This window comes from Anser cygnoides, chromosome 2 (genome assembly GCF_040182565.1).
Source record: "Anser cygnoides isolate HZ-2024a breed goose chromosome 2, Taihu_goose_T2T_genome, whole genome shotgun sequence".
Lineage (NCBI taxonomy): Eukaryota > Metazoa > Chordata > Aves > Anseriformes > Anatidae > Anser > Anser cygnoides.
This window is the reverse complement of record NC_089874.1, coordinates 154059609-154320000: the sequence shown is the minus strand read 5'-3', so window position 1 is coordinate 154320000 and position 260392 is coordinate 154059609. Positions and strand designations below refer to the sequence as shown.

Genomic DNA, 260392 nt, shown 5'->3' with positions numbered 1-260392 from the left:
CCTCTGTGAGAAGAGTCTAGAAGCTGCCCCACATTAGATAAGGGTCAGCCCCAACTGCTCCAAAATGGACCCGCTGCTGGGCAGAGCTGAGACAATAAGCGATGTTGTTTGCACCTCTGTGAGAGCAGATTTAAGAAAGGGGTAAAGAAACAAACTGCTGCACAACAGCAGCTGGGAGAGAGGAGTGAGAAATGGGAGAGAAGCAGCCCTGCAGCCCCCCAGGTGAGTGCAGCAGGAGGGCAGGAGGTGCTCCAGGCAGGCAGCAGCAGTTCCCCTGCGGCCTGTGGAGAGGCCCCTGGTGGAGCAGGCTGTCCCCCTGCAGCCCACGGGTCCCACACGGAGCAGATCTCCACGCTGCAGCCCGTGGAGGAGCCCCCGGTGGAGCAGGTGGATGTGGCCTGGAGGAGGCTGCGGCCCATGGAGAGCCCCCGCAGGAGCAGGCCCCGGGCCGGAGCCGCAGCCCGTGGAGAGGAGCCCACGCAGGAGCAGGGGGCCTGGGGGGAGCTGCCGCCCGTGGGGGACCCGTGCTGGAGCAGGCAATAAATTTCTCTAATCTCCCTATGCTGAGTCTGTTCTGCCTGTGATGATAATTGTTGAGCAATCTCCCTGTCCTTATATCAACCCTTGAGCCCCTTCTGTTCTATTTTCTCCCCTTTTACCTTTGTGGAGGGGGGGTGACAGAGCAGTTGTGGTGGAGCTCAGCTGCCCAGCTGAGTAGAACCACCACAGATGGTCAGCTCAGTTGAATGCACTATTTTCCTAACAAACCACCCAATAATGTTTTCAAAGTGCCGTTCCCCTACAAATATTGGATACTCTCTTTTTTTATATGTCTCCTGTGAGGACATTGGTAAACTTTCCTTCCTGAGCTTGTACCTTGATTAGGGTGTATGAAATGAACTTTCTGGATGGACAATAAAGAAAGCAGATGTTTCCATTCGTACTCCTCACAACATGTGTCAACCAGCAAGTATTTACTACCACCTGGTACATCAATGATGAAAACATCATATGGTATTGAACAAAGGGTTGATATCTGGACAAGCCCTCACTCAAGAAGAGATACATTAACAACTCCATTTCAAGGTCTTCCAGTGAACCAGTTTTTCATCCCTCTTTTTTGTGTACTGTTGATTCCTTTTAATACGAGATTTTAATCAGAGTTTCAGGTGATATGAAGTGGCTGGAACTGGCTGGATGGTCACTAAGAGTTGCAGTCAGCAACCGTATCCTGGGCTGCGTCAAAAACAGCATGTCCAGCAGGGCGAGGCAGGTGATTCTCCCCCTCTGCTCTGCTCTTGTGAGACCCCACCGGGAGCACTGCGTTCAGATCTGGGGCCCCCAGTATAGGGAAGACATGGGCCTATGAGAACTATTCTAGAGGATGGCCGCAAGGATGATCAAGGGGCTGGAGCACCTCTCCTGTGAAGAGAGGCTGAGGAAGTTGGGGTTGTTCAGCCTGGAGAAGAGAAGGCTCTGGGGAGACCTTATAGCAGCTTTCCAGTACCTAAAGGGTGCCTACAGAAAATCTTGGGAGGGACTCTTTGTCAGGAAGTGTAGCGATAGTAAAAGGAGTAATACAAAGAATAAAGGTTTTAAACTAAAAAATAAAAAATAAATAATAAAAATTTAAAATAGGTATTCAGTAGAGATTCTTTACTATGAGGGTGGCGAATGGTGAAGCACTGGAAGAGGATGCCCAGAGAAGTTGTGGATGCCCCATTCCTGGAAGTGTTCAAGGCCAGGCTGGATGGGGCCTGGAGCAACCTGATTTAGCCTGTGGTGTCCCTGCCCATGGCAGGAGGTTGGAACTAGGTGATCTTTAAGGTCCCTTCCAACCCAAGCCATTCTAAGATTATATGATTCTATGAAGTGCCTTGGAGAAATCCAAAGGTACCACTTCATCCAAACCTATAATCTTATAAAAAAGAGATAAAGGACCTATCTAACAGGATGCAGACTCCATTAAAAATATTTTGCCTTGTGTCAATCACCTTCTTAAGCTCTAACTGTTGATTGACAGAGTCCTTAATTCACTGCCCAATGGTCTTGTCTATAAGGGACGACAGAGTGACTGGCCTTCTATGGTTTATTCCTTTAATCTCTAACTACTAGATAACTAGAGGTTAACTAGAGGATATGCTGATGATTTGGTATTGCCTTATTTGCCAGAATGAGTTCCCAACTAACCACAGAGCTTTAGTGTAATTCTCACCTGAGCCCTTTTAAACTCTTCAGTGTAAATTATTTTCTTGATTTATTTGAAAAATTCTGGTATGGAATGATGCTTCATTCCATTTTGTTGTGGAGAGTAAAAATTATTTTCCATCTACAGCATCACTTTGACTGATTGGTTGTGTTTTTTTTTTTTGTTGTTTGTTTGTTTGTTTGCTTGCTTGCTTTTTTTTTTTCCTTCAAATAGAGAATGGAAATATCTACTGAACAGTTTCACTTCACTGTTTATGATTTAACCATCTGTACTCAGTAAATGACTTATACCTGAGATTCTTTTTTCTTTCCCTAAAAAGGTTTGTTCTTGGTGTCTGTAATCCTGTTAATTGTTGCTATTCTACTTATTTCTCTATAAATGACTTATATTTTAAATCTTGTCACTTATAGTTATTAGCATTCATTTCTTACTTGTTATTTAAGTTTGGTAAATTTTTATGCTTCACTGTTGCTTTTCCCTACAGGATACTTTTTTTCTCCCAAACCAACCTTCTTGTGTTTGTAGGTTCATGATTTTATGGGCCTTCAGGAGTATTCAGATAAGCACAGCATTCATTAAGATCTGCTCCTTACATACCTACATTGCAAACACATGTTTAAAGAAAAGTCAGCTGAATATTTCAGTGAAAGCTGGGCAGTCTTAGTAACTGCTAAGCATCTTATACTTTAGTATTTCAAAACTATAAGCATTCAAGTATTCCCTCTGACCTTGAATCACATATGACCCATAATGGTAAAATAAGATGTGATGAAAAATGCCTTCTCTTTTTTCTTTCTTTTCCAGAGTTACAGAACTGAATGGACCCTTCTATATTGCTCACCTATCTACCCTAACATTTTCTTCCTCTACTCCTGAGAGACCTTTCTCTTCCCTTTTGCAGTGTCTCCCAGGATCTGTGCAACAAGGCTTCTGATATTGTCACTGGTTCTAGTACAGATCACTGCTGGAGGACTGTCTCTCACTTCCTTAGGGTCTCATCTGTAGATAATAAAACTTCTACTCTTTCTCCTGGAAAGTAGCTGGACTAGCATACTTTTTTTTGCAGGAGACCTACTCAGTTTTCCTAAGACTTTTCTCTGTATTTGGCCAGTTATAGCTACATTTTGGGCTGCCCGGTTTAAGTTCAGACAGAAGTTATTTATTTTCTTTCCTATTTTTCTTGTACCTGTCTTCCTGTTTATTCTCCTGTATTATTCACTGCTGTCTAACCACATAGAGACATCATTTCCCCTTCTCTCATTCTCTGAGCCGTTTCTTTGCCTTCTTCTCCCTGTCCTTCTGATATGTTTTCCATTTGTCTGACAGGATGTGCAGTGGTATTGCTTGGACCTGGAGGTCAAGGATGTCAGCTGTGCTCCTAAAACATACCAAGATGATCAGTTATTCCTCAAAACCATAATTCTTCAATACGTTACAGGCGAAGGCTCTTCCTCTTCAAGCTGGAATATCCAAGGCATATCTTGATCTTTAATTTCTCTACCAATCCTTGATGGTGAATCCTTGAATTAAAGTCTTACCTAGAAAGCAAGGCTATCAATCTTTCTCCCATTTTACATTTCTGTGTAAAATCCATTAACTAAAGAGGACTTTCTTTCCATAGCCCCTTACAAGCTTCAGTGGGGAGAGACTGAACAAATGTGCTAGTCCCTCTCAAAAAGAACTAGAGCAAAGGACTGATATTTCAGACTTAGGGAAAAATGTGTCTCATTGGGGAAAGTTAGCTATTCAGATGCTGAGTTTGTTTCACTGTAATAATCATGACTTCCAGAAATATAGACAAGCAAATTACCCACCTTTTCCCTCAGTTCAGCTGAGATGTGTTTTGTAAATGCTACCAAGAAGAAGATACCTTAATGTTAGAGTGTGCCCTAGCATCTATATAAACAAAATGCACTAGGGGAAAAGCACTCCAATTTCCGTTAAAGATTCAATCCTACCATCCTTGTAAACACAAAGCTTCATACATTTTCAGCATATAGACAGAGGATCAAAAGAGGGAGTGCACAGTAAAACTTCCTACCAAGAAATGTAATGTCAAAAGCTGTCTACTGAGTTTCCCATTCTTTTGTGTACATTGCAGATCATTAAAATGTCACAGAGAGATGCTTCTTAAATCTGGAATTCTGAAATGAGAAAAAGAAGATGAAGAATCTAGGTCGGGTAATTTCAGAGCCTGCAAATGTGAACAACTCTTCATAGTCTGGGGTGATAAACAAATTCAACTGCATCAACTTCCACAAGTAAAATCTTTTCTTTTCTTCCAAATTCTTATTCCAAATAAAATGGTCTGATCAACCATTACTCATTCTGGATAGGTTTTCTCCTGATTGATTGGGGTCTTCTCCACATAGTTTTCAAAATGGTGCCATTTACACATTGATTTTCAATACCTAGTTTATAAATCATTGGAGAGGATGAAATGAGCAGTAATGAGCCTATTTGTGCACATCACTGAGTTACATGATCTTTCTGAGTTTGGAGTGAACATACCAAACCAGACTACTGCATTCTTAGGTCTTTCTAAATGCCTGCAACACCAAGTTTCTATGCTTTTCACCCATTAGGATGAGGACATACAGGGTGGAAGAATGAGTTTTACTGTACATCAGAACCTTGATCCCTGAGTTACTGTCCATAATAAGGGAGGGAAAGGGATAAAATGTCCTCCTGTCTGGATTACCTGGGGAGGGTAGGCAATTGCAGTTCCCCAAGAGCCATTTTCTAGAATGCCAGGTCAGGTGTCCACCCATAAGCCACTAAGCAGTTTAGGTGGCAGTGTGATTATTTCAGTGTGCATGTGGAAGGAGAGTTGGATCCAAAACTCCTCTCTGTGCACCTTGTGTTTCAATGGCTTTCATCAACCAGGGTGAGCCACTGGTAGATCAGTGCACTACGTTGGAAAGGCACCAGCGTAGGAAAGGGGCCACAGAGCAAGAACAAGCCTGGGCCTGTTTGTTCAGTTGTCTGTAGACATTTTGAGCATGGAGCCACTCCAAGAATGGACCCTAAATCAGCAGGTTATTGCTTGGCAGGCTCTGCCATGTGCAATTTACTCTTCCTTGGAATTCCTCTGCGTCTCTTTTGCCCTGCCTTGAAAAGCATATACAGTTAATTTATTACCACACCTGCTGTCCCCAAGGTGTGTTTCAGAATGACCTCTCTTTGACTCTGTGTTATTACCATTCCCCCCCATCACCATTTGAATCACATCGCCTTCCTGCTTTTTTCCCGTCTGAATTTCAAGGAGCTAGGGAAGCAGAGCTTAATTACAGTTTCACTGGCTTTATTATGTTATGGCACTGAACCCCAAGGCTTGGCTATGAGGGGAGCTTTATAATAAGCTATAATGGTCCATCTTTTCTTATGTACTGTGAATTTTAAGCCTCCCTCACTGATTATTTATTATTTCAATTTGGTATATAAATTATTTAATTCTTCAAAGCTCTAGCATGTATGGAAAAAAAAATCTGAGAAGCAATAAGGATCTAGACTTGCTTCCACTGAAGACATAAACCCAGCCCTTGGCTATTTCACATAAAAGTAGCACTAACCCGTAGAACTGTTTAAATGGAAATTACTTCATTACTTTTAATGGACTTACAATGGATTTACAAAGTTGTCTAAGGAGTTGGCTTTCAAGGCCCATGTGGACACACAAGTAACATCCTGGTGCAACTCCTCAAAGCAATTCCTGCCACTGCAGGATCTTGTACCATTGCTGGAACCTCACCTTGTCCAGTCATCCCTGATTCAGACAGGCTAGAGCCTGGGGTCTGTGAGAAGTCACTGGTATGATATTTATGGTCTGAGTGTAGAGACTACATGCCATGATGGTCTATCTTGGCTTTAAGCCTGGAGTAGGTATGAAAGGTTATTCCTCAGGATTGGCAGACAGTACTCTTCCAGGAAGCAGTCACTGGTTGGAAAGGGTCCAAGTGCTGCCAAAGAACAGGAGTGAGAGCCAGAAGGGATATTTATGCAGCTCCTGGAAGGCATCTGAATCTAAGGGAACAGATTCCAGCCTTCCAGGCAAAGGATCACCAAAAAATGTCTGCAAAGCTCTTTGCAGAAGTTCACTTCACTTCTGAAGGGAAGTGTCTTTGAGGACAAAGAAGATGCTACCCATGCCATGTCTTCTGTCTTCTGTTGCTATGGTAACCCTGAAGGGTTTTTTTTGGTTGGGTTTGGTTTGTTTTTTTTTGATTGGTTGGTTGGTTGGTTGGTTGGTGTTGGTGTTGTTATTTGGTTGGTTGATTGTTTTTTTATGTTTGTTAGTTTGTTGTTTTTTGATTTGTTTTGTTTTGTTTTAGGACAGAGCTCTATAAGTTTCATTATTTACATTAGATTTGTTTCCTTACACTCATCATGTTTATTTCCCACTCTCCCCATTCCCACAGACTGCCAGTACACATCGTTAAATAATTAACACTTCTTTGTATTATGCACCTGGGAGAGCATTGCAAACATCCTCCTTAAGATGCAATTTGAAAGTACAGAAATTGCTCTCTGATTTGAAGTTGAGCAGGGGGAATGTTCAACCTTGAGATAATATTTTTCAGTGCATTTACATTTCTTTGTCACTTACAGCAAATTTTAAAAACTTAATTTGCATTTCAATGTTTGTCATTCCATACTTGCTTTCTGTATTTCGCTCCACATAAAATATAAAAATAGACTGTGAAACTTACTGGAAGCTAACAAATCTGGCTCTTCTTTTCTAGCAAAATGATGCAGTGTTTGGCTTATAAACCCAGCAAGGGAATAATTCCAATCAAAATTGTTTTCATTGGAATGCTTAAATACAGAAACATTTCTATTGGTTAGAATCTCCATTTTACAGAACCTAAATTCAGCTCCAACTCAGCTTGTTGGTATACTTTCTGAAAAATCCTTCTGTGCTTATTTTCTTCCCAGCCTACAGACCCTGCAGTTGACTAACCTTTAAACAGAAGGAAATCTTTTAAGGAAAGGCTTCCTTGGAGACAGCAGAACCGTATTACTTTTAAACACAGTGATAAGCTTTAGCATTTCTACAAAGCATTTCTACAAAAAATTTCTACAACGAAAGAAATTCAAGAAAGAAAAATATCCCAAATTATATGAAAAAAAAAAAAAGCCAAAAAAAAAGTAATTTGGGAAATGTTTTTGGTGCAAACCTGAAACAAGACAACCCTATTTTCTCCTATTTAATTAGAAGTAAAATACAGTTTTTTAGGGTTCTTCATCTCCTCAGGGCTGGACATAACCTACCTTTTAAAGTTCTTCAAATCTTAAAAAAAAAAAAAAAAAAAGGAGAAAATCCAAATTTGGATCTGTGAACTGATTTTTTTCCATTATACTTTATTTTTGTAAAACAAGAAGTTTATCTTCATTATTTTCATGTCCAAAACCAATAGAGAATGCTTCCAAATGCAGCCATGTGGATTTAGTGTACTTCCACTGAAAACATGTGTAAATCTACAGCTACCTTTCTTCGCCTGGAGGAAAATTCATTACTTTTTTTAGCACTTGAAATCAACTACAACAACAAAAAGTTGATTTCTGACAATTAACAGTTGCTTGTGATGGAAGAAGGTAACCAGGAGCTCATCTCAAATGAATATCTTTATCATCTTTAACTATTTTTGTGGTGCTCACTCTGCTCCAAAATGGCTTTCAGACCACCACAGAAATAATGCTTATTCCTTGTGACATTGAATATTTCTCTGCAACACATTGTTTTGAAGGCTTGGTTCTTGTTTTTTTAAGTTCTCCCGGAAGATCTTCCTATTACATCTGGAAGCTCGTCCAGGAGATCTTCCTTGTGTTGGAGAACTGGGCCACAGCTGAGCACTGGAGCTCTGGAGTCACTGTTGTTATTAATTAATATATACCCTTGGAGGATTTGAAGCTATACCACCAGTTCTGCCAGCTAGAATGAAAACAGAGTCTAGCTGTTGTTCAGCAGGGAAGATATCTCTTTTTCTGCTTACCTTTACTCAATCAGTAATTAATCACAGAGCCTTCCAGAGGAAGAGAAGGTCGCAAGGTGGGACAGTTTGCCCTGTCACCCTGTTTTCCATGAGTAGAGGATCCTGACTCATCACTTCTTGGTATCTTCTAACATAGATCAAACCCCAGTCTGAGATTTTTATCTCAAAACTTCTGCACACCAAAGTAATCATTGCTATGCATGTATATACCCCAGCACTATGGCAGGGCAGGTTGTCCTCTGGACCTAAACCCAGACAGCTCTGATGGGATGCAGAGGGATCTGGTTTCTCATGATTTAGTCACCAATCATACATGAATGAGATCACTTCCATAGCTCTGGTCAACTGACAGCAATATGGGAAGTCTCATCTACTCTCCCTGCTCCTAAACAAGGGAAGAAGGTGCTGTGTGTCTGGGGAATTGGGGTTGGCTGGCATTTACTGGGATGCTGAGCATCTTTGGATCCTGCTTGCTTGGCAGTCATGTCTTTAATCAAGTGCCAGTTCAGTGCTCTGTAAGGCAGCCCAGAGCAAAGCTCCAAAGTTGAGCTCTGCTGTGAAAACACTGATTGAGAAACAGAAGCAAAGGAGGAGGTCTCCATAGGCTTGAAGGAGGTAGCTGTAGAGATGAAGAGGTCATCCAGCGGTAAGACCGTTGGCTTCCAGGGGGGGAATTTGAGCTAAGCTCTTGACCTCCCACAGACTTCCAGTGCAGAACTGAAAGCAAATTATATGGTCTGCTTATGTTTTAGGTCCTTATGTACAGCACCGGCATAATTCTATTTCCCTGCTTCACAGAAATGTCATGAGGATGAAGGGAGGGAGAAACTCTCAGACTGCAGCAGTGACAGCCACAGGAGCATGTAGGATATGAAGCCCTGGATGGGAAACAAGTTTGGATTTTCTGTGAAACTCAAGAGAGACGGAGTGAGTCGACAGTCTGCCGGGACAAGACTAACCACAGGACGGGAGCTGAGACTCAGAGTGATAATTTTTTCATATTCCCACAGCAACTCCAGAAAATTATAATATTAATAATAACCATCCACTGCCCTGTTTCACCCAAATAACCAATGCAAAGCTCAGCCAAATGTCAGTTCTCCTCCACTGTAATAAAAGAGTTTGTGCAATGCTGACAGTCAGAAACAAACCGTTTAGGGCAATGAGGAAGATTATAACAAGAAATGTCAGGGAGACAGAAATAGCTGGTCCCCTCACAATTTCACCCTCAAGAAACACTTTTTTACGAAATGAGGCTGGGGATGGGACGAGGTAAAGGAAGGTCATGAATTGTACCATGTAAAGTCCTTGTTAGAGAGTTCTATATAAAACCTGCAAATAGAATTTTTGCCCAGCATCAACCAAAAAGCAACACTGTTCTGTGAAGAATGTCACCAGGAATGACGCTGTTACTGAGGAGAGATGAAAAGTTTAGTTTTGTTTGTTTGTCCTAAAATGAACAGTATGCACATTTTCCATCATGTTCGCACATCTGAGACCTTGTCAAGTGTTAGTGCTTTTAACCTCATGAAATCCTTCAGTAGCCATAGGTGCAGTTGAAGGACACGGTTTCTAGGACAGCTCACTGCCAAGAACAACAAACATCCTCAGCTGAAAGGCAGCCATGGCATGGCTGCTTTCTTTGTTTATGCCAAGATGCAGCACAGCCAGCCAAGGATGGCATAGATGGAATGAGAATATGATGGCTGCAAGGAGCCATGGGCAACACTTTGTCCAGCTTAAGACACCAGCCTCAAAGCACACAAAGGAAGAGCAGAAGAGGAGTTTGGAACATATTCTTCAAACCTATTCAGTGGCCACTCAACCAACCTAATTTAGGCCTTAGGTAGGCCTAAACTTAGACCTGAGATTCTTCACCACATACATCCCTAATGCACATTCTACACAAGACTGCTAGGTAGTTTAGATCAGTCTCCACTGATGCAACTTAGACTGTGAGCTGTCACATATGTTAGTATTTGGCCTTCCCGCCTCATGAGAATCTCACTCAATGAGAGTTTAAGAAGGGTTGTTGAGAACTAGGAGCACAGAGGGAAGAAAGAAACCACAATACAGAAGGCCACAAATTATATTTGCCCTGCAGCTGTATTTCATCAGCTGTTCTGCAGGAATGTGCACTATCTCAAGAGGGAGCAACCGGGCTGGTCACACTAAGGGTGTAAAAGGACATGAGAGAATCGTGGTTAATCAGCCAGGCCCCACACCCCACATCTCAGGGGCTTCATAGCACTGCGTGCAATGCTAGTGAGGGTTTTCTCAAGGGATTAGCAGCTTTTCCATTTTAAATAATTTACACAAAAGCATCTTTCTTCCCTAAGTCTGGTTATTTTTAGGCAGAGAAAAATACACACACTTATCTATATAAATAATCAGGACCATATGGCCTAAGCATTCCAAACAGATCAGTTAAACCAGCTTTCCAAGAGAACGACTTTATGTGTGTGTGTGTGTCTCTAAGTATGCTTAGCACAGATGAACTGTGTACTAGTCTGGCTTCCTCAGAGACCTGAGTACAGGACTGATCCACTACTGACTTACAACAGGTTCTACAGGTGTCTCAGGCTCTACAAAGAAGGAGACAGTTTATTTTCCACAGAATATTCATGCATGGCTGTGTTTTGTGCCCAACCCAACACTGCATGTAAGTGCCAAAGTGAGTACAGAAACGAAGACCAATGCAGTCCTTGGAGCCACTAAAAACTGGAGAGAGTCCAGGCCACTGAGATAATCAGAATGCTGGAGAACCTAACGTATGAAGAAAGGCTGAAGGAACTGGGTTTGTTCAGCCTCAAGAAGAGAAGGCTTGGGGAAATCTAATTACCATATTCCAATATCTAAAGGTAGCTATAAAGATCAAAGTACTTCACAAGGATACACAATGACAGGACAAGAAGCAATGGGCACAAGAGGTTTTGAGAGAAATCCCACATGGATATAAAAAAATTAGAACAAATAAACATTGAAATAGATTTCCCAAGAAACAGTGGGATCTTCCTCACTGGAAATATTCAAGGCTTGGCTTGGCAAGGCCCTAAATAACCTAGTCTAGGGCCCTGCTTTCTAGAAAAGCCCGGGCCAGATGATCTCCAGCAGGTTCTTCCAGCCTAGACTTCTTTGTGATTCTGTGATTCAGAGCTCTTCATGTAGGCCAACATTCCAAGTTCAGTAAATACATAAATAAATAACTAAATAAATCCCCCTAAATGTGTAAGTTAAGCTCAGATGGTGATGAAAGGCTTGTAGCCTGTATCCAAATGCTCTGAGTTCTGCAAGCCCAAAGGCTTTGATAGTCAGAGGGAACTGAAAATGAGTGCACAAAGGAATAATCTTGAGACAGGTGCACAAAAAATGACTCGGGCAAGTTTTTCAACAGGTTTTGCAGCAGAGCTGGCCCTGAGGCCCCAGCTGTCAGGGGGGTCCCAGTGCTGAAGGCATTGTACCCTGCAACAGATTGACCATTTTGGTATCAAATGCAAAAGGATAAGCAAGATCAGTCCCCATGTTTCTAGAAAAGACAGTGTTCCCTTTGCTGCAAATACACAGCAACTTCCACAATTCATCTTTGGCTTCCACTCCCATTCTGCCACATGGCAGGTCTGCACAGAGCTCTGGGAGATAAATCTCCACACAGCCAGCAGGAATCATGCAGCAACCTGCACATGGGAGCTGAGGAGACAAACACATCCCCCAGGAGATCATGTTTATTTTTAGGGCTGAAGAGCCCACTAAAAATCTGTTGAAGAAAATAAAGACAGAGTCCCGTGGTGACAGCTAATGCTATAAGTAAGAAGACAGATGCATGTGTGTGTGGAGCAGATTAGCTGAGAGAGCCCTGCCAAAATCAGTTGGCGTATAATTTTCAGGTCATAAAACTGTTTTTAATAGTAGGGCAGGAGCAAGCTAATATTGCTTCTGTGTTTACTTGTTTGTTTTAATTCCTAATCCTAGGAAGAAGTCACTTTGAGCATTTTGCACTGTATATATGCAGTCAGCGAGCCCGAAAATTAAGAGCCTTGACTGGGGAGTGAACGAAGCTCTTTGTGCTGCCCAGCCTCCAGCTCCTCTTGGCCAGCTGAGATTTTCCCTCATGTGGGGAACTCTTTGACAGATGGTATAATGGGGCTCAGAGGGGCACTAATCCCCCAGGGTTTTGGAGGGTCGTGCAAAGAGTATGAAAGGCCACGCTGAAGCATACTCCAGCTACTCTCAGCCAACAGCCACTTTGGCACCATTCCCAGCTGGTGTAGGTTATTGCAGTCTCTGGAGTATTTCTAGCTCCTGAAGGGGGTAGGAGTATAAGAGGGGAAGAGAGAGAGAGTGAGTAGGCTGCAGCATCTGTAAGTCCCTCGGTAGAAAGTATGGTTGCAGCCTTCGCTTTATACACACATGCATGCACACACTCACACAGTCATGCTTGGCGCACACAGCCAGGAGCGACTGAGCCCTGGGCAAGAGACACTGCCAGCAGACAGAGCCATGCCAAGCTAGAAAAGCTGATTCCAAGTGGATGTCGGGTCCCCACACTCAACAGAATATTATTGATCTGTGCTTGCACTGGGCTCTGTCTGTAAAGCCCATCAAAATGGGGTGATGAGCAGAGTGGGGTGCCCTTAGAATAGTCCTTAAGTGGGCGACTGAGAGTAGGAGGATTTCAGAGATTTGATCATTGCTGCTAGCGAGGGGCAGCAGTATATTTTTAGCCACCAAAAGCTAACGGATGACCAGATATCAGTATTGCTAGCGCAGCTGTACTGTGACAAAGCGGTGAAACAAGGCTACGTGGCTCATCACTATGTTTTCCCTCACCTCACGGTAAATTAAACACAGAACAATTCTCCTTTTCCCTAGCTCTCCTCTGGTCTTTTCATTTCCATCAACATGATTGCAAACTCCAGTCCTTTTGACCTGTACTGGAAGAGAGAGAAAATCAAACACGCACATCTCTTAAATTCATGATGTTAAAGTTATTTACCTCTGTTATCTCTAGCCGAACAGAGTACTGCAGGGGCTTTCTCTTGCAGAAATATTTGTCACTGTTCTGGCTTCAGCCTCTTGCTTTTTTGTTGGTACTTTAAAAGGAACAGTTTTCCTTCTAAACAGACACTTGGTTTTAAATCAGTGTTTAGCCCCATTACTCATCTAAGTACTCATTATTTCTCAGTTCACTGATATTTATTCATCCACATTTGATGAAACTGAGTTCTTCTTCATATGCTCTTCACAGCTTCCACGCTTTGACTGTGGTCCCTGGTGTACCCAGCTGCTTTTCTGCCTATAAAATTTCTCTGTATGCATTTTATTTTTTGCTTCATGCATAGTTAGAAGCAAGATGAATCCTCCCTTTGAGTGATTGCTTTAATATTCATCCCTTTTTGTGCCTTTTCGTGTGCATTACTTGTTTTTGTACACGTGGGATTTGTGTCAGGAGGTGCTAATTTCTTCCTCTGACGTGGGTGTTGTAAGTGACAGGTGTTAATGAGGTTTGATCTGTGACTTTTACTTTATTCAACTTAAGGGTTTTTCTTCTCACTTTAGCTGTCTCTTTAACACCTTTGATAGATGGCATACAACTGCATATCAAGGCATTTTGAGAGGTCTCATTGATATTTATATGTTTAGCATGTACTCCACTAGCTCTCACTGTGAACTAACCCTTTAACTGAAGAGCTTTTCATTTTGTGCTCATACTTTCAAGTTTCTGCCCTGACTTCCAAAGAAATGCATCCAGCCCTTCCCAAAGGACCTTGAAAAGAGTAAGAAAAATGAGAGTCACAAAGAAAGCAGTGTGACAAAGAAATATCCACATATGTTTAACCCTTGCTCTTCCTCTAGAAGAAAAATATGTATATATGTATATATATATTTTTTAAAAAGATTCCATTTTTGCTGAGACAGTTTTTTTCAATAGTGATAAGAATATCCTTCTGAATAAAAACTTCCCTCAGGTTGAGACTTAGTCCTGACAGCAATGACTCAACTGCTATAAATTCCTAACTGGAAATAAGCCAACCTTTAACCTGGTTTGGACTCTGCAGAAAATCATGGGCAAAAAGCAGTTTTGCACTTGCCTGTGGGCAGACTTTTCCTGCCTTTGATGTGTTATCCACATGCTGTTGCAGGGAGCTTTTGTGATATATTGGCTGCAAGGATGGTGCATTTTTCTGTACCAGTTCTTGCAGTGAAAAGTGATGTTTCCTTTGAAATGGGTCACCATGGTCTTGTTCTGGAGTTAGCGTTAATACTGTTAACTTAGATCTTATTCCCTTCTCCATAAGCTGCTTCCTCTGCTAGTTTACTTGTTATATTAAGTTCTATCTTGCCTAGGGTTGCAATGTAGGTGGCTGTGGCTGAGCTGTTCAGCCTCTCTCCATAGTCAGTGGGCAGAAATGAGAATTTCCGTGAAGCAGTTCATTGCATTTGGGAATAGGTGACTTAACTGGAAAATAAACCTGTCAAGGCCCAGACACTAACCCAGTTGTTGTCCTCTCTGTCGTATAAGAAAGGTACCACATTCCAATTTAGGTACATGAACCCCAATCTTGCCACCTCTTCACTGATCATTTATGATGCCTTTTACTCCCCCCTGACTTTTCCTCCATTCAGAAGGGCACAAGGATCTTTTTGTCTTACTTCTAACTACTGACCCACATTTAAACATACTGGAAAAGCTTTGTAAAAAATCTTTTAAAATCTCCATTCTGCCAACACCCCTAAATCCTGATGGCTTCTTTGATAAAGCTCCTAAAGAGTAGTTGAGTTGCTCTGTGTTTATCCTAATGAAGCAGAAAAGGCCTATATTACCTAAAAGATCTAGATTTCTACATTTTGGGATGCCACTGAAGACTTTCAAGAGAACAGGAAACCTGACCACCATGAAGGTCCACCAGCATGAGGGCTTTCTCATCAGCCATACCATGAATCTGCAGCCTGCAGCACCTGAGATGGACTGAACGCTTGCTGTTTGCCAGTACCAATATAAAACTCCTCATATTATTCTCCTCACCAAGCAACAGGTCATTAAGGTAATAACAGTAATTTAAAACTGTAATTATCCCACCAGCAGTCAGAGAGAGAACAAACTATGGGAGAATCATTCATTTATTTCTTGCTCAGTGGGACATCCTAGCACTACAGAATATGCCACCCCAAATAGCAGAGTCCCATTTCCAGTGAATAGGAACCCACATCATAAGAAGTCACATTAACAGCCGTGGCAGAGAGGTCAATGAATTTACATTGATCCAAGGTACCAGCTGGAAATGGCAGGGGGTCTTTCCACAGCACCATGTCCTGCTGCGCCATTGTTTATCTTCCATATGCTGTGTGGAATAAATAGAAAACGTTAGCCTCCAACTGCCCTGCAGTCAATAAATGTCACGCAGGATTTTTAAAGAAAAAAAATAGCCATTTACATTTAATTTGTAGCTGCTGAAATGGGAGAGAGGAGAAAGGAAATTCACTTGTATCTATGTATCTCATGATTTCTGGACATGTTTGTCAGACCTGCCCTGAGTTAGCCACATGTTTTGCTGTCAATGAGAAAGTTTCTCTCCTCAATTTTTGGTTGGGTTGAGTACACATTTTGATTGACTGTTGGAAAATCCTCACTGTAGCTGTGCACTGAAGGGAGAAAAAATCTTCAGTCGAAGGGAATAAAACTCCTGAGAAGTACATTCTCTGCCACCCTGTGCTAAATGTGGCCATCCACAGCTGCATCAAGCAGATACAAAACATACAACAGCAGTAAGCAGACACATGGACTCAAAAGGGTATCAGGGAGCCTGGCCTTTGTAGTGGAGAGTCTGTGGATTATGGAAGAACATGCACTTTCTGCATGTATGTATTTTAAGTAGCTCTGTGTGCATAAACAGAGAGAAAACAAGCTTTTCAGACTAGCTATGCCTCACCGCTTTGAAGCTATGCTGTCTGAGTCATGAAGGAACTTATTAAGAGCTCCAAGGCACAAATGTTAACATGACCATGGAGATGTTGTTTTCTCTTTCCAACACTCGGAAGAGAATTCACTTGTAACGGTCATAGGGAAGGTGATCAATAGAATCTGTGTGTCTGGCATGCCTTTCATCTCATCCCAAAGCAGGCATCTCAGGTAGCTGAGATGAATCACGCACAGTCATTAGTTATGTAAAAGCACTAGAGATATAAAATTAGGAGCAATGAATCTGACCATCGAGGTTTACTTCTGAGTAAGAAATTTTCATGATCTCTAAGGAAAACAGGAAAATATCCTCAGAGATTTGCTATTTCTGTCATATAAAAAGCAAACATAATTTGTCTTCTCTCTTACTGATAGACTAGAAAACAGTAACTTTAGGGACTGGAACTCCTGAGGTCAGTAAAAGGGATTCCTACAGACACTGGTAGGTTTTGAATCAAGTCTGCAAGCAGAGGCTGAAAAAAGATCTTCACATCAATACTTATTTAAGGTAGGAGCAATGTCACAGTCAGTGTCAGTGTTCAGTCCCAAAGACTTGACAATTGCCTCCAGCCAGGATGCCTCGCATAAAAGTTGGGGGTTGTGGTTGATAGCAAGCTGAATATGAGCCAGCAGTGTGCCCTGACAGCCAGGAGGGCCAACTGTATCCTGGGGTGCATCAAGCACAGCATCGCTAGTCGGTCAAGGGAAGTGATTGTCCCGCTCTACTCTGCGCTGGTGCGGCCTCACCACGAGTACTGTGTGCAGTTCTGGGCACCACAGTACAAAAAGGATGTGAAACTGTTGGAGAGTGTCCAGAGGAGGGCTACGAAGATGGTGAAGGGCCTAGAGGGGAAGATATATGAGGAGTGGCTGAGGTCACTGGGCCTGTTCAGCCTGGAAAAGAGGAGGCTGAGGGGAGACCTCATTGCAGTCTACAGCTTCCTCACAAAGGGGAGTGTAGGGGCAGGCGCTGATCTGCTCTCTTTAGTGACCAGGGATAGGACCCCCGGGAATGGTGTCAAGCTGAGGTGGGGGAGGTTTAGGCTGGACATCAGGAAGAGGTTCTTCCCTGAGAGGGTGGTCGCACACTGGAACAGGCTCCCCAGTGAAGTAGTCACTGCATCAAGCCTGTCTGAATTTAAGAAGCGATTGGACTGTGCACTTAGTCACATGGTCTGAATTTTTGGGTAGACCTGTGCGGTGCCAGGAGTTGGACTTGATGATCCTTATGGGTCCCTTCCAACTCGGGATATTCTATGATTCTATGAAAAGTGCTTTGCCCCTTTTTAAACTTGCATTTGTTCCTAGCCCGTTACTGGACTTTCACAGCTGTGATGGGCCAAACCCACTTCTATAGAAACGTTGGACTTTTTTCTAAAACTGGTTCAAATTTCTTACTATGGTTCATCACAAGCTGGTTTAAATTTCCTAGTACAGTTCATCACAAGGATGGGTGAAGGTGTAAGGGATTATGTGGGAGAGAGAGCAGAAAAGGACAGATATACCTTGGGAAGGCTTGGCTGCCATGCTTTATCTTGGGCAATAAAAAAATCAAAGGTTTTGCTCATGCAGTGGGCAAATACATACATCTCTCATGTATAACGGTCTGATCATCCCTGAGCTTTCACCCTGCTGACAGTGTTCTTTGGCACTACAAAAGAGAGATTCCCAGTGAAAATTCCCCTCTGATACAGCAGCCTTTTTTCCAAGTATCATGTAACAAAAAATGCCGTGGGGTTCCACAGTAATGTGAACCACTTTATTCAATATTTATCAACCTAAGCAGGTGCCAAACAGTAGAGTTATTTGGGTATTTTCCAGAAATGCAGTTTATCATTGGAAAATGCCAGTTTGTTGAAATGGATATTTGCTTGGGAATATGCCAATTTTGATGAAATTTTCATAAGAAAGGTTGCCATGGTGGGGTTGGATTTCTGGTCAAAATGCCAAAGAGAAAGAGAGACACTTATCTCTCTTCTAGAAAAGCCATTTTTGCTATGGTTAGGGTATCTGCTGAAGTCAGGACATCCAGCTCTAAATCTATATCCAGACCACAGCCTTGGACCTGGCAGCTCAGTTATCTTGTTGAGTAGTTTAGCAGCCCATTTTCTGCCCTGAGATGACTGTGTTTCAGTGTCCCCTGTAAAAGCTGTTCCACGTTCTCTGAATAATTACTGGTGTAGGAATTTGAACCTTAGTACAAACAACAAGGCTTGAGACTCAGCTAAGCTCTTTCTTCTTTTCTGGCCAAATATTATTTATTCATTAGAAATTTAGTAACTAGAAGGAATAGCTGTTCTTCACTTAGCATCAGTGTGTGCCCCCAAATCTCATTAATTGTGTCTAAGCAACACTAACTGTGTGTGTACTATACAGGTGACTGGGCACTGGCACAGGCTGCCCAGAGAGGTTGTGGAATCTCCTCCCTGGAGATCTTCAAATGCCATCTGGATTTGGTCCTGGGCACCCTGTTCTGGGTGTCCCTGCTTGAGCAGGATGGGACCAGATGGACCCCAGGGGGCTCTGCCAGCCTCAGCCATTCTGGGATTCCGTGTCCATGTTCATAGCTGTGTGTGGTTTGCCTTCCACCCACACTGCAACCTTGCAGATAGCCTACAGCTTGCATGTTGAGAAAACAGTGCTGAGCAGCAACATGTGAGCCAAAAGCCTGCCTACTTACTCCCACATGCTCTGGCAGGCACATCCCAGCAATACTGAAATCAAACACTTAAATCAAACAAATCAAACACTTTGATCAATTGAATTGGATCAAGTGCAGAGAAGGGTCTGGTCTGAATGGAAGACTGAGGGGCATCTAAATTAAGGCAGAAAATGAAGATGTTGACCTCAACAAGAGTTAAGGACATTGAGCACAGTGGAAAATGCTCATTAGGGGTGTTTGGATCCACATCCTTAAATGAATTAGTTGAAGTTCAGAGAAGTCTTATTTATTTGAATTCAGTGAGGGGTGCTGGATATCAGCTTCTGGTTTTGGCATATGTCTGATGTCTCCAGCTGAGTGAACTTCTGACTATTTTTCTGGTAAATTTCCGCAGTTTTATGTCCTTAATGTCATCTGAGCAGACAAAAACAGCAGTTTTATTTTGTTTTGTTTTGTGTTTTTTTTTAACCAAGAAACGTTTCATTATAACCACAGCTAGTCAAGTAACCTCACTGTGGATAATAATTGGTGAGAATGTTTTTATGTTTTCTCCCTGGAGTAAATATTATTTGCAAGTATATGATCCGTCAGGGTTCTCCAAGGAACAATAGAAAACAGCAGCATAAGCAGGATTTTTTCTACCGTGATCCAAACAGTCTCATGCTTATGTAGGAAATGGTACATAGGAAGAGAACTTACAATATCTGAAACATTAGTTTTTTTCTATATCCCACTGCCCAATGTGCTGAGTGGAGGCAGAAAAACTGGGTGTTTATCTATCTATCTATCTATATGCATATATGCACACTCACTTACGGGAAGGAGGAGGATCGTTCTGTTGATGAGTCAGAGTAGGTTGAGTTGAGAAGGGAAGGGGAAGTGTGAAGACTGCAATAACTGTTTCCCCTATCTAATTTCCAGTTACACCATTTAACATTCCCCCAGTCATGAGACCGTGTGAGAAAGAAGCCATGCAGTGACTGCCCAAAAGGCATCCATTTCCAGAGAGCTGAGATGGAGGCAGAGCATTCGGGTTTCCTTAGTCAGAATGGAAGCTGTGGGAGAAAAGTGCACTTATAAGGGTAAAGGAAGGGACAGAAAATAATAGAAGGGAAAGTCTTTGTGGGGGAAAAAAAATCTATGCTTTCTTTGCTAATGGCTGCTGAAGACACCTACCAGAGCCCTGCATGAAAAAGCTGTGCAGAACTGGGTGTTCACAGAATCACAGACTGGCTGAGGCTGGCAGGGCCCTCTGGGGTCTATCTGGTCCCACCCTGCTCAAGCAGGGACACACAGAGCAGGGTGCCCAAGACCACGTCCAAGAAACTTTTGAAAATCTCCAAGGATACAAACTCCACAACCTTGCTGGGCAGCCTGCACCAATGCTCAGTCGCCCACACAGTAAAGTGCTTCCTGAAATTCAATGTACAGACAGAATTAAATGCACAGACAGGAAAAAAAAAAGTGCTGGGGCAAATGGTCAAGCAAATGGAAACAGGAAAGAAGGTTGTCACTACTCCCTGGGAAGGAAGTGACGTGAAGTGACACAGCCACGGAGGGTGTGGAGTTGTTTCCATTCACTTTGGTGTCTGTGGGGGCTCCGCTACTTTACCTCTCAGCTCCAGGTCTGGCTATCACCAAGGTGCAGGCACCAAGCTGGGTGCCCTGAGAGAACAGAGGGCTCATCCATCTGGACTTCCCCTGTTGAAAGGTCTCCCTCTGCATTTTTGAACAATAACCAGTGATTGCTCCTTCAGGAATACCACAACCAAACTAAGACACTGCATACCAACACTGTCATTTCTCACTTCCAAAGTGCCACCACTACATTGATCTTTACATAAAGGGTGAGTTACAGGTTGTATGCCTGGTGCAAATGACACTGAACTGGCACTTGGTAGTTCTGAAATCTCAAATGTACACACCCCCTTACATAACTCTGCGAGTATGCATTTTCTTTTAATATAATAAAGAGATCATCAGGAGAATAACAGATTATCAATTTTCTCCACTGGTAAATTTAATAGAGGACAGACAAATGGAGCTTTAAAGCTGCAAAGACTAACATTGTCAAAACAAAGAGATGATAAAGATTTATTAAGTAAAAAGCTCAGATTAAGGCATTAGTTTGGGGCAATCCATGGAATGTAAGATGAACATCTATCCTCAACATGCCATTGGTTTCTACAGTCAAACTGAATTAAAAACTGAATGTAGTTCCACCACTGTGATGAATTGCTTCCAAAGTATGATCATCTTAAATGTTTATGTTTTCAGTCATTATGGTATATTTCAATGCTTTATTACATTTACACAGACTTGCATGCATGTAATAAACAAGAGAGAAAAATTAAAATTCCAATCCTAGAAAAACCTGGACATTTGTTATTTCCTTTGATCACTTGGGAGTGAGCATGACCAGAGCCTCAAAGGACGAGGTCAGTGCTTCAGGCTTTTCATGGCTTATAGGCTGTGTCCTATCAACCACATCTACATGATCTTAGGTCTTAGTTGGACAAAGCATGCAATGAAATCCAATCCTGACTAAAAAAACATCTAAACACATGCCTAAGTTCTGTTTTTAACAGCAAAGAGTTAAATGTGTCCTCAAGTCCTTCACTGGCCAAGGAGCTGAGGTAAGTACGTAGCTCCGGGACACAGTTAGCTGCCACATAATGCTTGTTCCATGCATCCCTCTGCCACTTGGTTGGTCCTAAAATATAAGTGAGAGTGTTTCCATCTCTCTCCTTGCAGACTGCAGCCACACCTGGAGCCCAGCATCTCACCTGGGAACACGACCATCCACCACGGCTCACTGGAAGGGGTACGGTCACAGGTTATCGTCACAGGAGCCACCACCTGCATGCACTGCTTTCCTTCAGTAAACTGAGTGTCTCTCTTTCTGTCTCTCTCTGAAAAGTCACCACACAAAGGATAAAAGTGGTTATTTAGATGAAGTTACTGAGATGTAGCCAAGTGTTTGGAATAAAAGCATTACAACACCTAAATTGTGATTAACCACTTTACGCTTTAGAGTAAAGCTGGAAGTTCATTGCAGCTGTTTCAGAGGTCATCATAACGTGGACTTTCACTTGGGTCTAAATCAATTACTTCCATCAAATCATAAATATGTATATATGAGAGACCATCAGTAAAGTTTCATTTATTCATGAGCCTCTGTCTCTACTAATTGCAACATTTCCAAGTATAACAGAAAATACAACAGTCTTCCTTCCCTGACTTCCTTCTTGATTATAGCATGATATGATGAAATAATTAATTGCTGCAAAGATTGTGCAATTAAATGTCTGGCTATTATTTCACAAGTCTGAGAATAAATCAGAGATTCATTTTGTTGTATTCAAACTTGGCCATAAAATTTACACAGGTGGCATCAGCACCAGATCTTATGTACAGTTGTCTCAATTTCTATTTTAGTAAGCTTTGAGGAAATTAGAGCTTCAAAGCAGTTTATCTAGCAGACTGTACAAATTTGACCAGAGATCTCAGCAGTAATTACAAAATCCACAAGTCCTGAGCTATGAAAAAGTTTACGAATACTAGTGGGTTTTCAAGACATTCTCAGAGGTCCAAATATTTGCTGCAGATTGCATCAAAATGAATCAGCCAGCCTCCTGAGCCAGGAATGAAATAATTATGGTTTTTTTTTTTTTTTTCCAGTTTAGGCTAAACTGAGACTCAGAATTTTAATTCCTTCCTCTTTTTCTTCCTTCCCCCCAAACCAAAAAGAGAATATAAACCTCTCGTTTTTCATAGTCCTGGCTCGAAAATGCCTACTCTGATTTAGTTAAAACTTCCTGGAGAACAAACATGTTTCTCACAGGAGGCCGTGCAGCAGAGAGCAGAGCAGAAATGGAGGGGTTTCAGGAAACCTTTCTGAATCAAGCTTCTAGTGCAGAGTGAGCTTTAGCCAGAGGAGACCAAGGAGTTCTGCTTTTTCTTTTTTCTTTTTTTCCCTTTATTATAGGAAGAAGGTGTCATTTCATTGAAACTGAAACTTAACAAGGAAACTGATTGATTTTTTTTTTTTTGAAAGGTTTTGAGGCCTTTACGTGGCATATCTGGGCAAAACTGGCAGAAAAGCAACTACAGTGATGTTCTGAGGCCCTGTAGCTGGGGCAAAAGCCTGGACTGCTGCTGATAACAAGTAGGTTCAGCCCTTCCAAACTTGTGAGAAAAAAAAATGAATCCTGGTCCCTCCCCACAATTTGCCTGCCTTCCTTTTGGGGCAGTAAACTTTCCAAACCAAAAAGATTATCTACCCATGTACATGCAGCAAAACAGGGGCTGGATTTGGACTGGGGCTTCTGACTACTGTCACTTCATAAACAATCACACCCCTCTCCATTTATTTTTAACTATTGTCAACCTGCTGGCTGCATGCTGAGCTAAGTTGTGCCTTGTGCTGGCCCGAGACACTCAGAGGAGTAAAGCAGTGTGCTGTTGAGAGCTGCACTGGCCGCTGATGGAGTAGGGACTGGCAATGACCCTCAGGCAGACAGGGCTGCAGGTGCTATTGCAGCTTGAGGACTCCCTGCAAGGAAAGACTGAGGGTGCTACTCTGTTTCGAGAATACAGATGAGGACTGGGATTAGCTTTAATTATTCTCCTCTTCTTAAAACAGCCTGAGCATGCAATATTTAAGCTGGGTGCTGGCAATGCTAGGACCCTCATGGTAATTCCTAGGTCTTTAAAATCCTGAAACTCATTACAACCTATCCCTGGTTTTCTTCCTCTAGACACAGACCGCAGACTCTAGAATCTTATACAGTGTTTCTTCAGTGACCTCCATACACTCAGTCCATGTCAGGCCCCAAAGCTTTCACTGAGGATACTTTAGCAGAAAACTGCTGACTTCAGCCTCATGCAGCAGGACGAGCATGGTAAGAACAGATCTGAGGACAGGCACTGTTATTCTCGGATTCACAGTTCACTTCTGCTGCAGTTTTTAATATCTGCTGTACCTCTGTTCTCCAGTACCCAGTCTTCAGTAACTTTAGGCAGTTCAGTGTCAGCTCAAAGCCACACGATAACTTCAGATCCCGGATCCAAATTTAAGCTAGTTTCCATAACCTGACCACTGCAAGCTTAGAGGTTTTGGCTCAATATAGGTTTGTAGAATGTGACTGAGCAAAACCTAGCCAAGGCAGATTTGGGTTTGCTTTCCCTCTTAAAAAGAAGCTGTAATCCATTCAAAGAATTACCAAGGTATTTTGGAACCAAAATAGCTCATTTCTCAAGTTCACACCAAGGTAATGTGTTATTAACCTCCATTGTTCAGTTTTAATCTCTGTCCATGTGAACAAAGTTGGATTTTGGATTTTTGCAATCCTGCAATCAGGATTTTTGCAATCCTGACAAAACTCAGAAATGAATGGATCTGTGTGAAGGAGAGGACAGCAAAGGGCACTGCTGTGCTATATTATTCTGAGGCCAAAAAAGTGAAGGACAGAAACTATTTTCCGGACCATTTAGTATCATGGGTTCCTCTATCACGGGCTTACTCAAGTGAGCAGAGTTCACATCTCTGAGCAATGTCTTCAGCCTTTGGTGCCAGGGTGCTCCCAGCTGGGGAGGCAGGGAGGCAGCCCACAGGGAGGGGAGGCTGCTGGCCTCTGGGCTCTTTTGCATAGGATCAGAAAAGATCCTATGCAAAAGAGCCTCAAGTCTTAATCCCCTGCTTCATTCAAATCACCAGAGAGCATGACAAACTCACAGTGACTGTGACTGAAGAAGTTCTCCAGAAGCCACCAGTTGGCACTTCCCAGTGGTAGCTATAATCCAGGTTTACTGGCCAATTCCTTCTTAAGCTGATTTTGTGCCATGTAAAATGGGTCTGCCTGCTCTGCTGTGCTGATAGGCAGAAGTAAACAGAAGCTAGCCAGAACGCCTGGGAGCAGAGCTAATGAGAAATGCCAATTAGCATTGCACAACATAATGCGCTTAGTGCAGAACTGGCAGTGTTTTGTGGCCTGTAGGTCAGTCAAAGGATATTAAGGACCTTCCCACCTAGGAAACATGGATGATAACTTATTTTCTGATTTTTTTTTTGTTAGTTGTTTATTTGTCCTAAAATAAATAAATAGATAAATAAATAAATCAGAGGAAGTATTGCAATCATGAAATACCTTCACCAGCTCCCCAGCCCTCCTTGCAGCAGGAAGGAAAGGCTAGTGAGGGAGATGCTAATGGGAAAACATCTGGCACAACACCTGGCAGGGCTACAAGATGGGGATGTGGGTGGCTGCGTCTTCCTGAAGGGGGCCTCAGATCTCAAAAGATTGGGAAACGTTGCTCCGAAGGACTGTGGAAGAAGTGAAGTGCTGCGAGGGTTGACAGTAACAGTGTGATATTGTCTGTGTAGAGCCACCAAATACCTGTTCACATCCCTTCTCCCTGGTCTCTGTTCTCTTGGCAAGGAGATCCAGAGATCCAGCTGTTGATTTCTCCAAAGTCAGCAGATTTTGCACTCCTTTCTCTGTTTTCTCTGAAGTGCAGTTTCTGCCTTTGTCTTTCTCCTTAATTAATTCTACATCCTCCAACTGCCCCTTTTGCCATTCCTGGTCTTTAATGTGCTCAGATTTATATGGTTCTCGATGATAATCCTTAAAACTAAAGTGTATAGCTATCTATTTAATCCGTTTTTCTGCCTCCCTTGCTTTTCATCTCTGTAATATGATTCTCTCCTTCCTTTTTTTTTTTTTTTTTTTTTTTTTTTTTTTCTGCAGGCAGCCAATGCCAAAACAAAGCTAGTCTTATTACTCTGGTCATACATTTTTAATGAATTTTTGTTTCACGCTCACTATTCCATTTTTGTGAATAGATTTCTATCTCTCTTTCATGTATTATTATTTACAAAGCTTTCTCACACGTCTCCCTGCTGAGACGCTTTGACATTATGTCTCAGAGAAGTAGAAGGATGCACATTAGCAAGCCAGAGACAAGCTGGTTCCAGCACACAAATTGGCTGGTTTCACTGGGCTTGATGGGAGCCCAATTGCTCGGTACTGCATCTTGAGTCAGGCTCAGCGTGATGTTAAACAGAGCTCCACAGCCTCTTGCTGAAGGTTGCTCGGATGTAGGTGGCTCAGAATTGGTCAGAGTGAGTGGTGTCTCTGCATCCATTGCACAGCTACATCCCCATAGCATTAATCTCAGAACTAAACTCTTCTAGGAAATGGTTGTCCAAGCAACATTGCATGAACTACAGTTCTGTTTGCTTTTCTGCCTCTGTGAAGTGGCAAGAATATTTTTTGCATGTTGCCTCTATACCTTCTGTTCTGGCCTAGTTAAGTTCATTTAGTATTTTGCTTTGGTTGGGCCACTGGTTCTTCATTTTTCTCTTTCCCAAGAGGCTTACAAATGCATTTTTCTTCAAAGTCCTTGAAAGGAGTCATTTCCCCATCACAGTTCTGTATCTTTTCATTTTCACACTTTACTGCAATCAAGATGGTGCAAAGTCTTTGGATTCTTTCTATTCTTGTATTTCAGATAACACAAGCAGTAGTCAAAGTCTCTTCAGGTGAACAGAAGGCTCCACTTCTCCCTGCTAAAGAAGAATCTGCTAAAAAAAAAAATCATATTTTTTTTTTCCTCCCACTTTTTTTGCTCAAATATTCCACTGCACAGAAATCAAATAAATTGTTCAGAAAACTTCAGATATCTTACCTTCAACAAGACCTTTCTTGGGCAGCTAGGGAAAAAATTGGTTTGTCAGCTTATTTTTTGACTCCACCATGGTACTGTCTAATCTAATTCAAAACTCCGAATCTAATTTTGAGGGCCCTCTATGGACTGCAGTTAGCCTATATCACATATCAATTGTTTGTGTTGAAAGCTGTTCTGTCTTTAAAGTCTATTCAGATGAAAGGACTTACCCAAAAATTCGTATCGAAGAAGCTGGGAAAACAGTCCATGGCTTCATGTTTCATTTCTATTGGACTCCATGTTTCAAAATATCATCATTGTGAGCAACAAATCTGCTTTTTCTCAGAAATAATTTGAATTAATAGGCTGAGAAGCTACATAAAAAGAGAAAAAGTCCAAGGGTGTTCTGCAATAGTATGCAAGAAAAAACAAGATTCTTCAAATATACAAAATCAGATTTTTCTATATACATTATTTCACACCCAATACTTAACCCGTTATTTCTTAATTTCATGTTTAAGCTGTCTAGACTGTCTTAAAAATCAAATATTAATAAATAAAAGTTATGAGGGCACCTTTTCCTGTTTCTTGGAAGCAGGGCAAAAAAAAATGTTATAGGAAGAAAATATTCTCACAGCATTTTTATATTTTAAAGAGAAAATTAAAGTCTTTGGAAAACTCTGCAAGTACATAGTAAATGCGGCTGCCCTGTTGGCTTCCTTTTCCAAATTCCACAGTGATATGGTGGATTTTGTACACAATAGTGGCTGACATTTCAATAGCTTGCAAGAAGTTTTGCTGTTAGCATCCCAGCCTCAAACACCCAGCAGTATTTCCATTTCCCTCAAAAAAAAAATGTTTAGAAGGAAAAGAATTCAGAATTGAGTTGTCTGGAATTATTTTTGGACTGAACTTGAATCACCTTTGGCATTAAACATGTCTTTCATTTTGGCACTTGAACTTTGCTCAAGGAGATGGGGAAGAGCACAGGCACAGTGCCATGTTTTAGAACAAAATACCCATTTCACATCACATTCCCACTGCCTGTATCTAATTGCATGTGAATATCTGACAGGAAATGGAACAGGATACTCAGTATTTAATGCTTTTAGGAAACAGATAATCAGTAAATTGCTCTTTTCTATAGTTAAAGGAATGATTGTTTTACTGGACTGACCAAAATCAAATTGTACCAGGGATGCCAAAGCAGAGAGACAATCTGTACCATACCAGCTGTAAATGAGATAGTTCTCTCTGGCGTTTTTTTTTTGTTGTTGTTGTTCTTGTTTTTTGTTTTTTTGTGTTTTTTTTTTTTCAGTTTTATATGCGTTTCTTTCCCTAGTCTGATGGTCTCTCCTAGTACCTGCATGTTTGGTAAGGAGAAAAAGTTTAACTTTCAACAGTGTTAAGATAATTAGCTGTCATATGCAGTTTCTGCCATGTCCCCAGCCAGGATAACATCATCTATAATAAAGTATCAGGGCTGGCCCTACATTACAGAAATTATCTGTATTCCTAATGATCATTTTCCAGCTTTTGCGATAGGAAGAGGCTTTGCACTTTTTAGGTGTCTTGAGATGTTGATCTTTTTTTTTTTTTTTTTTTCCCCATAATTCCCTAATAAAGAAATGAGGGGAAGGAATCCTTCTGGAAAAACAATAATGGTAACAACAAGTTTTCCAAGGAGAGGCAATATTCGTAGCCTCCACCTAGTGGTAACTGTTAATGATCTTCCTGTGAAACTTTCCCAAAGCAAGTTTCTTCTAGACTGTGCCAAGTTCTTGGTGAATTTATATTCACTGAGAGACACATTTAAAAGCCCAGTACTCAAGGGCACTCTCCTCTCCTTGGAGACTTCAGAATTACTTTTTGCATTACTTTAGCTAACTTGTCTAATATGTCCTTCCTCCTCAGTGACAGGGGGAATGCAGATGTATCAGATGAGGTATGCTCCCTAGCCCCCATAATCCCACACTTTTTAAACAGATCACAGACTCTGGAGGAAGAAGGATAAAGTCAAATTTCAAAACACAGCAGGTTATTTGGATAATGCTTACTCATTTCCAATGTGAACTTCTAAATTCTAGTATGGCTGGTGATTCCATATTTGAAAACAAGCCTTCTACTTCTCAGGGTACATTCAGCCACTGTTCAGCACAATGGGATCTGAAATATTGTAGTGGGGTTCCCATGGGTCAACCTACTCAAAATTTCCTCCCTTGCTTCACTAGAGATCGTATTTCCACCTAGTTCAATAAATGGTAGAAAAAATTGACCTGATTTTTTTGCTATTGTTTTTGCAAAGCATCATACAAAAGAAGTGCATCAACTGGATGGCAATTTTTCTTGTCTTCTTTACAGAACATGCTCTGTAAGTGACATTAATGTCATTAGAGTGCATGTGGTTTGTGTAGCTACTGTGGTCTCAGCCTAGGAAATGTAGGACTGTTTTCTTAGAGAGTTGTCAGTCTTTGTCATTTTGCCCAGTGTGGTTTTGTTAGTATTCATCACATTAAAATATAAAACACCTACTAAAGAGAAAAAATCTAATTGAATGATACAGCTAGGTAGGAAAATTAAGAGATGAGCCCAGGGGACATCTTGAGTAGCTTTCACTGTTCTAAATGATTTCCCTTATAATGAGAAAAAGAAACATTGAGGAAGAGTATGAATATCTAACAAATATATTACATATGACTTTAAATTGTGCATGTGGGCAGAAAGATTATATTTTACTTTACACATTCCTGCATGAGAGAAATAAAATATTTATTTTAGAAAGCAATCAGAGATGCAATTTAAATTAAACTATTTGAAGATGACTGATGTGCCAGATGACAGTGAATTTAATAATACTGTACAGTCTTTGACATCTCTAACAGTGGGATAGTGAAGCACTCCATTAAACTTTACAATGCCCCTGCCAGGTATTGCTATTAGAAGCTGCTAAAAGGAAGGTGACTTGCCCAAGGTAGTACTACATGGGCAATAAACCTCAGAAATCTAGATATTCCCTGATCTAACTATGAAACCTGAGCTATGTCAGCCCACTTACCTGGTCCCTCACCCTGGGACTCGGTGGTGTTGTCAGACCTCCATATCATGGTGTATATGGTGGATGACTCCTGCAGACACAAGTTGTTTCTGCCTCTGTCTCAGCTGACTTAGTTGGTGTGTCTGTTTGCTAAACATCGTGTCAGAAGGACCAAGGTTAGCTTTTGTGGATTTTTCTTGGATTATTACAAGTTCAGCAGTTTGTCTCTTGTTAGATTCCCAAGCTGTGACTGTATGGGAAATAAATGACAGCATTGCTGTACAGACTGAGAATGTTGGCTTTTTCTAGTGGGAGCAGCAAACACAAGCAGCTCTGAAAAATTATACAGATGTCCATTTGTTTCTTAAAGATACATTCATCTTTCAGAAAAGTGTTTCTGAAGTCACATTTGGACTTGGCTTTCTTTAACATCCCATATTGCTAATTGATTTTTCTGACCTTTCCATCCCGTATGAAAACAGCACGGTTGGGACCTCTGAGGGAAAGTACTGTTTGCTACCACAAGAACCACATGGCCAGCAGCCAGCAGCACAATTACACCACGTGCCTGGAATGATAATTGAGATAATGCTCCTTTCTTTACTTTTAACCTTCATATTAGCACTGATGCAGACTTTGCTTGACAGAGAGAAAGATAAGATGGGGCACTTAAGTATATTATGAAAGCACTTTAGAGAAGGATCCCAGAAGGTAACACAGAGAGACTCTACTCACGTTGACCTGATGATGGGTAGCCTGTGGAGAAGAAAATATAAATTATGATTATGATTATCATTATCATTATTACCGCTGCTACTGCTATCATTGCTGTTATTACTACCATTACTTGCTGCATTGAATGAGGATCTGGGAGGTGTTAAGGTGGTAGTGTCTACTAAACAGAGAGTAGAAAGGAGAAGAACATCTTGCCCCATCCCTGAAAGTGTAGGCCTCATCCCTGGAAGTGTTGAAAGCCAGGTTCGATGAGGTTTTGTACAACCTGGGCTAGTGGGAGGTGTCCCTGCCCATGGCAGGGGGTTTGGAACTGGGTGATCTTTAAGGTCCCTTCCAGCTCAAACCACTCTATGATTCTGTGATTCTATCATCTCGTCTCATGAGGAATCTCTACCATTTTCTCTCCTCCCATCCCCTTTGTACAGCTTTCCCAGACTCTCCAGATCAGTTTCATTTTTTTCCCTTCTCCCATCCCTGTTTTTTTTCTGTAGCCTGACCTCCGCTCCTCATCACTGAGGCCACAGAATGCCTGGGAAGCCTTCAGATAGTTCCAGACATTGGATTTGCAACAAGGAATGAAGACCCAAGCCAAAAACTGAAATCAAAACTGGGCCACCAGCAAAGAATTTGGCAGCATCTTTCTTTGGGGATTAGACCCTTTGGAGATCTACGGTGCTCAAATCTGGATAGCACATAATGAGAGACAGTCCTTTTCCTCAAAAACACTATGTCTGAGCTTCAGAGGGGAGGCCAAAGAATGGGAAATACATGCTGGGCAATAATAATATAGGACACAAAATAAGATTCATCAAGAGAGACAAAACTTTGCTTTAAAATCAGAACTGAGGCAGAGGGGGTAAACAGTGGTAAGACTACAATGCATTTCATATAGATCTAGACTGAAATAATAATTCCAGATTTTAGTACTCCTAATTTTCTGTTGGATTTCTTTTTCCTTCTTTCTTTCTTTCTTTCTTTCTTTCTTTCTTTCTTTCTTTCTTTCTTTCTTTCTTTCTTTCTTTCTCTTTCTTTCTTTCTTTCTTTCTTTTTCTTTCTTTCTTTCTCTTCCTTCCTTCCTTCCTTCCTTCCTTCCTTCCTTCCTTCCTTCTTCTTATTTTTTCTCTTCTCTTCTCTTCTCTTCTCTTCTCTTCTCTTCTCTTCTCTTCTCTTCTCTTCTCTTCTCTTCTCTTCTCTTCTCTTCTCTTCTCTTCTCTTCTCTTCTCTTCTCTTCTCTTCTCTTCTCTTCTCTTCTCTTCTCTTCTCTTCTTCTTCTCTTCTCTTCTCTCTCTTCTCTTCTCTTCTCTTCTCTTCTCTTCTTCCCTTCCCTTCCCTTCCCTTCCCTTCCCCCTTCCCTTCCCCCTTCCCTTCCCTTCCCTTCCCTTCCCTTCCCTTCCCTTCCCCCTTCCCTTCCCTTCCCTTCCCTTCCCTTCCCTTCCCTTCCCTTCCCTTCCCTTCCCTTCCCTTCCCCCTTCCCTTCCCTTCCCTTCCCTTCCCTTCCCTTCCCTTCCCTTCCCTTCCCTTCCCTTCCCTTCCCTTCCTTCCCTCTCCTCTCCTCTCCTCTCCTCTCCTCTCCTCTCCTCTCCTCTCCTCTCCTCTCCTCTCCTCTCCTCTCCTCTCCTCTCCTCTCCTCTCCTCTCCTCTCCTCTCCTCTCCTCTCCTCTCCTCTCCTCTCCTCTCCTCTCCTCTCCTCTCCTCTCCTCTCCTCTCCTCTCCTCTCCTCTCCTCTCCTCTCCTCTCCTCTCCTCTCCTCTCCTCTCCTCTCCTCTCCTCTCCTCTCCTCTCCTCTCCTCTCCTCTCCTCTCCTCTCCTCTCCTCTCCTCTCCTCTCCTCTCCTCTCCTCTCCTCTCCTCTCCTCTCCTCTCCTCTCCTCTCCTCTCCTCTCCTCTCCCTCCCCCTCCCCTCCCCTCCCCTCCCCTCCCCTCCCCTCCCCTCCCCTCCCCTCCCCTCTCCCCTTCCCTCTCCCCTTCCCTCTCCCCTTCCCTTCCCTTCCCTTCCCTTCCCTTCCCTTCCCTTCCCTTCCCTTCCCTTCCCTTCCCTTCCCTTCCCTTCCCTTCCCTTCCCTTCCCTTCCCTTCCCTTCCCTTCCCTTCCCTTCCCTTCCCTTCCCTTCCCTTCCCTTCCCTTCCCTTCCCTTCCCTTCCCTTCCCTTCCCGTCCCTTCTCTTTTTTCTTTTTGTGTGTATATGTGTACAGAAGCCCAAAATCTGTTACTTTTCTGTTCCTTTTTTAATTGCTACTTTTCTTCAGTCCAGATTTTTTTGGCATCTTGGTAATGAGATATTTTTTTTTCCAGGTAAATCCCCAAGGTTTTTGTCTATCTTTAGGTTTAACATATGTCTAAAAACTACCTCTATGTTAGCTTAACACTTCTATTCTCCCTAATGGGTCCCTTTACCAATATTTTGCACTTTTTATACACCTCTCATGGGTACTAGGCTAGTAATTTTTAAGCCCAGATTTACCATAAGAAGTCAACCCATATTTAATAATAAAATAATGTAATAACAATAAACATAACACCACCTAAAAAAAAAAAAAAAAGCCTTTGAGGCAGCATGAGTCATAACAATCCATTACTTGTTGTCCTTTGCTTTTTTCCTCTTCTGTCTTCCACAATTAAATCCTAATGGTCTCAGAGAAGAGATTCTCTGGGGCTTTTATACAGCGTATTTTTTCTGAAATAAATCTACAATCACTTGTGCAGTAGTGTTCAAAACATATAAATAAGCTGCTCCTTTAAATATATATATCTATCTATATATAAATATATAATATAACACATATAATATATAAATAAATATAAATATATATAAATATATAATATATATTATATATAAATAAATATAAATATAAATAAATATATATAAATATAATATTATATATATATAAATATAATAATATATATATAAATATATATATATAAAAGTAGGATTTTAATGCGCACTGAGCAGTTTTAAAGTGCTCTTTGCCAATTAGTGTTTGAGAGAGGCCATGGAAGAGCTGTTTATAAAGCTGTACTGCACAGTAGGGGTGGACGCAGCCAAAAACTTCCTGGGGACTGTGCATCATTGCTGCCTCTCCCGTCAGACTGAGTGCTGCTGACAGGAAGATGAAATCCCATTAAACTACTGCTTTCTCTTCTTCCTAGCCTCCCTCCCCCAGGAAATTTGTCCTGCGGCGGGGTAGGGATCAAGGCAGTGCAGATCACATCTGGGGCCAACTCTGTTTTTGCATCACTGCTTGGAGCAGATATGACTAAGACGCGATTCCCCAGCTGCATCCTGACTCCTCTCCCTGCTTCATCTCTGCTCGACTTCAGAAGCTGTAAATTTCCACCCACTAATGACACATGAGCTGAGTGAGGATGGCTGATTTGGCCACTCCTACTGGAAAAAAAAAGGGGGGGTAGGGAGGCGGGAGGAATATTAAAAACACATCCAATAAATGTCATGCCAATGTCAATTAATTAGGGAGAGGGAATAGTTCTGAGATGGCTATGTAGGGCAGCACTGCTTTAGTGACAATTTTTTAAATAATCAAAACCAAAGTGTTGGGATTGCTGGATGGGATCTGAAGAAAAAATCAGGGTTTCAAATACATAGAAAAAGAGGAAATTTAACATTCTTGTAGACCCAGTCTGGCGTAAGCTCAGTATAAGCACAAGAGTTCAGATTCAGACCGACACTCTATACTTTGCTCATCGTCACTGCTCTCACAGCCACAACCTACCATCTCTTCTGCAATCCTGCCAACCTCGATGTTTTTTATTATATCTCACATTATTTCAATTTTTTTCTTAAAGACACAGCTCCTAGAAATATACTCTGCATAAGAATCTCGGTATTCTCTTGCAGAAAATTAAGTTTCCAGGCCTTGCTGTTGCAGGACAAGGCTTGGAAAACATGAATCTTAGTCAAACCTAAAAGCCTGAGAAACCAGAAGGAAACTCAGAAGGATAGAACCATCTTCTTTTTTTCTTTTTTTCTTTTTTTCTTTTTTTCTTTTTTTTTCTTTTTAACACCTCCTTGCCTTTAAGCTTGTCACAGAGTGTTTCTGGTACCTGACTCATGTTTTCTGAGTGCCTGAGGCTGGCAGTCCCGCTTCCCGAGATGGGAGGTTTGCCAGCAAGGAGCCTCACAGTTCTGAGCGAGAGGCAAAATGAACACAACAGCAACCCTGAGCTATGCAAAACTTCAGTACACAGGGACGGCTCCTTACATGCTTGGAAACCAAATGCTAGGCTAAGTCTGCTGACAGCTTCCCTCCAGGCTGCACTCCCCTTCGGTGTCCGATTGCATGAGCCAGGCAGGAAGGCTCTGTCAATATTTAGCAAATGCACCTGAGTCAGGAGCATGTAACCATTAAAGAGGGAGGCAGAGGCCTCTCCAGAATGTAAACCCAACCACTTTGCAGAGGTGCTTCCATCATCTGCAGACAAAGCTTTCTGATCACCATGAACCGAATCCAGACATATTAATATAGTGCCCCAGCTTAGATTGGATGAGTCCAGGCTGAATCCTCATGTCTCCTGGGGATGCTTCTTGGAAAAATGGGGACTGCAGAGATTTTTACTGCAGCCATGGAGTGATTCTGCAAATAAGAGTTGGCATTAAGGAGCAGTTACCTGAGCCTATGTCACAGGAGAATGTTGATAATCCACTACTCAACGTATGACTCTTATTTTTCAAAGTGGGTCATAAGAATTAGAAAATCCCCCACATTCATCCCTTCTGCCCACAGGACATCTTTCTGGTATACCAAAAAAAAAAAAAAAAATAGGAAGAACAGCTTCCTTCAGCTTCCTTCAGATACATATTTACGTACTAACAAACATATCGGGAAATTTGCCTACATGGCTTCATACAGATGTGCCTTTAAAAAAGCCCTTTTTATTGGATGTTTCAAGCCACAAATTGTGTAATTGTGTTGAGCAGAAGAGAAGGAGTATCCCTCACAGCAAGAAGCAGGGACTTGGTCGCAGAGGTCACTAGGATAGCGAGAACGTGTCTTCTGCAGCTCTCCTCAAAAAAAATCTCCTTTTGCACACACTCCTCTCAGACTTGCTGAGTCAGATGAATTCAGCAACAGCTCCTTCTGCACAGGCCAGGCTCTGGGCAGCAGATGCAGGGGCTGACCAAACTATTCCCTCTGGTTCCACCCCAAATATTTGTGGTTCCAAATACTGGAAATGAGAACCAACCATTTCTCCATGTCCAAGCATTAAGGAGGAGAAGGTAGCTGGAAGGTAGGAGTTAAAAGGAGAGGAAAAGAGGTTGCAGAAGGCACAGGGGTGTTTGGGAGGAGGAGGGTTGTGTGATCAGAAGCAGAGGATCTGGCAATACATAGATGCAAGCAAACAAATGCCAAGAGGTTGAACAGAAGGAAGAAAACTTTCTGAAGCCTGAAATTTGGAAATACCAGAATTAAAGTTACCAGGGCAACCATAATTGGCCCCATGTTATATAAGCTTTAAGATATGGTCTTTAATTAGATGACCACATGCTATTTATTTCCTCGGACCTAAAGATCATTTTCAGTGCAGGGCCTGGGTGCGGCGCTGGGCACAAAGGCTGCTGTCCCCAGCAATCCTGGTGCCAATGGCCGGGACGATAGGGCAGGGTTTCGTGAGCAGATGCTCCCATGGCTGAGGAATGTGAAGCTCCAGATCCAGCAAGACAGGACTTTTTGCTTACTCTTTGACAGCTCGTGGGGAAATCACTGATTTTTTTATTTTTTTGTGGCTGGTTGCTAATTGATGCCCTCTGTTGGGGATATGGCTTAATACTCCAGGGTCCAGAGGCGAACATATGGTCTTGAAGTCAGTGGGATCCCCTGAGGTGTGAGGCTGACCCACCTCAAGTCCCCTCCTCCACGTAAGAGCAGGCCTTGGACAATTATGGCCTTGTAGTAAACCCTCATAAAAGCTCCAGGGAAAAGTAGCATTACAAGTCACCCTAGGGCCGGGTGGCATGCCTTCAGAGTGGGGTCACAGGATGAAATATCTGCCGGGGCCTTGGCAGCAGACCAGCACAGGACCATAATCTACACCCATAGAGGTGTTAGGGAAGAGGTTTTGCAGTCACCTTTACCATGGGCATTACCTCTCCGTTTGTGATCATCACCTGCAGCTGCCACGTTCCTTTAGCATTGCTGGGTTGGCTACAACATTAGCATAAGAGATGCAGCAGCGGTGGGCCCAGGGATGTGTCACGGTGCTCACCTTGCTGCTGCTGGCTGGCTGGAAAGTACCAACAGACACCAAGGAACCTGATGGAGGCCATCACCCCGAGCCCCTGCAGCTCCTCTCCTAGTACTTCGTTTCCCTTTTGTTTAGATGGGTAATTTACAAATTGGAACTCATCCTCACTGCCTTTTCACAGCATGAGATGTGATTTCAGTCTGGGTTTTCAAGCCCTCCTATAATCCAAGGAACAGCATTTGAAGTGCTGCCAGTTGTTTACGATGCCTCCACCATTACAATGGTCCCAACATTGTCATTTCCATTTCTCTGTTCAGCTCCGACACTACAGAAGCACACACAGGCATTTGTGACGGCAGTTTTCACTGACCCAAAGAGGACTGTGTTATTTTGGATCTTCCTTTCAAACACAAAGAAAAATGAAGGAGAAATGGGAAGAAAGAAAGCGTCTCACGCAGCAAAATCATTTTTGAGCCGAAATGACTCAGCCATTTTCCACTTAAACACAAACATATACACAAAAATATCCCCGTCACATTATGCAGAAATCACCCTTATTTCAGCTGGAAAAATAAAAAGCCACTGAAGCATTATGAAAGCAGCCATGGCCGGCCAGCTTCTGTGCTGAAGCCACAGCACTGCCCTCCTCCTCCACCCCGTACTTTTGTGGATTAAATCTGACCAAAAGAAAAGGGTTTGAAAATCAGGAGAGGGGGGGGGGATCATTCCTGGACTGAAACCAGAATTCTGCTGCCAGCTTTCAGCCAGAAGCAATTTCTTACAGCTGAGTTATAAAACTGGGAAGAAAAAGAGAGGCTGGGAGAGGGAGAGGGGAGGGAGACAGAGGGGCTTGCAATGGCCCCACACACACACAGGCATGACCTTTGCTTCATCAGTGCTAGTGGGTGATGCTGGGGTTCTCTAGGGGCAGAAAGGTCTTGAATTAAACCAAAAGGATGAGAGGCCTTCCGACAGCAACAAGAAAATATCTTGAGATCTTTTTAATTATTATTATTATTATTATTATTATTTCATTTTCAGGACATTCTTGGTCATTTATCTGGCATGTGTAAAATAGCTGTTAGTTGAACCACTGAGTCATATAATTGGATCTTGTCGTTTTACTGGTGACATTGTCTTAGAAATGTGTTTTTGGCCGGTGTTTTACCTTTTGTAATTATTGAAGACCCTCCCCCCATAATTGTGCACACCCAAGGAGAGTACGTATCAATTATAGCTCATCTGTGTAAGAATTGCTTCTTAAAAATCCTGTTCTATGCTTACTGAGGATCTCTATTAAATGCTAAATAGCTGGACATGTCCAATTTCAGACCAGTGGTTCAAACAACAGCCATTATGCGCACACACATATTTTTGTGACAATTTAAACATGACACTGTGCTTGTAGTTCAGGACTACTCTGATGCCCCAAGTGTATGTATAAATGCTGAAGAGGAAAAACGTGCCATAGAGAGAGGAGAGTTGTGAAGTGACTTGACTACTGTCACGTGTAGGCTTTTGGCAGAAGGAGGATCTGTGTCTTGTCTCAGAGTCTAGAGTTGTACACCCTTTATCAGTGCTCTGACTTCAGGACTGTGTTTCTCACCCATGTTAATTAAAGGATGCACTGTTCATTTGGAAACAAAATAAAAAGTGTACAAAGAAGAAAAAATCACAGACAGTTTGCTGCAGTGTTGTCACAATGGTTTTCATTTCCAGCCAAATAAAAAAAAAAAAAAAATTAAATGTTAAACATTAATTTGTTACTTTTATTTTGCCCCTGTTTTTTTGCTGGCATGTTTGTGAATTTTGGTGTAGGAGGATTTTAGATGGGTGGGAATAGGGCTAACAACACTTGTGCAAATGCCTTCTGACGTTCTGTACCAGTCAGCTTTTTGCAAGGGTTTTGCTCTGGTGTAAACTGCTTCTCATGTGGCTGACCCATGCTGCCCATACTGATATGCCCTCGCTGTGACCTGCAGAAAACACTGCAGTGCAGGAAAATAGCATTTTGTCTTCCATCTATTTGCATCTTTGGTCTTGTGGCTCATACCACCAAACATGACAGCACCTGTGATTTAGGTAGTTGTTTACTCGAGACCGGCTACCATAGGTCATTGAGCAGACATTGACAGCATCACTGTATGTTTTCTCTGGGCTTGAACTACAGACAAGGAGAGAAAGGCCATTTAGCAGCAAACAAAGCCCCCTGCTCTGCAGTTCAGGCCTGGGAAGAGATTTGTCTGCAGGACATTTCCAGCTGCCTGAGGACTCATGGGTCTTGTCTGGACACCTCTGTAGCTGAGAGCTGGAGACAGCAAGAGGCAGGATTTGATTCAGTTGAGAGTGGAGATTCCTACAGTCGTTGCTGATCTTTAAATGTTTATTTATTGTATTGTGTTAGTATGGGGCAGGGCTTCATACTTTGCATATTATAAACAGCTGCATCTGGGCTTGAGGCACCATGAGCACCAATATTGAAGATAAATGTTCTTTAGGGCCGATGAACAATTCATTCCTTTTCTGCTTTCACAATGCTGTGAAAGGCTTAATGTGTCCTTCAGTCAGTTTGCAGAACTGGTTGCAAAACAGAGCTGGATTTTAAGGAAGCAGTGACTATGGCATCTCCTCCAGAGACAGATCAGTTCAGCTGATGCTCAGGACCTGTGCTATTCATCTGCTGGTGGCTGTTCATATGCATGGCCAAGTGGGAGTCACTTATTTAGGGCCTGAATAAGAAATGTGAAGGAGACACTCATCTTGCTGTAACTGGGATTCCAAGTCATAAAAATATATCTCCCTCCTCCAGACTCAGCATTTTTTTGTAGAAGACCCTTCAGTGCACTCTGCTGCACAGGAGCCTTTTGTGTAAATAATTTCTTTTATATTCTCTAAAAATAGTTCCCAGTTTTGTATCAAGTACCCCCTGCTCTTTGTCAGAATTAGGAATGGGGCCAAACCATATCCACTTACCAAAGCCACCTTCAGTGCTGGAAAGTCTGAAAAAAAAAATAAAATCCAAAGTTATCCTTCGGTTTCATTTTACAGCAAAGTTTTGCCAAACCACATTTACATGCTACCCAATTCGAAAAAGAAAGATTAAAAATTCTTTAAGATGTTTCAGAGCTGAAGTCCATTTTTATATATCATTTCAGCCAGATGTTCAAAAACCAGATAAGCATCTAGCTCCCACTAACATGAATTGAGGGCAGTTGGGTTCTGGATGTCTTAGATATTTGAATGCTCTGGACTTCAAAGGTGTTGGATCTTACATCTTATTCAAATTCAAAGAATTGGACTTGCAAATGACTTCTCCTTCTGACTGAAACTATTTAACTAGCTTTATCCTGTTGTCAGCAAGAATTGGTCTTTGAGCTAAAATTATGTCCCTTGCACCTTCCCCATTAGAAAACTGAAAATAAATCCCCTCTGATTTTGATATCCTGTAGTGAAGATGTTCAGCCTTTTATGTGGTTTCATTTTCTGTAATATACATCTGGTGTAAACTGGCCTCAGTTCTGGATAGAGCTTCAAGGTTTGGCCTCTTAGTGCGTCCTAAGAACTTGTACTACCACTATTTGCCACTCAAATTCCCTGTATTTGCTTCTCTTTTGATGTGTGGTGCCACTTTCACATGTGAAATGTCCTCTGCAGGATGTTGGTTTGACTTTGCATCTCCATCAGCTCTTCAGAAAGTCAGCAATTACATCCTAAACCAAAACCAAAATGTAGTTCAAAGTACAATGCAATGCAAAACGCTAACGGAAATGCTTCTGTCTGCTCCTAGATTCTTCAGTCAAAAATCATTTTTAGATATCTGGCCACTTCCCAGCCTTTTCTAAATGGAAAACTCAGTCAGCTCTAACTCCACTCCTTTTAGATGTTTGTCGCAGAGTTGAAATTGACTGGAAAGATGCAGGACAGGAGGCTGTCTGCCAGGAGGCAGGGTTTTCATCCCACTCCTACGCATAAAGCTATAAATCATATTCTGCCATCAGATCATTATTTTTCTTCTGTTTCTTATAAACACAGCAGCAGCATCAAATGAAATATGAGCTTTCCAAGGCTGTTGGATTTCCTTGTACGTACTGTAGAAGGCAACATTTGCAGACATATGGCATGCAGGCTACACTTTGAGAAGCATTTTGAAAACTGAACTTGGACATTTTTCAGTCCAATAATGTGTAGGTGGTCTGGGTTACTAACCCTAAATCACTTCAGTGGTAACTATTTTTCCTGGTCCTACACATCAGTCTACATGACATTAGGTTTGAGGGATGTGTGGGTCTTTCTTTATTATTGCTGTTCACTCGGTCACAGCACCCAGCAGAATGCAGGTGAAGGACACCCCATGCACCATGCTCTGGTCGAAAGGCCTTGGGTTGGCTTCGATCAGGTTGGATCTGATCCGAGTTCCCCCACTAACCTGTCTTTCTTCCTGCCTGTTTCCTCTCCCTTTGCTGCTGAGGCATCACTAGGATAACAACAGAGAATTTGTCAGGAATTCAGTTGCTGTGGGAGAAGCTGACCATGGAAGAACCTGAAATACTTTATTAGTCTTGTCTTTTCGGTTTTCATTTACCTTGCTATGTATACATATGGATATATGTGGATATATATATTTAAAAATTTATGTATATAAAAACATACACATTAATAAATACAGACCATATATTTTTTAATTAACTATTTTCACATGGTTTACTTTTAAGTTACCCTCTTCTGTTTGGGAATTGGGGTTCACAAGCCTTTTTGGAAAGGGTGCAGTTCAGGGAAGGCCATAGAAAAGAGGAAAGGAAGAACAGCAATGACATTTTGGCAGAGGGAGCTGTATGGGCACAAGCCTAGAGACTACAAAGGGCGATGAAGAGAGCAGATCGTTGTGGCAGGCAAGCAAGTGTGAAAAGCTCTGCGAAAGACAATGAGGCAGGAGCTGGCCCCATGGGACCTTGAGTGCGATGGTGTCAACATCATCCTGACAGCAGTGACATCCAAAATCCTCCTATGAACCCTGCTAGGCTTTGCCTCTCACACGCTCTGCCACTGGATGCCCCAAGCCTGAAGTGAGCAGCACAAGGGCTGGACCCAGACACAGAGGCCCCAGCTTGCAGGAGTGGGCACAGAGCACCCCAAACCCCACCTGGATCAGCAGGCCACATGTGCCCAGGACTATTTCTCAGCAGACTTTGGGGAGCAACCCGTGTCTTCCCTGCAGAGTAAGGTGACCATGTTCCAGCTGCCCATGGGGAATGACTCCTGTCTCATACTGTCTCCCCAGACAAGCCCAGAGGTTTACCAGAGATCCAGTTTGAACGAAGCCATCAGGATGCCAGGGGCTGACCTGACAGTTTAACAGCACAAATGATCCAGTCCCAGTTCCCAGATACATTCCCTAACACCATCTAATTTACTGCTGTGAATACAGCAGCCCTTCACCTTGCTCTAGACACGAGACGCTCAGACACACAGCTGTGAGGAGTTCACCTGCAGCCTGCGCCCGTGTCTATAATTTTCTGCCTTAGCATATGGCAGATGTGGTCCATCAACTGTGAGATTGGTCTGAGGCCATCTTTTGTGCTGAGCATGCAGCCAGTTTAATCACACTGTGCATCCTTTAACATGATTGCACTCATATTTATTGCTGCACTGACACAGGCAGTTTAGCTACATTGCTGATGGATGCCTTAGAAAACCTCATACATTAGCTTGGTTAGAAAACCTGATTTCCTGTCTCTAAGTGAACGGAGAGGTCCTTCAGAGGCTGAATCAAATGCCTTATAATCCAGCTCTTGCATACCATTAAGGAAATTGTCTTGAGACCAGACCCTGCAGATTGATAGCCTCAGTTTCATTTGCCAGTAGCGCAGGTGCAGATGCTATTAACAAAATGCATCAGAGCGTTTTCACAAAAGCTACCAATTTGCTCCAAGGCTAGCCTGCAGCAAGGAGTTCCTTGAGTTAATTATTCACTGTATCAGTGAAGACACAATCTCAAAATTAGAATTAATAAAACACTAGAAGGTTAACCCCGAAGGGAATACCTTGGAGAAAGATCCTACATTGACAAGGAGATTGAGTAGATGACCTAGCAAGAAAAAGTTATTTCCTTTTCTATTTTTTGTATTAAGACTTTACCATATGTGCTCAAGTCCCAAGCACTTTACACACTTCAGAGAACTTGTCCAAACTTAAGTGCCTCTTGAATCATTTTTTTTTCTTTGGATATAATAATCCTCACTGCTGTCTCTTTGGCCTTATTACTGCTGACAAGCCCGATATGCACATTCACACTATTCAGTTCAATTAACACTTACTGTTTGTGTTCAAGTGTTCACAGTGAAAAACCTTTATTGAACACTTCGGATAAAGCATGAAATCTTAGTAGTTATTTGCATCTCTTCGTTCTCAGCCCACCTCAGCTTTTATTAGTGCCTGCAGAATTAAAAGTGTTTAACACTAACAAAGTAAGGAACACAGGCAGAACTGAATGATCAGATAGGTCTTCTCCAACACCGAACTCTGAGATGTTAAAGGGTGTTTAAAATTCATCCAGAGCTGCAACCTTATTTTCTTGTGCTCACTCAATACTTGATCTTGAATGGGAAACATTCATTATTTGTCCACATCTGTCATTCATAAATCTGTTTATTATGAAAGGGATTAGGTACTTCTCCCATACAAATCCCATTATTCTTTTGGACTTACAGTCTCAGCAACCTTCTGCTTTGAAAATGCCACTCTGTCCTTTAGTACCATCGAGCAGTTGATACCATTTACATAAAGACAGGACAAATTCCAGGTTCCAATGACCCCCAAAACATCTGCACTCAGCCTCCCTGACGCACAACTTTCCAGCCACTTGCACTGAGTAAAGCAGTAGTAAGAAGAAACACAGCACTGGAGAAAGAGCTGAAGGTCCTTCCTAACTCTTACACATGTGGTAGGGGAAAGTCAGACCTTGAGAGCAGGGGTGCAGAGGAACAACAGCTCTGGCATGTTGGCACAACTGGTGTCACCCTCAACACATACAGGGACAAGTGGCAGGAGAACAAGGTCCAAGGACTGCACAGGAATTAAATACTGGTAGGAGTGATGTCTCTAGCAGGACTGAAGAGATGACGACAGAGAAACAGAACCGAGGGATCAAAACTGCAGCAGATGTAGCAGTTGTCCTTAGAAACTGAGCTGACAGACAGTTCTTACAGACAGTGAAGGCACTTGGACAACCCATGCCAGCTTTTTTCACCTGATAGCAGATTTATAGTATATGCATTTTCAAATTGAGATCTTTTCTTTGATGGATAAGCATCGGAGCAAATACCTTTTTGAGGTATAAATTGTCTGTACAAATGTCCCCAACCAGCAGCATAAACCTGAGATTTTTATTTTATTGTCACATTACTCCCTGAGTGAACAGGATGGCAGCACGTTGAGTAACAGGGCGAGTAGACATGGCTTTCTACTTCTTTACACTCTTAATTGCTTAGTAGGAGCACAGGGAAATGTGACTATCCCAACAAGAGGCTTATTCTACTTTTGTCCCTCACCCAAGGAGACTGCAGAAAACTATTAGTACGTAGTCTGGGTTCAGCTACATCTAGACACACCCAAAAGCAGGTATGGTTGTGCAACTCCCTGCATTTCCGAGCGTGCTGGTGGCTGTGTGACTGCACTGGGCATTGTGTTCTGCTTCCTGAGCAGCCAGCTCCACGCAGCCAACACAGCTTTTCCCCAGCAAGGAAGCAGATGGCTCCTGGGACCAAGTCATCCCTGGCAGAAGTCATTGGGTTTCACTCAGGTAGGACTGCAGCTACACTCATCCCAGGGGTCCGGACCTTGACTGCTCATCTGCATTGCCATATGCTCTGCTATAATTGTAAGCTGTAAATTAAAAGGCACAAAAAAAGTGCAGCTTAAAGAATCCTTCTCTGTGTGGTGTTTCATTTAAGGGTTAGGTGAATCAGCCTCCCTAAAGAAGGCAATCTCTTACCATATGCCCATCCAGCCCCACAGCTCCCCCGCAGAGCTGCTGCAGGGCAGGAGGGAGGTGAGTACTGTAAGCTATGTGCCAGCTCTGTCTCTCTGCTGTTAGTGCCTGGCTGTAACAAAGAATATTTAGAGAAACAGATCTATCTTTAAATGAAGCCCCACTGGGTAAATACCTGAAACTCAATGAGGACTATCTGGAGCTCTCAAAGGAGTCTTGGACCTTGTTAACACCACTGGCAAAATTCCCACTGTGATCACTGAGCCCAGAGGATCACCATCAGACTCGTCTCTTTCAATGCACGAATTCAGAGCTGTGAATGTTTTAAATAGAATAACCTCGTCTCTTCTTAATGTTTCCATCTCTGAGGCAGCACTGAGTTACCTGAAGTTCTCCTTTTATGCAGAGGAGAAGCAATTAGCACAATGAGTACCACACAGTCAGGCATCAAGCTGTGACAACCACGGTAATGGGGCACCAGAAGACAAATAGGCAAGCACTGTATGTGCTCCTTGAGACAGGGACATAGCAAAAAACCGACCTGACTACCAATGCATAACAGCAGAAAGTACAGAGAAAAGGTTAAAAATAGCAGTCAGCAGTTAAATTGTAGCACCTTTGGGGGAAGAAAATCTTAACCTGTGTATCTGACATGAAAGCAGCTCTAGACTAGTGATACTGAAAGTTTCACAGGCAGAAGCTGTATCCTTTATCAAAACAGTTAGGATAATGAGTAAAAACGGAACATATTAGCAGGTACACAGCCTCCCTTCAGGTCTGTGAACTTCTATAGTTGTTTTTTATGAATGCTACAGACTTGCCTCAGACTTTTCATATTCCTGCTGGTTCCTACCCAGCCCTTTTCTAGCTGACAGAAGGTGTGTTCTGACTTAGACCTATGCCAAGCTTCAAATCACTCTCTGAAATCAACCTCTGCAATTTCACCACTTTTATAGCTATACAAAGTGAGGTCTCAATGGGAAACTAGTCAGATATTCTCTCCATGAGTCAAAAGGAAGGGCAGAATGCTGCTTCCCTCTCCCTTAAGTGGTGGTCTGCACAGCTAGCAGAAATAAAACACTATTTATGTCACTGGCAGTGGTATGTTTTATTCCAAATCCTTTCAGAAAATAAATAAATAAATAAATAAATAAATAGAAATCTCTAGAGTAATGAAGGGCCAATAACTACAATAATTTATTTGGAGGAGAGAGATGCTTTAAAATTGCAAGAAAGTACTGGGCATCTTGCTCTTATGGGAACCATTCATCTTGCATCTGCTCTGTCAGCCTTCTCTTGAGCTCCAGATATACAGAAGCACACTTGTGTGCATGGAGGATACATATCCACTTGAGTCCAATAGGCCAAGAATTAAGAGAAATGTTTTTTTTTTCTTCCCTTTTATTTTGTTTTTCAGATTTTAATACAGGCCTACTTACCCTATGGGTCTGTTTTAAAAACTCAGGCTGATAAAGGGACAGAATCTCTTTCTGCAACTAGCACAATAATTCCTATCATCTCAAAATTTATCCTAGGCACATCTTAAAGTTTTCAGACAGAGAAGAAATGTCTTTATATTAAAGGACATAGGTTTGTTACAGCTAAGAAATAAACTTTTGGTTTTTTCATCAGATTTTACTTAGTTGGCTGGAAGAGACTCATTAAATTATTTCAGATAACAGTCTATCAAAAAAACACAGAAGGTATTAAATCAATAAATGGACAACCCTGCTTCTTTTCTGATTTGCTTAAATTTTGGACCATTTTAACTTCAGTTAACCATATTTTAATTAATATAAATAAACAGTATTCTATTGCAACCAATAACTTCAGAGTAATTTCACCAATTGAGGTTTTGGTCAATTATCTCAGTAGAACTATTGGTATTTACCTCAAAGCAAATAAAACAACATTCAAGTTCCGTATTTTGTACAATTTCCTGAATTTAAACATACATATATAGAGATATGAAGAAAACTATTGAAGAGGTGGGAATGGATGAATACAGAATATCCACAGGATTTCCTAAGTAGGAAGATAAATAAGTTTTATTATGCACAATAATTAGCACTAAAAACACCCTCAGCTCTTCCATGGTGCTGCTCACACAGCAGCTTGGTTATAGCTATCTTTCTGGGTTCACTTGTTCCTATACCCCAGACAGTTTAGATCTTAGTTTGCTGCATAAAGATGAAAAAATTAATTTAGCTTAAATGTGTCAACAGAGAGCATTTCCATCAGTGAAGTGCAGTTGCCTCCTCTTAGCCTCTACAAGATTTCCAGTAGAGACATGCCCATTTACCCACCTTCCCACTCGCTCTGTAAAGCTCTGTAGGATAGAGATAATTTTCTCGTACCTCTGTATGTCTTTGATTCTGAAAGGGAGAGGCATGGATTAAGGAAACACCCCAGCTGAGCAGCTGTTATTTGTGGATCTATCCCTCGGGCTAATCATGTAGCTGAAGACCTAATAAAGCAATGAAACTGGAGCCTCAGTGCTGGCAGGGCAATTTTTGGCATGAATTGGAACTCATCCTAAGCAGAAAAGAAAAAAAAAAAAAAGTAGAATGCTAAAAAACTAAGGGGGTTACAATATAAGCTGTTAGACATTTTTCATAATAAACCAGATTCTGGACCTCTTACCCTGACTTTGATCAGACAATAGAGGCAGGACACCTCCTGACAGCCTGAAATTTCAGGTGCTCCGGTGTATGGCCAGGAGAGAGATCTTTCTGCTAAGGGGTTTGAAGTAAATCCAACAACTCATTGTTAAACAGCAGCAATACCCTGAAAAGCAAGAGTTCAGAAAGAGTCCTTATATGAAAAGTCTGCTCCCCGTGTTCACAAACCTGACAACTTTCATGTGGAATTTCTGTATGTACTGGTAAAAAGGGGAAAAAAAGACTTTTCCTTCATAGATGGATTATATTTGATCTTATATCATCAAGAGACAATCAGAAGGCAATTCCAAAATTGCTCATATCATATTTTCAACCATTGCTTTTTGATCTTTACATTAGACAGCAGCAAATTTATCTTACCTTCCCCTCATATTTCTCTAATAATCCTAAGTCAGGGGGCATGCAAATTACTGACTTCTCAATTTTGGGAATGAAATCTGGTGTAGCTCAATGAACTAATAAGAAGAATTAACAGATTTTCCTGGTTAAATGAAAAAGAAAAGAGAAAAGAAAAAAAGCACAACAATGAATTTCTATTTTGTCTTCATTTAAAGAAAAAAAAAGAATGAATTCAATTAATATTTTAAAAAATGCCACTGCCAGGTGCTACTACCTCTTTACTCAGTGGATTCAGAGTCCAGACTGGAGGTAGAAGCCAGGGGTTCAATTCCTATTTTTTACACTGAGATCTGAACCTAGAGAAAGAAGTTACAGCTATTGCACAGGGGAATATTCTGCTGAGAAATACTTTCTTTCATTTTGTTGTTTTTTGTGTTTTTGTTTTTTTCCCTGTTAATGTTGTTCCACTGTATATAAAATATTGAAATATTCATTAAGCCAGAGAGAATGGCTCTATATCATGACGTTTAGGCTCTGCAGTGGAGAGGAAAGGCATTGCTCTCATGAATATTTCAATATTGTAAACAAAGTAGAACACATTCTATTGGAGGTATTGAAAAAACAACCTTCCTTCTGTCTCCCTCCTGCACCAGAAGATACCTAAGGGTCTGGTGATTAGCGGCCCTTCCTGGGAAATTAGGGCAAGCTCAGATCTCCTCAGGCAGGTGAGGAAACTAAAGCCTTATTTCCTGCATTTTAAATGAGACATTTGCCCAATGAACTACTGAAAGAAAGGGGAGAGGTGGCTTTTAAATCAAGTAATCTGTCATCATGTATCTCTCTCTTTGCCCTTCAAAAATGACAAATGAATTCTAACTATTGAAACAGTCCTAAGTCCACTGAAATGTCATGTTTGGGCAGAATATTTAACCAAAACTCACTCAAACCTGAGCATATTTGATGTTCTTTGTATGTCCTTTAGAGTCTTTGGGTTCAACTCAAGCATTCCACTGATCCTGTTTCTGCTTCATTCTACACCTCCTACAAGTTGCACAATGTCTTACCCTTTATCCTCCTGTGCACTGCAGGTCAGGTTAGTGAACAGTGACGGAAGGAATACACGGTCCAGAGAAGGCCTCTGATAAGTGATCATTCCAGTTTGGAGGTGGAAACTTCTCATTTGTTGGAGAAGTAGATGGGTGGGTTCAAGGGAAGAAAAGTGGTGCACTATTTTAAATAAGTTCTCAAATACATCTTACTTTAAGTAAATAGAGGTCTATTAGAATTGGCACTCATGGAACATATATATATACATACCACATTTCTATTCTACAGGATTATAGACTTAAAGATGAAAGTTACTACTAAAAGTGCCAGGGGCTGGAATTGGTCCATGATGTATTAAAGCTACAGTGTTAGTAGCTGAAGAGGAAAAATTCTTGTGAAGTGCCTCAGAAAAATTCCTAGCCACTATTGCATTTCTGTTAAAAAAAAAAAAAAAAAAATCAACATGGTCTGGTGACCAAGGCTTCTTGCATTATGCATGAGGCTACATTAAAGCCACAGCATGGTATTTCTTCACAAGGAACACGGTGTGCCTTTCCTACGTATTAGGAAGTAGCCTAATAGTGTTAGATTTTAGGCCAACCATTTAATTTGGTTGTGAACCTTGTTTTTATGCCTGTACAATATAACCTGGAGACATAAATAAAGTCAGGTAAGAAGCGGAACAGCTGAGGATGTAGCAGAGCCTTTAGATGTTCAAAGCTTTAGCATCCCTGGAACCCGAGTGATAAGCATACATAGATCAGGACAACATTTCTTCTCCTGTCTTCAGAGCTGAGAATCGCTCTTTAACTGGCCAAGATAAATAATGCTTTGAAAATCTCTGTGTGAAATTACACTATTTATATGATTGGTTTTGTCAGACAAATTATTTTGTCTGAATTTGTTGTGTAGCAAAGATTCTGGAAGTAATACAAGAAAAATAACTCTGCAAGGCATGATACAAATGCAGTGAACTCTTGCTCCATATAGCTCCAAGAAATGCTTTTCAGATATATCCATCTAGTTTTCAGAGAGTTTACTAAGAGTCCTAGATGATAGAAATTTCAGACACATCTATCTGCTGCAATTTATTCACCAAAGAACAATCCCTGGGCTCATAAATACTGGGGGAACCATTGATGTTCTGGGAGAGAGACTGTCACATAGAGGCAGTGAGATTGCACATTTGTCTGAGCTCCTTACAGGCACACACAGCTTCTGGCTATGTCTGCATTTGCAAGTGAAATGGTGCAACAGGAGCAGCAGATTATCCCATTGCAGATTGCAATTGGAGCAAAACTGTTTGTGCTGAGGACCTAATAGCCACACTGTGTGTTTGTTGTGGTTTTATTTCAGAACAGCTCTGACATGGTCATCAGGACAGGATGCCTGTTAGTTGTTGGAGCACATTAGGTGCTGGCCTGGAGCATATCTTTTGGTTCACTTTCCTCTTAAGAAATCTGGCTCTTGAACTCAGAGATCTCCATGATGCAAATCCAAGTATGGAGAGTGGGGACAATAAAGAGAGTTAAAAACGTGCACCTGCTAAAGCTAAAAAGCTAAAGTGGATGCATCCAGCTTTTGGAACCAGCTTGCTTATTGTTTACTTCCAACCTGTCATTTCTATACTGTTAAGTTTCAACCCAAAAAACTGTGTCCTTCATAGGAATATCCAATCTCCTGTCTCTCCAAGGTGAATAAAACCAAAGACTGTCCCAAAGCCACCAAAACCATGGCCCTGGGGTTCCTTACAGCCCCAGGCACAGCTGCCTATGCTAGCTGTGAGCCCTCCTGGATGACTTTGTGATGGCAGCTGAAGCGTTACAGGCTCACAGCTGGGCTGGATACCCATCTTGTGTCTGCTCAAGCTCTGTCCCTGGGCAGGACCAGGTGGATGCATTCATGCAAAGATCTCTGCTGAAATGGCAGTAATGCTGGAGACAACACATCACAATGAAGAAGCAGTTCAGATACTCTTATGATTATCCAGCTGCGTGGAGTTGGTGGCTCAACCATCCCAGCTGGCCAGAGAATGATTTTTCTTGTCAGTGAATATCTAAATGCACCTTAGGCCAAATACGCCTATGTTGAAAGAGAAGCTATTAAAATTTAAGGTAAGTGTATTACAATGACCTGAGAGATGTCTGATGGCAAATTGGTGGTGGTAGTAGTAGTAATATTGTGATCATTACTTATTTAGTGGTTGTGCTGAAGGATGCAGTTCATGCACTGGCAAACAGCTCCTTCCCTGTAATGCCTGAGGAGAGGGAGTTGAAGCATTCAGGGGACAAGACAATACCCAGGGATCCTCATTGTGGGTGGTTATCCAAACCTTTGAACAAAATTATATGGCTTTGATAAATCAAAACTTCTCACCTGCTTCAAAACCAGTCTGTTTAGACACCTGTAAACCTCCAAAAAAACCAACCACCACAACAAAAACAACTATGGTGTTAAAGTTTTCCATGCGAAAGCATAAAAATACGTGCATCTTTCCTCTTGCAAATCTGTTCTAGCCGTAAGAAACATCCTCTTTCCTTACTCAGTAACATCCTGAAGGGGTGTTACTTGAATCAGATCCCATAATTTTCTGATTCACACATATAAACCCAGCTTTTGTTACTAAGTCAAAAAGATACAAAGAAAGAACTTACAGTTATAAAAGTAAATTGTCCTAAAATACTCATGAGCCTTTTGGAGCTGGGGCCCACATCTTGGCAGGCACAATGGGGTTGCAGAACACCACAGTGGTTCCTCAACACAAACAAAAAGAATCAAAATCATTTTCAGTGTCCGCACATCTCACACCGTAGGGATCAGACCCAACTGGCCTCCTGATGACAATGTCATATAAATATTAAATATTAATACTACTTTTATTGTTAATTTGGCAAAATGTGATACTGTGTAAATGGAAGTTTGTCTCTTTTGGCTGTGCTACAACAAGGAAAACACATGTTCTCAACATTTCTAGCTGGATGGCTTTCTGTTACAAATGTTTGCTTTTCTTAAATTAACATACATGAGTGGGCTGGGAAGGGTTGTTGCCTTTACCTGAAGTCTTTCAGCCCCCTTTCTGTGAGTCACATTTACACCTACTGGAGATCTGGGTGAGAGATTTTATTCATCAAATAATAACTGGAAAGAGCTATCTAAAACCATATTTTCTTTCACTTTTATGTGTTTTAATGCAGTTCTTGACATAAATGTAGGTCAGACACTAATTCTAGTGGCTGCAACAATTATGTGTTCCATTTGAGGCTATTGAAAATCAAATAAAACACTTAAGTGTTCAAGCATTATACGTACATATTTATTCTTATGTTTTCTATTTGTTGTGATAAGGAAGTTTTTATTTTCATGCAATCTAGAGACACTGTATTAACAGTGAGAGAAAAAAATGCTCATGAATATGGCTATCAGGATGTTTGCCAGCTATCTCCTTTAACATAGCAAAAATATTTCTACTTTACCTCTTCATAAATGTACTCAAATCTTGGGCAATGAAGTACAAGCTGGAAGAAGAAAAAGTCTGGAGGAGGCATTCCAAGCCATCTCCAAGTACATATGGTAGAATATGAGTTGCGCTCTCTTAAATAGTTGTGCTGCTAATAGCTGTTTGAAAGTATGGGAGCTTAAATGTTATCAGATGTGACACACCACAAAAAGGTGAGGTCTTTTTGGCCAGAGAATGTGGACAAAATGAGAAATAAACAGGAAAATACAGTTCCAAGTGTGACCTCTAGAAAGAAAATACTAAGGTACAATGTAAAAGCACAGGCATAAAAAGAGTGAAAGCTGGTAATGATTCTGTGTTCAGAGCTGACTGTTGAATACTGATGAGAAAATCATGGAAAACTCCTTTATTATCTCAGTAGGGAGACGGGAAGAAACAACACACCACAGAAACAAATAACAGTGTTTGTGGAGGTATGTGGCAGATTAATCAGCTGAGACAATGCTCTGGCACTTTGCAAACATGATGAGATAGATGCAGCTGCCCAAACTGAGATGCCCAGGAACAGCAACTGGAGACCAAGCAGTGGATCCAAGGGCGTTTCAAACAGCCCTAGCCACCTTTCTAATAGGAAGATATCCAAATGTAGGTGTCTACATGTGTGCTAGATGTCTAAAGTTCTGTATGTGGAGGCTGACGTGTCCAGTGTCCCGTGTCATTTCAGGTTCTGTGGAGTATTTGGCCTCGTCTCCGTCTGCTACTCTGTCATATTGGGCAATCCGCTGCAGATGTTTCAGATATCCTAGGGGATCTCAGGCAGCACTAGACTGGTTTTAGGCAATGACATTCCCTCATCTGTCATTACAGGCAATGGGGACTGCAGTGGAGATTGCAATTCAGCCATTCAGCCTCAAAGTAGGTGTGCAAAGCTGGCCACCTGAGTCCTTTTTTCAGCTCCACTGTCTCTGTGGACTGGACTTTCATTGACTGTGGAAGCTTAGACACCTCATGCACATGTAGACACACAGAGTGCACATGTAAATGTTTTATTTTGGGGATGAACTCAGCCTGAGCAAACAAAAGCTTGGAGAAATAAATATAAATTTGGTGCAATTCTTGGAAAATTGTGAGGGCTGCTGATTTCTGTGAGGGAGAGGATCAGACAGTAGCAGGTATGAAGCCAGAAAGGGACAGGTTAAAGGTCTTTAAGACACACAACAGAGACCGGAGTCAACTCAGTTGTTTTAAGTGGCCTCGCATTGACTGCAAGAGAAGGCTGCCAGCCACAAACCAGTACGCCCACCGCGAGCCTGCAGGATCAACAACTGATTCATTTCCATGCAAACAGTGGAGGCAGCTGCAGTGCTCATCACAGCAACAATGAACACTATCCGGCTGCAGAAATGTGCCCGTGTGTTGGTGACATACCAAAAACTGCTCTAAAGCCACCAGATGAAGACAAATCCTCAATGTGAAATTCTCGCAAGGCGCATTGCCTGGGTTTATGGAAGCAAGCGTAAGACCCAGCAGGAGGCAGGACAATGTAAGCCCTGATGTGGTACAGCAGAGCCAGAAAATGTCCTCAGGGTGAGACAGCAGTCACTGTAGGTCAAGCACTCCGATGCACAAGGACACGAGACAAGGAAGTGAAGCTATAAATAGGACATATGCAGCCAATGAGGGATGAGAAATGCAGCAGGGAGTCACTGAGGAAGGAAGCTACAAGGCTGCTAAGAAAATGGCTCATTACGTCTTTTGAAACCTGCTCAGACTGGCTCGCTAGTCCGATAGCACTGAAAACCTTGCAGATGCTTGGGGATCTGCATCAGCCCACAAACACTGAGCAGCATCACAAAAGAAATGTCACTGCTGATTACCAGTGAGTGAAGCCAGAGCACTTGATTTGTTCAAGGCAAAACTGTCTGCTGAATATTGCATCAGGATGAGTCTGCAGGGGAAGCGCTGTGGATAATGAATTTCTTTGGGCTCGAGCTTAGCCTCAGCCACCCCAGGGAGGGTCTGGTGAACACCAACTCAGTCACTAGAGGAAACCCAACCAGCAACGTTTATATGTCTTTAAGAGTGCAACCAAGTGTTTTCTGGATTAGAACATCTCTGAGCACACAGTAACATAATCTGAGGGGGCAACAGCACGAACTGTTGGCATTTTGCAATTACGTGGCTGGCCAAATCATGAGAAGCAACCCCCCTTCTGCCTGAGAACATACAGCAAGAGCAAAGCATGCAAAAAGCGTCCTGGCTGTAAAATCTCAACCAGGTTCTTGGAAAAGATCAAAACAATCTTCTAAGATGGGAATTACATCATAAGGGAGAGCTTTCCCAGTTTCTAGTAGGTGGATAATTTGGAAGGCGTTCAGGCCAAACTCTGATGGGGAAACAGAAAACACATTTTGCAAGATATGACATAACCAGGTCCCGTACTCAGACAACCGAGCACATGACACAGTAGCAGAGTTCAAGTGACTCAGCACTCCAGGAGAATTTTAATACAAAACCTCTTCCCCTGGGTAGGCAGAAAGCAATAGGAAAACCAGATCAGCACTAAATGGCATGAGTTAAACATCCATCTGGACAAAAGAACAATCGCGCAGGCAAATCTGGCAGGCTTATATGTAACAACAACAGGCTCAGGACAGCAGATGAAATGAAACCAGTAGCAACAGCGGCATAATGACAGAGAGCCGAGCCCACGTACAGCTGGGGCCATGGCCAGGAAAGTGTTGCAAGATGCTCAGCGATCAGCTGAGCCAGAGGAAACGAAAGATATGAGAAGAGCAGGTCCCAAGGAGGACCACACTGAGCTGCTTGGGGGCAGCCACACATGGGAGGGCAAATCCTGCCCTCACAGCAAGCACGTGCTGGCAGCTTCGGCTTTCTTCAAAGACCCACGTGGGAGGAGGACGATGCAACTTTGTAGGTTACAACAAAATGACTGTAAATGGAATGATCATATACCTGAAACCTCAGTTTATCAAATTAGTGAAACAACTGTTAGTTGTTAATCAGTCATTAGTGGAACAACTGTTATGAAGTTGAAAGACGGAAGTACAGATTGCAAAAGCACACGTTTTGGAGGAGGCACTCAAGGCGCTGTGGGTACACGTGACTGGGGTATTGAGACAAAAAGGGGAAGACAAAACCATCTCAGGACCTCTGAGTAGGCCAAAAGGAAACATAGACTTGAAGCTCAGCTGCCTTTTTTTTTTTTTTATTTCCTTTCCATATTCCCTCCCAGCTCTTGCAGCACATGCTGCCTCACCGTGTGCACCCACAGATTCTGTGGGTCAGCACTCAGTGTATTGAGCTGGAAACACTGCCAGCCATCTCACTTCTGCTGCTAAAAGCCTCGCTAATATATTCACTCTTGTAGCTCTTCTGCTTCAAACTGTGCAGAGGCACATCAGCACAGTTCCCCCTAATCCTCTTTTGCTCAAACATCCCCTATCGCTCAGGCGCATTTACCTGTTTATTATGCTGCCACTACCTTAAGGTCAGTCATGATTATGCCGTTTAAAACTTCCAAGTGTTTCTTTCCTATTGACTAACCACATCATACAACGGACTAATTAACCCACCAGGTTCTCATTAAGCAGTATTTCTTCACTCTCTTCCAGGACCACCAGCTGTGCTTCAGATTTCCTCAGAGTTTAGGAAAATAACAAGATTCATTATCAGAAATGAATATTTTTTTTTCGCCTTGGCATGCCAGGAGGCCCACGGTCTGGTTTAAAATAACAACCCCCAGACCTGGGGGTTCAGGGCAGGACTGAGACAGCCTCCAGCAGGAGATCAGGATGATGTTCCTGCAGCACAGAGGGGAGTGAGGGAAGGATCCCAAGACAAGGAGACCTGGATTCCTCCCCACGTGCCCAGGATGGAGGAGGAAGCGTGTTTTACTCTTTCACAGACGGAGATGTGATAGGTATCACTGATTAAGACAGACATCTCACTTCGGAGGCCACAGCAGGCCTCCAACGAACCGTGTCTCCTGCTCTTATGCAATTCTCCTACCATTCCCGAGCTGATGCTCACCAGCTACCTTGTTTTCCAGAGGAAGAAGTGCAACACAGATACCTAAGCCCACAAACAGAAAAAGGTGCTGAGCCCACGCCAACCTCAGTTTTCTCACCCATGAGTTGTGTAACAGCTTCAGACACAGCTTCAGACACTGCATAAGGGTTGGGCAACCGTCCTAGCTGTCCTGCATCCTAGTGAAGGAGCGGCCCTCACCTCCATCCAAGCTCTGCTCAGCCCATGAATGCGCACCCAAACTTCAGGCCTTGCAGTACAGATCATCAGCACACCGATGTCCTCTGATCAGCAGGTCAAAATATGTCATTTTCACCTTACTTAGGTTGGCGGTGAACAAGTTAGACACCAGTGTGCAAACAGCTGTCCCAGGTATGAGCTGGCTTTAAAACCAGAAAAAAAAAATAATTCTGATTTATTCTAAACATAATGGACCCTATTTTTTGTGTCTCCTTAACTTCAAGGTCAAAGTGGACAGTATTTTTGCTATTTATTTTAGCCAGTTTAAGAGAGAAATTTTCTCTCCGTTTCTCAAACATTGGCTCCATGCTGTGATTTGGGTCATGTTAAGGTTATAAAGGGATGTTTATTCACCATTTAAAATACCACTGATGCGTTTCTGTAATGAAATTATATGTTAATTTGTATTAAGTGTATTAAAATGTCTATTGTAAATAAAAAATTGTAAGTAAAACAAATAAACTGATTTAGGCAATTTCATGAGAATCAGCAGCCTTTAAAATATGTTCCCGCCTTGAACTGGAAAAAACAAACAAACAAAAAAACTGTCACTAAGACATTAAAATATGGGAAAAAATGGATTTAGATCTTATGTGTTATGTGATCCCAGTCACTTTGAAATTTTTCTTTTACAAATTAATATTGCTATTGTTTATGAAAATACATTATTTTAAAATAAACATTGTTTTGACTAAAATTGTTCACTCAGCATATCAGAATTTTTCAGTCTTTTTTTTTCAATATCACAGTTCTAAATACATGATTTATTTTTTTTTACTAAAATGGTTTTCTTTTTCAGTTGATATATAAGAAAAGAAAAGGTATACTGGAAGATATCAAACTCACATTTATCTTCAATAACAGATTTTCCTTGTATAGGAAACTTTAATTTTTAAAGTTTCTAATTTTTTCTTTAAAATATGCAAAAGGGAAATACAGGGGATAAAACATTCATAAGAAAGAAAATCCATATACAGCTAAAAGGCAGTATATTACCTGAAGTACATTAGAGTGTATTGATTTTATGAAGTTATCTTTCAACTGCTAATTATATATTCAATACAGGATTATCAATCTTAATAAAGTGATGGAGTCAATGTAGTCGAAGGAAGAAGCCCTTTCAAATACATGAACTGCAAGACTACACTGCAGGTTTCCAGCATCACACCCAGGCGGGTCTGCCATAAAAGCAAGTCTTCAGGCTGTGGAAGACCTTTGTGTGAAGCCAGGAGCAGCTCGATGGGTCTTCTCCCTGCTTGATTTTCCTGGGTGGGATTTTTCCCCCTCCAGCCCTCTCTGCAGAGATGCCTGTGGGACTGTCTGAAGAAGGGGCAAGCTGCAGAGCGATACAACAGCTCGCCAGGAAGCTAGGGGCTTCAAGTGATGTGCACAGAGGGAAGCACCTTCCTGAACATTGAACCAACGAATAAAGAAGCCTTTTAAACAGAGATTTCACATTGTCTGGGAATATTTTCTCCTGTTCCAAAATCCCTAAATAATCAAGGCTCAGTCTTGTGCAAACTGGTATCGATGAGACAAACACACACGTCCTAAGAGTAAGTCCTTGCTCAAATACTGTTTTTAATTTGGTTTCACTCAAAATCACAGCAACGTGAACTGTTTCATGCTAAACAGGCAAAATGAGAGGGTTTGATCCTGAAAACAAACAAACAAACAAAAAGTGTGAGCCATGGGAAAAAAAAAAAATAAATAAAAAAATAAAATAAAAAACAGGCAGGATCAAGAAGTTCTTGTTGAGAAACTTCTGGCTCAAGTGACCACAGAGCAGGATCTCTACTCACATCAAGTGCACAGCCAACCCAAGTAAAAATAGATTACGTAAAAATATGTTCTTGAAAGTGTAAAGACTGGGTCTGTGAAGCATACTCCACTTGAATCCCATGCTCACTCAAGGAAGCTTAAAGCTTATTTTTAAATTACTGTGGTTCACTTGCGCACCCCTACGAGCCACATTCAACCCAACTGGTGAACTCTGCCCCGCTCTGATTTACAGCATATTCTGCTTTACAGAACCGACTTCGTCAACATATGGGAACAAGGATGGAGGAGGAGCCGGGAACATCTGCTTTTCTTGTCTTGGGCTTGCACTGTTGCTGCGTACAGCTTTTTGCTCTGGAAGACTGTCAAGCCTGTAATAGTCACCAACCACTTGGATACAACAGAGCGCTCTGATGCTGGGGCTGTTTGTCTTCCTGCTGCGACTAACGTGGGATTTTTCTGGTTTTGACAGGGTGCCGACGTGCCCGACAGTTTGCTTGTAGGCCTGGCTGTAGGGCAGGTGGTCAGGGTCCCCACACCATACCTCCAGCAGTCATCCTGTGCTCACGCTAAGGGTCGCCGCTGTTACCGATGAAACAGCTCTTTCTTATTAAAGATTTCCAAAGAGCTGATTCAGAAAACAATTTGGTTTGACACCAGCTATTCTATCACTGTCACTTTCTATACGCGTTTCTGTGGAAGAGATCATTATTTTCAAGAAAAACCGGCACTTTTCACTTCAGATGTGGTGGAGTGGGAGGGGATGCGGCCAGATGTGGTGTTTGGCTTCGAAGCGTGATAGGGCTCGGGTCCAGCAGACAGAGCGGAGGTACGGCTCTGCCTTGCAGTGCAGAGACTGCCTGGCTTCTGTCAAAAATATAGATGTCGCCTACAAACTGTTGCCTCAGGGAAAAGAAAAAAAAATGCACAAATCTTACGAAAACAGCTCTGAGGATCTTGCACGAGCATGGGTTTGGTTTGTGCTGCCCTATCAGCAGGTGATGCTGAGAGTGATGCAGCCAGCGTGCTGCCTCTCCTGCTCCGTGGAGGTGGCAAAGGCCAGGCTGCCCTCAAACCTCCTCTGCCCTGGGCTAAAAAGGCTAGAAATGCTCTTTCTAGCCCTTGTGGGTTCTCAAAAATATGAAGGCTCTCAAAAAAATGTTGGGAGGGTGGGGGGAACTTGGCCCTTCAGCTGATGAAACTCGTGCCCCAGCGTACGCAAGAGGAGAAATTGCCACTTGTCTGAAATGCCTGATCACAAGGGTAAGTGATCAGCAATCACACAGGAGCGATCCCCAAATGTCTGTCTCAGGCAGAGGGCTTTCCTCAGCCCCCTGGTGCACATCGCAGCTCTCCTACAAGCATTCTTGTCTCCGCTGCACTGCTGATGGCACGGAGAGCCGTGGATGGGGGAGCGAGGGGGGCCGCCCTGCTCTGCTTTCCTGCCGTGGTGATCAATTATGAAATCAGTGTCTCCCAAGGCACAACAGTAAGCACTCCATGATGTGTTAAATCACTGTAATGATGGCCAGGAGAGATGGTTTCAAAGCTGCCAAGAGCACGGCTGACTTAAGGGTAAGAAAATGGAGCGGCTCCTATTGTTCCCACAGGGACGGATCCTGCCACTCATACGTCTGCTCCTTTGGAATCACCGCAGCCACTCATGGAGGATGGCTGCGCTCGGAGCATTAAAGAGTCAGCAGCCAACTTGGCTGTGCTGGTGGGTGGTGAAGCACGTCAGGGCTGAGAAATCACCTTGAGTGAGGGGGGAAATGCAGCCTACGGCCAGAGGCTCGCTTTCAGACTGCAGGACCAGGATGCTCGGAGAGACACCCAGAGAGGAGCAGTAGTCTGTGAACTGGAACAGATGCCGGTTGTCCCAGGCAAACAAATCCCTTTCCTCCGACTTGGCGACCCTGCTCCCCAAAGTGATGATCCATGGCCTCTGAGCGCCATGGGGAAGCTCGTGTTCAGCTGTGAAACAGGAGAACCGTGAACTGGAAAATGGCCCTGACATTGCTATCAGGCTGTGCCCACTTCCCAAAGCAGCCTCCGCTCCCAGCCATGTAAGCACGGGCTTGTCTGCAGCTCAGAACTATCAAAAGTCACCACTAATGAATTTCTTCAAAACTGCTGCTATTTTCTGTCTCCATCCCTTTTCTCTCCCTTTATTTGCAATCTTTCTGGGTCACACACTGCCAAAGGATGTTATTTTGGTTGTCTTGCATGTTTGGTTTTTTTCTCAGTGCAGCGGATAAAAGGTTGCCCCAGACAGTGCGTTGTCCACGGCTTTGTCATTTTTCTGGCAGGTTATTCCCCACATTGCGAGGTCATCCTGTGCTCTTCAAACCGCTGAGCTGAAGGAGTACTTGGTCACCGCTTTCCCAGTGAGCAGCGAGTAGGATCGCAGCTGCAGAAAACGAGCCTCTCTCGGGCTCTCGCAACCCTCTCCCAACCCCAGACGGAAATGGGTTTCCTAGTGCAAAGTACAGCTCAGGACACTACCCCAGGTGGTGTCATTTTTGCGGCGTTCACATTTTTCACACACCGGCAGGGAAGCAAACAACGAGGCAGATCACTGCACAAGCCCTCGCTGGGTGTCACGGCTCTGTCTTCCTGCCTCCCCGCATTAAATTCAAGCTTCAAAACCTTGCCCTTCCTCCTGGCATGTCCCCTTCTTGCTCCCGTGTGTGGGATCGTACACTTCGTTCGTGCTGGTGATGTGCCAACAGTTTCTCAACTTCCTGCTTGTCAGCTTTTGGGGTCCTTCAGACCTGGAGGAGGGCTGGGGTGTGCCATGGAGCTTGATGGATGTGGTGGAGAATTAGGGAGAAAAAGATTAGGGAGAAAAGGAGCCACAGCCTCCATCATCGGCCTGCCCTGCCCTGTTCCTACATCCTCCCTGCCTGTAGCCATACATTCAGGCTGGTTTTATCCATCGGTTCCCCTGTTAACACCCGTCTCTGCTGCGTTTTCCTGAGGAACCAGCTGGGCTTTACCACTGACAGCTCTGTTTAATGACTATGACTGGATTTTCTGAGGACACATCTTTTCTTTTATGTCTCTATGTGCATCCTCTGAACCCACGGGGCAATTTCAATGAAATCTGGAGGAGGACATAACATCCTGAAGTGTTTTCCGCATTAGGGGTAAGGCACTCAACTAAGGAGAAGGCTGCAGAGCAAGCTCAACCCTTGCTGAATACGCGAGGGAGATCCCATCAATGTTTGAACCAGCATCAGGAAGTAAACATCAATAAGCCTCAAAGCAGAAGAGGAATTTAGGTTGCATCATTTCTGATCCTGAGGTAACAACTTGCTTTCAAAAAGTCAAAGTCAGACCCACCAGGGCTCACCTATGAGATGTGTGATTGTGTCTGTGATGGCAAGACCAACTTCATTTTTCCCCCCCATCCTCCAGCACTCCTTGTTGTGGGACGTGTTTTGGGGCATGCTTTGCCAGCAAACTCTGTAGGGCCAGGATTTAAACCCACAGCCCATCCAAATGGCACCAGACTCATTGCAGAACAGAAACCAGCCATGGGATAGACCCTTGAACCCAGACTTCCACAATACAACATTTGGCTCTGGATTTCTCCAGGCTTATCTAAAGGATATTTCACTTTGTTTTCCCCAGGGGGATGACATTTGGCTTCCTGTTCTTCTGTGAAAGGGAAATCTGCTCTTCAGAAATGTTTCTAGGGAGGATGACAAATGAATATTTCTGTTCAGTCAACATTTTAGTTTTAGTCCCATCCAACATTGTTGAAATATCCAAGATGTTCCAGATTTTAGCCCTTTAAGCTTCGTAATTTCCCTTGACGTTTTGTATCCCGTTTCCTGCAGCCACTGAGGCAAGTGGAAGGCAGTGTGGAGGAGGATTACAGATGGTCACTCCAGAGCCCAGCACTTTTTGTTGTCTCATCTGCAGTTATTTCATCACCCCAGGCCTCACACTTCCTTTTCAAATGTTCTACCTATTGCCCAGTGGCAAAGTGGTAAAAGAGAGAAACTAAGTAAGCAACAAGGGTTTTTCTCTCCCTGCTTTCAGTGCCCTACAGGAGGCACTGACCCTTCTGTCCAGAAAGTGCTTGCCCTCAACAGGATGTTTCCAAGCAACTATATTACGCACCAGATTGCTGAGAGTCGATGGAAAGAATGATATCCCTCTGCAGGGAGAGCTACAGCTTTTACTCACCAGGTGGGGAATCGCTGGGGTGAACCAGTCAGATACACTGAGAGCAAGACCTCACTTGCATTCAGCAGTGTTTTTCCCCGAGATGAAAATAATTCTCTAGGAGGCTATTGGCACCCAGGCTGAGATTTTCTCTGGATCTGGGCATCCAAATTATATATCCATGAAATTATAGTATGCTGTTTTTGAAAAGTCAGTTCCTATCCAGCCTGCTTGTCTTCACATCCTGGACGCTACGCCCGAGCAGTGTTGTGAACATTAACTCTTCTCAAAATATTCTCAAATATTTTGGCAAGCAGCAGGGCAGAGAAAAAATGCAAAACACTGACTCAGTCTGTGCTACCCCGAGTGAGTGGCAGAGGAAACTCAGTAGCCTCAAGGATTTGTCAGCTAAGGAACAAAACAACATGAAAATGTGTCCTGAGGAACATCTGCCAGTCTCAAAAGTGTGTGCACATCTCCACCATAGTGGTTTTCTGACACCTTCAATAAGATCTCACTGTGTTCCCATGGGTACTGCAACTTTGATTTTCTGTGCTATCCTTCCTTTAGAACATATAGAGACCAGGCTGTTGTCTCTGCAGCCAGCAAGAAGAGATCACAGATCTTGCAGCCAGCAAGAAGAGATACCTTCTGGAGGTACAGTGTAGATGTCCAAGTTCCTTGCACATCCCTCTAAGGAAATAATTTGATCTGGGCAGTTTGCTGAGTTTGTACGCTGGTAGGGGTTCACCCCTGGCCTTTGTAACTCAGTGGTCATCCTTGGTGATGCTCCTTTGCCTTTGCTTGGAAGCAAGAAGCCCTAAAGCCTGACTCAGACTGACAACAGCAGGGTCTCTTTGTCTGGACCCCAACATTATGTTAAATGCTAGCATGGTATCATCTGTTGAAATACCTTGGTATTTCAGACGTTCCAGGGAAACAAGGGAGACAGCTGGGTTTCTGCTCACCTTCCCCTAAAGAGCTTTCTTGTGAAAAGGGAAAGGAAATGCTGAGTTGAGGAAGAAAGTTGTTTTTTTTTTTTTTAAAAAAAAAAAAGAAAAAAAGCTTTTCATATGGTTTATAGAAGAGTACAAAATATCTAATAAAAACCATGAATCTGTTCATTCTTTGATTCAACACCATGAGTATTGGGTAGAAATTGGACCAGTGACTGGCACACACAACATAAGCTTTGTTTTATGGTATAAATATCTGAAGATATTCTTGAAGAAGGAATGAGCTGGAGTTTTTGTGACAGCACTAGTCAAAGGACAGCCCGTAGAAATGCAGAAACCCACGCAACCAAGACAGACATGGAACGAAACCAAACGAGGAAAAGGCAAAATGTTGTGATAAATGCACCAACTGTATTTAAGAAAAATTAGAAGCAATATTTTGCTTGTCTTTTTAAGTGACTTAATGATAGAGAAACATAGCAGAGACAGCCTTGCAATTGAAAACCTTCCGTCTCTCCACAGGAGGGATTATCACAGGCTTTGATGCTCCTAGCACAGCTTCTACTAAACAACACTGCTCCTGAACTAATGACTTTGCAAAGACATTTTCCAAACCATGTAGAGACACTATCATAAGAGGTAACAAGCTGCAATGGATTAGTCTTTACTTGGACCAGAGGTTTTATTGAGCTTGCAGAGAAAACGAGAACTTCTGAATTTTTGATTTTCCTTGTGAATTACAAGGAAAAAGCTACAAATGACACGTGTTTGACAATAAATAAATCTGGCTTTAGAACACCTAGTACCAAATAAAGGCCACTGCAGCTTTATAATACAAAACACTTATTTGATAAAAATTCACTCTGCGCTCAAATTTCTTCAAGAAACTGTGGGCAGGTTAATTTCATCGTGACGAACTTTAGGCTGGAACAAGTAATCATCTCCTTCCACTGCTTAACTTGATGACAGACCTCTGTCATGCCAAAGCCAAGTTTTAGCCCAACATGAAAACACAAAGCCAGACTGAACTTCGTGGTGGGTGCTCACCTAATTCAATGGAAATGTCTTTCTCATGTTTGTTTCTCTATGCTTGATCTCAATCAAAATTAGTGTTGCTGAGTCATGCATTAATGCATGGTCTTAACAGCAGTTGGATTGTGGTCTCTGTGCTTTCCTACCTCTATCTGCCGGTTTGAAAGAGTTTATGTTTTTTTATTTTTTTTTCCCCACGGAATGCTTTAGAAAGATAAAGTGAACCAATGCCAAAACAGCAAGCAATCATTGTCATCAAAATATTAGCTTAGCTTGACTAGGGCCTATATTGCAGTGATGTGCAATGCTGCTATGCAGATTTCCCCCGGACTGTTCACATATGAAAGCTGGGGTCTTTTCAGATGCCACCGGGCCACCTCACTGTCTCTGCACTGAGTGAAAGTCACTTCTGCAGCATCCTTGTTAATGTGCCCAAGCCACCGGGTGATGAGAGAAACACAGCCAGCAGCTGCATGGACAGAGAGGGTGCAGAAGATCTCTCTTTGATAAAACAAGCTTTTTAATAATTTTTGCCTGCAATTTTCCTCCCTTTTGCTCCCCTGTGGTAGCTTAACCAATTTTGGGAAACAAGATAATCTGAGACTCAACAGGCAATTGCCCACTTCTCTGCTGAGGTCCAAGGATTTTATTTGCAACCAACCTTTCTGCCAACTATATATCACCAAAACCACCAGTTATGTGTGAGAAAACAGGAGTTCTTTGCTGTCTTTAAAATATATTCCTCTGTATTCAGTGTCTTAATGTCAGAGGTTGTTCATTTCTTCTTCTTTTGCCTGTCAGGATGCAGGGTTACTTCTTAGATAATGCAGATAATCGCATTTTACAGCTATCTGCCAGCAGAAAATTTCACAGGTTAAAAAAAAAAAAAAAAGATAACCATCAGTTTAAAAGTCACAATACCTATTTAATAGAGTTAGTAACCGTTCTTTAATGGCTTCTTGCTCTCTGAGCAGCCCATTCTAGGAAGATATATATGTGTGTTTTTGGTAGCAAATGAATCCGAAATGTGCTATTGGACTCAGTGAGTTCTTCATGACATTTGAATAGGCTTTGTGAAAAGTGCATGTGTGCACAGTCCCTGCAAGAGAAACCTGTGTATCTACATGCAAATAAAGAAAACAGCTACCTTCCACATGACTCTTGGTTACTTCTTTTCCCCCATCTCACAGCATTTACTTTTTCTTTATTCTTCAAACATGGCTGGTAACAGCAACGCTTTTCAGTTCTTAAGTAGAACTGTGCTGGCAAATTGCAAAGTATTTGGCAAAGGAAAAAGTCTGTGGTTATCTCCATGTTACCAATGAAGAAACTACTATAGGATGGTAACATTGGAGGGTTATATCTTACTTGCAGGGTATTTCATTGCTCAGGTATTCTATTTGTAGTAACTTATAAATTATAAGAGAAAACTTCCCTTTCACTCAAATATTTTCAGGTATTCAGAAAAATAGCTATATAGGGCTACATAGGCCAAAATAAAAAGTCAATGAAATGAAAATGTCAATGAAAAGTCAAAATAATAAAAATATTTCATAGATCAAAAATCCTAAAATTATTTGAGTTCATCAAAAGCCTTATTTTAAGTATATGGAAACTTTTTTTTTCTTTTTAATCCTGATTTTTTTTTCTACCTACTAGTGCTGCTTTACTAATGACTTAGATCATATATGTAACATTTCCATGAACCACAATAGCTAGCATCTCAGAAGTAGCTGTTTTGTGTAATGCTGTTTATTTAGTTTTATGCTACTCAAAGTAGAAACAACAAAGCAAAACATCAGCTCAGGAATTCATGATCAGCAGAATGTGTTGCTCCCATTATTAGTTAAACAGTTAGCCTTTTTCTGTTTCCCAACACCATGAATTTCCCTCAAACAATTCAACACACCTGGACCCAGTTAGGAAGAAAAATATAAAACACCTCCTAAGTATTGCAATTAGGTTTGTTCTGGCAACTTCTGCATCTGTATTCGAGTGGCAATTGGCTTCTGGCACAAAAAATCATGCCAAAAGTAATGTTTTCTTTTGCATACAACATATGGAGCTTTTTCACTGAATTCCACCATGCAGCATGCTTCTGGTAAGGCTGCTGTCAGACCTGGGAGTGAGACAGCCCCACACTGCTAATTTCTGCTGGGACTTCCAAGGTGTTATCAGTGCTGCTAAATGGAGAGAGCAGCTGAACCGTGATCACAAGTCAGCCAAATGGCTTTAAATGTCATCAAAATTACCTGCCAGCCAGAGGCTTCTATAAGTGGGATTTCTGATATAAATGTGATGGCCACGAGCAACCTCAAACTCAGCAGGTGGAAACAAGAAGGGAATTTATTGAAACGTGAAAGAAGGAGAATTTTCAATTTGCAAAGACTTCCAGCCTGATGCTGTACCCAAAAGGGCAAATACTGTAGGTAGCACTACCTCTGGCTACCACATACGGTTTTATGGTGATGAAGCCAAGGCCTCAAACACAAAAGATTTTCTACACAAAGTTTGAAAATCACATGATGATAATGTTTGCAAAATTTTACATGTTTTCTGTTTGCTTTTAAATTTAAAGCACTTCTGGAGATGATTTTCAGGCTTCATTCAATAATGCTGTCATATTATCAGGTTCAGAGTGAAGCATTTCCTTAGTGAAACTCTTTAGAAAATGAAACTAAATTGTCATGAGCCAACCTCAGAACATATTTTTTTTCCTCTTTTTCCAAAAGCTGAGGGTGGTAAATGGTCCTTGGAGGGGGAGTAGTGTCCAGCCCCTTCTGCCCACTCGCCCACCTTCCAGATGGTGACTTTGGGCCTGGGCTGCCTTGGTGAGGTGCCATGTAACAACAGGGACTGATTAAAGCAGACCAAATACATTAAGAGGAGTTTTGTTGTCCTTCCTCCAGGCCCACAAACACTCTATTTTCTGGCTAGTTTAATAGAAAAGCCCTTTCGGGAGCGAGCCTGACACTGACTGATGTAGGCCTAGAACAACAGCCTGGAAGTCCAGGGGAAGGAGGCTGTACCTGCTGTGGACTGGCTGGAAATAGCCACAGCCAAAGGTGGGAGAAAGTCCTGAAGAATAAATTAGGGCTCTGGAAATGGTGAAATGTTCAGTGTGGAGAAGAAACTGGGTAATTTAAACTATAAATTAAAACAGTCATTTCATGTTCAGAATCTGGGCCAGACATTCCCAAGGAGATGTTATGAGTCAAGGCAGGGCTGCAAGGCAGCTTGCGGGGGTTGAGGGCCTTCAGGGAGTTCAGGACCAAAACTAGCACGTGTTGGCTAGATGTGGATCTAGAAGCATGGCAGAAGCACCAGCAGAAAAGCCTGGTCAGCTCAGCCCAAGAGTGAGAAGTTTGTTTTCCACAAAAGCATTTTCTACAGCCTCCTGCTCTCCTGAAGGAGAAAGAGAGCTGGGGCAGGAGCTGACATGGGCTGAGGAAATGCTAAGCCAAAACACGGCCTCCATGTGTGTGTGAAAGGCCTCACATCGCTGAGCAGATGGCTTAAGATAAGGAGTAAGAAGAGTAATGGGGACTTTGACATCTTTTACAAGTAATTTCCTCAGCTTCCTACCAACCCTACAGAGGTGGTTTGTGTAGGAGTGTAGGCTCTTTGTGTAGGCTCTTTTGCAGGTGGAGTTTTTCTTTGCGTGCAAAGCATTAAGTGCTGCAGAAATAGGAAGCTGTCTTTTCTTCTGAGGAAACCAGTCCCTTTCAGACCCCTCATTTGGCCCCAGTTCATGCTTCTGTGGGCACATGAGGCATCTCAAATAGCTTCCAGGGACAGAAGATCTGTGCGAAGGGCACCCAGGTTGTGCCGTATACCCCAGCATCACTTCCGGGAACAACAGAAGTACCTCAGTCAACATTTTTTAAAAAAATGCCAATTTACATGGACCCTCAGCAAAAGCAGATGTATTTTAAAAGCAGAGTCTTACAGTGGAAATGTTTGGAAACCTGAGACACAGCGTGGTTGGAGGCAGCTGTGCTGCAGGGGCAGGAGAAGGCTGTACAACTGCTCTGTCTGTATGGACTCCTGTAAGAGCTTCATGATCCAGGGAGGGCATTCAGTGTCCTGAGTCTTGCATAAATCTGTTCATTAAAGTGAAATTTTGCTTGCCATCCAGAGCAAATACACCAAAACATTAATAAATTCATCCTCAGAAAGAGATCGGTTAAAGGTGAGTTTTGGTCTTCCATTTTTTTTATTTTTTTTTTTCACTCCTGAACTTTAACTCCTGAGTTGGAAAAGTAAACCAGCAATGTTCACTTTAAAAAAAAAATTGGCACAGATGGAGGACAGTTTGGGAGACTTAAAGCAGATCTTGGCCTCAGCTCTGTTCCAGACCCCTTAATATCATCATTGACTGAGTTAGTTTTAATGGGCTTTTAAAAAAAATAAATACATGAAAAGGGATGTTTCAATCAATGCACTATCTTTAATTCAATATTCATCCCCATTGATTTTCACTTCCAAGTTTCACTTCTGCATGAAACACGGCATTGTGTTAAGGAAGTTGTGGGGGAACTTGTAGGTTTTGGCAGCTGGAGTGAGGGGAAACTGTGGTTTTTAGATTAGAGGAAGGTGTGGGAATCCACTCTTCAGCTGGCGGTCGGAGCAGCCGGGCTCCTATGTGTTGTTTGTTTGTGCTTTCGTTGCCAGCCCTTCGGAGTTGTCACCCGGCGGAGGTGAGCGGGATGCGAAGGCAGCCACTTGCTCTGGCCCCATTGGTCCCTGTGGGGCTGCACCAGGATGGGGCCACCCACACTGAGCCCCGTCCTGAAGCACTGAGGAACCACGAGAGATAATACAACTCATCTGGAGCAAAATACTTTGGGGGAGGTAGTTTCAAGCCTATCTCCATGGCCAGGAGGATGAAGTCTTTCCCTTTGGTGACATGCAGGCTCACTGGGCAGGGCAGGACCCTGCATGGGTCCCACTTCCCGCACCCCAAACCCCAAATGAGCTACAACCACATTGGGATCTGCTTCATTTTCAGGTTGCTTTGATTTTCCAGTCTTAACAGAGAGCCTCTGCCTTCGGGCCAGGCGATGGCACCAGGCCATCCCGACATCCCTGAGCTGCTCCCCAGTGCTCCCCTGCCCCCCTAGTGAAGGCGAACGATTTCCAGGCACCATCCCAATCCAGTGCCCACATCAGCTGCCTGGGGAAAAGAAATCCCCTTTCCCAGCTGGGGCATCTCCATTTACAAGGCTGCCAAGCTCCTGAGGACAGCAGCTCTCGGGCAAACATATTTCCAGATATTTTCTGCGGCTGCACTATATACTCTGTGATTCAGTCTCATGAGATATGCAGAGCTTTCCATGGCAACCACAGAGATAGTTTTCTTCTTAAAGAAACAGTAAGCAACAGCAAATGAAAAGTTTAAAATGAAATTATCAACCCATTTAAGGACATCAGGAAGCTTATCAAAACAAACCCTGCTCGCAGGAATGCAGCTCTCTCCCTGCAGGGAGCAGGGGAGTGGTGTGTGACAGACGTTTTCATGGTTCTGGACACATGTAAGAAAAAGGGAAATTGAAAGAAGGAGGAGCCAAGCAAACATACATCCTGCTTGTACCTCACCTGTCTCTGCACCTCCTCACCTTGCCGAGCTGAGCCCCTCCCAGTTTCCGCACCAGCTCCTGGGGTCTGCTTTTGAGTTACATTTACACTCATTCCCACCAAAAATATGTGGTTTGCTTGTGCTTTGCTACAATTGCCCAAATGCCAATCCACGTGCCATTTTCACCATGAACACAAGTCATTCTCTTTTCTACTTCTTTCACCAACCACTAATGATCTCCATTTCTCTCTGTCTCCTTTAGAGCTCATTTTTGTCTGAAGCTCAACAACGTTATCTCAACCACATCAATAGCTGTCATTGCAATGCCTGGATCATTTATAATGGTCTGTGTAGCACTTTGTGCATTGTTACTCTGCTCTTTTAATGGAAGATGCTTTCTGTAGGTTTCTTCCTAATTTGGGGTTTGCTGATAAAGGGAGGGAGTAATAACTCCTGAATTATTCTGCTGGCTGAATTACTCTGTGACTGTTATATGTGCTAGATATCATTAGAGCTGTAATGGAAAATGTAAGTATTGACAAATTACAAGCAAATTCAGAAAATGACAACAACACAAAGGGACCGAAAAGGACTAATTTAGTATTATTGAAAGCTCTAAATATTCTCCCCAAGAAAGGGTATAGGAAGGTTTTGTGGACTTTGCTAAGTCCACAAAGGTGTCAGGGGGACAAACAGAAGGAAAAAATAAGTTCAGGGTGGAGCTTGAAAAGCAAGTAAAATTCAGAGGATAATATTAAGAAACAAAACCTTAAGAGAAACCTTCAAGCAATCTCTAGTGGCTTGAGGAGCTGCCGTGAAGGCAGGTGGCAGAAATCTCCCTATTGACACATTTCCTTATTACCAGTTTTGCAGTGTGGTTATGAGCTGCCGCCTGCCACCATCCAGAAGAGAACCAGAGCAGCCAGCTATAAAGCCTTCTAGGACGGCACAACTTCAACCCCTCTTGTCTGAAACACTTCTACCTGTAAATAATGGCACACATTGACTCAAGGATGTGAATTCATGCTTCAGTGCTACTGGAGCAGAGATCCTCTTCTTTCTCTTTCCTATGAGACTGTGCTGTGCTTGCAACTCAGTGCTTACCCCCAGGGAAGTTCAGGGATGAAGCTCCCTGAAGCGATTGATTTCCCTGAAGAGATTTGTCCTCACCACAGGGAGATGAGGCTTCATCTGGAAGCTTCTGAGAGTGCTCTGCCCAAGGAGCCAGCTCTCCATACCTGCCAACATGTAATAAAGAACTTGAGTACCTAAACCAAGGGCTGCCACAGCTACTCCCCTCCTTTAGGTAGCTCTAAATGCACAATAGTCACCCACATCCATGGATGCTGAGAACTACAACCTAAAGCACTCTGGACTGCACACCTGGGAATTAAAGCTCAAGCTTTCAAGGATGCACCCTTACCAGAGTAAGAGGCCAGCATTTCCATATGAGAGCAAATAATTACCCTCCCTGCATGTTCTGGGGCAAAACGTTAGTGTGGTCATTTGGAGAGGTAATCAGATAATTTATTTTATTTTATTTTATTTTATTTACCAGTCAGGGGATGCAGTTACAGGATGAAGTGACATGACACGCTAAGTGCTACAGAGCACTTTGGAAAGCAGGTTACACATTTACTCCATGTCTCATGGAAACCAGGGGCAGGACCAGCAGCTGAGCCCTGGCATCCCCCAAATACAAGCTGTAACCACAAAACTATCCTTCCTTCCTCCCACAGTTGCTCTTGTGCAGCTTCACTGGAGAAGGGAAAAAAGCTGTAAGTGCTCACTAACTGGAAAATGAACTTAGTAGCAAAAGCAAGTCTGTTTCCAAACTTTTAGACTATAAAGGGTCAAGGCAAGGAAGAGGGTAAGCCTATAAAAACAGATAATCTACAGTGTTCTGCTAACTGGGATATCCTATAATCTTTATAAGACAAATGTTTTCCAGCTAGAATATGTATTCATTCTTACAAAATACCTGGAGTGAGAACCACAATAAATTGTTGCAGCTCTTTGAAGTCTGCCAAGCTCCTGCGAGCTGGGCAGGCTGAGGACCAGCTCTGGAAAACTTTCTCTTCATTTGAGTATTAAAAGGGCTAATAAAACAATGAGGACATGGCAACTTCTGGAGGTTTTTCTTTAGTTGCCAAGGGACAATTTGGATGTAAGCATGGTTTTTAATAGCACTCTTCACTCTAGTCCGTTAGGCGTACTTAGAGAACCAGTCGCAAAGAGCATCTCCTGCTGCTTTGCAGATTAATTACCCAACGTTTGCATGAAGTGCTGTGTCAGTGCTAGGTGTTATTGCTTCCAGTAGCACTGCTCCGCAAAGAGTGCAAGCAATGACTTTGAGAGGAACATCAGCACTTCTGCAATGTCTCCGTGTTTCTCAAAATTCTGACAATAATGTCCTGCCTTCTGCTCCAGCAAGTGCCATTTCTCCACAGAGCTGGTGATGGGGGTGCTTGGTATGGGCAGCAAACACCACGTGCTGGGATGTATGGCTTTTGTGCACACTGACACACTGAATAGGCCTCAAGGGAAGAAGCCAGATACACCAAATCCTGCCTCTCTACTGTGGTTGCCAAGGTTAGCAGCCCAAAGTGTTTTTGGCCTTTCATCTTCCATTTCCTGTGTAATTGGACCCTATATAATGATCCCCAAGGAATTCACACAGCCAAGGAGTCCAGAAACACCTAAATGTGAAGGAGAAGGCTGTTCTATATCCTGTGATGAATGTATGGATTCTGCCATGACTGTGGCTCCCTGCAGTGTCCCTAGTGCCTGGTCACAGAAAGCAAAGTTTCAGGGTCAAAAATACCTGCTCCTTACACTCCCCAGCAGTGGCTAATGAGAACCACAACAGAGAGTAATTTACATTTTTCCCAGTCCTTGGGACAACGTGATGTTTCTCTGCAGAAGTGCATGTATATGTTTGTACAGTGGAAAGATTTAAAATGCCTTTTCTGTCCTTGCCTGTTTTACTCAAAAGCCAGCCATCATCACATCCTACACTCAAGAGACATGATCTGCGGTCTACTTGCATGTTCCCCTTTCTCCAGCTACCTTGAACTCCTGTTTGCACTGATATCCTGGTAAGACCCCAGCAAGGTGCAGCGCCACTTCGCCCTCCTCAGGGCATTACTTAAAAGAATACCTTTGGCAGTTTTCCCTCCTGCATATGCTATGAACCAGGCTGTGCACATTCATCATCGTTTCCAGGACACAAAGGAAGATATGGAGCAGATCAGAATCAGTCTGTGTTTTATAACCACCTTCATAGCAGAAGTCTGGGAGAAAAGAGGAAATAGTTCTGAGACCTGAGGTTCCTCTTTATTTCTATAAAGATTTCCTATAAAAGGGGTGTGCATTTTCCAAGGGAATGAGTTATTCACTCAACACTTGCACTAGGAAAGTCCTGTGGGGAAGAAAGATGGGAAGGGAACACTTAGAGAATATATATCCATCCACAGGAAGCTTGTATTAATGCAAGGTCACAGCCTGTTGCTGAAATACACATGGAAAAAAAAAAAAATCTACTTTTATACTGCTCGCTGAAGGATTATATTCCTAAAAGGAGCATTGCAGAGAAGATGGAGCCAGACTTCTCTGAGGTGTACAATGAAAGGACAAGAGACAACTTGATCTAACTTTGAAGCTGGCCCAGCTTTGAGAGACCTCCAGAGGTCTCCGCCAATGTTACTCTATTGTTCTATGATATATAAAAATAAAATGTAGAATGTCTATTAAGAGGTAACATGCTTTTTAAAGATGTCTGATATTCTTTATTACTCAGCTTTTATTTAAAATCACCAATAACTCCCTGAAGTTCTCCCTTGAATTATTTCCATTTAGCTCAAAAATTCCCTGGTTTTAATCAGAAGTCAAAATGAATCAGCTGTCTCTGCATAAGAGCATCAGCTCATTAGAAATACCCTGCCGTGTCAGATCTGCCATCCATCTCCTCCACCAGTAACAGTAGGAGATGCTATTCAGGGAGAACACACAAGCCAGATACTGCCTGTGGTTTATTTCCCTTACACTTCCCCAGCCTCTACTCTCACTGGAACATGGATGTTTAAGGATATGTCCCCATCTGTTCCCTCTGGTTGCCGTTCATGGCCTGTTTCACAGTCTCCCCTAACATCAATACCAGAAGTTCACTTCACCCTGTGTAAAGCAATTCTTTCTTTTATGTGTTTTTAAAAGATCTTCCACCGGTTTCAGTGAGTGCCCAGTAGTTCCAGTACTGTGGGATGTGGTCAGTACCAGTTCTGCAGTCACACTGCCTACCACCTCCCTGAATCTGAAAATCCCAATCAGATTTCCCTTCAGGCTTCTCTTCAGACAGAAAAGTCCTGGCCTCTCTGGTGCTATTTTGGCTGCCTTCCTCAGAACTTCCCCTAACTCTTTAATGGCCTTGAGATGCAGAAACCAGGATCACACACAAGATTCAGGGGCTGGGAGCACCAACAGTGCAGCAGCAAAAAGACTCCTTGCCATGTTTGCAATATCCTTCCTGATGATGCCCTTTTATTTTTATAATGACATTTTATTGACTTTCTTGGTTTCTATTTAACATTAAGTCAGTGACTTCAGACAGCTGTCATTGATGGCTCCAAGACATCTGTCCTGAGTTGTTTCTGTTTGTTACAAAAATCCATAAAGATACTTAAGAAAAAGAAAGCTCTGTGAGTAGGCGGTGTAATATCTGGACTACCTGGAACGACCTAACTCATTTTTAAATAATGAACTAGTAAGATAAACAATTAAAAATAAAAAGCTTAGGACTACAATGAAAATAAAGCTTAGCTGCACACTTTCAACTCTGTGCAATATCAGTGAGATGGCTTTGTCTTTACCTACATTATCATGTTATACCTCTCAAGCAATGCTTTCGTTCCATTACTACAGCTCAGTTTGTTTCCTTGCAGAGTTGTATTTTGTTCGCTACACATTTTCCATAGAAATTTTCTCACACCTTGTTCTTGTACAGTGGTTAGAAGAAATTATACTCTCACTGTATAGATGCTTAAAATATCAACACTAAGGTGTACCTTGTTAAAGTGACGTGTGTGTTTTACCTGGACAGCAGGGATATTCCTGTACACTGGTCTGGAACATGGGTTATTTCTCATATTTGACCAACATACATTTTCCCCTTCCATGCTCAGCATGTAAATATGATAGACCTATTTCTCCTACAGAGTTTCTTTCCATTGACTAAATGTTTGTCAAGAGGTATACTTAAAGAAGATGTAACATACCTTTGAGATGTGCAAATCCACTCTAAGACTTTTCAAAAGAAGTGTGGTCTTCTGGGTGAGAAATTGATGAGCAATAGTTATAGACTCCAAAAACAATATTAGAAATGCATTGTGCCTTGAATAAGAGCAAGTGTAGGAAAAGCTAGGCTATTAATCCGATAATAGACTACTACGACAATAGAGTGCAAATGAGTAGGAAAAGTTTACAGGGCATTATCTGCAGCTAAACTAAAGTAATATATCTACCTTTTGTGGTTATGTGATCATTCAATCACACCAGCCTACTGCTTGTGCCGGCAATATTCACTCCTTCCATGTTTGGCAGCTGCTGAGTTCTGAGCAGTTCGGATTATGCAGTCTGAATTTTTTAGTGACTTTTATTTTGCCATGTCCTACAATTATGAAACACTTGCTCTAAAAAGCTCTTAGTAGCTTTTATCATTGCTGCCTCTTCCATTGCCATAAAACAGAAACGTACACAACCTAAGGCTAAATTCTGCTCTGCGTTGGACAATAGATAAGTTACTATGGAGAAAGTTGTGTATGCAACTCATTTCAAAACCTGCCTCCGGGTCCTGAACACAAATTTAAAATGTTCTCATACTGACATCAGCTTGCAGAATAGAAATAAAAGTGGGTGAAGGGCAGAATCATCCATCCTGGGATTCAAGCATCTCTCAAGGCAGTCCTGGTACAGCAAACCTGAAGTCTGTCAAGCCATGATGAAGAGACATGGGAAACAACATGAATATAGAAACCTTCAGCATCAACAAGAACAGCCAACTCTTGTATAACCCGATTTTCTTCCTCCCCTGAGAAAGGCCAGCTCACTTCTGCCCTGTCAGCGTGCCAGTGTGGTAGAAACATTTCCCTGGTGCTGCTACATGGGAGCATTAAAAGCAAGACCCAGGGCGTGAGGGCCACTGGGGGTCTCTAAACCCATGCTCCCACTCCCAGTAAACTTATTCTAGTTGCCCTGGTGGGTAATGACCCTACGATATGACAGCAATGGAAAGCATACACCCAGGTTCCACAGGGGACAAGAACAGAGGAGTTTTATGTGATTATGCCTCTGATAACAAGGAGCTTGGACAACATAGAAGAATTTAAATCCTAGATGAGGGATCACTTGGCTTTGGCACAGTTTGAGCTCCTAGCCTGGGGACTCACCTGTCCAGCACCCATGCCAAATACTGAACTTGGCCTTTGCCCAGGTGAAGAAATGTCCCTCCAAAACTCCATCCTTTTTAAAAATCATGCCTTTGATATATAGGACACTCACCTTTTTCATCCACTAAACAGCTTCATGGGCGTACGCAGAATGCAAAGGCTGATCCTAGAAATCACACCCTGCAGGAAAAGTCACGGGGAGCTGGAGGAGTTAGGACCCGGAGGCTTCACCACAGGCTGCAGCAAGGCCGCCTGAAAGCAATTAGCTCCTGCCTGTGCAGGGATGTTGTCTTCTCTGCCTTTGAAATCACTGTGGCCAGGCCTGCCTGGGCTACCCTTATGGCAACTAGCTTTAAAAAATAAAAATAAAAATGTTAATAACTAGATTAGCATATTGACATCACAAACTCAGCTATATGTGAATTAAGTACGTCCGTATTCAAGCTGTGAAGTTATTTAGTCAGGGCCACTGCATCAGCAAGGAGAGGGAATATTTATTTTTTTAGTGATGTCATGAGCAAGACCTGGAGTGGCGCTGCTGCTGCTGTAAGAGTCAGTGATTAAAACAAGATGATGTTTATCCAGAGCCAGCACTAGAACAAGTTGTTTAAAAGGGAAGTTTGTTTACAGCACAGTAGTACCTGGACTCCCCTGAACGTAGGCCCTTTTCCAGGAGCCATCTGCTCTGCAACGGGCAGAGCTGTTTTAAAGCAGCTCAACATGGGGGCAGCACTCCTCAGTGAGGACAAACAGCCTGCTTGACCCTAACATCCTTCCTTTCCTCTTCATTTAGCAAAATCCTAATACCAAACAGGAAAGAAAATGAGTCTGGTTAGTTTTCAGAGGTTATTTGTTATTAGAGTATTCCTTTTTTTCACTCTCAACAAATTCCAGATGTCAGAGACTGTCAATGAAAGAAGATGTCAAACAGTAGCAGGAATGGTCACATGGAAGGAGTCACACATCCACCCCTCGCTTTGGGACAAAAGTTCATCATAAAGATGCAAACTGAGCTCCAGGGTGACTTAGGAGTCTTCTATAGCTCAAGCACAAAATAAATAAATAAATAAATAAATAAATAAATAAATAAATAAAATCCTTAGAAAAGCTATAGTACTTGAAGACAAGGCACTGTCAATGAAGCTATTACACCTGGTGGAGACCTGGTCCTACATCAGTGATGTTTCCCAGCTCATCTCTTGGTTTGAGGAAAGCTCTGAGCAGTTCGGCTTCACATGCTTTTCTAAACATATGTACTTGCCTTACTTGCACTGCACTCTGTGCATCTCTAAGTTTTTGGTGTTCATAACTTTGATGAAGAACAGGACAACAAACCTCTTCAGGACCACTCCTCCATCGTACACATTCAGCTTTCCCTCTGTATTTCAGAGCCATCGCCTTTCAGCAGTGTGACAGGACAACAGCCATCATAAGGGGTATGTCAGCCTTGTTTCTCTTTGCTGGGAGAAACATGCCTTGATCCAAGGGCTGACTACTGCCATAGCAGGGTCAACAGTACAGCAAATAGCCTTTACTCCACTTCTGTTAGGTTCATTCTGTTCTCGTGAGGAAAACCCTTTGTGTCTTCTCTTAAACACCAGTCTGTGCCTTGCCATTCAGAGGCATGCAAAAATAAGTGATGTTATCGCACAAGCCCATATCATACCCAGCTGTGGACACTGTTCTAGTTCATTTGGAAAAACATACACCACATCTGGCGAGACTGGTATTCCTTTTATTAAAAACAATGAGCTATATTTTGGTCTGACTCCTGTTTTGCTGAAGATGTGCAGCTGTTAAATATAATGCATGTGAGTATTAAATAGCGCTTTCTCCATCCTAATGTGAGTGCACACATGTGTGGAACTGACAATTCTTCCTGCCTTTTTTAAAGACAAAAGGGAAGTATTTTAGCTTAGGACAACATGAGAAGAACTTGGACAACTGTTGAATTCATGAGCGAGAGGGAAGTTCTCTCAGCTGTGCTCTGAAGTGTGGCCAGATAGCCTTGGGCAGACTTGTCACACAAACATGGAGAAAAACAATCCATTGCTCTTTGCCTCTGCCATAATTTTTATCTGGCAAAATCACTTTCACCAAATAAAATAACTGCTGACACTGTTCCATATAAGCAGACTGCAGAAAGGTAGCCCTCAGAGACCATGTCTGACACCAGGTGGTGCATGAGATAAGGAAAATGATGGCTGAAGACATCCTGCATCTGCCTTAGAAAACTTATAGATACATTGCAGCTCTTCCTGGCAGCAGAGAATTCCAAAATAAACCAGTCTGAACATGAGGAAAAGTTCTCCAAGGTTGAGCAATACTCTGTGCATCCATTGCAGTTATAAGCAACATCAGCGAGCATCCTCGCCAGGCCACTGCAGTACATAGTACATCGTGCTGTAAGAGAAGCGGAGGCTTGGGTTACCTCTTCCCCAAGACTGCTTTGCTGTTCAAATCCTCTTAGTCTGACGGTTTTTTTGGGCTTAAACCTTGGCAGGCAGCTGGGCACATGCTCGCTCATTTTCCCCAGGTAGGATAGGGGAGAGAATCAGAAAGGTAAAAGCTCAAGAACCCATGGGTTGAGATAAGCACAGTTCACCAGGTAAAGCAAAAGCCACACACACAAGCACAGCAAAGCAAGGAATTCCTTCGCCCATCCCACCGGCAGGCAGGTGCCAGCCACCCCCAGGACAGCAGGGCTCACCACGTAGCGGTGCCTTGGGAAGACAAACGCCACCGCTCCCAGCACCCCCCTGCCTCCTTCTTTCCCCCAGCTGCCATTGCTGAGCATCCCCGTGGTGTGGGATGTCCCTTTGGTCACTTGGGGCCAGCTGTCCTGGCTGTGTCCCCTCCAGCTCCTGGGGCACCCCCAGCCCCTCGCTGGCAGGGCAGCACGAGGAGCTGGGAAGTCCTTGACTCTGGGTGAGTGGTGCCCTACAAAAACTGAAACCACTATTTTCATCAAAAATCCCAAACATAGCATCTACACAAGCCTCTAGGAAGAAGATGAACTCTATCCCAAAACCATGAAATAGCTATACCATCAAAGTCATCTTTATGTTGGTATAATAAAACCAATTCCTTGAGGGAAAGAGCCTTACTTTTTGAAGGTTTTGTATTTGAATTTTGATTTTTCATGTAAGAGTTCCCACAACAGGGGCCAGGAGAACAGAGAAATTAAGGCCAAACATTTGTGCCCAGCTCTGACATAATGTAAGCAGGCACAAGGGCACAACGGGGAGGGATACAGTGGGATATTCTTCATCTGGGGTAAGACCCCAGGGAAAATGTTGGAGCTGCACCACTCTCAGGCCAACATGGTTAAAAAAGAAAAAAAAAAAACAAAAACAAAAACAAAAAAACAGATGAATGCTGTGCTTTCTGAAGTCCTGCAGAAACATGAATGGGAATGCCTACGCCCCTTGCAAGTAGAGATGCAGATTACCTCTTTTACTCCCCTCTTTATGGGTCACTATTTAATGCCATTGTTAGCATTCATGAAGACACATAATCCACAAAGTGATTATATGAAGGTGTTTTATTAGGCGCCGGAAGTTAGGGGCATGCCTGCCCAAATCTAACTTCGTCCGATTTGTTCACTCAGTTCTCTTTTATCTCCTAAAATATTACATATGCATTAGGTTTCACAACACATCTATGCATATTCATTTCCTAGCTCCGCCTAGCCCCGCTTCATATGCTAATTATCTTATCAGTCCTTCTGTGCTTGCGTATTACTCTCTGGTGGTCATCAAGGTGGTCGTCGGGATGAAGTAAGATGTCTTCATCAGAGTTGAACCTTTTAACCTTTTCTTCTTATGCATGCTCCCTGAGCCCTCGGTCTCAGTCCAAACTGCAAAATTGGTTTGATCCAGTTCCCGGGGTCCGAGAAGCCCCAGTTATCTAGATGTCTTGCAAATTTGTGCTTTCTTTTAGTCCTCCTCCTTACTCCGCATCATGAATCGGTGCATTCTCTCATGCTATCCTTGCACATATATCTTGTATCTTCCAAGCGCAGCCCCGGAACAGTACATCGCAAATGTAACACATATTAAGCAATATTGTATATTTCATCTTCTATTACCAACACCATTGCTTGAAATAAAGTCCAGGACAACATCTTGGGGAAAATATCCCATAACATCAGGACCTGCTGTCCTCACTGGTCTGCAGTTCCCTGCCTTGGGATATTATCAGGAAATACCAAATTGTAGATCTGGAGTGCAGATTCTTAAGCGTGGCATTTTTAAAGAAACTAAGATCCTAGCCCGGTCAGTTGAAAGAGAAAACATTCCACATATGAACCCCTTAGCTGGACTGCATCCTATATTCAGAAGGGACATTTTCTCCTCCTCTAATCTCATTGCAATCAAACCTTAAATTACATCTAACATAAATGTCAATTCTGTTAATTCTTTCTTTTTGCATAGTCCAACATAGCAGAAACCTCCTAATAATTTTATTATTATCATGGGCTTATTCTTCACCATCTAATTTCTTCTCATAGCTTTCACACATCCAGAAATCCCAGTCTTCTCTAGATCTCTGCAACGTTACCATGAGCCTGCAGTAAAAATACTGCACTGAACAGAAGTGGAAAGCAAAATATTTAGGGCAGCTTAGAATAAATCAAGCTGAAGTAAGGCTTTGTTTGTCAACCACACGCTTCTTTAAATTTAAATTGGGGAAGAAAAAATAATGTTTAAGATTTTGCACAGTCTGCGATCTGCCACTTAGGTAAGCTCAGTAATGCAGGTGTTTTGATGGAGAAACTGGGTCAAATTTCTCTGAGATCTGAGCAAGGCCTCAGATGTTACTTAGCATCGTAGGAGTCTGTGGTACTTCCAGGCAGCGTGGGGAGAAGACGACGCAGAGGCAGAGCCATATTCATGTGGGTACCACAGCAGACAGTGGTAGCAGCTGGGGGAAAGTGTCTACAGACCTTTAATTTGCATGTCTCTCTTCCCTGTCCTTCAGAAATCGGCTCTGAGAACTGTGTCGAGGTGCCCTCCCAAAAGAGCTGATTTGCATCTAGCAAAGAGCAATAGAAAATGAAGGAGACTTTCAGTTGTTCTCTATTTTGGTTTCGTGTATCACCCACTTAATTCAGAATATAAGTGCTGCCTGTAAAGCACCACAAAGCTCCCAGCAAGATGAAAATCAGCTTATTCAAAATGAGTCAAGACACATCAGACAGGGCACAAACCAGACAAGAGCTACTTCCTTCAGCGGAGGCCCCTGCCTCTCCCTGGCAGCCAGCAGACCATCATGAGACCTTCCAGGCCTTGGGCTCATCCTGCACGGCGCAGGGCAGCTCTGAGAAACGGTCCCTGACATCTTCAGCCAGAAACTGCTCCCCTTCACCCCGAATGGGAAGCTGGGTCATGCTGAGAGCAGAAGAGGTCCCAGCAGTGTTTCCATCAGGGTGCACACCCCAGCCATAGCCCATACACAACACATTGAGATCTGTGGTTGTGGAACAAGCTGGAGCAACGCTGGCTGCCTGTTTGGCCAAAGACCCGTTGTATAAGGCTACTACCCAAGTGGTCTGCTGTTTCCAATCCATTTCAGGTGAAAAATGAAGGATCTGCTTTTGCTTCAGCAGCCTCTCCATTCAGGACTCGCTGACCCAGCTCTGCTGGTGACAAAACATTTCCAGGCAAAAAGCTCCTTCTTGACTCAAAACCCCTGACAGGAAAACAGAAGGAGCCTGTGAGCATGAGACCATTCTCCGCGTGCATGGCACATGACTCACCTTCTTTACAAATCTCTTTTCCAGAATAAGAAGAAGGAAAAAAAGTAAATATATATATATATATATATATATAAAATGAAGAAGAAAAAAAGGAAGTAGGGCAATAAGAAACCCTCAGAAACAGCAAGAAAATAAGCTGAGACCAGAAATATAAAAACAGCTGTCTGCTACAGACAGATCTGAAATTCTTCATTACAATATTGTCACATAAGGTTATTGTGAAGAAGCTTTGAAAACACAGACAACAGCACGATGCATTGCAAGTTAGTGTTTGCAAGAGTAGTGGATCTCAGCATACAGGAGACTGCTATTAATAAGGTATCTGTCAGGCCACATTCATGCTGCAAACTTCTTAGTGACCTGCGAAAAGCATCCAAGAGAGAGGGTAAATGAGATTCTGAGCTTTGTGTCAGTGCAACTTATATCCTGCTAGCAGCAAAGTTGAACTAAGCTGAATGCCTCTGCTGAACCCCAGCCCCCTGCCTGGAGCCCTCCGCATGGGCAGCAACCATGAAGAGCTACATCTGGCCCGTGCTAACGTTGGCAATAAATAAACATTTGGTCCTTGGTTTAGCCTGCTCCACCGGGGGCTCCTCCACGGGCTGCAGCGTGGAGATCTGCTCCGTGTGGGACCCGTGGGCTGCAGGGGGACAGCCTGCTCCACCAGGGGCCTCTCCATATCTATCTCATATCTAACCATGGGCAATTTCTGCCCACATGAGCCCACAGCTTCTGCTCTACTCACAGACCTGTGAGACCACTACCAAAACCTTGCCACATAAACCCAGGACAGCTTGGAGGGTTGGTGTCTCCCTGTTAGCAATGCCGGGAGGCCCCTCACAAGCTCAGTTACAGATGTCGAACAGGAGGAGACGATTCCCATTCCCACATGCTGGCATACGCTGCAACACAGCTGTCTATGAAACCACTGACCCTTGCTCTGAGAATGCCCAGATCTGGTGATTTCCAGAATGAAGCTAACCACCAGGTTTCCATTTGAATCAAAGTCAACAGTGATCTGGAGCAATTGAAATACATTGCTAGATTGGTCTGATTCAATAATTTCCTAATATTTCTGTCAGTTTACGCTTCATCATTATTATATTGCTTCAAGGAATGGTATTTCCCCTCATTTACTGGGTCTGGCATGGGACATCCATCCAAAATCCAACATGTAAAGCAACTGACTGAAGGAAACATCAGTGGAAAGATATGAAGGGAAAAGAAAATAGCGTTCAGAAAACCAGCAAAATGAAACCACCTCAGCAGCCCTGAGCTTTTCACACTTGTGCTAGCAAAGATAAATTCCCTAGTCAATTCTGGAGTGCTGAACAGATGGAAAGGGCACTTTTTACCCTATACCTGAGCTAAGTATAAATAAATGCCAGCTGTCCTTCATGCAAGCACAGTCTAAGGAAGGGGTCCCCTCTCCTTACAGCTTCTCTGAGGAGTCTGTGCAGAGCAAGCGCGAACCAACTACTGTGATCCTTTGGGAATCACAGTGAGAGGAGAGAGAAGACCTCTGCTGTCATTAGGATGGCAGAATATGTTGCATGTATGCCCAGGAGGAGAAGGACTCTCTAGACACCTTCTCCACTCCCCAAAAGAGGCAACAGCTTTTCCTCTAATGCTGCTGCCATGTGGTTTGGGCTGAAATCTTGCAGCCTCCTCCTCCAGCAGCTGAGCAGACAAACCGCAGGCCAGCCACTTTCTCTGTGTCTCCATTTTCCTCTTAGCAGAAAGGATAATAAAATTACCCAGCACTCAGGAATGCTGCAGCTTTAATTCATTAATATCTATAAGGAGCTTAGAGATCCTCAGCCATAAGGGGCTCTGGAAATGCCAGCAGAAACACTTTGCATCTTGTCACTCTGCTCCAGCTTTCAAAATTTCCCTACTGAATCCACTGATTCAAACAGTTTGAGCTCTAAATTTTCTGACTTGGCAAATTCGAATCAGCTGTTCCCAGTGATGTGAGGAGTGAAAACGCGATCTTTGTCAGCGAAAGGAAACGGGGAGCAGCACTAGTCTATCTGCATGCTGCATGAGTCAGCCACAGCTTGTGCACCTGCTGTGACTTACAAATCTGAATGCACTTGGAGATGCTGGTTTTGCAAACAGATGGATTTTGTAAATCCTGTTAACGTTTCTGTGTGTAAGAGCTTCCCAGCAGAAAAGGAGCATGTCCATGTGAGTATTGGATCCACTTACCCTTATAGATTTTTAAATAGTGGCTTCATTTTACTCAGGCTGGAGATATAAGTAGATTTATTGTAGAGTGGGCACTCTGGTTGTGTTTGTGAGAATGGTGACTTTCAGGAAATTAAATTTTAGATTAGCTGCTCTAAGCTAGAAGAAGGGGAGACGAGGAGAGATGCGTGCCTCTAAAGACACATCGGTTCTGGAGGGCTCAGTTCAACCATACTCCGGCAAAATAACCAGCTTGGAGACAACACGGGGTCTGTGTGCGTAAATTGCTTGTTGTGCTCACTCTCAATCATAGGGTTTTATTCCAAAAAAGTTACTGGAATGTGTTTGTTCTCACAATGTTTAAGCAGCTTAGGCAGGGAAAATTGCATAATGCTTTTCCTACATAAGCTTCAGTATCTGACTTGTACTGGACTCCTTTTGCTCTCTGCTTCTACAGCCTCCTTTTGCATGGGATAGGGCCAGAGAGGTAAACAAGGAAGCCAAGCCCAATAAGAAGGGGGAAGAGGCCCTAGAGAAATGCAGACGGGCAGCAGAAGCACAGCATGTGGGGCAGCAGTTTACATGCAAAACTGCTGAGATTCTTCCATTCATCTACACAGCAAGACTGCCATGGAGCAGGTCAGGCACATGCCACATCTGGCTGTGCCAGCCATCATCCCCAAATGATGATGGCCATTCTGAATTGACCCAAAATGCACAACAAACAATGAAGAAATGGAAAGGGGCAAAGATCAGCAATCTTCATAAGTCACAACGGGAAGCTGTCACCCCTGTAAGTGACCTCTCATGGCTAGCTGGCCTCGGGCAGAGGGTTTGAATTTGACCATGGTTTGAGAAGATGAGGTGGGAATAGCTGGAAGATTTGTCCTTTTGCTCTTTTCTGAAGGGACGTTCACACCTGTAGGTACGACACTGACCAGCACTAAGGCAGTGAAGTGGCAGCTGTGTCACGGTCTGACAGTGAAGGAGACGAGCACAAGTTGGTTTAAATGTTGGTGTCCAACAGGCAGAACCCACCTCTCAGACTCACCTCCATTAGGGAGACATAAAGTCCTGGTACTTCCCCACAGTGCTGTGATCATCAGTTATTTAATGCTAGAAACCTGCCATATACTGTAAAATCCTGACTGTTGTTATCGGAATTTATTATATGGGCAATTAACATAGGCAATCCCATTACCGCTAATGGGATTTATCTGACTAAATCTCACATGTGTTATTCTCCTAGAAAAAACAAGCGATCAAGTTTTTGGCTTAGCCTAAGTTTCCAAAGATAAATGTATTCACTCATTTATTACTAACTACACAGCTTGTGGCCATGTGGTGTGAGTATAAACAAGCTGAACAAATGTCTAGTATGGGAAGGAATAAAATGTTAACGCAAATAATTGATTTGGTGATCTCTTTGCAGCCAGCAAGACAGATATTTCATTGCCAGGTCTGCCTATGTAAAACAGTAATTGTGTGATTATCACTTAATGACTGGAGTTCATTTCTTTTCCTTCCCAATCACAAAAGCTGTGTGGATCTGCTCAGAACATATTGATAATTTCTGAATATTTATGCAAACAAATCTGAAACCACAGCAGCCAGCTCAGGCTGTATTTATGTCTCTGCATTGACACAGAGCAGACCTTGCCAATAAAGATGTCTCCAGCAGAATGGGGCTGAGGATAAAGACCAAGGAGAGGGGGCAGCACCTGAGCTGTTACCCCTCAACAATACCAAATCATGAGGTTACAGCCATCCAGAGGAGGAGGGCTGGGCTGATGCTGCAGTTAAAACGAGGGGGCAATGTCATACACAGCTGCTGAGCACATGGAGCAGCCCCTTCTTGCTGCGCACAGCTCCTGCCCCTGATCACAAGTGTTAATCACATGAGACTGCTGCAGAAAACCTCACCTGTACAATACCCAAACACTTCTCCAATCCGTTGCTGGCCACAAAAATCCTGCTTTGAAAAGGGGTTTCCTGGTTCACCCCACATGACATTCTGAAACATTTCAAAGCTTGCTGAGCAAGGCTGCTCTTCATGCAAAGGACCCAGTGTCTGGACCCTACCTGTGTAGGTACGCTTTCCAACACATCACAGCTCCAGCTATTATTTTGCTCTTGGCTACTTCTGGAGCACTTCCCAGCCCTGGAAGATCTGACCCTCACCACCACTTATGCTGATAGAAGTGGTGCTGTTGAGTACCATGATGGGGATTTTCAAATGTGTAAGGGGTTAAGCGCACACCTCCTGAAGTTTTTCAGGAAGAGAGGACAGTTAATTCCTTCAGTTATGCTCTTGTAAGAAAAGAGGCTCTCTGCACACAGCGTGTGACAAGGACACTCTCAGGCATACAGCATTGACCTCTGTGAGCATACTTGTGTCCCTACTCATCGCGTGGCCCTGGACAAGGTATATGTAAGCTTTGTGCCAAAATCACTGAAGATACTAGTTCTTGTTCTGCAGGAGGAAAAGCCTAAAAAAAGAACAAGCTATAGATATGTATAAATATTCATCTGGCATTGAAAATAAATGCATAGAGGCACCTAGACTTGGTTTCCATCTGTTAGTGAAGATCCCAAGTGTTGTTACTGGAAGCAGAACCCAACCGGCTCATCTGCCCCTACTGTATTACACCTCCGATGTTGAAGCAGTATGCCTGTTTCCTGGCCTGGGTCTGTGTTATCAGGTGAACTGTGTCTAGGTGATGGGCTTTGTCATGAGCAGGACCAGTGCCAGTGCTTTGACTCTATAGGCAGGTGATGACTTCAGTGTATAGCAGGGCGGTATGGTCGAAGGGATCTGCGCATCCCTCGTGGTCTATCTCCTCACCCCTCCTGCTAATGAGTGGAGGAGCCAGACCCACCATGGCAGCTAGAAACGGTGCTGTCACACAACCTAGATGTAAAAAATGATGCTTGGGTCAAGGGCAAAATCGGCATTGGTAAATAAAACAAGCCAGGATACTTTGGGTCCAGAGGAGAACCACAAAAATGGTTAAATGGCTGGAACGCTTCTCCTAAGAATAAAGGCTGAGAGAGCTGGGATGGTTTAGCCTGGAGAAGAGAAGGTTTCCAGGCGGCCTTATAGCAGCTTTTCAATACTTAAAGGGGGCTTATAGGAAAAAGGGAGAGAGACTTTTTGCTAGGGTCTATAGTGATAGGACGGGGGTAAAATTTTAAACTAAGAGGGGAGATTTAGATAGATCGGATATAAGGAAAAAAATTCTTTACTATAAAGGTGGTGAGGCACTGGAACAGGTTTCCCAGAGAAGCTGTGGATGCCCCATCCCTGGAGGTGTTTAAGGCCAGGCTGGATGGGGCTTTGGGTAACCTGGTCTGGTGGGAGGTGTCCCTGCCCATGGTAGGGGTATTGGAACTAGATGATCTTTAAGGTCCCTTCCAACCTAAGCCATTCTATGATGCTGATTTACATCTGCTTGAGGGCAAATGAAGTGATGCAGATCACGTCCATTGAGCTCTGCACCCCCAAACCAGAACACCTCCCTCCTTGCCACCTGCTGGTCCTGCTCTCTTCTGAGCAGTGCCACCAGGCCTGGGACGATGCTGGTTGGATAACATCAAAAACCTTTGAGGCAATATTCCAATTAATGGTTTACCAAGGAGGGTCTCCAGCCTGTGCCCTGGCCCTGTATGTCTCCCTAGTTGTAGCCAAAGGGGCTGACTTGGGAGTCAAGTCCAGAGCTGAATTTTCTCAGCACTGCGAGTTGTGCTGAGCCTGTGAGTCTAAACTGGGAATTCCCAATGGGACCTGAATTCCCCTGCAGTTAACAAGGGAGTCTGGAGACCGCGTACTGTCCCACTTACAGCCCATTTTCACTGGACAGGCAGTGAGCCCAGATGGCTGGTTTTGATATAAAACATGTTTTCCCTATTTTTGTCTCTCCCTCCCTGCCACTTGTATGTTTGCTTCACCCGACCATGACTCCCTGCTTATTGCAGTCATGCAGACATAGTGAGACAGCCATAAATGCGAGGCTTAATACCTGAATTTGATCCAGTACACCACTGTAGAGCAGTACTAACCAGTAACACAAAACTGTGTATGTGGTAAAGGAGATGGATAGAAATCTTTCTAAATACATCTTCGAAAAACAGGGAAAATAATTTACGTAAGTCATTTTTTTTCTGGTTTTGAATTTCCGATTGATACTACTGTAGGAGTACATGCAAAAAAATGTAGGTGTCCTGCTGGATTAAATTTGGAGGCAACTGATGATGCCACGTTACATTATAAATAACTTCTCTCTAAAACAGTTGAATTTATTCTTATAATGTTTTCTCTTTTCCTTAAAATCCTGGGGCTGAGCTCAATAAACTGATAGAAGAACTCCCACTCCCTTCAGCAAATTTTGGATCAGGTCCTGTGGGATTAGCCCACATGAGCTTTTCAGAGCAAGTACTTGCACGCAGCAGCAACAGATTAATGAGGCCATTTCTGTGACCAAGCATTTGCCGACAGGGGTTAAGTTTCTATGGCCAAGCACTAACAGACTTAAGTCATCATCTTAATAGCCTGCACATCCATTATATTGAAAGTGAAATGAGCACATCTGGGTGCCTAGAGTTGCAAATGACTAAGAAAGAAAGAAAAAAAGAAAGAAAGAAAGAAAGAACGAACAACAAAAATAAAAAGCAGACAACTGAGTGGTAAAGTGAAGGAACTATATGAAGAGTATGTAAATGTCATTCAAAGAGTCATGTTGAAAGCTTGGGAATCTGTGGGTCCAGCGAGTGCTGTGTATTCTTGCACAAACACGTTCCACTGACAAATGAGCCCAGTGTTTGATGTCCATTTGAGCACTGGTGTCAATGCTGACACAGAAATGTAATTCCTGCTCGCTTTGGTAGGAGCTGCTTGTACGTGATGGAGAGCAGCATGTGAGCAGTAGGGTCCAGTTTGAACCACCTAATGTGAGGAAATTGGGAATTAAGTCTAATAACTGACTGCAAGCACAGAGAGAAGGTTTAAATAAACATGCTTCAGTGCAGGGACAGGCGATATGTTTGGAAATCTGGGCAGGCTCTTTCTGCCGTCTGTGTTTTGTTTCTGAATCCAATGCTATCATAATGAATAAGCTGTTTGCTCTTTCGACTGCACACCACATGACAGCTAGTTTCCATCCAAAAGCTTTGGCCCCTGCATGTAAATTGATCCTGTAAAGTTAACTCCTTTGTTCAAGAGGTTAAGTATGCGATGTATCAATTGAGCTTTTTATGTAAAAGCCGTAGAATGATATACTTTCTGAGCCATATGTGTATTGCAGAATAATTTGCACAAGAGGTATGTGGAGGAGCAAAGATGGATCATACAAAAAATGTAGGCTCCAGTTCAAGAAAGCATCCATTTAGAATGGAGCAGAATTTAAGCATATGCTTAACTCCCACTGAAATACAGCTTCTAATCACGTTTGAGGTTAAGCGTGTGGTTAATGCTGGCCCAGCAGGGAGGGATTTAGGCACATGCTTAAAATCTCTGAACTGGGCAGGGGTTACCTAAAGGCCTCCTGAGTCTGCGCTGACAAGACCAGTGATCCAAATTTGCACCCAGCCTCCAGCAAAAGTGCCAGAGAGAGCCACAAGGGAAAGAAAAATCTGAAGGAAATGGGATCATCAGGAGACACTTCAGAAGGGCCAAACATGCAAGTTGGGTTTGACCCTGCCTGTGAGACATGGCAATTACACCTCCTCAGGATGCAGCATTGCAGCTAGAAGATGAGGACATGGGGGGCTTCACCATTCTGCATGAACCCCCTGCTTACAGGCTGCGGCAGGTGAATGCTAAGGACACCAGACAGGACTCATGAGATCCATGTTTTCCTGACTCACATGCTGGACATGACCTAAGGTTACATTCCTTCTGCAACATAGTGACTCTAGCATGCATCCCAGCCTCTCAGGTGGAAATGGAGGACCAGGAGATGCTCACAGACATGAGAGACCAAAGAAGTCCCTTTTACAGGTAGGAAAGTACCTCCATCCTATGTCCTGGTTGCTATCACTGTAAAGATATTCAAGATATTCCAGAGAAAACAAAGGGCTTCTGTAAAAGTAGCTTTGCCACGATGAGGAACTCAGAATGAGCCACAAGGGAAAAAGGAATCTTCCTTGCAGGAAACAGTACTGTCTTTGCATTGTCTTCTTCAGTGAAACCCACGTTGCCTAGGTAGAATGACGTCTCCTCTGACATCTTAATCCCCGCCGCCTACCCTGCTGGCAGCGGGATCATATGCATCTTTGGCAACAGACAATTGGCATTTTCAAAACATGTTAAATTCTTCCCTTCTGCTGCAGTGCATCTGGACACAGAACATACTGGCAGCCTCGCTCAATGTTATCATTTTATTAGAAACTCTTGAAGAAGCATATTTTTCTTATCCCTTCAGCTTTTTGTTATTTCTCTCTGGTAGCAAGAAGGAACAGCGAGCAAGGTACTTCCCAAAGAAAATAAAGGCACAGCCTCTGCCCTGCAGAGCCATCAATCCCTTTAAGATCCTTTGCAGTGTTGTGAAATAAGAGAATCAGAAAATCTAATCCCACCGTTGTGAAAATGTGAAGGTACTTTTAATATTTCTCTTTTGTGTGTGTCTCTGTGTGTGCGTGAGTGTATTTAACCTTCGTCTCTTTAAAAAGGAGGTTTATTTTTTTTCCATTGTAATTGGGTAGATTGTGAAAAGTAATGCTCTCCTTGATTTCACTGCCTTAATCCTGTTCCTGCTCCAAGGCAGAGCACTGTATCAGCTGTAGTGCTGAGCACCTACCATGCTCTTCCTCCTCTGTGCTCCTGGATTAAGCAATTTCTCCAGACACCAGAACAAAGTCTGGGGTCATACCAACTCCAGGGGCTTGTACTGATTTCAGGAGCATCGTCGGGTTCTCGTCTGATCTAATCTAGCACAGCTCCACTGCCTGCCCAGAGCCCTGACAGTTCCTGCCAGGTGGGGATCTGGCCCTCAGCCTCTGTTAATTATCATAATCATTCAGAGATGAAGAATATGTTTATCACAAAGCAGAGAGAGACCCGTCAGCTGCATGAGCTGCCAAAAGGGAAGGTGTTCACTCGTCTCGGCTCCAAGGGGTATCACCTCGGTGACACAGGGCACAGATCTGCCAGGAGCAGGTTGTTCCCACTGATGCTAACCGGAGGCGATGGAAAGAGACTAGACAGCTCTTCCGAGTCCCTCCCTGCCCTATTTTTCTGTGATGTCTGTTATTTAACAAGGGATCAAGCCTTCCCTGTTGGTACAAATTATACCACCCGAGGCCAGGCAGTGTGTGTTACAGAAGCAGAGGGCTCAGCGGGCTCGATTTATGGCATGATCGTTATGAGCATGAAGTTCAGTTTCTGGGGCCAGGAGCTATGGAGGGGGGGACCAGGAGCTCCCAGGGTAGTTGGAGCTTCATCAGTGCATGATGAAGGGGATGGACAAATTGAGGCTAGCTGAATTTCCCCCTGCATTTCGCTGGCTGGTTTGGGAGGTTTTGCATGGATTAGGGGAGGATTTGTCAGGCTGCAGTGCCAAGACTGTTGATTCACAGAATCCTTTTTATTTTTCAACTGTGTCAGAGTTCCCTAGCTGGCATCTCTCTCCCCAAACCTGCCCAGTCAGTGGAAAAGGAAGATTTATTTCCAGCCTTTGTTTTACAGCCCGGGGTGAGGAGAGGCTTCTTTTGTCTGACTTTAAGGAGACGCCGCCTCCTCTTCCTGAGCATCCAGCCCATGCAGGCCTTCCTGCCAGGGCCGGGGCAGGTGGGGGATGCTGGCAATTTTCCCTTGGCATGAGGGCATCGGTACCAACATGAGACACCCCCCTCCCCAGATGCACACGTGCCTGTCTGTTGACTGCTGCGGGAGCTGCCTGCATATTTTAGGAGACAATTAGGCTAAGGCAGTGCCTACAGCCTATTCACTCTTTGTCTCCACCCTGGGGAGCAGGAGGAATGATTTATTAAGACTTAACGTCTTCTGGCTTTGGTCAGCTGTGGTGTGAAAATAGCTTCGTTGAAGGCAATTAGTATCGAGCCCTAATTAAAACCTAAATGGTTACTGCACTTAGAGCATAGCCTCGGAGCAGGAGAAAGAGGAAAGCAGGCAACGGGGAACAGGCAGGGGCACAGCTCCAGGCACCCCAAGATGCCTGCTCACCCCCAGCTCATGTGAGGGCCAAGGGTGGGCATCCCCTGGCCATGTTCAGCCCTTCTCAGGGACTTCTAGGGAAGGAAGTAGGAAAGTGTCCTAGGGAATAAAGTAGGAAAGTGTTCGCACAGCTCTGCTGGGGCTGAGAGTGACCTGAAAGGCCAGAAAGAGCCCAGCTGGGGCAGCCGGTGCGCATCCAGACAGCACAGGAGAGACTAGTGCTCCCTGCGGCAAATCATCAGCTAATCCTCTGAAAGCAGAGACAAAATCTAAACAAGGGATGCAGCCTGAGCTTGCTCGAGTGGCTTTGTTCAACTTTTGGCACCTGCCCAAGTGGGGCTGGGTAATCCTCCAGCACTCCCACGAGGTTTGCCTCAGCAGAAGGTCCGGCGTCCCCCAGGCTGCGCGCCCCTTTGTGCCAGGCCTCAGGCCTCCAGTGCTGCCTGCAGCCCGGTGTGGAGCCCCCTCATTAAAAATGTGATTTTTCCACCCTTGTGCCTGGCCCTGTGTCAGATTCTTTTAGCAACTCTGAATGAGAGGGTGTTTTGTGCCTGGGACTTCTCCAGCACTGAGGTTAACTGATTTGGGATAACCTGCACTCATAGTCCCACAGGTTTTCCCTCCAAAACACTGTAACCTCTTCTAGATGGCGTACTGGGACAGGTGTCTGGTCCATGCTGGTTCCTGGGGCATGCTGAAGACTTTTTCTAACAATATCAGTGCAGACAAGTGCCAGCCCTTTGGAAAATCCCCTGATGCTTTTAAATTTATTAATCAGGATGTAGATTAGATGTCTTCAGTACTTTCAGGTGACAACAGGACTTCTGTGATTGAAGGAGCAGCTCCACAACACTAACAGTGTAGGGGAATTGTGTAGGGCTGCTGGTCAGGGGAAAGCAGTCCCTGCTTGAGCCAAAGACATTATGAATGTGAGCATGAGTCTACTCAGCACCTCCACTTCCATCACATCAGTGGCCATGGGGCTCTCAGTGCACACACACACATCCACTGAGCATCACAACACATTGAACGCCGCTACCTTGCCAACACCTTCCACACCACCCGTTTGCACTGCCCATGCAAGTGCCTGTGCATTCACTGCATGCCAGACCTGGGAGAGGGCTGACCAGAAATCCAAAGCAATCCTAGCCTGCACACATTATAAATTGCTTCTTGTGGAAAATAGATTGCTGCAACTGCTAGGAAAATTTGGATCTGGAGTCTGGTCATTGCGCTTATTTAGAGCTATGTTAAAGTAAAATATATTTCAGTTAAATATCCATGTGCCCTACTGTAGCTTAATAAATCAGATGACACATTGCAGTCAATTAAACCAACAGAATGACAGTAAACAGTAATATATGGTGTGTGGTACAATATGCAGTCATGTCTGCTGTGGTAAGAGGAACTCATCAACAAGCCTGTACTAAAGCAGGCAGTGCCATTCAGTTCTGGTAAGATTTCCAAATAAAGAAGAAGCTTCCTTATTCGAGGTTTCAATAAAACTTAGGTTCCTTTTCCTACAAGGAACTGATGTATGCCATCATCCGTCCAAGTTATTCTGAGATGTTTTTCACCTCAGGTCTGCCTGCATCTCTATGAATCATTTCCCCAGAATTATGTGCAAGTATTTAAAATGTGTTCTTGGTGTATTTAAAATCTTGAGCTAATTGCCAGCTTGGGGTTCCTTCAGCACAGACTAACAAAAAGATTTTTAAGATTAACTGTTTTATTATTAGCAAGGATTAGATCTTCAGCTGTATAAACTGGGTCAGTATCATTGCAAATTCAGATATGATCCTTATCTCACTAGCACACATCTTCAGCCTTAAACTACAGTGCCTTTTTCCGCATCCTGAGAGAAATCCACTGGGATGCATAACACATTCTGTATCCTAGTGCGGGGGAGAAATTGTCATAGCACCTGCCCTAGAGCCCATGGAAGGCAACAAAAAGCCATGCTTTGATTTTAGGATCAGGCCTGTGCCTGGTACAGCAAAGCACTGCTCAAGCAGGTAGTTAGCTTTAACCAAGTACCTCATTTTCATTGACTTCAACAAGACTTGGGGAGAGGGTGGAGGGGGAATACTTTTAATTTTAACAGGACATTATGAATAAAATGCTATTTAATGAATGGAAAATCTCTTGAATTCAGGGGGCAGTTATGTTTTTATCTAGAGTCCCTTATCCTTGAAGATCCTCTAGTTTCACCAATATTAAATTCAGCAGGAGTTTTCCACAGAGGAAATCTGTCATTTATTTTCTTTATGGTCCTTACTGAGCAAATATAGACAAAATAAAGCTTACTGTGGCACAAAGGAGACTTGCATTTGAAGTCACTTTTCAATTACTTGATGTTACAAATACCTGGAGCTGTGACTCTCATGCCCACAGCTGAAATGTTTCTTGAAAAATCCTGTGCTACATGAGCAAATGAGAAGGGGACAATGTGTTACTCGAAGTTTTTCATGGTTACTTTTTTTTTTTTTTAATTTCTTCTGTCTGCCTTGATTTTAAAAGGCTGACTCACAAAAAGTATGTCTTTCCTAGTCAAAACAGAACTGTATCCTCAAAATTACCACATCTGGTCCAAACTGAATCTTGATCTATGCATGTGCTTTCTCCAAGCCCCAGACTTTTTCAGATTCAAGGCAGTGATTCAGACTCATCTTTCTAATGAAGATTAATTACATATGGGTTTCGTTGTGGTTTCAGAGACCTAAAAGGCAGCAGAGAGACCAGCAGATGCAGATTCTTAGACGAGGGAAGACACTAGGGTGCACATATAGGTTTATAGGCCTAGTTATTATGTGCAAGAACATGATAGATTTTTTGTATATGCCTTTGTCCAATTGGGTGACTAAATATCCAGGTACTGATTTACATAAAGAATGGAGAAAGAGGGTCAAAAAGAGTCAGAAGAGAGGAATATCAATTCCTCTGTATGCAATCTATGTTCCTGAATCCCATACACCTATGCTGTTGCCTCCCTACTGTGGGGCTCCATCCACACCTGCTGTTCAGGCACGCAGGTGTACATCACTAGTTTATACAAGTCCAGATACCTACGTGCTGTATGGATGTGTCCAGCTTTGAAACTAGAGCCTTGTTATCAAAGTTAGTGGATAACGAAAACTAACATAAAAATCAGATTCAAGGCAAGACTTTATGCCTGGATTTATCACAGCGGTGTAGGGGACCTTCCATGGTTTTGGAGTGGCTGCTTCAAAATGCATGTTTTAATTCAGTGCCCTGGGTATCTCAAGTCTACAGCTAGCGTTTCTTTTCTAATTATTGCTGTGAGCGGATAAAATATGTTTTAATATCTTTGTGCTAAGAGTCCTATCTCAAAAGAGAGCAGTATTTCTACCGCACTGCAAGACCATTACATTTATTTGCACAATTCACTTAACTCTGGTCCATGATATTGCCAGAAGCCCTTGATGGAATTATAGTTCCATAATTATAGCTTTATAAATTACAAGCCTTAATAGCTTAAGGGCCAGATTCTCACTTGCAATAAATCATCAGGGCTTCATTGATTTTATTGAAGTATATGGAGGTATGTCAACTTACACCAGCTGAAAAACAAGGTGAGATCTTCACACTTGGAAGTCATTGGGAGTTCTGCCATCAATTTAAAGGCATCCAGAAATTAACCTTTGGTCCTCATTTTTCATAGCCACTTTGCTACCATGAACTGCATCAATACAATAAATTGTTGAAGATAATGGTATCACAAACCAAGATGGTGTTGCTAACTAAAATCTGTCATTACCACTCACACTTTAAAAGGATGAGCACGAAAAGGGTATGATTCTCTACCACTCTTCACCTTATACTCCCTTTGTATAGACAACACAGTAATACATCCTGAACTCCAGCAATATCCTAACTTCTTTTTGTGGATGGCCTTGAATATGCATACGTATAAAAGTTTCAGAATATCTCACTGCTCACTCTTAGTTAATTTATTGTTCATACATGAGCCTAAGTATGAGGAACAGATTAATGACTGGAAGACAGATATCATTTCAAATGGCCAGCAAATGGATGGATCAGTTCACTCCTATCCTCTAGAAACCTGCAGAGCATTCTGCCAAGAAGCCAGTGGAAGAGAAGGACAAAATACAGATCATGGGAGAAAGGATTGTATTGGGTGAAATAAATATAACATATTTATGTAAGTAGTGAAAGTCATTCACTGCCATCGGTCATATTTGATCTAGTAGAGATCACTCCGGATGGATGTGACTATCATTCACTTAAACAATAAGAATACACTGCTTAGTGTTTCCCATTAATGTATATAGCACTTATATAGTGTCTGTGTGTTTTAATGACCGTAGTACTTCAGTGGGCTTATATTTGGCTATCTATATGTTCAGATATGGAAACAGACCTACCGAAATTTTCAGTCCAAAATAGCTATTGATCTTTTTGGCAACTAAAATTTGCACACCTGTGCTCTGCCCAAGATTTTGCAGGGAGTCAATTTTGGCAGGCACATTGGAGATCAGCAGTTCCTAAGTCCGAGTAATGAACACTTGATTACAATTTATTTCCTCTGAATGTAATTCCCTTAAATATCAAAATAGGTTCTCCAGAGGAGGATTATTAGGGGTCTGTTAAGGATAGGAAAGTACAGGCCCAAAGCTGCCAACAGATGAGGTGGCTGTGGCGTAGGCAAAGGAAGGCATAAAATGTTTATCCTTTTAAGCCATGGTGATTGATGAAGGGTAAGCTTGAGAGTGTTCTCCTGAGACTGTTCCTGTATTGCACTTCTCTGGTTTTCCTTTCCTCTCTGTTTATGGTTACAACTGTATTATTTGTCCCTCAGCTAAGATAAACATAACTTCCCCACTTTTGAATCCGTTATAACAAATTTACTTCTTTCACTCAGGAAAAGAAAAAAAAAAATCTATATCTGTTGCTTCTTGACAGCTCCACCACAGAAAGATAAGAGAAGGCTGGTAAAAACATTGAACTTCTCAGAACAGAGGAATTTGTGGCCATGAGACAGGCAGGTGATAACGAGCTCCTTGCCCCAGGGCAGGCTGTGCTCTCCTCGGGGAAGCTGGAGCAACTGGCACACCATTTCAGCTCTGATGCATCAAAGGTGCCATTGAGAAGGTCATTGCTTCGACTTGTGTCAGGACCATGACAAATAAAAATAAAAGACGGAAAATCAAGAAAATTGTGAAGTGCTGCAACCAAGGCCTATCCAAGGAGTAGATAACTGAGAAGTTAATAGTAGGTGGCTAAACAGAACTTTCAATGGACATGTTAATTTAGACAATGATGTGCTGATGCCATAAACTACCCTGCAAGGGTAGAGCAGCTTGATCATGGTGGGTAGCTGGAATCCTGGATCCACTACAACAGCAAATGCAATGGCATGGAGAAGCCCACTCCCGCAAGCACTCCTGAACACACATGCTTTCATGTTATCATGGCCCTAAAAGTAACATGACAGTGATCTTCAAAGTGAATTGATAAAGTCAATCTGGAGATCTTCAAAAGCCATCTGGATGCAGTCCTTGGCAACCTTCTCTAGGTAGCCCTGCATGAGCAGATAACCTCCAGAAGTCCCTTCCAACCTTAACCATTTTGTGATGCTGTGATTCTGCAATCCAGGGGTCCAATTTCTCCACTGTTGCTTGGAAGATGTATTAAGCACAGTTTATTCTCAGTCTTTCGGTGCTGCACATGCCTTTGCTCATTGTACTGGTGGATGAGAGTGGAGTTTTCACAAAGGAGACATAGTTAGTCCAAACTCCCTGCGAGGCTATGATGAATACAGCTCCAAGCACTGCATTTTCTGGGTACCATATATTAACAGAGCATTAACAAGGAGAACGTTAATTACACATTGCCACTACTACTCACCCAAAAGGAATTCAGCCTGACAAAACACCATCATAAAAAGGAAGGCATTTAGGAACAAATCTATGCATGTGTGACATACATAAATAATTTCCATCCTGCCTATGCAAGCCTTGTGTGGCTTGTAGCTGGCTGCCAAGGTCTCTGCAGCACCATCAAGCACACCCTCAGGTGACGGTCCAGTGGCTCTGATTGCCACTTAATGAGTGCTGACAGGAAGATTAGAACAAAAACGCAAAATACCCCCTGATAACATTTCTAGAATTAAAACCTGCCATTCTGGTGAAGCTATATGCTTGAGTTCTTTTTCTCTTGCTAATTCTGTTTTTAGCCAAGCTTCAACTTTTCAGTGACCATGGGCCAAGGCATCTGGGTATCTGGGATTAGCAATGTGCTGTGAGGACATGGTTGCCTGATTCCCTGCCCATTTGCATCCCCAGAGCATCCCAACCTACTTGTACCCATCCACCTCCAAGAGAAGGAGACCAAGAGGTCCACTCTGCCATGTCTGGGTCTGCAGAAGATGCTGCAGCATGCAGAAACAGCAAAGACTCCTCTCATTTATGGAGGAGTACATTTGGTTTCTGTTCAGACCAGCTGTTTAATTGAACACTGATGGCATCCATTTCCAGGGCATGAACAGGAGCGTAGCTATCACCACCACCAGTACCAGATGGTAGAACTGCTGTTCAGGAGAGCAAAATGACCTGTATTTTCAAATCCATATGAATGAGGCAGCAAGTTACGTTCAACAGCTGGCTGCTTTACCAATACGGGATATTGTTAATTTACGCACACACCCGGTGTGCAGCCTGGTGTGAGAGTTGTGACTTTGGGTTAAAGACACCATCATTTTATGAATTGTGCACAATCACTAGTAATATTTGCAAAATACAACGTACAGTTTGCTCTCTCTTGCCTGTTCTGCACAACCCTTTCATTACAGAAACATCTGTTAGAAGCACTTTAGCTAAGGGTTTGTCAGAGTTTCCATTATAAACCACTACATTCAAGGGGTTACTGCAACTCAGCCATAAAAAGTTGCTCCAGGCTCAAACTTGGCATAAAAGGTCTCCAGTGGGAGATTTTTTTTCCCCCTAAAACTAAAATGTTAAAGCACACGCAGTTAAACAAAAGAAATTCACTTTCTCTTGGGTACTGCCTCTCCCAAATCTATATGTGTTAGACATATATGTACACATATTGCGCATCAGCCTTTAAAAGTAAACTATTTGTTAATTAATTTATTTAGCTATTTATCAAAATAAAGTCACTAATTCACAGGCTTATTGATTTATTAAAAAAGAAAAAAATGAAAAAAAAAACAAGTGGACAGGTGATTTCAGATAGGAAAAACAAAAAAAAAAAACAAAACAAAAAAAAAACAGCAACTACATAGAAAAAAAAAATCCATCCATGCTGGGGCAGCAATACTTTTAGGACATTTATTCACCCCCAGCTGTAACTAACTTTCCTCTTGCAAGCAATGTGTTCACTCCTGGGCTGGCACTAGGGCCCAATGACCAAAATGACCCGAGCGTGGGCAGAGGCAGCATTTCTTTTAAGAGGCAGTCTGCTCCAGCAGGATGGAGGAGATTAGCAGAAAGATGTTAAGCAGGAGGAAACATGCTTGTTTAGAGAAGATAATCAAGGGGGAGGAGTTCCCCGTACTGTACTGATCGAAGCAGCTAAGGTGATCCATGAACAGTGGCAGACAAAAATCCTCTGTGCAGCCTGGGGATGATAAAGAAGAGGTAGAAACCACAGGAGAGCTCAACTTAGATTTGCAGGTAAAGGAAGGTTAAGCAAAGCTAAGATTCAGGGGACCTTAGAACTGAGGAAGGGCTCATTTTTCAGGCTTGAGCATATGAGCAGTGGGAATGTTCAGCCAGTCAGGGCTCCTCAGTGCTCCCTGAGTTTCACCCACATGGGAGAGCCGAGAGCCACCATGCCCAAATGGTGAGGCAACAACAGCCCTTCTTTACAGAACGGGCAAAGCTCTTGTTACACCATTCATTGTGCTACCCCCCAGCAGCTGCAGCTACAGACCTCAGTGCTGATCTTGCAGGAATTTAAGCCCAGGAGTAATCCCATTTAAATTAATGGGATTATGCCTCAGAAGTGTAGAGTTAAGCACATGTGTATGCGTTTGCTGGTGCAGGCCTGTGGCAACAAGCACGCTTGCAGAGTGCCCTGCCTGCAGCAATGCAATGCTCTCTGTGCATCCGTCCTGGTGGCTCCATCCATCAGGCAGGATGGCTCCAGCATGAGCTTTAAGGTCTCTAAGGAAAACCCCAAAACTAAGGGAAATCGCACAGTGATTCACTGAGTGGCACCCTTTCCTCTGAGTCAGTCCTGAACAAAAGTCCCAGCCTGGCCTTGAGATGGGAAAGTACTGGTGGATGTGCCGTCCCCTGGAGGAGATGGAAAACAAACATCCTGCCCATGACTGCCACATAAGGTCTCAGCAGCTTTCTCGGAGAGTTCAGTTTTTAGCCCTCGTGTTTCTGGCCAAGATCCAGCTGCTGTCATTTCAGCTTTCTGGTTTGCACTCCCTGCATGGGCTCCTGTTCTCTCCTGGTCTCCGCTGGCTTTCTGAACACCAATAAGCAGCCGCTGCGGCTCCAATGGGTGAGGGAAGATGCCTCTGTACACAAAACAGGCAACCTGGGATCAGTCAGGGAATGAGCAAGATGCAAAGAAACACTGTTTCCTTCACTTGCATTGAGTAATGCTTTGGTTTGCATTAAAATCAGATATTGCTCTGCATGCTAACACCAGGAAAAAAAATGGCACCCTGGCATTCAGTGGGAATAACTGTTACATTACACGTTAACAGTTCCCTTCAATCCCCTCAAAAGCTTCAGCTCTAACTGAGCTCAGAGAAGAACTGAGAACATGGTACTGCATCTTATGTAGGTAACGCACCTATTTTGTTTTCCTGCCCATGGACGTAAACGAGGAAAATTTCTCTGCTGCATTTTGTTATCAGCATGTGGCATGCCTGGGAGGCTTCTGATTCTTGGGAGCTGGCCAACCTCCTCCAGTGCTCTGGAGTCAACACGGCCGTTGCCTGATGCCCTGTGGCACACCAAGTCATGACCAGCAGGAGCTCCTCGGAAGGAAGAGCTCAGATAAGGAGTCAGTCACTTAAGTCATAGGTTATCTGAAGTTAAGCCTACACAGGGTTTCATTCCTCTCTCTTGTTTTCTGTAACCTTCTTATAACCCTTCAACACATTTCTTAGATCAAGAATGCTCAGATGAACTCTCATATTATTAATTATTGTTATGAAATCATGAATATCCTCTTAATTAGAGAGAACGTCCCAAATGAGAAAATTTTGACTGGATTGCTCCCAGCAATGGTTGCTTTATACCAAGCATTCTGGTACACATTTTGACTGATTCAATAACTCTTCTTGAAAACATAAATAAATATTTAAAAGCTGACAATGAAAGTTGACATTAAGTAGTTGGGGAGCTGGGACAGATATCAGCTAGTAGGAATTTCCTGCTGTTACTACATGTAGTTCTACCTATAATCACTGTCACATTATTTTCTTATCCCATATTGTCCTATATGGCACAATAGGAACAGACATTTGACAGGTCCTAAATAAGCCTTCTAGAATAGACCAGACATTAAAGATTTGCCTTTGTTGTAAGAAGAGAATAATGTTCACAAAAGTTACATACATTTCCATGTATTAATATATTTTCCTGGGCAGTCATAGCTAATGTCAGCTTTATGTATCATTCCACTCTGAAATTTCCAACATGGCCATTTCTACAAGTCCAAGAAAAAACAGGTCCTTTTTTTTACACTTTTGTTACACAAATACATAAAAGGGCTAAAAATCATGTTTTTAAAATGGATGGAGGTTGATGTGAATCTGTTATGTTAACAAGAAAAAATATGGTATTTCCACATGTAATTAGACTATGTTAATTAGTCTACAGTCTATCATGCCAAGAAATTACAGAAGCAACTTCTTAACTATATAAAAGTGGCAGGGGTTTTGTTAATGTTTTGTCCAGAGAAAAGATAACTCACATTTCCATCTGGATCCAACTCAGCTGCTGTGAAAGAGCAGCATCAGCAACCAGAATAGCAGAAGCAGCAAAGAGTCAGAGTTCAGGTCCCAGTGCCATCCTGTTGTTTCTGCAAGAACAGGGCAAACGATCCTGGAAAAATACAGCAGAATGCATCAGGGAGAGGTGTTACACTTGGCTGTAAAGCTCTCTCTTAAGTAATCACTGGGGGTGTTGACTTGCCTTTCTTTTATTTTGGTTATTAAATATGATCTGTGATCCTGTTAGCACTTTGCATGTCACACGGAAGTTTCACACCAGAAAAGGACTGGGATGGAGATTCCTTAGCTGTGGTCCACAGCGTACCGGTGAGCTCACTGTTCCTGTGGTATGCTGGCTTTCATCCTGGATTTTACTTGGGAGGAACAGAGCCAAGGGAAGGAGAAGAGATGAGATAAACAGCAAAAGCAGAAACCATGGTCAACTTTTACAGGAAGGTCAATACCCATATTCCTCTAAAGACCTCTTAAAAAGAGGCACAAATGCTTTTTCAGTATGGTTTTCCATGTAATGTAAATTGCCACAGGGATGTTACACAATGACTCGGAGGATAAGTGCCCATGAGGCAATTTCTTTATTGAGATGTGGAGCTCATCACAGAAAAGCTGGAAAACACCTGTAGGCGTGGGAATAAGTTTCTACTCTTGCTGGAATAAATACACTCTGGACATGGTGCAGGCTTTTTAAGGTCCCACTCTACAACATCTATTTCTGTCTGTCCTCTGAAAGGTCTTTTCATTTTTTTCCCGGCTGAGAAAATATATGTGGCTGCTAGCAGAAGAGAAAACATTTAGCCACACAGTTAAGGTGGCCCGCAGTGAAGATAAGCTGAATGACATCAGCAAATTGGGGCAACAAATGTGTGAAATGCGAGTTTATGCTAATCCTGAGATGTGGTGCTAGAATTGGCTTTTGATGCACCAAGGTATTTTCCCTAACCACCATATTTGGCATATTGCCCATGAATATAATAAAAAGCACAGCACTGAAGGGTTCACATGGCTGACCTGAAAATCACAGAAGTTGAGGAAAGTTCTCTGTTCATTCCAGTGGCCTTTGGATGACAATTTTTGCAGGGAGCACCGTTGATTACTAAAATATCCTCAACCATGTCAAAAACCCAGAGAAAATCACTAAACTGCATCTGCTTGCAACTGCCACATTATCTACATTAGCTGTCTGTCTCAGGCTGACCTATTTTAAATAATTATTTCTTTATGGAAGTTTAAAGGCTTGAGTCATTCCAGATGATGAAGCTGCAGAGAAAACTCCCTCTCCACCTCCTCTCCCCACCCCTATGTTACAGCATTGTGGAGGCCTTTTTCATGGAGCTTCATTCCTTCCATCCATTAAAAGATTTGAAATTTGTCATTAAAATGGCTTTTCAGACAGAAGTGTGCCTTTTGTCACATCTTTGAATGGCAGCGTAAGTGTAGACAAAATTAAGCTTTAGCAACCAAAATTGCCCAAAATACTTTTGGTATGTAGCGTTTGCTGGACACTTGTCTGGGAGCTACAAAACTCACCTCTGCCAAGAAGTGAGGGAAGAAAAATCACAGATGATACAAGGAGTGAGAAACACATATCCTACAGGGATGGGAAGAAACTCAGTGGTCAAAGATGGGGAAGAGGCAGGTTTGCAATATTCAGCATATTCCACTGTATACATCAAATCTTCATTCTTTCTGTGCAGACTTTCACAGCCTTTCCTTCCTCCTGTGGCTTTTACTACCCAAGAAGGAATTGTCTTGGAGAGGCAGAACAAAAAGCTGAAAACTGAAGGGAGTGTGGGTGTGAGGGGGTTTATGTGTGCTTTGGTTTCAAAGCTTTGGCCTGAAAAGAGATATTTGCGTTAACAGACTACAAAAGACGAATGATTTGCTGCACTGAAAAAGTTAGAAATTCCTGCAACGTCAACACAGTTCATTGAAAGTTAAAAGGGGGGCGTGTTATTTTTAGGTGCTAAGTAATTCACATTTTGTGTTTAAAATAAAATATTCAGCTGTATCATTATGAGTCATTTTTGCTCAGATAGTTTACTAAAATATTCTCCTTATGTAATACTATCATCCAACATACCTGGGATTTCTATTTTAATATAAAGTCCATGTACACTAGAAAGTCTACAGATATATTTGTATTCTTAAGGCTAATAACAAAGCAAAAAAATATTTCAGGTATAGTCACTATTAGCAAGTTGTAAAATGTTGACTTCTTTCACTCTATATTCAAATAGTCTATGTCTTCTCTATTATTATTTTTTTCTGCAGTTTATGTACTGTATGCCTGCAGCCAGGAACATGTGTTTCCAATTATCCGAGCTTTCCAAACTAGCTTTGCGTTCAATAGCAACTTCTTTTTTTAAGGTACAGCTCCTCCTCCCACAGAAGTTAATATTCCTCTTCTTTTTCACATAGCAAACAGCAGTGGCTCTTGATTCCAGGCCCATTTTAGAAATCATTTCATTTGGAGCTCCTCTAGACAAGAATGTATTCTCGTCTAAACTTCTTGTACATTTTATGAGACAAAACCAGGGTTTCATATTGAATGTATACAGAGTGCTGAAGCAAGAGGGGGAAAACTGATGTCAACCAGTCTGCTTTTTATGATATTTTCTCTAGTTTCCTATACAGTGAAGAATCAGTTGACCATTAGAGAGATAATAGTAGAAATGTTAGATGTCATAAGCATCTCATGCTTACCGTACATGCTCAGGCCTTACAAATCCCAACCCTGGAGCAACCTGTGACATGTACCGTATCCAAATGATGTGTTGTAAGGTCATGAACAGTCATTATCCCCATTTGTACATGCAGAATTTGAGGCAGATGGATGTTTGATTCTGTGTTGGCTTAGGCCTCAAGCTTGCATGTGACATTTCTGATCATCTACACCACTGAGATGTTGACCTGCTCCCAGGCTTCAGTCTGGAGGAAGACTGGGGGCTCACCACCCAGGGGAATTCAGGCTCAGAGCTGCAAATTGAAATCCAGTCCCTACTGACAGTGCAAACATAAAAAAACATAAGGCTTGTATTGAGAAAATCAACCCCAAACCAAAGCATAGTTTGTAACAGTAAGAGACACAGCCAGGGAGACAAAGGCAGTGTCTCACCTGAGCAGAAGATATGGGGAGATGTATGAGGGGAGTGGGGTTAGTGCATATCCCTGGGTCTGGCTCCAGGTTAGGATGAAGCCAAAACACAACCAGACACAGAAATTTGGAAGTGACCTGAGGTTTGTCGGTTTAGATGAAGCCTGTGTGAGTGGCCTGAGGCCAGAAGAAGAGCTTGAACTCTGTAATATTCACTAAATAACCACTGCGCTTTACAGCTCCTGAGGAGAGGAAGTGGAGACGGAGCTGCCAGTCTCTGCTCCATGGCAACCAGTGACAGGACATGAGGGAATGGCACAAACCTGCCCCGAGGGAGGTTCAGACTGGATATGTGGAAACATTTATTTACCCTGAGGGTGGTCAAGCACTGGAACAGGCTTCCTAGAGGGGTGTTTGGTACTCCATGCCTGTCAGTGTTCAAGAGGCATTTGGACAATGCCCTCATTGCCCACATGCTTTAAGTTTTGGTTCGCCCTGAAGAGGTCAGGCAGTTGGACTTGGTAATCTTTGAAGGTCCAGCTGAACTATTCTAAATTATAATCCATATAACATCAAGAGAATCTGCTTCCTGTGTATGGGAAGATGACTGGAGAGAGATCAGAAGCAGGGAGCCACCCTTAACTTCATCGGCACTGCTGGGTCGGAGTCTGGTGCAGGCCTCAGGCGCCAGGAAGGCTGGTCTGGAGGTGTGAGGCTGCTAGGAATAGGTTATAAACCCCTGGCCTTTAGTCACTGAGTAACCAAAGATCAAACAGCAGATCACTCATCTGACCACCACGTGACAAAAAGTGTATGATCCCTCATTTGTATGAGAAGCACTGCCTGAACATTACTGTGAAGTAGCCTGAGCACCAGGGATACAGGAACCTCCTTCTGAAGAACAAAGCAAGCAGGACAGTGCGTGCTGCAACTAAAAGGCACAAAAGCAAGACATTTACCCCAAAAGAGTCACTGTGTTGCCCACCAGCAAACATGCTGGCACAGCAGGTTGCAAAACAGGGTAAAAACCAGACAGAAGGAGACTGAATTCATGCTTGATGTCGTATGACCCTCCTCCACACATGTGCTGTGTAGCCCTAAAACAGATGTGCAGTGAGCATAGTGTGCTGCAGTGTTTGAAACTTCTGATGATAACATGGTAGAGTAGAAGTGAGATAGAGGAATGTGATCCTGAACGAGCCAGGATGAATGCTTCAGCCCACTCCCAGGGGGCATGTGAGTGAGATGCGGGCAGCCACTGCCTCCCGCAGAAGAGCTGAAGGCGTATCTTCTCAGGAGAAGCCTAACCAGAGCATAACCAGCCGAAAGAGTGAAGCAATGGGGATTACGATGGCAATAAGACATCTGCAGAGCATGTTCCTCCTTTGGGGAAGTGCTGCAGTCCTTCCATGACAATAAAGAGTCTCTTTCCTAATCATTGCATTCTTCTCCCCATGAGCCATCACACCTCTCTGGTGATAGTCTCATATGCTTTGGTAGAGAGGAGGAGAGCTGCAGCCCCTCTGAGCATGGGATACGGCACATTCTGACTCATCAGCTCTAATGGAGGCAACCACACTGTCTTCCCAATTACAGATGTTGTCACAACAGTCATCACCTATTTCCCAACAAAAGCCATGAATGGTATCGGAAATATGTTTTCTTTATTTTTTGTTCCTATGCCCTTTCCTTTTCCAGATCCCACTAAAGATTCTTAGGCTAATAGCTCTTATATACAGTCTATGGTGTATACAAATATACAGTGTTTATAGCACATGAAGTTTGTACCATTTATAGCAGTGTTGACTATCACATCTCTATGACAAGTCTCATGGCACCCATCCATAATTTTAAATACTCAGCTCGTGGTAATAAGGGATTTACAAGATTTTTAGCACTAATTTTATGTGTATGTCTGGTCTTCATTCCTAAAAAAATGTTTAAAATTATTTCTCATATGACTTCCAAAGGCTGAGATCATGAGAAGCTTATATTTCTCTTTTTAAGAAATCTCTAATTGCCAAACCAACCTGGTGATCATCTGGGCATTTGTCATAGTGTTTATTCACAAGTTCACATGATGCGTTTGTCATTTAAATTTCCTGCAACCAACTTATGACAACACACTGAAGTGGCATCTTTTTCACCAGTTTTTAGAAAAGAAGGTGAGGAAGTCTTTGGTGGAAAAGACAGAGCAGCTCAAGCCTAGAGTGATGCTCACAGCATGTCCAATGTGTCCTCCTAACCTGGCGCTTTCAGCACAGCTGCCAGCCTGGAAACCTCCAGGGAACAATGCAGAGTGACTCTCGGCAATTGATATATCAGCCTGTTCCTTGTGCAGCAGCATTTCATTGCTGCTAGTGTTTGTGGCGTATAATTCAACCTCTGGTTGTTTCTAAGTGTTATCTGGACTTTCCACATATAGCAAACAACAGAGCCTGCAGCTATGTTCACACCATGGAGATGTCTTTAGGTGACAGCTGTTTTCTTTTGTGCCCTTTATTGATTGCATTTCTATGCAGCGTATTTTGAGCAGAACTGTTTAAAAAGTTTTTTTGAACTTGTCTTCAATTTCCCCTTTCCACACGTCATTTTAGAAAAATAGAAGTAGGGGAGAAAAAGCGGACTATGAAAAAATTCCCCCTTTGCCATTAAAACTAAAAAGGAGGAATGAAAAGGAAAGGGGAAAAAAAAAAAAAAAAAAGATTTGGTCTTTTTTCCTTATAAAAAATAAAACTATTAAACATAAAAACAGTTGAAAATGAAATGTGCACAGCCCCCCATGCACTGGTACAGCCTGTAGTTACCACCAAGGGTCAAGTGCTTCTTGTCAAGGCAGTTTCCAATTCCCGGACCTTTTCATAACGTCAAGAGGTGTTATTTGCTTAATAAATGTACAAACATGTTGTTAAACCTGTTAAAACACAGCTTCTGCTGTATTTCACTGAATGAACAGTGGGGAAAGCAGCAACATTTGTTGTTTAATGTAAGAGCACATGGCTTGCTGCTGGATGAAGGGGGCTCGGTGCCTTGGCTGGTGCAGAAGTGCCAGCAGGGATGCTGATCTCAAAAGTAAACCTCCTTGGCTGCTCATTTAGGAAGGAATGGACTGTAATAAAATTGGCAGGGATCTCCAAGCAAACATGTTCAAACTGAAAGTCAGTGCACAAAGAGATACGTTTTGTAGCACGGCAAGAAGTCTCTAAACCAGCTAATTACTGAAGTTTTGTGGAAAAAAAATAGTGTTTATAGCTTATGGGAAGTTATGTCAGTATTTATGAAATCCTTTTGGTTAGCGTTTTCTACTCATTTTCTCTAATGTTTGCTAAGTTTAAGCATATGTTGTAAATCCAGATAGAGCCATAGTGTGAATGTGGAAGTTGGTGTAAGCGTGCCACAGTACTCTGGCATCCAGTTTCTGGTAGCTACCGAAGGATGTGGGACTGCTGAGTGCACAGGGCTGGCTCCACTCAAAAGGGTAAATTAGTTTCATGTGAATATATTGTCATTTTTTCAAGGGTATAAAACCTCTGTGAGACTGAAGGGTGAAGAATGACAAAGCTGGGACCACCACTTTTTGTCTGCAAATGTTTTCATTATTTAGCAGAAGTCTCCTCTAAATCCAATAAGTAGGGTGGTGGAAAGTAAAGAACAGGTCTTTGTTTCAAATCTATATTGAAAAAAATTTTCCTAACTATTTATAATAAGGCTTGTCATTGAAACATGAAGGATAACAGAGCTTGGGGCCTTGCAGGTTAATGATAACTCTTTCACAAGCATTTTGTTCACAATCTCAATTATAATTCCATGTGCTTTATCTTTCACATACATAGCTAAACCCTTTTAATCTTTAATGAACTGATCTGTCTTAATTCAGTAGCTTTAGAGTTCTTTGTTGAAAAAGTGAGAATTTCGTTATCAGCTGGAGGTCTACAGAAAGTTATATCCTGGGGATATAGAACAAGTGAACAGAAATCTCAGCTGCTGTGGATACATCAGGGATGAATGTGGTGGGTTTTTTGTTGTTGTTTGTGGTGGGAGTTTGTTGTTATTTTTGTTGTGTTTTTATTTGTTTTGTTTTTCCAGTTTAAACGCAAACATCTTCACGTCTGTCTTGAGTCAGGCCACTGGCTTTTTTTCTCAGTTGGTAGTGGGGATTTTGCAGCTGCTGTGCCCTTTCAGGAGTCTTCATTCACTTTTTTAGTTTCAATGACTGTTGGCCTGAGTTTTTTTCTGTCTACCTGTTTCTGCTGAATATTTCTGTATGGTTTATTTTTGTCAGCTTTGTTATACTATCATGCTGTCCCTTTTCTCCCTTTCACTAGGACTGACAATGACACCTTTCTGTAGAATTTTTCAATAGAAATTTCTCATCAAGTGAAACTTTTCACAGTACACACAACCTTTTGTCATTTTTTTAAATTAGAAAACCACAGAAGTGTAACTTTTTGCAGTTCTGTACAGAAATTTTTGGAAAATTTTATAAACTGATAGCTGTCCATTGAACATAACAATGATTTTTTCCCTCTCTTTGAAATTTTTCAAGACAAAAGCCAGTTTTGCAGCAAGCACTTGCTCTTCTGTTCACAGCCTATTGAAGGTAGCCAGAGGACACTAGGCTTTTTAATTATTGCTTTATCCCCTCTCACCTTGACCTAACTGTGCCCTGGCAGGGAATGTTTGTCTACCTCTAACTGATTTACAGCAGATGTTAGTGGTAATAAATTATATCCCACTTCCCCCAGCTCTTCTTCTGTAGAGCTGCTTGAATGTTTTCAAATGAAAAGTCTCTTAATCTTAAAAGGCAATTTTTTAAAATGTATATTTTGGGGGGTTATGAATATTTTCTCTTTTTTTTCCAGTTAAACTGAAAAACAAAGGCTGTGTTTTATTCTTTTTCTCTGTTTTTGTTTTCCTTTTGCTACTGGGAAAAGTGGAACTAAAAGGAGAATGCAAGAGGGAAGGTGAGAAAAAGTGAAAACAGAAAAACTTCTTTGGAAAAAAAAGTGAATAACTGAAATAGCTCACTGGCAAAATACATGGGAAGGGAAAAAAACTCAGATGTTTTAATTTTTCCCTGTTTTTTCCACCAGTTCTCTCCTGACATCATCAAACAACCATTTGGTACTTGTTTCATGTAGCACGTGCTAGGCAAAGGGAATGACTTCATGCCTCTAAAGCAAAGCCTTTGTTCTACCAGCCACTTGCACAGATGCTGCCGCCAGCGCTCCAGCTGCATTTGTAGGGACTGACTTCCATCACTGGCCTCACGCATCCTGAAAAGTAGTGGGAGGATGACTGGGAATGAGAGGACCCAACCTGGAAGTTGTGTCCTGACTTAGAACTCAACTGGAAACCAGAGCAGACTTCCTGAGGCAGAGATGCCCCCAAATCCCCACTTTCCACCCCAGCGTTGCTGCCAGGCTGCCCACAGCACCACTTGGCCAACACAACCTATCTCAGTAGACCAGGCATGATTTCCAAACCTGGCCACTTTCAGGGAACACTGTAATCCATGCTATTTTTACAAGAGCTTCTCTCTTTGAAATAAGAAGCAGAAACCTGCCGTAATTAGCAGAAAGTGCTGAAGGAATTGTTTGCCTCTAGTGCTCATATTTTGTTCCTGGTGAGTACCCTAAAAAATTATATAGGCTCATGCTGCAAGTGGGACTTAAGTTAAGGCTATTTCAGAGGAGCTAATTGCCTTTGCCTTGAGCCAGGGCACCGGCCAGTGGAGATTACCACTGTATCTAAATACTTCTCTAGCAAACGGGCACATGAAACTCAAGATACTAGTTTGTTTTAATCATTAGGTCCTAGGAGAACCAGAAAATCTGAAGACACTGGGTTTTCTTTCTAATATGCTATAGTCGGGGCTGTGTCAAAAAAGTGGAGTCAATTTTTACAAAGAAGCCACGTTTTTGGAAGTGGGCCCTTGCCTTAGGAGTAAGTAACCTCTGAAAAGTGGTGAAGCCTGCAATTGTCCTCCTACAAAAACACAGCAGTCCGCGTCCTGCAAAAACCCTGGGGCTCAGTTTTCTGTGTGCGCTCATAGCCCTTTGGATTTCAATGGGACAACTCCAACAAAAACTTCACTTTATGAATGACATCTTTGGGAGCAAGGAGTTCTACATCTATTTTGATAGGAAGTGCTATTGCTTTCCTTTTCTACTGTAGCTAACAAAGACTTTACATTTATAGTTCAACCAAGGTAGATTGTAGAAATCATGAAATCAATTAAGTAGATTCAAACAAAAAATAAAGCAGTGTTCTTAATGTTGGGAAGTGAAACACAAGACAGAGAGTCTATTCGCTAGAAACAAGCAACCAAACAGGCTTCATCTTAATTTTGCTAAGGACTGCAGAGTTCAATCCTAAATTCCTTGGCAAAATACCACAAAGGGAGTTTTCAGACTCCCCTTCTCCTTTAAGACCTCTCTCCCTCTAATTTTGGAGGTTCCCTTCCCTCTCATTCTGCACCAACCCTACAGTAAATCATCACTGGCAGCCTGCAAGTGTCCCACAGACAGACACATAACTCTTGTCTTAGAGCAAAAGAGAGGGGGGAAAAGCAGAGAGCGAGGTAACACTGGTTCAAGGAGTCCCAGGTAGCCACAGCTGATGGCACAGAGTGTGCACCGAGTGCAATATCACCTCCATCTCAGAGGAGGAAACCCTACCTAAAAATCATACACTTTTTAGCTAAAGCATCAGTATCTAGGAACAAAGGGAGGAAAACAGGATGCCGGAGCAGCAAGGTTGGATGCAAGCCCTCCTTTCCCTGCTGCTAGGCAGGGGAAGGAGGGCTCGGAGTTTCGAGCCCCCCCGGGCAGTTTGTGTTACAAGGCATCGCATATCTGGCTGCAGCCCCCGCCACGGGCAGGCGAAGGGTTAACAGGAGAGGCACCACGTTAGCTGTATCTGTGGAGATTATGGTGTGTTTATCCAGTGTTCAGATTTCCTGTCTGAGTGTTTGGATTTCCTGAAATCCCTGCTATCAGCCCAAGTGCTGTCCACTGAGCAGACCTTTTTCTCTCTCACTTTTTTTTTTAAACTTCTTTTTTTTTTTTTTTTTTCACTTTGCTCACATGGTAGGCTTTCCTTCCTGCTCTCTTTCTAGTTGTAGTGCCTGTGTCTCCTCACCGGTCAGGACATTTATGGATGCAGATCAACACTCTTAGACTGCAGAACTCTGGGTTCGCCGTGCATTGGATTTCCTGTTTTTGTTTTGTTTTGCTTTGTTTTTAATTTTGTTTTATTTGACTTTTTCTTTTTTTTTTCTTTTTTCTTTTTTTTGTGGAAATAAAACTTGAAGAAAAATGGTCTTTTACAGCTGCCCATGGGAGAATACGTTTTAGTTTGAGATGGAACAATGGCCTTAGGTTTGAGGAGCAAATCTGGAATGGGAATTCAGCCTGCACAAGTCCTGGTGAGTTACAGGGCATCGGCTGGGAGGGTGCTCAGTCCCGTACAGCTCTCGGACAAGGACAAAGGCTGAGCACAGCCACTGAGTGTGGCTGCTGGGCAAACTGCAAAAAAAAAAAAAAAAGCAGAGGGGTGTAGCTGAAGGTAAAACTTTTCTTAAAAAATAATAATAATTAAAAAAAAAAAAGTCCATTTTTCATTGCTAAAAATACACACTGCTCTACAGCCTAGATAACATCTAGGTAAACTTTACCGTAGCAAAATCTGTCAGGCCAGATTCTGCCAGTTCTTACCCATGTGAGTAACTTCTACTCACATAAACAACTTCTGTGGCTTTTAAAAGAGCTCATATTAAGGGAAGGCTTGCAGAATTGGGGCCACATGTAGCAAATTGCAAGAACTCAATCTCCATGAAATTTAATCGTAAAAGAAAAAGATCATTTTATGAGTGTCATTGTATGCTTCCTTGGTCTTTTAAGTTTTATTGTTGATCCAGTTTTAAATTTGAAGAAAAACCCATGTGATAACTATTTCTCCTATTGTCTCTTAAATAAGTTTGCAGTAGGAGTGAAAGCATATTTTCTGCAGCAATGTTCCGGGAGGCCAGAAAGGGGCTTTCGTTGTTGGAGGGAAAATGCTGAGTGCTGTGCTGCTCCAAACTGGAAAGCTGTATTCAAACATGAGGCTTCGCTAAGGTTTTAACTTCATTTTTGGATGCGAGAGCCCATGGCAGCAATATTGCTAGCCTGAGGTGTTTTTAGTTAAACCATGGTCACAAATGCAACAAGTCGCCTGGTCTGAAAATCAGTGAGTCAGCTTTGAAAAGAAAAAAAAAAATCTTCATTTCAGACCTCTTTGAATCAGATTTCATTGCTGGCATCCATGGAAGAGTTTTTGTAGTCAGATGTGGAAGATAAAGCATCATCACTGTTGCAGCTTTTGTTGTGTCCCTTAGCTGGAGGCTGTGGTTGCACTGCACATTCCTGAGCTGCTCCTTGGACCTGTTCCAGGGACTTGGTTCTCTAATTTTAGGGAAAAATCTTGTTTCAGAAAGTGCTTAGATACTAGGAAACGTATATAATGAAAACAGCTTTCTCTACTTTAGCTCTGATTTTCATTAGACTACTGAAAATGTCCTGAACTCTAGCATATAATAGTGCACATCAATCTTCATTTAAAATGTTGAGGTTTAGCAGGAGAAAATACCTTACTTTTTTATACCAATAAAGGGAAAAATGCATTTTCCAAATTCTTTCCAGAGCTTCCAAATTTGAAGTTTTAAACTAATAGTTGCCCTGTGTGCTGGGTTTCTGCACAACCCTTTGAATGTGATCCTGCTGCTCTTCTTCAAGCTTTTCTTCAGTATCAGCAGAAGGATTGTGTGATACCAGCCAGACCGAACTGGTGTCTTTTTGCCTGCAAGCCTTCAGGAACTCGATTTTAATTATTAACATGGGGCAACACTGAAACCGATGGTATTTTATGCATCGAAATGTTGGTTCTTGCTGTGTACATAGGTGTGTATTCTCAGTGTGGGGAATTCCCCAAAAACTGAAAGAGAGGACAAGGAGCCCCTCACCTGAGGTAGACCAGACCTTGGTGCCCTGTCTCATGGCTGTGCTCTGTCCATGGCTGCGACTGAAGTGGCCAAAGCAGAAACGTGCTCCTCTCAAAGCTGGCAGAAGAGTCAGAACATCACTAATGAGCAGTGAACTGCAGAAAATAGAGAGTACAGATGAAGACAGAGGGGAAACGTGAAGACTTCTCTAGGTCTACCCAGATCTCCTAGCTTTGGAAATGTGGTTGGCTGCCTGATCAGCAGGAGCCTTGGGACTGGCTCAGTTGCTTTTTTCCCTCTTTTGTGCAGGATGGTCAGAGCTTTCTGGTTTAAGTCAGGTTGGAAATGCTGTGGGAATAGTTTTTTCTGGTGGTATTTTGGTATTTCCTCTTCTGCTCACACCCAGACCAGGAAGTGCAGAAGCACAACCTTCAGCTCATTGTGTGCGGATTTCTTTTTATAAATGTGAATTCGCTTCCCTTCCCCCCCCCCCTTTTTTTTTCTTTTTCTTTTTTTTTTTTGTCCGAATAGCCCTCACAAAGGTTTAAGGCTTGCTTTGATTTAGACTGTGGGAATTTTTTGTACCTCTTTATATAACTGCACCAAGCATTGAATAGTGCCCTAATAAATGATTATCACATTAGTTCTGTATTATCTAAATGCAATATTACCAGCTCAGCTCCCCACTGCCATATGTTCATGGGCCAGTACCCCCCAGCAGCTGGTTCTGCTGGCATTTGTCCCCATACCTTCAGCAGCATTACGGCTGATTGGACACGAAGACCTATCTGTTCAGTTGCCCACGGAGAAATGTGGCAAAAGACCATTTTTTTTGGTAACTAACTGCACTGTTAAACTCTCTACAGTTAGATACCTCACATTTTTTCCCTTCTTCTTCTATCTCTTCTGCATCAGTGAGGAAGTTCAGCTCGTGCACCTTCTCCACATGTGTCCAACTCATTCACCATCACGGCCGCCAGTCCTCCTGCCTTTCTTGCTGTTGTTGGCAAGTGCAGATAAACAGTTTTGACAGGCAGAGAGTCCTGCAGAGCTAACTTCATGCATGCAGTGATATTTCTCTGCTCAGATGATGAATGGACAAGAGGAACTAAGCCACTTTCCCTGAAATTATTCCCCACATTGTAAGTTTTTAACCCCTCCTTTCCACGCCATTTTCTGGAAAAAGCAAAGAATGCAATTCCTTACCTGATCACTTTTAGATTAAAATTGTTTCCTTGAGCCTCTTCTAGCCACCTGGTAGGGTCTTTTGTCAGCCATTTTATAAATGAAAATGAACTTTAGGTGGATCTTAAAGTTAGGTACATGGCAAAATGATTATCTGTATTTCCATTTGGGTCCACTCTCATGAGTGCAACATGAGCAGATGGAAATACAAGCAAAGGGAACTGTCATTATATAATTCTATAATTCAAGAAGACTTAAGTAGGCACAGTGGAATTTCCAAGGATTTTGGAGGAGTGTTCTTGTTTTGGGGCATTTTTTTTCTCTTTGCCCTTGGCTTTAAGGCTCTCTCTTGTGCTTCAGGGAGAAGCAGTGTTTGAGGGAGAGGGTGCCAGGTGGGGAGGGAAGGATGCCAGGCCCCATTATTTCAGACACTGATTAGTGCAAGGATGGGAAGCGGCAGGGCTCATCCTGGAACAGGTATTGCTCCCACTGAACACACAAAATCACAGAATGGTTTGGGCTGGAAGGGACCTTAAATATCACCTAATTCCAACCCCCTGCCACGGGCAGGGACACCTCCCACTAGACCAGGCTACTCAAAGCCCCATCCAGCCTGGTTCTCCTCCCACATGGTACCCACAAGGCAAGCTCCATCCACACTGAGGGTCCTCACTTGGACCCCTGAACCACAAAGCCGGAGAGGCAGTGATGCTTTCCCTGTATTCTCCCTTATCTCGGCTGGAGATAACAAAACCCATCTGCCTCTGTGAGTCAGCAGAAAAGCATTCAGCTTTTATAAGAGTTAAGGGACATGGGATAGGGCGATGTCAAAGCACAGAAGGCTTCTCCCAGCTTTGCATTCACACAGTGCTCACGTAGAGGAAGTCGCATTTTCCATTCCCATTCACCAGGCAAAATTATTTACACCAAGCTGAGGATGTGGCCCCTGGCATACAAGACCAGGGCTGCTGAACAAGGCTCCTTTCATCAGCTGTAAACGTGAACAAATGTGGAAACAGCAACAAGCAGTGAGTACCGTGATGCGGCTGCTGCTGGCAGCTTGGAAAAGTCAAGAAAACTCGATTGTCTTCTCATCAAAAGTGAAACAAGGAAGCCCCCCCTCGCCTCCACCCCCACCGCTACCACCCTGGCTCGAGCAAGTCGATCCGTAGGTATTTGTGTGGGGGTTTGTTCTTGGCGGTTAACCACATAACAATTCGAAGCATGTGGCTAACTCCGAAGAAACTGCCTTTAAACGTTTGCAGACTGCGGTGGTGTTAGCGAGAGCGGGGGGCTGCGGGCCGCAGGGGGCTGCAGCAGGAAGCCCTGTACATCCTGCAATATACTCCTGTGAAGAGGGAAAAAAAAAAAAAAAAAAGAAGGTTGTGACTCTTGGAGCTTCTCTGCTGTCGATGCACAGCAGCACGGGGCAGATGTCCCCCCCATGTCGTGTTTCACGTCTGTATTGGTGTGTCAGGGCGAAACACCCAGCAGGAAGCACACAGCAGAGAAAAGAGGTGGCAGCCAGCGGGAGAGCATTTCGGCACGCAGCTTTCATAAATAAATCAGGAGGAAAAATAACAAACAAACTGGGGGGGTCTTTGCGGCGAAGCAGTGCATGCTTGGGACCTTAGGGTGATCTCCAAGGGAAGCGTAGGCCTGGAGAAGGAGGCTCAAGGAGGCGCTGGGGAAAAGGCAGCAAGGAGCAGCACTGCTGTAGCTTGGGGTGGTAAAAATGCCCCAGCGGAGCTCTCCTGTCCCTCTAGGCCTGAATTGGTTGGGCAGGGAGGAAAGGCTGGAGGGAGGATGTGCGCAGAAGGGATGGGAACGGTTGCGTCTGTGGGGGCAAACAGCCCAGCGTCCGTGTGTGTCGCAGCACTTGTCAGGACAGAGCTGTCGGGGTACGTAATGTCCAGTTTTAAAGGATTTGGTGCTTAAAGAAACCAATGGAGCTTAAGATTGCAACATTTCCCCACTGGAGGAGACCCATGCGAGACATTCAGTGAGTTTGCAGCTCCCAGAAGATCTCAGGTTTTTAGCTTCTCTTCATTTCCAGTTCATCCCCAGTCTATATCCAGGAGGGCCTATCTTTGAGTACAAGCAGACGTTTCTAAATGTTACTTGGGCAAATAATGAACTTCAATTAATCTTCTTCACCCAGCTATAAGCCTCATTTTTAATTCAGCAGGTAAAAATACTGCATCTGTACCATCACCAGAATTGGCCTTACTCTAGGAAAGAAAATGACAATTGGTGTCAGGCCCTAAGGCTGAAAATTCAACCTGCTTTGGAGAAAAGGCAAATGAGGCCTTGCCAGGTCTTCCCTCTTTGTTTCATCAGCTGGAGCTGTGGCTTTGTGGCATGGGTTGGGGTGGGATTGCAGCTGGAAACCAAGCTGTGTCCCCAGGGTCCTGGCAGGATCTGCAACTACGCGCCCTTCTCCATTTATATTCTCCAGTCCGGGGAGGAAGGAAATCGGCCATTAGTTAGTGGCCAAACGACAGCCACGGGACAGCCACCTTCTGGCACTGAGTTATGGTGTGACCACAGGCAAGTCGCTGCATGGCACTGCCCAGATCAGCAGCAGAAGTGTGGCTGACTCCCACTTTCTTCCCCTTCATCCCTGGAGCAGCCAGAAGGGAGTGTGCAGATGGGAAATGCAGGGCACGCAGACAACATGCTCCTCCATACTGCTGGGGCAGGAAGAGGGAGATGTCTCCTGCCAAGGCTGGTGCAGCTGCATGTGCTTTTTAATGCAGTTGGCCAATGCACAGGAAACAATTTTGTTCTGGCCAGAACTGCCAGACTGCGAGGCAGCAGGACATTTCAGGCACTAGGACAAGCCTTCTGGTATCTAGGTTCAGCATAACACCAAGGCCTTAGCATGATACTCTGGTTCCATATAAGAAGATAAAACCATCCAAGCCAATGCTTCAAGACCCTGGTCCAGCAGTGGCTGACAACATCCGCATAGGAAGCAAGAGCTGAACAGGGCTACATGTAGTGATAATTCCTCAGATTAAAATCCCAGCTTCCCAGGACCTCATCTGAAAGACTTCTGGAGTCAAAGCCCATGCTTACATTGTACTTGTCTTGGATAGACATTTGCAGCATGGATTTGTGTTATTTTTCCTTTAAACTAATAGACATTTTTAACATCCATGAAAAAAAGCTTATATGAGTTCAAAATGCAATTAGGCAAATTCATGGGGAAAAAAAATGTCTTCAATTTACAGCTGTTAAATCATTACTGACAGTCAGGGTCCAATCCTAGTCTCCTACATGAGGTTTTTAGTTATTTAGTAACTTTATAGTGCTGCTACAAATTGAGTTTTGTGTAAATATTCCAGATTTATTTGTGGGTAAATAAGATCTATGCCAGCACCATGGAGTGTATAGATTTATTTCATCTAATTTAGAGTGTAACTATATTGCTACTTTCCTTCTGCTTTCAAAACCAGTTGTTTAATAGTCACCCAAATTAGCAATTTTACCGATATAATCATTTACCTAATGGTACATTTCCCATAAAATATGGAAGATTGCATTCTCTGCTGGTGTAGGATACTGGTTCCATCCATCTGATCAGAGGCAGGTCATAGCTGCATATCCTTTAATAATTATTTCAGCAGGTGTCCTTTTATTTCTGTTCATAATTAGTAGCTGAGTATTTAGCAAAGCTTGTCAGGATCCAAAATTCCTACAATTCAGTAGTTATCTATATTCATGAACAAAGGGGATCTCTACCTTGGTAATTTCTGAAAATATTTTATTAAAACTAACGGATATTATAATTCTACATTAAATTATTTATCAGCCACCAAGGTAGAATTTTGATCTTACACTTGTCCTAGATTAATGTCATAATCTGACTCCAGATTTAATCAATGGTAAGGTAGGTGTCAGCCAGAATCCCAGACCTCATGAGTCATTTATACTTTATCATTTTATTTTCTGTGTTTATGAGCTTGTGGTTGAGAAGGAGCCATGTGTTGTTGTGTTGGTCATGCTGGGGTTAAAAATCTACATCTAACACAAGATGATCTACAGCTGGCATTTTTTCTCACCACCTAGACAGTGAAATGGGATTGGGTTCAGTTGAAACCAATTTCCATACCACTGAGAATATTAGAAATAATGGGTGTCAGTAACGGCAGGAATAAGGATAAAAAGGTGATTGTAAGTCGTGTTTTGCTCCTGTACGCTGGAGCCACATGACAGCCTACCTGGCACCTGGTCTGAATTAGAGAAATCACTTGACAGTTGTGATTTATGCTTTTCTTCCTAGAATTCCTGGGAACCTCAGAATAGTAATTGTACTGTTGCCACTGTAGCGTAGTATATAGATATATGTACATGGTATATTGCAAACTCTTACAATTCGTTCCTTTCGTTGCCTTCAGAGAACAGCCTGACTGTGAAGTTCCTCTTAGCAAGAAACCTCCATGCCAGAAGGATGATTTATAAGATTAATTCTGCCCATTTTAGACTGATTCCTTTCCCAAACAACCAGAAGAGACCCTAGGTCCTAAGTGTCTCCTTCTCAGGGCTGGGATTTGAAGTAGACCCATGTCCCATGAGTCATATCAGGGCAAAAGTCATTCAATCTCTGCAACTTGAGGAAGAGAATTGGGTTTACAGATAAACTCCTACAATAGATATGCACAAGAGGGGACATGACCCCAGGCTGAAGCTTAGGAAAACAAGGAGTCTTAGATAATGTTTTTACATGATGCTGGATGTTGAAGTCACCATTTAAAAGAATAGAAGGCAATCACATTCTTGTTGTGTTTTATGTTCTGGGAGGAAAAATACAAATAAATAAATAAAAACCCTTAAATCATAGAGACTTTGATAATTGAAACATAATTTAAATAATGTGTTACCGAGAAATCTGCAACATTTGTAGTCTGGTCTCTATAAACGAGGCTGAGGCAATTGCACTGTGTGCCCCTCTGTGATTTTGAACCCCTTCAGTCAATTCTGATGGAGGAACAGAGGACTGAAATGCTACATATTTCATGAAAACAGGCAGATAAGCAGAAGAAAGAAACAGTTTGTTATCTCTGACTACCTCCTCCCCAAAGAAAAAGTCACATCTACTGTGAGAAAAAACAGAAGGAAAGGCAGAACTTCCATGGAAGTGAGGCACTGTGCCCACCACAACCTGTGGGAAAAGCTTTAACAAGCATTTGTATTTCATTATACCCAGAGCTAAATTCACCCAGGAGGTACAAGTCCACAAGCAGCCACACACCCTTCATTCTGCCATTTGAAAGCCTTCCCCTAGGAGTAGCAGGGTGCCTTTGTGGCTTTCATCACCCCAAAGTCCTCTCTCCATGTTCATGCAAACCTGAATAGCTTTAGGAGCAACAAGAGTTAGGTGAAAGACACCTGTTGCTATTTATCCCACTGCTTTAATTCTCTCTCCTTGAAAGACGTGCCTTTTTGCAATATCATGGACCATTAATCCACTGCATTAATAGGGGAAGCATTCCCTGGGAATAATAATATCCTGACATCAGTGTTGCTGGCCTACGAGTGCTAACTGACAGTACAGTAGCGAAGTTTTGCTTAGACAAGCAGTACCAGGAGAGAACCCTGTTTGCTAAAGCTTTCCTTTGTAGATAAAGATTAAATCAGTAATTTTCAAAAGCTGGTTGCCTAAAATTCAGAGCCTCAGCTCATACCAAAGTCCTGGATAAATTATTTCAATGTTCTTTGGAGAGTGAGGTCAATTATTTCAATCCAGTAATGAAGGCTTCAGTAGACAAGAGTTCAGCACTTCTACTTGAGTTTCCCAGTGCAAGACAACGTATGTCAGTCCTGAGCTGCAGAACATTTGTTTTTACAATCCAAATCCCTTCTAAATAGAAATCACCAGCTGGACCAGACCGTTGAAGACAAGTCAATTCATGTCTTGGAGAAAGACCCTGGGCTCCCTCCAGAATGTGAACTTAGAAGGGAAAGAAACTCTGAAAGGGAAAGAAAGGACAGTTGAGTGCTTTCACTCCCAAGCACCTCTAGCCATCTGCAATTTATATTAGTGTACTAGATTTAGCAGGAGATGAGTGGTGGTCACGAACACCAGAACTGAACAGTCTCATCCAGCTCCCACTCCAGATGCAAACTGCAGCGGGTTTTGCTGTGGTTTTCCACAGACAGGAGGACGGACAACAGTGACCAGGCAGCATCTGTGTGAACCCTGGCAACACCCTCTGATTTCGACAGTAGTTATCATGAGAAAATATGTTTCTGTTTTGTCTTTTCCTGTGCATGTTAAAAACAAGGCATTTGTTGGGTTTTCTTCCCTAAAAGGAAATAGGTTCATTCGGGAATGCATGAGGCAAATCGGGTTCTTTTAAGTACCGAAAGATACATATGTGCGATTTCAACATTTTTAAGCCCTCCCGGGATATTTGTTCAATATCAGTTGTGTCTGTTATTGTACTGGTTTTGCAGTAAACAGTAGATCTGATATAAAGAAACCCAGCCTCATTTATACTGTTAATGTAGTCTTTCTTAGAAGCAGAAGCTATTTACAAGACCATAATTTCCCTCAGAGACACTATTTTTAATTGGGGAAGAGTTCTCTCAGAGGAGTAATAGTCTTACATCTGTGCAGTATTTTCCCAATCAGGAGATCAAGAGAAAGAGGATCTGAGCAACTGCTTCTTTACATAACAATGAACATAGAGCTTCGGAGTAAATCATAATGTGCAATAAAATTAAAAAAAAAAAAATTGGCTGGAGATTAATGACTGGAATGGGACTTACTGAATTAAATTGGATCAGATGTTCCCCAGAAAAATCTGAGTTAGATTCAGAGTGCTTTTGTTTTTCACAAAGGAAGATTTAGCTTGATTGTTTCATAACTACTGACAATTTCTAGACCTTGCAGAAGTGGTCCTAGGTGCCTGCAGGAGAAGTCTGGAAAACCTGGTCTTGAGCAGGCAAGGAAGAGACTGAACACAGAGCCTCCATGGCACACAATCTCACTAACTGTTAAAGAATTACAGACAGCATTATAGTTTTACAAGATATTAAGGGCTGAGTTAAGGTTTCTCCTTCCAGGGGCAGGTTCATGAGTACAGGTCTGCCTCAAAGATAAACACCTACTGAATTGTTGAAGACTGCTATCAAAGTCCAGTTGTGCCTTTCATGTTCACTGTCAGGTGGCTTAGGTGGCTCCTTCTTCCTGTGCTTTCTTCTGTGAATCTGCTTTCAAACGTCCAACCTTCCCGATATGGGCTAAAGAGAAACATGGGCAGCCAACTCAGGCTTTTGAATTTCCCCCGGGACCGAGCCTCTCCAAGCTAACACTTGGGTTTGTGTTTCAGTCCCAGATTTGTTTGTGGCTTCAGCATTGAGAAGCAAAATGTTTGTGTTTCTAACACTGTTCACTGAAGAGACAGGCTTAAAATTATAAGCCACGGACTGAGACTGAAGTTTCCTGTTGGTGTTGGTGGCTTTTTTTAATCAGAGATGTGTGTTCTTTTGTCAAGAACCAGACTCAGTTCACGAATATAACAAAGGAGGAAATCAAAGCTACCTAAGATACTGACTGTGCTAGAGATACCAAAACTTTTTTTTTTCTTTTAATTAATATTATTTGCTGACCTAAAAGTGAAGCAGGTCCATAACATGTCTGATAAAAAGGTTCATTCAGGAGGTGCAATGCTGAAGGTACCAGACATCTGCCTTGTCATCTGTTCTCAGGCACCTGGCAGGTGTGCAGCACTTGGCTTAGTGACTTTCTCTTATTAACTCAGTTTCTCTAGGCTTTTGTAAAAAATGGACCTAACAACAGTTGCCTAGAGCCAGGAGAAGAAGAGCAGGAATACATTATTAAAACCCAGAATGCAACACCATTTTAAAATTCATCAAAGTGCTCAGAACAAATTCTCCAGAGATCGGGGGCTTAGTCATTCCAGGTTTCCAACTCATTTAGATAATTGTCCCTTGAAATAGTTATCTCTTTCTTTTTTACTTCTTCTCTCTCTCTCTTTTTTTTTTTTTTTTTTTTAACATTGGCTATTTGCTTAGCAGGCAGCTCAGCTCTACAGCTGCAGAAGAGCAGAAGAAACCTCAAGTTTCCCACCATGCACATCTCTGCTTTCTGCAACATGAGCCAAGCACTTGAGTGCATCTCAAATAATCATCTCATTGTCACCTGCTGACACAGTAGCAAGTCATTACCAATTTAACTAATTAATACATCGGTCAAATTCATTTCATTGTGAAGTGATTTATTAAGTAATAGGAGAGGTTTAGAGAGATAACATGAGTTATTCAGTATTTTTAACTACCATCAGAGCCTGGAGAGACTCAGTCTTGATGTTTTCCCATCTTCCTGAAAGCTATGTGACTTGATTGCTTCTGTCTCAGCATAAATTCATGCTGTCGCTAAAATAAACAGTCCAAGCACCACCATCACGTGAGCTCAAAAAGGAAACTGATACAAATTAAACTGAAAAAGGGTGGTTTATTTTCCAGCTGCATCATTCTTCCCTCGGTAAAAATATCTAAACTTATATTACAGCGTATAATTTTATTTTATATTATTTGTGTAATTTCTTGTAGCCAAATATTCTAGAGATTGTTAAAACTTCTCATCAGATTGCTAGGGGCAGGTGCGGTCATGGTAGTATACCCAAATAGATACTATTTCCTGGGGGCTTCCATAAAAAGCTTAGTTTTTAAGTTTTCTTTTCTTTGTCTTGGCATTTCTTCTGGAATGTAGAATTAGGGCTACAGCCTTGTATATGCCCACAGGATGGTCTGGGCAGAAATACGAGGGTCCTACTGTGATGCACTTGGGGCATGCAGCACGGCAAGAGGTGTCTGCCTCTGGGATCGGCACCCTACTATCTCTTCTAGTCAGTAAAATGGAAGAGATGGTTTAGGCTGTGATTCATCTGACCTTTGTAGATAACTCCTTTAGCATGTCTTTTTCAACATCTACTCTTGTAGGATGAGGTGAGCTGAAACCTAGTTTCAGTTGACAGTACTGACTGTATCATCAGTAACTCTAACGGGAGCCTGGGGTGAACAGCCCAGGCAAAGACACTTTGTCAGATACATCCTACTTTTAAAGTATAAAAGTTGAATCAGAGCTCACTGAAGTGTATGTAAAGAATCCCATTAACATGGACTGAGTCTGGATCAAGTTTAGGCTCTGTTGTCACTTCTTTTGAGCTAATCTCATTTTTCTATATAAATAGCGCATATGATTTCAAAGGCATGCTCATGGATCTGGACATGACTCAGTATAGGGGCAGATACAGACGTGAGGAATGAAAGGAGAGGATATTTAAGAACATCTTTGTGTTCTTGTATTGAGGTTTTTTATGTGCCTTGTATTTCTGGGTATTCCATAGAGAGGCTTTGATAATTCTGTGCCTGACTGCGCTCCGCTGAAGACCAGAGCGGCCAGCAGTGCTGTACCAGCCAAAGGATGTGACACTGACACAGGGTCCCTAAGCAGGGAGAGTGGCACTGCTTGGTACGTGCCAAAGGGGAAGGCATGAAAAAACGGCAGTTTGAAGGGCAGAGCTGTACCGAGACAAGTGGGGCTGGCAGAAGGCACTGTGGAGTCATCCTTCTGCTCAAAGCCTGGCTTTGTGCTGGAGACAGCAGACTGAGATGAGCACATCGGGGTCTGGTTCCTGGCTCTGCTACAGACCGTCTGTGTGGGACTCGTCTTTGGAGAAGAATTAGCAGCAATCCTTTCAGGAGGAAATGTGTTCATTGACTTTCGTGATGTGTTCAGACAATGCGAGACCTGATGAGTGCCTGAACAATCGATGACAGCTAGAAGCAGGAGGCGTGCCGCTTGCCTTGCTTGAGAGCTGCCGCCACACAGCAGAAAAGCCACTGTAGGGACGATGTGGAAAGCTCGGATGCACCAGACTTTTCATGCAGAGAGAAGTTGATTTTTAACACAGCTACAACAGGTTTAGTCATTTCTGATTTGTACAATCCTATAAATCCATTCAGCAAGTTGCCGTTATTGAATTCAGCCCACGATAAGTGGCTATCGAAAATAAGTAGGGACAGTGACAAGAGGATGTAACATTCAGATTGTATTATTAATCTATTATCCATATACTGTGTACAGGACTATTTGCTGCAGACTCCATACTGAACTAATCATTAAACAGTTACTAACCTTGCAGGGCAGGCGGAAAACACTCTCATGTCATGAGCTTCTCACAGGCTTCAGAAGTAGATTGCAAGTAACTCAAAATCTTGGACTGTGGATGGCAGCCTTGTCATCAAATATAAGAAAATACCCTTGACAGGGTCTGTGAAAGCTCTCTAGAGGTCTGCAGCTGGGAAGCAGGCACTCTGATTAACTGCTGCCTCCACAAAATGAAAAATCTTCCCTGAGCCCAAGAAACAGCTGATGGATATCGTAGGAAGTGATAAAAAGGTCACTCGTAAGTAGATCCAAGGAGGTTTAAGTCACAACACCACCATCCTGAAGGCCTTCAACAAATAACAAAAGACAGGCATCAAAGACTGCAGAGTCCTTCAGTCTAAATACTTACACAAATCTCTGTGTCATATACCTGAGTCTTGAAAATTCACCTTTGAAGAAGATTGCAGAAAATTACCAAACAATTGCACTTAAACCCTCTGGCTGGCTGTAGCGATGCGTTGCAACATTGTACAGTGGTGATATATTACAAAACTGTTAAACCTTAGAATTACCCACTTTTGTGGCATGAATTCCTAAAGCAGATTTAGGCTGTCCAGTGCAACTATTCTATAGCCCTTTGCACAGCCCAGATATCATATGATCATTTCATAATCATAGGAGGTTTGTATCATCAGACAAGGGTGGAGAATGATTTTCCATTCTAACAGCAATGCCACCTCCTAAAAAAAGGTTCTTTTTTATTTTTTTTTATGAGAATGTTGTACAAGAAACTACCTGAATTTTAAAAGTTGATTTTCAATACATATTCAAACACAAGGCTATTTCATGGAAGAAAACTCGTACTTTGCCAATATATTTTAAAGCTCAATAGAATGACCTGAGGATTAATAATCCTCTCAACCTCACATCAATCCAGTGTTAAACACTGGAATGGCTAATTCCAGGCACTATTCAAAAGGAATTAGTGAAAAGTAATGCAATTCATGGCAACCAGGATGGAATTAAAGGAAATGTATTTTATTTCAAGAAAGCTATTTTGATAGTTTTTTAGGTTTTACATTTTCTTGAAAAAAAATCAATATTATTGATGTAATAAGTATGAACTTTAGTAGAGCTTTTGGCACCAAACAGCATTTTGATTGAGAAACTACAGTTATTTAAAGTCATATTGTAATTATTTTATGGATTACAAACTGAGTAATTGACAGTTCTCAGAAACCATTATAAATACAGACTCAAAGAGAATGTCAGTCAGTTCTTCGGGGCCTCTCCTGGGCTCTAAGCTATTCTACATTATCATCCATAACTTGTAAGAGAAATAGAAGTATCACTGGTAAAACAAGCAGAAATTGAGTGGAGGCCACTGTGAACATGGAGCAGGACAGGTGACATGCAGTGATCTGCTCACGCAGTAAGGCAGGTACCAGTGCACAAGGTGAGATGAAAGAGAAAGATGCTGTGAGATGAAAGAGAAAGACAAGTGACAGATGCAGTGACAAGGAATCCAGTCCTGGTGGTCACCAGGCTCTGTGTTTTTTGCTGAGTGCTGCTTTCCCTGCCTTGAGCACTCAGCCCAGGCAGTGACCGCATAACTCATCTTGCCCTTGGCTTCCCGGAGGTTAAGTAGAGCAATTCCTAAAAACCTGCTCGAGCCCTCTTGTAAGGACAGCTGTGTGTGGACATCCAGGGTAAAACAGACTACTTAATAAAGAAATATGTATACTGCCTTAGTATGTGCAATTCAATTATGACTTTTCTATTATTACTTCTTTCACGATTCAGCTCATTCCCATAAGTGTGCTAGTGCTCTGATGGTGTATTTTTATGGAATCACTGAGGACACTGCTAATGTATGAGGTCAGAATGGGGCTTTCATTGCTTCGGATATATTAAAATTAGGTCTGAGGTGACACATCCAGAGACAAATATCCTCAAATTTCCTTCACTGAAGTATGTTAGACCAGATGCTAATAGCATTATCCAAATCATGGATTAGGGTGAAACTGAAGAACATATGTTTCTTGCATCCTGTTTGGAGGATAACAACATAGACAAACAAAACGAATCTATAGCAGATTTTGGCGTAAAATGAAAGATATTTTCTTTAATCTCACAGTTAATTCAAGAACATGTCAGTTATTATATGGATTGAGTAGTTTAATTCTGTATTTTGGCCATGAAAATAGTTTCAATAACCTTTTCGAATCATGATTTTGAAAACAGTCTTAAAATTTGTAGGACATGCTTTTCAACAGAATTTAGATAGAGCAAATAGTTGATTCCCAGTAGTTCAAATAACCAGCCTAATTTTTTCATTTGCAACAAATAAGATTTTTATACCTGCATCATGTTAAAACTTCTTGGGATATAAAAGCTTTCTGCTCAGTCATTAGCTGTAAATTGCAGAATGAAGAAGTACTATACAGCATTTCCAGATGAAGTAGTCTGTTTATACAGAAAGTACAAGAGCTATAATTACTACATGATCACATTTGTATATCAAGGTCAGAATTCTGTGATTCATGCTATTGTTTGGACATAAAGGGAGTTGATTTTCAGCATGGTGGTGTACAACTACTATTATTGCTACATCAGTGACTGTAGAAACAATATTAACTTTTGCTTGTTTGAGTTTTTCTAGGTAGGTTAACTCCAGTTCAAACATTCATGAAAACTGTCTGGTTAATATTTGTCCTAAAATATTCATTAGGCATGCAAAATATGTACTTAGGTATATACTCCCCAGGTTGTTCAGACTGTGTATTCTATTATGAAAGCAAAAGTAAATCCTCCATAACTAAAAGCAAACCAAAATAGGTCATTAAATGACTTATGCATGAAATCACAGAGAGTTTAAGCAGTATCAAATGCAAGTAATTAAAGACTGCAAAAATATTTCCTGATCTTTTCTTCTCCTCTGCAAAATCCTTGCATAAGATTTTCTTCTTGCCTATTATCCAATATACATTGCCATTTTTATATTCTACCCTGAGTATTCATTGGCTTTCCATGCTATTTTACCAGTTCTAAAAGCTTAAAAATATGGGGATTCAACTCATTATACTTGTTAGTTAAGAGCTAGGATTAGTCAAGCACTTAGATTGCACCAATTAATTCAATATGATTGCATGTACTCATAATCAGGCACAAGAATAAACGCTTTTCTCATCTGAGGACTAATAGAATTTGCTATTGTGTTAACACATCTCAGTTGACACTCAGCTTCCATGTGACTTTAATGTCATCCTGTTTCTCGTTAGGCCTCTTTCTCTTACTTAAGCCCCAACTAGTCTTTCTCTTTTCAGCTGTAGGTGTCCGTAGGCAAAAAGCAATCATATTGCTCCAGGTGTTCATTGTTCTCCATCCATTCTGGGTTCTTATATTTCCTATTCACTCCCTGCTCCCACTCACATGCTGTCATACATGAGTACTTTACATAAAACTGGTAACATTATCCTCACATTGCCAGGGACGTTTGGGCAGCCTTCCTTTTTTTTTTTTTTTTCAGGCAAGAAGCAGAGATGCAAGAGGTCATCTGTCTGTGGGCCGAGTTTCTTAAAAGCTGTGTTTAGCCTTGGAAAGACTCTATGAAAGATGAAATGCTCTTGTGCGTACAAGGCCTGAGGAATTTGCCATCTGAATGCAGGTCTAATAACCTGTCCAAGGCCACCGAGACAAGGAGTTGGACCCACGTGAGCTTCTTCACCTCTGGGCCAACTCTCTTCTCTCTGGGGAAGCCACGTATGTTTCCTTCTCATTGTTCGTTCTCATCAATCACTCCTGATAACTTCAACCAACTTGATTCCTTTACAAATATTTTTCTGGATTTGTTCCATATTTCACTTTGCTGGTTAGTGTAGTACTGAGAGGCCCAGAAATGAACAGGAGACCTAGAAAGGGAATATAATCACCCTGAGCCACTGAGATATGACCACAAATGCTGTTAACACTGCCTACAGCAAATGGGTAATTAAATAATCTTCAGTAGTATATTACAGCGGAAGTAAGGAAATTCTGTGACTTTTCGGACTTACGAAAAATGGATGAAATATAAATAAATTACTATCAGTTCAAAACATAATCTAATGTAAATCATACTTACTTGTGAACCTATGTCAGCATTTCATTTTGAAAGCAATGAGCCATTATAATTTTTTTTTTAATCTAACATTGTTTTGATTTGAATAGCATAAACCTGCAATCATCAAGGTGACTGTTTTGCCTAAGGAGATGGATAATATCATTAAAAGGAACAGATGTGCTGTAATGTTAAACAACAAACAGACATGTCATCATGGGTTGAGCCAGATCCAAGGTTGCCAGTGGCTGTGATTTTGTTTTAAGACTGTGGTACTCTGTTATCTGCTGTTGGAGGCCTTTCCCAGCCCATGAAAAACAGTGCAGCACCCAGGTCTTCTTATAACAGTTTTTTTCCTGCATATAATATAATATTCAAGCATAATATTCTGGATATAAGGCATATACTTCTGTTCGGTATAAGGTAGATACCTTATACGGTATTCTGGGTATAAGTTAGATACCTTACATCCTTGACTTCATATCAAAGAACACAGCTCTTCCTTTAAAGCACTGCTCAGTCTTATGGACAGAGCTGTAACTATTTTTTTCTCCCATGCTGCCAAGCTGGTGGCACATGGTAGAATCTCAAATCCTTTATGTACATACGTAAAAATCTGAAATCTGTTTGGTTAAGGAAGCCTCTAGTCCTCCTAACGGCAAAACATATTTTGACCACATCCTTTGAAAGTATCCTAAAAAGGCTCAGAAACAGAAGGGAAAAGAACGATAGTAATATCCCATCCAAGAACTTCTATGTCGCAATTTTTAATTGAATCCCATATGTTTTGGAGACTGGGATTATCCTACGTTGTTTTTAATGTTAAGGGTTGGCAGCCCTCCAGACCCACATGGCAAATTTGGAAACATAAAACAAACAGGACAAAACCCATAAACAAACTAGAGCAGCCTCTAGGGAAATAGGTCGACAGCAGTAACAAGACAGCAGTAACAAGTAACTTCTCTCTTAGCGAGGAAAACAAAGACTCACGGAGGAATTAAGTGGGGTGCTCGGATGGAAATGGGCAGACCGGCCACATGTGGCTGTGATCGGTGCTCTAGTGAAGGCTGTGCTCTGGGGCAGCCTCCCTCTGTTGGACCTACTGTGGAGTTCAACCCAGTGGCTCTGAAGTGTCCCCGTCCTGTCCACCTCCTCCAGAGGCTCTGCAGCATCTCTACCACTTTCTTTTCCCCACATCAACACAAGTCTTAAACTGGAAATAGTACGGCCCATTTCCACGTGGTAGGGAAGAAGTTTGATGAAAGCGTTTGGAACCACTTGTCCATGTCCTGGCACGACCATATCCCCTCCTCCCCCTCTCCTACGTGCAGCATCCTTCCTGCCACATCACTTTTCCACCCAAACTCTTTGTCCTTCAAATCTTATCTGCCTTCCTCCCCCCTCCAAAAAAAAAAAAAAAAAGGATAAGTTTGCTGCATGCACCTGACATGGAAATTTTCAGCCTGAATGGTTCAACTGAAGTTATAGCTGAAAACAGGGTCTTCTAGAGGGAAGTGTCAGACAGCCAGGGCAGGCAGCGCTCCTTGCCCTGCACGCACGGCAGCTGAGCGAGTGCTGCCACATTTAGTTACACACCGAGAGTTTCCCCAGTCAGCTAAACAAAGCTCTCATGTAGCATTTTTCAGCAAGGTGCTATTCTCAGCGGATTTCTAATGGGTCTGTTTACTCTAATGAAACTCACAATATCAAATACAGTAATCAAATACCGTAGGATAAATTGCTGTCCCTGAAGAATTAATTAATAAACGCGGCTTTAAACTGTTTGAATAAGTGACTTTTTCAGTCCCACAGCTTTGGCCAATTCTATTTATTTGTGCCCTCTTTTCTCCTCATCTAGGTAGGTTTCTGGTCGTGACAGATGAGACATGAGATCTTCAGCTTCCAGGCTTTCAAGTTTTTCTTCAAGAGATTCATTATGGAATCGGTAAGGAAGAAAAAAGACCTAAGCATAAGTAACAGGTTTGAAATGTAAAAAGTAGACCAAAATATATGGAAAATAAGCCCCGAAGAAATTGGTTTTATCAATTGCAATACTTGCCAGTTTTTTGTTTTTGTTTTATTTGCTAAATGCCACTTTGGATGTTACCAGAAAGTGCTTTTCAGAAAATATCTAACCTGTTGATCGTTCCAAGGGTCAAAAAATTAAATAAATCAGTAAATCCTCAGAAAACACTGACTGCCTTTGCAAGTACAGGAGCAAACGATAATATTTATCATGTATTTTGCTTTGCTTTCATAGATTTCAAAGTTGGATGGGGAGGGTATAAAAATGACACTCTGTAACTCCTTTCAAGTGTCCAGATCTGGTAACTGATGTTGTTTTAACTTTGCAAACAACCCATCTCTGAGATCAGCCTGCAAAATCTATGGCAAGATTTGTGCGGGGGCTTGAAAGAGGAGAGACTCTCTTCTTCTTGTGATGCAAAACGCTGAATAGCACACAGTTGTCTAAATATGCTTTTGTTTATTCAGTCTCTGGATGGTGAGTGCTCTTGTTTTAAAGCTTTTACTGTATTTCATTGAACCACTAAAATGGCATTTGGATTGCCTGACTTGAACCCCCTACAACAACAACATTTGCAGTGGAGGCTTTAGTTTGCTTTGTACCTGGTGCTCTGGATGCAGCTCTCCTGGCACAGGTCGCTGCTCCCCGCTTGGGGATGGCAGCAGTGTGGGTCTTTCATCTTCTCTTTGTCCCTGGGGGAAGGGTTGGCCATACTGCACTCCAGCCCAGCCAAGAGGGGTGAATCACTGCTGCTGATCTTCTGAAAACTGAATAAATCTTCCTTTGGTGTATTTGCTTTGTCACACAAAGCATATGCATAATTTTTTTTTTCCTTCTTAAGCTCATGATGCCTAAATAAGCAAGAGTCCAGAAGTAAAACAATCATCTTTTGAAAAGTATGAAGCTATTAAGCTGGATATTTCCACTTGATTTTGAAACAGGACTTACTTTTTTGAGTCATACTGCTTCTACATTTCCTTGTAGGAATAAAACAAAGTACAACCACAAACAAGCAAATAAGTAGTGGTAAAATCATTGAACTTAATGAAACCTGATTTCCTGAGGATTTGTTTTTTGACTGCAGCTCCCGAGAAGCTGCAAACCATTAGTGAGACTTTTCTCATGACTGAGACATTCACAGGATCTTCTTCCTATGCTTATTCTCTTGATAAAGAGCAAGATGAGGGCAAAGCTTTTCTGTCCATGGGGACAATAAATATTTTTTCCCTCCACTCACATTTATCTTCCCAAAAAACTTGTAGGAAAAGAAGAATTTTGAAACCTTTCCTGCTCCCTTTTTGAATTTTATGGTATTGGCAATGCATTAAAAAACTCATTAGGGGCAGGATGGATGGGCTGATGACCATGCTCCACTGAAGTCAATGGAAAACCAGTTAACTCAGGAAGCAGCAAGCTCTTTTTTAGTGACCTAAAACGGGTAAAAGTAGAAGCAAATAAGTAGACAGAGAGAGGGGATGCTATGATAGAATTCCAGGCTGAAATTTTGAAGTTCTTTATTTCATTTAGCATCATGTAAATATTGACTCAATGGGACTAAGTCCATATGGCAAGACCAGCTTCCAAAAGTTTCCAGACACTTGTCTGCTATTCTGGATTTTAAGAGAACCCTACAAAGATGACATTCAAATGCATGCTTTAATAGACAAATGTTCAGACCCTAATTTTAAAATCGAGCCATTTTTGCTTGATGACAATCCTTTGAGCATTAAACAAACTATGTTCAGTCAACACTATAAGCCAGCCTTTGAACTTCAGCTCAGTAGGTCCATACATGTGCACGTTTGCAAATGACTTCTATGCATCTGATTAGCACAGCAGAAGCTCAGTCGCTCCCCCCAAAAATAAATAATCTCTCTTTCCTTTATGTTTTCACATCATGAACAACTAGTAGAAGCAGTCCTTTTATTTGCCTGCCAATCCTTTTTGTCTGTCCAATAAAATGTTGATGAAATTGTTTGGCCTGAGAGCTCTTCTCATCCTTCAGCTGTTTTTTAAAACTCATGCAATAAAATCTACAATAAAAATACTCAGTCGTGCTATAGCACTACTCAGCTGGAGAGCCCAGTGTGCTTTCACCCAGAAAAATACATGCAATTGTCTGCATTCCACAGATAGAGAAATGATGCACAAAGTGATCAAATGCCATGTCACAGCTGCGAGTGGCAGCTCAAGGACAAGATACCACAAGGTCTACAGAGCCTTTATTTAGTTCTCAAACTGTTTCCCAGGTTCATTTTGGCCTGAACCTCCAGTTTCACTGCAGGCAAGATGCATGCTGCCATCAGTATACATCTAGCAGCTTAGGTAGAACCAGAAATGTGCCTGGATAATGACACAGCTATATTATTTCCAGAGGGAAACAGAAAATATTGAAATGTTTGCAGTGCGGGTTGAGGCTTTATTTCATTCTCTTTTTCTTTTGGAGAGCCTGCTATGCCAGCTGCCCTGCAACATGTTCATTTTTTGCAGCAACAGTCTCCAATCTTAGTCATTGCTATTTCCCATATTTAAAAAATGTATTCAGCTACTAGTGATTCCTGCTTTGAACAGACTCTTATTTCTCTCGGTTTAATCACAGAGTCCCCCTTCATGCTACACCGGCTTCGTCTTGTGCTTTGCAACCCCTACTCTCACGCTAACCAACGTTCAACTCCTCCTGTTGCCTGCAGACGTGTCTGCCATGCCCTTCCCAAAAACCGTCCAAGCATTTGGTTGGGGTCAGGATAACCACGCACAGGCTTCCCCTGCAGGTTCTCACCCTCACTGGCACATGTTGGCAGGTCCTGCTGGGCCAGCAGCTCTTGTGGGGCCAGCAGCCCAAGAGTGGCTGTCTCCATCAGCAAGGAGCAGGCTATCACTTGCACCACAGACAAGGGTTACATATGCCAGAGGCTCCTCTGACATCCCCAAGAGTTTGAGCTCCATGAACTCTCCAAAACACAGTCTTTATATAAGAATATATTGCTGGGTTTTTATATTCTGTAGATGTTTAAGGACTGTGTTTGAATCTGATCCCTCCTGACACACGTGGTACTATGCTTCTGATGAACTAGAGTAAGGTTTTGTAAATGAGCGTCTCTAACAACAAAAAACCCTGCATGCAACAAAAATACCAAATTCAGCACACCTGCAACAAAAAGTGAGCATCCCTTCCATCATCAGCCTGCTTCCCCTTGCTGCTGGCTGACATTTTGCTGTTTTTTCCCTTTGGAGGCTGCAGAGGTTCCAGAGCTGTGCTTCTTGTTGTGACTGTGAGCCCAGAATGCTGTTACGTGTTTGTCTGCATGGCTCTTGATCTTGCATGACAAACCCAAAACAACAAAGGCAACACTGAATCAGCAAATTAGTTGGTTTAATCTTGCGTAACTCAATGCTCTGCTCCGTTTTCAGTGCTGTTATTTTCAGCTGGCCTTTGAGATAGCTGTTGGGGTTACCTCTCGTTCAGTTAAGCACCTTGCACAGGATATTCAAGTAAATAAGATGCAAAATATATCATTCAGTTGTATGTTTGGAATTTTCATTTGGTACATATAGTGTTAAAAACACAAATGTAACCAAAATGTCGCTTATAATGAGAACACAATGGGTTTTCTTTTTGCTATCACATTAATATTGAAAGAATGCAGAAAGAACCTTTTGTTTAAGCCACCATTGCTCATGCTAACATACTTTTAAATGAATACTGTAGTTTCTAAGACAGTTGCTTATGTTTTCTTACCTATTTTTAAATATCAAATGAAGACAAATGCTTGGAAATGCCAGTATGAAAATTGAAATCAGCTGATTCTTGTATTCAAAACAGTCACAGCAACAACAGAAATTGTTGATGCAGCTCATGTATTTCATGAGCCATATTACAAGAGGCTGTAGCTTAAAAATACAGAAATGCAATCAGTATGTTTGCTGGATCTGGAGTCTGCTTTTCTGCATGCACAGAAATTATCTAGATATGAATGGTTTTCCTTGACCGGAAAGTTACCTGACTATTCTGTCCCAATAATATAATCATTTTAAAGATTTGTTTGCAAATGTCAAATCCAACAGCCTTCTTTCTCAAGTAAAACCACTTGCAGTTTACCATGCAAGTTCCCTTCAAGCAAATTAGCACCAGTCACAATGTGTGATGTAGGCTTTGCTGTCTAAAATAGACTTTGCCTTTTCCTGTGAGTACATTATGCACTTATGTGATATTAAAAGTGCAAACATGCTGCAGGTTAAAAAATGTGGTTGCTACCCTTCATACAAGGTTCAGTTAGCCGATGGGACCATTCTCTGAGAGGACGCTGGTCCTGGAGGTGAACCTCCTCCTGACTGAATGTTTCCAGCTGAAGTACCAAGGGGTGGTGTTACATGCCCTTATGTAAATGGGGTGGGTTTATTTTTTATAACAAAGCTGTGGGAGTTCCATTAACAAAAAAGGTTTCCTGAGTTTTAGTGCAGGAGATATTCCAAAACGAGCTGCCAAACCCACCCTGCTAAAATTCTTGTTGATCTGAAGCTCCTTTTATACCCTAAACCCAACGCTCAAATCAAGACGAGTTGAGTCAGAAATACTTGTGGATGCTCTAATACTTACGGCCATAAATTTAAATGAGCATTTCCCATTAATTTTGTCAGAGGTTATCTGAGAATAAACTTACATAAATGTAACAACAGCAATTGGCGTACGTGTTCTCTCAGGGGGGCTCTGACCAAATGCAAGTGGATAAGAATTGGCCTGAAGGCCTCACCCAGAGAGTGGTGGTCAATGGCTCTGTGTCCAGGTGGAGGTCAGTGACAAACAGTGTCCCTCAGGGGCCTGTCCTGCTCTGCCCTCGTGAGGGCCCACTTGGAGTGCTGCATCCAGGTCTGGGGCCCCCAGCACAAGAAGGATGTGGGGCTGTTAGAACTAGTCCAGAGAAAGGCCATGAAGATGATCAGAGGGCTGGAGCACCTCTCCTATGAAGGAAGGCTGAGAGAGCTGGGGATGTTCAGCCTGCAGAAGGGAAGGCTCCAGGGAGACCTCATTGCAGCTTTTCAGTACTTAAAGGGGCTTATAAAAGAGATGGAGAGCAACTTTTTGCTTAGCCAGATAATGATAGGACAAGGGGGAACAGTTTTAAACTAAAAGAGGGGAGATTTAGATTGGAGGTTAGGAGGTAATTCTTCACTGTAAGGGTGGTGAGGCCCTGGCACAGGCTGCCCAGAGAAGCTGTGGATGCCCCATCCCTGGAGGTGTTCAGGCTGGACGGGGCTTTGGGCAACCTTTGTTTGGTGGGAGGTGTCCCTGTCCATGGCAAGGGGGTTGGAACTGGGTGATCTTTAAGGTCCCTTCCAACCCAAACCATTCTGTGATTCTATGATATGATTCACTTGGGGGTTGAAACACCATGGCGGCCTTGGTCCTCACAGTGCTTCCATACCGGGAGTCAGGGTAGCTAAGAAGGCAGGAAGTAATATTGACTGCTGTGTTTAGCTGAAATGCGTGAATATAACACCAAACCACAGATTTGTCCAGAATATCAGTGTAGTATAGTAATATAGCCTAAGGATATTTTCCTGATGGGTTTTAGCACTCTACTACTTCTGTTGCTATTCTGATACTCTCTGTGCTCATGAAGATGCTAAGGAGCAAAACAAGAACAACTATGGTAGTTTACTAACAAAGACATACGCATTGCAATGATCTGATGTTTTCATTTAACATTAATGCCTGATCTACACTAATTTTGTTAGCAGTAATAGCCAAGATGGGAAACTCACAAGTAAAGAAATGAACGTAGGCACAAAGTAGCATCATCTCTTTGTGTGTGGGGAAAAAAAAAAAAAAAAAGGCAGAGTTGACATGTGAGATCCTGGAATGACTATGTTCGTACTGGGGAAGGAGAGCCATCCACATAGCAGCCATGCACACAGCGATTTCCTTCTTCTCACAGTCACGCTGGCAGGTTGCACATGATGCAGGTGGCAGCTTCTCTGAGCATGCTCGGGAGCGGTTTTGGCACCCAGCCAGGGACCCGGGTCAAGCTCGTTTCCCAAAATCCGGAGGCTGCCACACCTGAGGTGTGTTTGCCAGCTTGTTTTCCATGCAGCAGGCAGCGGTGGCCTTGGGGTGGTCCTGGGGCTGCTCTCTGCGTGATCACACCCAGAGGAGCCCCGCCACGCGCTGCAGCACGGCGGTGCTGAAGAGCTGACTTTGCACGGCTACACAACCAAAAATACATCCTGCTTTCTTTCAGCGGAGCCACACCCTCCTCTATCTGTCTCCATACCTCTAGTAGAAAGATAATCTCCCTGTTCTCTCTCACACCACTGTGTGGTTTGTGTAGTTAATGGGGCTGATGCCACGAGGAGCTGTGCAAGCGCAGTGTAGCTGCTCACCCCTGGCCCATATCCGTGATGTTTGAAAGTTTGCGATGATGACAGTCATCGTCACCTGATGACTATTGCTTGGCTCTTGTGAATGAGCTGTTGATCTCAATCTAAATACACGATGACTGGAGTACTATAAAATGAAAAATGCCACAGTTGCTAGTCAGCTGATTGCAAAACACCTGCGTTAGTAATTTCTGCTGGTGTTGCTATGCTGTTCAGCCTCTCCCTAAGCAGTATTTGTGTGGTATCACAAATCCTGCAGAAATATTATCAACATGCTAAGGTGCACTTATAGCTATAATTAACTCTCCTGTTAGCAATCATTGTAAGAAAGGCCAAAGGAATCAAACGGATTTGCAGACTGAATCACTGGGTGGGATAGCAGAACAGCACAACTTCCTTGACTGCGGTGTATCACCAGCAAAGAGCTGTGTTTCCAGGGCTGCTTGCACCCTTCTCACCCATGCTAGCATGTCCAAGGATGGCCTTTTCCCTTCAGGGAACTGAGAGGAGTGAGATAAGTGTGGCTGCTGCTGGCAAGCCTTGCACGATACAAGGCTGCAGCAGAGCCTGCCCCCGGAGCCCAGACGCAGACATCGTTAGAGCAGACGCCGTGAAATATAACTTTCACACTCTGCTGATTATTCTTTGGCATTTGTGAAGTGAAACAGTGATTTCAGTTAGTGACAATTTATAGAGAGGTGCATCTTACACATTTAGAAGTGAATCTCAGATGCTGATCACATTCAAAACAGGAAACATGGTTAAATCTGAAATCCACCGAAAGATATCTGAAACAGTTATATAATTTGACTAGGTTAAATATAAGCACATTTTGATAGGCAAATTGTGTCATTTATTTTTTATTAACATGCTGCTAATTAGTTAATCCTGCTTCCAGTGAGTTTAAGTGGGGAGATAATCTAAGTCTAAAGAGGTCATGCCCATAGGGTTATTTTCTGTACAAGCATTTATATAGGGAAATATCAAATGCTGCTTCAAAGCAGCAGAACTGAGCACCACATTCTTTATAAAGAATAAAGTGAACAATTTAAGAACTGTTGAAAAAACAGACTAACAGGCAATTATCATTGGTGACAACTTTTTCATCTCTAGGACTTGTGCTTTTCTCCTTATTTCCTGGTATTCTTCTGTATTCTCTGTGCTTTTTTATATTTAATATTTTACGTTAGAAGATCATTTTTTGCCTGATGAGGAAACATAAGCTCAGTGACTGATGCCCAGCTATGCCTCACTCCTGCCACTCTTTGCTGCTCCAGTTCCCCCGGCCTGTCTCCTTTCCTCTTCAATGCTCTTCAGCTCCAAGGTTTAAATTTTCTCTCAGTAATATTAAAGAACCCATCCCTACTGAAATCTGTACACACTCCATGGGGAAAAGTCCGCCTGGGAGAGCAGAGGAGGTTATTTCACCATCCAAAGACCAATGCATAAGCCTAATAATACCAGCCTGAAAAGGAGCAAAGCAACAAACAGCAGTGGGAGCACTCTGCTCACCAAACCCGGATAAATGCTGTCATGGATTTACCCTCATATGAAGTCTGCCAGGGGAGGCCCAGGTCCCCGGCTGCAGCGGCCCCGGGCACTGGGCCTGAGGCAGGGAGAGCTGCGTGACAGGCCATGGCCTGCATGGTGCCATGCGTCACCCAGGGTGACCACAGAGGCCCAGTTTGGCCCTGGGGACATATCCATCGCCTATCCAGTATCCAGACATGATGGGCGTGCTGGAATAGCTCTTTTCACTTCTTCTAACAATGCTTTCCCGGCCCAAACCCCCCAACCACTCTTCTCCACTCTCTTTTCCAGATTGCTCTTCATCTTGTCAACCATTTTTATCTCCTTGCTCTCTCTTCCTCCTCCACTGCTTTTACGAACACGATCCTCAATTGATTTTCTTCCTACCTACTCCGTTCGCTTTCTCAATCTTTTTTTTTTTCTTCCTTTTTTTTCCGCCTGCTCCATTTTTTTTCCAGTGCAACTCCCACGTGCTTCTTTTCTTGGTGTCCTCCTCCCCTTGCCCACCCTACCTCTCACAGCCCCGTGACATCCCACGGCCACTGGTGCCATCATAAGCCCCCAAAGCAACCCCACGGCCATGAAGGGCTTCTGCCATGGCACAGAAACCACAGCCAGGACCATGTCTCTGGAGCATTGATCATATTTTTGCTGGCAGAGCTGCTTGCAAATCCTGCTGGTGACACCATTTTTTATGGGTATAAACCAAGCAGGTATCTCCTTTTAATGCTTACTCAGGCGTTGCAGACTCTTGTTGGTATTTTAAGCAGTTTCTGAGTGTTTTGTTAGAATTACATTGAAAACCATGTACCAGCCTAAGTGTGCTGTAGCACGGGAGCAGGTGCTGACGTACAGAATGCTAAAACCCTTGAATTGGATGTATCCATATCATATTGTTCATTTTCAATTATTCACATGTCAGGGCATTTACCAGTCCTGAATTTCCTGGCTTTTGTGGAGAGCATCCCAAATACAAAGAGAAGGAAAACACATACTCTGATTAAATAAATCAGGCTGAAACGGCAGATGACCATAATTACTCGAGTCTCCTGAGACCCAGCCTTCTTTATAAAGGCACATATGGGCCCCTGAATCTAAGCTTTAAAAAAAAAAAAAAAAAAAAAAAAGGAAAAATAAAACCTCCTTATCACTGTCCATCAATTCCCAGAGTTCCATGATGCAGTAACGAAAAAAAGGACACTTTAACACTTTGCCTTATGAAGAAATAGTGCTTTTGAAAGGGTGCGGACTCGATGAGCAGCACAAAGGGAAGACAGTGGGGCTGGGATGGGGGTTTCAGGCTGGTGCTGGTGCTGCTGCCACCGGGGTCAGAGCCACTGAGCCCCAGCCATCGAGGAGCCCTGTAAAAATCAGAAGTGGGACTGGGAGAGCAGCTCGGTGCTGGAGGCTTCCAGAGTGCTGCTGAGACAGAGCAGGGCCCTTAAAAAGTACCTGGGTGTAAGGAGGGGAAAAATCAGCACAGGTTGCTTATGGTGATGACTTTATCATAGTGCGGTTGCTGGACGATAGTCGGTATCTTCATGCTTTGTATCATAAAGCGCCCGGAGTACGAGGGCTTGTGAGTGCCAATCGAGGTTTTAACTGCCTGCGATGGACTTAGGGGAACATAAAACAAAACAAAACGTGCTGTCACCCCTGGGATTTATCTCTGCTGGCGCCGGGATGCAGAAACCAAGCCTGGTACCGGCCAGGGAAGTGGGATGTCACAGCCGGTCAGCCCTCAGCAGTCTGCCAGCAGTTATTATTAATTAAGTCATTCATTATCGATCTTATTAATTAAAAATCATTAACGATCGATCATGTTAAGCCATTAATTTCCATGCATTAGTTATATGGTTAATATTTATCTTTTTATAGTTAGCATTTATTTGCCATTAATTCCCCTCCATTAGTTATACAGTTCACATTTTAATAGCATTTATTTACCTATTCACTTTCACTCAGAAACCCACCGCCCGCGCGCGTGCTCCCCCCCCCCCCCCCCCCGCGCCGCCTTTTCGTTTAACGTCGATGTTAATAACATCTCGACTTTAAATTTAAAAACATTTTAATTTTAAACCCACCTTCCCCCCCCCCCCCCCCCCCCCTTCCTCCGGCAGGGGGCGAGGCGGGCGGGCGCGCCTGCGCCGAGCACTTCCTCGTTGGCCCACGTAACGGGTGCGGGCGGGCGCAGGGCAGCGCGTGCGGCTCCCCGGTGACTGTCAGCGGCGGCGGAGCCCCCCCCCCCCCTCCCCTCCTTGTCGCCAGCTCCCGCCGCCATACCCCCGTCCCTGTCCCTTCTCCTCCTCTTCCTCCTCCTCCTCCTCTCCTCCTCCCGCCCGAGCCCCAAGCTCAGCTCGGGGACAAGCGAGGGGCGGAGGGAGGGGGGAAAAGGGGCTGAGCGCGGCGGGTGTTGCTGCCCTCCCGCCTTCCTCCCCTCCCTCCTCCTCCTCCTCCTCCTCCCGCTCCTCAGAGGCGGCCCCGGCCCCGCAGGCAGCCGAGGGGAGCTGCTCCCCACCGGCGGGGCCTCGCCCCCCTTCGCCTCCTGCCCGGGAGGAGGAAGAGGAGGAGGAGGGGAAGAAGAGGAGAAGGAGGGTGTGGGGGGCGAGGAGCCTCAGCCTCTCCCTGCGACTCAGCCGCCTGGATGCTGCGGGGCTCTGCCGCCTCTTAACATCTTCCCTCTGCTTTTTTTTTTTTTTTTTTCCCCGTTTACCCTCATTTTCCCCCCCAAAACTTGGCTCCCCCCCCCCCCCCCCCCCCCCCGCCGGATCGGTGTGCCTCCCCAGGATCATGCCGGACCAGATCACCGTGTCGGAGTTCATCGCCGAGACCACCGAGGATTACAACTCCCCGACCACCTCCAGCTTCACCACCCGCTTGCAGAACTGCAGGAACACGGTCACGCTGCTGGAAGAGGTAACCGAGCCTCGCTGCTCCCCCCCCCCCCCCCCCCCTTTTTTTTTTTTGTTTCTTCATATTTTAGCTTTCCTAAGGAGCATCAGCACGGGGCAGCGTTTGCAGCCCAAACCCACGGGAGCTGGAGGCATTGGTATGCGTGTAATCTCTTCTGCTCTTCTAATCGTGGGACTTTGCGCTTGTGTTGAGGCGGTCACAGAAAGCTTTCCTGCCCTGACATCCCAAAGATCGGCGCACGGAGCGGCCGCTGGAACTGAGGTGCCAGCATCGTACTGCTCCGCGCTCTTGGTGCTGGAGGGTGTTGCAGCAGGGAAAAAGCGTGGATGTTGGGCTTCTGGAGGTCGAATTCGGTTTGGGAGGATGAGAGGTTTCCCCTAGTCGTTAGATCAAGGCAACGCAGAAATCCGGCCGCAGAAACCTGGAGGGAGACTTTGAGAACTGAGGTGGAGGATGGAGGGATACGTGTGGAGAGAGGAAAATGAAGTAAGGGGTAGAAGGAGAGCAAAATAATGCAGTAGAAGCGGTCAGATTGTCTCATCATCTCAACCTTGAAGGCTCAGTGTTGTTTTTTTTTGCTTATTATTAGTGACATTTAAATGTCCATCCTGCTTCGCTATCAAGGAGCATATGTGTTAAAGAAGGCAAAGTTACAGAGCTGTTTTCTATGGGATATCAGGCTATTGCTTCCTATTTGAGGTCTCAATGAGATTTCTTAGGGACTAGGTCAGCAGCTATGAGGAAATGTCTTCCAAAGGACTTTTTTTTTTTTTTTTAAAGTGTAGCTCATCTCTTACCGTGCACTCAGTTGAAGGTTCTAGCATAACGACACTGGAAGAAGACAGTTTTTTGCTGTTGCTTCATAAACCACAGTACGTTCTCGCTTTGGATTACGCTTTCAGTTTGACAAGTATCTGTCGATACTTGAGGAGCCAGTGCCTGTCTTGGAGATGGATTTCAGATTCTTTTCAGTTTTGCTGAATGTGTTGGTAGGAGCAAAGTATTTGGCATGCGAGGAAAGGATATTGATCATAGCGTTCTTCTGGTGGTCCTGGAAATGGGAAATCTGATTCCATAGGACTAAGATGTCTTAGTATTGGCTTGGTAGAAAAAGTTTCTATGTTCAAAATTTTCCTAGTGCTGTTGTTTACAGAAACTGACTAGGTAATAGAATGACTGTGAGATTGCATTTAAAATCACGTGTCTTACTTTTAAAAAATTACGTAACTTTGACTAACTTCAGCAACTTCTTTCCACACCTATAACTGCTTTTTTCTGTAACTAGGCCATGGTTGCTTGTAGACTTGTGAGAAATCAACCTGTTTTGTGTTTGACAGTATTGCTGCCCCCTGGTCTTAACTATGTGGAATAGGTACAGCCACTCTGTATTTGCTAGTAGCGATGACAGCATTCATAGAGTTAAACGTGCATTCTCCCATCACTGGTGACTTTCAGGGTAAGAATACAGTAAAATGCTTTCATAACTTGGGAGATACACTCAGAGTGTAATAATGTTGTAATGCCCTTCCGAATAAACTCAAATGAGGGCAGTTTAAATATAGCAGACAAATATACAGTTGTTGGTTTTTTTTGTACCATTTCTGTGGGTTGTGTGTATTTTCAAAGTTTTAATGTTGGATTTGATAGTAATAAATCAGAGCAGAAGAGAATACTGGGTGCTTCTAGTGCTTGCGTTATTTCATACATTTCTTTTTTGCAACTATTTTGTGTGCTCTATTTAATGTCTGCTGCTTAAATTGATTCTGGACTTGGGTTGTGATTTTTGATTATCTGTCAGTATTGGAAAGCTTTACTTAACGGGAAACGATACAGACATACTTTGCTGATAGGTACTGCAGAAGACCTGCAACTCTCCCAAATTCATCTGTATTAATTTTCATGAAGAAATGCAGATGGGCAGAATGTGGCGAGTGATGTGCTCCATTACAGTCTTTGACTGTATGGCTTTACTGTAGTTGTAGCTTGCATACACAGTTCTCCTGGTGCTACTTTAAAGCTGCGTTGGTTTCTGTACATCTGCTTACCCAAGGCTGTGATTCATATGAAACAGCAGATTGAAATTGAACGGTTGAAGTGGCTGTTATGTGGTTCTTATTACAGCTGCTATTGTCCGCGCATCGTGGATGACTGAAGAGCTCTTCAAGCAGCTCCTGAACTTCAATTCTGAGCCCACTATATTAAGGCAAACAGGATGATCCCATCCTTTTAGCTGTTTGATTTTTAACCTAATGTTGCATGTGGGTTGGGGCCTCAGTAGGCTTTTGCAGACAATGTCAAGCTCTGTGCTGTTAGGGCTCTGCAGTGTGAAGTCTCTTAGCTCGATTTAAAGTGAACATAATTCAAAACAAGCTGCCCCTACCCCAGAGACTGTAAGGTCATTTTTGGATAAACAAATTATTTTCTTTATTCTAAATAAGACAGAACTAAAACTATTTTATGAACTGAAAAACTAGGGAAATTAAACAGATTAACAGAAGTTGGATCTGTTTCATGGCCTTTCAGTCCGAGGTAGTTCTTGCTGTAGCTCAGATCAGTGATAAGATCTAAACCACCTTTTCGTTAAGAATGTGACAAAAAAGAAATAGTTGTTTGCATGTTTATGTGTATGTGCGTCTGTATCTAGTTCTATGAAGGCACCACAGAATTGTGAATTTACTGTACCTTAATCACAATTAGTAAGTTTTCTGAAATAATAAAGTAGATGATGGAATCAACTGCTGTTGTTTTTTTTTTTTTTTTCACTTGTCTTTCTTCCAATAGAAGTACACTTTATTCAGCTCTCTAGGTAGATTGATGCATGTTCCCTCCTAGTTACAACTCTCTTCAGATATGATTCTTTTCAGATTAGAGTTTGGATCCAGATAGATGCAATTTTGGGACAAGTTTCAGGTAAAGTATCAGAGCAGGCATTTTCACTAATTAAGACTCCTTAGGTTTTTGGTAAGTCTTTGGAAAGCCCAACAAAACACAAAGGCATACCTCAAAACATCAGGAGCCCAGGAAGGATTTTCTGAAGACTTCAGTGTGACTTATTTTTAAATAGTAAAACTAAACTTTACTCAAATCTGTTGTAATATTCTCAAAGGAGAAAATAGTAAGTACACGCTAGTAGGTAGCAGATTGACTAGAAAGGTTTCACACTGTTTAAACGATTGAAACTTTTGAAAGTTTGCAAGTTTTTTTTTTTTTCTTCTAAAGAGACAAAACTCTTTTTGTCATCCAGTTGCACCAGAGCAACAACAACAAAAAGACCCTGTCAGCTTTGTAGCTGGGGTTAGGAATCTACTATTTGAGTAATTACTAAAGAGCCACAAGAAATGTTTTAATCATAACTTTTCTTTAAGTGTGAGTGTTATCTGTTGGCCATCAGTAAACACAGATTTTAAAGTTCATTCTTTCTAATGCTAAAATAATGAGTTCTTTTCAAACCCCAAGGGGAAGGAACAAAACCATATATTGTAGTCTAATTCAAGAGAAACTGAAATCTTTGCTCCTTTCTGTGTTGTTTTCTGTAGTACAGCATTACATTTGTATGATGAAGACATTTTTTAACTTCATATTTCTGCATGACAATGGGAGAAGCTTTTATAATACCGTTCCCGTAAAGAGGTGGATTATCTAAATGGGTGGTTAATCACTTAGAAAACAATCCAATTGTGGAAATCCTAAGATGGTATAGACAGATCACTGATGCAGCGTCTTAAAATAATAGCTTCTGCTTTGTTCTTACCAAACGTGTTCTTATATTTGCAGTCGTTCCATGATTTGTTACTCAGATAGATTTTTGAAGAGTGGATTTTAATCCCTGAGTTGATATTACTGCGTGAGCTAGTTTGGATTTTTAGGTAATGATGACATCTGTTCAGAGAATAAGTGCTGCACGTGTGGGATCTCCACGAGACTGTCTTGATAACCATTTCACTGTGTCCCAGCTCCAGCTGAAAGGATGTCTTTGCACATGGAGGATAACTCAGTTATCATGACCAGCCTGTTCTAAAGCAGTTGTTTTGTAGGATTGTCATGAAATACGTAGGTTAAGCTTAAATGCTGAAGTTCCCTTTAGGCAGGCTGGCTAGATAAGAATTTGCAGTACCTGGATCATTTGGAAGCTGCTGGTACAACAAGGAACAGCCACAGTTGTTTCTGATGCTTGTTTTACTACTGTGCTCCTGTACTACTTGAGCATCTTCAATAGTGTTATTTTTCTTTTTTTGCTCTTCATTGAGAAGTTGGAAACTGAAAGTACGCTTTCTGACAATTAGGTCTTGTCATACCCTTGTTAATAAATATTTAACTGATGAGCGGAGTACAAAATGCGGCAGCAGATATGTTTAAAAAAAAATAATCCAATGCCTGTTGCTTATTTTGTTTTCCACTGTGCTGATCTGCTAGGGTTGGAAGATCTGTTGGTGTGGACTGGTCTTGTAACAGATGCATGCATGCATGCTACATCAGTGAAGTAATTGCGTTAGGCTGAGCCGGAGCCAAATGATCAATGCTGTTGTTCACAGTGCCAGTTTGGTATAATCTAACATAACTCGAAGGGAGAAGATTTCTCAGTGTGCTTCATCATCACGGACACTTACGTAAGGTTAGAGTTGGGAACGTATTCTTGTTTGTGTGGGGGATTTCTTGTTTTGTTGGTTTTTAGTGTATAGCCTTTCTTCGTAGTTTCCCACGTGTAACTTTCCCTTCATGCTTCAGTTTTTGTGACATTTCCTTAGTCTAATGCATGGAAAGACTTGTAGGACAAGGGTAAGGGATCTGGGTTTCTGCCTGCTCATGATTTTCTTGAAACATGTAGCTCTAGTTAGCACTAAAACTGCTATATGGTCAGTTGATCTACCGTGATTTTATGCTTTTCTGACGTAAGATCATTTTTAAGCAAAGAGATACTCTATCAAGGGAGGCAGATGGAACCACGCAAGAGAGCAGTAGCGTTTTGTTTCTAAGTCAGCTTTCTGTTTTAGTTGGCAATCTGCAGAGATTTTGTTCATTAGCCTGTGCTGGTAAGATCTATTTTATGTCTGAAGTGAAAGATTTTTTTCTTTCGTTTCTATCGCTTAATTTCCATTGAAGGGTCATCTGTATATAACTGCAACAGATAAATCATAACGTTTTGGTTCTTTATTTTTTATAAAATAATTAAAAAGAATCCAAGAGACTCCAGCAGCAACAGCCCTAAAGCCAGCTTTTCCAAACCTCATAACGTTTTATATATGGCAGTTAGAAACAGTCCTGCACCACAGGGAGCTTTGTACTCTAGATCTGGTTCTTGTGTAACGGGTCATAAGCAATCTTCAGTTTTCGAAGAAGTATGCTTTCGGTGGCAGACTGGCCTAGAAGAAACAGACACACAAAAAAAAAATTCTTGGCCAATAAGTGAAGTTTAGCATAATGACTGCTGTTCTTACACTGAACGGCAAATTGCACCAAAGAAGTAAAAATGCGTAATTGAGTGCTCTAAAATATAAACAGAGGCCCCAGTGACTGCTCATGGGGAGTGACTCCTGGTCACGATACTGAAGATGTGAAGAAAGAGATAATATTGACAGCAACATCCCGTATCTACAATAGCACGTTTCACAAAAACGAAGTTGAGGATGCTCTTACATTTAGATGCTGCAGATCTTTTTCATCTAGTGTGAAATTGGTTTTTACTCTTCGTTTGATAGTAGTTGAAACAATTGATTACAATAAGCTGGCAATCTCCTTTTACCTAATTTGACTGATGCGAGGGGGGGAAAAAACAGGAAAACTTTCTTGGTATCTCCGTAAGCCAAAGTCTCAGTCATGGCAGATTAATTAGCTTTGCCTTCTGAGATTTTATATACATTTTAGGCACACTTTGGAAAGTACTTATAACTTTGTGGTAGGTAGCTCATATGTTTTTTAGAGGAGTACTGCCTCTTTTTTTTTTTTTTTTTGAACTCCCAACAGGCGTCTTCATGTTTGCTCATCAGTTAGGAAACTGTGAAGGTGATCTTTGGTGCCCTCTGCTCAGTATGCTGCTCAGATAAATCCCAACGGAGTGTGTAGCATGTAGTCATGGGAACTTGGGCTCTACGTCGAGCCCTCGCCGAGAAGAGAGCCGCTTAAAGTTACATGACTTAAAGTTGGTTCTCGCATGCAGGCTGAAGTCTAGTGAAATGGTCTTCTGTTACTAAAAACAAGAAAAGGGAAAAAAGGTAAAAAAGGTACTTTTTTTTTTAATAAAAAAGAACATTTTAAATCCAGCCATGGCATCACTGAAAGACTGAAAGTGAATGATTTGAAACAGAACTGCATTGACTGATTTCATTTGCTAACAATTGTGACTTCTAAAATAGTGAATGGAAGTGTTAGGCAATAAGTCTTTAAAACAAATATGAAACAAATTTACAGGAGAGAGCTGTAAGAATGTAACTTCTGACTTTGAATGAAATACCTTGCAACAAGATCGTTAGGCAGAGCCAAGCCCAAACTACTAATTATTAGTATTGTAAGGTGCAGAGGTAGGCGATATAAAAATATTCTGAAAAAGTGCCCTAAACCAACAGCACATTTTTATATTTCAGGGGGAACTTTTCAGAATCCAGTTAATAACATGCTCTGGTACTGATCTTGGGGGCTATTTTGTCAGGTTTGATTGATGCTGGCCAAGAGGCCTAAACGTTATTGGTGAGTGTGAAAGAGAAACTCCGGAGATGATAGTAGGGGGTTTATTTCCTGAAGGAATACAGCTGAAAGTCGAGTCCCTGCTCAAAAGTGTAGCAAACAGTTATATTCTGTTTCTAAAGTGACAGTATCGATCTGCATTGTATGTAAGGGTTTTTAAATACCTGTGGGCTAATGCTGAGGTTTTGTAAGAGCAGTGTGGCAAGTGAGATTTTTGAGGACAACAGTGGATTTAATTGTGATGAATATGGGAAACTTTTTCTTTAAGGCTTCTGTGAAAAAGCAACAAAACCCTGTTGGGACCACATGGCCACACACACACAGTCTCTCTTTCACTCTGGTGAAAGGACAGGCCTGAAGGTCATTCCTACTGTTAAGCCAGAGGTTGTATGCTTCATTTTTGTCCCCTTTTTAATCGCCACCTCTATCTTGACCTTACTTATTTTTATCCTTCTTATTACGTTTGTTATCAGGAGAAATACAGAAGTCTTTTTGGTGCACAAATTTGTGTTTATTAGTAGGGTAATGGAGTCTTAGCTTGTTAAGCTAGAAATGTTTCTACAATGTAAGTGCCAGGGATCTTTTTTTTTTTCCCTCGCCTAAGAATTCAAAATCTAATTTGATGCTGGAAATACCTTTCTGCAAAGGCCTGCATGGCCTTTGACAAGTCTGCTATCATGTCTTCCTGTCCAGATTGGTGAGATACGGACCAGGTAAGATGGCATTAGGGTGTGTGGGGAGCTGGCTGGATTGCCAAGCCCAGGGGCTGGTGATCAGTGAAGCAAAGTCCATCTGGTGGCAGACTGAGTGGCATCCCTCCAGGACCAGTTCCGGGGCCAGTACGACTTGGTGACTCGCATCGGTCTGGATGATGAGCGGGAGTGTGGTCTCCAGCAAGCACATTTGGATGGTGCCAAGTTGGTCGATACGCTGGAAGGCAGTCACCATTTGGAGGAGCCTGACAGGAGGAACCTGGGGGAGTTCAGTGAAGAAAAACACGAAGCCCTGCACCAGGAAAAAAATAGAATTCATAGAATCATTAAGGTTGGAAAAGACCTTCAAGATCATCTGGTCCAACCATCACCCTGCTACCAATGTCACCCATTAAACCATGTCCCTAAGCACCAGGTTGGGCTGGGGCTGGCTAGGAGGCAGCTTTCCAAGAAAAAAAAAGCTTGAAAAAAAATCCTTGGATGCAGGTGGATGACAAGGTGAACGTGGGTTGGCACTGTGTTCTTGGGGTGGCGAAGGTCATCCTCACGCTGGTCTCCCCAACCTTACAAGGCTAAGGGTAGGCCGTTATCTCTGTCTTCAGGGATGTAATGGGCGGAAACGGGGAAGCTGGGAAATCTGATTAATGTGGTGGGTCTTTGGTTTTTGGATTTGTTTGTCTTTTTTTTGAATCATGAGACTGGTGAACAGCTGCCTGGACAGGCTGGAATTTCTGGCCTCAGAGACTTCCAAAACTCCACTCGATGGTAAATGTAGTCCTCCGTAAAGTTGTTTGGTGGTAAATGTAGTCCTCCGTAAATTTTTTTGGGCTGCATCACTTAATCTTTTAGAAAATATGCAGCCAGAATAAATTGGTTACTTAGCTTCATGAATGTGTTTTTGTGTTTTTCAACTAACAGTTTACACTGAGCTTGTTTTTGGCAAAAACATGTTTAAACCTAATGAAACTAATGGAAGCAAGGTTGGTAACTTCTTCCTTCAATGACAGACTACTTAAAGAGAGGGGAGAGGATATTACGGAGATCATATTTTTAAGAATCTGTATTTCACAAAGTTTATGAAATTGGGGGGGGGGGGGCTATGATTTTTTTAAGACTGATTTCAATAGTTGAGTGTTTGACAAAGATGAAGATTTTTTTTTTTTAAATGATCAACCTGCATTTGTAGAAAGTCACCTAATTTATTCTGCAAAGTGATGATTATGTTGCAGCTTAATTATTGCTCTGCTGGTTTAACTTCTACGAAGAAAATGATCTGATTTTTTGTGTTCTAGAGCACCCTCCTTGAATTTAGTACAGTAATTTCTCCTATAGTTTGCTTTTCAGGAAAATTATCTTTTGATTTTGAGATTCACAAAGCAAGAATTTGGGATTGAAGAGGGAAACTTTTGAAGGTGTGTTCTTGTTAGGAAACTTAGTCTTTTCCATAACATTCCAAAAAAACTTTCTTAGGGGTGGGAGGGGAGAAAATACAGCAAGATGTTTGCCAGGAGAGTTTGAGCTTGTTATGGCACTATTAGGAGTTAGGTTGGTAAGTCTTCATTTCTTTAAAACAAGTTTGAAACCCCCTAATGATTGCGAGATTCCTGTAACATTTTTGTTCTGCTCTGCTCCTCATATATCTATGTCAAAGTTCCGTATTTTACTTTAACTGTCTTATTAATTTCAGTGTTTAAACCTCAGTGAGTACATTGCAATTGACAGAACTTGTGTTAGTTATATTCAGGTTGTCTTAGGAGGTTGAGATTGTGTTACTGCTGGTGTAAAAACTTGAGTTTCTAAGATACTTCAGCTTTTAGCTAATGAAGACTATTTTTGTCCAAGCACTACTTGGGTTATTACACGTTTTCTGGAGAAGGGATACTTTTGCCATACTCAAATTTGGATTGCATGATGTCTTTGTAGTGCTGGTCTGGGTAGTGCTTAGTCCTGAAGGTGGCATGTAGTATTATGAAGCCTTTAGTGGCACTGCTTGCCTCTAAGTGGGCGTTGGAAGTAGTTGAGCTGTTGGGTTGTCTGATGTGTGTCAAGGAAGTGTGGACAGCTGCTAGAAAAATGGAATGGGAAGGTTAAAATAAGCTATGTTTTTATTTGGTGGTGACAGTGTGTCTGCTTATGGCCTTCAAAGGCTATTTGTTAATTGTCATTGCAGTGAGACGGTTTATTAAAATTCAAGTTTCATGAAGTTGAATGAGGCTGGGGTGGGTCTGGGAAATTAAAGTCCCTTGACTTGTTGAGCAATCCGTGAGGATATTGTCTGGAAACTCAAGAAAAGTGGTCTGTAAAGTACAGCAGATGGGGATGTGTGTATCACGTTGGGAGTACGCAGGACCGTGATTGTCCGTCCTTGTGTTCTTGTAATGCACAGCGCTGCTGGTCAGTGTTCCTGAAACTTTTAACTAGGAATTTTTAAGGAGGTGGTTTAATGTAAGGTGTACTGACATACTGATGTTCTTGCTGGCTGTGTTTTGGTTTTTCCTACCCTCACAACGTGTCAGAATTATGGGGAAATGAGAAAAACTAAAAGAGGGATGGTGCTTTGCCAGCGCAAGTGGAACATCCTAAGTCTGTTGTCTAATCCAACCTCTTAACCCTAGGAGAGTGTTTACACTATTCGTTAGCCATTCAAATGGAGCTCAGTATAGCAGACAGCGAGTATCAGTGACTATGCCTAATTAACAGGACATTAAATCATGTGATCTTAAGGCTTCTGCCAACTTTAAAGAGAAAGTTGAATGAAGTTGCCTTGAAGGTTTTAACTGTAAATCTGGTCCTGCATACTACATCTTCCTAACGTCGTAAACAATGCTTTGATTTCTTTTACAAATAGTTCTTGGTATGAGACCTTATAAAAATTAAGGCTTTTATGATACAGCTTAGGGAAAATTACTTAGGCAAAATCATTTTGAGTTTTGCAAACCAGAGGGATATGTGTTGTAGTTTGTCCTATGTTGTCATGTTTGCAGCACCGGCAGTGTTTTTTTTGTTTGCTTTTTGGGGGGAGGATTGTTTTTTCATCTTGTAGCCGAGATGTACCCTTCAATAGGGTTGAAAGAATCCTGCAGAGGCTCTTTGATGTGAAGACCTATTCAAAATTTTTTTCTGGTGTTAGGATACCAGGGCTGTCTGTACAGACTTGGAAAAAATCCTGGTGTTTAAGAGCTGATGTGATTTAAGCATATAAGAGAAATAACATCTCTTTGGGGGTCACCTGCAGAAGCTTGTGTACCAAAATATTGTTGGCTCACCAATACAGCTGTGGGGAAGAGGATGCTAGTTCTCTCAACACCTCCCTTTTAAGAAATGTTTATAGCCCTTTGGTGCTGATGTTGTTGCCAAACTAGTATTGCTTTCACCGAAAGTGCTTGGAAGGAGCTGCTGTATAAACTGGCAGGGAAAACGTGAGAAGAAATGCGATTTATTTCTTTGCTGACACTTTGGAGGTTAATTAAGCTCTTTGTCATAGATGCTGCTGACTCAGACCCTCAGATTCACTGCCTGCCTTTCCTTGTCTCTCCGTTCCAGTTGGAGTTCTTCGAACGCTTCCTTGCTCGCTTTGTTTCAGCACGTCTAGGGCAGCTTCTTCAAAAATATTCTTTTTCCATGCATATATGATATGGTAGGTTCTGGTTAAAATATCTGTAACAGGGTTATAATATCTGTAACCTTAGCAAAGCCCCGTCTGTTTGCTGAGCTCATTTGTAGTTCGGTATAGCTTCCTGTTTTGCTCATCTTATTTAATTGGGCAACAAGTTGCAGCAAAGCAGCTTCCTTTAAATTGAATCAGTGAATATCACGCATATTCTAAATATGGAAGCAGCTACTGTCTTTTTTGGATCTTACAACATTTGTGGTCGTTGTTCTATGGCTTTAATGTTTTTGTGGCAGGCCAAACCTAGTTACAAATATTATCTGCCTTTGTGCATTCCCTTTCAACTTTATTGGATTTATTTTTGCTCTCTGTTGCTGTCTTCTGACAGTAACAATAAAAAGCTGTCTTACCTTTTTCCTTTTTTCTGTCACTGTCTATATTGCTTCATGTCATATAGCTTATTCCTACAGGTAATGGTGCTTTGGGTCCAGATGTGTATACTGCCTGCATATCCTAAGATAACCATGCAATAAAACCGATGTGTAGAAGTATTTATTAGGATGGTCTTGTTTGTTTTGCAGGGAGCATTGCATAGTGTGACTATTTTTTATAACAATATAACCATGTCTTTTGTGTGTGTGCACAGTTGCCTTGGGGAAAAAAACAAAAGGGAAATGAGGAGAGAGAATGCAGGGAATCTGGCTAGGTGCTGAGCATAGTTCATGGTATAGAGCAATGAAATAATGATTGACTTGGGGTTTACTGTGAAATCATTGATTTTATGACTCAAACTATAAGGGTGGACTGCTGGATGGGATGGTGACTGTCTGCTGGTAGCTGTATTGTGACAGTGATATTTGGACGGATGCCTCCTCTCTGACAAAACAGTTTTGCCCAGTGTATAAACATGCAGGCTGGGCCTTTGTTCGTTAGCCTTCTGCTTTAACTTCTGGTGGTGATTTATGACTTAACAAGGCATTTTGAATATCTTTCATCAAGTTGATATATGAATCTATAATGATGAAACAATCCTATCATCTGTGCGGCGGAGGAGGAAAACCTGAACTTTGCTGGTTGTATAGCAGCATGAAGCAGAGCTGGAGCTTTGCTTGAGGTTTTAATACATTCTCTACAGGTACCTCCATTTACTTTTATGTGCAAGAAATGTGATAGCTATTTGTGATTCCTGAGCATCAGAGTTTGAATGTGTTATCACTCGGTGCAGGGCTGGAAGGACTTCCCAGTCAGCATGGGCACGCGCTGTGCTGCCAACCTGCTGGGCAGCTCCGCCACATGGAGAGTTCAGGGTGCTCCCGTGGGAATCATCTACACGGGGAGTTACAGCTTGGCCATCATTGAGAATTTAATCTTGATTAAAATTAATTATTGTTATTATATTACATGTATATAAATAAATTGATATCGTCTTCATTATATCACCCTAAACACAGGTTTAGGTAAACTAAAATGGTTAAACAGAACATTTTGATGGTGTGAATTGTGAACTATTGTTTATATAATCTGTAAGAGGTTTTTAGTGTTGTTTCCTGGCTGGCCTAAAAACCTGGATATGAAGCAGGCAGTTACAGGAAGAAGAAATGAAGAATTCTTGATTAAAACAACCAAATGCTGGAGACATGGGTCCAGTTAATGAATTTGCCTGAGATATTTGAAAAGCGATGTAAGCAAGACACCTTCCACGGTGCCAGTAATTTGCTTTCTTTCTTTTCCTTCTGAGAGTTTGCTTAAAGGTTGAGGAGTCTAATTGAACGGAGAGAATATTGAGGTCTCCACCTGAAGACAACTAATTGTATTCATTGAAAGCATAAAATGTTAAGAAATGTCTGTGTACTGGGTACTTAACGTTAATGGGAGCTTTTAACCCTAACCTATAATTTTACTGTTTTTGTCATAGGTACAGGCAAATTCAGTCATGCTTGTAAAGCTGTGAGATATAGGAGCATCCTAAAACTGCAAGAGGAAATTTAATATTTCTGTTTTCAGAGCAGCGTTTGAATATCATGAAGCTTTAACAGGAAGGAAGAAGAGTGCAAGCCAATGAGAGTATGATCAGCGTAGCTGGAAAATGGTTATGAAAAACAACCCCTGTTCATTCACACACCGCCACCCAGCCTGTATACAGGATGGGCCAAGGCAAAGTTAAAATAGAGGCACGTGGTCTCTTAGCGGCAGTGTGTGTGTTACATGGTAATGAGGAAGATGTGAATGGAGCCCGCAGTCAGGCTGCTGTGTTCATTAACCTCATTGTTCTACCCCTTGTGCGAGTGTAAAATACACGTAGGCATCGGTACAGGGCTGCTGTCTGAATACAATTGCTGCTTTTCTGTTTCTGGCCTGCTAAGCAAGGCAAGCAGAGGATCAGCGCGCTCTCCTCGTTGGGATAGGCATTTCATTGGAATCAGGCTGGTGCACAAAGAGTAAGGGTGGCCCCTGGCATGTCGCTTCCCTCCTGGACCTTAAAGTCAAGCTGTGTTTGGGGCAGTACAGGTTCTCAGTTTTACACTGTGGGTTCAGATCAGCTTCTGGGAATTAATAGTTACGTTTGCGTCGGGCTTCAGTGTTATGATTTAACCTTCAGATCTGTTTTGAGCCTTCGTAAGAAACTTTCAGTTGAGTTTGAAGCCCTACTTCGGTGCTAAAAATAAACGTGGACAAATGCATACTTCGTGTGTTGTGGATGGCCTTTAGAGCCTGATTTGGATGTACTGTTCTGCCACATCGAGTTTGCAGCCTTTGAAGCGTTTTTTTCTTCTTTTCTTTTAATAGGAGCTGACAGTGGGATAGAAGAAAATGTGGGTTGAAAAGATAGCTTGTCTAGAAAAACAAAAATGCAGACAGGAGAATGACAGGTCAAAGGCAGACCAAGTGATGCACTGCTAAAGTGTGTATGATGTATTGGTATAATGGGTTGTGCTGTCTGGAACCCTGCTCTCCAAAAAAACCTGCACAAGGTGTATGATGAAATATAATGCAGAGGTAGAGAATGGAAGATTATGATCATGTTCCAGGAAATGCTAGGGACTGGATACAGCTTAGTACTTAGTGAGCTGAAGCATCATGCTATTGCTCCAGGATGTTGGAGGCAAAAACCAAAACACCCACCCACCCCTCATTTTAGTTTTAGCTAAGGAAAAATGAAGCTGTGTTTTAAAACTTCACCATTATTAAATGTGAGCGTTCCTCTATATTGAAGTTATATGAAATTCCTCTCTGATATGGGGCAGAACATTGTAGTGAATATAAAGGAAGGATCTGACTGGAACACTTGGAAGGTACCAATTTATGGCCAGTGGTGAACAGTTTCATTACACGTGCAAGATTTTTTTAAGATTTAAGTAGATTTGCTACTGAACGTAAAAGTTAAATTCTTACAAGGAGAAATATCCTTTCTTTTGCTGACTTAGGTTTACATTGGTGTTGGTGTTTTTCACAGTTTTCCATCCTTCTGTTGTATCTTTCATCATCCTTACTGATACCACGTAACATCGGGCCCCTCTCAAATTTATGTGAAAGGCTTTTAAATGCTTCAGCCCTTGTAGCAAGGACTCCAAAATACTTGTATAACAACCCTTTACTTTACAAAGTGCTTTTATTTTAAAGGTATTAAAAACATTTGTAACTTTGCAGATTCTGTTTGCTGATGAGTATGTTCTAACGGTCAATCTATGACCCACTGAACTGTTACAATTTTTAAGTTACAATTTTTAATCTGCTTTCCATTTTCAAAGCTGCTTCAACATAAAGATTTTCAAGCTCACTGGTTTACATAAATGAGATCCACCTGCATTAAGAAACAAGAAAGATGAATTGGTAGGAATTAAAATGCAGTAGGTGAGTTGAGAAACACTTTTGAACTGTTATGGCTGAAACAGTAAAAACAATTTGTTTGCACAAACTGTCCTCAAAAGTTTTCTAGGCTGTCAAGTTTTCACCAGAAACAACTACCCTGGTGAATCAAGCCATGAGTTCCCCTAACTCAGTATCCTGCATCTTGACAATCAGAGATCAATAGCGTATGCATTGGGAAGAACACGAAGAACAGAGAAACTTACTGTGATGCTCTTCTAATAGTTTTCAGATCAGAAACTTCCTGAGATGAAGGTGATGAACTATTCAACATACCGATGTTTTAGATTTCACTGTTAACTAATTACTTGGGTTCAGAAAGAACTGTTAGTGTCTGTGACAACCTAAACTTCATGGTTTACCTCAGTGTTGCTTAGGGGAAAAGGTGGACTTTTAAACGAAGCCTGCATATTGATGGTAACATTTGAAGTCCCTAATTTGTGTAGCATGTGAAGATAAGAGATCATTCCCTTTTTTCTCGTATGCCTTCCAGATTTTAGGCCTCTCTTGTTCTACATTTCGTCTTGAGGTTGAAGAATCTTAGCGTATGTATGTTTAAACTCATCTCTCTTGGGAAATGTTTCCCTAGTTTAGGTCAGCTGGGCTGCCTTCCTTTATTCCCCTTTACGTTTGTCTCTTTGAGATACAAAGAACAAACTATAGGTGTCCTGTGAGCTTGCATGTTGGTATAATGATGCCATTTCTGCTGCTGTTATTCCATCCCTCATGACTTGCAGTATGCTGATTTGATGTCCTTGTAGCTCCTGAGTATTCAAGGAATGGTTCAGAAAAATTCTTAAAATTATAGAGTGGTTTTGGGTTGGAAGGGACCTTAAAGCCTGTCTGGTTCCAACCCCCTGCCATGGGCAGGGACACCTCCCACCAGCCCAGGTTGCCCAAAGCCTCATCCAGCCTGGCCTTGAGCACCTCCAGGGATGGGGCACCCACAGCTCCTCTGGGCAGTGCCAGTGCCTCACCACCCTCTGAGTGAAGAATTTCCTCCTTATATCTAATCTAAACTTACCCTGTTGGTACTTCATCATCCACAGCCTTTTCTAGGTCATTTGCAGATACGCTGAGCTGCACGGATCATAGAACTACTTCCTGATGACTTGCTTGAATGAAAAAAACAGCAGTTTATTCCTAGTATCTATTTCATTTTTTTTAAAAAAAAAGTTACTGCTCCAGAAGAATGGCTTCTCCTCATGTCTTCTCAGTTTGTGTGGTTTTTTTTTTTTTTAAGATCCTTTGGTGATAAACATTGTTAGATATTTTTAGAAATTCAGATGGATCGTGTCAGATAGGTTGCCAGTAAACAAGTGGACAAGGCACATTAAATGACTCACGTCCTGAGAGATCTCTTCACTGAACTCAAGTTTTTGGTGTTTTGGTATTGGTCCATGTCTCCCCATGGTTTTTCAGTTTCTTTCTTGGTTTGAAGTGAGAGAAGATGCACAGCAGAATTAAGGCAAAGTTTTTGCTTTCAGTGTGTTTGAAAAATATCCTAGTGTTTATGTATTGTAGAAGAATGTTATTATAAACACCCCGTGTGGTTTTTTTAACGTTTAATTTGCAGAGTACTAGTGTAATTTCCATATTTGCTCATGACTACAATTTGTTGAAGGATGTTTTCTTTTAGTAGTCTCCTTTACTGGCTCTTTTGCCATTGTGGTCTTTCTGACGAGATATGTTTTTGAAATGACAACCGTTCATTTACTTAGGTACAATCACTTAAAATATTGTTGTCAAAGATTTGAAGTTGCTCATCAGGGAGAAAGTCTCCAACATATCTTGCTGAAACATATTGAAAATTACATGTAAGCACTAACTTGGTAGAGCTAAATGATTATAGTATTTCAGCAGGAGTTTCATCTCACGCTGAACTTAATTTTAATGTACTTCCAAAAGGTTCGTGATACCCAACTGGCTGGCACGTTTTCAAGGACAAAGACTTTTTAACCAGGCAGCCCGTGCAAGACTGGAATGCTTATGGATGAGTCTTAGCTTAGAGGTATGCTGAAGACATCAGCATCTAAATCTCTTTAATTATTTATTTGAAGAGCATATGTCATCCACCAGCAAAATGGGACGAGAGAATATGCTTCCTGTGCATTGGCCCTGTCCTTCAAGCTGATATTGAAAATGTCAGGAAACTTCTTATTCTTTCCCTGTGGAAAATTACACAGCACTTCTCACGTTAGAACATCCTGCTGCAGAGAAAATGCTGTGAAGTGCTTTCTTACATCATCTGAGAATTGTGCGGATGCGATGAGGGGTAAGGTTAACACCAACTGCTTTTTCTCTTACCTACGTAGATGAGTTAAATTACCAAAAAAAAAAAAAAAAAAAAGGCAAACCACAAAGAAAACCTTAATTGTTTCCAGTGTCGTCTTTGTGTCTTTACGCAGAATATTTTGTTCGCTTTTTTTTCCCCTCCTTACCTCGGCACCTTGCTGCCAGGCAGCGCCCGCACTCCTGCGCTGCTGGAGCCGCTGTCAACCGCAGCAGCGCCTGCAGAGGAAGCGGAAACTTTCTCGGCGGCACTGCAAGAAGCGTGACACGGGGACACGGGCTGTGGAGGTGGCACTGCTGGCGTGAAGCTCTGCCCGTGGCAGGAAGAAAGAGCAAGCCTCCCCTGCTCTTCTCAGCAGGGGGAAAGGTTAGATTACCAGGCTTCGAACGGAGAAGATCACCTGGTGTTTAAAAATACTTAGCTGACTGCCACTGCTAGTCATAGGAAAAGGTGACTTTGGTTTTTCATGTTCCCTTTGTGCATATTTTCCCTCACTTTTTTTCTACATTTGCATGTAGTAGGTCTGGAAGAAGTACAGGGTGCACTCCTCCGTGCTTAACTTGCTAACCAAGGCGTTTGTTCTTTGTTTCATTACAAATCCTCATCAGAGGGTGGGTGAACCACTCTGCTGGTGTCACACAGTTCCCAGTTAGCCAGTGGTAGTGGTGTGTTTAGCTGGGGTGCCCACTGCCTTTCTCCCCAGGCTGCTTTTCTCGCCTTCCTTGCACACCAGCACAGCCAGCACTGGACAGTCCAATAGCAAGGGTCAGTTCCTCAGCTCTTGCTGCTGAAGAAAGCAATTGCTTGTTTCTGTTACTGGTGGCTGGGCGTTTGTAGGTCTCCACCAGCAGCATATTTGTTTTCTGAGCCGGATATTTCACCCGGCTTTTTTAAAGCATGCAGAAAAATTCCCAAAAGGATCCTTTCTGCCCCACAAGTGGCATTTTGCTGGAAATGTGAAGTAATGCACTTCTGGGAGATGAAAAAGGGAGGTGACGTTCCTCATGCTTCCATGTTATCTTCAGCACATGGCTTTTTTTTTTTCTTCAGAGACAGCAAAATGTATCATTAGATTTAACTGGGAATTTGTGTCAGGCCCAAAGATACCGAAAGCAGAGTCTTTTGGGGTAGGTCTTTGATGTTCGTTAGGGAGTAGCTCTGTTTCGGTGCCAGGTGATGTTTACTTTATCAAGTTGCTTTTGTCATTTCCTTGCAAACTGCAGTCTTACTGTCTCTTATTAGAAGTAAAAGGAGAAATTGTTTCTTATTTAGCTTTTCCTTTCCAGATAAGCTACTACACACTAGAAAATTTGTAATCTGGGTTAAATAAATTTAATGCAAAGAAAAATTGAGATTTTTTTCTAATATTAGTGTTATTTGTTTCAGTCAAAGGACTATAATTATTATTAACAGCATAGTTATATTAAAGTTGCATGTGGATGAATAGGTTATCCACCTGCAGTCATTAAAGCCAGTATTTCAAACATTACAGCTTTGATGCCGTGTTCTGTGTTCTTGTTTTTTCTTCTGATAGTAAACTGTAAATACATTTTCGGTTCGTGTTTTATGTATTTCAGTGTTTGGCTTTCAGATATTCTTATAGGTTTGTTTTTAGGTCTAATGGATTTGCTTTTAACACTCTTCCTTGTAAAATTAGCAGGACTTTACGATTGCTGTCATATTTAAACGAAATTATCAGTTTGGAAGAGAGAGTAGTTATTCCTGCAAGCTGTCGCTTACAGCAAATAGAAACTATTACTTCATTATTTTTAGCTTGCATAAGTGTGCCTGGTGTTTCCTTTCTGTTTACCCCAGTCTCAATATACATACTCTTCGCCAATCCTCACATTTTTAACCTCTGTGTCCAGTAACGTGGGTAAGCCAGTACTACACCCAGGTGCCAAGCATGCCTACAGAACAGGTTAGAAGAAACTGCAATAGAGGAAGGAGCTTGCATAGAAGGTCAGAATATTGCAACAGTACCAATGAAGATCAGCATCATCGTGTGTCTAGGAAGTTACCTGGTTTCAGCTTAGGGCCAGAAGCAGAGGAGACACCCATACCAGGGTTAGGTTGTGCGACTGACGGGAGGATGGCTAAAGGAGGTTCCTAGCTGTGTAATCATTTTATGAACCAGGGTAACCTCAACAGGTCACAGTGCATGCCTGGGACAGCTGAGAACAGTTTTGTCCAGTCAGAAACGGTATGGGCTATTTAAGAGAAGTCATATCTTCAAAGGATTCTTGTCTTTGATGTAATTTTTTTTTTCTTTAAATGAATAGCATTTACTGGTTGTTAGCCTTTAGTTAAAGGGGATTGTAAACAATGTATCTGAAGAGCTTCACCCAGTTCATGAAAATTACAATTTTCATGATAGGAATGAATAATAAATGAAATAGTCATTTAAAAAAAAATTATCTCCAAAATAGAAAACAAATTCCACAGTCAGTTTATAACTTAAAAACAAACACCAAACCCTGCCAAGTAGGGTCGACATCTACTTAGCAGTAAAGTTATTTTAAAATTGAATTTGACAACGTCCTTAGCCAAGTGGCGGTCAAATGTGGATGTGGATAAGAGAGCAGGATAGTGAAAGGCTGATCAAAATGTGCAGAATCAGCACGCAGTTCATGTCATGCTTTCTGTAAGACTGACGTGAAATCGCCTACAAGTACTTGCCAGGAACTAGTTTTACTGAGAAGCGTTTTTAAGGGGCATTTAAATCAGTTCTTCAGGATTATTGCATGTGCAGCAAGTTTGACAATTTTGGAGGCACTGGGCTTTTTGTAGGAGTTGGTCTGCAAGCGGATAATAAATGCGGTGCTTTTAGGAGTTACAATGCGTGCCTTGTAGGTCTTGCAGATTAGATATAATGCATGGGTGCCGATGCCCAGATTCCTGAATATATACGGGCCCAGTAGGAGTTTCTGTTGCCCGTGTTGCGTGCTCGCCCATATGTTGGGTCACAAAGCCTTTGGAAATCGAAGAGCTGCAGAAAAACCTGAACTTAACGTGGATATGGGTTTCTTAGCCTGTCCTACCCCTTCGCTGCCTGCCCTGCTCAGCTGAGGTGGGAGCTTGTTGCTGGTAGCCCTTTGAGGGCTCTGCAGGACACAACAGGCAGCTGGAGCGTTTTGTAGCGTGCCCCTCTGTTGTAATGGCACAAACGGAGAGCAAATCTTAAAGCATTCACTCGTGACTTACACAACACAATCGCAAATGTTTCTAAGTGGTGGAGGTAAAATAAATAAGTAATAGGGAAGTGATACTTAATCAGGTTGCACCAGACTTCGCTTTGGGTTCTTCCCCTCTCTCTTGCGTTAGCACTTGGGTCGTTTGGGTGGGCAGGCGCCTGGCCTGGCTTCTTTCTCTCTTCTTACCCCAGCTGCTCCTGGAAGAAAGCACAGCCAGCCTTGGTGCGGGGTGTCTGTGTGTGACTGATCTTATCCTTGAAGCTGGACGTAGAAAATGGGGAAAGGTCTAGACTTTCAGTCCTACTCCACATTTTTCTTTCTTCCTTGGAGAGGCAAATATGGGACAAGGTCTCGCACACTAGCCTGTTGAACGGGCTAATTGGCAAATACTTGCCTGAGGGTTGGGTAAGATTTTCCTGTCCCTTCTGGTGACCTCCTAAGCATGTTGCATTGCAGTGTTTGTTTGTTGTTGTTGTATTTGTTGCCTTTTTTTTTTTTTGATTGATTGAACTTTATATTCTCTGTTGACCATAATTTATATGAGCGACTGTTCAGGATAAGTGTATCATTACTAGTACTGACTTAAGTCTAAGTCACGATGAGATCTATTGTTCTTGGGATAATGAATCTCCAACTTTTCTCCTAAACTTAAGGGAAGAGTGGACAGTAACCTGTACCTGTTTGTCAAGAATGAAGGGGTCTGTGGAATGACCTATCAGTTATATTTAACAACCAACACACACCTGCCTCAAAAAAAAAAAAAAAAAAAAAACAACTCAAAGCAACAAGAAAAAAAAAACACCTTGTTTTTATCCATAATTGTCTCATCTTTTCTTAGGTCAGGTGTATTCAATTATTTTTAATACAGCTTTTAGTAAAAGCATAATCTTAGAAAAGAATGACTCGTTCAAGAATTCTCACGTATATTCTCTAAGGGTATTTTAAATGTTATAATAAGGTGCAAAATTCAGAAGAAAAGTATATATTAATAAACATTTTATCAAGAATATTCCTGATCTGATGTAATTTATGATGAATGAGTTGTAGTTCAACTTCTTGGAAAAAAAAAAGGTAATTACTCCTTTGTTTATTGATGCTGGTGTTAAGTGGACAACTTGTTTTAGTTCAGTAACTGCATGAGTGACTTCTCTGATGTAAAGACCACCCGGATGTGTTGTTCTACCTGAATGTTTAAGACACCTCAGACAATGGTATTTACAGGCAAAGCAAGACAGTGGATGCCTTGTTTTTCATCTCCTACCAGCAGTTGGGATCGATCTGGCTCCAAGCTGGCACTTAGACACTTCAAAGAAGATGAAACGTAAAAGATACCTTTAAGGTATATACATTTTAGTGTGTCTCATGGTACTTTTTGAAAATGCTCCTCCTAACAGTTGAGTTGCCTGGAAACTGCCAGATGATTCAGAAAGTGTGATTTCTGGTTGTAATATTCCTTTGTAATCTGCGGTGCAGATGCAGTCAAGTCCTGTAAGTTGGGTGGCTGCAGTGACTGTGCAGCATTGTTAATGGAAATAACCCGTACAAATGTGGGCTCCAAGCTGGGAGCATGCACAGGGATGCTTAGATTTCATTTTACTTGTTAAGATGCTGTATGGTGATTGTATGTCTAAGGTGTGTGTGTGTGTGTTTTTTAAATAAACAGAAAAAAACAACTTGACATTTGTATGTAGTTAATAACTTCTTGATTCTCAAAACTTGTTTTTATTTTTATTAATTTGGATGGATGAAGTCTGGAGGAGTTGTTTTCAAATGATTTCCTGTGATACAGAGAACCAAAACTGCTGCTGATGCTAGTAAACAACCAAAAGCCTTATACTAACTGGAGACATAAACAGAATAGGGGTCTCAACTGAGCATGTGATTGTTCAGGCGTAACACAATCAAGGAAGTTGGTTGAATAGCTTGTGGCTTGTTTTTTTCTTCTTTTTTTGTAGTGACAGCTTTGCCAAGACATCTGTGTTCTATAAGACATTAAGGGGAGAGGTTGGTTTTAAATAGGGTTATTTCTGCATACCCAGTACTGGTAGGTTTTTGACAGGCTTGCCTTTGAATAAGGGGTCTGTACAAGTTCCCATTGTCAGAAAGGCAGGATGCCATGTGAATGCCCCTTCCACTGGGATCATTGTAAAATGCAAAGTGTTTTAATAAAACTCCCTTTTTATTTGGAGTGTCTTTTTTGCATCAGCACTTTCTTACCAAGCAGGAATATACTTTGGATCCCTGATGTTAATGGAACCAACACTCAGTTTTGCCTTGGGAGAACCAGGAAAAAAAAACTTCACTTTTTGTTTTTTAGATTAGGTGCTCAACTGTAAAACTGAAAGGTGTGCAAGGTATTTGATTTTTATCTGTAAGTTTTAGAAATATGTACTAAAAGAGCATCCCGTGGTTGTTTCATATGCACATCCTTGGAAAATCCTTTCTGCAGTAGAAAATTGCCTCCAGCTAAATACTTTGCTATGTTTTTTTCTTCTTTCGGTTTCACAAAGCTTAGAATACTGGTGAGTTTTTTCAAGATTCCCAGGAAATCAGACACTTTATAATCCAGTACTACACCTAACTCCAGTAGTTTGTAATAGCTTAATTCCTGTGAAATGACACGTGTAGGGATTGGAAGATGCTCCCTTGTGAGGCAGAAGCACCTCCGCATGCTGAACTCACAGAAAGGTTTTCTTTCTTATAGGACCAAAGACTGTATTACGTGAGCATAGTTGAAGTCTGTTGATGCTTCATCGTAGGAACAGCACTTCATACATTCAGTATCCTAGACAAAATAAAGCTATGCACTATGACACATTGCACAGGAAGCTTTAGTTCTTAACCTCAGTGGACAACTGAGCAGAGGAGCAAGGTTACTACGAACTGCTGTGAAATGATGTTGCAATGAAGCTCTTTAAGTTTGCATTTCCTGTGTGTGAGAAGGTGCACACAACAGTTGCAACAGACGAACGTGCCTTGTTACCTGAGTGACCTTGCCCGGTTGTCATGTGTGATTTATTACGCTGAACTACCTTGAATTAACAACTTGTAATGGTCCTTGGAATTTAAATTTCTTGGGGATTAAAATTGTCTCACTGTAAATATTAGCAGCATGAAACATGCAAGTTTGAACTAATTCTTTGTGGAATTCATAGACAGGCTGTCAGGACACAACCAAAGTCTTTGCTTTTCAGAGGTTCCCAGGGAACATTTCTACAGCTACAGTAGCTGCCCTCGCAGGAGAGGCACTGGACCAGCTGAAGCTGATGTGTTCCTGCATGCTCCTGGCTGCAAATTGTCTCACTGGAAAACTTTCTGCTAAAAAAAAATGTGAAATTCTGAAGAAGTCCTGCATTTTTCCTTTAATTTAGCTAGTATGCTCTTTTTGTAGTGGTACCTTGGGAACACTATATTTTTTTTTTTAAACTGCAATTCTAGGTAGAGGTTTGTATCGTATCATGTTTGCTTGTTCTAAATTTGTGGTCTCGGTTAATCTATGAATTCCCTTAACTGGTGAGCCTTTGAGTAGGTGACTTGGGCCGTTTTGCAGTCCTCTTGGAAGCGTGTTGAAGTGTGTTGGTTACACTATTAGCTGTTTGGGTAGGCAGCGGAATTAATACAATTTTGGAAGGATGTGAGCTTTCACCCAGTTCTGAGTTTACAAAACATGCTTAGCTACAGTGGTCTCACTGTCTGCAGCACTGATCAAGTGACGGAATAAAAGGATGGGAGTAATGGAGACTTGGGGGGAACTGAAATACTAAGAGTGGGAGAAGGAAGAGACTAGATGAAAGAAAGACTAGGCATGCTGGGTTAAGTTGATCAAGGATTTGGAAAAAAGAAGAGCCTAGAAAACCTCAATGACGGGCAGAGAAGAAGTGTTATGTGAGCGGACTGCAGGTCTTCAGGTCAGTAGGTTAAAATAATTATTTCCCAAGGTGGTATATTTTGAATGGCATGCAAGGGGGCAGCCATCAGGAACCATAGCACTTTGAGAGGTGCATAAAATGGAGTGAGTATCTTGGATTTCATGGATCTTGCTGAGGTCTGACCTTGGCAAGAGTAAGAACCTCTGCTTTTGCAGGGATTTTTATGCAGATTTTTTTTATCCGGTCTTCGACAAATTTATTGGTATGTGGGATACAGATGAAGAACGTGCTTTATCTTAAAGACTGTTCTCGTGGAGAACGAGTGTCTTGTGATTCTTTGAAAACAGCTGTGGTGGCTCGTATGTAATTTGTCAGCTGTTTGGTTTTGGGGGAGGAGTAATCTTAGAGCTTTCCACTTAACCTGTTGTCTCTTATGTGTTGTCTTTACTCTCATCCATCCTTGATTCTGGCTGCCTTTGCTTGTTTGCTTAAGAAGTTGGCTTGTAAACTTAAAAGGAACTTCCTTGACTTCTGTGATACCTGTTATGCTTGCTAGGAGCTCCCCTAAGCATGCTCAGACGTTACGTGTTTCTCTTTCATGATGTCAGAAGAAACTTGAAAAGAGTGCTGCCTGTCATGCCATCAAGTGCTGTCTTGTGCTCCTCTTTTTGTAAGAAAGCGTATTCGTTTCCTTTCATGTGCTGCCTCTGTCTGATGTGAGGCTGCGCTCAGTGCGCGCAGAGCTCGCACCCCAAAGGAGCTCGGCTTGTGGTCGGGCACTTCAGTTACGTAAGAGAATATTTCAGCTTTTACTGAAGCTGATGATTTGACTTAAGTTTTATTTTTGGAATTATTGCAATACACTATCTATGGGATAGCCGTCATTAATAGTTAATGGGATAGGGCAAGTCCTAATCCCATTACAAATTAATTTGCCTTCAGTTTTTTTAAGGGTATCTGGAATGGCATGTGCGTACTAATAGGTTTCTGATTCGATTTGCAGGATTTAAGTATATTTTCATATTACAGCAGTGTAACTGCTGAGTATTTGAGGTACAAAGCCTACGATGGTGCAGTCCTGCCTGGCTTTCCCCCTGAGTGGGGGGAGCGTTAGGTTGCGTGGTAAAAGGCTCCTCTTCACAAACACAAAGGGAGCCCGGGGAAATATTAATTGCAGGGATGGAGCTTCCTGACTTGGCTCTTCCCGAGCCTGTCACAGGAGGACTGACAGCTCCATTGTCCAGGTGTGAAACCCATCGGGATGCTTAAAGGGAAGGAAGGCCTGTTAAGATCACCTTACAGACTGAGGGAGGGTTGTACCTACAGGGCCGTGAGACTCGTGGGATGGAGGAGATTGTACAGGGCTCGTTACAGAGTGCTCTGGGGAAGGACCGAAGGTGGGGAAAGGGAGGGTTTGAGGTGGTTTGGGGAGGAACAAGCATAGGAAAGTGGAAGGATAAGGGGATAAAGGGGCTGGTCGCATGTCAAAAAATTGCTAGTTAGGTTGTTTTTCTGGCCATGCCCTGTGTCTCACCAGTGCAGTCCATCTGTCACTTTATTAAACTTAATTTTTAACTATTTCCCTAGGTGAGGGGGCTCTTCTATGTGCGTGTGTATATATGGAGCTCTAAGTGCTGGTGTCAGACCACACTAGTCGGTGGCCAAACTGGAGTTACACCATGGATTATAGGGGCCTGTGTGCCATGGGGTGCCAGTGACTGGAGTGCATGCACACTGTGTGGGTATGTATGGCAGTGTGCAGTATTAAGCTAACAAATCTTAAGCAGGACTAGTATTAAACTGTTGAGTAAGTAAGTTGCCTGGGAAGCAGATCTTGAAGCAGCCATAAGAGAGCTGGGGACTGGAAGGTCTGCCGGCTGGCTACTGGAGGGACCAGCGGGTCCAAGCTGGCCACTGGAGACGCTGTGTCCTGGGACACGTGTTTGCACGTGCGTGTCTCTGCAGGAGGCACATGGCACTGCAGAAATCCACTTTTGTCCTGGTCAGCCATAGAGGAGAGCAGGATGAAGCCATTGGTGCTGTGTGCGCATCCTGGGAATACATTTTCAGCCTCAGCACTGGCTGGACCTAGGAACACGGAGCTGCAGCAGCCTCATCTCTGTAGAGCTGCTGGCATCAGCAACCCATAAGCCGTTTGGATGGAGTTTGTGTGTAAGATCGTCGTTTTCCTCTGCTTTCTTCGGGGGTGTGGATGAAAAGACTACACAGGAGGCTCTTGGGATATTGCCAACATGTCAGTGAAGCTTTTTATAGATTTGATTCAAAAGAGATTTATTTACCAAATTACATGCTTAAAGATAGCAAACCATTACCGAGATGCAACAAGTATCACTTTTGACTTTAGATTTAGATTAATATTAATTTTTTTTTTTTAGTGGAGTACTAAGGGTCATATCTAATAACAAAAGGGACTCTTCCTGTAAAGCTAGTGATTGCAGACCTTTTCAGTGCAGGCTAAAACCCCCATTTCAAGGAGCAATGAATGGATATATCTTTGTATGATTTGAGCACAAAATTTAAAGAACTGGAGAATGAGTAAGCATATGGCAGTCTAACCATCATCTTCTGAAAATCTCACTCATCTGACAAGAAACCTTTGGGTAGCGATCTCAATTTTCAGCACTGTGTGCTGGTTGATGTTTGGAGCATGAGTGTTGTTTTGAAGTAAATTTCCTAGTTATCCTCCTTGCTATGATGTGTTTCATGTCATGGAGTATTACAGTAGACAAAACTGTATTGCTCTTGGACAAAAATAAACTGGAAGATGCCTTCCAACCCCTATAGAGCATTCAGTCCCCAGAGCAGATTAGGTCTGATCAGGAGTAAACCTGTCTGAGATGCATCTAATGTGGAAAAAGTGTGTTTGGCTTAGAGGATCCTATCCTAATACCGTGCTCTGCTGGTCGCTATAGATATGGCTTCTATTTTATGGAGTGGCTCAAATGTGTGTGGTATGTTTTTGTTGTTGAATTTTTTCTTCCCCTCCTTTAAACAACAGCAAACCTAGGAGTTCCCTCCCTCTCCGAGGTAGCTTTGTGTTTGTGCACTCTCCTGGAAAGCGAGCTGCAAGTAATAAATACCCCTTGAAAAGGCTCAGAATTGCAAATCTTCTGCTTCGTCATTTCCTTGTTATGGTGTATATTTAAATGCTTTTCCACTGTGAAGCTTATTTTGCTTCACTGTTTGTATAATTTCCCTAACACCAATTTTTTCCTCAGTGCCTGTGATTTTTCAGTTGAATGTCTGCAAAATAATCCCCTGTTTATGGTCCTCAAGCTCTGTCTTTCATCTTTTGATAACTATTGTGAAATGTACCATACAATCACGTCCACCGTGGGAGATAGTTATCTACGGTTGCCATCGCCTACTGTACTGCATGTCTTTAATTTCTATTTGTGTACGTTACACAAACTGTGCAACGTTGGCATTAAATCAGTCTATATCCAGATTTTGGGACTCTCCAATTTTGTGATTAACAAGTGTTGCCTTTTATGATAATTCAGTACATAGCTGGAGTTTGAATGTGTTCCAAATGCCAATGCTTAGAAAAATAGTTCTTTACTGAATCTTCTATTTATATTCCTCATTTGAATGAGCTGGAGGTTCACTTACTTTCTTCCTCGTATTCAGGCAGAATACAAATCAGCAATAGGATTTTTTTTGCATCATTGCACACAGCTTCCTTTCCTACTGCCCTATTTGTGTCCTGCCTGCAGCCCTGCTCAAGTGGAGCCCTTAGCATTCTGCGCACTGCTAGCTGGGAGCCAGCCAATGCAACATTCATGAAAAGCTTCAGAGCCTGTAGTTGCCAGGTATAGGATTTACTCTGTTCTGGCTAACTACTGGAAGCTTGTAATGAGGCAAGGCAAAAATGGAATCCTGTGATATTCTTGTGTGAGTTCACACGGAAAGATTTATGGTCACATGAGTTTAAGTACTGTTGCTTGCAAGGCTCCTAGCTGTCTCTAAGCAAAGTGAGAGATGGATGCGTATGGAGAGAGTACAAAAATGGTATGTGTTGGTATCTGCCTTGCTCTGCCATTCCACCGGTTTATGAACAGGGATGTTTTGAGCTGGAATTCCATAAACGCTGTTGTGCATCAAACTAGGGCTTAAAGGCAGCGACTTGGTACCACTTACTGTCTCGTGTTAATATTTGTGTTTTCAGTACCCTCAATCTATGGTGTAAATTGCAATATTCTTGTGGTTTGCCTGGTAGACATGGATCATCAATCACCAATATTCTTTTTTTGTCAAAATATTCAGTGTCGAGGTACATACTTCTCAATTGCCATGCCTTGTTCTCATTGGTAAGGAGATCGATAAAGGGCTGAATCAGCCTGGTGTTTTTTTCAGTCATGCAGCAAGGTACTTTCCAAGACGGTATATGTATAAAGAAAATCTATATTATGAAAATGGTATTTTAAAAAGTCTAGGAGCCGGCAACCAGCTTGATAATAATTAGTTCATCTTTCTGTAAAGGATTATGGATTTTATCAGAACAAAATGGTTTGCTGAATAGATTCTCTGTCCTCTTAGAACTTCAATTAAATGCATTAGTTCAGTAAATTTCCTATGATTGTATGAAGAATGGATAGTCTGGAATAATACAAAAAAAGTTAACTGACATCAGCTCTTGGTGGGTTTAGTGCAAAAATGCCATATCAAACAGCCGTCCTTGTTAAAACCGGCAATAAATCAGAGCTAGGATTTTTGTGTGACTGTAAAAGCAATCGTTCCCCGTTCTATACATGAAACAAAATAGGCTTTTGTTCTCTTTTGAGTTTTAAGGCCTACCATAAAATATAAAACTGAAGTTTGAAAAATTGTTTATTCTGTTGTGAGTTTAATCATTTGATTTTGCTAAAGCACATCAGTGTAATTTGTGGAATGTGGTTTGGTGTATGAGGGCTGTGTATGTTTAAAAATGTTGCATTGGAGCTGTGAACAGAATTGTTAATACCTTGCTACCTAACTGTTGCTAGAAAGGGAAAGATTTTCTGAAAGGTTTATATTTAAATATCTTTTTTTAGGATTTTGCAATGACAGGTTATATTCAGATCTGAAGAAAACAAAAATAAGAGAAAAATTATAGGCTGCTATAGGGCTTTTTTTTTTCATTTCATTTTGCTTGATGTTTCTATTTATTTTTTTATTGATGTTTGTCTGTTTCTTGGTATTGTGCTTATGTAGTTATCTTCTGGTGAATTCATTTTCATTGCAGCTTATAGAACAGAAATACCATTAGTGAGCAGAAGAACAGCTGTTCTGGGATAGACAGAAGCTGATAGAAGCCTAGGATCTCATCTGACGTAGCCGAGGGCAGATGGCAAGGGCAGAGCTGTAGGGAGACCTTCTCCAGTACGATCTCCCAGCTCCAGGGACTTGCAGCTCAGGACATGGCAGACCAAAGGTATCGCACTTGCATTTAATGGCCGTGGGCACAGAGCTCTGGAGGTCTCGCGGGCTGCACTGGCAGGCTCAGGTAAGTAAGAAGCAGGCAGGACTTCAGAGGGGCTGCTCAGTGAAAGGAAATTTGAGGTAAATCCCGGAAAATCTTCTGTCGGTTTCCAGCAGTTTGTGTTGCACCACTTGAAGGCCTAAACAGAAAGAAAACCTTACCGAGGCCAGCTTCTGGCCTTTTTTTTTTTACTAAATAATGCCTTCCATCTCTGTGAGGAGCATGCTGAGAGGGGATGCTTCTTGCTGTAGTGATGCTGTGGCGCAGGGGATAAATGCTCTTACCGAAGTAGCAGGATGTGTTTAAACTGGGTTACTAGCGAGTGAATGACAGAGCACACTGCAAGTTGTGCACCGTGCTGTTCACGTTGTGCTTGATTGGTATTGTCAAGTGCAGTAATTCTCTACAGCTCCACATCTCACTGCAAACATAAAACTTCAGTCCCTACTTTGGCAATAGTTTCTGCGCTTACGAAGATCATAAGCAAAGCCATAAGGAACTCCAGTGAGTTACTGTACTTTAAATAGCGGCTGAGTTTCTGAAGGATATAACTGTTTTAAAAGCAAGTGAAGGAATGTGAGATTAGAGAAGTAAAACTGTACCCTGAGTCACCCCTGCTGGCAAAGGAGCAAATGCCACTTCTGCATGCATGTGGATTGACGCTTTTTCAGAGTTGGTTTCTAAGGACCCAAGCTTTACAACTCCAAAGTATATCTTCATGGTTCAAATGTAGGTGGATTACGAGAGATGCTGCCGCGTTGGAACAGATCTCAGCGCAGGCAAAATGTTTAATACTACGTGTCTTCTCAGGTCACAGTCGTGCAGTGATTTTGATCTGGTATAAGTTTGGGCATCCACTCAAAGGGGTAGAGCCACCGTGTCTGTAGCTGTCCTCTGTGCTGGCAGTAATGCAGCAGAAGGGCAATTTTCATCTAATCTATTTTCTTGACTATGTTGCTGTTCAGACTATTGCGTGCAGGTACAAATGAGGTAGTGGTAGCGAGTGGTTGGCAGAGGGAAACAGGAAAACCATCTCTTTCAGATCCTACAGAGCAACTGAGCAGTCCAGCTTTTCACAAAAATCTGCAGGGTTGTCTGCTGGGCTGGTACTTCTGTCGTAATACGCCAGCCAGAACATGAAGGATAACTGATGTAGTGCTGTTGATTTTGATCTTAATTTACTTAACCATTTAATTTTTCCTGTCTGGATTTTCATATTACTCATCATTTTTTCTGTACATCCATTCTGCATTTCAAAGAGAATCTTTAAATCTTAAAGATGGGTGTGGAGGGGAGCACAGAAGGAAGTATCTTTCTGGCCAAATAAAAGTGGTTATAACAAGGCTCTGCATTTGTTGGTGATGGTCTTGTATCATTGCCCATACCATCTGAGTCTAAGGATGTTTGTCAAGAGTACGCTATTGCATAAGTTTAGAATTTAATCTTCTGTTCATAGCTGCTGCTTTGAAACTTTGTGAGATCTACTGTGACATTATTTAAAATTAAAATGCTGCAGCCTATTAATCTACTGTTGTTCAGTACTTCGGTCTGCCTTGTTTTTATTTCAAATCATCAGTAGAGTAAGCTTCCTGAGCACCTTTGACTGATGCGTTAGCTCTATTTAAGCACTAACTACTTCCATTGGGATTAGCTGTTTATAATTTTTCGTGTGAGCTGGGATGAGTAAATCATCTTTGAGAACCAAGGTAACTTTCAGATAAATGCCATAAATTAATGATTTTAGTATTAGTCTTAATGTTGTGTTTCAAAAAGGGGAAGGGGGGGGGAATTGTGTACATAACAATAAATAAAATCATTTGACCAAAATATGAGTGACTTGGCCTCAAGTTAAATATGTTTCATTTTGTAATTACTACTGTTTTGGGTGGGTTTTAAACTCTGCCATTGCTTCATCCTATGCTCAGGTGTAATGTGTATCATCTTCTAGTTATATATTGGACAAGAATGAACAGCTGTATGGCAATGATCAGCTTTGTCCACGTGTTGTTGTTCCCCCATGTTAGCAGTTTTGGTTTTCATTACCTTGCCCAGATTCCTTGTTCCGTCTTGAATCTTAAATTACATTCTCTCTTTTAGAGAAAAGAGTATTGCCAACCTGTTCTCTTTTGAAGTGCTGTACATCCTCTTCAGCTGTAAGAATGCATTTGAAAAATATTAGTATTTAAAGAAAAACAAACAACCTACAGTATTTTTATTGTCACTACTGTTTTCTGATTCTTCCTGTATCCAGAAGTGTTATTTACAAACAGCTTTTCCCTGAGTTCTTGCATTTATATTCTAGCCAATCCTGCTGGAAATGGTGTGTCGTGATGTACCGAAGCCAATTGTACTTTCCCCTTGCTTCCTTCTTGTTGCAGGAGAGACACTCCAGGTTCCTGTGTGTTCTAAATCCCTTAAATAAGATGCAGTTTTCTGATATAGGACTGCCCCTTCCAAAAAGGGTGAGGAGGGTAAACAGACTGAAAACCTACTTCCCATATAATATCTAACACAACAAGGAAGTGATTAAAATATGAGATTTCGAAAGACTTCCCTTTTTGTTTTTGACTCCAAGTGAAATAAACCAAAAATCAATAGCGGCTGCTAGAATCCGGCTGTTAAGGAATAAACTGCTGTTGCCATTAGTAGAGCAAGAATATTGATTTCTGGGGTGTTAATACTTATTGCTGTGTTTAGGCCTTTTATGCCTATGATTTACTATCTGAGAGTTATCTGGAAAGCTTATGTTTTATCTAACGAAAATTCATTGAAATAGTATTTGATAGGGCAAAGTTTGTTGCATAATTATTTGACATGCAGCGTGGATGCATTGCCTGGGAGTCTTGTACAAGTATTAGCAAAAATCTTTTCATGTTATTTTGAGGAAGATGGGGATGGCTGTGCAAGATATGATCTTCTTTACCTTCATGGAACTTGAATCTGGTATTTGGGTGCCGTGTATATGAGGAAGTTGTTACCTTGGAAAAACTTCTGCTGGTCAATCTGCAGAATTTCCATGCCTTAAAAGCTCTTGGTTCTCAAACAGTCTCATATCTCCCAGTTTATTCCTAAGACTTTCTTCATCCTATAGATTCTTCTGTTTGTTTGTTTCTAATTTGCACAAGCTGCTTCGTAATACCTCCTAAAATGATTAATCTGTAATTGAAAAGCATCATAAAACTGGGATATTTTGGGGGAAGTTAAGTAGTGCCTGACAAAATAGTTATTTATTCAGTTAATGTCACAACTGTATACTCATGTTATAAATAGGACATCACTTATGGTAGCAATATTCAGTTAAATTTGTGATCAAACAAATAATGGTTGCATTTTCTAAATGGGAGACAATGCAGCTATTATTCCATATGACAGCAGAAATTTTCTTCTAAATATACACTAGTACAATTTAGTCATGTTTAGGATCTTGGCTCTAACTTGTCTGATATTCTTAAGAAAATATATAGAATATTTGGTGAGAGCATCTGTTCTCTAATACATTCTTAAAAGAGAAATGGGGTAGTGCTATTTTTACTGAAACACAGTGCTATGTTAAAAATTGCTTTGAAATAAGTAATGGGTAGATTACAAAGAGCTCATACTGTTTCCTAACATACTGGAAACGTTACTATTAAGTTCTGTTACGTTTCATTGTGAATTTGAAACAATTCCTTTAAAATCAACACTACATTTAAAGTGCCCTTCCTATGGAAGGGAAAGTGGTGGTTTCTGTGTGGTCCCAGTGACTTGGCCAGGTCATATACATAGTTGGGGCAACTTAGACTGTAAGGAGGTTACACTACTTTACAGTGTAGGGTTTCTGTCTTGTTGGTGCATCCTTCTTTCACCCTTCATTTCACCCTACTGCTGAATGCCTCTACGTAAGTCGGCGATTCCTCTCTAAGCTTAATGCCAGGGATCGTGATGTGTGCCAGTGTCTCCAAAGTAAGCTCTAGATAACCTAATCAGATGAGAGGTCTTTGTTTGAGGTTGGAGATCGCTTCTCGTTTCACTGTATCTTGCCTTCGAGTCAGATCTGCTTTCTCAAGATTATCTTACATTGAATATAGAAATATTCTTGTAATTAAAGTATGTATATTGTTACATATGTATTACGTTTCTGTATTTTTCTGCCTTATGTTGCTCTGTTTTCTGTACCACAGTGAACATTAGATGCACATTTTAGTTTTCTAATGTACATCTATCCTATTTTTGCAAGTCGATTAAAAGAAATAAAAGACAACGCAGGAGAAGGAAGAGCCTCTTTTAGCAAGCTTTTATTAAAATGACAGTAGAGATGGCTATTCAAATTGCCATGTCTCCTGTTGTGTAACTTCCCTTATTAAGTTAAATATGTTCAGAGAACGTTTGTATCAATGAACATGACGTTGAAATTCAAAATTAACTCTAGCACTTCACACCTGAATTATACTTGAGATTAAAAAAAAAAATAAATATCTCCCCCTTTTGATCCCCCCACCCTCTTATAAAACCCCTCTTGGGTATTTTGTAAGTCATCTCTAGCCCAAGACCAAACATAGCAATTAGAAGTACAACGTTACGTGTTGCAAAACTTACTTCTGTTTTTGTAACCCACCTCTTTTTTTTTTTTTTAAATGTGTGTTGGAACTTGTCCTTATTTTCTGTACTGTTTCTGGACTTGTTATTTTCCCTCACTCCTGTTATTCTCCTACAGTGTCACCCTGCATTGTATGGGGTATGATAAGCATTAAATGGTGGAGTCTTCTAGCTGTTTTTTTTGGTGTAGCTATGAATTTCATAGTAAGTGCTGGTGATCACGAGTTTAACATGGCTTGAGATGAAGTCTTACTGAATCTGTCCTCATAGTCCTCTCCAATAGCAAAATCAAACAGCTGAGTCCCAGAATGCTGCAGTAGTTTTCAAGGATATGTTGTAATGGAAATACTATTTCCTTTTCTTTTTTTTTTTTTTTTTTGACCTAATGAAACTCTTGAAATCTGTAGTTAGGAATAAGTAGACAGAAACTGAAATATTATATATGACAATTGTTGTATTGTAATGCATTAATATACCTGTTTTTCTTCTCTCTCTGAATGCTGAAATGGAATATTGCAATCACGCATCAGTGTGTGCATTTATGTATTTCTTCAGGGGTGGGAGGCGAAGGAACATGGATTGTTTCTGCTCTAAAGTAAGGAAAAAGAAATACTGGCTGATACAATTTTATTTTCAAGAAAAAAAGTGGCTGCAGTAGGAGTAGTAACACTTCAGAACGGCTTGGTCTACCGCGAATAAGTATCTGGTGTCCTTCATATCTCTGCTGCTAGCTGATACCAGATATCAACAAATAATACTGATTCAAATTTAGAGCTGGCAGGGGTAAGCGTACTGTGCAATTTCAACACCACTGTGATGCTGGCGATGGCTGAATGAGTGAGTACTTTATTCATCCCTGAATGTCATTTTTGAGCTCCTGTAAAATTCATCAGATCTCTGTAGAACACTGAAGAATTTCTCTGCCTGAGAAGCTGGTAATAACCATAACTCACGCGTCCACATCCAGTTCCTCTTGCTTCCCTGGCTAGGTAATATCCGTGAGTTACTGGGATAACACTTTAAATACAACGCATGCTGCAAAATATTTTGTGGTTTGAAAAGAAGAAAGAAAAGAGCGAACAAAGAAGGAAAATATTTTGTGGTGTTTTAAGTGTGGTGGGGCAGCTGCAGGACTCTCCTCGTAGTGAAATTTACAGTCAAGTGTGGTGGGAGGGGAGCAACTGGGGACTTTCGTTTGTGCTTTTTTTCTTTCTCCAAGTCAAGTTACTAAGAATCGGATTACTTCCTTACAAATTCACGTCAGCTAGCATGTCTGTTCTTTGAAAGTGGTTTTGGGTTTGTGCTGTTTGCGTGCTATCTTCTATTTGGCTAGCTGACTTTTGAAAGACCTCGCCTCAACTGTTGGATGTTATCTCGCATATTTATTTTTTGATTGTTTTAGAAAATAATCTTATTCCGTTTTGGGCTGTTTTGAATTGTATTTAGTTACGCCTTTCATAAATATACTTTTTGGGTTAGGTTTTTTGAAAGAGAATTATACTTTATAGGTTTTTTTTTTTTCAAATGACAAGCATCTTCGATAAATTAAAGACTTTATATACTATTTCTACAGAACTGCATATTTGTGTACTGAAAAAAATACTTTGAGTATTATTTGGTAGCCAGTACTGATGCTTAAAACACTCAAAATACTCGCACACAGGCACTGCCACTGGACTTTGGAAAAAAAGTGTAAGGAGGGGTGTGTAAGAGCACAGAATGGGCTTCTATTTCTTAGATTAAAACCATCATTCCCTTTGTGCCTTTAAAGTTGCCCATGGCAGGGGAGTTGGAAGTGGATGGGCTTTGAGGTCCCTTCCAACCCAACCCACTCTGGTTCTTTGATTCACTGTTCTTGCTGGCTTAGGTTTGTAATTAGTAGTGATAAAGCCGACTGGTGTAATGAAGAGTTTGGATATTGCGAATGACAGTAGAAGTGCTATCATTAGTGCACGTTCAGAGGCACGTGGATGCTTGCGTAAAGGTAAGGATGTTTCTCACCCAGATGAGTTTATCCCCAGCAGGAGCTGTTTTAGAGCCTGTGCCTGGGGGAATGTTGTGCATCCGTCACTGGCTCTTCTCAGGCGTTGTCACTAGGAGAGGGCTTTTAGCATCTCCTACACAACAGTTAGAAAGTGAATCTCATCTGTCTCATCGTTGGATCTGGAAACACATGTCATAGTTCTGTTTTTCAGTTAACTCGAAAGATGCTTTATGCACACAATGAGCTGAACTCAAATATTAATATAGCTCAGCTGAGAACTTAAAGGACGGAGGTTCCCAAAATACTGTTACATATTCCCAAATGTGTCATAGCACGTACGAGATTAAAGATCAGCTTCATGCTCATTAGGAAAAACGTGCTGCTAATTTCATGTTGTCTAGAAGTAATCATACATGGATAGCAATTAGCAACTGACATTGTGCCCTTGTGGTAAAGGCATCTGGGTAGGAGTGTGTTTGCCTGGGGGACCCAAAGGGCAGCTGTCGAGACAAATTAAAATTTAGCTATTCTCAACTTTTCAGGGAGATTTTATAAGCCATCTCGACTATACTGCCATTTGAGTAATGTTGAAGAATAATTTAGTGACTGTTAGTCTCTAAAACAGCTGCAAAAACTGTGCAAGCGAGTTGTTCCTCTGCTGTGACCTTGGTAGCACGAAAGGGCCGATGGCTTTCCTTGTGTACCAGCCTGGAGAGGGGCTGCTGTTACACAGTGCAACGCGAGCAGCATGTGATGGGAGATAAGTTAGTAGGTGGGATGTCTGTAAAGCTTTGCATTACCCCCAAAAATATTTTCTGGAGATACATATTTCTTAAATTTGATTACTGATGCTCTTTTTATTAGTTTGTGGTTAAACACAACCTGGAAACTGTAAAACTTCAAGGCAATTTTTTTTTTTTTTTGAGAAGATTATCGTGGTCTTATTTTGGGAGTAGCTGGTAAATAATGGTGTACTAAATGATGATGGTGTTGGTTATTACAGAGAAAAAACACATCATCAAGCACTTATGTTTGGGTTTCTCTCATTTGGACCCTTTGGGCTTTTAAGTAATTCAGGACGAGTTGAAATACGCCGTTCTATATCCATCTTTTACCCAGAGGGATTAAGTGTCTCTAGAAAATTCTTAACTGCTCCCCTATTTTTGTCGTTTAGACATGTGCTGAGAGCAGCAATTGGAAACAGACAGCAAACTTGTGGTTGGCAGGGCCAGCACGAGCAGGGTGGAGAGGGAAGGACAGGAAAGGGTGGCCTGAATCGCTTCTCCACGTACAGAGCTAAGAGGGCTTCTACTGATGGGGTAGGTTACAGAAGGCCAGCACTTTACTTCCATCTTCTCTTTTGGTTATGTTTTGCTGCGGCAATCACCAGGGCTTGTTCTGTTGCTGTTCCAGTGGTATATAATACTTGTTAGCCTGCTCGGTCTGCATTTATTATCCATCCCACAAAGGCTGGATTTTGTTCTTAAGAATAAATTTAAAAATAATAATAAAAATTTGAAAATAAATTTTAAAAGGTAAATGCCTGTCCAACACCAGTAAGGTGCCTTTGCTCCGCTTGGTTGTGTGGCTATCCCCACTGGGACTTGAGCAGAGGGGGGAAACATTTCTAGTAGACATCATAAATGTCAGTCACTTCTGTGCCAGGGTTAAGCTGGTGAGCGAAAGACTTTGATGTCTCATAGTCCCTCGAAGCCAATGTATCACCCCATGTATTTCAGTGAAATAACTTAATGTCCTGTATCTGACGAAACGTGCATGTGACTACCAAGTGTTTATTATTCCCATTTGCATGTCTGACCTCAAATATTCTATACTTCACATGGATTACTTTATATATGAAATTAATTTCTTAAAATACGTGGAGGGTTGGGTTTTATGTGTTTTTTGTCAGAAATACACAGATCATGCATGCTTGGATGGCCTTCAGGCTTCCGTCATGGGTTTGTCTTGAGCAAAATACTGTAATTGTTTAAAACATTTCTGGTTTGGTATATTATTTTTGTGGGTGGGCTTTGGGCATGAAAATTTTTAGGGCTAACCTCCTAAATATTTAGTGAAATTCTAAACCTTTGGTACATAGATGAGCAGTTTGTTCCAGCTGGAAAATGTATTTTGTCTGGATTAAGTCTAATTGAAGATGATAATAACATTTGCTGATATATAAATGTGATTGTCAGTGTCTTGAGCCACTCAACTTTTTATTATTGTAAGGTTGAAACAAATCAGTTTTAGTCTTGTCTTCCAACCGTAAAGGTGCTCAAAGCACAGGAAACAACTGAGACTGGAGTTTTTATTAAATTTAATGGGAATAATGGGCCATAGCATCCTCTGCAAATGTCTGCCTCTAGGACAGCACTGATATCTGGAAGAGCTAAATTTTGCGTGTATATGAAATGCTTCTGTGATCAGTATCTGTGAGAGTGGTTTATACATCAGTCAAGAAAGGAAGATTTCTGTGTTGGTCAAACCATGTTTTCCTGCCTGTTAGGAGTAAGTAGCTTAAATAGTTGTAATTATGGTCTCTGATGTATAGACTGACATGCGTGTGCATACAAATACACACATCTGTATCTACACACATGCACACAAATGTGTGTTATGTACATATGTATATACAAGGGTGCTAAAAAGGTCCAAGCTTCTAAAGAAACAATTAGTGGTTTATCTAAATGCAACCTTGGCAGGTTTTGTACATCAGAGATAGAAATCCAGCATCTAGCACTACTTGTACTGCACAGTAGGGTAATTTCTGGTTTAATATTTAGCAGCTATTAAAATAGAACTTGGTCCAAAAATAAGCTATGCTTCATTCAGAAGGGATAAGGTTTTAAAGAGAGTCAAAAGCAGTGCCTGCGTGGACGCCTCAACCCAGGGGAGTGGAGGAAGATGAAACCTTGACAGGCCATATCTCATGGATCATGCATAGCAAACCTGCTGATATGAGGAGCAAGGAGCTTTCCTTGTTTAGTTTTATATAAGCAGATTGAAAGTGGAGTGTTTGTTGTTTTTTTTTTTTCCTTTTCACAAGCGTGTCTCAAGGCTTTTTATATGAATGCTGTGTTTGCATTATTTTTGAATAAAGATGGAGGTTGTCTCCAAGATGACCTGGTTTTGAGAATAAAGCATTATTCAACCAAAGAGGTAGTAAACCTGTGTTTGCAGGTGCCTTTAATAAATTATCTGTCTCTTCAGAATGCATAAAAGTATTCAGAGGGTAAGAAAATGTACTCCCAAGGAAGTTAAAAAGGCGTCCTGGGAGATGGTATCATAGCAATGAAGAAGGAAGTATTTTCCGGGAATGGGTGGTGATGAGGATGAGTTGAGGTATACAGAAGGTAGCCAGGAGCACGTCTGAATACCTGAAGATTTGTGTCAGAGAATTCCTTGGTTCTCTAAGACATGATACATTTCAATAATAAAAATGTACGTCACTTTTATGGGAACATTGTCATTTGTTTTTTTTCCAAATTGGGGAATAAAAATACCTAGTATTCTAAATCCTGCAGAAGAAAACGAACAGGTATTGCAAAAACATGCTTTCACGTAACTGGGGCAAGCAAGACTGTGTCTTCCTAGTTTAACATATTGCAAAGGTTATATTACTCGGGAATAAAAATGGAATCGAGCGTTGAGTGCAGCATACTGCCTCGGCAGCAGAATGCAGCTATAAATTATGAGCAAAAGGCTTCAAGAGGAATGTAATTTATTTAGAAAGAAAATGTCTGCATATTTTTATATATATATATATATATATATATGTATTTTAAATCAAAAACAAGCTAACAGGGTTTGTACACATAGAATCCTATGTAGCATTGAGTTCCATCTGTGGTAGGCATTTTTTGCCCTGATACATAGTTACAAGTGTGTGTGGATTTATTTTATTTAAAGAATTTTGGACTGTGACAAATTAGTTCATATAAAGCTTGTGTTTGCAAGTATAAAAATAAAAAAAATGAGCTGTGGTGTCATTCCGATTTTAGGTCTCTGGCTCCTTCAGGCAGTGGATGTCATCTCTGTATATGGCTTTGCTCAGTGACTGCTCTCAAATAATGAATGTTCCCTTTCCTCTTCCCTCCATATTAGTGACTAAACTTAATTGAATATCAAAGTCCAATTTGTGAGATTTTTCTAGCCTACTTGTTCTAATTTTTCCGGATTGATATCTTTATGAGCAAACTCCAAGAAAGATTCCACTTTGTTTTTGTTTTCTGGGTGCCCAGTTTGCTTCAGTATTAGAACATCACACTGAGTTTTATTTCTGAATCTCATCAACCTTAACGGTTGTCCTTCTCTAAAATATTGGTTTTGATTTTTGTATACTGCCCTGCGTTCAAACACTCAATAGACAAGTGAATCATACTGTCTTTCCTGCTAGTTGAAGATGGAGAAGAAGTTCAGTGGAAATGTCTGATAGTTACTGTCTGGCACAGCACGCAGACAGAAGCCAAAGCTTTTGACAGCTCTCGCAAAGGAATCTAAGAAGAATCGCCTGCTGTGCACTGGCTTGAAAAAGAACACAGAGTTCTTAATATTTTATTAAATGTAAAAATTTTAACTCTTACTTGGCTTGCATCTTGACAGAAAAAGCAAGCGTTGTATCGTGGAGCAGAAGAAATGATATCTGTAATTGTGAACGTTTGAGTTAGTTCTGATGCAAATGGATAATGGGTTAAACAGTATTAGAAAACATTTTCATGAACTCTGTGGTTCCAAATTTTCTAGTTTTATCAACAGTAGAAATGCTTTTGTGGTTAAGAATATGGTGGTTTTCAGTTGCGTGTTAAAGAACAGAAATTCTACTTTTTCTTCCAGATGTTCATGTATTGCTCAACTGTCATACACTTTGCTTGATTGAACTTGGGCCACCCTAAAAGAACTGAGATAGTTCAGCTGGTTTCTCTCTCGATTGGTTCATGCATACGCTGAAATTCTTATCGCTGTGAACCAGAGCCCTGGTGTGTGACCACCACCACCTCCAGTTCTCAGCGCGCCACTTGTCCTGGAGCTGCTGCCACGGTGTGGTGGTGGTGGTTGTTTGGTAGCATTGGTTTGGTTTTGAGATTCTTGATGCCCACTGCTGTGCACTTTAATCATCTCAGTTTGGACAGTGAAAACTTAGGAAGTTTTCAAGTTTTCATCCATACCATTGCTGGCGGTGACCCTCTCTGAGAAGTGCATCAAGCTGTGAGCGTGGCTGCCTTTCTGCGTGCTGAGGAACAAGTTCGGCATCAGTTCGCCACTCTTCAGATACCAGACCCCCAGGAGCTTCAGGCTTCCAGCTGTTTCCTCCAGTGGATCATGTTAGCTACCCAAGCAGCCCCGCCATGGGAAATCTGTGGTCTGCTCCAACTAACACATTAGCTGGGCTGCTATCCTGACAATAATTCTGAGTACAAGTTATCCAATTTTCAGTGACTTGAATGGGAATATTATATGGCAAACACTGCCAGCTTCATTAAAAAGTAAGATTATCGGTCTGACATCATTTATGGGAAATTAGCTATGATCTAAATGGGAAAAAATAGAAACGTTTATTTCCTATATGTTCTCCATGGATAGCAGGGACTTGTGTAAAACATGCTGTGCATGAGAATGTCCAAAGCTCACGCTTAAGTGCAACTAACTGGATCACTGCAAACAGTACCACTATCGAGCTGTAAGAGTCTTCATTCCACACGTCTAGACTAGTGTTTATTTTGATTTTATCTTTTTCTATATCATAACAGTTCGTTCTTGTTAACTTGATTTCTTATATCAGATTGCAAGAGGGTAAGGAAGTTATTTACAAAGAAGAAAATATCTAGAAATCTAACCTAAATTCATCATTATTGAGTAATGACCTCATCTTCCGGATTTTGAAACTCTTCGAAACTATGAGGGAATCCTGAAAATATATATTTGAATATTACTCCTGCAAATACTCTTTTTCATTGCTGTGCAAAATCAGATCTTAAGTCCTTTTATTTTTATTTGGTACTTTCATCTTCTATATTTATAAAAGTTGTGGGGTTTGGGGAAAGTGGTTTGTATGGTAGCTTGTGCAACTGGTATTTGTGAAAGTAATTGCTATAAATTATTTATAAGTGAATAAAAGGATTTTTCATGGATTTCTTTCACATTCCTCTTCTCCCTCCCCCCCTTACGTATACATACTTATATAAGAGAAAATATTTTGTGTCTGTAGGTGGAACAGGACTAACAGGGGCAACCTATGGAATCCACAAGCAACTTAGTTGTAGCAGAAACAATAGGATTATAGTAGAAGCTTCTAACTATTGGTTGTTTGGTGGTGGTGTTTTTTTTTGTGTGTTAAATATATTACATTTTGAATAAATGCTTTGTCCTATTGCAAAACTAAAATAGTTTTAAAATATTTTTTTCTTCTGGTTCTGTCACTGCTGCTCTATTCTGCCTTCAGACCATTTTCACATCAGTTCTTTAATTCAGCTTGAAGGGGCAGAATAACCTGAGACCTTCCTGCAGGCCGAATGTGTTGTATCGGCAATTTTTTTCCAGCCTGTGAAACTACACATTTTGTGTTTTTAAATGTTTTAGTGTATTCCTTTGATTAAGTAAATATATAAAGTTTCCTTATTTGTTGTTTTTACAGGCATTGGATCAAGACAGAACTGCACTACAGAAAGTAAAAAAATCTGTGAAAGCAATATATAATTCAGGCCAAGGTAAGACATTGTTTCCAGTTCTACATGAGAACTGAAGAATTTGATTCCAAGTTTGAAAAGTGTGTCTTGCAGTTTATTCTGTTTAAGTACATAGCATGTAGGATGCTTATCTGTTTACCAGTGTTGGGATTAAAATGTTTAAAAACTTTGCTTTCTTTGGTTTGATGTAAAATGAGAAGCAAAGTTTTCTCACATTCTTTCACCCTCATAGTCCTTCCTAAAGGCCTCTGGGAGAATTTCCATGAGGAAATTTTCCTGCTGCCTTAAAATTTCAAGCAGATTTCTTCGACTAGAGGAGCTATAGGGCATTGTCCTAAGCTAGTATCCTAGGTGGAATTTATAGAGCGCACCTCTAGGTGAAATAAGAAGGGTAACTCGTTAAAAGTTTTAGGAAAAAAAAATCTACAGCTAGATGTATTTTGTTCCTTCAGAATTTGCTCTCTCCTAGTAACACACAATAGAAATGGCATATTACTTTGCCTAAATAGTGGAGGCTTACCATTATTTTGCTTGTTTGCAGAAGCTGTTGATGTTGTATGAAAGCTATAGAAGTGACTTTGGTGGAAGGATAGGTGGCTGGAGTATGAATTGATCATTGGAGTCCAGTAACAAATGATGATCAAACAATTCAAAATACAAATCAGGTTTTAAAAATGTTTTAAATATCTTCTACCTCTATTTCTTTTAAGGTTTAAAAAAAAATGCCCCAAAAGAATATGATAGCAGAGCTGTACACCTTCCAGTAACCATCTGCTTGTGAATACTGGGGTTTAGTAAATCCCAGTTCCTGTCCCCCAGCAGTAATAATCGGTTTAGCAAGCATTTTCCTTTTGCAGAGACACTTCTTAGTGGCCTTAGTTTAAAACCAAGAAGACTGTTTCTGTGTTATTTTGGCAGAGTATTTTTTGTTGTCCCATTGACTCCAGTTTATGGATGTGCGTGACCTTTTAATGAATTGTAGGTTCTTCACACTTCTGCTAATCACTAGCGTTGTTCTACTTGCATCGTATTTTGATTAGGTTTTCTATAACTTCTGCTGCTGCTGAGTGTTTTTTTTTTCCTAATAGGATGTGAAGCCAGGTACAAAATGAGAATAGTACTTGATTAAATGTGTATTTACTTTCGTGCTTTTAAAAGTACTCAGATGTTCCAAGCTGCTCTTTCTATTTGAAAGTACCTATTTACTGAACTTTAAAGCTGCTGGACATCATCGAACATGTGACAAGTTTTCTGCAGGTTTTAAAATCTATAAATGTTACTGGGGATTTTTACCCATTGTTTGATTTGAGTTTTGTTATAAAAGTAATATTATTTTAAGTGCATGTAAGTAGGCCATGCTATGTTATGAATTTGTCACATCGAGTAGAAGTAATAGCAGGTTGGTTAATGGGTTCAGTTGGCTGTCTTGGTACTTGAACTGCAAATAATTTGGTAGCTGTTTTTCTCCTGTTTTTCTTTTCTTTTCTAAAAAGTATTGTTTTGAAAGTACAAGTTAGTGTTCTCTTTCTCCAAAAGAATTCATACTATACCTAGTACTCTAGCTCCCTCTTCAGAGTGCTGTTGTAATAGGCTACAGTATAATGTGAAAATGTGCACAGGAGGCAACTCATACAGTAATTGATAAACTAGGATTAGTAAGAGGAGGAAAAAAAAAGTGAAAGTGTTTATTATACATGTGGAAGCTTGTATAAATTGATATAAAAATATTGAGCTAATTAAACCTCAGTCTCCCTTTTCCTGCTTGTACAAAGAGAATAGCTAAGGCATCTATTTTATGCTTCTCTGGTGAAAGTGGATTTTGCTGATGTTTATCTTCATGTAAAGCATGCTAGAAAGAGCTGTGAAATGCATAGTCTTATATTGAACTCTCACATTGTTCGGGCAACAGTTAGCTGACTATTTTCATGAAGGAAGCCTCTATATTTTTGAGAACTTGAAATTGGAATTATTTAAAAACTGTATTGTTTGCTAGACCTTATCTAAACTTCTAGAGTAGGAAATGCTTTTTGCAGCTCCTGTGCTTCCTAATCTCCTTTGAGAACTCTAGCCAGACTGATGATGGATGGTTATTCAGTGGTAATACAGATTCTTCTCTCTTCAGATCAGTAAACCAATTCATACTCTACCAAAAGTCATAGCTAGAATTTTGGGGGGTTGTATTGGGGTGTGGGTGTTCCCGTTTAATTTTTTTTGTTTGTTTTTGCCTGAGATAACATTTGGATAATGCCATTTACACACTACAATGTCTCATACACAATTCTTCAGAAAACCCTGGCATTCCAGCTCTGTGGCGTGTTGGATTTTCTCTTCATTGCTGAATTACAAACCTCAAGGGACTCTCCTCTGTTACTAAGAGAATTTAAATGTCACCCAAAGATGTTTGCTTTTTGTGCTCATCCCTCCCCCATCTGTGAGATTTAGATTTGGAACTATGGCTGTGGAAATGAAATCATACCAGCACAGAAATGTGGAAATCCCTTAAAGATCCCATCCTATTTATTTATTTATTTATTTATTTATTTTCTGCCAGAAAGTACTGTTATGGAAAGTACTTTTTATGAAATCCAGAGATACAAATTGATACCTCATTCTCACCACTTCTTTCGTATACAGCTTGCTGTTTATTTCTGTCGTGATCCAGGGAATATGTAATAGGAACCTGTGTTACGTGACTGGTGCATGAACTAATGGCAAATCTGTTCTCACTAGCTTCTCCATAACATTTAGTCTGAAGTCTAAGAGCAGTAGATTGAAGTCAGTTTTGCTGTAGATTTTCAATAGTGTTTTTTTAATTATTACTAGTAGTTCTGTTTCTATAGTATGACTTCCAGATATAGTCAAAAGAATTTAAACAACAGAGAAATAAAAACGTGAAATGGCATGCAGGATCAAAGGTACTGTGTGGGACAAGCAGTCCATCAGGTCTCCTGCAATGATAAATAGAGGATGCTTGAAGAAATAGCAGAACAGTGCAAAGATTAGGGGGTTTATTTATTACTTTTCTTTTTTCTTTTTAGCTTGCAATGTTATGAAGATACGGAATTACCTAAGTCGAGATTAATACTATGGTGTTTGCTTATTAAACTTCTTTAATTACTTTTGACTTTTTTTTTTTTCCTAAGGAATATAAATTCATGTAAACCTTCAGCATTCATAGCCTTGCATCAGTCTAGTTAAAGGCACTCTTGCTCCTTTGCAAAGCTGTCCCGTGCATCCTGTTCAGGCCCCAAATCCCCTGAGAAGCAGACTGGCCCTGTCCATATCTCTTTTGGATCATTTGATGTGAAATTGAGGGGCTTTCCCATGTTACTAATGCCCACGGAGAGCTTGAGGTGTAAGAGTTAGTAGGAGATTTTGGAGTCCCCAAACTTGCTAGAGTAGTGTTAGAGGACCGGCCTTTGCAGGTGAACCCCTATTAGATTCAGTGTCACCTTTTCTACTTGTTGAATGATGTCTCTGGATTGCTTTGTTTCCAAAGTCAGCCACAATGTCTTTTTTGTTTGTTTTTACTACATAAGCCGTCACATACATACAACCATCCTTATTGTCTTTCTCCAAAATGGCAGCATAGCCTTTTCGTTTTAAAGAGGAAGGAAGAAGAGAGAATTTGGTGCGACGGGGACAGGAACTACGCATCGTATGCAGGGTTTAAACACACAAGGATGGTTTATGCTGCTCTGTTGCATCCTCTGTTTCTTAACCATTTCTCATGGCTCAGCTTTGTTTGGCTTGGTTGCTGAATGTCGAGGCGATGTAACTCCAGGCCTTGGTTGTATAACTAGATGTGATGATTTCTTGAAGTTAGGGGGGTTTCCCCTTGTGCGTTATGCTGCCTAATGCACGTGTTCATCCATGAGTTGTTCAGCATATCAAATCGTAGACTTGTAGGTTGAGCTACATCTGCTTTCCTGTGCATTCACATGAGGATGAGCTGAACTGGAACAATTTCTGCCTTGAGTGTAAGGGAAGGGCAGACGCCAAACTCCAGTACAGGGATCTTTGTTGTAAACATCTGTTTAGACAAATTAATTTCACATCTGGAATCAGCTTTTGTTTTTATTGCCCTGAATAACCCATAGTATTGTATGGTAAAAAAAGCAACAAAGTTTATCTCTATGAAGCTTATTTCCTATTCCACTATATCTTGTTAAATGATGTGGGCCTTTTCATAAAGGGCTTCGCTGGTGACCTCCCTCAGAGAAAAGTAATTTATTTCCTTCCTTTCCCCCACCTCGTCTTTTTTTGACCAGTTATTTCTGTATGTGCAGCTCGTTCCTGTTATCCTTTGCTTAGTTCCTTTGAATGTTTTGGTGAGGGACAGATCTTTTCAGGAATCCAAATGGGATGCTGAACCTGGAATTCCTTTCCCTACGTGCCTGTTGATTCCTTGACGGCAGGGGGGAGGAAATAGTTTAGTGAAATAAAATCTCCTTATATAAAACCTGTGTTTCTTGTTTAGCATTTTATATTTATTTGCGTGTTATCCACCAGTTCTTTTCTGCACTGTAATTCCTACCAATTTGCCTGAGTAATATGTAGGTGCTCCTGCTCTGTTGGTGTGTACTTGAATTCTCAGCTCTCTGTGGAGCTCTTATTAAAAACAGCTATTAGATTTGTCTCATTTTCTCTGTTATATTGAGGCTGTTATAAATCTGAGGCTTTACTTTACAACTTTTATGACTGTGTAGTTTACATATTTGTCTCTTCTGCATCTTGGTCTAAGTGATTTGCTGCTGTTCGTATTTTGCAGCTTCTATGAATTCTCCTGTTAGCACTTAAATTTGAAACAAGCCCTCGGAAGCAGCGTTGAAAGGAAATCCTTACAGAGAACTTCTTGAGCCCGTTAGTGATGAACACAAAAGCAAAAAGTCCTTTACCTTTCTGGTATGGCTCGTCTTCTCTCAGTGCTCTTAGAGCACGGTGATGTGGAGGACCTGCAAGTCACGGAGCTGCACCTTGCTCTAGATGTCTTTGAAAGAGACTTTTATTATTTTGTCTTTTGTAATCTCAGTCCAGAAGGCTTTATCAGCAAGTACAGATGAGAATACAATGGTCAAAGATTTTTTTACTCACTTTTTCATTTCATTTCAGCTTTTTGAAGGATGAAATAAGAAAGCGTGTTTCATGATTTCAGATATCTTCTTTTGCCATCCTCTTTAACTTTGCCAGCTGTCTTGTTCTTTCTGAGTCTTTCATGTGTGTGTTTTTCCATTCATAAATGCAGCTTGGCTCTGACCTTTATTATTTTTCCTTTGGCTGCCCAGAGAACAAAGCACTTTTATAAGTGCAACATAAAAACAATTCCAAGTTGACCAAGATTCTGAGTTGTGATTCCTCTTTTTCAGACCGGGACAGATAGGCGGATCTAATTCAGTAAATTATATATTCTTCAGGCATGATTTAGGTCAAATCAATAAAAGGAAGGAGTTATGTTTGTGCATTTTTTTTCTGTAAGCTATTCAGCTCCTTTTCTGTTCTTCAGTGTTCGCAGGTTCAGGTCAGAACAGAATTGTTTAAGAGTGTATTTTGTCTGTTATTTCCTGCCCTTAACGCACAGTGCTCCAGACCTGCATTACAGTGGAGAAGTGAGGGTTGCTGCAACACTGCTGCACATTGTGCCCTGCCAGAGTTTCCTTGAAACAAAGGTAAATTCTGTCCTAATTGCTCCTCAGAACTGGGGCTGTGGATTCTGGAGAAGAAGCAATAAGCTGAGAAAATAGCACTGCTTTATCCAGCCCAGCCTCTTGCTTTGCCTACAGCCGCAGTGGGGTACTGACGCGGGCTCAGCCACTGGCTCCCCTGCCAGGACACGTCGGGGAGGGGACGATTTGTGAGCTCCCGACCCCACTTGCAGGTCTCTTGAAGGTCTCTCCCATTGTCAGTGGGAGCAGAGCACACCCCAAAATGTCTGTGGTCCTTGTACCACCTCTCGGGGAGCTGCTGAAGCGGGATGATGTCTGGGGAAGCTGTTATATTGTCACAATATTGGGCTTTGTTTACAATATTGGGAACACGTGAGCCGGTTTGAGAAGGAAGACATGGTTTGTATATACTGCTGTCAGTGTTTATGTCTCCGTGGGGTTATTGAGGTCCTTCCTATACCACTTATGTCTAAGGAAGAAAACATCAGGTCATGCACGAACTTTACGCGCTTACAAATTTATGCAAAGGAAATTACGTTAGGACACTGGGAAGTCACTTCTGTGTTTGCGTGAGGAGTCGGAGCTCCAAACAGTCTTTGCTCTGAGCATCCTGGGTTTTTATATGTTGCTTTTTAGCATGGGATACTTTACAGACTTAATTTTCAATGCGTCTTTAAGGCCAAGTAAAGAACTACAGTGCCTCTTCATAAAATGAAAATGTTTTTATGCCTTTCACAAGACTTATGTTGATACTTATATAAAAAGAACTACATGCCTTATTTGTACACAGTATTTGAATGTTGTGTGTTTGTTGCGTGCAAAGTAAAAGGAATACCTCTGTAATCAGCCTGATGCCTAGATGTAGGTGACTTGTGGTATGGGATTCCGGAGCATTTCCTATATATTGTTCTAGGACAATCATCTGCTTCCTGCTTCCTTTTTCTGGCAGAATTACTTTGCCTTTCCACAGATAAAGGAAATAGTCTTGTGCTTGTTCTTTTTCAGTCTACTCGAGAATTATTCTTGAAAATGTCCGTGCTCTGTGAAACAACACAAAATGCTTAAAATGAAAATGCTAGGAAATATACTGGAGTTACAAGTGCTTTATCCTGTCCCTGCAAGCACAGGGACTTGGTGATCTAACAGGTTTTGTACCGACTTTGTTCAATTACCCTTCCTCTTCCCTCAAAACAGTAGGATACCTTGGAGCTTTATTAGCTCAGGACTGCATAAGCCAGATCTCCTTCTTAGCTCAAGCCTTCTGTGTGTATTTATGCAACAGCTTTTACATCAAAACAAAATACATATTTTATTTTTACATAGTGGTTTCCTTGGTTTTAATACTAAGCTATTTGATCAAAACCATATGCTTTTGGAACAGTTTTAGTCTTACTAAAAGCATACTGTTCGAGCTACAATACTATATTAACGTATGATTAAATATTTGGCCATTTGAAAACCTCAGTGTTAATGGCTGATGTTAGAATGTTACTTGTCTGCTGTGGGGCTTGGGGTTTGTTTTTGGTAAATAAGCTGTGTAGTTGTTTTGGTTTTGTTTCTACTTTTTTTTCTTCTAATAGGAGATTCACTTTTTTGTTGGACCCTTAGTGGACTATTTTAGGTATCCATAATACCTTGGAAGTGTTCCTTAACTCTTAACCAGCTCATAGTTAAATGTCAAAGTAGATCCATGCATTGTGAGAAATTTTCCCCAAGCCTGGTTTGAAATTTATAGCCTTCTGTTTTTTTGGGGGTTTTCACAGGTTTTTTGTTCTTCTTTTTCCCTTGTGATTCAAATGCTTTCAGGCAATACAACCAGAAAATGAAACTTTGCAGGGCCTTTGGGGAAAAACACAGTACCTACTGGCAATTATAATTAGATAGATATACATATTTCTTTCACTGCACAGAGCAGGCAGTAGCTGGAATAGCTGTGGTTTTGTCTTTGTGGCTTACGGAACAAAAGACAGACTAGGAATCTCATTAAAGTTAAATGCTTATGTAACTAATACCAACAAATTCCTCAAAGAGAGACGGAGATGATAAAGTCACCCTCAAATGGCTGTAGCAGTAGATTCTCTATTTAAAGACACTAAAATGGAAGTAAGGAAAAAAAAAAAAAGTGAAGAGATGCCAGAAGGGAAGGTAAAAGAAGCAGGAAAAGTATTTCAGGAACAATGGTCTGTAATTCAGAATTTCTTTTTCATCTTTGTGTTTAGAATTTCTCTTTGTTTTTGTTGGCTTCAGTTTTGTTTTCTTGGTTCAGACCTCTCTGTATGTCAAATTTGCTATTAAATATATTAAAACAAGTATTTGGCTATATACTAAATACTGTGGGATATATTCTGTGGGGATAACACAGTTTTGTAGGTTAAAAGGGAATCTTTTCCCGTAAGACAAATTTCTTTTAAACGTGCTATCTGATTCAGATCTGTTCTCCTTAGTTTTATATCTGGTGCCATTGACTTTTTGTTCTGTGAAAGCATTCTGTGCTGCAAGCAATTAAGTGTCTACTTCAACGTACACCTTATTATAAATTCCTGCAGTGTTTACCCAACACAAAACGAGGACATGTTCTTGTTTTGGTTGATCTTCTATTGATCTTGCATTAATGAACACACAGAGTTTTCTTAATACAAGTATTCCACACCAATTCGAGTGTCTGGTTTGAAAGAAGTGTATATGTCTCTCTATTAATTCTTTTAAATATTTAAAATATTTTAATTAGTTTTTAGTAAATACATTATTTTGTGGCTTTTTTTGAAAGAATGCTGTTTGTTACTACATTGCAATATATTTTTGAGCTATCTTAAAATAATAGTGTCTACAAGAAACTTCTGACTTTTTTCTTCGCAGATCATGTTCAAAATGAAGAAAACTATGCACAAGTATTAGACAAATTTGGAAGTAATTTTTTAAGTCGGGATAATCCAGATCTTGGCACAGCTTTTGTAAAATTTTCCACGCTTACTAAAGAATTATCGACGCTGCTGAAGAACCTGGTGAGAAATTTCATTTTTTGCTTTTTAGTTTTTCCACAATAAGGTACAGGAACGTTCTCAAGTATTGTACTTCAGTTCCTGATGACTGCTGATAATTTTAGAGATGCTTTGCGTTTTTTTTCAGAAACTAACACAATACTGCATTCAGAGATTATCTGTAGAAAGTGCTACTACAAACTCTCTGTGTTTCATTTTTAATTGGCAGTTAAGAGGAAAGATGAAAATCTTGAGGTTTCATTCTCAAGTGATTTAAGGTGTTCTGTGGACCTTAATTCTAACTCATTCTGTGATTTCAAATATTTCCGGTTAAAAATTTAATACCATTAGTTATGGTTGTTTTTATCTTACCTCAAACCTTTCATCTCTTGGGAAAAAACTAATGATTTGGGGATGATGCTTAGCTGGTGTTAGTGCTCCATTTTCCCTCTTGTATACAAAGTATCCATTGCTTAAATACTAGGCTTTTGAAGACGATGTAAAGGTTTCTCTCTTTTAATGAAAAGAAAGCTTTTTCTCATCTAAAGTTAGTCTCAGGCCTTTTAACTTCTGATGAGAGATGAATAATAAAACCAGTCACAGCAAACAGATCTCTGAATGCTGAAACTAATGAAGCCCCATTTACTGTGAATGTGTATTTTATGGGTTTAATTGCCACTGTATTCAGAAAGTGGAAGCATCAATTTTATATTTTTCTTGTAGCTGGGCTTCTCTCCAAGTGTTGTGGTGTGTAAGGTATAACCAGCGTTGCAGCCTTTCAACTGTAAAACTTCCAGGAGCTTCCTGCTTGGCATCACTGGAAGTATTTCCAGTCCCCTCCTAGTGGGAGGTGTCCCTGCCCAGGACAGGGGACGTGGAACTAAGAGATCTTTAAGGTCCCTTCCAATCCAAACCGTTCTGTAATTCTGTGAAATATCCCTTTGGTCAGTTAGGGTCAGCTGTCCTGGCTGTGTCTCCTCCTGACATAGGCGTCTCCACTGGCAGGGCATTATGAGAAACAGAAAAAAAAAACTTAACTCTTTTTAAGCACTGCTCAGCAACAGCTAAACCGTTGGTGTATTATCAACACCATTTTTCATCACAAATCCAAACCATAGCACTGTGAGAGCTCCTATGAAGAAAACTAACCTTATCCCAGCCAAAACCACTACATGCTGGCACAAGTAAACTGATGTCACTGTTGCAAACACAGGTAGATACTTCATTGTGGGGGCATTTGATTTTGTTTACTTTTTTTAGCATTGAACGATGTTATTCGTCTAAAAAATAATTCAAATTGAACTGTGGCTTGAAGTTCTGTGTCTTCACAAATGAACTCCGTGTTTCTCTATTCCTCAGTTATTTCTTAGATCAGGGACTTTCAACTGGTGTAAGGCGGAATCTCATAAAAGTTGGTCCTTCCTCAACCCCTGCAGCATTTGGTGGCTGCTCTCTCCGAATCCTGAGAGCCCCCAGCACAATCACAGCTGCCTTAGGTCAGATCAAAAGTCCAGGTAACCAGTGCCCTGGCTCTGACTTCCGTGCTGTAATCATAAAACCATCTGCAGCTGAGACTCTGGAGCTGGAGGCCGTATCTTTTTGTTTTGTAGTCCTCGTTAGGTATCACTTCCATTAATTTGTCTAAGGCTTTCTTGAATGTATGCTGTGCTTGGCACTGAATATGGTGGGTTCCTTCAGAGTGCTAAAGTTAAGTGCTCTGAAATGTCAGTTCAATCCCTTTTGAACTTGATCATTTCATTTATTGTTCCCAGATTCGTATATCTTACAAGAAAGTTAAGAATTTCCGTATTTCGCCATGACTTTACAGATAGCAGAGGAAGCCAAAGAAGAATGACAGCTAATTTTCTAGCTGATTTTTAGTTATCCCGATTTCAATGATCCCATTACCAGGATCATCTCATTTGTTTCAGTGTTGGCAATTTTAAAGAACAGTAGATATGCCAGGGGCCTGCTTTCTTCTCTGAAGACTACTGTCATTCTGGGTCATTTTAGTCTCCTTTAAGCTTATTTTAGCATGCAATTAAAATCTGTATTTTAAAATGTGTGTTAAATTGCATTTTGAGGATAGTTTGAGACTGGTTTCTTGGAAGCTCACAGCATTTCTTGCAGGGCTTCTACAGAAATGTTTAACTTCTTTTGGCTGGCAAGCAAGAATTATAGGATCATTGTATTTCATTTTTTAATTTTTTTTTTTTGTTGTTTTTGTTTTTTTTGTTGTTTCTGTGGTGGCAGTGCTTTAAGTAGTGCTTACTGAGAAGAAAAAACTCAAGTTAAAGAGCCCCACCAGATGTGTTCAAGGCTACGTCATACTACTTCAGCTGGTCCATGAAACATTATTTACCTAAATTCTTGTTGACAGAATGTGAAATTGGCTATTGTGAAATTTTCTTCATTTACCAGTCTCAAGCAAGCTTATTTTAACAATGTCTCAGCATTTCAAAAACACTTTTCACCTCTTCTCTCTCCATATGCAAGTCTGCTTTGTTTACCAACTGTTCTGCTTAAGCATAAATCCAATGCAATTGCACCGGAAACAAAAGTTATTCATGGTATAAGAATAGAAATTGAGGTCCAGTGGAAAAGAAACTGGGAGTTGCCATTACACGACACTGAAGAACAACATCCTGTTTGTCCTATTTCTGAGATTTTAGAATCATAGGATACCCTGAGTTGGAAGGGACCCACAGGGATCATAAAATCCAGCTCCTGGCTCCACACAGGACCACCCAAAAATCAGACTATGTGTCTTAGAGCATTGACCAGATGTTTCTTGAACTCTCTCAGGTTTGGTGCTGTGACCACATCCCTGGGGAGCCTGTCCCAGTGCCCGACCACCTCTGGGTGCAGAACCTTTCCCTAACCCCCAGCCTGACCCTCCCCTGTCCCAGCTCCATGCCGTTCCCTCGGGTCCTGTCGCTGTCCCCAGAGAGCAGAGCTCAGCGCCTGCCCCTCCGCTCCCCTCGGGAGGAAACTATAGAATTAGTGCGGAGCTGAAGAATTCACAGATACCTTTAGGAAGAAACGGAGGGAGAAGTGGAATAGGAGAGTCAACAGACTTCTTGTGTATCAGTATTATTCCAGCCTAGCACCCACATCCCTCTGCACTGATCCTGTTTTTTCAGCAATCAGACATAGGCGGACACGTTCAGATGGGAGCACGATGATAGATGTTTCTACTGTCAAGAGCATTTCCACAGATATGTAATCAACAAGGCAGGAACTTAATGGGGTGAAATTTAAACTATTGGGTATCTAAGCAGACGCCACATTTCTACACCAGGCAAGGAGAAGAACAGTTTTCCCAAGTAGTTAGGAATAGTCAGTCGAAGACCTGATAAATCATTGCAATTTCTGTTGGTAGGTGAATTAACATGTGCCTTGCACATTACTTGCCTGTAGCACGGCAGGTTCTTGCTTCTTACTCAAGAAATTAAAAGAAACATTTATTCCCCCCCTCCCCCCCCCCCCCCCCCCCCCAAAAAAAATAACCCACCTAACAGGCTTCCTAAATAGTTAAACAGTATTCAACTGTGAGCTTAAAAAGACTGAAGATTATCTTGATATGTTTTCAGAACTTACTTATGTGCTCTTTTTAAAATTCAGTTTTTATATCACCCTATATATCTAAAGGCTAACTGTGATGCCTTTCTCTCTGATTCAAGTGAATGTTGATTAATTCTTTCCAGACTTTCATTTCCTATTAATTTAGAAAATCTGAGATGGTTGCAACTTCATTAGTGAAGTTACAAGACATGTTGGCATGTCTCATGGTTTGATAAAATCGTAATAAACTTTTAAATATCAGCAGCATCATGTTTTTTCATTTCAGCTCCAGGGCTTAAGCCACAATGTTATTTTCACGTTGGATTCTCTCTTAAAAGGAGACTTAAAAGGTGTCAAAGGGGTAAGTGTTGAAAACGAGCTTTATATTTATGGAAATGCTTTTAAGTTCAGATGTCTTCTGGCTCTTCCATTCACCATGAGATTGTTTCTTAATGGTGGCATCCATTAGTATCTCTGTAGAGGAAAAGAACCTCAAAATTGGCATGGCTACAAGTTCAGATGCTTCTTTAAAATTTCATTGTAAATTCCTGTCTTAAGAAGCACAGGAAATCAATAATTCACAAGGGTTCAAAAATAATTTTTTTTTTTCAACAGTTATTTGAAAGTCTATTTAAAAAAAAAAAGTGTTTTTTGTTACTATTTATGACTTGATACCTTAACTTTAAAAACAAAATTTTAAAAATGCTTGAAGTATTTTTTCTGTTTCCAAAGGACCTCAAAAAGCCTTTTGACAAAGCCTGGAAGGATTATGAAACCAAATTGTAAGTATCTCTCTCTCCCTTCCTCCCTCTCTCTACAATCCCTTTCTTCCTAGTCCCAAGTTATATACTTTGTCTTCGGATATAAATGTGAATACGAACAAGAAATCTGTGTTTTTCCAGTATCGTGATCTCTCTTGTGCACTGATAGAAATAAAATAGTTTGTTTCCTTTGTGAAAGAGTACCCAATATTTCTGTAGTGTAAGGAAGATAATTAATGCTTAAATACTGAACACCGTGCAATGAATTGCGGGGATTTCAGATGGCATTCACACGTTCTTATAACCATATGCATATAATCTATTGATAGTTAAAAAAAAAATAAATTATGTCATTCTGTATTGCAGAACTATGTTTTTGAGAGGCAAAATTTTTAGTGAAGTTAATGTTATTTCTGAAATATCTGTGCTTAAAAAAAAAAAAAAAAAATAAAAAAAAATAAAGTTTTCTTACTGTGGTACCTGTCTACAGGTAAAGAATGATTTGAAAAAATAGAAAGCTGGCAACAAGTAGCACCTTTGTTTCAGAAACGTTAGTGGAATGGCTCAGAATGCTCAGGCAGTGTTAGGCACCATCTGTTGCTTTTATCAGAACTAAAGAGGTCTCAGGAGTTGATTCATTTTTTTTGCTTGTTTATTTTGGTATCCTCTATTTCCCTTTTAATCATGTTATTAGGTTTGCTTCACTTATGTCTAACCAGGGGAACAAAGAAAAAACAACTTTCTTTTTACATTTTTTTTCAGTATATCAGTGAAAGAAATAAGGAATTTTCTGTTGTTTAAAGTTCAGAGATCAGTAAACAAACAAATCCCCACATCCCCTATCTTCCCTGCCCCGACAAGGGGCACCAGTCTAAAACACACACTGCTTTGTCATGGGTTTTACAGAAGCACAGGTTCAGTGTTTATCTTCTCAAAAGTGTAGCTAAAGAGGAGAGATAAATAGTTGAGATTTTTCTACTCTGTACTGAGAAATATAGAGCAGTAGCAGAGAAACTACTCTGAAATCTGAATAAGGGGAGCCACATGATAAAGCTGTAATTAGAAAATCTCAGGATGGCGTCTTAGTTCTATATTTGTATTTCGCTATTTCAGACTTCACTGTTGGCTTTCTCTGAAAATGTAATGACTGGAAGTCATATCATTTGGTGTATGTGGTAAACTTCATGCTGTCATCTCGCTTTTCTTAATGCCTGCTGTAGGAAGCAAGAAACTTGTTTAAGATATTTTGCCATTTTCTTACCAAGTCAGTAGTTTCTTATATGTATGATTGACATTGCAGTATATAAAGATGACAGCTATGGAGAACATCATATAGAAAAAAATTACATACAGATTCTTCTCACTCCCTCCCCCCCCTACTCAGTAGCATAGTTAAAGGATTTAAAGGAGGAAGGACAGCTTCATGACTGGATTAAAAAATAATACTAATAAAAAGTTTCATTATTGATGGATTAAAAAAAAAGGGAAGATTTACTATCATGGGGTACTCATCTCCAGAATGATTTCTTTAATATAATACTCACTTAAGAAAACAAAAAACAAACAAATGAAAAACCTAGATCACATGATAGAAGAAATTTCCTAAAATCTATTCTAATTTCAGTACAAAAATTGAAAAGGAAAAAAGAGAGCATGCGAAACAGCATGGGATGATACGAACGGAAATAACAGGAGCTGAGATAGCAGAAGAAATGGAGAAGGAAAGGCGGCTATTTCAGCTACAGATGTGTGAAGTAAGAAGTTTCAGCTTTTAATTAAGATGCTGTAACATAGAGTGCTTTGTGGGTCTGTCTTAAAGCAGATTTCATCACATTTATCATTTAGTGGGGGTGGAGGGAGGAAATTATTTCAATGTAATATAGTACAGCAATATAAGGATAGTTTCTTTAGCAACTATGAAACCTGGCTTCCTTTTTGTTTTACTCTGTTTTTTGTTTTTGTTTTTAGATTGTTATAATAAGGTTTGTGGGCTGAAAATGCACCACAGAAGTATTTTTTATCTTTCAGGTGTATGGCTGAGCTTTCAGGAAGAAATTTTTTTAGGAATGACCATATAAAGTGTTACCTAATTTATATTTAACAGTGGTGGACTGATAGTTTGAGTCAACACCCAAATTGAACACAAAGATTATTAATTAATTGAGCAAATGATGTTTTATTGTTTGAAAATAGTTGAACGTTGTAAGGCATGATAATCAGCATATTTTTTCACTGTCCATACAGTATCTTATTAAGGTTAATGAAATCAAGACGAAAAAAGGTGTGGACCTTCTGCAGAATCTCATTAAGTATTATCATGCACAATGCAAGTAAGTGCAATGCTGTTAAGTTTTATTTACAATATTTCATTTACATCAGTGATTGCTTTCCATTGTTCTGAATTTGTTTTGGTGACATCAGGAATTCTCACCACAATTGTGACCTGCCAGCTGACTTGTTAGGCTGAAGTCTTTCAGTAAAGAGTATAAAAGTAACTGGTAGAGGAGCCTGATAGAGAAAGAGGCCGAAGGAAAACAGTACATGTTGCATACAAAGTTCATTTTAGTTCCTGAGGCATGGTAGAACAGAATTTTAGAAGTAGCTTGTTTATTCTATTTAACAGTCTCATGTGGATTGTTTTAAACCATTGTGAAAAACATTAATTTCTTTGAAATCCTAAAGCTTCCTAAGGAAATTCTTATCCCCCGAAGGGGTTAAAAAAAAAAGCTTCACAGTGATAAAAATCAATTGATTTTCTTCACATTTCTAACTTAGAATAAATGCCTGAGGATAGAAGTAGGAATTGTTTATCTACAATAGCATGTATGCCCTGCAATAAACTGCTAACTAGTAAATTCAGCAGTGCAGTTAATTGAATGTGCGGTATTTGTAACATTTTACAAGACTAATTGTTAAACTTTTACGATTACTATCTGGCAAGAATTACATGTATTTTAGGTGTTGCCACCTCATTTACTAACATGAAATTCTTGTTTGGATCATAGTTTTATATAGTGAAACTAAATTCAGCAAGGTAAATTAAATATATCTGGACTGAAATACAACTTTCAGGCCTTTCCAAAGTATATTGCTGTTAGAGGAATGTGTAATCTGTGGTGGAAAATGGTTAGATTGATAGTAAAACTGTTCACATTGGGATAGAGGTGTTCTTATTTCTGAACATGGAGCTGGGTAAGTTTTTAATGTAATGGGAGGGGGGAAAAAAAAGCAAAACCAACCTACTTTGTTTTATGAATTATTTGTATTCCTGATGAATCACAGGTATTTTTCATTATAGTTTCTTCCAAGATGGCTTGAAAACAGCTGATAAACTTAAACAATATATTGAAAAGTTGGCTGCTGACTTATATAATGTAAGTTTGCTTGTAAATAGTTGAATGTCTGAAAATAGACTTTTTTTTTGTTTATATGGATGAATTTTAAATATTTATATCCTATAAATTGTGTTCTTTGACTCTGTGCATATAGCTAGACCAAAGAAAAACATCTTGTCTCTATCTTAAAGCTTGTATTCTGTTGTTACAGTTATAAGGAAAAGCAGCTGTCATTCTAGTACTGATTTAATGTTGCATTTAAAGTAGACCTAGTTTAAAATGGGAATCTTCGAATTGGATTACATTACTAGCACCAATTTTAGCTGCCACTTTCACCTTTTTTCCCCGTGTACAGCTGCTTGATGATACCACCACAGTTTGGGTTAATTAACTTTCCTGTGGTGTTCATGGAAGGCACATAGTAATGTATAATCAAAGCTCATTTGTCACCCAAGTGCTTTTGTATTTTATAATCGGAATTACAATAATTCCATTTGCTATTGTAGTTTGTGGCTAGATTAAACAGTATTTCCATTCCTTAAGTCATCTGTCAAGCTTATTGGAGTTAATTAATATTTCAGTGACTGGCTTAGTTGCATTAGATGTAATGAACTGTTCAAGTGTAACAGAACAGGGCATACAGAACTGTGTATTTACCTTAGCTTGCAACTTGTAGTTTATAATGGTGATCTCTTTCAATAGATAAAGCAGACACAAGATGAAGAAAAGAAACAACTTACCGCTCTTCGTGATTTGATAAAATCTTCTCTGCAGCTTGATCAAAAGGAGGTAAATAATTTAGATGTACTATTTTCAGAGATAATGTGAATTTATGAATTCTGAATTCAGAAATTGGTTTAATTCATTCTCAGTTTGTGTATCAATTTATTTAGAAGAGTTACTTTATGAAGAATGCAACAAAACTAATATTCAGTGTCCAACTACATTTCCACAACCAATACCTTCCTAATCCATGGTTTCACTTTAATGTATCAAAATAATTTATTCAATGTTTTTTGTACAGGTTTTTTTTTTTAATTTACTGTTGTGGTAGTTTTAGTCTGCTGGGCAGCTGAGCTCTACCACAACTACCATTTCAATGCCCCTCCTCAAAGGGAAAGGGGGAGAAAATACGATGGAAGGGGCTCAAGGGTTGAGATAAGAACAGGGAGATCACTCAATAATTATCATCATAGGCAAAATAGACTCAGCTTAGGGACATTAATATAATTTATTGCCTATTATAGAGCAGCGAGAAACTAAAAGTAAACTGAAAACACCTTCTCCCCCCGAGTGGCACAAAGGAACCTGTGGTCAGTCCATGACGCTCCCATGAGATGCCGTCCTTCCCGAACTGAGCCTGCGGGGGCTGCCCACGGGCAGCAGCTCTTCAGGAACTGCTCCCACACGGCTCCGTCCCACGGGGTCCATCCCCCAGGAGCAAACTGCTCCAGCACGGGTCCCCCACGGGCGGCAGCTCCCCCCAGCCCCCCTGCTCCTGCGTGGGCTCCTCTCCACGGGCTGCAGCTCCGGCCCGGGGCCTGCTCCTGCGGGGGCTCTCCATGGGCCGCAGCCTCCTCCAGGCCACATCCACCTGCTCCACCGGGGCTCCTCCACGGGCTGCAGCGTGGAGATCTGCTCCGTGTGGGACCCGTGGGCTGCAGGGGGACAGCCTGCTCCACCAGGGGCCTCTCCACAGGCCGCAGGGGAACTGCTGCTGCCTGCCTGGAGCACCTCCTGCCCTCCTGCTGCACTCACCTTGGGGGCTGCAGGGCTGGGTCTCACCCCTCTCTCCCGGCTACTTTTTTTTTTTTTTCCCCTTTCCTAAATCTGCTCTCACGGAGGTGCAAACATCACTTACTGGCTCAGCTCTGGGCCAGCAGCAGGTCCCTTTGGAGCCAGCTGGAGATGGCCCTTACCTAACATGGGGCAGCTGCTGGACTCTTCTCACAGAGGCCACCTCTGCAGCCCCCGCTACCAAAACCTTGCCACGTAAACCCAATGTAACTATAACAGTTGCAGTGGATCAGATAAATTCTTCATCTACCCCAGCATCCCGTCCTTGGCGATGATCAAGAATGAATGTTCAGGAAAAAATGCAAAGTGACGGAACGCGTGCTTTTCTTATGTCCTGCCATCCTACAGCCATGTTGTGCTCAGGATTTTCCTGACTTAAGTGGTCCTGGGTAGACATGGAGACTTGCCTTTACATAGTGGTTTCCATATTACTGTTCATCTGCTCAACTATATGGATTTTGTTATGCTGTACTCCTCCCCAAACCCCTTTTGCTAATACTACATCATAATGAGGAAAATTTGTGTATGAACCAGATAAGTGCTTGAGACAGGGCTGTTAAAGACTAAAATACATCCACAGTTGCACTGTGGTAACAGAGGTGAAGGGAAAACATGCAATGTCCTTTGCAGGTGTTCTGGAATACTCATTAAATTAACAGCTAGGATACAAATAGTGAGTTTTTACCTGTGATAACATGTGCAAGTCGTAATGCCTGAGAACTGATTTTTATTTTTATTTTTTTGCTTTCCTTTAGGAAAAGTTCACTTATTCTCCTCTGTTCATTTTTTTCTTAGGTAAATAAAAAATTAGTATTTGTCAAATATCTATTCATCTTATTAAATATTTGTTATTAAATATGAGGAATTTAATGATTATTCATTAGACAGCATTTCATTACATATATTTGATCATGCACAGATATAATTGGGGAATATTACTAATATCAAATATACATAAGAATAGAACTTACGAGCAGTTATACTGAGTCGGCCAAAGGTTTCCAGCAGTGATCAGTCACGAGTTTTGAGTAAAATGTAGAGCAATTAATGCTGATACTTTCCCACAATATTTTCTTGTTAATAGTAAGACTATCTTGGTCGTGTTTCCGCACCGATGATGGTACCTTTGTATTTAGTACCCCTCTGTTGTTTTCCCCTCTTTGAACTTGTGCAGTTGCTTTCCGAAGCAGTGTAAACTGGTAGTGCCTGTTTCACCCATGTCTTCCCCACCATCATGGCGTATTATCTTAAAACCCTTCTTCTTTTGTTTTGAACTTTTAGATGGGCATACCCTTCTCAGGATGGCAGTGCTTGTGGATTTATGATAGCATCACTGCCTTTTCTGATGTCGTTTTATTTTATTTTTTTCTTTCCACAGATGTCCTAACATTGACTTACTTTTTCACCAACCCTTAATGCAGCGGCGTATTTAAAAACAAACAAAAAAAAACAACTTATAACCGTAGCATCCTTTCCTGAATGTTAATAGCCAATTCACAGTATCTTATTTTTCCCCTATGCATTACTTTGCATTTGTTTACAGTTATCTTCACCTGTCTACTGTCAAGTTACTCATGATTGTGAGATCCTCATGAAAGTCTTTCTTAGGTATCCTGAATAATGTAATACCATATAGCAAACTTGGACAGTTTAGCCTTTTCCAGATTGTTTAGTGTTTGACACCATGTGTCCTGTCACATCTCTCTAGGAAATTCATTTATTTCCTGCTTTTAACTTGTTTGCTGCTGTAGCACTGTAATTGTTTCACTTTTGGAAGTGAAAATTGTGCCGACTGAAAGTCCAGATAGACTGTATCAGACAGATTTCTCATGTCTGTCTGCTTACTGATTCTTTCACAGAATTTCAGGAGACTTTTAAGGCATAACCTTTCTTTACATAAGCTGCACCTGTTCTTCCAGTATTATATATACTGAAAGAATAATAAAGAATATTAATATTAATTTTCATAATTTTCTTCATGTGGTGTGAAGCTTACCAAATCTCTCTTTTCCTGTAACTCTTTTGGAGCCTCATCAAAAATACAACTTCAGTAATTGGGGCAAATAAGTATTCTTACGGGTTTTGACATAATTTTGTAGGTAGCATGTTGTAATCATAGGTATTGCGTATAGATAAATGTCTTGAAGTTAGTGAATTATTTCACAGTCACAATTAATAAGGAATGATTGAGTCCTTTCTTAGTGTTCTTTTCTTTTGAATACTTGCATATACGTGCTTTCATAATATAGATGTACATCTGAAACAGATAAACTTTGGCAACTAGGCTGTTTCTCTCCGTGCATCTTTAATCGCATCACTTTGAAGGACAACACAACCTCAAAACATGGTTTTAAGAATTTCTTGGATATGTCACCCATGATGACAGGTGCATCTTTGAATAGATACCAATTTATTGTAAGATGTGCCAGCTCTTTCTGGTAGTTGGTGTTCCCTTATCTCATCCTCTGCTATCTTTCCCAATATTCTGCAGATGGAGGAAAGAAATAACAATGTGCACGTGGACCCAGTGGATTTTTTCCATAAAACGTATAATACTTCACATACATGTGTTACATTTGTGATCTCCCTGCTACCTGAATCATTGTGACTGTAACTTGGGCTCGTTCTCCATTCTTGCTGCCAGAAATTGAACAAAGAACATTAGATTTCAAAAGCTATTTGGAAATAGTTTTTAAATTCGTGAAGTGTTTTGTGGGTCAATTCAGGATACAAGATCAGGAAACAAAATCTGTTCTCGTCTCAGTACCTTTTTCTTTGCACAAGCTACTTATCTGGGAAGCAAAGGAATAACTCCTTCTCTCCTGGCTGCTGCATGTGCTAAGTTCAAGCTAGTGAATCTGAGAATTAGGACAAACAAGTCTTTATTCTTAAGTGCCATGTAGTGTACATATGTGGCAGCATATTGTGTAAGCTAAGTTTCAAAAGCTGCTTGCGGGGTATCATGAAGTAGAATGATTAAATGAGATGTACTGGATGTACTGTTAGTTTCTTGGTTACGTTTTTCCTGAACATGTAGCGAGAATTGTTCTGTTTCAGTGGAAAGTAACCTCATTTTAAAAATAAAAGTAAGTCAAATTCTGAAACTTAGATATATCTAAGTTGTAACAGGAGTAGCTTCACAGGCATCAGGAAAATAAACTATAAAATTATAATATAGACAAATTCTAGGGCTCTTAAGAAACTGGATGTAGATTTTTATGATATCTATATAGAAAACATGGTAAATGTAAAAAATTGGCTTGAAGGGAATTCAGATCATGTCATCGAAGAAAAAGGAGCAATATTCTGATTCTCAGATACTTAGTCAAATCTGCTGTAATGAAGGAATCCACCATTTTGGATAAAATTGATCACGTAGATGTCTTTCAATGTAAGAACTTCCACTCATGTAATTCTGCTACATTACATAACTCAGAGATAAGACTGGCACATCTTGAGAAGCTTGGTACAACGTCTATGTTATCTAGGTAATCGTATTTTAATCCTGGTATAACATTGCAGCATTTGTTATTCGTTAGCTAAGTGACAATGAAACTTGAAGGCATGTGGTCTAAGTTTCAGGTCATCTCTCCAGGATCATGTGTGCTTGACTCTTCAAGTACGTAAAGCTGGAATTCACTTCTGTAGCAGATGGCATGCTTGGTTATGATTAAGAATACGTGTTGTCGTTGTCCCCTATTCCCCCATCCCCCCTTATATTATTTTATTATAGTCTCAACATTAAAATAAATAAATAAATAGTATAGTCTCAACATTAAAATAAATAAATAAATAGTAATTTAATCAAAGTGTTGAAGAAGATGAATTGAATGGGATTTTCTCAGGTGGGTTTGTGAAGATTCAGAAGTACTCCTCTAAAAATTACACTGGCAGGGAAACAGTTTGAAACTGAAGTCTAAATTCCCTTTACCTTCTGTTGTAAGAGAAGGGAAGCCCAAACTTGTGATTCCCATCCAGATTGTAAATTCTGTCACTGTTAGCCTCTCTGGAGTTGCCGTTAGATAAATGAGACTTCCTTCTCATCTCAGACAGACATTCCATCGCAGATGATGAGAGAGATCTGCATAGCTGTTAAATCTACTAAAGCATTTAGTGTCATTTTGAATTTAAAATAACACGTATGAAAAAACTAACAGTCAGCACCCATACACTGGAAGAAACAGTAACTCTGTAAGTGAGTTAACCGCATTCCCTACTCTTTCAAGGTCTTATAATGCAACTCTCATTTTACTTCTGCTTGCATTCAAGGTGTTTGGTTATCACTACAGACATCTGTAATGCTCATACACATTTTGCTGGCGTGCCTGTCGTTGCATCAGTGAAAAGCTATTACTGTAATCTTTGGAGTTACCTGGTTCTCGGCCATATCTTGGCAATCTGTGAATGTTGGTTTGTGCAGAAGTGCTAGTGCTGTAACTTCACAATGGGAAGTACAACTTACAAGGGCACTGCTGCGTGTAATGTCTCTTGCCACTACATGCTGTCTTAATATCAAGTTTCTTTAATTTTGCGTAAGAACTATCTGTGTAAAATAACTGTGGTTTAAAACTTTGGGTAAAAATATTTTAAACTATAATAGTGTAATTTTAATGATGTGAAATACTTTGTATGTTAAGCTTTTTAACATTTAAGCACTTCTAAGTTTTAAAGGAAACTGAGCCTTCAATACATGTTTCTACTGGTATTCTCATGTTTTAATTATTCTTACAAATGCAACTGACAGCTTTATTTTCAGTATAGCTGATCGTTAGACTCATGTTTCATGTCTATTTTGTTAACTGCTTCTTGACATTTTGATTTTTCCCCAAATCTTTATCTGATACGCTCTTTAGAACAGGAATTACAGCTCATTATGTTCTTTCCAATGCTGATTATCAATAGAGCTCTCATTCCAATGGGGGTTCGAAGTCTGTGTATTAAAAAATGAGCTGCGTACTGTGATAGTGTAAACACTGGAGGCAACACATTACGTGTGGCAGTCTTCATGCTGCTTCCAACCACAATTGACAGTTCTACCAAATCACTTGTCTCTAAACTCATCTGAGTGGGAGGGGTGATTTCCAGATGTTTTGCAGGAAATTGTTTCGCAGCTACAGTAAAACAGTATTAATGTATTCTTAATTATATCTTCTTATATGGCTTTGCAAAAATTAAAAGTTAACTTTGGGCATGGTCTTTAACAGAAATTCATAATTAGCTCCGCTATGCTGGAGGACACAATATGACTACCATTTTAGACACTTTAAATGTAATGAAGATGCAAAGACACTTCGCAGGATTTGATCCTGCGGTGGTTTTAGTTGCTTTTATGAAGTCAGTGTCATATATGTAATGTGCAGTGTTTTGTCATGTTTTTTTTTACTTAATGAGCAAAACCACCGGTGTGCCTAAATAAAGAATTGTTGGCCTTCTTTCTAGTAGTGTCATTAGAAAGGGGGATAATTGTTTTATTAGATATGGGGGCTATAAAATTTATGTTCAAGGAGTATGTTTTAAAATAATAATTCTTGTTTAAAATTATTTGCTTTCTCTCTCCTCTATTGCTTTTGCCTTTCGTGATCGAAGTCTAGGAGAGTAAGTCAATGTTTTAATGAATTTTGGGGGATTTTCTGATGCTCTTGTTAATCCATTTCACCTGAGTGTTTCACTAAGTCAGGCCCAAAGCTATTTCAGTTGACATCATTCATTAAAACTCCTGAATTGTATATGTATTTTAATTGGATAAAAAAAAGCAGTTATTAGCATTTGTTTTTTTGTGTAAATATGTATATATCGGTATATATGCATGCTTTATTCTGTTGCTTTATTTTTGAAATTTGATATCAGCCTTCTGTTCTTCAATTATAAGCTTATGCAGTTTTATCTGTTCTTCAGTTATAAGCTTATGCAGTTTTAATCTTCCATATTTTAAAAAGGCATTATTTTTAGATACATATTGGCCATCCATACTATATTCAAAACTCCTAATGAGGTCATAGTCTTGAGCACACAGTTAGCTCAAGATCATTATTTTTAGATACGTATTGGCCATCTATACTATACTCAAAACTCCTGATGAGGTAATAGCCTTGAGCACGCAGTTAGCTCAAGATCAGGTGATGTAAAAGCAAGCTCTTGTATGGATGTAAAACATCCATTAGGAGTTCTCTCTTTTTAAAAAAATTTTTATTAATTTGTGAAGTTGTGGTAGAGACGAGAAGTGAAGTAAGTAGGAGTAAAGGTCAGGAAAACTTACAGTAAGTACAACTTACAGTAATGTGCACAGTAACAGCGTTTTCCCTTTTTTTTAGGATTCTCAGAGCAGGCAAGGAGGATATAGTATGCATCAGCTCCAGGGGAATAAGGAATATGGCAGTGAGAAGAAAGGCTATCTTTTAAAGAAGAGTGATGGGTATGTTCTCAGAGTGCGTAATACATAGTGGTAGCTCTTGTTCTCGCATGGATTTTTATTGTTTTGTACTCTGGGTGCTTAAGGCATATGCACCTATTAAATGTGCCACAACTACTGAAGAATTTTTGCAGTTTGAATCAGAACACAATCAGAAATTATTATAGTAAACACAAAAAAGTCAAAACCAAAATCCTATGTCAAATTAAAAAGAAAGCTGTTGTCTTTATAAATCTCTGAAAAGCACTTAAGTCCTATCATAAATATCCAACTTATTTTTGTTGAGGCATTTAGTAAAATTTGGACTGCCTCTGTTTGTTTCTCAAGGATAATCTTGTTAAAACATATAAGGGATTAAAATGTGTTTTGAAATCATGTCTAGATACTGATTTTGTTGTTGTTGATGTTCTTACCTAGGTTAAGGAAAGTATGGCAAAGAAGAAAGTGCACTGTTAAAAATGGAATTCTTACCATATCACATGCAACTGTAAGTTATTTTTATACCTCTTCATTAAAATAATAAATTATGATTACCCTTTCACAATGAGTCTGGTATTCTGTTATTACAAAAAAAGACGGGACTTCTGCTTCAAACTGTTAAAGTTCTGTGGGTTATCAGAAATTGGAGATTGACTTAAGTAGAGACTTGTTGCTCTGTTCTCAAACCATCTGGCTGTTACTGACCATTAGCATGAACAGTTTCAAGTTAGGTGGACTTTCTTTTTTGAGCAGTGCACCTGTTCTTACTCTACCTTTGAGATGTGGGTTATGAGTATCTATCTAAAATGAACAGTCTACAAACAGACTGCATTAGAGCAAGATGCTACAGACTCTTTGAGCCACTGGAGAACTAGTCTGGGTAGATTTGGTGAGATGTCTTGTCATAAACTCAATTCTAGCTGTTGACTGTACTGAAAGACTAATCAGCTGGTGCATATATAGGTGTCTGTATTACAGACATTTTACTCCTTCATAGGATATTAAAAACATAAATTCCTTTAATGCCCACACGTTGGTTTTGTTTAAAGAAGTAAATTGCAATCATTCAACTAATCAGAGTGAGAAATGGAAAGGGAAAAAAGTCATTTGAAATTAGTTCAAATCTTCCTGTGGAAGATTTGAGGTAGGTAAACTCCTCTTTAGACTTATACATTTTTTTTTTTGCTTCTATAGACTCTTGACATTTGATTGAATTCCAAAATGTATTAATCAATAGTTTGATAAGGAAATGGTGAATATATTGATTGATTTTAAATAAAAGTTTTTTTTTTAAAAAAAGGGAGGGGGTTAGAGGATCTTGATCATACCAAGTTTTGGGAATTGGGCATGTATCTGAAGTATCTTCCTAGGAATGCCAAATCTTGAGGAAGCAACAACAATGTCATGGTAGACACAGTTCTAAAACTGCCTTGGGGCAGCATGACACAAACTTCTTATGCCTGTTACTTCTTTTAAAGGAGATGGCCACATTTCAGCACCCTTTTTTCACCTTTTCCCCAAATTCCACTGATGGTCATGACTATTAGTGTCCAAAGTTAATTTCCTTTCTTAAGAAAGTTAAAAGGGAGTTATTTATAACTCCAGGGGGTTGTGCTTTTTTTTTTTAACAGCTAAGAAGTTATCCTCACCTAATTTGAGAACCCTTTTAATCATGTAACTTGAGATTAGTTAGCAATACCTAAATTAGTAATGGTTCAGTTTAAATCACTATTTAAGAATATATATGTTTATATATATGTTATGTGAACCTTAAATCTTGCCAGTTTAGAATTCTTTGAATCACACTGTTGGTTGTAGTTTTCCATTTCTTGTATGTAGCTATGTAAAAAGAGCAGTCCATTTGCTATTTCCTGTTGCAGTGCCAAGTAGAAAGTAATTTTCTTGTTTTCAGTGATGAAAGGTTCAGATCATGACAATATGTTTGAGACTGAGAATCCAATTGTATATTTACTCCTTCAAGGAACTGTTGCTCCTTGAGTGTTAAAAATACTGCGCTGATGATCTTGTCCTGCCAAACATTTGACAATGTGGGAAACGCATTTCTGTATTTTTTGGTTTGTTGCATGTGTGCTACTTTTTTTTTTCTTCTTAACAGTTTCTAAAGTGAACAATTTCCAAAACTCAGTCCAGAAGTATTTACTAATAAGTGACATGTCTCATGTTAACATGATTAACAGCTGTTCGATATAAACTGAACTTTAATTCAGTATCTTCATAGTTTTTGTTAAGCCTGTGTATACCAAAATAATTCTAGAGTCATATTTAGCTATCACGTCTTAAATTCTCTGCTGTTATTTTAGGTTATTTTAGTAGTTGTATTTAGTCCAAGATCTGAATCTCCAGATCTGCAGCTTCTCATATCCCTTTAAAGTTTTTAAGACTATTAAAAAAAAAATTGTTCTGTAGATTTAGTGTTGTTTATGAAGTACAATAGAAAAGCTAAATAGTATTATTCTAAATAGCTTATTATAAATTAAGGTGTATTCCTTTAATGCCTTTCAATTAGTCAGGAAGAGTTGCCATGTAGATTTTAGCTTTGTTTTAAATCTGGCCCTTCTGACAGACCAGGTCAGACACAGTCATGCTGGTCTCAACTGTTTTGAAGGTGTACATGTATTCATGTCCAAACTTTAAACTACTATCACACATGCCCATTTCTCAGAATGGAAAAATAATCCTAAATCAAGACATATTTAAAGTAAAATAAATTTTCTTTTTAGTCCAACAGGCAACCAGCTAAACTGAATTTATTAACCTGCCAGGTGAAGCCAAATGCAGAAGATAAGAAGTCTTTTGATCTAATATCACGTATGTAGCAATTTTAGTACCATCTTGCATTATGTGGGATTTCTAAAAATGTTTTTAAGTCTTGTGATTACGAGATATTTTCATTAAGAATGAGGCTATGGTTCAAATTCAGATCTATATCCAGATACATGCAGTGTCTCGTGAGTGTTTAGATCCCTCTAGTTTTGAAGATAGGTTGAAAAGACCAATGAATATAGAATGTATTTTGTGACACATTAGTGCTGGTCATTTGTGACAAGCCATGAAATGCTGTGCTGTTTTCCTAAGTTCAGACAGACACACGTTGTACTAAGCTGTTAAACATAAACTATATCCACTTGGTAATGGAGAAGACCTTGTTTTAATTCATTGTCTGTTCAATTTATTGAGCACTATTTGGGGTTAAAGGTGAGGGAGTAGAGGAAGCAAGGTGAACCCAGTTTCTCATGTTCTCTTATCCTCCTTGCAAAATACTAATTATTTTATCTAAAATCGGTAGTGACTTCTGTATTCTCAGCACTAGAGATTCTGTGATTTCACTTCTCCCTGTTTTGGGCTTTGTATCCATTAGGTTTTTAACTGTTTTTGAAGTAGATGAGTATGGATTTCAAGATTTGCATATACAGTATTAAATAAGAAACAGCTCAGCATTCTATATTTACAAGAACAGTCTATGAAACCTTTGAATGTGAGGGCTAATACCCAGTTTGTACCTCATTCTTTAATTAGCAGAAAAGTTTCTTAACCAAGACAGAAGGAAAAGTAGGATGGGAATAAACTCTTTTCTGCTACTAATTTATCAGATTTGACTTCAGGAATGATTGTGAGATAAAATTTGATTCTTATGCTTATTACTCTTTAACATTTTGAAGCATAGGTTTTTGACATACACACTCCGGGTGTAAATCAAAATCCACTATTTCATCTTCTTTTTTTTTTGAATTGTCTTACATAGCCATGAATTAATGTCGTAGGTTGAGAAATTGTTCTTAAAGACTTTAGTTGTTAAATAGGTTTAGTAACAGTTTCATCGATTTTTTTTCATGTGTCAAATTAAAAGATGTTTGTTTATTTCAGATAACAGAACATACCACTTTCAAGCAGAAGATGAACAAGAATACGTAGCGTAAGAATGTTTATACTTTTTCAAGATTTCTGTCTGTAGAGATGTGTGTATGAAATCATATGGAACAGTGGAATTAGTTTTCTCAGTTAATGCAAAAGTAGTGCACACTTATTTCGGTTGTTGAGTATATCTGTGTAAACTGCTGTGTTTAGATTTACATATATTACTACAAGGTGCTATGAAAACCTTATAACGTTAAAAAAAAAGAACAAATAAAAACAATCAAAAGCCAATTTGGATTGTGTACACTTCCAGAACATTGTTCATGTCCAATTGCTTGGCTAATACAGTAGATGAGATGATTAGGGTTCAAATGAAATATTTTAAATTCTTCTTATCTTCAATGTCAACTCTCTTCTAAGTTACGTGTTTTTCTTCCGATGCTGCCTTTTTTCTCTAAATTAAAATCATTAAGTAGATAAATAATCTCTATATAACATACAGAAATTATTTAGAAGTAATTCATCTTTTCTGCTGTAGGCCTAGAAATATGAAACAAAGCATATTTCTGAGTTTTTGTACTTCAGAATCCAGTAACTCGCTTCATCAGTGCATGTTTCCAGGCAGGTTTTTTCCTTTTAAAAATGTCTTTCTTCCTGCTGTGCCAGAACCCCTTTTCCTGAGAGCCATGTGCCACTTGTTTTTTACCCTGAATATTGCTTTCACGGTCATCAAAAGGGTGTTGTGCAGAACATCACAATCCAATACACATCACCTGACAAGCCTAGGAATAAAGTTACAGTGAATAGTGCAGCGAGCCTGAACCTTCCAGGCCGCCTTGTTTTTCAGGATTGTTGTACTTTTGTTGCTTGTCCATCTTCTAATGGAAGACTGTTGTCCCCGTTTTAAAATTACGGGGAATGTTTGATAGATATTCAAGCTATTTGGTGGCAGTGGGAGGCAACAGCCTTGACAGCTCACCACTGGGAGGAGCAGATGAAATGAGAAGCTTGGAGAGTTCGTCATGCACCTGGTTCCTTCCAGCGTCTTCCACAGCCTTATGTTGGCTGGGTGCAGTTAGTGGGTTATGAGTTAATCAGTGCAAAGCTGACTTGCTTAGTCATTCGGGAACTTAATTGTTCCAGTAAGCTTATTAGTAAGCAAGAAAATACTGTTATTGCTGATCAGTAATGATCTTGATGAGTAATATGGCAGAGATTTTTTTGTCTCGGCCATAAATTACCTTGTTGGTTTAAAAGGGGAAGCTGCTTTATTTTTGGGGGGGGGGGGGGGGGGGGGGGGGGGACGGGGACTCAGTGCATAAGCAGGGGAATACCTTACCAAAATAATTTCTATTATTGATAGGTTGATAAACTCAGTTTAGCTGGCTGCCTTTGGACTCTTGAAATTCCAGGCTGGTTTTGTTTCCCATTAGAAGTATAAATCCCATCTGCTTCGCACTAGAGTCTGGTTTATCGCTTTAAAATAAAGAGGCTGGGAAAATGACTTGAAACAACATTAAAATAGTCCACTGCAAGTTTTAAAGGACTCATTTAGCTAAAGAGGCATTATTTGCATCCCAGTGTTGGAACACATGCTGAGAAAGTGATAGAAGCTAAGGGCATTTTGCCTGCATTTGGGCACTGTAGGCCACCAGCAAAAAGTTACTGTAATGCTACACAGTCAAGTGTTCTGTTTCAGAAAATTACTGTAGTGCCCCAAATAATGTTATGTGATGTGAGATGCACAGGGAATCCTTTCTTTTTTCTGTAGGAACATGTGTACACTAGTTTTAGTTCACGAACCAGAATGTCTGTTAATGTGTCGATGGAAAAACTACAATAAAACCAAATGTTCTGTTTTCCTGGTACAGCCACTGAGTAGGAGCTTAATAGCTTTGTTATCTAAGGTGTCATGTGAACAGAACCCTTTGATTTCCAAACTTGTTGATTTAAGACTGTTCTGTATGTACTACAGGATGCAATTCTTTGCTAATAGTTGTCATCCTCTGGTTCCAATTTCCCCTTGATTTGTATGTGTGCTTCTCTCATCTTTCTCCTCCACTTTGTTGTATTTTTTCCACCTAAGTTTAGTGCTGCCGCTACTCTTTTTTTCCCCCGTGTGCTTCAAGTGAGAAATAGATGTAGAAATAGATTTTCAAATCACTTTCCTTCCAGCCTCAAGTTTAAATGGAAAAAAGCAAGATGCATTTCTTTACATTTAAATGACCTTGCATACTTTTTCCTACTGTTCATTTTGAACTTCTTCCAAATAGCTCTTCACTACTAATAAATAAATAAAACATATATATATATATATATAATAGCAGGCAGTTTAAAACACAGATCGTTGAAGCTCACATTCTGTTACAGGTCAGTTACTATATTCCCTCAAATATTTCCCTGAGTTCAGTGCATTTCTTGATTCTTATCCAGCCAGCTGTCTGTTGACCTTTAATTACTGCTTGACTGTCCTTCAAAATTCTCAGGTGGTGGTTATTCATTTCTCCAGTAGATAAAGCACAGGGTGGGGTGCAGTGGTTGTGTGTATTTGTATGTGTATTATAAGAAATATACACTCCGACTTTAAAATAAACAGTTTTTTTTTTTTTAAGCATATACCGTAGTAGATGCTTTCTAATTTTGGTAACTGTGGATAAGGACAAATATACAGTGGGCATGACTTTTTAGTTCTTTTCGACCACCTTTTTTTGAAGGTTAAGAGCATATCCTTTTCTGTAGGATTAACTGTTTTGCTATTATGCAAACATATAACTTCAATCTAGTATTTAGCAACAAGTGTCAGAGTATTGTTCTTTGAGAAGACTGAATTGGAAGGTCCTGATGCTATCCGTTGCTAGTTCCATACAAACTTGAGCCTGAAAGTTTGAAAACTACTACGCTAATGTTCTGTTTGTGTACCTGAAAACAGCAATGTTGTGGTAGGGATTTTCAGAAGAGACAAATTTTTATTGCAAAAAAAACCACCACCACCACCAAAAAACTATTAGCACAGTTATTGTGGTTTTCTATTAGCTTAGAAATACTGAAGAAATAAGAGGAATCTGAATGAGAATCTGTTGTACCTGAGGCTAACAAATACTTCTGCTGCCTTCGCTGGATTCAGAGCTCACCCGTGATGCCTCATTTTTGTTTAGTCTCACAGGTTTGAGAATGTGAGAATTTCCGGCAAACTAAATGCATTAAAGGACCAAAGAAAAATTTGTGGTCCAGAAAAAGTGCAGCAGAAGACTTGGACTACCAATTTTATTCTATTAGATACAAGGCAAAGCAATTCTTTGAGACTTGAGTAATTTCTAAATGATTTGAAAGAACACTACACTATTACCTGAAGCTTTTTGACTATTAGCTTTATGCTGGTAGTGTTGTGAAACCAAGCAAATATACTGAAGAAAGAAAAGAAAAAAAAATGGGGAAGGAAGGAAAGAAAAATGACTAGTACAGATAAGAAAAAGAGGAAGAACAGCAGTGAGAAAGTTTTTATAACTTTTGACATTGACTCAATATGGCATAGTTACTGATATGAATTGTTTTTTTCCGAACGTACAGCGTGCCAGGAAGGCCTGGCCACCAACTGTGGACTTCATGTATAATTAGCATTAGTTATTAAGAATAAGTCTATTCTTGTGTTTGTGTTAAATTGGCTTGCTGACGCTGCGTTAGCTCTTGCTTTGACCGTCTCGCAGATGACACCAGTGACGTGCAGACTTGGACAGTGGCTTCCTTCTAGCTGAGGAAACGAAACAAAAATAATTTGTTGTCTTAAAATTTAGAAGCTCTTGATATGGAAATCTGTGTCGCACTAACAGCTGGCTCAGTGATGTCATGTTTATTTTAATTTCATCTAATATTTTTTAATTGTTACTGCATAATTGAGTTTTATTCAGATTCTTCATTTTTAACAAATTAATGAAATCGTAACCCCGAAAAGAATTGTCAACAAAAGTCAGGATAAATGTTGTTGCTCTAAACCTAATGATTATTTTGCTTTGTATGTTTAACACAACATTACTATATCATTAGAAGCAAGGCACTGCCTCCTCTTACATTTTAATAACAGCAGATTTCATCAGAAAAATTGTGGAAGAGTGCCATCTAGCGTGGGTTCTTAAACTGTGTCATATAACTGGAGAGAGAAATGCATGTGAAGGTTGTTCTTGGCTTCTAAACTACGGAGCGAATTTATTTCCAAATATTCCAATTTCTTTTATTTTTAAGATTATTTTTTCACTATTTTTTTAAAGCATTTTCTTTTAGGTACAAGTTCCCAGATTGTTCTCAGCCCACGTATTTCAGAAGCGTGTGTATATGAAGTATATAATACACGCTGCCCATATACCTACCTATTCAGGCTCAGAATCTGCAATGCAAGACTACTTACATAAATTTACCTTTGAAGCCTTTTAAAATTATCTTTGCATTATTGTTTTAAGGAGAGATTATAAAGTTCAATCTGGACTTTTATCTGTATGTTTAGATGATCATAGACGTCTTAACACATTTCAGAATGATGGTTGGAGCTGATTGTAATATTGTAAACAGGAAATGGAATGAGGGCACTGCTAAAATATTTCTGTGCAAAATATCTGCAACAGAAGTAGATCTAAAAACATCTAAAATCATTATACTTCAGAGGATTTCTTAACATGCTCTTCTTGTAAATTAGGTAATGCTGCGTCTGCAATGTGCTTGTCTTTAGTGTAATCACTTTCTCCACTTTGGTTTGACCTTTAAGGCAGCAGCCAGAGGTTTGTTTTGTTTTTAATTAAAACATTATGGTGTAATCAAAAACTGGCAGAGTGAGTGCACAGGGAAATCTAATGCCTGAAATATCATTAGGGAATCTTGATTTGTTGCAGTCGGCAGGTGCTCTCAAAACTCAACGTCGGTTATCAATATTGTTACTCTCCTGCCATCTTCTCTTTTTGAACTCCTTACCCCATTTGTTGCCATGGCCATTTTCATTAATGTGGACATTATGCTTGGCTCTGGTTAGTGCACTGAGACTTGCATTTTGAAAGGCAATCAACATCTTCCAAAATCTGCTTGCTCTGTCCTCTGCAAGGAAGGATGCACATGGAAGAAAATAGTGGTTAGAGGTTCCTCTACTAATGGGATAGGCTTTAGGAAAACTTACTTTTTAGGAAGACACCTACTTTTACAACGGCTAAATTTACAGGAGCGAGCTTATTGGCAGCCTTTCTCTTCCACAGCTTCTGCTTATTTGAGGAAACTGAAAACTTCACTGCTTTAACCTTAATTTGATAGCCAAAGGGACCTTAGATTTAAGACTTGTATTCTTTCTGTCTTTTCATTCTTACCTTTTCTCAATTATTTTCCTTTGTGTCTCAATTTTTCCCCTACTCAGCCCCCAAATGTGACTCTTCCCTATATTGACACTAATATTTTGTTCCTGGAAAGCTTTCTACAGTTTATAGATAAATTTGTATTTGCAAATGCAGATCTTCATTAAGGTCTTTATCTTGTGCTAGATGGATATCAGTACTGACTAACAGCAAAGAAGAAGCGTTAAATATGGCATTCCGTGGAGAGCAGAGCACAGGGGAGAACAGTTTAGAGGATCTGACAAAAGCCATTATTGATGACATACAGAGATTACCCGGAAATGAAGTCTGTTGTGATTGTGGCTCACCAGGTATCTCAATTTGTTAATGTCATCAACTTCTTGTTGCGAGCAAAGTGATTTCTTTGGAGGTGCAAACTAATCTTTAAGGGACATATTGATCGGTCTTCAACCTGCTTTTAAAAGAACAAATATTGACTTTCATACGTTAGTTCTGTTTAATTCACTAAAATATTTTTGTGTGTTGTCTGTGCTTACTTCCAGCAGTTCAAGCCCCTCTGGAGTTTGAACTGTTCTTGTTGCACTGTCTCTAGATGCTTGTTGCACTTGAATGGAAGTTGCTTGGCATCACTGATCCTGTGCATGCTACTAAGTAGAAGTGAGTAATGCTTAGACGATGACTGTGGAAAAGTTGACCTGGCCCAGATCTTACTCTGAGGTTTTATCTTGGCATGAGACTACTGGAATTGCAGTATCAAAAAATATTTGTAGATGGAATAAGTAGTTTTATGCAAAGAAATGAGACCCAGAGTTAGAATCCTATCCAACTTTATATTCAGAAGTACAGTTACAGGCCAGTTATATGTCACTTAGAGTTTAAGAAGCAGCAGCTTGGCATAGCATTACTGAATTGCTATGGTACTTGGTAGCTGTTACAGCTTTCACGTCTAAGAAGGTAATTCAAGAAGATGATCTTCACTGGGAACTGAGTAGATAGAATGTATCTTGGAGATGCTTACCGATGCAGAAGTGATCCATGTGAGAAATACCTAGATAGAAACACAAAGTAGAATATTGCAAATTAATTATGTCGAGTCCTAGAATTGGTTCATTCCATTATTCAGTTGCGTAAAGCTACAGAAACTTTGGATTACAGTTCTCATTCATCTTCTAATTTATAGTGGAGTTTTAAGCTTCACTCCTGCACCCCAGCTTGCTGCTTTAAAGTCTTGATTTAATGCTTTATCAGTTAATATTTAGGACAAGGAAGATTAATTTGAAGACACGTATGTATACAAAATATGTCTACAGTTACTATTTTTCCTTCAAAAGACTGATCTGGCTCCTTATGTAGCATTTGTAATGTAATGATGGAGATCTCCTCCACAACAGTGCATTTTTTTGTTGGACTAACCCCTGAGTTCCTTAAATTTTCCACAACATACCACTATTCTACGTGTTGCAAAATGTTGTGGTCAATTTTATATGAAGAAATACTATTTAAGAAGTAAATACTAAAACTTCAGAAGTTGTCAACAGTGGAATATAGGATGCTTGTTATTTTTAGAAATGGGAAACAAAAGCTCACCCTCTTTCTAGAAGAAGCAAATCTTATACGTGTTAATGTAGTCATACATTATGGATTTAGAAGTGTAAATTCAGTGCCATTGGGACTGTCACTAAATCTGAAAAACTAAATTCTGTTGGTCTCAATGTATGGTTATACTTCCACTGCATTTTGGGGAAAAATATGAGATATTCTTAGTTTATTTCCATTTGTTAAAAGGTTAAATGAGGAATTATTTCGGATTACATTTGGATTTCTTTCCACCATAGAAAACTCTTTCTTGAACTTCCACTAAATATTTTGTTTTTCAATTCTACAGATCCAACATGGCTGTCAACTAATTTGGGCATTTTAACCTGCATAGAGTGTTCTGGAATACACAGAGAAATGGGTGTCCATATTTCTCGAATCCAGTCTTTGGAATTAGACAAATTAGGAACGTCTGAACTCTTGGTAAGTTTATTTTCTAGGGTTTTCTTTCTTTTTTTTTTTTGTGAGTTCACAAAATTACTATTCATTTAAAGCAAATTTTGCCAAGCATAAGTTTCTGTTAAGTGTGAGCCTTTTTCCAGAACTTCCAGATTAGTGTACCGGCATTGTTCCAGTGTTTGTGCTGCTAGTTTTTCATTCCATTTTTGTATCTGAGGCAGTTTATCCAGAAGTGCAAATAATTAGCTGTGGCTGTGAAGTCAGTTTTACAACGAATCCTGATTCACACTTTTATTTTAATTGCTTTCCATTTTAATGTAAGTATTGTGCTTTAATTTTGTAACCTTTTGTGTTCTACCTATTGTTAATAGTGTGAAAAATGCATATTAATAGTCCAGGTTTTAGCTTTCTGTTAGCTGGAAAAAAAAGACAACAAAAACCTCTTTTTTTTTTTTTATTGCAGCTGGCCAAGAATGTAGGAAATAATAGTTTTAATGATATTATGGAAGGGAATTTACCTAGTCCTTCACCTAAACCGAGTCCATCAAGTGATATGTAAGTTTTGAATCTCTAAATTCTTCAATATTAATTTTACCATGGAATATATATGTGCATGTAAAATGTCTTAGGCAATAAAAAAAAAGCTAGAGGTAGACTATGATGGCAGGAAACTTTTTTTTTTTTTTAACTCCATCTGTGGCATTTCTTAAAAGTTAGTCTTCTGCCATCTAGTCACATTTTAGCTACTTGAGCTTCCCTGTAGAAAACTGTAAGTTTGGACTTCTATAGAGCATGCTACTGAATCTTGAATGTTTTTCAGTTTTGTAGTACAAGCTCAAATGGTAATGCCTTTGGACTAAACTGACACTAGTTTCAGTACTGTCTTGAGGTTGTGACATGCTTTCTCTTCCTTTCCCTGGTGTAGGAGTTGAACAGAGAGCATAACAGATGTGGTTTTGCCAGAAGACCTTTTCATCTCTTATGCTGTTCTGTAGCTGCTTTGGTATTTTTTTCTTCGAGCCTGTTTTTCATGCTTGTATTTTTAACATGTAGGTGTGTTTCCATGAGAAATCACGTTTTAGGCTTTGTTTTTATCTTTGATATTAGCTACCAGCATGAGAGTAACTTTCATTTTTAGCAAGAATGCAGGATACAATTGAACAAATACCTTATTTCAGGCTTGTTTGCAAGAAAAGCATACGTTACAGTAATAAATAAGTCTTCATCTGCTAGAAACCCAGAAGGGAGGAGGAAAACTGAGTTAGGCAAGGTGATTTAAAATTGAAATTGTTGACCCATTTTTCTAAAAATTTCTAAACCAAGCTCTATTTTCACACCCTACAGGACTGCACGTAAAGAATTTATCACTGCTAAGTACGTAGATCATAAGTTCTCTAGGAAGACTTGTGCATCTTCAGCAGCTAAACTGAGTGAATTACTTGAGGCTGTCAAATCCAGGGATTTACTTGCACTAATTCAAGTCTATGCAGAGGGGGTAGAGCTAATGGAGCCACTGTTAGAGCCTGGACAGGTAAGCTTATCAGGTAAACAAAGCTGAGTATTTTAAGTAAAGTATATCTGTAAAATGTCCAGTACCGGAGGCTGCTGCCTTTTTTGCTAAAAGAAAAGAAAAAATGGATGAAAATGTTTTTCTGGCTTTCCTTGATGCGATGTCCTTGGGGGGGAGAACAGAAGACCGTGTGTGTTGCCAGCAGTTAGTCTGAAGGAGTGTGAGATGCAATAGTACTACGATACACTCTTCTAGGTACAGCTATAGTATGTTGAAAAGCAGGGTTCTGCAGTATGTTCCTTTTGGGAAAAGGCCCAGAGAGAGAGGGTTTGGCTTACTGCTAACCCAGGGTCAGCTGATGCCACAGGCAGTATCACATCTGCATTTAAAGAAGTAGCTGCTGAAGGAATACATTACTGGCTGTATACAGGTCTCTGTGTATTCTGTAGGAGGAAGCAAACAATTTGATGCCTGCACAGCTTGTGATTAAACATTTACAGAAGTATAATTCTTTCAGCCAGGAAAAGGCTTTTTTTTTTTTTTTAACAAAGTTCTGAATACTTAACAATTCCTGCTGAAGTCAGTAACACTTTCTCTGAAAATCAGTCCCGTTTTACTTCAAGTATCCATGTAGAAATGTTACTCAGGAGCAACATAACCTGATTTTATAGAGGTTGTTGAGGTTATAAAGGATGCTGTGCAACCACTTGATCAGCAAATTTTTCTCCCATTACTTTTAAACTCAACTTACAGAGATCTCAGAACATTCTCAGCAAGTTCTGTGAAAGCAGATAACTTGGCAAAGGTCAGAGCGCCTGTTGGTATTGAGAGTGTAAGTTCAGTATAGCCCCAGCACTGGAGATACCACAGGATGCTTGTCATGGAAACACTTTTGGATGCTTTTAGTTACTAACAAGTTAAATGGTTAAAGGCTTTTTGGGATTTTTTTATCCATCATTATCCACCCAAAGGGAGGACTGGTTATGGAAAAGCTATGATCTCAGAAAGAGTGATGCCATTTCTTTTGAAGCACATAGTGTCTGTTTATGAGATAATTTCTGGATATTTTTCTGTAGAATGACTTATTGTAAAAGAGTGACATATATTCAGGTCTGATATAAGCTTTGTGGAAAAAAAAATGCAAAAATCTAACTTTTATTTGCATGTGTTTAGGAGCCAGGTGAAACAGCACTTCATTTAGCAGTCCGGACTGCTGACCAAACCTCTCTCCATCTGGTTGACTTCCTTGTACAAAACTGGTATGGCTTGCACATTTTTTGTTAAATTGTGAATGAACAATACAGGCTTTCAAATCCATCCTTGCAATGGTTTGGACAGTGTTTATCACTTAATCATTAACCTTCAATATGTTTCAAAAAAGCTTGATTTAATACCTTTGAGTTGACCTTTGTGTTCCTAGTCAGTAGAGGAGGAACAAAGAAGAGTAGAATAAAAACATGGATGGTAGTTTCTCCTTTAATCCTATTTTCATTTATGTAGAGCGAAAAGAGCATTGATTTAGAACGTATGAAAATGAATAGTTCAGATAAAGTATGGATGACAAGTGACCATTCCAAATATGGGACAAACACAAACCGTGAGAGTGGAAAACAAGGATCTTTATCAGAAAATGATGAATAGAATTGAGAACACCTCTTTCAAAGTAAATCGACTAGTTCATCAACTGTTTTAAAGATAAAGTTAAGTTAAAGGAGTTGGTAACTGCTTGCTGTGTCAGATGGTGGCTTTTGCAGAAAAGCGAGAGAGTGGACAGTCAGGGAAAACCCAAAAGATTCATCACAGCATGCTTGAGCTAGGGGCAGGGTGTTTGATTTCAGGAATGATTTATTTCCCCTTGAGCACAGGAAATCATACGTGCTGTTTGAAATGCTTAGTGAATACTTATTTTTTCCTTCCCTTTTCTAATAGTTCATGGAGCACTGCATTCAGGCAGTGTTCGGGAGGAAGTTTGGTCGTCTGGTAACAGCAGACTCAGAGTCCTTGTTCCTGGCACCATCTCTGGCACTGTGCAGATTAGCTCTGTAACCTTCAAGTCACTTGAGCTTCATTCTGCCATCACTTATTTAAATTAAATGGAGTGTTGACTATTATAAAAGTGTTATTTAAAAAAAAATAAAAAATTAAGCCACTAATATTCACTAGCCATTTGAGTCCATAATTTAATAGTTGTATTAGAAGCCAAGTTATGATTTTGAGTATTATTAAAGGATTTATTTTGGATTATTATTTAAAAATTTTTATCATTTGATATGTTATTTATGTAACTTTATACTTCCTTTGGGTAACTATCATTTTGTATGTGCTTCTGTCAGCATTCTATATTTTTGTCTGAATCTCAAATGTAAGGGGACTTTTACACCATATGGGCTCGGCATTTTGCCTGCTCTTAGTGTTCAATATGGGTAATACTGAGTGGAGGAATAGTTGTCATCTCCTGAGCTTTTCATTTTTATAAATGTGTATTATATTGATCCAAATATATGTTAATAATTTTTTTTTGGATAACCTTTGTTTGAGAAGTTGAAAACTGAAGGAAGTACAGTATTAAAAAACCCTGTGAAGCCCTTTGCACAGCTTGTCTTTCCCTAACTGTGTACCCTTATGAACATCTGTAGATTTCTCAGTCATTTTCAACTGCAGCTCAGGAATTTCCAGCAATATGCTTTGAGCCATAATGCTTAATAGTCTTTGAGAGTAATATTTAATTGAAAAATATTCATTTCTCCTTTACTTCTAGTTCATATTCGCCCAGTAAAGTATTTATGTGTGATCATAACTATTTTATTATTTATAGAGATGCTAGATCTGAAATGAATTGCATGTACTGCACTTTTCCTTATTGTTTTTTTTCCATTTGTGTTTAGTGGAAACCTGGATAAGCAAACAGCATTGGGTAATACGGTTCTACACTACTGCAGTATATATAATAAGCCTGAGTGTTTGAAATTGCTTTTGAGGGGGAAACCAACTATTGATGTAGGTAAGTTCATTGTTTAATACTAGAAAACAAAGATTTCATAAAAAATCTTTAAAATTTTCAACTGCTTTTAAGTCCCATGGTATTTTAAGTGAGCTTTTTTATTTAAAGAAAAAAAAAACTGCTGTGTATTAAAGATGAAGATTTTCCCATCAACAAGCCTAAAGGAAGCATTCAGTTAAGAAATTGAACTTAGTCTTAAAAGATTAGCAACAAGAAATGTCTAATATGAAATACTAATTGATAATCCCTAGTCTTTCTTCATTATTTCTGATACATCATGAATACTCTGGATTCTAGGTTTGTTGTTTGTATTGTAAAATACATCTAGTACTTGTATGTTAAAGTGCTTCAAATGGCTGTTCATGTTAATTCCACTCTAGATGCATGTGGGCTTTGTGTACACAACAGCTAATTCTGTTTTTAATGTTAATGTCAGTTGGCACTGCGGCTTCACCCAGCATTCCCAAGATACCACAGTAGCTGATTAGAGAAGGGATTAGCTTCCTCAGCTGCCTTTCTTCTTCCTCTATTTGCTGTCTTTGTGTGTAAGATATTTTCTGTACCTGTATCAGTCCATTTTTCATCATGTCTTAGCAGAAGTTTTCATGAGAAATGGAATCTCTGTAAACTTTTGCTCACACTTAATATAATCCATTTGCTACATGCTCCCCTTCCCTGCTGTAGTTTGAGGTAAGAATGTATTTCGAATCTAGCTTGTTAGGCTCAGGAGCTGTGTCATCATCTCCCTATAAAACTTTTGTGTTGTGTCGGTTCTTGCTGTAGGAAGGAAGCTTTCTAAAGAGTTAGTGCAAGATGAAGAGTATGAATTTCTGTTTTTCCCCTTTTCATCTTTGACGTCATTTTCCTCCACTGGCCAGTCTACAAACTGTTTTAAAGTTAAGTTCATAGCTCAGTGGCAGAAGTCTTTGGTTTCTTTTGCCTTTTAGTACACCCTTAAAATATGATATTCTAATACTTTGTCAAAGAACTTGATATGACCTTTTTTAGCACATACGTCCCTGATTAATAAAATGGGGAAACTAACTGAACAAGCTTAAGTGTGTATATTGGTCATTCTGGTCACTCTCTCCTAAGCAGAGCTCAGAAGTGTCCTTACCTTTCTGGGGTCCCTCCCCTACCCCAATCCTTGAGCAATCATGTAAGAGCACCACATTTTCTTACATCTTGAAGCACAGGTTTATTCTTAATGTCTGAAAGTTCAGAATTTCTGTAGTCTCTTAACCTACATGTGTTAAGAAATACTGTGTTTTCATACTTCTGTATGCTAAACCTCTTGATCCATCTCAGATCTTTCAGTAAGGAGCCCTCTCTTCCTCCAGGGATCTTAACTCTTTCAAATTTTTATAAAACCTCCTTGAATGAATAGTTACTGAATGTGGCCTTTCGAGATGACTGCTTTTTATTTTCTAGAATTAATGATTGGCATTCTATGTATAACATAACACACAGATGTATTTGCCTGCGAGACCTCAGTTTGATTGTTTTCAGTGCTCAGTCACCGAAATCGCCTTTCTGCCCAGGAGTTACTTTTAAAATGTAAAAGATTTTACAGCCCTCATAAATATAAAATAGCTAGAAAGTTTGTGAATGATTCCTGTTCAAATATCAGCTTAGAATAAAACTTCTGTCTGCAAATTCAGGCTTCAAACAGCTATGCGTTAATCACTTAAAGTAAAATGAGCTTGGATCAACATACGCATTTTTCTTTTTATTTTAAATGTTTTCTCTTTTGATCTATCTTCCCCTGTGTGCTTGCTTTTCCTGCTTAGTCATTTCAAGCTCCACTCAACTCCCTTGGCAGTAAAACTCACTTGAATAAATTTCTGTATATTCTCTGTTAAGATGGTTAGGAGGGATTTGGGAACTGTCCCAGCAGATGCTGCTGTTCAGAAATAACCTGATGATACATGAAATGTAGGAGCACTTAAAGTGGAATCTTAGAGCTGCAGCTGCTCTAGAGTAAATAGATGCTCTGATAACTTTTAGAAGTTACTCTGCTAAGAATAGTGAAACTTGATGAATTGATTCTTTAAACTTCTCAAATAATTGCTCTTTCTTATTGTTGATTTTGCAGTAAACCAAGCTGGAGAGACAGCTCTAGACACAGCAAAAAGACTGAAAGCTGTCCAATGTGAGGAACTGGTAAGAACGGGGTGGGTGGGGGAAGAGGAAAAGTTCACTTCTTTAAAGATGTGATCTACTTCAGATATACCTTTAACTGTATTTCAAACTTGATTTCTCCCAGCTGGCTGTTCAGTGATCTGAAGGCCCTACCAGAGAATGTATTTATTTATTTATTTATTTAACTTTGCAATGCAACAATCATTTTCTTTGTAACAGTTTAGGTAAAAGAGCTTACTTCTACTGGAAATACTTAATTATCCTAATGAGCATGTTTGCAGACCTTGAATGCTGGAGGGTTAGGTATCTGAAAACCAATTAAGGAATCATTCTAGGACATCAGGGCTTCATCAGCTCAAAAATTCTTCTAGATATTTTTATTGGGAGTACAAAGCGAGGTACAAAACATAAATTTGCCAAGAGCTTTCATAGAATCATAGAATGTTTTGGGACCTTAAAGATCATCTTGTTCCAACCCCCCTGCCACGGCAAGGACACCTGCCACTGCTCCATGATCTTGCTGGGCACAAAGGTGAGACTGACTGGCCCATAGTTCCTTTTTTCTTCCTTTTTTTCCCTTTTTAAAAATGGGGATTATTTTTCCCCTCTTCCAGGCAGTGGGAACTTCACCAGACTGCCGCAGCTTCTTAAATACGATGGACAGTGACTTAGGAACTTCATCTGCTATTTCCCTCAGGACCTGCAGATGTGTTTTATCAGGTCCCATGGACTTGTGCTCCTTTAGATTTCTTAGATGGTCTTGAACCGGATCTTCTACAGCAGGCACTTCTTTATTCTCCTGGTCCCTGCCTTTGCCTTCTGGGATGTAGGCTATGTGACTACAGCTCTTGCTAGTGAAGACAGGTAAAAAAGTCATTGAGTACCTCAGCCTTCTCTATATCCCGGGTAACAAGGTCTCCTGTTCCCTTCTGGAGAGGGCCCACAATTTCCCTAGTCTGCCTTTTATCACTGATGAACCTATAGAAGCCTTTCTTGTTACCCTTGATGTCCCTGGCCAAATCTAATTCTAACAGGGCTTTAGCTTTCCTATCCTGATCCCTGTCTTGAACAGCTCTGGTTCTTTGTTTCCTGTTTTTTCTAGTTTATTTGATGGGACAGACAGTTCAGAGATACTGAGTCTTCTTACGCAAAATCAAAACAACTTAAAATTAAACTTCAAATGAGAAAGAAGTTACAGTGTAATGAACAAAGTGAAATGTAATGTCTGGAAGCTGGGGTATCGAAAAATGTTAAACAGCAGTTTCTGTGGGACTCTGTGTCTCTACTGAATGTGAACAGAGCAAAATTTTTTTGGAATCTCCAGACTGTAGGGGGGTGTTTATAGGCAACACTCAAGAAAATTACTGGAGTTTGAGGAAATAAGTGTTAGATATAAATGATTTTTTTCCCAGGTATTCTGAAGCAGCTAGCCAGGAATAAAGTTTCTAGATCAGACCTACAAACTTGTTTGTTCTTAGCCCTCTAATGTGGTTCAGACCAGCATGCATTTAGCAGGCAAGTGAATTTAAGTATTATCAAGGGATTTAAAAGCTTAAGTAGTGTGGAAATGTCACATACAAGACAAAGCCAGAAGAATTTGCAAAACGGTAGGCTGCTTACTTGTATCTCTCAGCCCTTTTCTGCCTTGTTTTGACAATCTAAGGAGGATATTTATTTGTTCTCTGCAGCTAGTGAACTTAATACCTCTCATTTGACAATGAAAGGCTCTTGTCATGTATTAGTTATTACACAATCAAGAAAGCTCGTCCTTCACAATTCAGTCTTCTTTTATACTTCTGGGGATGCAAGTCCACGTTTTCCTGTGGTTTATCAGGTGGTACTCTTGCTGACATCTCAAGTACTCCCATGTCTGCTGTAAGCAGTTTCCAGTGTTTCGAGTGTTCCAGCAGCTGAAAAACAGATCTACTCGACAACATCCAGTTGGAATGGATTTTTTTCTTTGCAATATATACTTAATAAAGTAATGTTTGCCATTAACGTGAAGTAGCTGATTGTATTAAAGAAGAAACACAAAAGAATGGATTTTATCAGTGAACTTATCTGGCAAATAATTGCTTTGATTATTGTAATTGAAATTCTGCAAATACCTCAGTCTATTATAGTTAGTGTAAATGCTCTGCATCTTTTAATTATTTCCGTGTCTTCCATTCTTGAAGAGAAAAATTATCAGCATTTTTCTCAGAAGTAACAATGAGATGAGGGTAGGAGTGAAACAGAAATGAGTGAGCATCTTGTTTGCCATGGGCAAAAACAAAAGATGAAATATCTAAATGCTTGCAAAATAATAGATCTACTGAGCTAATTTCTGTTGCTTGGAGTCTTAACTGTAATTATATTAAATTTCAACTAAATTAGTTACTTATTGATAATTACTAATACTGCATGAGAGATTGTAAATACATTCTCTTGCAAATTTTATTTAGAAAAGATCTTGTTTGGTTGCAGCCTCTCCCGAATCAGTCAGTACCAAGCTCTGCAAGCTGCGTGCTTGCGGCCCAGCAGGCCAAACTGCGTCCTGGGCTGCACCGCCAGAGGGGTGGCCAGCATGGGGGGGAGGGGATTGTCCCCCTCTGCTCTGCCCTCATGAGGCCCCACCTGGAGCCCTGCGTCCAGGTCTGGGGCCCCCAGCACAAGAAGGATGTGGGGCTGTTAGAACTAGTCCAGAGAAAGGCCATGAAGATGATCAGAGGGCTGGAGCACCTCTCCTATGGAGACGGGCTGAAAGAACTGGGGCTGTCCAGCCTGGAGGAGAAAAGGTTCTGGGGGGACCTAATTGCAGCTTTTCAGGTACTTAAAGGGGGCTCATAAAAAAGACGGAGAACAACTTTCTGCTCAGTCAGATAATGACGGGACAAGGGGGAATGGTTTTAAACTAAAAGAGGGGAGATTTAGATTAGAGGTTAGGTGGAAATTCTTCACTGTAAGGGTGGTGAGGCACTGGCACAGGCTGCCCAGAGAAGCTGTGGATGCCCCATCCCTGGAGGTGTTCAAGGCCAGGCTGGATGGGGCTTTGGGCAGCCTGATCTAGTGTGTGGCATCCCTGTCCATGGCATGGGATTGGAGCTAGATGGTCTTGAAGGTCCTTTACAACCGAAGCTGTTCTATGATTCGAAGGAGCCTGCATTTCAAAGCATGTGAAGGAATAAATAATGATGGGAAATCAATGAATTTACTTCTGAAGATTTATAGTATAACCATGAACTGCATTTTATTTTCCTGATCGCTGAAGTAGCAGTAGATTTTTAAAGAATGTGAATACATTGTTTGGACTGGCAGAGTAGAGGAATTGGCCTGATCCCAGTGAGGAGAAGGTAAAGAACATTTGAATACTTAAATGAGGATAGGTACCTTCACTGTGATTCCAACATAAGGATTGTGATTTTGGGGGGGCAGTAGTTTTAGGTACCAGAATTTATAAACAGTTTTTGCCCTTCTGTTTCGGAAAGGAAGTCTCCAGATGCATACTGCTTTTGTGCACGTATGTTTTCTCCATACCATCTTTTCAAATGCTTGTCAAACATGATAACTTCTACACATTTTGATAAAAACCTCCTTTTACGGATTTTAGCAGTTCTTCAGTACCTCAAATAAATGGAGGAGGTTTGTGTGATTGCCTTGATTGAAATTTTCTTTGTAGTGTCTCTGAAATGTTAAAACTAAATATTTCCATTAATTGCTTGCTATTACAAAGCTGACTTCATTGACACTGAAGGAAGAGCAAGTATTCTAATATGAACTATTTTTCAGCTTTCTCAAGCTAAGGCAGGAAAGCTAAATCCACATGTCCACGTAGAGTATGAATGGAATCTTCGGCAGGAAGAAATTGATGAAAGTGATGATGACTTAGATGATAAGGTAAACATTAGTTACTGATACAGCTTTGTAAAAAGCTGATAGTGTTTCCATGTTGTGGAAATGAATGAAAACTTGAGACCCATTTTAACTTTTTTTTTTCCCTTACAGATATTGTGGGGGTGTGGAGAGAAGCTAGTTTTAAGGTCTGCTTAAAGACTGACAGAGTGCTTTTTAAATACACTTTGTCAACCTAGTTATTTTAGGCTTGAGGTTCAGAAGTTTTGTTTTGACAAGACATACAAGAGAACACAAATCAGTAAACATAGATTACTTTGTGGTCACTATTCCCTTCTGAATTCTAGGTTTTACATTTTTAGCTGAAGGAAATCCGCAGCTCACATACTTATTTCTTCCATAAGTTAACAAAAAAAACCTAATTGTTGAATCAGTAACTTTATGTATTTTTTCAAAAACTGTGCTGTGCAATTTATTCCTGATTAAAAAAGAAGTAATGGAAAGACAAAACTTGAGGGCATAGGATAATTGCCATCTGAGAAGATGTCAAAACTTAGCTTCAATGTCCTACTTTAGCAAGTGAGTTAATTACTCTGTGCTCTGTTTCTGTAGTAAATGGGAATACATCTCTCATATTTTACATGGGTGCTGTAGAAAGAAATTTCACAGATAATAAAGTTAAACGCATTTGGGACTGAAAAATTCAGAAACCCAAATAATTTACATATCCTCAAGGACAGTAGAGAACAAAATGATCATCTGTGCAAGGATCCTCAGGAGGATGACTAATGCTATACTGGAGGTAATAAACCTGCCTGAACCAGAGCTAGAATGAAGCAGATTGTGTAGCTCTGTTTGCAGCTGTTAAGAACAGTTATATACACTTAAAAGATGAGTCATACCACTGAATGTAGTGCTGGTTCAGTAGACAAATCTCATGTGTCAGGAATGGTTATTTAATTTTAAATAGTATTAATGGGTGTTGTTGATCTTTGTGGTTAACTGTCTGGTCTGAGTAAAGTACTATTTGAACTGACAATTACTCTTATATTCTGAAAACTACTAGGTTTTATTAGTGTATTATTTAGTATATTGTATATTTACTGCTTTAGTAATAAATCTAACTTTGTGTATTGATTTCTTGATGCTACAATCTTTAATTATCAGTTACAGAGGAAAGGATCTTTTAGGTTTGATCCTGAGAAAGAAAGGAACGTGGGGTTATTTGTACAATAAAGTTATATTTGTGTCCGCTAGAATATGTTCTGTTTTATTCTTTCCCGAACATATGAACTATATCTAGTATTTAGACACCTGTATAATATATTTGTCTTTCTGTTTACAGCCTAGTCCTATAAAAAAAGAGAGATCTCCAAGACCCCAAAGTTTTTGTCACTCTTCGAGTATTTCCCCCCAAGACAAAATGACTCTTCCTGGATTTAGCACTCCTAGAGACAAACAAAGACTCTCCTATGGAGCTTTTACCAATCAGATTTTTGCTTCTACAAGCACAGATTCACCCACTTCTCCAACTGCAGATGCTCCTCCTCTTCCTCCTAGAAATGCTGGCAAAGGTAAGTCTGTCCTGAAACTGTTTGGAAGCAGTAATTTTTCCACAGTTGTCCTTCCTTTAATCAAATACATTACAATTTTTCAAGATGTAGCATAGTTTTCTTACTATGTTGATGTTTTCATATGGTTCAATGCATGTTCTCAAAATCAAAGGGGCACTTTGTGATGGATGGACTCATTCATCTTTCATTCATTCATGTGTGTTGTAATAATAAAATAATTTGCTAAATAGAAGTTGATTCATTTTATGTAGAAATTATTCTTATATTTTGGAGAAACATTCTAAACCAGTTTTATTAACAAGAATATGGGTCTTTTAGTAAAAGGTTGCTGTTTTGTAGTGCTATAGGATGATGTGCTGTGTAGCCTCTGGCAGAGGGCAAGAAGGTTTTGTAGAATTACCCATAAGGAGGATTTGTGCTACAGGTTGTTTTTGCAATCTACATTTCACTCAAAATGGGCGAGATGCTTTTTCTCCTGTGATTAATAATAGAGACATTTTTGGTAGTACTTGAAAGGGAAGAGAACTTTAATGAGACTTACTACAACTGCAAGAGTAGACAGTGGTTCTGTAACCTACCTATCTATGTAAGGAAGAAATTCTTCACTCAGAGGGCGGTGAGGCACTGGCACAGGCTGCCCAGAGAATCTGTGGGTGCCCCGTCCCTGGGGGTGTTCAAGGCCAGGCTGGATGGGGCTTTGGGCAACCTTGGTCTGGTGGGAGGTGTCCCTGCCTATGGAAAGGGGGTTTAGAACTGGCTGGTCTTTAAGGTCCCTTCCAATCCAAGTCATTCTATGATTCTATCTGTAGATAAGTATAAATTTCAAAGTTAGAGGAAATGCAGAAGCGGTTGTTCAATAATTTATGCAAATCTAGCTTTAGGGAGAAAAAAAAATCTTTTTATTTTCTTAATTTAGGAATAACTGAATTGTGCTTCTGTAGTAGACTTGTTAGAGAGAACTGGTTGTTATGAAGGCTTCAACGTAGTTTAAGTCTTCAGTGGTAGTGCCTCTTTTGTTAGCACTGCTGTAAATTCATATTTCTTTTCATAACTTGTAGTCAACTTTGTTCTCAGAAATAATGGTGAAAAGCTCTCACAGAAAAGTGAAGGAGTAAAAAGGACAGAACAGAGTTGTTTGACGTCAGATGTCAGTTTTTATACAATTCAGATGCTGGGCTTCAGAACTACTGTTCCACCATCAAACTTTGTCACATACTGGCAACTTCAGAATCCCTTGGCTCTGCTTTTTATACAAGCTTGTTTTCCATTAAAAGACAAAGCAATTTTGCCAGGGCATACTTGTTTTCACATAAGATTTCATAATCTGAACTTCTTTATATCAGTTTCATTTGGGGACTCACTTGTACTGCTTGTGACTTCACTGTGCTGAGCTTCCTGTTGGCATTACAAGTTTATAACCTTTCCGCTGCCTTCCCACCCCCTTTTTTTTTTATGCTGTCTAATGACTGCTACTGACTGAGTGGCCATTGCCAGACACAGGATATTGGCATAGCTGTTACTTCAGTCTGACCCAGAATAACTTCTTTTTTTTTTTTTTTGTCATTATAAAAGTTACAAGAGTTGGAATCCTGACTGATCGTGAATCTCGTTTCCTTCAGAAGGTTAAGGAGCTCGTCTTGCATATGTCTGTACTTAGTATACGTATTTAGTATGTTGTCAGCTTCAATGGATTATAAAGAACATAATTGCTTTAGCATTATAGCTCTAATATGGATGTATTCAGAAAATTGTCTTTTTTCCAGGAAGGGGAATATTTGCCTGCATATTTCATTCCAAGTATATAATCAAGTTTCAGAAATGATAAGCATTTTCCTAGGTGTTTCTGCAAACTGTTTGCCAGATGAGTGGATCAACACAACACTGAAGCTAAAAATAAAATCAAATGAAAAAATGACAATTTTAATTCTTTTGTGTTTTCATGTCACGGAGTATACAAAAGAAGTCCTTATTCATATTGCAACGATATAACATGATATCACAAAATAGAGACCCATTGCCTTCTAATGATAATAGTGATGTTAAATGCTACATCCAAGTGGAAAGTGCCAGATTCACAGTGTAAGTCTTGAGGGATGGGCTGGTTGGATCTATTGTTAAGTTAAAGTCACTGGTCTTCTCTGCTTCAGATATGCCAAAATTTCAGACTGTGAGTAATGCTGTTTTTTGGGGGTTGACTTCTATTGAATAACATCATAAAGTATTTAATCAGTTTTTAGAAATACCCATTAAATACCTAGATCTGCACTGTATGTTTACAGGAATAACTTAAAGACTCAAAAGGACAGGCGAACGAAATGGTAAATACGAAGAACATTGATCTGTGTGGAAGAGTTAATTCTAGTGATGTCATTGCAGGTGCACTTGAGGTTCATTACTGATTGTGCAACACCTTATCTACCCCCACCACCAAAAACACGCACTCCACAAACACATTGCTTACAAGAGACAAAAATCAGGGTGTCTACGCTTCATAAGACACTGATGACACATCTTAATTGTATCAGACCGTTTCAAAATTTCGTTTCTAAAGGGAAAAAATAGTCCTTTAGAATTTAATCTGATGGGTTTTTGATTACTAGTAACAGAGCGTATCCCTTACATCAAAGTTAAGCATACAAGTTCAATTATCAAATCTGTTTTTTTTAGGTAGCTGAAATGAACTTTTTCTTATTTGATTTTAAGGTTATAAGAAAACCTTATTGTATTTTACTATGTGGGATCTATAACTGAATTTAAACTTACCTTCTATCCCCACATGTAAACTAATATTTGTCCCTGTTCTGCTGCGAGGCACCAGCAGATACCATGGGACGCTGCTAGGGCATGGAGACAGTCTGTAGGGGGTGGATAGCTGGAGAGATCCGTGTTCTAGAAAGGAGAGGTTTTAAAAGTTTCATAATGTCTGATATCCTTTGGGATATACAGATGATAAATCTTTCCAAGTTGTCTATTTAAACAAAACCACCTCCCTTTAGCCCTCTGTAAGCTGGCTTCATTCGCCAGTGAAGTTCATTGGTAGCAAGGTTCCATGGTGTTTGGTGAGGTATCACAGTGGAGTGGAAGCCATCAAGTCTGAACTTTGTGTTGGGGAAAGAAGGTAAGTTTAAAGCAATTTCTGTAATGCACACCACTCTTGCCCACGTTTTTTAGTGGATATGATGTCTAAAAAATAGTTTGATTCGTCACTAAAATTGTACGGATGGAAGTAAAATTGTTGGAGTATGTGTATATGGGGATTTTTTTTTAAGTTTATCCATACAGCATTGTAATGTAAATCCAGATTTTCTAGTTTGATAACTCTTTAAAAAAAATCATAAAACTAATGGAGCCAAGATTATTTGTCATTGGATTTATTTACATTCACAAAGCAGAGAGACAGAATGATTGCTTTCACTGCTCCTTACGCGTTTGCTGTCAGTGTTGAAGTGAAGGCTCCTGCAGCAGCACAGCAGATGTGCCTGCGTATCAGCTGTACCTGTGCAAAGGAGGATGAGTGAGCCTTAACTGATAATGAATATTGGCTAAGCCAATGTACTCTACACTAAAGCAGCTCGTTTATGGATACGTCTTACTTTTCACACTTTCTGCTATGGATTTAATTAATCTTAAGAGAATAAAGAATGCGGAATGAGTACAGTAGCTACATAAGCCACCATGGTTATGCCTTTTCCAGTAGTTGGTTTAACCTTATTCAGGTTCAGCTTAGTTGTCTTGACAGTCAAGTCGTTGATCAGTAACTGTTTGAAAATCATATTTTTCATTAAACTTTCCAGCTTACGTCTGCATTATGTCTTCAGGTAGGTGCATGAATCAGCACAATAGCTAAATAAACACTTGCAGAACCTTAATTGCAAATCCAAAGCGAGGGCAACATTAATGGTTTTGTAGACGGGTTAGGCAACCTAAGCCAGGTTTCCTTAATTTTAAACGGAAGTTAATTGGTCTTCAGTGGTCCTCCCTGTTTCTCTCATGTGGGGGGAGTATGGAGGTCAGGGATCAATTTCATGTCAAGAAGTTTGGATCTTGAAATTTGCAAGCTTTGAAGCATTTACACTCTCTTGGAGGTCTGATACAAGGTACATCAAACCAGAGGACACCTCTGTGGTTCCAGCCCACTGAACTGCAGCTACCATGTCAGATAATCTGCTGCTTTCCTTGATCAAGCTCTGTTTCTAAACAAATTAACTCATTTGCATTTAGTAGAGACTTCTGCAAGTTGCCTGACTGCATTGCTCATAAGATTAGAAATCTTCCGAAGCCCAGGAAATTACTTTGTTCGTGTACCAACATTATTGTTTACCTTCAGTGATTTTTCTGTCACTGGCGTCCGTATTAGGGTGCTGCTACCTGGAAAGACAACATGCAGGTCTGTTTTTGTTTTGTTAGACTAAGCAAATCTAATACTACTTTTGTTTTCTAGTAGAGTATTTTAATATCTTAATTTTAATTTTCTAATAGAGTAATTTAATTTGTTCAAGTTGTTTGTTCATTATACTGGCCCTTCTCTATACCTTTCTATTTAAATAAACCTTCTGGATTACAAGTGACTGGGAAGTGTAATGACAGTTTCTTTGTCTAGAATTTTAACATTATCCGTTGTATGGTTATATTTAATCTTTCTTAAGGAAATAATCTTACTTCAACTTTTGAGGTCATTCAGTTTCTTCTGTTTCTTTTGAGTGCTGTCAAGATTCTACAGTTCTCTTGCATATAAAGACTTAACCAAAATACACAACACATTTACAAAAATATGTATAAAAAAAAAGTCAAATAATAGTTATCCGAGTCCAATTTTGCATTTTTTAGTACCGTAATAGGAAGAGTGAACTAACTGACAAGTGTTGGTTTTCTTCTAGTTATATTTGTGCAGCAACCCAAACTGCATAGTTTCATATAAATTTTGGCACTTTTTTTTTTTTTTAACAGGATGGGTTCTAGCATTGGTTTTGGAATGTTCTTCAGATGCTAATATTGAATCAATTTGTATTTCTAGCTTTCTTGTTTGCAGCCACTGGGATCGATTTCTTTAATTATGGTCTAAAGTAAGATAAAGTTAAGGCTATTAGTTATATCTATGCAAAAAGTGTCAATCATTAGAACTTGAAAAATAAAAATACCAACATTTGTTAATGAAAATACAATTTTTAATATAAACTTACTTTCCTTTTCAGTACCCGTTCTACCATTAACTGGAATACTGGTTCTTCCATATCTCTCATTAAGTGGTAAAAAAATGCATAGAAATGTGAGGTTTTTACACTATAAACCCACCATTTCTTAAGTGGATGGTAACAGCTTTGCATGTTTTCACCAGTACACGAATTAATAGATAATATACTAACCGCACAAAAGCTGAAGCGCAGTGCACTATGAATTGCAGACTTCTTTCCAGTTATTTCCTGTAGTACAATATTTAAGATTATATGGTCTGTTCACACGTGAATCTGGTTCTTGTAATGGATAAAAGTCATAAGTTGCCAATAGCTTGTACTTTGCTCTGAAAGCAACTGCCCAGCTCACTGAAGGGGAGAGCCCAATGGAAGCAAAATTAAAGGTCAAGAGGGTTCTTTATTTTTTTGGCCTTTGGGAGGAAGATGTTCTTTGTGAAATGTGAAATTCACAATTATGTGAGAAAACATGGTTATAATGACTGTGGAGAAGAAATGGTTGGCTTACTTGCTGCCTGGCTAGAATCACAAAATACCTTTGATCTAGAAAAGCAACCGCTCTGATTATTACTTACACAGGGCTAATTTTAAAAAGTAACTTTTTTTTTGAGGTTTTCTTTATGTAATATGAAATATTTTATAATTTTACAAACAGTACAGTATCAGATGTCTTTATTATTCCATCAGCTGTTTCCACAAACTGATTTAGATTTGAGAACATTTCCCGTGTTTGCTTTATGCAAAACATCGTGTGACTTTGTACCTTTTTCTGAAAAGACATTTGACGTTTTCCTTTGTTTACTGTTTATTTGAAAGTAAGTGGTGTTTCAACCATCTAATCATTAGTGTATGACTTCTAAGTTGTTATTTATACACCTGTGAAATTAATATAGGAACATACGCTAGGAGTCTGAAAACATAAGATGTCCTGTTTTTAATAGCTTAACACATTTTCCTGTAATTGCTGTATACAGTGTGAACTCTTTAAAGCTACGAGGGGAGGATGTTTTTAAGCTTTGATGTCTGGAGACGTATTACTAGTGCGAAGTATAAAATATTTCTTTATAAACGTAGTGAAAAAGCTTTTAACCCTACTAAATGTTACTGTTACAGTGAAAAAATCTTCATTTTGTTGGCAATAACTACAAAGTTTATTTCAATTCCGATGGTTTTTATTGTAATAAATAACTGTGCAAAGCAACCGCAATGCATTTCCTCCACTTTTTCTCTCTCTTTAAGCAAAGTTTGCGCTATTTGTAGTTTGCAGCAGGGAGGGGAAAGACTAGCACTGAGCGGTGATGCTGTAGTGTAGTTCCCACCACAGGACACCAGGTGGTAGCATGCTAGAGTCGATGGATTACTAGCCAGTGCCACTTGCAGACATTTTGAAAGTATGAAACTGCTTGTCAGATTTCAGTACAGTATTTTTTTTTTTATGTGAGAAACATTTAAATGCATGCTTTAAATTAGTTTGCATTCTTAAATAACTTAAGGTCAGAGAAAAAAAAAAAAGAGCATACAAATTGGAGAACAATCATGAATTTGCATTTACATTTGCTGCTTGTCAGTTAATTATTTTGGGAACTTGGGAGTAAATTAAATAGAGAGGAACAACCGTGAAATCATAGAATCATAGAATATCCGAGTTGGATGTATAATTTGACTCAAAAGAGTAAGTAATAAAAAGCCAGGTCCAAAATACCTGCTGGGGTTGTGGTTGAGGGATTCTGCTGAGCAGTGAAAGTCCTTGAATCTGGAAGAGAAGAGACAGGATCATTAGGGGCAGTCTTGTTCACCTTTTCTTTGAGGTTAAGAAGAAAGAGAGAGATCACCAGCTGAAAATACTTGGCAAACGTGCACATGTTTGTGGGGTAATTGAAGCTACTTTTTCAATGTTCAGTATTTCACCTAATGAAGAATAATCTTTGCTAAAATTTTAATAATTTTATGATACATATTTGGGAAGGAATGCAGACTTCAGTATGTTTTCTGTCTACCTATAGAGATTAGGCAAATCTTTTTAAAGATGCAAATCCAGTTCTGTGTGCAGGTTAAGGGTACGTGCTGATGAACAAAATGAAAGCCTTGACTCAAATGCTGTTCAGATAAGCTGCGTTTTCAGAAATAAGCTGATTTTATAGTGCTAAAAACATGCGATGACAGACGTGAAATTTCAGATATAAATAAACTTGGCTTTTAAGGCTATCTGGTCAGTCTTCTGCATTTATCCACAGTCTGTGATAACAAAGCTCTCTTGCATGCAGAACTTACTGCAAGATCGTGACTGCAGGGAAATGTTATTAGTTGAGAAGATTAAAAAATAAATGAACTTTAAGCTAATCTAAACTAATGTAGAACTAAATTAGGTAAGTGTCACAAATAATTTGTTTTGGCAGTAATGACAGCTGACTTGAGCAGTTGTCTCCTCGCTGCCTGCTTCCTTCAGTTCCTTGTTAAAGACGTTTTGAAGGTGAATGGTGAAGCTGAATAGGGAGAACTCTCATCTTCCCCTGTGGTTACTTTTTCTTTTAAGTAGTATCTGTTTGTGTGTCATGTAGAACATACTGTGTTGAATAATAGTTGTGCCAACATTGATCTGGGGGAAATGCAGGGTTTAGGTGACTGTATAAGGTGCTCTAAGCAAATGTAACTATCTAATCTCAACCTGATAAAAAGGTCTTTCTGATATATATTTTATATATACAGCATACAAAAGTTTGCATTGCTCTAAGAATGTGTATAAGAAAGAAAAAAATGGGAAATAACTATAGAAAACAAATATTGGTTTATTTCAAAATGCAAAGCAAAGAAAATTTGAAGATACATTTCTCTACCCTTCCTCCCCCCTTCAATTTATTAGAGAGTTGATATAGCGTGCCCTAGAGAGAGGAGGTAAAAACCAACAACAAAAAAAAAAACTAGCCACGCAATAGAACATCTAGGATGCTATTTTGTTCTGATACGAGTAAATAGTAAGTGAAACCCCAATTGCTTTAATCAATCTTTAATTTTAAGATCTTTTTTAAACAATACCTAAAATTAGAAATCCTGGAGCGATTAATCCTGTATTTTCAAACATGAGTATGCGTGTTGTTTTATTGTCAAGTTGCTTATCTTCCCACAGCTAACCTGGTTACAAATGCGGTGAATGTGTCGTTTAATCCAAATGGTGTTTTGGCATGGCTCATCTTTTGATTTTAGTCCTTTGCTGCACTTCACTGTGGTCTGACTGTGATTTTTTTCGGTGCTGCTTTGCTGTTTATGCACATGTATTTGTAAGAAGGTTGTTTGTTATTTTGCAGGCCCACCTTCAACCCTCCCTCTAAGCACTCAAACCTCTAGTGGCAGCTCCACTCTTTCCAAGAAGAGGCCACCTCCCCCACCCCCAGGACACAAAAGAACCCTCTCTGACCCACCAAGCCCACTACCTCATGGACCCCAGAATAAGGGCCCAATTCCTTGGGGTGAGTTTCGAACTGCAAAACAAAAAGGGCAGGGGAAAACCTTTGTGCTGGATGATATATGATCTTTGGTTTCTTTCACCTGGTGCTTGCTTTCCAATGATCGCAGCTGTATGTAACGTCAGCTCAAATAAATCAAGAGTTCTGTCTTCGGGCACTGTAGCTTCCAGGCTTCTGTATCTGAGTCTCACTTGAGAAAAGTGAAAATATCCCACGCTTCCTTGGGGCCCAGCTCGGTCTCCTCTGCTGCCTCCCTCTCTTTACCCTTAGCTTCCCAGGCTGCTTCACCCCATCCCTCTCATCTGCTGCATCTTCTCTGCACCTGTTTGCTCACCCCTGCCGCTGCCCTGAGCAGCTGATTGCTCTGGGTGGATCTCAGTTTTGGGGCAGATGCCCCCCGGTGGGTCTGTGCAGTTCACCTGATTCCTAGAACAACAGCTCATTGCCTGGGGCTCTCTGTCAAGTCTCTCCTGTACAGTGTTCGTGCCTAACTGGTGGGATGTGTTGTCTTATGTTTTCAGATTTTGTGATGTTGTCTGTATGCAAACGCTGATAGGTTTGCGTCCTTCTACCAGCAGAAGTTATACAGAAACAGCACTTTTTTTTTTTTTTAACATGATACCTTTCTGACACAGGCTTTTTAGAAATTATTTTCCGTTCTACTCAAATTCTTCCTCTCTGCAATTAAATGTTTCTCTGTGCCATCAACTTCTCCCTGTAGCTATCAATCTTAAGCCTATGTAATTTTCTATAATTTTAGTCTTGCTGGCAGGATTTCCATAAATCCATAAACTTTTGAGCTGGAATCTACTACTTATATAAGGGGGTCATCCATACACTACTCGTATCTTAGGAGTGTCCTCTTTCTATTTGCATGTAAACACAAAATTAATATCATAAAAGCACTTTTTCTTCCCCCAGCAAATTGAGTTACATGTGTTAAATCCTGTAGTGCTCACGTGTAGAATATTATCTGACTTGATCTAGGATTTAATATGAAGTGAAATATGGAGTCCAATGAAAAGTGAAGCCTTTTTCTCAAGGAGTACAAAATGGCAATCTTGTTGATTATCTACTTTTTCAGACATCTGGGATACGGAAAAATTTTTCCTACAGTAGTCTGCTACTATTGCAGAGGCAGTCAAGACATTGGAAGAGCTTGGACTTTAAAGATTTTTATTTTTATTTTTTAATTTTTAAGTCCAAATCAACTCCTAGAATACCATACACTAGAATATTACATAAAGTAACGCTAGCAGAATGAAAGGTGTGGTGGGAGCCGATGCTAAGTTAGTGCCAACTTTTCTTTAAAAATACCAGGTAACTGTTGAAGGACACAAAAATACAGGAAGGTGCAAGAGTGGAGTTGAACTTTTTGGTAGTGGAACATTGCTTCTTCTGTCTCTTTTCTGCCTGTGCTATGTAGACTAAATTTCAGTGGATGGAAAAGGAGCATTTTCTCCTCCTTTTCTTAGCTGAGAACTGCACAAAACTTGTTTCAAAGTCCATTTGGATTTGAAGCAAGTATTAAGTTATGTGTTTATAAAAGAGGAAGGCCCTTGTAGATACGAGCCTTTGTGGCTTTGGTGTAAGACTGTTGTAAGATGCTCACTGCTTTCCCTTTCAGAAGCTCCTTTTCTGTGTTGCTATATTTCTTGTAATTTTGCATTTCAGCTTTTGTCGAGTGTGTACATTAACTGAGGCTTCAAGCAGAACAATCCTTAGCTTATGTCTAAGCAAGTTAAGTTACTATTTGCATATGTTCCAGAAATGTCTTTTAGGTGATGCTGGATTTCCATAGCAACCATGAGATATTTTTGTTTTCCATAGGATCTATACGTGAAAGGCTTAGTTTGTTTTTAGTCTTAAAAATGTTTTGTACTTCTCCATTTTTTATATAAACAAAAATTTTTAGGGAGGCTCAGGCTTCTCTGCTGTTTCATTTAGACTTCCATGCACTAAGAATGGCGTCTAGCAAGGTATGTCATTCTCTTGCATAGGAAGTATTTTGCATTCTCGGATCATTAAATGCCACTCTAGTAAATTTTGTCTCTGAAATAGATGTAATGCTTTTGAAGTTGGCTTTAAGACTGTTGAGATACGCTGTAACAGAAGAGAGAAGGGGGAACGAAAAAGGCACTAAAAGTAGTTAGATGATTATTAATGAAAGAAAAGCTTTCTGTTGAAGGAGCTGAGAAGCACTTGGGGTTGGGTTTTGCTACCTTTTGATATAATTGAATATACCCAGGATCTTGTCTTTACCAAGAGTTAACGCTCAGTTTATGATAACAAGGCTTAAAGAATAGCCTTTGATGATTTAATGACTCTGTACTATAAAATACCAATCCTTAGAGAGTTGATATTTTGTGAATAAAATCAAATTTGTGTTGATTTTTATAACGGTTTGCCTTATAATTCAAAATGTAAACATCTGCCATAAATATATTTGGATACTGGCCTGCAGTATCTCCTTTTCAGAGAAAATTGAAACACAATATTCAAAGCAAATGCCTTACAGCATCAACTCAGCAGTGTAATTCAGTCTTCCCTTGACAGCAGATGTGAGCTAGCAGTGAATTCTGAAATGTGTTATATGAAAGGTCAGATTGGATTATTGAGGTCCCTGTAGCTTTTTCAGTTGCTAAATTGTTAGCAAAGACTGATCTTTAAAATCTTCAGACGTTGTATAGAGCATACTTGAAAGACTGTGGACTTTGCTTTAAGTTGCACCCTCTGCTGATCATATTTCAGTTATCCTAATGTTCATTTTTGTAATTGTTTTTTTTCGCCTCAGGTAATGATTTGGGCCCACCTTCAACTAAGGCTGCAAATAAGTTTGAGGGGATGTCTCAGCAGTCAAGGTAAACATCTCTATATGAGAGGAAAGATGAAAACTTACCTAATCTGTGAATTAGGGGGGAAAAAAAAAGTTTTTCATATGAAATAAAATCCTAGCTATCTTTCTTCATTAGTTTTCTGCATGCATTACTTCCATACAAATACTTTGGCTTCATCGAGCCTCCTACGCTTCGTTCGTGGCTGTCCATACACAATTCACCCTTTGAACAGGATGGACAGAACAACTTGTACCAGCAGATCTGCCTGTTGCTCCTGCAGAAGCAAGGCCTGAGCTAGGGAATGTTGCCTCAGATTGCAGTCCAGCGGGACATAAGTTTTATTTTCATGTCTCCTGGCATTTCATGTTACCTACTTTAATGTGAGGTCTCATGCCTGCAGCTGTGGAAAAACAAAACGTTTCACAGTGTTACTCTTGATGTAGGTAGACATAGAAGTTAGCTCTGTAGCGGAGAGGAGTCGTTTCAGTCCTCCGGGTTAACTGTCTTCCTTTCTGCCAGGCTTACGTGCTGACACACAAGTCTGTAGGAACACAAACTGTTCATCTGGCCACTAGTTAAAAGTGTCTTTGTCAATAGCTGGACTAGTAAGGAGAGCCACATAGTCCTGTCACCATTTGTTACTTCATCTGTGTTGCAATTCCAGAGTCCTTAGGTTCAAAGCATGGTAGTGGTAATAAACACGTGCCTCAAGCAGGATGATGGAGTCCTTCTCTGGCCACAAATGTGTGTGATCAGGGCATGGAGATAGATGTGTAACATCATGCAAATCGCAGGAGATGTGCAGATGGAGCTTCTGGACATCCTCAGTCTGTGATCTGCCTTGCCTAGACAGGCTGTGGATGTGTTCTTGGTAGCACAGCTGACTTGCTGTGTTGGCTGAATGCATCCAGGTGTCATGTGGTATTCAAAGAAAAAGCGGTGATGTTCTGCATCACAAAAAGCTGGTGCCATACTCGATATGTGTGAGGGTAAAAGCATGAGACAGTGCTTGATGGTATTAGTCAAAGGCCTAGGTAATTATAGGTAATATATAGGTATATTAGGTAACATATAGGGAATTATATGCTGAAGGTTGAGTTTGGCTCTTACAGTTTTATGTCATGATGTATTTTAGCTTTTAAAGCTAGGAAATTAAGCTTTAGTGTTCCATTGCACTCATTTTCAAAAGTTACCCTCAGAGACAAGTAGTACTGGGATCAAGGCTGCTGATGCAGCAGAAGACTCTGCTTTGTTGAATGTATTCTGACGAGCTCGTCACCCCCCTCCCTTGTTTGAGTAATTATTCTGAAATGATACTGATTTTTATTTATTGATCGATTGTTTTCATGCCTTGGCTCTCTTTTTTAATATTTTTTTGGGGAAGGAAGTTGGAATCAACCTAAACACGTCATGAAGAGGCAGATCTAGCTATTACCTCACCATCTGTGCTTAAAGATCCTGCAGATGTGAAGCAGTGGAGTTACCTTAGCAAAACGTTCAGAAAGGTGGAGTCCAAAGGCACAAACCTTGTCAGAATTGTAACTTCAGGAAAGCAGAACAACCTGTCAGATTATTTTCCCTTTTACGGCAGGGTTTATCTGGTGCCAAGCCAGATGGTAGTTTAGGATTAAATTGAGTTAAGGAAGTAAGTATTTTATAAGATTGCTTGTTTGAGGAAACAGGTGTCACTGTTGTGTTTGGATCAGGGGTGAAACATTTTCAACAAATGGCTTATTTCCTTAAAGATCAGAGTTCATTTTAATGCATTGTTTGTTTTAAAACGAAATAAAAAAGTAGGTCTTCTGGGGAGCCTCTTCCTAATTGAGTATAGAAAGCAAAAGGAATCACAACCATTTATTTATACGTACTTGTAACTGATATTTTCAAAGCCTCATAGGGCTCAGTGTCCTAAGATAGTGTAGTATGTGTCTCAAGGAGAGCTACCTGTGACATAGGTAGACCTGGCTGCTGACAGCAAGTTACGGAAGTATCGTTCAGTGTCTGTGATTGATGTGTAAATTGACCACATGAAAAATGAAAATTCCAATCTGCTAGTCAAGATGTGGTGGTCTTATAAACATCATCTTTGTGTTTCTTACTCTCCGGTGTAAGAATAGTTCTAAAAAACATATAAATACATGCACAGATTTGTGTAATTTTTTTTCCAGTCCTCTTCTATAAAAATGAGTAAGGTATGTTTTTGTTGGAAGGACTGTGATTCTTTTTTGTTGAAGTTTATAATAATTTTTGCCATCAGAAGCCATGCTTGCAAATTTGAGCCCCCCTGTTGTTAATTCTGGGGGTAAAAAAAAAAAAAAAAAGGTCCAGAGCAGAAAGAAAGCATAGATGGAAAGTTTTAATAATATGCAACCAGCTCAGATTTTTGTACTGTGATTAAAATACTCCCAACTGTCCTGCTTGTGTTGTTGCTTACCATTATGAGTAGCTAACACGGCTGTAACAGAAGTTGACAATGTAGGGTGTTGCTTTCCCTCACCTACCAGTACTTGAGTAGCAGAAACACTGTGTGCAGTTACACTCGTGCAAGGCATAGACTCAGTCCTGGAAAACTTCAAACCGCTGACATAAAGGACAGACGATAGTTTGAATGAGTCAATATAGTTATTTTAATATTGAAAGACTGAAGTTTCTTTAAAGTTCAGGATCTCCCCACTGAGCTGGTCGTTCAGCTTCATCCATTTTCAGAGTACATTTTTGCACATTTTGTTTATAGAATAAATCTGCCCTGTAGCATTAGAGCTGAGTGGTGTTTGTGTGTCCCTTTCTCTGTTTAAAAAAGCAGTCCATTCTTAACAGCGCTTTGAGTTTTGGGATTGTTGCACAGAGAAGATGACAAATCGGTTATACAAAAAAAAAGTGGATTTTTCTAAATTATGGTTGTGTAGAAGAAAAAAATAGGATAGAAGAAGTACACTTTATAACAATGGCACTAATAATTCACATCTGTTGATTTAGCACTGGGACTGCAAAGACTGCACTTGGCCCTAGAGTTCTTCCCAAACTACCTCAGAAAGGTAAGAGGGTTTTTTTTGTGGGTATTCTCATAATTCTCTCTTAAATGTGTATGAGAGTACGTGCTTGTTTTAAATATATTGGTCTTTTCAGCAAAAGTTTTATTGCTAAAACACCACAAACCATGGAACTTTACCAAAACTGAAAAGGTTTCGGAGATCGGGAATGTTTTTATTAAACTAAAATTTAGTTAGATCTATAAAACGTAGTGAAAGAAGGAAAAAAATAAAATCAAAATAATAGAAGCTGAAAGAGACCTCAGGAGGTCATCTGGTCCAATCCCCCACTCAGAGCAGGGACAACTTAAAAACTAAACTAGTACTATAGATCGTCTTAGAGGTCCTTTCCAACCTGAATGATTCTGCAATTCTATGAACTTTTTGACAAGAGAGCAGGTTGTTCAATGCCATATGCAACCACTTTTTGAGTATCTGGGTGGATAACCTCTCTCAGCACTCCTTTTTTCATCTTTGGCCACTGTTATTGTTGAATTCTTTATTCTACCAAATATCCATATGTCCAATTCCTTAATATCTTTGAAACGAGTGTGTCCATTGCCATGTTTTGGCAAACAGGATTGTTGTCCTTTTAACTACTTGGAAAGGAATCAGGTACTCTTATGTGCTCAGTTATATACGTATATATATCAGTGACAAACTCGCTGAGACCGTCATCCCAGTCAACACGTTATGGTCTTTTTCTTTTTAGAAATATTTTTTATCCTCTTTAAATAAAACCTCCCTTATGAGTTCAAAGGGTTTTTGCACTTCTGCATCAGACTATAAAATAGTAAGCAGGCCTACCTCCTACTTCCTCATAATACAGAATCCATCAAGAATACATTATGCGTGTATGGGTGGATGATTACTCAAGATTATAGAGCCTGAAGATCAGGCAGTGAATACTGCCTGTCCAAACTTTTAAAACTAGATGGCTGAACTATAGAGCACAAATCACTTCAACAGAAAATGCAAATGTGAAATTATTAAATGATAATTAAGATATTACATCATCTTTTGAAAGAGACACTAAATGGTATGATAGAATATGACTAGTAATGAAGTCAACATTTCTTTGATTTAAAATGATATAGATGATTACAGGTGAAAATTTAATATAGGCTCAATCAAAGCACTTTGATAAGGGCTAGTGTCGGTGTTTCGTGTTATTTAAGTCTCAAACCAATGTGGATGATCAGTGCTTGTATGTTTCTTACTGGTTAAGTCTAGTAGTTTCTTAAATTGAGGCTTCTGATAATAGCTATTCAATTTCTCCATGGAAATTATGCAAATTTTTGCTCTTTTGGTATAAATAACCATAAAACAGCATGAAAAGGTTCTTTGTAGTAGGTGATATCCAAAGTGAGCGGTGTTGCTTTCTCAGTAAGATGTCATACCACCTTTTTTGGCTGGTACGATACAATAAACCAATGCTGAATACCATATAAAATGATTTCTTCTAGTCAAAATTTGTTACTTTAGTTACGGATCACAACTTTTTTTTTCTCTCATTTTCCCTTGCATCTCCTTTAATACAAGGTTGTTTGGCTTGGGGACTTTTTGTTGTTTTCAGTTTAAGTTTTTAAGGTAGATTTTAGTCAAGTAGCATTATACAATTAGAATTTTTCTTAAGGGAGTAAGCAGTAGAATCGGTGCATTACTCCGAGGAAAAGCTATTTTCATTTTCTTTTCATAAAATCTGCAAAATGCATTATTGTAGAATTTCTCCTCTTGAGTAAATTGTACACATTTAAAATCATCCACTTTGGTTTTAGTTTGAAAATCTATATTACAGTTTGTTGTTTAGGATGTACACACAGTCACTTGCTCTCTTCCTTAAGATTTTACAGGCAGTAATCCTGAGACTTGATCTTTTTTTGTGTGTGAAGTTCAATTGTATGTATGAATAATTGGCATTAAAGAGAATTTTCATTGCAGCCACATCAGTGGGTTGATAGACTTCTTTGCAAAATGCATCTTTTTTTTTGTGTTCAGTATCTTTGTTCAGGTCTAAAGACCAATCACGTTATTTCAGCACAAGTGGTTAATCTATAAATTGACGCCTAGTAGCTGTTGCGTTAAGCACGCCTGGCCTCCAGTAGGAGCAATGAAATGAGACCTGGCATTGTCCTCAGCGAAAGAGGGTTAAGTGAAGTCGCATTGTCTTGCGTTTGTCGCAGACTAGGAGGACATACGGGTAGTTATCAGAGCTCGGTGAACATATGGTCGTTATACCGTTACAGTTTTGATATGCACCTCAGTTCTGTAATATTTAAACGAGATTGTGAATAAACATTCTTCTTTTGTTTTAGTGGCACTAAGAAAAATAGAAACCAGTCATCATCTTTCAATAGATAAATCCAATCAGCACGCGGAAATGTTTAAGCCCTCACTGTCCATCGATATACCACAGAAACCACAACCTGGAGATTTGCCCCCAAAGCCTCTGCCTCTGGAACTAACTCAGAAACCTCAAGTAGGAGATTTACCCCCAAAGCCTGGAGAACTACCCCCAAAACCTCAGCTGGGAGATTTGCCACCAAAACCGCAACTTGGAGACTTACCTCCAAAGCCGCAAATGAAGGACCTTCCTCCAAAACCTCAGCTTGGAGAGCTGTTGGCTAAAACTCAAGGTGGAGAAGCATCACCAAAGCCTCAGCCCTCGGAGGCGAATCAAAAATCTCACTCCTTAGATCTTTCTCCAAATGTACAATCTAGAGACACCGTCCAAAAGCAAGCATCTGAAGAGTCTAATGACATAACGCATACCTTGCCAGAAACCCCTGTGCCACTTCCCAGGAAAATAAATATGGTAGGTATTATTCCAGCTAGTTAAATTTTTCCTTGCAGGGCTTTGAAGTTACCATAGGAGTATCTGTGCAAAAAAGAAAGCCCTTGAGCTAAGCACACAAAGCTGGTAAAGTTACGGGCTGGGACGGGGAATGAGGTGTTTTTTTGTACTTCCAAGAAGCTTCAGCAAATCCTTGGGGTTTACAAGGCCTCTTGCATGCTGAAGCAAATACTAGTAATATAAAACGGTAGTCTTGGGAGCATGCTAATGTATTAAGATTTACTAGGGAACTTGGGCATGTCTATCTGTGCAAGTCATACTTCTGAGTTAATTGGGTTTCTCTGCTGACTGCTTTGTAGATTACCGGAATATGTATGTATTTGATTTTTGTAACTGTTAAAAAAGGATATTAGCACCTATCAGTGCTGACTGATATTAATCAGTAGGTTAAAAAAAAAAAAAAAGTAAGTAAATTACAGGTAAACTGTGACAAATTTGTGAATGTTCCTGTCATGAATATTTGATGTAGGTGTACTTACAAGGTTAACAGAGGTTCAGATATATTGCTCAGTTTCTAAAATAGACACGGCTGGATGGTGTGCCATAACGGAGCTGGGGCTGTAACTAGGTTCCAAGTCTCCTTGCTCAATCCCCAGTTCATCTTGCTATTAATCTTGCTAGCAAGTGCAATTTCCATCCAACAGAGGCTTTTTTTCATGCATATGTATATTGAAATCGTTTTATGAAACTCAGAGTGCTCTCAAGATTTTCATCATTAAGAATACATCAAAAAAGGAGCTGGTTTTGCTTGTCAAATTGGCTATGCAAAGCACTTATGTGAAAGGAAATGTGACTTCCGTTCTGGTAGTGAAAGCAGAGGGTGAGTTTCTCCCTTCGTGTGCTTGGTTGAGAAAGAACACTTTGTGTAGGGCCATCGTTCTGCCTGGCTGCTGTGCTTGACTTGTCTGCAACTTCCTATCTGAATGAACTGAGGAAGACTGTGCTGGGGCTTCCTGATCACTCTGGAGATTAGATGAAAAATAAAAAGTACAGGGATCTGATCAAAAGGTGTCTGCAACTATGGTTTGTTTGTTTATGTGCTTTTGAATAGAAGGAAGCAAATGACACTGGTCGTTCTCAGCCATTTTCCCCTTCTAATAGAGGGAATGACAGCAAACAGTGGATTGGGTTTTGGGACTTGTGTTTTTTTAAACTCTCCCCCTGTTTTACGCAGAAACATCAGGAGTAAAAATTCAGTGTCCTCCAAATTCAGCTGTTTTCATATGTTCAGCACATCAAATGGTTCCTCTCTTTTGGAGTGATCAAAATGCTGATGGATCCATGATAATTACTTTCCACTCTTCTGCTCAGCATTGTGTACGCACATATATCTTTCTTGTCCACTGCGCTTCTTTTTCCTCCAGCAATAATGTGCAAGAGTTCATCTTAAATGTGTTTTGCTTGCACTTTCAACCTGTTGCTATTTCCTCTCAGCATAAACTGATGAAATACTACATGACAGTGCAACATTAAGACCTGTGAGAACAGCCACGAGTACGTGTGGGTACTTCAGTCTTGATTTTGCCTGTTTAGCTACCAAATAGAGGAGCAAAAATTGGTTTTGGGAAGTTTTAGAAAACCAGTTGTTCAAAATTATTAGGTAGAAATGCCAATACTGATAATACGTAAGGTATTAAAATGATAGTTTTTGAGAAACTAAGCCTATTCTGAATGCTTGTAAAATAACACTGAACACTTGTGTATGTGCTTTACAGAGAAAAAAATTCTTTTTAAACAATTGTTGAGTGTAAATAAGAACATAAAGAGATTATTTAATGACCACAGCAGCTGATTAATATTTGGTCTTGAACAGAAGAAATGTGTTCCTGAATAGGTACTAATATTTGGATACAGAGTTGTGATTTTTGCGTGTTTTTGTTTAAAGTTGCAAATTACATGTCCTGGAATTACTTTTTTTTTTTTTTTTTTTTTTTCACACACCAGTGCCCCAGTCTCTATTCTGGAAAACATACACTTTCTTCATATCCATCCTTTCGTAAACCTTCTCGAGATTAATACCACCTCAGGCTTGAATTCTTCCTTCTACTGCTCTTCTAGGTGAAAGTAATAAAATATTAAAATGTCGTCTGTAGTACTAAACAAAAAGAACCAGGAGCAACTTCAGGCATTTTTCTTGTGTTCTTGCACGCAGAGTTGCACACAGTCCTCTAAGGTTAGAGGAATAAAACCTCCTACAGTCTCCTTGCTGAATGATACAATTTTTATCTGTCAAAAGTAGTTGTTTCCCTTCATCCAGTGAGCATTGATCGGAGCTGTTCTTAGTTTGCAAAGCTTCTCTGGAGTTGAAAGCTGGGACGGGCTCCAAATATCCATTAATACTGAATTTCAGTCCCTTGTGATAGTTAAGATTTCTGTTCAAATTACCTGAATTTATTTAAAAAAAAAAAAAAAGAGAGAAAGCGTTTTTTTGAAGTAACTTCTTGCTGCAGCAAATCCTTGCTGGGGGGGAAAAAAGGACAAAAAAACTTTCCTTTGATCTCATGTGAATTTCACCTAAGGTATTTCTGTTCATTTGTCTCAAGAGTACATTTTTCCTGGTCTTATGTTGTGTTCACTGCATCACCCCTTACATTTGTAATTGTTATTTTTCTATAACTTCAGTGTGAGTGCTGCTCGCTGTGCGCCTGTTCTGCTGTTGAACTGCACGCATTTTTTGGTTTTTTTTTTTTGCCAAAACGCAGAGGTATTCCAAATGGGTAGGTAACAGCAAAGAGAGAACTCCCTAGGAAATTTCCTCTGTGAAGTTACTTTTGGCTCAAATTCCTCTAAACCTGCTGACTTTTTCTTCGTAGCCCTCCTGCTTCTCATCTCCTTCTGCTGTTCTTGTTTTTTGCATTCTTGTTATCTGACTACTTCTGTTCAAAGAGGAACTGCAGTTTTTGAAGAAGTGTGGGTATAAAAACACAGGACTATAAAGCAGCAGCATATTTCTGTGAATATAAAGTAGCAGCATATTTCTGTTCACATTGCTTACTTAGTCTATTTGGAAATAATTTAAAGCATTTTTCCTGCCATGGGAAACATATGTTCAGGGAGGAGTCCGTGGCTCAGGCTTTTTCATATGAATTAGCAGCATGCAGCAAAGTATGACCTAGAAAATACTTGGACTCAGAATAAGGGAACTGTGAGAAAATCTATTGTGAACTATCATCACAAAATAATGCTGCCATCTGAAATTATGATTCTTTTTAATAAGAAATCACTAACATTCTGATCAAAACCCATTCAGAAATAATTTCCAGATTCAATCCTATAAGCAGATCTGAAGTCAGAGGATACTGTATTTTCCTGCTAGACCCAAACCCCAAATTGGAAGGAATACTGGGATTTAAAGGCAGCATTTTCCTCAGTCTGTACCACTGTTGTAATGTTCAGAGGAGATTGGATTTCATTTTCTGTTTTGCTTTTTTAGTTATGTATGTGATGTAGGAGAAAGAGGGTGGTTGTGCATTGGAAGAATGTAATGACTGTATTTAAGCTTTGATGGAAGATGTGTAGGATACTTACGCAGTGCACTAGATATAAAAGTCTCTTGGGAGTTCTGAATCTTAAGACAACCTAGACCTGTGTAGGTATCTTCCTTTTTTTCTTTTTTTTTCGTTGAATCGTAGTTTTTAGATTTTCATGCCCTAATTGCAGAGAAGGAAATTTGGTGGGCTTCACATTTTCATAAAATAGAGAATAACTGGAAGGTATAACTCATACGATATATTTTCGCTGTTCCTCATGTCTTTCATCTAAAACTTCGCTGTATTTTTAGGGAAAGAACAAGGTTAGGCGAGTGAAGACCATTTATGACTGCCAGGCAGATAACGATGATGAGCTCACATTTGTTGAAGGAGAAGTAATTATTGTAACTGGTGAAGAGGACCAAGAGTGGTGGGTATGTATCTTTTCCTTTTATAGCTCCACACAACTTCCTTATGACTTTTAAAGGAAAGCCTCTTTTTTTCTGATTTTTTTTTGTAGTTACTGTTCTGTTTTTTTTATTTTTTTTGTTTTTTTTTTTTTTTACTGGGAGGGGAGGGACGCAGCAGGGACAGGTTTTTTTTTTTGCACAAACAGATGTCCAGCATTTAAACTCGTGTTAGAGGAGACGCCCTTTTTCTCTTAGGGTCTGCCTGTTCCTGGGAGCCTGCTAGCAGCATCCTGACTAGGTTTGGCTTTATCGCAGGCTCGTAACAACACATCTAAATTTATTTATTTACATAAGTTGGGCTGTAATGTACGCTAGCCTTCCATCAAGTAAAGAGGATGTGTCATATCTTCACCCTGTTTAGCATGCTTACGCTCTTCATGAAAAATGGGAAGTGTAATTATCTGCAGTACACCAGAAATGATAACTTTTATCTATAGGGGCTGCTGGGAGTCTGAAAAACTGCTTGAAATTAGTGCTCCCACTTGCTGATTTTTTTCCCTAAATGAGAGGTAGCCGATCAACATTTTCTCCCATCCTGTGCCATAATTTTGTATCATACTCCTCCCCCCTTCTCTAAGCTATTGTCTTTGATTTTTTAGTGCTAACCTCAGGCTTTCTCAGCCCTGCTCGGGGGCTCCAGCCTCCCTTGAAACTCTAATTGTTGTTTCCAAAGCCCTCCTACATCAAACTGCCCCACCTGAGAGTTAATACTGGGGAAAATGAGACAGGTTTCATTCAGTTTGATTAAAACAAATTCTTACTGCAATGCTGCCTACGATTTCCTAATCTAAGTGCGATGCAATCTTTGCTGTTTTGGTTCTAGCTACATGGTTTCCTCTCACTCCTCAGCAGGACATTTAAATGTGGAGAAGTTTCAGCTGAAAAGATGGTATCAAAATAGCAATGTGCAGCAAAAAGCTGCTGTATTCGCCATACCATTCAGTCCATGATTATAGTTTCTTTAGTTGCTGAATCTGTTTTGTGAAGAACGCAGGGGTTTCATGAAGCCGCATGCCTAACAAATTCCATGAAGCACTCCGGTTCGAGCGTTTCTGAGGAGGGAAATGAGTGCTGTTGACTCATACGTTTCAAAAATTTGGCTCTACAAGAGGAAATGGCCAGCCCTGCATGTTTCCCCTTCCCATTTTGTTAGGTCGTGGAAGAGGAAGGAGGTACATTATTATTCTGAACGCAGTGAGCAGCGCTGTAGCAGGATGAGGAGAGGGTTATGTGGTCAGTCGAGACTGCTGCTCCAGTGCTATCAGTTTGACAATTGTTTACCATAAGGCATTTTGAACACGAAAAGTTCATATAGAAAGTGCTGCCTTTGTTAGAAGTTGCTTGAAAATTTCTTTATAAATGACTGTTATTCAAAGTATGTAAGAAATTGTATATGGAAAGTGCTTAATGGGACAATGCTGTCATTTGTTACAAACACCAGTATGCACATAAATCGTTAGAAATCGTGCTATAATTGAATGAGAAAACAGCTAGGCCTTTATCACTTCAAATAAGTGAATTTTATCTAGGATTTATTGTATCCAGCAATGCATATTATCATAACTTCACAATTGTAAGCAGGCATTCTCTCAAGTGAGATGTTTAGCATTATTCAGTTAACTAAGACGAATGCTTCTGAGAGACGTGTGCCTTGTTACTGCAAGTTAATCTGTCAGAAAATAGAGAGTCGGCCTTCAGTTTTGGTGAGGTTCTTGAAATTCAGTGGTGTATATAGCCCCTACAGGTTTCTAAATTCAGCTGTAGCTTTGTTCTCTTTAGCTTTAGTTGGCTTGTCGTATTTATAATATGCTTGTGTGGTTTTGTTTTGCTCCTTTACACAAATTCAAATGTTAGCTAAGGTATGCCTTAAACTATCAAAGAACTTGCAGAGGCTCCTTAATATCTTTGCAGTTCTGCTGTTTTTTAATGGAATAAATGCTGTTTGTGAACAAGGTCTGTATGCGTATTGACATTTTTTTTTTCTCTTGTGTTGCAGATCGGCCACATCGAAGGACAGCCAGAGAGGAAAGGGGTCTTTCCAGTGTCCTTTGTGCACATTCTGTCAGACTAGTAAAAACAAACAACAAAAAAACTAAACTTGAGCATTGCACATTCTTCATGCAAGACGGGCTTTTTAGCAAAAGCAAACGCTGCTGCCTCCCTGTAATCCTGTGCACAATTGTATATATAGCTGCTGTTACAAATTAAGAATTCATTTAAGTTTCACCTCATGAGGTTGAATTATATGTATTGTAAATATACTGTGTTATTCTGCCTTTGCCAGTATTATGGTAGCCTTGGAACCTGGCACGCCTTATTGGGTTCGTTGAAGCCATCCTCGGCATCTAGCACTTACATCTCTGTCTAAGCTGTTAAAAATACGTATGAACTGCCAGCTTTCCAAACATAGGTGGTCTCCATCAACCATGTAACTGTACAGAAAGGACTGTTCCTAATAACTCGGTATTCTCAATATACAATTAGCAGAAAGTTAGAATGAGTGAATGGTTTTGGACAATTTAAAAATCAGTCTGCAGTTTCTAAGTGTATGCAGTTTACAGCTATGAAACCCACTTCGGTATTTATTTAATATAGTGCTCAGTTAAGTGTAATTATGAAGACAAATATTCACTGACTTTACAGATAACAGTAATGTTTTATGGTGTGCATACAGCATTTCATGTTTATATTATGTGGACCTATGCCAAACTGTGATTGCAGTTCCCCTGTGATATTACCTCACTTTGAAAAGTTACAAATTTATTTCATTCGAAAACTTATTTTAATGAAAATTAGTCATATTGTTCTTTAGTAGATATATGTGAAATTTGCTGGTTTCTTTCACTGAATTCTTAGTAACCAAGGACTTCTAGAAAATGTTAACTGTTGACATTATGCATGCATTTAGATGCTTACTTGAAACCTGCCTTTGTACAAAAGTAGTACTGTAGTCATGTAGCTACATTTGAAGAAGAGAACATTTTAACTTAATTGCTATTCAGATTAATGTGAGCTTGCAACAGTATTTGTTTATAGCTAAATTGGCTCTTTGAAAAATGATTTTGTGGGTTCTTTTTCCTCTGTCTTCAACCTTGCTAAAAGTTAGTTATCTAAATAAAATTTCTTAAGTGGTGGTATAAGGATAAATTTAAATTATTTTAATTGCTTTAGAAAGTGGAAGTTAATACGACCTTTCATGCATTTGATCAGGCTGTTAATAACTCAGATGACAAGTATCGAGCTGGTTTTAGTAAAGTTCACTAAACAGTAACTGTAGTAGTCTCAATTCAAAGCACCAGCTAACAAACATTATTATAAAACTAATTGGTAAGAAAATCATTAGAAGGCTGCATTTGACCTGAGGTTTCTTGAAAGTTGGTATAAAGCTGCATTGCCAGAAAACACTTACATGCATTACTGAAAACTTTCATTGACTGTGTCACTTTCAAGATCATTTTTTAACTTTGAAACATAATGCAATTGTGTTTTTTCCCATGGTTTGTCCGTAGCGGGTTCCATAACTTTCATACGTAGCTTCGCATTACTTGTGTTAAATGTTATTTTGGCTTCAGTACCTAGCAGTGCTATTTCAAAGCAGATTGTCTTGGCTGCATGGAAAGATTTTCATTTCATAAAAGCACATCTCAGGCTCTCTGAGGGCTTTCATTTTTAATTCAGTTTTACAAGACTGTAGTCAGTGAATATTTAATTCTGTTTGTGGTTAATATGGAAACAAATACCAGTCTAAACCCCAGATGGAAAAAAAAAATGGAAAAACATTTATCAACTGTTAATGGTTTTATCACTTATGATAAAAGTTTATAAAAAATAAAATAAAATTACACAATGAGTGAGCAAGCCTGCTGGCATCTAACCTTCAGTATTACCAGTTCCAGTATTTCAGACTTTACTCTGTTTTTTTTTTATGGAAAGGAAGTCAGGATTAGCATTTATTTAGCATTCCATTTTAGCCATTAATACAATGTTTTAAGTTGCATTAAAGAACAAAACCTATTCACTTTTGTGGTCAATTGTATTTTTAAGTGATCTTGAAATAAACTGATAAAAAGCAAACCATATAAAGAAAACCTAGGCATGTAAAATTATGTAGAGTCAAATGTCTATTCTTTTCTATGCTCTTTAAAATAGTATACATATGCATTTTATAAAATTAAATGAGTTCCATCGGGAACAATAGTTCTGTTTATTCTGGCTTATTGTGGGTCATAAGAAATCTGAAAATGTATGATATTGATTGAGTTTAAGTACAGTATTATATTTGAACTCAATGAGCCACTGTCTGCGATTTTGTACATGACATAGTATTTGGAAAGTCTAAATCTTTATGGAAAATTAGCTGATAGGGGCTGGGGGGAGGGCCAGGGGAAGGTGCCCCCAGAGGGGGAAGTATGCTCTGCAGATGTCTTATTTACTGTTGAACAACAGTTGCTATTTATTTTTTTATTACATAGAACATCACATGTACAGAAATCAGATCTGATCATGCCACTAGTTAAAATCTTGAATTCTCATTGAATGTTAAGGTAAAACATCAGTACACTTGTCTATTCACATGTATTTAATGTGACAGTTTTTGAGTACTGTATGTGTTAATTTCTACTTTTTTAATATTTAAAATTGCTTTTAAATAAATGTATTCAGTTGATCCCAGATATCTGAACAAGGCCCTTTTGTCAACTGGAATATCATCCAGGGAGAAAGTTCGGATTCCCAGCAGGTAGAACTTCAACGCTTGACATGTTTCCTCTTGACTAGAAACCACCCCTTCTATAACGCCATTTAAATGTGTTAACGGTTGTTAAATGTGGATACAGTCGCCTTTTTTCTGGAAAACGTGACTTACTAAAGCTAGCATCAAAACACTTTGTTCCATGAGTTTCGATTTGCTTCCTCTGTGGCTTCAGTAGACTCCGTGGAAAGCCCGGTGTGTCTTTGTTTTCTAAAGCTGGCCCTTCTGGTTGAAAAGAGCTGCCCAGCGTGGTCCTCTGCCCTACTGCCTTGCGAGCCTGTGAGCAGGAAAACCAAACCCAGCAGCAGCCCTCAGCTTGACTCGAGCGGTACTAACCTTTCCCGGACGGAGGTGACGTTATTGCTTAGAATTTCAGGTCTGATCCAGCGCGTAGATTTTATTTGCCCCCAGCTGGGTGCTTGGAAGTTTTTCATTTAACACCCAACTGCTCCAAAAAAGAACAAGTCACTTGAAATTACTTTCTCATCCTTTAGCCGGGGGAAAAGTTGGAGTGTACAGTTATCAGATCTGGTTTGTATCAAAAATAGTAACTGCAGCGGCGCAGGGCTCAGGAGGCTGCTGCGATGAGGTAGCTTCTTGAGCGCTGTGCTGTAGTGCAGGCATAGCCTGGGTTCTTCGTGGAATATTCTGCTCAGTTAGTTTGGGATTTTGAATTTGCATAGGCTACACATTTTGGAGGAGGGGGAGTGAAATGTGGACCAGGGAGCAGGAGAGGCAGTGTGGTTAAATACTTTGCTCTTGCTCAGTTTCTGTCTTATCTCAGTATTTCACACAGCAGCATTCATAGATCTGCTGGTTCCAGTAACCTCAGTCTTTGTCCTGCTTGTATTACTTGCTCTTCAGTGACATGTATGATTTTCTTTTGCAAGCCAAAATTGAGGTGGGTATTTGATATACCGTTTGGAGCTGAAGAGGCCAAGAAAAGCACATGCCCCAGTAACACCCGTTATTC

The 260392-nt window shown here is 40.6% G+C and overlaps 1 protein-coding gene and 1 long non-coding RNA gene across 9 annotated transcripts; one reads left to right on the top strand and one right to left on the bottom strand.

The window, feature by feature from the left end:
* Nucleotides 1-14034: 14034 nt before the first annotated feature.
* On the bottom strand, nt 14035-47080 carry LOC136789800 (uncharacterized). Of its 2 annotated transcripts, XR_010828815.1 has the most exons (7): nt 46800-47080; nt 39429-39454; nt 30259-30279; nt 29545-29673; nt 26511-26535; nt 21608-21733; nt 14035-15542 (listed from the first exon to the last, which is right to left on the bottom strand). It is a non-coding gene; the product is annotated as an uncharacterized lncRNA (long non-coding RNA). The 2 variants fall into 2 exon arrangements; XR_010828814.1 differs by lacking the exon at nt 26511-26535 and having other exon boundaries at nt 46800-47075.
* Nucleotides 47081-112508: 65428 nt separating this feature from the next.
* ASAP1 (ArfGAP with SH3 domain, ankyrin repeat and PH domain 1) lies at nt 112509-259342 on the top strand. 7 transcript variants are annotated; one of them, XM_066990742.1, is made up of 31 exons: nt 112509-112840; nt 131681-131767; nt 142543-142672; nt 185569-185641; nt 194140-194285; nt 198112-198186; nt 198558-198607; nt 200211-200340; nt 200831-200916; nt 201885-201960; nt 202624-202710; nt 210030-210130; nt 210545-210614; nt 212848-212935; nt 213992-214040; nt 219493-219656; nt 221192-221325; nt 221765-221856; nt 222646-222832; nt 223985-224070; nt 225697-225812; nt 227908-227975; nt 231723-231830; nt 233131-233359; nt 238552-238605; nt 241851-242012; nt 244804-244870; nt 247823-247881; nt 250191-250690; nt 254511-254633; nt 256666-259342. In XM_066990742.1, the coding sequence occupies exons 2-31, from the start codon at nt 131709-131711 to the stop codon at nt 256738-256740; spliced, it is 3444 nt and encodes a 1147-aa protein (XP_066846843.1). In that variant the 5' UTR covers nt 112509-112840; nt 131681-131708; the 3' UTR covers nt 256741-259342. The 7 variants fall into 7 exon arrangements, with proteins under 7 accessions (XP_066846843.1, XP_047904633.2, XP_066846848.1 ...); XM_048048676.2 differs by lacking the exon at nt 142543-142672; XM_066990743.1 differs by lacking the exon at nt 238552-238605 and having other exon boundaries at nt 112514-112840.
* Nucleotides 259343-260392: the final 1050 nt, after the last annotated feature.

Excerpts from the sequence above, each read along its gene's own strand:
- ASAP1 (XM_066990742.1), top strand. The coding sequence starts at position 131,709 with ATGAGATCTTCAGCTTCCAGGCTTTCAAGTTTTTCTTCAAGAGATTCA. Across the intron at positions 200,341-200,830 it reads TTCAGCTACAGATGTGTGAA|TATCTTATTAAGGTTAATGA; the intron begins GTAAGAAGTTTC and ends CTGTCCATACAG. Across the intron at positions 244,871-247,822 it reads GGGATGTCTCAGCAGTCAAG|CACTGGGACTGCAAAGACTG; the intron begins GTAAACATCTCT and ends CTGTTGATTTAG.